This window comes from Homo sapiens, chromosome 16 (genome assembly GCF_000001405.40).
Source record: "Homo sapiens chromosome 16, GRCh38.p14 Primary Assembly".
Classification (NCBI taxonomy): Eukaryota; Metazoa; Chordata; class Mammalia; order Primates; family Hominidae; genus Homo; species Homo sapiens.
Window position 1 is genome coordinate 58706878 of NC_000016.10, and position 268336 is coordinate 58975213.

Here is a 268336-nt window from a genome sequence, read left to right on the forward strand (position 1 = left end):
GGATCCTTCATGGGACTCCACTTGTTCCCCACAAGGTCCAAGGGATTACACCCACATTCTCAGCATCTTCGGACTGGACAAACTGAATGGCAACATGAAGAAAACGACGAATCTTCAGCCAATATTTGGAATAGTGGATACATCTACTGGCTTATGATCAGCTACACGATTCCAAACTCCTACCCCTTTATTTATTTACCCACTCCTACCCCTTCCTCCCATTAAAGAAAAAAGATAACTTAGTAGACAGTAGTTGGGTCTACAGTAATTTTATTGTAACAGAGAAACCAGGCCGCAATAAGTCTACATGGTTAGAGCAGATGGTGGTTCTTTCCAGTGGGTGAAGCCTGAACCCAGCTAGCAGCACGCAAAGCCTAGAATATCCTCTTTCCTGGTACCACCCTGCGCCGCTGGACTCACAGTGTGAGATGAGAGGCTGCACACCACATTCAACAAAGGGAGGAGGTCCAACCGGGCAGAGACAACATCCCAACTGGAGAAACTTGCACTATCATTCAAGAGGATGCCGAGATAAAGTACAGTTTCCTACTCTCCACTATTCTTTGCTGAAAAGGGTGAGGGTACAGCATCAGCAGAAAATTATGTTCTTCATTCTTAAATAAATCTCGATAGGATGGAGTTGATGGTCAATCAAGCAGTAGAATGGGATGAAAATCTGCAATAGTTAAAAAATCTTTGCGTGTAAGGAAAAGAACGGCAATGACAAGGGAGAAAAGAGAGCCTTCTCTTTTTCTTAAATAAGACAGGAAACTGCATTATTTCCCTTGCTGGAGTGGCAGCAGCCTCATTGGTTTTCATAAAACATCATTTCTGCAGTGCGGCCTGTTGATAAGGTTGTTCCAAGATGGGAGGACAGACACGAGGCCGACTACTCATGACAGAACTAGGCCTTCTCTCAAAGCCTCTAACGTGTGCTGTTTCTCACGAGGAACCTGACACTTCAGTTAAAGCTTCTGAAATATTGCAATGGCATAATTGACAGGTTTTTTGGTGCGATGACTTTCTTGCACATGTAAACTCTTTGAGAAAAGTTGGAGAAAAAAGGACCGGGGAGAGTTTGGTTTAATATTCCAGACGCCAGCCATGGATGCCTCTGCCCTGTGTCACTACATGTTCTTTTCTGAGAAACATTCAAATGCTGAGTGTTACACACTGTGGCTGAAAGAAATGATCCACTCACCACCATCCACCCTCTCTCATTGTCTGTGTGAAGCTCTCAATAGCAGAGGCTGAAGACAGAAAGGTTGTCTCTGTTTCCTCGCACCAGGGACATTACTTGGTGACCTGGTGAATGGCATGGGCAAGGTAGCCCACGTTGCTGGAGGTGACCCCTGCCACAGAGATGCGGCCATCTTTTGTCATGTAGATGGAGAACTCCTTGATCAGCCGCTCCACCTGCAGAGAGGAAAGAACTTGGGTACCTCTTCCCGGTACAGGGGATTCTCCCCGGCCTGACATGGCACAGTAGCCAACTTACCAACGCTCTATTTCCTCGCTTAAAACCTGTTCCCAGAATTTGCTGTTAGCTTGGAATAAAATAAGAATAAAAAGCTACTTTAAGGCTGGGGCGGTGGCTCACACTTGTAATCCCAGCTATTCAGGAGGCTAAGGCAGGAGAATAGCTGGAACCTGGAACCTGGAACCTGGGAGGCAGAGGCTGCAGTGAGCCGAGATTGCGCCAATGCACTCCAGCCTGGGCGACACAGTGAGACTCCATCTCAAAAAAAGAAAAAAAAAAAAGCTACTTTAAAGTAGGATGATGAATTCTGATGCATAAACAGATGGGGAAAAAGACACCTTTAGATTCAGCAGAGCCAGGATTCAATTATGAAACAGCTATTTCTCCTGTTGCTCTCTTGGGAGAAGCAACAGTGATTATGAACATGATCAAAACAAGCTCTGCTCTTTAGAAGTTTGTGAGTTCATGGGGGATACAGAGAGGTAAACAACTAAAAAAAAAAAGCAAAATAAATGCTAAAAAGTATTACAATACTTTTACCTAAAAGGGCTCCAAAATAACTGTTTTAACTGTTTTTAGGGTAATTTTGAACAGGTGGGTGATCTATGAAGAATCCTTCTGGGGCTGGGCTCAGTGGCTCACACCTGTAATCCCAGTAGTTTGGGAGACCAAGGCAGGCGGATCGCTTGAGTCCAGGAGTTCAAGACAAGCCCGGGCAACATGGCGAAACTATGTCTCCACAAAAAATACAAAAATTAGCCAGGTGTGGTGGCACTCACTTCTAGTCCCAGCTGCTCGGGAGGCTGAGGCAGGAGGATCACTTAAGCCCTGGGAGGTGGAGGTTGCAGTGAGCTGAGATTGCACCACTGCACTCCAGCCTGGGTTTCAGAGCGAGACTGTCTCAAAACAAAAACAAAAACAAAAACAAAACAAAACAAAACAAAACAAAACAAAAAACCCGAAAACATTAAATAAAAAAGAAAAAAGAAAAAAAAGTAATCCTTCGGGTTTGCAAAGACTGATCAGCTGGTCTGCTGCAGAGAAATCAGAATCACTCACCTGTTCAGGCTTTAGCCCTGTGAAACAGAACATGCCAATTTGGTCGGTGATGTGTTGCCAATTGTGGGTGGAACCCTCCTTCTTGAGGTTGGAGACCAGTTGAGTCCGCATGCCAATGATGCGGTCAGCCATGACTTTCACTTCTTGCAGCCTGTAAAGAAACCCTGAGATGCAGCTCATTCTGCCTAAGCACTGACCGATATGCTGGAGTTCACTGCATTTTTACCTCCCTTGAGCAGTCCCCTAGTGTGCCTCAATTCTCAGGTCACGAATGAGTGACACGCTGTCACTGGCCAGGGAAGAAAGCTATTTTATAGCATTCTGTTTTATATTGGAACACTATTTCCATAAGGCAACTGAAGCAGTTAACACACTTGAGTAGAGACAGTCCTTGACTTACAACTTTTCAACTTCATGATGGCACAAATGCAATATACATTCAATAGAAACCGTACTTTAAGTACCCATACAGCCATTTTGTTTCTTTCAGTACAGTATTGAATAAATTACATGAGACATTCAGCACTCTGTTATAAAATGGCTTTGTGTTAGATGATTTTGCTTAACTGTAGTTTAATACCTGTTCTGAGCATGTTTAAAGTATGCTAGGGTAAGCTATGATGTTTGGTAGGTTAAGTGTATTAAATGAATTTTCTTTTAATGTAGAGATGGGGTTTTGCCATGTTGCGCGGTTTGGTTACAAACTCCAAGGTTCAAGCAATCCTCCTGCCTAGGCCTCCCAGAGTGCCGGGATTACAGGTGTGAGCCACCACGCCTGGCCCATTTTCTTTTTCTTTTTCTTTTTTTCAGATACAGTCCATCACCCAGTCTCAGTCTATCACCCAGGCTGGATAGTACAATGGTATGATCATGGCTCACTGCAGCCTCAATCTTCCAGGCTCAAGTGATCCTCCTGCCTCAGCCTCCCAAGTAGCTGGGACCACAAGTGCATTCCACCATGCCTTGCTAATTTTCTTTTCTTTTTTTTTTTTTTTTGTAGAGACAGGGTCTCCCCATTTTGCCCAGGCTGGTCTGGAACTCCTGGGCTCAAGTGATTCTCCCACCTTGGCCTCCCAAAATGCTAGGATTACAGACATAAGCCTGGCCTTAAATGCATTTCTGACTTATGACAGGCTTATTGGGATGTAACCCCATCATAATTGCATCTGTATTAAGAAAAGTGGGCGGGGCACGGTGGCTCACGCCTGTAATCCCAGCACTTTGGGAGGCCCAGGCGGGCGGATCACGAGGTCAGGAGATCGAGACCATCCTGGCTAACACGGTGAAACCCCGTCTCTACTAAAAATACAAAAAAATTAGCCGGGCGGATCACGAGGTCAGGAGATCGAGACCATCCTGGCTAACACGGTGAAACCCCGTCTCTAATAAAAATACAAAAAAATTAGCCGGGCGTGGCAGCGGGTGCCTGTAGTCTCAGCTGCTGGGGAGGCTGAGGCAGAAGAATGGTGTGAACCCAGAAGGCAGAGCTTGCAGTGAGCGGAGATGGCGCCACTGCACTCCAGCCTGGGTGAGAGAGCAAGACTCTGTCTCAAAAAAAAAAAAAAAAAAAAAGAAAAGTGAATGAATCACTCTAAAACCTACTAAGATTAAGGTAAAAGCTGTGGGTTAAACAAAAAAAAAAAATGACCTTATTTTTGACATGGATGAAATATACATTCCCATCTTCACAATTGAGACAATGTACTATGAATCTACAATGAGCCAAGCTATTTTAGGTGGTGAGGACTGAGACATAGTCCTTGCCTTCAAAAGCTTGCAAGGGGTGCTTGTAACCAAACCTGTAAACCAAGTATGGAATACGGCCACAAAATGTAAAACACATAGGACACTGCTATGCTAAAAGCCCCAAGGAGAGTAAATTCTGTCTGAGGGACTGGAGAAGGTAGTCCTCTGACTGTGCACGGGGATCACCTGATTCTGAATACAACCTTCCCCTTCCTCAGAATCTACCCTTTCCACTCCATTCCCATGGCTCTGGGACATTCTTGGCTCTCACCAATGACATTCCCATTTACAGTTTATCTCCCTGTTCTTAGGTGTTCACTTTCCTAAACCATCTCTGTATAATGATGTTATGCACGGTTAGAAGAGAGATCACAAACTGCCAATTAAAGACCAAATATGGGACCTAGTAATGTTTTACTTCACCCAGTGAAACGTTTTTAAATTGGGCACTTGTGCCTAAAAGCTGAAACCTGTAGTTTCTCTTGAAAAATGAGAAACGATAGCACTGTATTAGCAAAATAATTACTGGCTGGAGCTGAGGAGCCCCTGGCCCCTCCAGTTATGGCATCTGATTTTAAATTTCCTACAGTTTCCATCGTCCAGCTTCATTCACTTTGAGGCCTGGATCCCAAAGATATTGAGTGCATGAACAGGGCTAGATGTGGAGCCATCTTAGCCAAACCCCTCCATCCTCCTTGTTGCCTGGAGAATCAAGTGTTGACTTCTTACAGTATCAACCAGGGTGCTTCACGATCTGCTCCACCTTCTCAGCTTGGCTGTCTCCCACAGTCCTCCTCACATTCGTGTTTTCATCACGAAAACAACTTGGGGCTTTCTACACAAGTTCTGCATAATGCACGTCCCACGCCTATGCCCTCACTCAGATCTCTCCCCAGTTTCCTTGTCCGTTTCATTTCCTTTGCAAAAAAAAAAGCCCTTTCCCCTCTTTAATGCACAGCTCACATGCCGCAGTCCTCATTACATCTTCTCTAACTCCCCACTAGAATCAACAGCTCTCCCTTTAGTCATCATTTATTCCATTCTGTCTTATATTAAATATCATGTGTGGCCAGGCGCGGTGGCTCACGTCTATAATCCTAGCACTTTGGGAGGCTGAGGTGGATGGATCCATTGAGGTCAGGAGTTTGAGACCAGCCTGGCCAATGTGGTGAAACCCAGTCTCTACTAAAAATACAGAAATTAGCCAGTCATGGTGGTGGGTGCCTGTGATCCCAGCTCAGGGGAGCCTGAGGCAGGAGAATCGCTTGAACCCAGGAGGCGGAGGTTGCAGTGAGCTGAGATTGTGCCACTGCACTCCGGCCTGGGCCACAGAGCAAGATTCTCTCAAAACAACAACAAGAACAACAACAACAACAACAACAACAAGAACAAGAAAGTCATGTGTGTATCTTTCTCATCAGATTATAACCACCCTGAGGGTAGTCATTAACACAGTCTGGCATCTTTGTCTACTACAGACTCTCAAATTGTGTATTGAAATGCATGCATTAAAAAAAATCTTCATAACCAGAGAATATGAAAATATTTTTAAAAACATTGAAAATATTAAGTAAAAAAGCTTAGTATAATTCTAAGTGACAAAACCAAAACCAGTCCTGCACATACATATATAACAGTATGTCACAACTACAGATAACAATGGGTGGCTGGGCGCAGTGGTTCACGCCTGTAATCCCAGTACTTTGGGAGGCCGAAGTGCTAAGGTCGGGAGTTCGAGACCAGCCTGACCAACATGGAGAAACCCCGTCTCTACTAAAAATACAAAATTAGCTGGGCGTGGTAGCACATGCCTGTAATCCCAGCTACTTGGGAGGCTGAAGCAGAAGAATCACTTGAACCCAGGAAGCAGAGGTTGCAGTGAGCCAAGATTGTGCCATTGCACTCCAGCCTGGGCAACAAGAGCAAAACTCTGTCTCAAAAACAAAAACACAAAAAACAAAAAAACCACACACACAAACAAAAAACAAATAAAGAAAAAACAAACAAACAATGGGTAAGGGAAAAAAAAAGCTGAGTTAGAATAGCTAGAGTTATGGTTAATTTTTTCCCTTTCACAAACTTTCTGAAATATACTTACATGTTAATATCATGCTGCAAAAAAATATAACTTAAAAAGTACTCAAATTTTTGGTAGGTCTAGCATGAACCTATTATACCATAAAGAACTACCCTGAGCTGGGTGCGGTGGCTCACAGCTGTAATCCCAGCACTTTGGAAGGCTGAGGTGGGAGGATGACTTGAGCCCAGGAGTTTGAGACTGGCCTGGACAACACAGTGAGACCTTGTCTTTATAAAAAATCAAAAGGAAAAAACAAAACAAAACAAAACAAAAAACAAAAAAAACTATCCTGAACCAGACTCTTAGTATTTACTTTAATCTTCATGGGACAGAGAGACAGAAAAAATAGTTGTCACATGATGACTAGGGGAGGTACATATCAAGTTTCTTAGAGATAGCAGATTTAGCTTTTCTACCCAAGAGCTGCTCAGAGATGTGACCTCTCAACTAAGCAGCTCATATAACAAATATACGATAAACTCATATAACAAATCACACCTTCCACAGGCATCATGGTTTTATGAACTCATAGAGTAGGGGTTGGCATTCTTTCTGTAAATGGCCAAACAGTAATTATTTTAGGCTTTATAGGCCATATGGTCTCTGCCTTCTACAACTGCTCACTCGGCCATGGCAGCAAAGAAGTAGCTATACAAAATTCATAAACAAATGGGTACAGCTGTGTTCCAATAAAACTTTATTTACAAGAATAGGGGGCAAACTGGATTGACTCTCAGAACAGTTTGCCAACCCCTTTCTACAGCAGTGTTTTCTAAATTATGTGTCATGACCCATTGGTAGGTTAATTTTTTTATTTTTTATTTTTTTATTTTCTTTTATTTTAATAGAGACACAGTCTTGCTATGTTGCCCAGGCTGGTCTCCAACTCCTGGGTTCAAGGGATCCACCTGCCTTGGCCTCCCAAAATGCATGCTGGGATTATAGGTGTGAGCCACCTTACCTGGCTTAGTATGTTAAATTCAACTTAGTAAGATGCAGTTGGCATTTAGAAAATATTGGAGTGGAGGCTGGGCTTGGTGGCTCACGCCTGTAATCCTAGCACTTTGGGAGGCCGAGGCAGGTGGTTCACTTGATGCCAGGAGTTTGAGAACAGCCTGGCCAACATGGCGAAACCCCGTCTCTACTAAAAATACAAAAAATTAGCCGGGCGTAGTGGCGGGCGCCTGTAGTCCCAGGTACTTGGGAGGCTGAGGCAGGAGAATGGCGTGAACCCGGGAGGCGGAGCTTGCAGTGAGCCGAGATCCCGCCACTGCACTCCAGCCTGGGCGACAGAGCGAGACTCCGTCTCAAAAAAAAAAAAAAAAATTAGCTGGGTCTCGTTGTGCACACCTGTGATCCCAGCTACTCGGGAGGCTGAGGCACGAGAATTGCTAGAGCCTAGGAGGTGGAGGTTGCAGTGATTGTGCCACTGCACTCTAGCCTGGGTGACACAGCAAGACTGTTTAAAAAAAAACAAAAAACAAAACAAAACAAAAAACTCGAGTAAAGCACATGAAGCCTTTAGTATTGAGTCTGGAAGACAGTTTCAGTTATATACACATATAAGTATATAATATGTTCAAGGTCATGATGTAAAATATATATTTTTAAAATTTTATAGATGGGGTTTCAGTATGTTGCCCAGGCTTGTCTCAAACGATCTTTCCACCTCAGCCTCCCAAAGTGTTGGGATTACAGGTGTGAGCCACTGTGCCCAGACTTAAATATATTTCTTATGTGGATTGTGGTCAAAAAAATTTAGTAACACTAATTCAGAGAACAGATGTTGAGAGTCAGATAGTACAGATAATAAAAAACAAGCTGAGTGCAGTGGCTCACACCTGCAATCCCAGCACTTAGGGAGTCTGTGGTGGGAGGATCATTTGAGCCCAGGAGTTTGAGGAGACCAGCCTGGGCAAGACAGCAAGACCCTGTCTCTACAATAAAATACAAACATATGCAAAAATACGGATTCAATGCTAGCAATTATTAGGACACAAACAAAAATATGATGTTTTTAAGGAAGTTTTCCTATGTAAGGTACTTAATTTGAAACTGATTTTAGGGGAAAGCAGGTTCTACTTAACACGGAGATGACGGAATAAAAGGAACTACCATTTAAAAATTATGACTGCCTCTTACAGAGAAATATCAATTAACTTGGTTCAAAGTGCTAACAAATACTCGGGAGGCTGAGGCTGGAGGACTGCTTGAGGCCAGGAGTACAAAGTTACAGTGAGTTAGGATTGCAACACTGCACTCCAGACTGGGTGACAGAGCAAGACCCTGTCTCAACCAATCTATCTATCTATCTATATATATAGATTGAGACGGAGTTTTGCTCTTGTTGCCCAGGCTGGAGTGCAATGGCGCAATCTCGGCTCACTGCAGCCTTCGCCTCCCAGGTTCAAGTAATTCTCCTGCCTCATCCTCCCGAGTAGCTGGGATTACAGGCATGCACCACCACATCCGGCTAATTTTGTATTTTCAGTAGAGACGGGGTTTCTCCATGTTGGTCAGGCTGGTCTCGAACTCCCGACCTCAGGTGATCCACCTGCCTCGGCCTCCCAAAGTGCTGCGATTACAGGCGTGAGCCACTGTGCCCGGCCTTAATTTTTTAAAAAAGGAATGCACATTTTTTGCTTCCTTCCCTGCCTTCCACATATGGAATCTATGGGGTACTGTATATCACTAGAGGTCAATTAAAAACTAACTTTGAAGGAGCAGTGGTGGGAACAGGTAGGTGGCTGGGGAGTGGCATAAACCTTTACCATTGTTTTCGCAAATCTGGGGTGTTCAGAATGGCAGCAGCAATCCGGGCCCCATTGAGGGGAGGGTTGGAATACATGGGACGGATCAAGATCTTCAACTGTGACTCTACCCTTTTGGCTTCATCCGCATCTTTGCAGACCATAGTGAAGGCTCCTACACGCTCACCTGAAAGACAAAAATGGATCTCGTCTTCTACTTCTACTATCTAATGTGCTAAAGCAAATCATGAGTGTATTTGCTACGTATTATCTGTTTCCATCCAAAGGACCCCAAAATAACTTTATTATAAATAAAAAGCTTTCAACAACCAGAGTGGTGAACTGAGGCACAAGGAAGTTTTGAGTACTCAGAGTATTCAAAGGTATTTTTTATTGTATCTATCTTCTTGGCTCACGGATTTGTTACTTTTTGTTTAGAGAAGCAGTAATCAGTTTCCTTTGCTGGAAAAACTTAAGGACACCGAAGAATATATGGCTAAGAAAATCAGTAAAATCTACGATACTGGTCTTTCATCTTAGGGTAGGGAGGGACATGGACATGGATGGACACACACACACACACACACACACACACACCCACAAGCTCTATGCCCTCGTGGCATTCTCTCCCAGCATGAGAGCATGTGTCATGCTGGATGCTGTAGCTTACCATATAAGCCCATGTTCTTGGCATATGATTGGCAGAGGCAAACATTAATGCCCTGTTCGATGAAGTGGCGCACAGCCCAGGCATCCTTATCACCATCACCACTGGCAAAGCCTTGGTAGGCCATGTCAAAGAACGCAAAGAGATTCCTTTTCTGAGAAGGAACGAAAGATCGAAGCTTTAGCAGTCTTTCTGAAGAGGCCCCAGATGTTTATAAAAGTCTGAAAGATGTTTATGTGAGGTGGGCATGGTCCCAATAAGCACAATAAGCCTTTTCTGGGGCTAACGTAATCCTGGAAGACTCAACTTATACCCAGGACTCACGAGACAACATCATTAGAACCATTTTATCTTGAAAGTGCTCTCCAAATGCTGTTTCTGTCTCATTCTGTTTGCAGCTTAGATTTGACAGAAGTTAAAGAAAGGGAAACTGGCCAGGCATGGTGGCCCATGTCTATAATCCCAGCACTTTGGGAGGCCAAGGTGGGAGGATCACTTGAGCCCAGGAGTTTGAGATCAGCCTGGGCAACAAAGTGAGATGCTGTCTCTGTGAAAAATAGGAAGAATTAGCCAGGCAGGTGTGGCACACATGTCTGTAGTCCCAGCTACTCAGGGGCTGAGGTAGGAGGATTGTTTGAGCCCTGGAGGTAGAGGCTGCTGTGAGCTGTGACTGTGCCACTGCGTTCTGGCTTAAGGCGACAGAGTGAGACTCTGTCTCAAAAGAAAAAAAAAGAGAGAGAGAGAAAAGAAAGGGAAATGAAAAGGAGTGAAAAGGGAAAACAGGGACATGAGACAACAGGAATAACATTTTCCTCCCTAGGAATTTTGACTAGTGTCTTCTCTGACAGCTGGCTACACTTTGAGAGTGATCATGGCAATGCTGCAAAGGAGAGGACATGAAAAAGTGTTTAAAAAGATCAATAAGCAACCACTGACCAGGGCGAATATAGGCATCAACAGCAGACATCCTGGGGCCAGTGGACAGGTTTTATCAGAGTTCCCTACATCCAGGATGAGGAAAAAAATTATTTTCTTTTTTTCTTTTTTAGAGACAGAGTTTTGCTCTTGTTGCCCAGGCTGGAGTGCAGTGGCACAATCTCGGCTCACCACAATCTCCACCTCCTGGGTTCAAGTGATTCTCCTGCCTCAGCCTCCCAAGTAGCTAGGATTACAGGCATGGGCCACTACGCCCAGCTAATTTTGTAGTTTTAGTAGAGACGGGGTTTCACCATGTTGGCCAGGCTGGTCTCGAACTGACCTCAGGTGATCCACCTGCCTCGACCTCCCAAAGTGCTGGGATTACAGGCGTGAGCCACCGCGCCCAGCCAAAAAAAATTACTTTCAAATACTCATGCGTCATCAATCCCAGAACTGCTAATCACGCAAATGGGGAGCCCTTTTCTGGCAGCTTATCCACCTGTGTGGACATTTCACGCAGGTTCGAGGTTAAGACTCTCTGTTGAGACATTGCCAAATTAAGCCTCCAAAGCTGGTTACTAAACACAGAACTGTCGCCAGTGAGTTCATCGTCCTCACCTTCACCACTGTTGCTATTTCCTTCCACTGTTCCGGACGCGGGTCCACTCCCGTGGGATTGTGGGCGCAGGCATGCAGAAGAAGAACACTCTGCTCTGGTATTTTCTAAAGAGAAAAACAGCCAAGAGACGACTTTGCAGCTTTAAAGGAAATGGTTTATCTGAAATGCCACAGGATCGTCATCATTTGATAAGTAACAAAGGTAACCAGAACCCTGGGAATCAGCTCTTCCCCAGTATTTTAACTCAGATATTGGGACATGGTGGGAGACATCAAATGTCCGCAAGCAAGGAGTTTTATTCACCTCTCTCACCCTGAAAGCCACACTTACTGAAATATCCTCCACAGCGCCTGTGAAGTCAAAACCGCAAGTCTTGGGGTCATAATACCGATAACCTTGTAGCTGCATGCCAGCATCCCTGAAGATGGGTGTGTGGTTTCCCCAGGTTGGTTTGGGCAGAAAGACATCTCGGCTGAACTTAAAAAATCTTTGCTAAAAGATGGGACGAAAGGAAACAGAAAAATGAACAAAGGAGAGGCAAAAAAATGTTGATGTGTTTTATTGAGAGAACATTTTTCTCTGCTGAAACCCAGTTTCTCTCTATGGTTGAGAAGCAGTATTGACTCAGCAGTAAGACTGCCTGGGTTGGAATAGTCTCTGACAGTTATACTGGCCATGTAGCCAAGGACCTTTCTGGGTCTTGCTTTCTTCACTTGTAAAGGGGGTTAATTGTACCTCTCTCATAGGGATTAAACAAGTTAAAATGCAAAAGCTCCCTAGTAAATAGTAAGTTCCTAGTGAACTGAATTTATCATCATCACTAATATATCTTTCCTGTAATTTCTTCAAAGTCCTTTCATTTTTTCATGAGAATAGGACATCTGCAAACTTCACGGAAAGAAGAAATCTACTTCTGCATCAACAGTCAAATACACACACAACAGGAAGCCCTGTCATCTGGAATTTATAATTCTTTCCTGAAGAAGCTTCCAGACTCACCAGAAAACTGGCTCCGATCCTTAAGGCTCCAGTTCCAGAAATGGTCTGCACAGTGACAAACTGAAGGAGAGATACCCACGGTCAGTGATGTGCAACACTCTCTATACAGGCCCAGACCCAGGGCCACTGCTTTGTCCAGGACCTTTCATACTTCAGAAGCTCATTCTTTATGGCCTGTCAGTATCATTTCATGTTACACGGGAAACTTTCAGAACACAAAAATTCCTCCTCAATATGAAAAAGGGGTGAATTATATAAAAGATATAAAAAGACACTGAGAGGCTGGGTGCGGTGGCTCATGCCTGTAATCCCAGAACTTTAGGAGGCCAAGGCGGGTGGATCACCTGAGGTCAGGAGTTCGAGACCAGCCTGGCCAACATGGCGAGACCCTGTCTCTACTAAAACAAAAATTAGCTGGGCATGGTGGCGCATGCCTGTAATCCCAGCTACTGGAAAGGCTGAGGCATGAGAATTGCTTGAACCTGCGAAGTGGAGGATGCAGTGAGCCGAGACTGTGCCATTGCATTCTAGCATGGGCAAAAGAGTGAGACTCTGTCTCAAAAAAAATAAATAAATAAAATAAAAAGACACTGAGAACAGTCACTACATTAAAACATTACTTTAGAATTATACAAAGTAGAATGACTCTCTAAACATCAAAGTTCCTTGAAAAGCAAGTCAACAAGTATACAAGGATAACATTACAACATTTTAAAGGTTTTCTGGCCGGGCGCAGTGGCTTATGCCTGTAATCCCAGCACTTTGGGAGGCCGAGGTGGACGTATCACCTGAGGTCAGGAGTTCGAGATCAGCCTGACCAACATGGAAAAACCCTGTCTCAACTAAAAATACAAAATTAGCCAGGTGTGTTGGCGCATGCCTGTAATCCCAGCTACTCAGGAAGGCTGAGGCGGGAGAATTGCTTGAACCCAGGAGGCGGAGGTTGCGTTGAGCTGAGATCGTGCTATTGCACTCCAGCCTGGGCAACAAGAGCGAAATTCCATCTCTAAATAAATAAATAAATAAAGGTTTTCTAAGAGGTCCCCTTCTATGTGTTTTCATAATCTGAAAATATTCATGTTTTGGGTAATAGGAAGATGCCTAAGGTGAATCTCCTTATTCAAATTGGTCAACTTTAAGGGACAAACAAGAAATTACCATAGGTTTAAGAGGTTTTTGTTTGTTGTTTTTAAAGGTGTTGTAGAAGTACAAGGCTCTACAAAGCACAAATGTATTTTTCTGGACTGGGGTGGTAGTAGATTAAAGAGGGAAAAACCCAACTAAAAAATTATTTTAAATAGTTTGTCCTGCAAGCTTTGGCATGATGGAAATAAAAACCTCACTGTAGGTCCGATGATACTACGATTCACAAAGGCACAACAATTTTTTTTTTTTTTTTTTGAGATAGGTTCGTGCTCTGTCACCCAGGCTAGAATGCAATGGCATAAACTTGGCTCACTGCAACCTCCACCTTCTGGGTTCCAGGATTCCTCCCATGTCAGCCTCCCCAGTAGCTGAGACTACAGGCGTGCACCACCACACCTGGCTAATTTTTGTATTTTTAGTAGAGACGGGGGGGCGGGTCTCACCATATTGGTCAGGCTGGTCTCGAACTCCTGACCTCAGGTGATCCACCCGCCTTGGTCCCGGAAAGTGCTGGGATTACAGGAGTGAGCCACTGCGCCCGGCTGAGGCACAACAACTTATAAAAGACAAGCTGATGTTATTTTAAGGTAGGCCAGTTTCATACTTAGGTTGTTATTTAGATGGAGCAGAGACTAGGCAAAAGAGCACATGAATTAAAAAGTACAGAAATTTCCAGGAGGGGCTAACAGGCAGTTGACTGTATGGACAGAACTAAACCAAATTCTATTTGACGTAGGATAATTACTACATAACCCTGGGGTTGAGGTTGTGTGCTTTACTCTGAGTTAACGAATTCATGTGTGGACTTAGACCAGTCTTGTAAATAAAGTGTATTTATTCTGGCTTTTCAGAGGGGGAAGGGCAGAAAAAATGTTGACTTAATTTTGCTAGTTTGTATGTTTCTTCACTCCCCAGGCTTACCCAGAAAAACGTACAAATGCACTCACTAAAAAACATGTTTTTTTCAAAAGAAAGTGAACCACAATGTGCACGAGTTCACATGTTGGGAGCGTGGTCTTCTTTCTGTGTCCATGTGGGCTGTGAAGGGACAGCAGAGGGCTGCCAGACTGGTCCAGCCCCCACAGTCCACCCATGGCTTGTTTCCTGCTTGCTGCTTCTGTGCAAGTTGGAAGCTTAGGACATGAGGGTGTGGGCTAACTGCAGGCTTAAAACTCGGCATAGTTAACATTTCTAAAGCATATTTGATGTAAAATGAACATAAGCAGGTAGAGACTAACAGCAAAAGTAACATCAAATCTATCAGTCAAATGACTACCGCATTTTCAGGATTACTACTAGTACATTTTTGGAATTGGTGTCATGTAAATTATTTTATTTAATGATGGCAATTTACTATCAAATAAGAATTATTAGAAATAGTGTGGCCTCCTCAAAACAATCATTACACACAAAATGAGTTATCTTTTCATATTTCTTAAATTTTTTTTTTTTTTTTGAGATGGAGTTCTGCTGTTGTTGCCCAGGCTGGAGTTCAATGGCATGATCTTGGCTCACCACAACCTCTGCCTTCCAGGTTCAAGTGATTCTCCTGCCTAAGCCTCCTGAGTAGCTGGGATTACAGGCATGTGTCACCATGCCCGGCTAATTTTGTATTTTTAGTAGAGATGGGGTTTCTCCATGTTAATCAGGCTGGTCTCGAACTCCCGACCTCAGATGAACCACCCGCCTTGGCCTCCCAAAGTGGTGGGATTACAGGCGTGAGCCATCGCGCCTGGCCTAAAATTGTTTAAATAATTACAAATTTGTTAAAACAGACCTGGGATGATGCCAGAGCCTGCTCAGCTTACCCGGCCACTCTTCAAGACTTCGCTGTTCTCACCCAGGGCTAGTTCTGCAGATGCCTTGCAAAATTCAGCCAGTCCCCCAATGGGCAGGTATTCCTTGTCCAAATTTTTTGCGGCAATCTGGGCCTCTGCCTAGACAAGAGAAAATACATCCATTGAATTTCTTCTCCTTACTTGGAATTACTATGATTAATGTTTAAAGTTTTATAAGTTAAGTTTTGGAGGTAAAGTCTTTTTTTTTTGAGATGGAGTTTTGCTCTGTCACCCAGGCTGGAGTGCAGTAGTGTGATCTCGGCTCACTGCAACCTCCACCTCCCGGGTTCAAGTGATTGTCTTGCTTCAGCCTCCCGAGTAGCTGGGATTACAGGCGTGCACCACCACGCCCAGCTAATTTTGTATTTTTAGTAGATACGGGGTTTCACTATGTTGGCCAGGCTGGTCTCGAACTCCTGACCTCAGGTGATCCACCTGCCTCGGCCTCCTAAAGTGCTGGGATTACAGGCATGAGCCACTGCGCCCGGCCAAACCTTTTTTTAAAATTTGAAGTTACTCTCTGAGAAGAAGGGTAGGTAGAATGCTTGATAGTTTGTATTGCAGAACAGAAATACTTTCTTTTTCAAATTGTATTTTATTGTTTAAGTTAGGTTTTATGTGGATGGGTATAGTCTCTCTTGGTTACAATTTAACATAAAATGAGATTCTTGGAATGCACAAGACCAAGGTTTAAGAGCAACACCTAAAATAGATATAAGATGATTAAATCAAACTAAATACAAAAGAGAAAGCATGTCAAGCTATATGCCAGTCTAAGAACTTCGAAGTGTTAACAGTAATAGCCACACATCTTCGTGCTTTGGCATTGGAAGCCTGGCTGTCCCTTACAAGTTGTGTTACCCTAGGCAAGTTATTTAGCCTTCCTGAGCCTCAGTTTCCTCCTCTGTTAAATGGAGGAACTATTTCTACCTCTCACAGTGTTGAGGTGAAGTGTGAATGAGGGAATGTACAATAGTGCTTGGTAGTGATGCAGGTTGCAGTAGCAAATACTTGCTGAATAACTTAAAAAATTATTCTAAGGGGATTTGTTATATTATTTAGTTAACAAATAAAGATGCTACTAATAAAAATATAACAAAAGAAAGAGGTGAAAATTGCATAGCTCAGCAGGAAGAAAGGACAGAGCATGCCTGTGTACAAAGGTTTGATTAAAGTAATCACAGTTAGAGAAATGGAAAATAAAAATAGTAATCCACGAAGAGCTATTCCTCTCAACAAGAGACAGCGCTTAAAGTCTTGGTCCTCTTATGCACCTTCAGGATTAAAGTAGGCATAGCTAAGCATTTCTAAAGCGTATTTAATGTCTGTTTTATAGATGATCACAGAACCATAGAAAGTTCAATCTTGGGAAAAAACAGGTGGTTCCAACCTCTCACCTTTACAGTCAAGGAGACTACAGCCCAGAAAACCCGGGTGATTCATGCCATTAGTGCCAGAACTAAAGCCCAGGGCTCCTGATTCCCGGTCCAGCACTATTCCTGCCACTCTCCAGGGCTCTCTTCAGTTTATTCATCCCATTCAAAAGGAGATGAACAGCAAGCTCACCTTGCGGACGCTAGGCAGAACGTAAGGCTTTCCATTATCATCCCGGTAGGCACCAACTCCCAGATTCATCTTTTTGCTATTGGTGTCCCTCTTAAAGGCTTCAGTGACTCCCAGAATGGGATCTGGAGGTCCCATTTCCACATGGGTCCACCAGGAGCTGAAATGAGAAACACATTAGCTCAATCCCATTAGCTAGATCCAAGATCCATTTTACTTATTTATTTATGAGATAGACTCTTGCTCTGTTGCCCAGGCTGGAGTGCAGTGGTGCTATCTTGGCTCACTGCAGCGTTTGCCTCCTGGGCTCAAGTGATTCTCCCACTCCAGCCTCCCAAGTAGCTGGGATTACAGGCATGCATTACCACGTCAGCTAATTTTTGTATTTTTAGTGGAGATGGGGTTTCACCATGTTGGCCAGGCTGGTTTTAAACTCCAGACCTCAAGTGATCCACCGCACCCGGCCATATTACTCTTATATATTTAAAATTATGAAAAATACAAATTTGTGTTAAATAAAATTGAATTGCTATTCTGACAAACTTTTTTTTTTTTTTTGAGACAGAGTCTCGCTCTGTCACCCAGGCTGAAGTACAGTGGTGCAATCTTGGCTTACTGCAGTCTCTGCCTCCAGGGTTCAAACAATTCTGCCTCAGCCTCCGTGAGCCAAAACAGTATTGATTTACAGAAAATTGAGCAGATAGTACAGTCCCATATACCCTTACCCCCAGGTTTCCCCTATTAACATTTTACATTGGTATGGCACACTTGTTACAATTAATGAATCCATACTGATACATTATTATTATTATTTTTGAGACAGTTTCCCTCTTTGTCACTCAGGCTGGAGTGCAATGACGTGATCTCAGCTCACTGCAACCTCTGCCTCCCATGTTCAAGCGATTGTCCCACCTCAGCCTCTGGAGTAGCTGGGATTACAGATGACCGCCACCATACCCAGCTAATTTTTGTATTTTTGGTAGAGACGGGGTTTCGCCATGTTGGCCAGGCTGGTCTCAAACTCCTGACCTCAGGTGATCTGCTCGCCTTGGCCTCCCAAAGTGCTGGGATTACAGGCATGAGCCACCATGCCTGGTCCATACATTATTAGGTCCACACATTATTTAGATTTCCTTAGCTTTTACCTATTTCTGTTCCACGATTCCATCTAGGACACCACATTATGCTTAGTTGCATGTCTCCATAAGCTCCTCTTCGCTGTGACAATTTTGGGAATGCTGGTCAGGTATCTTGTAGGATGCCCCTCTACTGGAATTTGTCTGATGTTTTTCTTATTAGACTGGGGATAAGCTTTTGGGAGAACAGTAATTGTATTTTGTAATATGCCAGCTTGACAATTTCTTTCTTTCTTTTTTTTTTTTGGAGCTGGGGGATGGAATCTCACTCTGTCACCCAGGCTGGAGTGTAGTGGCGTGATCTTGGCTCACTGCAAACTCCGCCTCCTGGGTTCAAGTGATTCTCCTGCCTCAGCCTCCCAAGTAGCTGGGATTACAAGTGTCCGCCACTACACCCAGCTAATTTTTGTGTTTTTAGTAGAGATGGGGTTTTACCACGTTGGCCAGGCTGGTCTTGAACTCCTGACCTCATGTGATTTGCCCGCCTCAGCTTCCCAAAGTGCTGGGATTACAGGCGTGAGCCACTGCGCCTGGCCTTGAAGACAATTTCTAAGATCTTTAGGGTAACTTACACTTTTGGTCTAATATTACAATGAATTGATTAACAGATTATTATTCATTGTATACCTAAATAATTTCTAAGATAGACTACAGACACATTGATTACCAAGCATAATTTAAAATTTATATACCTTTGTTTATTTTTACATGCTCGAGAGGCTATAGCTTTGAGTCATTAAAATAAAAAGGTCTTTCTTTGTTGCCACTTTAAGGAGGTATAAAAGGGATACATGTGGCTGTAGAAGTTGTACTGCGTGTGTTCACGAGTTTTGCCAGTCTGTTTAGAATGCTTGTGTAGGACTGACATCACCACCCTCTCTTCTTAATTTTCTCTGGGAAATAGAAGCTACTTTGGTTAAAAGATAAGCAATGAGTGTTGAGACCACACTAGGATCAACAGTGACAAATAAATACAACTGTGTGTTTTTAAGGAAAAAGAGTAGTATTGGTCTAAAGCAGCAATTCTCAAACTTTGTGATCTTTAGATCCTGTTATACTCTTAAAACTTACTGAAAACCCCAAAGAGCTTTTATTTATGTGGGGTATAACTATTAATACTTACTGTATTAGAAAAACTGAGCAGCTTGTTATACTTTTTGATTCATTTGACAATAGCAATGATGGAAACACATTGCATGCTAACATAACTAACACAGAACATGTTCCCAGGGAGAACTACCATCCTAAAAGACCAGTTTGTTTTAAATATGAAAGAGCATATGAGGACAAAACTTAGTGAATTTTGTTTATTTTTTATTTTTTTGAGACGGAGTCTTGTTCTTGTCGCCCAGGCTGGAATGCAATGGTGCGATCTCGGCTCACTGCAACATCCGCCTCCCGGGTTCAAGCGATTCTCCTGCCTCAGCCTCCCAAGTAGCTGGGATTACAAACTCCTGCCACCATGCGCAGCTAATTTTTGTATTTTTAGTAGAGACGGGGTTTCGCCGTGTTGGCCAGGCTGGTCTTGAACTCCTGACCTCATGATCCACCCACCTCGGCCCCCCAAAGTGCTGAGATTACAGGCGTGAGCCGCCCCCGGCCTGCTTTATTTATTTATTTATTTATTTATTTTTGAGACGGAGTCTTGCTCTGTCACCCAGGCTGGAGTGCAGTGGCACGATCGTGGCTCACTGCAACCTGTCTCTGGGTTCAAGCGATTCTTCTGCCTTAGCCTCCCAAATAGCTGGGATTACAGATGTGTGCCACCCCGCCTGGCTAATTTTTGTATTTTTAGTAGAGACAAGGTTTCACCCTGTTGGTCAGGTCTCTACCTCCTGACCTCAAGTGATCCACCCACCTTGGCCTCCCAAAATGCTAGGATTACAGGCGTGAGCCACTGCACCCGGCTGTGAATTTTGTTTTGATTTATAGTAAGTGAATCTGAAAAGAAGCTGAGTTAACTTTTTTTTTCTTTTTTAAAGAGATGGATCTCGGCCGGGTGCAGTGGCTCACGCCTGCAATCCCAGCACTTTGGGAAGCCGAAGTAGGCGGATCACCTGAGGTCAGGAGTTTGAGACCAGTCTGACCAACACGGTGAAACTCTGTCTCTACTAAAAATACAAAAATTATCTAGGCAAGGTGGCGTGCGCCTTTAATCCTAGCTACTTGGGAGGCTGAGGCATGAGAATCGCTTGAACCCAGGAGGCGGAGGTTGCAGTGAGCCGAGAATGCACCACTGCACTCCTGCCTGGGCAATAGAGCAAGACTCCGTCTCAATAAACAAACAAACAAAGAGATGGGTCTCACTCCGTCCCCCAGGCTGAAGTGCAGCCTTGACCTCCTAGACTCAAGCCATCCTCCCACCTCAGCCTTTCAAGTAGCTGGGACTACAGGCGCACACAAGTTAACATTTTAACAAAGTTTGCCCAATCTTGATGGCCTAGTTTCCTTGGTTTAGTCATTAATGACTTCACCTACAATATAAAAGGTTTTTTTTTTTTTAAAAAAAGAAAAAACTGTGCAATCAGTTTAGAGTGTAGAGATTCTCTGCCTTGCCAGAACACTTTTCTAGGCTTTATGATCTTCTAAAGCAATCATTAAGAACATTATGCTAAGGGCTGGGAATGTAAAGAAGAGTACAACACAATCCCTTACCACCTGACTAGTACACTGTGGTGATCAGCAGAGATCTGCACGTAATGCAGGCTGGGCACTGCAGGGAGATGATGGATAGTGATACACACCTACCCAGGGCATTATTATGGGATATTACTTATGGGAGCCCTGAGCAGAGGACGTAATAGCTTGGAGAAGGGAAGGAAAGTACTGCACAAGGTTAGGAAGGCTTCCCAGAGGACGTGACTTAGCAGCTGAGTGCTAAGGCTGAAAGGAGGAGTAAAAGGGCTTTCCAAGAAGAGAATTAAGAATAAAGGCTCACGGTGAGAAGGAGCTGGGGGTTGTTGCAGGAGAATCGCTCAAGTTCTCCTAGTAATCACTCATCCACTGTGAATCAGCCACATGTTTCAGTATGGTACCATGGAAGTTCTCCGTGTTCACCATGCTGATAAACTCGTGAATTACCTCATGAACATTTCTTTCCCAACAAAGGTTCTCTTAATGTACTTGTGGCTAGTCAGCACTCATACACCTCACTCCTCCATGGGGCACACTTGATGGCAGTACAGAGTTTAATTCATGCTCCCTTGACAAGTTAAAGACTGCTGCAGTCTCAATCGTTGTAATTAATTAGTGTGTACAGTCAATTCTCTGTTATTAAAGGGCAGATTATTTCCAGTTTTTTGGATTTCCCAGGCTCTTATTTCTTGTAATGTTTCTTTTAATAGTTTGCCTTGGGTAATTTCAGTACTGGGCAAACTGTACGGATTCAAATAATAGCTCAGCCACCTGCCAGCTGTGTGAGCACTGGCAAGTAAATCAAGCATCAACTTTCCTTATCTGTAAAATGGGGCCATAAAACTACCTATCTCACAGGGCTGGTCTAATGATGAAAAAAACACTCAAAACCTAAATTGGCAGAGTGCCTGATGTTCGCTAATAGTCATCGTTACTAAATTATTATCACTCCACTTTTATTTGTAACCATCCTGCATCCTAGTACAGAGCCTGGTGAGGCCAGTATGTAGAGAATTCAAGGAGCATATGCAGCCGTAAGACCTTGTGACCAAATGCAGGTCCTTTCTGTTTTTCTTTCTCTTTAAATACAAAGCAAATCAAGCATGGCTGTGGGGGGAGACAATGTTAATCAGTTTAACAATAACCCACAACCCTCCAACCAACCTTTTCTGCTTTTCTTTTTTTTGAGACAGAGTCTCACTGGGTTGCCCAGGCTGAACTGTAGTGGCACGATCTCAGCTCACTGCAAGCTCCACTTCACGGGTTCAAGCGATTCTCCTGCCTCAGCCTCCCAAGTAGCTGGGATTATAGGCACCCGCCACCACGCCCGGCTAATTTTTTTATTTTTATTTTTAGTAGAGATGGGGTTTTGCCATGTTGGCCAGGCTGGTCTTGAACCCCTGACCTCAAGTGATCTGCCCGCCTCAGCCTCCCAAAGTGCTGGGATTACAGGCGTGAGCTACCGCACCCGGCCCTTTTCTGCTTTTCAATTACTACTGCATAGTTTTTTCTAGAGAATCAGGAGACACTGCCATTATCACCCTTCCCCCTCACTAGTGTTGGTGCCAGTTCTTTTAATAGCTTGCCTCTCATTTTGTGTTGCTGTGGCTCTAGGTTGCTTGGCTGTTCCTAGTACCTAGGCAATAGTAAGAAGCACAGATACCTTAAACCAACTTCTGAACTGGGCCTGAAGAAAGCTTTCATTATTACTTATCCACAATTCAGACCCTGAAAACATGCAGCCACCTGTCTATCTACATCACTGTCATTAACTGCCGAGTGAAAGGAATACCCTGAATGTCAAGGACATACTAGATTATAAAAGAGAACACTTCTGGAAAAGTTTTCATTTTTCAAAAGATGGTCTGGCTGGGCATAGTGGCTCTTGCCTGTAGTCCCAGCTACTCAGGAGGCTGAGGTGGGAGGGTCACTTAAGCCTAGTGTTTGAGACAAGCCTGGGCTACATAGAGACCCTGTCTCAGGAAGAAAAAAAAAAAAAAAGAAAAAGAAAAAGAAAAAACAATGGTCTGTATCCTCCAAGACCCTCAATCATAACAAAGCCACTGCCCATTGCTCCCTACCACAAGGAGAGAAAGCATCATTCTTGTTAAATGGTGTGAAAAGCACTTATTTTTCAAGTTCTTTAAAATGTTAAGCATAGAAACTCAGAAACCATAGACTTGTGTCTTCTGGTATACCTTTTAAGAATTCTTTTTTTTTGTTTTTGTTTTTGCTTTGGAAAATGACATGTTTTTATCGCTATGTTTGCACAGTAAGAATGTCCCCGCAGGCCCACCACCCTCCCTCAGCCCCAGCCCTCCAGCCTCTGTCTTTTAAGAATTCTAAACACAATTTCAAAATACTGAATTTTTAAACAATCTAAATATAGGAGCAGGGATACTCAATTTTTTTTTTAAAAATGTAATAAATTATGTTCATTTTACAATTACAATGCTAGTTTTGAGATTGAAAATGAAGTACAGATTAAAGAACACAGGTATGAAAACTATGTATCTATTGCTTGAGACAAGTTTATAATCCAGATCACAAGGAAAGTTATTCTTAGCCAGAGAGAGAGGAAGGGGTTGCCTAGCTAGGGAACACTGACAATTTATGGAGACATTTCTGTTTGTTGAAACTCTGGGGGAAAGCAGGTGCTACTAGCATCTGAAGGGCAGAGGCATGGGAGGTTTTTTTAACTTTTATTTCAGGTTCACGGGTACATGTGCATGTCCTGGGGGTTTGGTGTACAGATAATTTCATCATCTGGGTAATAAGCATAGTACCTGACAGTTATTTTTTCTGATTCTCTCCCTCTTCCCATTCTCTACCCTCAGGTAGGCTCCAGTGTCTGTTGTTCCCCTCCTAGAGGGATACAATTTTTTTTTTTGAGACAGGGTCTCACTCTGTCACCCAGGCTAGAATGCAGTGGCGTGACCACGGCTCACTGCAGCCTCTACCTCCCGGGCTCAAGTGATCCTCCCCGAGTAGCTGGGACTATGGGTGTGTGCCACCGTGCCTGGCTAGTTTTTTGTAGAGATGGGGTTGTGCCATATTGCCCAGGTTGGTCTCCAACTCTTGAGCTCAAGTGATCCTCCTACCTTAGCATCCCAAAGTGCTGAGATTACAGGTGTGAGCCACGGCACCTGGCCTAGAGGGAATACTCAATTTGATTAGCCCCACATTAGTAACCATCTTTCAACTCCTCCATGCCTTTCATTATTCCATTTCTTAAAATGGTAAAGACTACACACATATTGTAAGAACTCTGATGTTTTTAAAGGAATCGAGTAGATGAAAATAGGAGTGTTCTAGGGGCAAAACTCATGCTGATAACCTGTGACCTAGAAAGTGATTTCTATCAGTACATTTTGGATACAGGCACAAAGCCTCAAACATTGAGCAATATTGACTGGTCATCCAAGAGAGGTTAGGTACCAAGTATTCAGGTAAGCCTTTCCAATCGAAACGCATTGTAATTTCCCTGGAGCTTAAGCCTACTTAAAGTTTTACAGTTTTTAAACTGCTTTTCCTCACATTCTTCTTACTTTAAAATCAGAAGGGAAGTTAATTAGCTTGCCCACAATCACAGAGCTAAAAATGGCAGAGACAATAGCACAGCTGTGATCTTTTTTTTTTGAGACACAGTCTTGCTTTGTTGCTCAGGCTGGAGTGCAGCGGCGTGATCAGCGGGCTCACTGCAACTCTTCACCTCTCAAGCGATCAGGCTCGAGCGACCCTCCCACCTCAGCCTCCCAAGTAGCTGGGACTCCAGGTGCACATCACCATGCCCGGCTAATTTTTGTATTTTATGTAGAGACGGGGTCTTGCCATGTTGCCCAGCTGGTCTAGAACTCCCGAGCTCAAGCAATCCACCTGCCTCAGCCTCCCAAAGTGCTAGAATTACAGGTGTGAGCTACTGTGCCTGGTCTGTGATCTTTTAACCAATGGTTATGGTACCACAGTTGCACACTGCATTTTTAAAGTCTCACGAGACCTGCTCAGTTATTTCACCAAAAAGTAAATAATCAGAATTAAATAATTAAAAGCAAATCATTATAAATCAAAATACATTAGCATCTTTTTTTTTCTTCATTGAACTGCAACTATGTCTGATCTCATGTCACTATACATTTACAGTACAAGTCAACAAGAGAAAGTTTTATTCGCAGTGTTTAGCTAAATGATACACTTGAACTTACAAAGAGTTCCACATATTTACAAAGAGTTCCAAGTATGCCATTGGATAAATCCTCAGTTCTTCAGAATAACAACAGACAAGGTTTTATTGTATTAGAATGAGCCATTTAAATAGAAATGTCGATGAATTCAGTTTAAGTATTTTCCACTTTTACCATTTGGAGCTAGGTAAAGATCACTTCCACAGTGTAAGGAGGGAAGTCTGATCTTGCCTGAAGAGTTAACCTTCATGCCAAATATGGCATCTGATTCTGTCACCTAATCAGGTATCATTATTTAAATCTGAAGAGTAATTCCTCAACATTAGGTGCTCAACTATTTCAAGAATTTATTTTCTGGTCAGGTGGGGTTGCTTAGCCTATAATCCCAGCGCTTTGCGGGGCTGATGTGGGAGGAGTCTGAGACCAACACAGGGAGACTCTGTCTCTACAAAAAATAAAAAATTAGCTGGGTGTGGTGGTGTATGCCTGCAGTCCCAGCTACTTGGGAGGCTGAAGCAGGAGGACCACTTGAGCCTGGAAGGTCAGGCTGCAGTGAGCCATGATTGTGCCACTGCACTCCAGCCTGGGCAACACAGTGAGACCCTGTATTTAAAGAAAAAAAAAAAGGGAATTTTTTTTGGTACATATTTTGCAGCACTGTGGTTCCCCTGTGTAAGATTAGTCGAGAGAAGGAACAATAAAATCTGTAACTGGTTATGATCAATTAGTTGTAAACACCATTACACTTGGACCAGCCTATGTTCAGATTTTGATCTAAGATACAACATTAAAATGTCATACTGTATTTGTTTCCGTTGCATTACGTGAAAAATCAGGGCTTAAAATAAAAATATCCAATATAAGAGACATGCCAGCAACTGTTAATAGTGCTGAGATGTAACAGTGAATATAAAGTAGGTAAAGTCTCCGCTCTCATGGAACTTACATTCTAGTAAGAAAAATACAGAAAAGAAAAATGAGTCAGACTCTCAAACTGAAAGAATGACTAACCCTGACCCCAAGGGATTTTCACCAAGCACTAGAGCTTCAGGTGATCTAGCCAAATCCATAAAACAAGGTATTATTTTAAGATTACTGCAATAGGGAAACATACTTTCTCTTGACGGAAATTTTAAGCACTCCTTTGGTTTTCCAAATTTGTTGCATAAATAACTCCTCCTGGCTCTGGCCCACTAGGTAGGCAGACTTAAAGAGCACACGTTGACAGTGGGCCAGGAAGGAGCCAAGTCAGGAAGAGAAAAAAGTGCGAAGCCTGGGCAAAACTGTACTGCCAAGGCTGTGGGGCCTTGGAAAGGACAGATAGTTCTGCTGGCTGAAAGACACAGAGCATACATTCAAACGAAAGGCCAAGCTACGCTTTGCTCCTTGCAGTTAATACCTGCTTGGGGGTGGTTTTAAAACTCAGTTCCTTATTAAGGTAGTGCTTAAGGAGAGTGCTCCAAATCGGCTTCTTGAGTTGAATTAATCTTCTGGCTCCGGTCTCCACTGGGAATGAATTACTAGAGCTCGTTTCAAGCTCTGAAATTTCCCTCCATACTATTATACACGCCACAGTACGAAATTACGTTTGTCATTTTTTGAGCAATGACCATTTGTCATTGTCCTTCCCTCGCCTTGTTCACAGTTGTATCGTTGGCATCTGGTCCAGAGCCTGGCTCTGAGAAACTGCAGTTACGAAATATTTACTGAATGAAAGAGCACAGGGAGATGGAGAGGAAGATTGATAGCCTCCCTGCAACCGGACCTCCTTAGGGGCAATAAGGAAAAAACAAAACAAAACAAAAAAAGAGACACACTACACCTCGACCCTTTCCCAAGCAAAGGCCAAACGGGCCCCGGGGTCACAGGGACCTCGGGGGGTCGCAAGGTCAGGAGAATGCCGCACGCCAAGGTCGCAGGTGCGGGAAGGAAAGCGAGGCCCGAATGCCGGCGCCCCGGAAACCTTCCTCTCGCGCTCTTCCCGCCCAGGGCACACACGCGGCAGCCAGCCGCCGCCGGCCCACCGACTCGGGCGGGCCGGGGGCCAGGACAGGTGCGCCCGCCGCCCCCAGGGCACCCTATCAAGGGCACGGTCGTTACCCGGCGCCGCTGCCCCAGTACTATCCGCACCCCTCCCACTGAATGGGAGTCCGGCAACCGCCGAGGGCCACACTTCCTTTCCCTAGGGATTGCGTTGCACGCCTTCCTGCAGGGCCCAGTGCGGGGACCAGAGGGATGTGGGATCCTGAGGATCACTGTGGGGCACGGACGCTCAATCCTCAGTCCCCAGTAAGGGAAAGCCGAGGGGGTGGCAGAAAAGTGTGTGTGTGTGCGTGTGAGTGACAGTGTGTATTTGGGGGCCGGGAGGGGTGAATGTCCTGGGGTGCTCGCAGCTCGGCGGGGCAGGGCCATCGCCCTGGCTCCATCTCCGTTTCCCTTGGCTTACCTGGCTCTGGCAGAGGCCGCGGCGGCGAGGCCCGGGTGGAAGGCGGCGGCGATCCCGGGGAGGACGCGGCCGGAGTGCAGCAGGGCCATGGTGGACCGTAGGAGGGCAGTGGGCAGCCGCAGGACGGAGCAGAGGGCGAGCGGACACACACACAGGGAACCGGCTCCTGCTGAAGGTAAGGACAGGGACTTCCCTGGGCCAGAGCGGCCGCGTGCTGGGCCCGAGCCACGTCACAGCGATCCCTGGCGGCCGGCGGGCGGAGCGGCGTGGGCTCAGCGGAGGTCGTGGAAGAGGATGACTGCACAGTTTACCTACGCCCAGCCCTTGCTGCGCTTCATTCATTTAATCCAGCTGGGCCAGGCCTGGCCGGCCGAAGAGGTGGCTGCTGTTATGGCAGTTTGAAAGATGAGAAAATGTAGGCTGACATAGTTGACGTATTTTGTCTGATGCCTTACAGCCATTAGGACCCAAGGTGGCCTTACTTTCAACCCTAATAGTTTCCCTAAGCACAAGTCATGTCACGTCGTTCCTGAATGTTTCCTTATCCCCCACCCTTTTTTTTTTTTTTTTTTTTTTGAGATGGAGTTTCACTCTGTCACCCAGGCTGGAGTGCAGTGGCGTGATTTCGGCTCACTACAACCTCTGCCTCCCAGGTTCAAGCGATTCTCCTGCCTCAGCTCCCCGAGTAGCTGGGTTACAGGTGCCACCACCACGCCCGGCTAATTTTTGTATTTTTAGTAGAGACGGGGGTTTCACCATGTTGACCAGTCTGGTCTCAAACTCCTGATCTCAAGTGATCTGCCCGTCTCAGTCTCCCAAGACTGCTAGGATTACAGGCATGAGCCACCGCACCTGGCTTCCTTATCCCTTTTATGGAGAGGGTCGCATGTGTATTTTGTGGGGCAGTTGTGAGGATTAATAAGATTAGCAGATTATGTCTAAAACAGGGCCTGATTTAGTAAGCACAAAATAACCCATGGTCATTAATGACAAACTCGTGTATGTCAAATCCTGATAACTGTTTGTGGAAGGAAATGAATCGGTTTTGAAGGAAATGAATCGGTTTTAAAGGAAAAAGCAAATGAATTTCAGACACATCCACAAGTCAAACGAGTCTTTCTCATGTGTAGTCTATTTCTCTGATACTCGTCTCTTAAACCAAGGTAGGGGCCCGGTGTGTTGGCTTATGCCTGTAAACCCAACACTTTGGTAGACTGAGGCAGGAGGATAGCATGAAAACAAGAGTCTGAGACCAGCCTGGGTAACAAGATGAAACCCCCATCTCTTAAAAAAATAAAAAAAAATTAGCAGGATGTGGTGTTGCGTGCCTGTTCCAGCTACTCAGAAGGCTGAGGAGGGAGGATTGCTTGAGCCCATTAATTCAAGAGTGCAGGCCGGGCGCGGTGGCTCACGCCTGTAATCCCAGCACTTTGGGAGGCCGAGGCAGGCGGATCACGAGGTCAGGAGATCGAGTCCATCCTGGCTAACCCTCTCTCTACTAAAAAAATACAAAAAAAAAGTAGCCGGGCATAGTGGCGGGCGCCTGTAGTCCCAGCTACTCGGGAGGCTGAGGCAGGAGAATGGCATGAACCCGGGAGGCGGAGCTTGCAGTGAGCCAAGATCGCGCCACTGCACTCCAGCCTGGGCAACAGAGCCAGACTCCGACTCAAAAAAAAAAAAAAAAAAAGAGTGCAGTGAGCCAGGATTGCGCTACTGCACTCCAGCCTGGGTAACAGAGTGAGACGCTGGCTCTAAATAAATAAATAAATACATACATAAATAAAATAAAACCGAGATAGAACTGTGTACCTTGGCAATTTAATATCTCCTCTGTGGCTCCACGTTGCCTGAATGGTAAAGTCTAAACCCCTACTTAGGGCCACATTCTAGGTCCTTCCGGCCCAGCTCCAATTTACTGTCTCAGACCCTTATGCTCTCATATGACCTTGACCTATGCGCCTATAGGCCATGACTTGGGATTCTACCTGTGAAAAGTAAAGTAGAGATTCTTCTTTAAAGACTTTCCTCCCTGTCTAATTAGAAATAAATAGTAACTTCTCTTAAAAACAAAATGTATTCAAAGACCTGTACTAACAGTCTTAAATATCTGCTAGCCATAATAAAGAAATCAATGTACTTTATGTTCCTAGCTGCCACCATTTAGCCTAAATATTTGCCCTGGCATGCTTATACTGGTCCAAGCAAGCATTAGGTCATAGCCTGTTCCTCTTCCTTATTTGAAGGTGTTTTTACCTTTCTCAGCATTCCACAAGTTACTTCCTCCTTCCTTTGCTCTCCTCTGCCTTTGCCTCTTTTAAAAAGTTCTAAGTTGCTAGCCAATCAGAACAAATACAAAATGTGAGGACCTGTTCCAGCCAATGAAAACCGGACACAGCAGCAAGGTGGATGTATCAGGTTATAAGTGACCTTGTCTCCTTTGTTTGGTGTACTCTCATGGCAAAACTGCTGTCGAGTGTACCCTTTCTGCCGAAAGTATAAAGATGGCCTTGCTGAGGAAATTAAATTTATGTTCAAGTGCTATTTCTTTACAGCACCAAGAAACAAGAATTTCAAACATACCAGTACATCAGTTTGCTCAGACTGCTGTAACAAATCCCCATGAATTGGGTGGTTTAAAACAACAGAAATTTATTCACTCACAATTCTGGAGGCCCAAAATCAAAAATCAAGGTATTGGCAGGGTTTGTGCCTTATGGGGTCTCAGAGACTCTGTTCCATGCTTCTCCTAGCTTCTGGCAATTGTCTGCACTCCTGGGCATTCGTATGCTGTTAGAGGCATCACTAATCTCTGCCTCTGGTGTCACACAGTGTTCTCTCCCTGTCTGTCTCTTCTCTTCTTTTAAGGACACCAATCATATTGGGGTAGGGTGCATCTTAATTGCCTCATCTTCGCCTGATTACATCTGTAAAGACCCTATTTTCAAATAGATCACATTAATGGGTTCCCCAGGTTAGAACTTAAACGTATCTTTTTTGGGGGCACATTTCAACACATAACAACTACTATTCCCAAAACAATTACATGTCCAGGTATAAACCCTAGAGATCTTCTCACACATTTTTAAGGCTGTCAGTAAAGCATTGTTTATAAAAGCAAAACAGGGAACAACCTAGTCGCCCATCGATGGAGGAAGAGATGGATGTTCTGCTACAGTCTCATGATGGAGCATTACAGAACTACTAACGTGAATGAACTCAATAGATGTCACCATGGATAGACCTCAAAAACATAAACATGCTATAGAATTATACATATAATATGGTGCCACTTAGACAATATTTTTAAAATACACAAAACCATAACATACATTTATTCATAAATGTATGTAAAAGTTTGAAAAAATATGCCAAGGATATGGTTCAATACAGGATTAGGAGGGCATGAGCGTATTTGCCCTTGTGGAGGGAAGGAGACAACTTTGTCATATTAGCTTCATAAAAATTATAGATAAGAGGCAGGCACGGTGGCTCGCGCCTGTAATCCCAGCACTTTGGAGGCCAAAGCGGGCGGATCACCTGAGGTCAAGAATTAGAGACCAGCCTGGCCAACATGGTGAAACCCCGTCTCTACTAAAAATACAAAAATTAGCCAGATGTGGTGGCGCGTGCCTATAGTCCCAGCTACCCAGGAGGCTGAGGTAGGAGAATCGCTTAAACCTGGGAGGCAGAGGTTGCAGTGAGCCTAGATTGTGCCACTGCACTCCAGCCTGGGCACAGAGCAAGACTCTGACTCCAAAAAAAAAAAAAAAAAAGAAAAAAAGAAAAAATACAGATCAGATTAACAATTGTCACCATTTTGGGGTTGAGTATTTGTCACATTGGATTCTGTACTTTTCTGTATGTGTGTATATGTGTGTGTGTGCATATAGTTTTTTGTGTGTGTATATATATACACATATACATATATATACACACATATACATACATATACACATATACATATATATATATACACACATATACATATGTATATATGCTAATTTGAGTTCCTGATATGAAAGGTGGATTGGAAGGAACAACCCTACAGTGGGGAGACTAGGTAGAAGGAAGGTTTACACAGGAATCCAGGCAAGAAATTCTGATTGCCTGAGTTCAGGTAGAGGTAACAGTGATGTAGAAAAGGTTACAGATCTGGGGCATATCAAGGAGGTAGAATCAGATGGATTTGGTGATTAGATGCAGAGAAAGGTAGAAAAGGAGTCAGAAATAATTCCCAATGCTTTAGTTAAAATTGGGGTTGTCTGCAGTTAACAGAGACCCCGAATAATTGACTTAACATATATATCTTTCTCACATAAAAATCTGGAGATAGGCAGTCCAGGGTTGGGGTGGCATTTCTGACCCAGAGTCCTTAGGAAGTCAAGTCCTTCCAGATCCTCGCCCCGCCCTCCCTAAAGTATGGTTGACTCCCAGTGGTCCAAGATAGTAGCCATAGCTTCATCCATCACATCTCCATTCAAAGCAGCTGGAGTGCAAAGGACGTACACCAGTTAACTTTTAAAAGAGTTAAAATATGGGCCAGGTGCAATGGCTCATGCCTGTAATCCCAGCACTTTGGGAGGCTGAAGCAGGAAAATTGCTTGAGTCCAGGACCGGTCTAGACCAGTCTAGGCAACATAGTGAGACCCTGTCTCTACAAAAAAAAATGCAAGAATTAGCCAGGTGTGGTGGTGTGCGCCTGTAGTTGCAGCTACTTGGGAGGCTGAGGTGGGAGGATTGCTTGAGCCTGGGAGGCAGAGGTTGCAGTGAGCCGAGATTGTGCAACTGCACTCTAGCTTGGGCAACAGAGTGAGACGCTGTCAGGGGGCGAGGGGTGGGGGGGAAGTTAAAATAGGAGGAGGCAGAGTGTGGCAAAGATCAGATGGAGGAGAGAGTGAGCCAGGGGAGCACAGAGGAGGAAAGGCTCAATGTCAGCTGTGGAAATCAGGGAGGCCTTCATGGGGGAGGTGACATTTGATCTGAACTTTAAAGGACTGAGGTAATGTGGTATGTGGAGGAGGAAGGAAGGAAAAGACATGGCCTATGCCCCTCCTGATTATCTTCCTTGTCCTGGCTGTCTACCTCCCCAGTCTCCCTCCACCCCCCTTTTCTGTGGACCTGCCCCTTCTGGCCATTGCCCTGGGCTTTTTCACCCACGCACCTCATATTTCCAACCCTACTATTAATTACTTGGATTCATGAATACTGCATTTCAGGTTTTGGTCCTGAGCCACGGGTCCTTTAAGCTGTCCACCTGCTCTGACAGTCTCAGGAGCAAATGACAGCACTCCTTCCCCCTCAGGGTCAACCACCATGTCTCCATTTCTCTGTATTTTACAATATGGAGTAAATGCTCATTTGAAAAAATCATCAGGTTTTTGATTTTTGAGTAAGACTCCATCTCAAAAAAAATCATAAACTTTGTTAAAACATTATGAGTTTTTTTGTGATTTTTTTTTCCTCTAGCTCTTCAGCTGTCATCATTGTTAGTGTATTTTATGTGTGACCCAAAACAGTTCTTCTAGTGTGGCCCAGGAAGCCAAAAGATTGAATACTCCTGTCTTACACTGTCACCTCGGGACATCTATAAAGCTTAGATGTTGCAAAACAATGAACTTTGTCCTCAAGAAACACAGCTAATTTACTAAAAATGCACATGTAGACCTATGATTTTAATTTAAAACCATCTTCTAGATATTTACCGAAGAGCCCTTCCCTCCACCCTTTCTCTTCTCCTTCCACCATTCCAGGGACTAAGTACAGGACTATGTCTAGCTCCAAGAGGTCTAGGGACAAAGGTCTCTCCCAGAAGACAGGTGTTTGTAAAAACGAACAAGAGTACATTTATAAAGGGATTATTTTACTTCCTCTACTTTAACATACTTTGAGCATTATAACTTATTTTATTATTTAATGCACGCAATAATAACTAAAATGTGCATATAGAACAATGGTTAGGCCATCTGAAGTAGTCTAACTCATGGGCATAGAACCCTTCTCTCTGCAAACTTCCTCCTCCCCATCACCCACCACCACCCAATGAGCAGTCAGCATACCCTCCAAGACATCAACTTTAACAATTCTGTCCCCAAAATGCAACCACTCCTATAATGTTTAAAAAAAAAAAAAGAAGGGTATTACTTTAGCCCTTTTAACATATTTTTGTGCATTTTTAAACATCTAGGAAGATGAGCTGTTTCAAACAGGACTTAAGTTTTTCACTATACACGCAGTACCATTGAGTAAACGGTGCACATACATAACAAAGGCTATAATTTCAATATGTTTTCTAACTAGGAACATTCTGGCCTAGAATCCTTCCCCTTCCTACCTCTATCAACCCAGGGGACAAGTATAAGCATCTGCAATGCTTAGGAGGGATTTTTTAATTTTAATTTTTATTTATTTATTTTTTTAAGACAGAGTCTCGTTCTGTCGCCCAGGTTGGAGTGCAGTAGTGCAATCTCGGCTCATTGAAACCTCCGCCTCCCAGGTTCAGGCGATTCTCCTGCCTCCGCCTCCTGAGTAGCTGGGATTACAGGCACATGCCACCATGCCTGGCTAATTTTTTTTTTTTTGTGTATTTTTAGTAGAGATGGGTTTTCACCATGTTGGTCAGGCTGGTCTCGAACTCCTGACCTCGTGATCCGCTCACCTTGGCCTCCCAAAGTGCTGGGATTACAGGCATGAGCCACTCCGCCCAGGCTGGGATTTTTTTTTTTTTTCTTTTTTGAGACAGAGCCTCGCTCTATCGCCCAGGCTGGAGTGCAATGGTGCAATCTTGGCTCACTGCAAACTTTGCCTTCCAGGTTCAAGCCATTCTCCCGCCTCAGCCTCTGGAGCAGCTGAGATTACAGGCACCCACCACTATTCCCAGCTAATTTTTGTATTTTTAGTAGAGATGGGGCTTTGTCATGTTGGCCAGGCTGATCTCAAACTCCTGACCTCAGGTGATCCACCTGCCTGGGCCTCGTAAAGTGCTGGGATTACAGGTGTGAGCCACCATGCCTGACCTTACAAGGGATTTTAAAAATTTCACTTCCATAAGTGTTTTTTAAGAACAGTCTTTCCTATGAATTTTAATGTAAAGTGTACTCAGTGTATTAGTTTACTAAGTTCACTTTTGTCATATGCTGGCAAGCTCTGTAACATCTTGGAAGACTAGATGTTGTAAAGCAGGACTCATTTGACCCTTATATACACTAGATACACAGCAAAGTAAAATTAAACGCACAGACGTAAGGGACAACGGTCAAATGTTGTTCACCATAAACACTCTTGTATAAAGCCCTTTGAACTTTCTTCTCCTCCTTCCTCCCTGAACTAGCACAAATATAATAATGTGTACTGCTCAGAGAAATCAATTTCTAAATTGACCAATTTCTAAAAGACAACATTTCATATGAATTTTAACAAAAGGATATCTATAAAATGTGCTATTTACTACCTCTACTTTTAACATACTTGGTCCACTTCTAAATATCTAGAAAGAGTAGATGTTTCAAATAAGGACTTAGGCTGGGTGCAGTGGCTCATGTCTGTAATCCCAGCACTTTGGGAGGCCGAGGTGGGCGGATCATGAGGCCAGGAGTTCAAGACCAGCCTGATCAACATAGTGAAACCCCATCTCTACTAAAAATACAAAAATGAGCCAGTAGTGGTGGCATGCGCCTGTAGTCCCAGCTACTCGGGAGGCTGAGGCAGGAGAATCGCTTGAACCCGGGAGGTGGAGGTTGCAGTGAGCCAAGACTGCGCCACTGCACTCCAGCCTGGGTGACAGAGTAAGACTCCGTCTCAAAAAATAAATAAATAAATAAAAAATAAAAAATAAAAAAATAAGGACTTAAGTTTTCCACTATATACACAGTAATATTAAATAAATGGCACATGTAGCAATGGTTATATCTGAAAGTATCTTCTAAATAGGAACATTCTGGTTTCTTTTCTTCTTTTCTTTTTACTTTTTCACTTCCTTGTCAGTGCCAAGGAACATTCTGGTTTGAATCCTTCATTTCTTCCAACTCCTCTCCACCAACAATCTGGTGGATATAGGGACATGTGTCACTTAGAAGAGATGTTATCATTTCACTTCCAAAAGTCCTTTTCAGAAGACAGCTTTTCATGAATTTTAACACAAACTGTACAAAATGTGTTATTTACTAATATTTAGAGACTAGACATTATAAAATTAGGACTCATTTGTCCAGTATATACACAATACATACAGTACAGAAAAGTTAAGTGAAATGCATGTAACATATAGGGCAATGGATAGACTGAAATTTTCTATTTATTTATTTATTTGAGATGGAGTTTTGCTTGTGTCGCCCAGGCTGGAGTGCAATGGCAGGATCTCAGCTCACTGCAATCTCTGCCTCCTGGGTTCAAGTGATTTTCCTGCCTCAGCCTCCCAAGTAGTTGGGATTACAGGTGCCTCCCACCTCACTCGGCTGATTTTTGTATTTTTGGTAGAGATGGAGTTTTGCCATGTTGGCCAGGCTGGTGTCGAACTCCTGACCTCAGGTGATCTGCCCGCCTCAGCCTCCCAAAGCGCTAGGATTACAGGCATGAGCCACTGCACCCATCCAATAAGCTGAAATTTTCTAGTACACAGTAACAAAACACATTTTGCAATTTCTTCCCTCTTATCTCCCTCAACCCAATGAACAACTACAGAGATTATACTGTTCTCAGAGGTGTTTCATATTAGAACTTGTCCACTGTGTACATGGCACTGTTAAAACTGCACACATGTGGGCCGGGCGTGGTGGCTCACGCCTGTAATCCCAGAACTTTGGGAGGCCAAGGTGGGCAGATCACCTGAGGTCAGGAGTTCGAGACCAGCCTGACCAACATGGAGAAACCCTGTCTCTACTAAAAATGCAAAAATTAGCCAGCCATGGTGGCGGGCACCTGCAATCCCAGCTACTCGGGAGGCTGAGGTAGGAGAATCGCTTGAACCCAGGAGGCAGAGGTTGCAGTGAGCCGAGACTGCACCATTGCACTCCAGCCTGGGCAACAGAGCGAGACTCCGTCTCAAAAAAAAAAAAAAAAATTGCATACATGTAACAATTGTTATAGGTTGGTGCAAAAGCAATTGAGGTTTTTGCATATAATTTGAGGTATCTTCTAAGTATGAGAACATCGTGGGCTTGAACCATATGCTCCTCACTTCCTTCTCTCTGTCATCAATCCAGTGGACTAGTACAGGCATGTGTAATGCTTACAGAGGTTGCACAAACTCATATCCAAAAGTCATTTACAGAGGACAGTGTTTCCTATGAATTTCAATACAAACTGTACAAAATGAGCTAATTTTACTAAGACTTGGTCATACGCTGGCAGCCTTTTTAACATCTAGAGACTAGGTGTTGGAAAATTAGGACTCATTTGTCCATTACATACACTAGATACACAGCAAAACAAAATAAACAAAATGCGCAGAAAAACAGTGTCTGAAAATTTCCAAGTGTGAATGCACTAGCATATTACCTTTTGCAATTCCTTCCCTCCCACCTCCTGCAAACCATTGAAAAGTATAGATGGTACTATCCTGCTCATAGAGGTGGTTTAACAATTTTATTTCCAAAAGATAATATTTCTTATGAATTTCAGCAAAAAGATATTTACAAATTGATATTTTACTACCTCTATATTGAACATGTGTTGGGTACTTGTAAACATCTACATAGACTAGATGTTTCAGGTAAGGATATTTGTCCTCCATAGACACAGCAGTACTGAATAAACCTCACACATGAAACAATAGTTGCAGTTTTTTTTCTTTTCTTTTCTTTCATTTTTTTTTTTCCCCTGACACAGAGTCTGGCTCTGTGATCCTGGCTGGATCTCAGCTGACTGCAACTTCTGCCTCCTGGGTTCAAGCAACTCTTGTGCCTCAGCCTCCCAAGTAGCTGGGATTACAGGCATGCGCCACCATGCCTGGCTAATTTTTATATTTTCAGTAGAGAGGGGGTTTCACCATGTTGGCCAGTCTTGTCTCAAACTCCTGACCTCAGGTGATCCACCCACCTTGGCCTCCCAAAAAGCTGGGATTACAGGCATGAGCCACTGTGCCTAGCCTGCTTTTTTTTTTCTTTATTTCTTATTAGAAAATAGGGGACGCTTCATGAATTTGCATGTCATCCTCACACTGGGGCCATGCTAATCTTCTCTGTATCATTCCAACTTTAGCGTATATGCTGCCAAAGTGAGCACAATAGTTATCATTTAACAGTGTCTTCAAAATATGAACATTCTGGCCTAAAACTGTTCCCTTCTACACCAACGCAGTGGGCTATAATGCTCAAATTTTCAGATGACAATCTTTCCTAGGAATTTTAAAACAAAATGTACAAAATATATTAATTTAACTAACTCTACTTTTGCTTTTGTCATACACTGGCAACCTCTCTAACATCTAGAAAGAGTAGCTGTTGTAAATTAGGACTCGTTTATCTTTTATGTACACGATATATACAGATAAGTAAAACAAAATGCACAGACAGAAGGGCTAGTGGTTAATCTTGCTTCATTATAAGCACAGTGGTGCAGAGTTCATCGCACTTTGAGAGGCTATAGTGAGCTTCCTTCTTCCCCTGAACCGGTGCACAAACACGACGTGTACTAGGCAAAAACATTTCACATGAATTTTAACAAAAAGACACCTGTAACCCCAGCACTTTGGCAGGCCTAGGCCTGCGGATTGTTTGAGGTCAGGAGCTCAAGACCAGCCTGGCCAACATGGTGAAACCCCATCTCTTCTAAAAATACAAAAATTAGCCGGTTGTGGTGGTTCATGCCTGTAATCCCAGCTACTTGGGAGGCTGAGGAAGGAGAATGGCTTGAACCTGGGAGGTGGAGGTTGCAGTGAGCCGGGATCGCGCCACTGCACTCCAGCCTGGGCAGAACGAGACTCTGTCTCAAAAAAAAAAGTTTTACAAAATGTGATGTTTTACTACCTCTACTTTTAACATATATCAGGCACTTCGGAACGTCTAGAAAGACTAGTTATTTCAAAAAAGTACTTTGCACTGTCAACTATATATAAAGTAGTGAAGAATAAAATGCACGCACGAAACAATGATTATGACATGAAAACATCTTCTCCATATGACCTGCCTGGCATAGAACCTTCTCTTCCTTCTCACAGACTTCTGTTTCACGTCCTCTAACCCCCTGTACAAACGTGGACGTGTGTCACTCTTGGTGCTTCTACATTTCAAAAAGTCATTTCCAGTGGGGGTGGCGGGGTTGGGGTGGGGTAGCTCATGCTTGTAATCCCAGCCCTTAGGGAGGCTGAGATGGGAGGATTGCTTGAGGCCACGAGTTCTAGGCAAGCCTGGGAAACATAGCAAGACCCTATCTCTACAAAAAAAATAAAAAATAAAAAATAAAAAAATTAACTGGTTATAGTGGCATGTGCATGTAATCCCAGCTACTCAGGAGGCTGAGGTGAGAGGATTGCTTGAGCCCAGGAATTTGAGGCTACAGTGAACTATGTTCGCATCACTGCATTCCAGCTTAAGTGACAGCAAAATCCTGTCTCAAAAAAAAAAAAAAAAAAAAAGAAAGAAAAAAGTCATTTTCAGGAGACATATCTCTATGATTTTTTAAAAAAACAAATGGATGTTTACAAGATGTGTGATTTTCTAACTCTGTCATAATTGGCAACCTCTTTACATCTAGAAGGACTAGATGTAGCAAATGTTTTGTTTTGTTTTGTTTTGTTTTTGAGATGGAGTTTCGCTTGTAGGCCAGGCTGGAGTGCAATGGTGCAATCTCGGCTCACTGCAACCTTCCTGGGTTCAAGCAATTCCCATACCTCAGCCTCTCAAGTAGCTGGGATTACAGGTGCCCGCCACCACACCCAGCTAATTTTTGTATTTTTAGTAGAGACGGGGTTTCACCATGTTGGCCAGGCTGGTCTCAAACTTTTGACCTCAGGTGATTTACCCGCCTCGGCCTCCCAAAGTGCTGGGATTACAGGCGTGAGCCACCGTGCCTGGCTGCAAATGTTTCCTTTTTTCTTTTTCTTTGTGTTTTTGAGACAGGGTCTCGCTCTGCTGTGTTGCCCAGGCTCTAGTGCAGTGGCACACTCATAGCTCACTGCAGCCTCTGCCTCTCAGGCTCAAGTGTCCTCCCACCTCAGCCTCCTGAGTAGCTGGTACCACAGGTGTGTATCACCACACTTGGCTAATTTTTAAATTTTTTGCAGAGAAGGGAGTCTCACTATGTTGTCTAGGCTGGTTGTGAACGTGCCTAGGCTGATCGCTGAAGCGATCTTCCCGCCTTGACCTCCCAAAGTGCTGGGATTATAGGCATGAGCCACCAGCCCAGCCAAATTTTTTCTTTTAAAAAGTTGGGGGGCAAATCGAGATTAGCTTTTTCATATTATATACACAGGCCTTCTGTGTATTATACACACAGCCAGTAAATCTTTCCAAAGGGTGGTAGGCATTTCCAGTTGGCCAAATGTGGTCTCTTTTTCTACTATTTCTCTCTACCTATATTAAGGTCTGGTAGATTTGTCTGATGGCTGCTGACTCATCCATCTGTTGTTGTCCTGGGCTCCCTCATCTCCTGGCTGGTTCAGGCCTAGGGAGGTCTTGTCCAATTGGGACAGACCGGGCAACCCAGGATCCAGATCTGCACGGCCCCGTGGCCTACAGAGGTGACCAAGCCTGTGTCAGTAGACCTGCCTTTTCGCCTGGCCACACCCATGCCACTCAAGGGCACTGTGTCCTAGCAGCTTGCAGGGGCTTTGCCTGGGCCTGGCAGGACTGGGCCAGGAGACCTCGTGGCTGGTATGGTCCAGGCTGGGAGAGGCTGTTACTGCCATCAAGTCACCCAGGTGGGGAGGGGAGAGAGGTTCCCTGCTGCCTGGGCCCGGCCGGAGGGCAGCCACGGCGAGAGCTCTGGGCATCTGCAGCGCAGAGGCAGCAGCCTGTCCTGGGGACCCCCAGTTCATCTGCCAACCTGGAAGAGCTGGCCTCGTTCCGCTTCTCACCTGGCTTTCTGCTGGAACGTAAAATCAGTTTTTTTTGTTTTGTTTCGTTTTTTTGGAGATGGGGTCTTGCTTTGTCACTTAAGCTGATCTTGAACTCCTGGGTGACTGTGCCCAGCCAGAATCATTTTTAACAAAACAATGTGCAAGTCCTTGGATTAGGCAGTCTGAGTGACCTTTGGGTTCAGGCGTTCATGGCGCCAAGTTCCATCACTTAGAACTTACTAGACACCATGCTCTGTTCTGCTGCATCCAGAGCTTCTCTGGGCCTCTCCCATTTGTTTCCTGCTGGCTCCCAGACAGACCCAGAGGAAACATTTCCAGAATGACCTCAGAAATGATTGCGGGGATCCTTTTCACCCAGGGATCCAGGTAGATATATATACACGTATATATATATATATATATATGTGTGTGTGTGTGTATATATATATGTGTGTATATATATATACGTATATATATACGTATATATATATACGTATATATATATACGTATATATATATACGTATATATATACACACACATATATATATACATATATATACGTATATATATATATGTATATATATATGTATGTATATTGGATTCTCCTGGGAGGGTTTGGGAAGGTCTAACAATGAGGGGGGTCCTGAGTCAAAGAAAGGTCCTGTCTTCACCTACTCGCTTACATCATCATTTGTATTGTTATTTAATATTAATTTTTATTTTAGAGACAGGTTCTTGCTCTGTCACCCAGGCTGGAATGCAGTGGCACAATGATAGCTCACTGCAGTCTTGAACTCCTGGGCTCAGGTGATCCTCCCGCCTCAGTCTTCCTATAGCTGGGACTATAGGCATGTACCACCATACCCGGCTAATATTTTATTTTAATTTTTTGTAGACACGGGGTCGCACTGTATTGCCTAGGCTGGTCTTGAACTCCTGGCTTTAAGTGATCCTCCCATGTCAGCCTCCCAAAGTGCTGGGATTACAGGCATGAACCACTATGACCAGCTGTATTGTTGTTTTAAAATTACTTTGACCACAGCCGGACATTCTGCTGAAATTATGAAAGCTGTTCTGTGGTCACCAGGGATCAATACGGACAAGGCTTTCCTGCTAAGTAAGTAACACTTTTCAACCAAAAGCCTCATGCTCCCATCTCAATCTTTTTTTTTTTTTTTTTGGAGACGGAGTCTCCTCTGTTGCCCAGGCTGGAGTGCAGTAGCGCGATCTAGGCTCACTCCACCTCCCGGGTTCCAGTGACTCTCCTGCCTCAGCCTCCCAAGTAGCTGGTGGGACTACAGGCGCATGCCACCACGCCCGGCTAGTTTTTTGTATTTTTAGTATTGATGGGGTTTCACTGTGTTAGCCAGGATGGTCTCGATCTCCTGACCTCATTATCCGCCCGCCTCGGCCGCCCAAAGTGCTGGGATTACAGGCGTGAGCCATGGCACCCGGTCTTTTTTTTTTTGAGACGGAGTCTCACTGTGTTGTCCAGGCTGTAGTGCAGTGGCGCCATCTTGGCTCACTGCAACCTCTGCCTCCTGGTGAGAGATGACAGCATGCTGGCAGCCCTCGCTCACCCTTGGTGCCTCCTCGGCCTCGCGCCCACTCTGGCCACGCTTGAGGAGCCCTTCAGCCCGCCGCTGCACTGTGGGAGCCCCTTCCTGGGATGGACCGACGCCGGAGCCGGCTCCCTCAGCCTGTGAGGAGGTGTGGAGGGAGAGGCACAGGTGGGAACCGGGGCTGCGCAGGGCGCTTGCCGGCCAGCTAGAGTTCCAGGTGGGCGTGGGCTTGGCGGGCCCCGCGCTGCGCTCGGAGTGGCCAGCCAGCCCGCCGGCCCCGGGCAGTGAGGGGTTTAGCACCCGGGCCAGCAGCTGCGGAGGGTGCGCGGGTTCCCCAGCAGTGCTGGCCCACCGGTGCTGCGCTCGATTTCTCGCCTGGCCTTAGCTGCCTCCCCGCGGGGCGGGGCTCGGGACCTACAGCGGGCCATGCCTGAGTCTCCTCCCCACCCCGCCGTGGGCTCCTGCGCGGCCTGAGCCTCCCCGACGAGCACCACCCCCTGCTCCAGGGCGCCTGGTCCCATCAACCGCCCAAGGGCTGAGGGGTGCCGGCACACGGTGGGGGACTGGCAGGCAGCTCCACCTGCGGCCGTGGTGCGGGATCCACTGGATGAAGCCAGCTGGGCTCCGGAGTCTAGTGGGCATTTGGAGAACCTTTATGTCTAGCTAAGGGATCGTAAATACACCAATCAGCACTCTGTATCTAGCTCAAGGTTCCTAAACACACCAATCAGCACCCTGTGTCTAGCTCAGGGTTTGTAAATACACCAATCAACACTCTTATCTAGCTAATCTAGTGGGGAGGTGGAGCACTTTTGTGTCTAGCTCAGGGATTGTAAATGCACCAATCAGCATCCTGTCAAAACGGACCAATCAGCTCTCAGTGAAACAGACCAATTGGCTCTCTGTAAAATGGACCAATCAGCAGGATGTGGGTGGGGCCAGATAAGAATAAAAGCAGGCTGCCTGAGGTTGCGGTGGTAACATGTTTCGGCGTCCTTCCACACTGTCGCGGCTTATGTTGTTTTGCTGTTTGGGTTTGCACTGTCTTTTTGAGCTGTAACACAGCAAAGGTTTGCAGTTTCGCTCCTGAAATCATCGAGACCACAAACCCACCGGGAAGAACGAACAACTCCAGACGCACCGCTTTAAGAGCTGTAATACTCGTTAGGAAGGTGTGCAGCTTGACTCCTGAGTCAGCGAGACCATGAACCCATCAGAAGGAAAAAACTCCGAACATCAGAAGGAACAAGTTTCAGACACGCCACCTTTAAGAACTGTGATACTCACCGCGAGGGCCCGCGGCTTCATTCTTGAAGTCCGTGAGACCAAGAACCTACCAATTCCGAATACGTTGGGTTCAAGTGGTTCTCCTGCCTCAGACTCCCGAATACCTGGGACTACAGGCACCCACCACGCCCGGGTAATTTTTTGTATCTTTAGTCGAGGTGAGGTTTCACCATGTTGGCTAGGCTCGTCTCAAAATACTGACCTCGTAATCCGCGCCGCCTCAGCCTCACAAAGTGCTGCGATTACCTGCGCCCTACCGCTCCCACCCCAATCGTGTTGAAATTGTGTAGTATAGAATTCTATAAATTTGAAAAAGCTTTTAGAGGTTAGTTGGAGCAGTGCTTCTCATGTTGCACATCACCTTGAGAACTTGTGAAATTGCAGGTCGTGAGTCAGCATGGTGTTGTAGGGTGAGGGGAGTGACTGTGCTGTGTTTTTCGAGACGGGGGCGGGTCTCACTTTGTTGCCCAGGTGGGAGTGCAGTGGTGCAAACAAGGCTCATTGCAGCCTTGATCTCCGGGGCTCAAGCTGGCTGTTGACCTCAGCCTTCTGAGTAGCTGGGACTTCAGGCGTACATCACCACACCCAGCTAGTTTTAGTATTTTTTCGTAAAGATAGGATTTTGCCATGTTGGCCAGGCTAGTCTTGAACTTCTGAGCTCAAGCAATCCACCAACCTTGGCCTTTGAAAGTGCTGGGATTACAGATGTGAACTACAATGCCTGGCTGCTTATGTATTTTTATTTTTTATTTCTTAAAATATTTATTTGAGATGGAGTCTTGCTCTGTTGCTCAGACTGGAGTGCACGGTGGCACGATCTTGGCTCACTGCAACCTCTGCCTCCCAGGTTCAAGAGATTCTGCTGCCTCAGCCTCCCGAGCAGCTGGGATTCTAGGTGCCTGCCAACATGCCTGGCTCACTTTTGTATTTTTAGTGGAGATGGGTTTCACCATCTTGGCCAGGCTGGTGTCGAACTCCTGACCTTAGGCAATCCACCCACCTTGGCCTCTGAAAGTGCTGGGATTACAGGCGTGAGCCACCACATCCGGCCTTCTTTTTTTTTTTTTTTTTTTTTTTTTTGAAACAGGGGTCTTGCTCTGTCACCCAGGCTGGAGAGCAGTGGCACGATCATGGCTCACTGAGGGGATTCAGACAAACCCCAGGCCTGAGCTTGCAGAGTATGGAGAGCAGGGAGAGGGGTGCAGTCATTGACTTCAAAGTCAAGACTTCAGGCTTTACTGGGGAGAGATTCTCTGTGCTCAATAGTAAGGATTTTTTTTTTTTTTTTAGTTTTATTTTTAAATGTTTATTTATTTAGAGGATTGGGTTAGGAAACTGGCTAATTTTTGTATTTTGGTAGAGACGAGGTTTTGCCATGTTGCCCAGGCTGGCCTCGAACTCCTGGGCACAAGTGATCCCTCTCCTTTCCAAAGTGCTGGGATTACAGGCGTGAGCCACTGCACCTGGCCAATAGTTAGGATTTGTGCTCTGCCCTCCTAACCACAATTTGGAGAAACAAACCAGTATACAAATTCACAGCACTTAATTCCTTCAAATAGTTCTGTTTAAATCATGCTGGTGTTAAAGGAAAAACATCAAGCTTTTAAAGAATTAAAGATAGTTTTATTTAGAAGTCTTACTGAGGGCTAGAAACCGAAGCCTACAGCCTGGGAGTGGCCTGTTAGAGATGTCCTATCAGACTGTTCCGGAAGTGCCTACTGCTCGTACACAGGTGGCAGAGGTTCAGTATGTGTAAAATCACATCCAGGCCAGGCACAGTGGCCCATGCCTGTAATTCCAGCACTTTAGGAGGTCGAGGCAGGTGGATCACCTGAGGTCAGGAGTTTGAGACCAGCCTGGCCAACATGGCAAAACCCCATCTCTACTAAAAATACAAACATTAGCTGGATGTGGTGGTGCACTCCTGTAGTCCCAGCTACTTGGGAAGCTGAGGCAGGAGAATCGCTTGAACCCTGGAGGCAGAGGTTGCAGTGAGCCAAGACTGCACTCCAGCCTGGCGACAGAGCACTCCGTCTCAAAAAACAAACAAAACAAAACAACAAAAAAAACTGGTTGTAGCTTACAGAAGCATAACCACTAACTCTACTGGACGTTATCTTAAGTGTAAGAAAAGGCAAGGCAAGGATCATTTACCTTAAAAAAAAAATTTTTTTTGAGAATGGGTCTTGCCATGTTGCCCAGGCTGATCTCTAACTCCTGGTCCCACAATTCTCCTGACTTGGCCTCCCAAAGTATTGGGATTACAGGCATGAGCTACTGCACCTGGCCTCAATTGATCCTTTTAAGGAATGTATTGACTCAGGCGAGGGATGTGGGAGGCTGTGCGCTCTGTCCTCTTCTGACTTCAAGACATTCTTCCTGAGAGCTGTATTTTATCAGAGTCGGGGGTTCAAACAGAAATGAGCAAATACGGCCTCTTAGCACTTGCTGCTATGTCTCACACTAAGCACCTGAAAGAGCCGTGAAAGTAAGAAGAAACTTTAACTTCAAACTGGAAGCTATTCTCCTGCCTTAATCTAACCTACGGTGTCTGGCCCACTTCCAGGCCCAGGGCTAGCTCTCTCCTTGCTTTTGTGAATTTCAACTTCAGTAAACCCTTTCACATAATTCCATGTAACCTTAAACGAAGGTTCTTGTGGATGTTTTAATCATTAAAGAAGACGGCCAGGTGTGGTGGCTCACACCTGTAATCCCAGCACTTTGGGAGGCTGAGGCGGGTGGATCACCTGAGGTCAGGAGTTTGAGATCAGCCTGACCAACATGGTGAAACCCTGTCTCTACTAAAAATACAAAAATTAGCCGGGCGTAGTGGCGTGTTCTGGTAATCCCAGCTACTTGGGAGGCTGAGGCAGGAGAATCCCTTGAACCCCAGAGGCAGAAACTGCAGTGAGCAGAGATTGTGCCACTGCAATCCAGCCTGGGTGACAGAGACTCCATCTTTGAAGGAGGTGCTAGAAAACTGTTTGGGAAGGAACAATTTATTTTTTAAAGATGGAGTCTCACTCTGTTCCCCAGGCTGGAGTGCAGTGGCATGATCTCAGCTCACTGCAACCTCCGCCTCCCGGGTTCTAGTGATTCTTCTGTCTCAGCCTCCTGAGTAGCTGGGATTACAGATGCCCAACACCACACCTGGCTAATTTTCGTATTTTTAGTAGAGACGGGTTTCCCCATGCTGGTTTTGAACTCCTGACCTCAGGTGATCCACTTGTCTCAGCCTCCCAAAGTGCTGGGGTTACAGATGTGAGCCACCGTGTCCGGCCAGGAACACTGTTTTTAGGGGGAAAATCCTCTCATTCTATCTCTTTTATTCAATTGATTCCCAGTTACTGTTTAGGTCTCAAATTAGGTAACCTTTGGGAATCCTTCTCTGCCTTCCCTGCCTACCCAGAGACAGAGTTAAGTGCTTTTTTGATGGGCTTCTTAAGACAGTTCTTATTAGAATACGTTTCTTACTTTATAATGATAATTCCCCATTTTTTTCTTGTCTGTTCTCTCTGTGAAGGCTTGTGAGGGCAGAGACAGAGCCCACCTATATTTTCTGTGCACCTAAAACCTGGCATAGCACATCACATATATATTATAGAATGGTATTCTGTTTATGGATTTCATCAGTTTGATGCAGGATTTTTCTTGGACACTCTGCCAGCCAGAGACCTCTGGTGGCGACACCCTTGTTCAGGCTTTACTTGCGCCTGGGATTGCTGTAGGAGATGCCCCATCTACTCAGCCCACCAGGCCACACCTGGCTTGCACTCTGGCACAATCCCATGGCTGCTGCAACTGCTTGCTCAGCTCCTGGCAGAAGTGGATCTGTGAGCCAGCAAGTGTAGGATCTGGCTGGCTGTTCCAAGTGCTGGCACAGGAGCAGGCTCCATGTGGGTCTTGCAGCTGGACCAGGTGTGTCACACTGAGGGGAACACAGTGGTGCCCAAGCAGGGGTGCCTGAGACCCGGAAGCCCCAGAGGGGGTGTTACAGCAATCTAATAGCTCTTTTGGTCTGGCCGTCCACAGCCTGACAGGTGGTGGCGTGTTAATAGCTCTGTCAGTCCTGTCGTCCTGCTCCGGCCAGCAGCTCGGGCTGGCTCTGCCCTGCCCCTGCTTCCCGTCGGGGCAGCTGCTCTCCGCCAGCAGAGAGTGGAGGGTCATGGTGTTGCAGCCTTATTTGTACCCACGTTCAGTGGGTCCCAAATTCTTGTCCTGCATCCAAGAAGAATGAGGTTATGCTGACAATTGAAGGGTGAGGAGGGTGGAGAAGAATTTTACTGAGTGACTTAACAGCTGTCAATGGAGAGGGGATGCGAGGGTGGTCCTCCACCCAAAGTCGGGTGGCTTCTTTCTAAGTGTGGCTGGGTCTGGGACTTTTATGGGCTCAGAATGGGGAGTGCACGCTGATGGTTTGTGATTGTGCAGAAAAGGCTAAAACAAAGGTACCAACCAAGGGTGGGCACGACAGTGTATATAAAACCAACTAGGGAAGGGTAGGTATATGTAAAATAAGTAAAGTTTGGGGATCAAGCGGAGGAAAGCATGCCAAACAGGAAGAGGTTCTCAGTCCCATCTATGGATTTACCTGGGACTTGTACCTTGACTTTCAAGCTTTAGATTGTCTTTGGTTTGAAGGTCGGGTTTTCACTGGGGACCTGCTCATGTCTGCCTAGGGATTTGTCTGCCTCCTGCTGCTGTCAAGTTCATCAAATATTTATTGATGGCCTCACCAGGCCACCTATTTCATTGTGAGACAGTGTTGGGTGTGACAGTGCTCTACCTTATGGTGAGATAAACTCTATCTGTACCTTCTATTCATAGGCCTGTATCTGATCATTAGAGCCAGGAGAAAAAAAGAAACAAAACCCTGCCTATTTGAATACAGGTGTTAGTGTTTTAATAATCTCTTCTTTAGCCCATGGCATGAGAAACAGCTGAGGACCTGGGGCTATCTGGTCTGTAGCCCCTGCCCTCCTAATCTCTCTTCTCTGGCTAACAAAACATTAAAATGTCGTGATAAGAATTTAGAACCACATCGCTGCTGCTTGTTTGGTTTAAAAAAAATTAAATTAAAAAAATATAAAAAAGAATTTAGCACCACAGGAGATGTCTGACCTAGGCAAGTAGAGTGAGATGATCACTTCCATTGTTTTGAACTTTATCCTTTTATTAATACAACTCAAGCACATATTGGTGTGTTGATGATAATGGCCTGTGGCCAGCAGTAGCATATGTGAAAAAGGAATCCTGGCCGGGCGTTTTTTACAGGCATGGTGGCTCATGCCTGTAATCCTAGCACTAGCACTTTGGGAGGCTGATGTGGGTGGATTGCTTGAGGTTAGGAGTTTGAGACCAACCGGACCAACATGGTGAAACCCTGTCTCTACTAAAAATACAAAAGTTAGCTGGGTGTGGTGGTGGCAGGCTCCTATAATCCCAGCTACTTGGGAGGCTGAGGCATGAGAATTGCTTGAACCTTGGAGGTGGAGGTTGCAGTGAGCTGAGATCGCACCACTGCACTTCAGCCTGAGCGACAAAGCGAGATTCTGTCTCAAAAACAAACCACCAAACAACAACAAAAAACCCCTAAGAGTGCACAGTTTATTTATTAACCTTTTTGAGAATGTGGCAATTTTTATATAATTTTTAAAAAGTATATGTGGTGTTGAGGCATTTTAGGCACTATTGTGATTACAGAAAACGCCATTTTATGCAATACCTTTGAGAATTCACGTTGACTAGAATTCGATGTTCCACTCAGCTATGGCTTGTCTTTGGTAGGACAATTACTATTTAGCACTTGGCAAAATTCTTGGTGTAATTTGACTGGATTATTGGTAAAAAGAAGAAAAATTGCAAGTGACACTAAATTCTTCTCAGATAACTGGACATTCTTGGTTTTCCAGTATTTTAGAAAATGCTGGAGCAGGAGAAAGAATGGGGTTTGGAATTAGACACATTTGGCTTTGAATCTCTTTTCTACCACTAGGTAATTGTATGACAATGGAGAGGTGATTACTGCGCTGAAAATCAGTTTCCTGAAGTGAAAAAGGGAATCAAGTTACGTCACAGAGCCTGGTGTGAGCGGCGCTCTGTCAACACCAGCTCTTCATGGGTTGTGGTTTCCTCCAGTTCCTGGATGTGTGGAGTTCATCCTCCACTGACTGGCGCCCCGGTTGACAATGAGGTCTGGTAAGTCCTGCCACTAAAACTGTTATTGAATGTGCTCGATCTCCAGTGACTTCTGTGTTTAAAATAGGAAGTAAGGAACAGATAGATGCAAGATCCCTCTGAACCTTGAGATCTGGTAGTTCAGGAGCGTTTTCTCAGCTTGGACATCTTGTGCAGGGTGGTTATGTGCATGTGTATGTGTGCGTATGTATAATAGGCACAGCTGTGTGGAAGATAACAGGACTCTTGAAGTGAATGAGGGCGGGAGTGTGTACCTGTTGTTGCATGGGGAGGACGGCCCCTGACCAGGAGATGTTTTCGGATGCAGCCCCTGCCCCTACCAACAGTTCTCAGGGCCCTCTAGTATTCTGTGAGCTTATTGCGAGGTGTTACGGAGGTGGCCTCGGCTGGTTGTAGCATCTCTAGGCAGCGGCTGCCATCTCGTGGTAGAAGTCTCAGGATGCTTCCTGCAGAATGATGGCTTCAAGGGCTGAGCCTTTTATCTGGCTTCTCAGCAGGCCAGATTCTGCTTTTCAAAGAGAATTAGGTGATTGCACCAGAAAGCAATTTAAAAATTGTATAAACTGAACAAAGGTAGATGTATTCTGGAGTAAAATGTATGTCATGTTTATTTGTTTATTTTTATTTTTATTTTTTTTGAGATGGGATTTTGCTTTTGTCCCCCAGGCTGGAGTGCAATGGTGAGATCTCAGCTCATTGCAACCTCTGCCTCCTGGGTTCAAGCGATTCTCCTGCCTCAGCTTTTCGAGTAGTTGGGATTACAGGTGCCCACCCCAATACCCGGCTAATTTTTTTGTATTTTTTAGTAGAGTGGGGGTTTACCATGTTGGCCAGGCTGATCTCAAACTCCTGACCTCTGATCCACCTGCCTTGGCCTCCCAAAGTACTAGAATTATAGGCATGAGCCACCGTGCCCGGCCCTGTCGTATTTATTTTTAACTTTATAGAAACTTTACACAATGCCAAGCCACTTAAGGTCATCTATCCAAGCCCTTGATAAACCCGTTCACTCTGCTCTACATTGTTTACTTAGGGAAAAAAATCCAGATCTTTATAACATAGACTTTTATACTTACTGAACCAAAAAAGGTCCACATCCACTCTCCTGTTTACATTTTTAAATTTAGAAATGCTAACATGGGTATGTGTTAATTGGTAAGGGCATAAGATAAAACGAAAAGAAGAAAACATCTTCTCACATCCTCTCTCTCCAAAGGGAACTAATATAAATGGTTCCTTCTCATTTTTTTAAAATTTGTTTTTATTATTTATTTTTTTTGAGACGGAGTCTCCCTCTGTCACCCAGGCTGAGTGCAGTGGCACAATCTCGGCTCACTGCAACTTCCACCTCCTGGGTTCAAGCGATCCTCCTCCATCAGCTTCCCTCCTACCTCAGCTTCCTGAGTAGCTGGGATTACAGGCCCATGTAACCATGCCTGGCCAGTTTTTTTATTTTTAGTAGAGATAGGCTTTCATGATGTTGGTCAGGCTGGTCTCGAACTCCTGACCTCAGTTGATCCACCCACCTCAGCCTCCCAAAGTGCTGGGAATTACAGGCATGAGCCACTGTGCCTGGCTTTAAATGTTTAATTTAGATATTTAATCAGGCTGGGCATGGTGCACCTGTAATCCCAGCACTTTGAGAGGCCGAGGCCAGTGGATCACTTGAAATCAGGAGTTTGAGACCAGCCTGACCAACATGGCAAACCCCGTCTCTACTAAAAATTCAAAAATTATCCGGGCATGGTGGCACATGCCTGTAGTCCCAGCTACTCGGGGGGCTGAGGCAGGAGAATTGCTTCAACCCGGGAGGTGGAGATTGCACCACTGCACTCCAACCTGGGTGACAGAGTGAGATTCTGTTTGTTTTTTGTTTTATTGTTAGGTGGTTTTTTTTTTAATTTTTAATAGGCTTTTTAAGAACAGTTTTAGATTTACAGAATAATTGAGAAGATAGTACATGAACAGAGAGATCCCACATACCACACATGTGGCTTCCCCTCTTACTAACATCTTACCTCAGTGTGCTACATTTGTTTATATATATATATATATATATATATATAATTATTTATTTATTTATTTTTTTGAGATGGAGTCTTGTTGCGATGCCCAGGCTAGAGTGCAATGGCACGATCTCAGCTCACTGCAACCTCTCCTTCCCGGGCTCAAGCGATTCTCCTGCCTCAGCCTCTGCAGTAGCTGGGATTACAGGCGCCTGCCACCATGCCTGACTAAGTTTTGTATTTTTAGTAGAGATGGGATTTCACCATGCTGGCCAGGCTGGTGTCGAACTCCTGACCTCGGAGGCGATCCACCCACTTCGGCCTCCCAAAGTGCTGGGATTACAGGTGTGAGCCACTGTGCCCGGCCACATCTTTGCTTTGTGATGGTTCAACATATGAACTTTGTTTCATGAACAAAATTATTAGAAATGTTGTATAAAATTACCCACAGGGTATGTGTATACAGTGTATATGAAACATAAGTGCTAAGACTTGGGTCTCATCCAAAGGATATCATATGTATATGCAAATATTCCAAAATCTGAAAATATCCAAAATGTAAAATACTTCTTCATATCTTTCATTCTTATTTTTATTTTTTATAGATTTAGGGGGTACAAGTGCAGTTTTGTTACATGGATATATCACATAGTAATGAAGTCTGGGCTTTTAGTGTACCCGTCATCTGAATACTGTACATTATACCCAATAGGAACAGTCTCATTCGTCACCCTCCTCCTATCCTCTCACCTTTTAGAGTCTTCACCATCTGTTATTTCTCTGTATGTCCATGTATACTTATTGTTTAACTCCCACTTACAAGTGAGAACATGATATTTGACTTTCCGTTTCTGAATTATTTGACTTACGATAATGGCCTCCAGATCCATCCATGTTGCTGCAAGACATAAATTCATTCTTTTTCATGGATGAGTAATTTTCTCTGATGTATATATCATATTTTCTTTGTCCAGTCATCTGCTGATGGACACTTAGGTTGATTCCATCCCTTTACTATTGTGAATAATGCTGCGATAAACATCTGAGTGCAGGTGTCTTTTTTATATAATGATTTGTTTTTCTTTGGGTAGATACCTAGTAGTGGGATTGCTGGATCAAATGGTAGTTCTATTTTTAGCTCTTTAAGAAATCTCCATATGGCTTTCCATAGAAATCGTACAAATTCACATTCCCACTAACAGTGTATAAGTATTCCCTTATATACCTATACACTTAAAAGTGTTCCCTTTTCTCCACATCCTCACCAACATCTGTTGGTTTTGTTTTTTTGACTTTTTAATAATGGCCATTCAATTGGTGTAAGATTGCATCTCATTGTAGTTCTAATTTGTATTTCTCTGATGATTAGTGATGTTGAGAAATTTTTCATATGTTTGTTGGCCGCTTGTATGTCTTTTGAAAAATGTCCGTTCATGTGCTTTGTCCACTTTTTGATGAGGTTATTTGTTTTTTTTTTTCTTGTTGAGTTCCTTGTACATTCTAGATATTAATCCTTTGTTGGATGCCTAATTTGCAAATATTTTCTCCCATTCTTTGGGTTGTTTGTTTACTCTATTGATTATTTCTCTTGCTGTGCAGAAGACTTTTGGTTTAATTAAGTCCCATTTGTCTATTTTTGTTTTTCTTGTATTTTCTTTTGAGGTCTTAGTCATAAATTCTTTGCCTAGGCCAATGTCCGGAAGATATTTTCCTAGGGTTTCTTCTAGTTTTTTTTTTCTTTTAAATAGTTTCAGGTCTTACATTATACTAGTCCGTTTTCATACTGCTGTAAAGAAATACCCGAGGCTGCTGGATAATTTATAAAGGAAAGAGGTTTAATTGACTCACAGTTCTACATGGCTGGGGAGGCCTCAGGAAACTTACAATCATGATGGAAGGCGAAGGGGAAGCAAGAACCTTCTTCACATGGCGACAGGAGAGGGAAGTGCAAGCAGGGGAAATGCCAGACACTTATAAAACCATTAGATCTTGTGAGAACTCAGTATCAGGAGAACAGCATGGGGGAAACTGCCCCATGATCAAATTACTTCCCTCCCTTGGACATGTGGGGATTACAATTTGAGATGAGATTTGGGTGGGGACCCAGAGCCAAACCATTTAAGTCTTTAACCCATCTTGAGTTAATTTTTGTATATGGTGAGAGACAGGGGTCCAGTTTCATTCTTTTGCATATGGCAATTCAATTTTCCCAGAACCATTTATTGAATAGGGTGCCCTTTCCCCAGTGTAGTGTATATTTTTGTGAGGTTGGTCAAATATCAGTTGTTCGTAGGTATGTGGATTTACTTCTGGGTTCTCTCTTTTGTTCCATTGACCTATGTGTCTTTTTTTTTTTTTTTTTTTTTTTTTTTTGAGAAGGGCCGCCTCTGTTGCCCAGGCTGAGGTGCAGTGGCATGATCTTGGCTCACTACAGCCTCGACTTCCCAGGCTCAAGTGCAATCTTCTCACCTCAGCCTCTGAGTAGCTGGGACCACAGGCATGTGCCAGCATACCCGGCTAATTTTTGTACTTTTTTGTAGAGATGGAGTCTTGCTGTGTTGCCCAGGCTGGTCTCAAATTCCTGATTCAGACAATCTTCCCACCTTGGCCTCCTAAAGTGTTGGCATTACAGGTGCGAGCCACTGCACCCAGCCTATGTGTCTATTTTTCTACCAGTAGTGTGCTGTTTTGGTCACTATAGGCTTGTAGTATAATTTAGAGTCATGTAATGTGATGTCTCCAGATTTGCTCTTTGTTCTTAGAATTGCTTTAGCTATTTGGGCTCTTTTTTGATTTCATATGAATTTTACGATTATTTTTACTAATTCTATGAAAAATGATGTTAGTATTTTGATGGGAATTGCACTGAATTTGTAGATTGCTTTTGGCAGTATGGTCATTTTCACAATATTGATTCTACCCATCCATGAGCATGGGATGCGTTTCCATTGTTTGTGTCGCCTATAATTTCTTTCAGCAGTGTTTTGTCGTTTTCCTTGTAGAGGTCTTTTACCTCCTTGGTTAGGTATATTCCTAAGTATTTTATTTTATTTTTGCAGTTATTGTAAAAGGCGTTGAGTTCTTGATTTGATTCTTATCTTGGTCGCTATTGGTGTGTAGCAGAGCTACTGATTTGTGTACATCTCTCTCTCTCTTTCTTTCTTTCTTTTTGGTGACAGGATCTCGCTCTGTCGCCCGAGCTGGACTGGGGTGGCATGATCATGGCTTACTGTAGCCTCAGCCTCCTGGGTTCAAGCAATCCTCCCACTTCAGCTTCCTGAGTAGTTGGGTCTACAGGTGCACACCACCACACCTGGCTAATTTTTCTGTTTTTTTTTTTAAGACATGGGGTCTCATATGTTGCCTAGGTTGATCTCTAACTCCTGGCCTCATGTATGCCTTCTTTTGAAAAGTGTTCATGTCCTTTGCCCACTTTTTAATGGGGTGGTTTGTGTTTTGCTTATTGATTTAAATTCCTTATAGATTCTGGATATTAGACATTTGTTGGATGCATAGTTTGCAAGTATTTTCTCCTGTTTTGTAGGTTGTCTGTTTATTCTGTTGATAGTTTCTTTTGCTTTGCAGAAGATCTTTAGTGTAATTAGGTCCCATTTGTCAATTTTTTGTTTTTGTTGCAATTGCTTTTGGTATCTTCGTCATGAAATCTTTGCCAGGGCCTATGTCTAGAATAGTATATCCTAGTTTTCTTCCAGAGTTTTTATAGTTGTAGGTTTTTAAAAAAGAATTTTTTTTAGTGATGGGGGTCTCACTGTGTTGCCCAGGCTGACCTTGAACTTCTGGCCTCAAGCCATTCTCTCGCCTCTGCTTCTCTGAGTGCTGGGATTATGGACATGAGCCACTGCACCTAACTCACACTGTTTGTTAATAAAGCCATCCTTTCTGCATTCCTGATATTTCTTTGTAAAAAATCAGCGTTAATTATATGTGAATTTTTTTCTGGATCCTTTATTCTATTTGTCTATTTTTATGCCTCTGCCATGCTGTTTTTATTATTGTATCTTTTAAATAATTATTGACTGGACACAGTGGCTCATGCCTGTAATCCCAGTTCTTTGGGATGCCAAGATGGGAAGATCGCTGGAGCCCAGGAGTTCAAGGCTGCAGTAGGCTGTGATTGCCCTACTGTACTCCAGCCTGGATGACAGAGCAAGACTCTATCTGAAAGAAAGAAAAAAAAAAAAAGGAAAATCATAAAAAATTCTTGAAATTAGGTAGGTTAGTTCTCCAACTTCATTCTTCTTTTTCTGAATTGTTTTGGTTATTTTAGGTCCTTAGCATTTGCATATGAATTCTAGAATCACCTTGTCAATTTCTGCAGAAAGCCTGCTGGGGTTTTGATTGGGATTATTTTGAATCTATAATTTGCAGAAGAATTGACATCTTACCAATATTGAGTCTTTTGACCCATGAACAAGGTATACTTTGTCATTTATTTAATTCTTTAAAAATAAAACGTTTAGAGAAATTTTAAGTGTATGAGTCTTTTCCCATTTAAAAAAAAGATTTATCTCTACGTATTTAACATTTTAGAATGCTATTGTAAGTGGTATTATAAAAATTTCTATTTCCCAGCCGGGCATGGTGGCTCACACCTGTAATCCCAGCACTTTGGAGGCCGAGGCAGGTGGATCACTTGAGGTCAGGAGTTCAAGACCAGTCTGGCCAACGTGGTGAAACTCTGTCTTCACTAAAAATACAAAAATTAGCCTGGCATGATGGCAGACACCTGTAATCCCAGCACTTTGGAGGCCGAGGCAGGTGGATCACTTGAGGTCAGGAGTTCAAGACCAGTCTGGCCAACGTGGTGAAACTCTGTCTTCACTAAAAATACAAAAATTAGCCTGGCATGATGGCAGACACCTGTAATCCCAGCTACTTGGGAGGCTGAGGCAGGAGAATCGCTTGAACCTGGGAGGCGGGGGTTGCAGTGAGCCGAGATCACGTCATTGCATTCCAGCCTGGGCGACAGAGCCAGATTCCATCTCAAAAAAAAAAAAGAAAAAAAAAAATATATATATATATTTCCAATTGTAGCTAATGTAGAACTATATTAGATTTTTGTATATCGATATTGCATCCTACAACCTTTCTATATTACTTATTAGTTCTACTAGCTTTTTGGATGATTTCATGTTTTTCTATATAGGTTTTTGTGCTATCTGTGAGAAGACCATGTACTTCTTTTCCAATCTGGATGGCTTTTTTCTTTTTCTTGCCTGACTGCACTGTCTAGAACTTCCAGTATGATGTTAAATAGAAGTGGACATCCTTGACTTGTTCTTGATCTTAGGGGAAAAGCATTTAAGTCTTTCCCTATTAAGTATGTTAGCTGTGTGTGTGTGTGTGTGTGTGTGTGTATGTGTGTATGTGTTTGTGTGTGTGAATGGCTTTTACCAGGTTGAGGAAGTTCTTCCCTGTTATTTGTTCACTAAGAGTTTTTATCAGGAATGGATGTTGGATTTTGGCAAGTGCTTTCTCTTCATCTGTTAAGATAATAATGTTTTTTCCTTTAGTTAGTTAATATAGTAAATTACATTGATTGAATTTTGAATGTTAAACTAACCCTACATTCTTTGAATAAATCTCACTTGGCCCTGGTATACTATTCTTTATATATATATACATAATTTAGCATTTGACATGCTAAAATTTTGTTTAGAATTTTTATGTCTAAGTTCAAGAGGATTATTGATCTATGTATTTCCTTGTAATGCTTTCTTTCTGGATTTTAGTGTTAGAGTACTATTAGCCTCATAGAATAAGTTGGAAAGTATCCCCTTCTCTTTAATTTTTGGAGGAGTTTGTATTGAATTAGCATTATTTCTTCTTTAAATATTTGGTGGAATATACCCGTGAAGCTATTTGGACTTGGAGTTTTCTTTGTGGAGATGTTTTAAATTATAACTTCACTTGCTTTTATAGATAGATCTTTTCAGTTTATTTTTTCTTTAATGAGGTTTGGTAATTTGTGTCCCATAAGGATTTTTTGTTTTCGTTTTATCTAAGTTTTTGAATTTGTTGCCATAAAGTTATTTACTATATTTGCTTCTTATCTTTAATATCTGAAGAAATTTAAATGATGTAACTCATTTATTTCTGATATTAGTGATTTGTGTGTCTCTGTTAGTCATTCTGGCTAGAGATTTGTTAATTTTATTAATCTTCTCAAACGACCAGCTTTTGGTTTCATTGTTTTTCTCTATTGCTTTTCCATTTCATTGATTTCCACTTTGATCTTTATTATTCTTTTTCTTCTGCTTAATTTAGGTTTAGTTTTTCTTCTTTTTTATTTTTTAATTATACTTTAAGTTCTAGGGTACATGTGCACAACGTGCAGGTTTGTTACATATGTATACATGTGCCATGTTGGTGTGCTGCACCCATTAACTCGTCATTTACATTAGGTATATCTCCTAATGTTATCCCTCCCCACTCCCCCCACCCCACAACAGGCCCCAGTGTGTGATGTTCCCCTTCCCGTGTCCGAGTGTTCTCATTGTTCAATTCCCACCTATGAGTGAGAACATGCAGTGTTTGGTTTTTTGTCCTTGTGATGGTTTTCTGAGAATGATGGTTTCCAGCTTCATCCATGTCCCTACAAAGGACATGAACTCATCCTTTTTTATGGCTGCATAGTATTCCATGGTGTATATGTGCCACATTTTCTTAATCCAGTCTATCATTGATGGACATTGGTAGTTTTTCTTCTTATCCTAGTTTCTAAGGTGGAAGCTGAAGTTATTGATTTGAGACCTTTCTTCTTTTCTAATATAGGCACTAATTTCTGTTAGCATTGCTTTATGGCACTTGATAAATTCTGATACTTTGTGTTGTCATTTTCATGCTGCTTGGAAAACTTTCTAATTTCCCTTTTGATTTCATCTTTGACCTGTGGGTTATTTAGATGAGTACTATTTAGTTTCCAAATATTTTGGGATTTTTCCAGAGCTCTTTCAGTTATTGATTTCTAATTTAATTAATTTGTGGGCAGAGAATATACTTTGTATGCCTTGAATTCTTTTGAAATAATTGAGACTCGATTTATGTCCCAGAGTAGGATTTTTTTTTTTGTAACTGTTTTTTGTGCATTTGAGAAGAATGTTTATCCTGCTGTTGTTTGGTCGAGTGTTTTATAAATGTCAACTAGGTCAAGTTGGTTCATAGTTGTCAAGTCTACTATCTCCTTGGTGATTTCCTGTCCACTTGTTATGTCATTTTTTTTTTTTTTTTCTGAGACAGGGTCTAACTGTGTCACCCAAGCACTGGAGTGCAGTGGTGTGAACATGGCTCACTGCAGCCTCGACCTCCTGGGCTCAAGTGATCTGCTTGCCTCAGCCTTCTGAGTAGCTGGGACCACAGGCTCATGCCACTATGTACAGCTACTTTCTACATTTTTTATAGAGATGGGGTCTCATTTTGTTGCCCAGGCTGGTTAAGAACTCCTGGGCACAAGTGATCCTCCCATCTCGGCCTTCAAATGTGCTGTGATGACAGGTGTGAGCCACTGTGCCCAGTGTTCTATTAATTTTTGAGAGAGAGAGAGAGATACTGAAATTTCCAAGTATAATTGTAGATTTATCTATTTTTATGGACCACATTTTGAGTTGCAAGAATCTGGGTATTCCCTGCTTCTTACTTCTCTGGGAAGCTTTTTCTAACCTCTCAGCTCACCCTAGAATGAAGTACACTCTACTTTTGCAATCAGAGCATTTAACAGTGTTTAATTACCTGTTCATTATTCTGTCCCCGCACTAGATCATTATGTCTTAGATAACAGTGATGGGGTTTTGTTACATTCATATATGAAGGACTTGAGAAATATATATATATTTTAATCGAGACGGAGTCTCGCTCTGTCACTAAGGCTGGAGTGCAGTGGTGTAGTCTTGGCTCATTGCAGCCTCTGCCTCCTGGGTTCAAGCAATTCTCCTGCCTCAGCCTCCCGAGTAGTTGGGATTACAGGCATACGCCACCATGCCAGGCTAATTTTTGTACTTTTAGTAGAAACAGGGTTTCATCATGTTGGTGAGGCTGGTCTTGAAATCCTGTAGTCAAGTGATCCGCCCACCTTGGCCTCCCAAAATGCTGGGATTACAGGTGTAAGCCATCATGCCCGGCCAACTTGAGAAATATTTGATGATATAAGAAAGATATTTAGGACTCAGTAAATGAACATATGGCATAACTAAAATCAGAAATCAGAATTCAGTGGAGTTAGGGAATTGCTGAAAGGAGTGGCAATGAGAATATAAAGATCTTAGAACTGAACAAAAATTATTGGGGAGGGCATGACTTTTCACATGATGCAAAACGGAGAGTGAAAGCTGAAGAGAACATCTGTTATTGTTTTTGTTTCTTTTTTCTTTCTTTCTTTTTTTTAAACATAGTCTTGCTCTGTCACCTAGGCTGGAGTACAGTGGTATGATCTTGGCTCACTGCAACCGCTGCCTCCTAGGCTCAAGTGATTCTCCTGCCTCAGCCTCCCAAGTAGCTGGGATTACAGGTGCCCACCACCATGCCTGGCTAATTTTTTTTTTTTTTTTGAGACGGAGTCTGGCTCTGTTGTCCAGGCTGGAGTGCAATGGCGTGATCTCGGCTCACTGCAACCTCCGCTTCCTGGGTTCAAGTGATTCTCCTGCCTCAGCCTCCCGAGTAGCTGGGACTACAGGCACGTGCCACCACGCCCAGCTAATTTTTTTGTACTTTTAGTAGAGACGGGGTTTCACCACATTGGTCAGGCTGGTCTTGAACTCCTGACCTCATGATCCGCCTGCCTCGGCCTCCCAAAGTGCTGGGATTACAGGCGTGAGCCACTGCACCCAGACAATTTTTTGTATTTTTAGTAGAGACGGGGTTTTGCCATGTTGGCCAGGCTGGTTCAAACTCCTGACCTCGGGTGATCCACCCACCTCAGCCTCCCAAAGTGTTGGGATTACAGGCGTGAACCACCATGCCCGGCCTGTTATTGGGTTTGATTAGCATTTACTCAAATTAAGAGGTTCATATTGCTGATCCTTTTTGTTTCCCTTCCTTCCAAAGGATCCAGGTAAAATGTTGACCAACATGCAGGAAGTGGGCATCAGTCAAGAGCTCATGTGAACATCCAGGGATCACAGAGATTACAAGGGTCTATCCTGGGTTTTGTGGCCCAGCTGTAGGGAATGAGGGATTTACTTTGTTTACAGTAACCAGAAGTAGGAAATTAACGGGAAAATTAGGCATTATGGTTGGTGAAGAGAACCACTGGTGTACAGTAATAGTCTGAGGACACATGCCAGATTCTAAATGGAAAAGAGGTGAAAAAAAAAAAAAGAAAAAGCAAGAGGGGGATGGTTCAGGATGAAGCTTGAGAATGAGAGAAAGCTGCCAGAGATGCCTTCATTTTAGTCTTGTGATGTGGGGATGGGGCAACAGGCTTAACGGGACAGGGCTGGGCTCTGCTAGACCAGGTATAATCTTTAGAAGTGGTACATTCAGTGTCATTCTGCAATAGTGACAGAATGAAGCTCTTTCAATGCTTGAAGACCCAACTTACAGAGCCAAGACAGATGGTGAGCAGCAATCACTGAATGAATGTATAGAAAAATGTAAACTTCACAGAGCATTTTATCTCCCATCTGTTTCCCTCTGCAATTTCAACCTGGTACCATAAATCCAAATTCTGTACTTTCCCTCTTCAGGCTACCCATGTTGCCTCTGTCTTCGAAGGTTGCAGGCAGCAGAGCTGTTTTGGAAGTGACCTATTTGCCCAAGATGTTGAGTTTAGAGTTTTTAAAGGGGGTCCCCTTGCTTATGTTGTCAGACTGTATTAATGTATTCCTACACTGGGATTTGATTTTGCATATACAGTATCTTCATAAAGAGACCAAAATAGTTCATTCAGTAGCTTTGTGTTCAAATGCTCTGCCTTAGCTACTCACAGACTTACTCCACTGGCGTATTGATATATGACTTTATTCAGATCTCTGTCTAGGAATTGGCAATACAGATATAATTTGATATGGTCTTTGCCCTTAAGGAGTGCATGATCTAATAGAAAAGAAAATGAATGAATATTGCTTAATTATCTATACAATAATTTATGATTTCCCATAAATCTGTGGGTTGTCTCGCCTGCTGGGGCTCAGCTGGGAGGTTCTTCTGCATGTCTTGCTTGGTGGCCTCTTACGCAGATGCATTCAGCTTGCAGTTGGGCTTGACTGGAAGATCCTACTTGGGTTCATTCATATATCTGGTGCCTGAATACTTTTCCCTGTGGTCTTTCTCTTTCTTTGTAGTGTCTCATCATTCAGTAGTCTAGTCCAAGCTTCTTTACAGGAAGGTGACTGGCTTCACCAGGGAGAAAGTGGAGGTTTCTGGGCTTTTTATTTATTTATTTATTTAGAGACAGGGTCTTGCTCTGTCACCCGGGCTAGGGTGCAGTGGTGCAATCTCAGCTCACTGCAGCCTTGAACACCTGGGCTCAAGCAGTCCTCCCACCTCAGTCTCCTGAGTAGCTGGGACTACAGGTGCACACCACTTCACCTGTGTAATTTTTATATTTTTGTAGAGACGGGGTTTCGCTACACTGCCCAGCCTGGTCTCCAACTCCTGTGTGCAAGCGATCTGCATGCCTTGGCCTCCCAAAGTGCTGGGATTACAGGCATGTGCCAGCATGCAGGGCCTCTGCTGGGTTTCTTAAAGGAGAAGACCAGAAATAGCATCCATTCTGCTGCATTTTATTGGTCAAGGAAAGTCACGGTGCCAGTCTCGAGTCAAGAGAAAAGGTAATGAACTTAATGGGTGAAGTGGCACACACTTATAGGCAAGGAGGGGATTGACAGCAACCCTTTTTGGAAAGTATCTCCCACAGATACAAATAAATAAACCATAACTAAAATTTAGTGAGCACTTCTGTGTCAGACAGCAGGCCAAGTACCTGACATGTATTATCTCATGAAATCCTCATACATGAAGTTCCCATATCCAGTGAAGTAGGAATCATTCTTATTCCCATCTTATAAGCAAGTGGAAGATGGCAGAGATTAAATAAATAACCCCAGGTCAAATACCTGATCAATGATGATGCCAGGATTCAAGTCCCTTGGAGTTGGATTTGTTGTACTCTGAGAGGGAGCTGAGTGCACTGGTTAAGAACTCAGTCCTGTAGGTCGTCATACTGTAGTAAATGCTATGAGAGAGGGTTCAGAGAATAAAGATCTCTTCTATTTGGGGGTTCAGAAAAGTCTTCAGGAAAGGTGCCATTTGAGTTGCATGTTGATGTTTAGGAACAATTTAGACCTGAACAAATTTGGGAATTAAGGATTTCTCGTAGGCAGAAAACATCATAATATATATGTGGGAAGAGGAAGCAGAGGCATGCACTGAGACTAGCAATCAGTTCAGCTTGGGTGGCCTCTAGAATTCAAGGAAGGAGACAGCAAGAGCTGTTGGAGATGGGAAGTTTGGGGTCAGATTATGAAAATAGTTGAATACCAGGCTGAGATATTTGGGCCTTTATTTAGTGGAAACTAGGGAGACATTTAGTGTTTTGGAACAAGAGCTTTATTTTTAAAGGTTAAAATCCCTGGCCGGGTGCAGTGGCTCACGCATGTAATCCCAGCATTTTGGGAGGTTGAGGTAGGCAGGTCAGGAGTTCGAGACCAGCTTGGCCACTATAGTGAAACCCCATCTCTACTAAAAATACAAAAATTAGCCGGGCATGGTGGCATGCACCTGTAGTCCCAGCTACTCAGGAGGCTGAGGCAGGAGAATCGCTTGAAACCAGAAGGCAGAGGTTGCAGTGAGCTGAGCTCGTGCTGCTGCACTCCAGCCTGGGCAACAGAGCGAGACTCCATCTCAAAAAAAAAAAAAAAAAATCACAGGGTAGACCTGAAACACTGAAATGGAGATACTGGAGGCAGGATGAACAAAGCGAAATGCTTTTTCAATGTCAGTTGAGAGGGAAACTTTATACTGACCATCCATTGGAGTGGTGAAGAGATACGGAATAGTAGAGATATTGAAGAGTTTGGTAGTTGAGGAAGGAGTCAAAAATAGATCTAGAATATCCAGCCTGAGTAACCAAAAGAATAGAGATGGGGCAGACTTGGAGAACATATAATTATTTAAATTTGAGGGCTACAGAATTGACTTCAAACAGCGCTGTTGACCTTGCGGGGGGCCAAGGTGGACTTCTGGGAGTTGGTCCAAAGGTGAGAGCCATTTATAATGAAGAAACATGACACTTTTCCTTTTAATTAATTTTGCAAGATATTGCAGACCAGTGACCTGGTTTTCTCCTTTTCTCTTCATTACTCTCAATTATTTCCAAAATTAGTCAGATGCAGTGGCCCACACTTGTAGTCTTAGCTACTCAGGAGATAGAGGTGAGAGGATTACTTGAGCCCAAAAGTTCTGGGCTGTAGTGCGCTATGCCCATGGGTGTCCATGCTAAGTTCAGTGTCAGTATGATGACTCTTGGGAGCTGGAGACTGCCAGGCTGCCTAAGGAGGGGTGAACTGGCCCAGGTCAGTAATAGAGCAGGTCAAAACTCCCGTGCTGCTCAGCAGTGAGATCATGCCTGTGAATAGCCACTGCACTCCAGCCTGGGCAACATAATGAGACCCCATCTCTTAAAACAAACAAGCAAACAAACCTCAAAGTAACCCAAACCCAGTGATGTTTCTGGCCTGCTCCATTGGCTTTTACTATCCTCCACCCACATCCCTCTGCCTGCTACCCTCACATCAACATCATAAGAGGTACTGCCTTGTATCAGGGCAATTGGTGCTCAATGGGGCACTATGACTTGATCATCTGCTTTACATGTAAAGAAAGTGAGATAGAGAAAAGTTAAATGACCAGCACAACGTAAAACCAGGATATGTGTGTTGACCTGAGTCCGTGCAGGAGGGAGGGCATTTATGACCTTTATTCACAGGGTATGGGATGGTGGAAGGCCAAGTCATGGTCGGATGAAACAAATAGGTAGGGGAGGGATGAGTATTGCTTTGTGACCTGGCAGCATCAGCACTAATCCTGGGATAAGTAGAGCTGTGAACCGCTGACTCAGTTTCCTTTGCAGAGGCTCAAAAATGCAAGGTATTTACTTGATAAGAGCCCTAATAGGTTCAGGACAGAAGATTCTGTAATGGTGCTGTGATTAAGGACTTTCATTCTGATTAGAATTACACTCTAGCAAATGAGTGTGAACTGTCGGAACTTAAGTAGCTGCTCAACAGAATGAATGCAGTCATTTCTGAAGTGGCTTGTTAACTTATTATTTCCTACCATTCTGCCTCATTACCGACACTCACCCTCATCGTTCATCAAGATTGGTAGCCCCTTGAGGAGGAGAAGAGGAGTGGGAGATGGTATAAGTTGTCTGTACCAGGTCCCATGCTGAAGGGAAAGGGCCCACATAGGAGCAGGTTTCCAAGAGCTTCTACAATTGTTAAGGACCTCCTAGGTGAAGCTATTGTTACCTGCGTGCATATGCTAAAACAATACTACTGTTAATATTTGTAATAGTAACAGTGACAATAACAACTGTCACTTATTTCACAGTTTCAACTGATCTTACAGTGGGCTGGGTGGGATGCATATTATTTTGAATCCCCTTAACAGCTCCCTTTACAGATGGGAAAATAGATTTCTCAGTTCCACAGCTTTAAATCCTGTTTCAGACACCAAAGTTTGTGCTTTGTCTTCTGTGAAGGGAATTGAAATTGCTACTTTCTTTTCTAAGACAGGGTCTCACTCTGTAACACATGCTGGGGTACAGTGGCTTGATCAGGGCTCACTGCAGCCTTGACCTCCTGGGGCTCAAGCAGTTCTCCCACCTCAGCCTCCAAAGTAACTGGGACTACAGGTGTGTACCATCATGCCTGGCTAATTAAAAAAATTTTTTTTTTGTAGAGATGTAGTTTCAACATGTTGCCCAGGCTGGTCTCAAGCTTGTGGGCTCAAGTGATCTGCCTGCCTTGGCCTCCCAAAATGCTGGGGAAATTGCTATTTTCTATCTTACATGGTGGGGAATAGGAATGTTAGGATAGGCCTTTGAATCTAGTTTTCAGTTGTTTCCATACCATCTTTTGGTTATTTTAGTGAGTATGGGGAAAATATATATATACTTCCCAACATTGTAATTCTTCATTCTTCCCCATCATCATGGTAGTCAGGTTAGGACGCTCGTGGGAATAATTCAGACTTGAACATCAGGAAAAGCTGGGCCAAACACAAAATTGGCCACAAATACAGAGCTTGTGGATTTATTTTATTTATTTATTTTTAAGAATGCTTGTTTGTTTACTTTCAATAGCTTTAAGGGTACAAGTGGTTTTTGGTTACATTGATATATAGTGGTGAAGCCTGGGCTTTTAGTGTGCCCGTCACCTGAGTAGTGCACATTGTACCCAACAGGTAATTTTCATCCTTCTCTCCCCTGCCACCATCCCTGCTTCTGAATCTCCAATGTCCATTATTCCACTCTTTATGGCCCTGTGTACCCATAGTGTAGCTCTTGCTTATAAGTGAGAATATGCAGTATTTGGTTTATGTGGATTTATTTTGGGTCATCTTCCTCTCTGCAGCTAGGCTGGCCTCTGCTAATAGGAGGTGAACATTTTGAAAGCTACATGTGAATCAATACTTACCAGGCTTAGCTTAAAGTAATAGGTAATACTGATTAGAAAGGAAACCTATTGCATGTGTAGGAAAATACAGCTGGCTAGGTAGGCAGCTTAGTGTAATGAAAGCAACACAGACTCTGTAATCCAATAGACACTGGTTTGAATTTTATCTCCAAAACTAACCTTGCAACTTTGAGGAATTCTCTTGATCATTCTGAGGCTCAGTTTCCTTGGCTGTAAAATGCACCTACCTCACAAGCTTGGTTGAGGAAGCTATTGCTACTACTGATAGCAGTCCTTGGGTGCTATAATAGCTGTTTTAAGTACATTCGGTGTGTGTGTTCATGCTTTCGTTGATGCTTGGAGGCTCCCAGACCTTTATTTTGGAAATAGGGTCATCAGTTTTTGCTATTGTATTTTTCTTTACTTTTTTTTTTTCCCATTTTGGTGGTCATTGAAGTTTTTTTGAACACCCCAGCCTGCTCCTGCTCTCCTTAGAGACATGTCGATATGGCATTATGGAATTCTAAGGAGTAAGCAGGATACTCCTGGATGCTGTTGTGGAGTAAAAGGAAAAATCCAAGCAGAAGGCAAGACACAGAGGGGCTGTGCGCAGGACTGTTCATATAGCCCTTCTTTCTGGGACAACCCTCTCTGGAGCCCTAAACATAAAAGTCCAAACTGGTCTTAGGGTACTGAATTTAACACAGGATATTAATTCTTCACTAATTCCTTTAACCCCCCTTTTCCATTATCTATCTCTTTATATTTTTAGCTAGATAATATTCATCTATATTTAATCACACCAATAATGTAACACGTAATTATATAATTCAAGAAAGTGGATATAGTGTTGCAAAAATCTAAGATCTTTGCATTGCATAGAAAAAGGGTTTAAAAAGGTAAAGCAATACTTATAACTAGAATCTGGTAGGTCAGGGATGCATTCGTAATCACAAAGAATGAATTTCTAGCTTGTCTTTGGACCTTATCAAATGTTACCTCACACTATAGATATTTTCTAAGAATTTTATCACTGTTTCTCATAGTACAAAGTCATTGCCAATTCCACAGTACCTAGTTCAGAGCTGGTACATAGAGGTGCTTAGTTTTTGTTGGTGGTGGTGCTTTTGATTCAGGAAGAAAATTAGAGAGACTTGACCAATTTCAGTATATCTGTACAGTATTATATGAGGTGCTGTTTGTATCTGTTCAGTTAAACAAATACTAGAGTGTTTGTTTTGTGCAATACTGGGTATACAAAGAAAAATGAACATAGTTCCTGACCTTGAACTTACCATAGTTTGGGGTGCAAAAATCACACAATCACAAAATGTCATGATCACATACAGGATATTATGAAAAAAAAAGGGGAAAGAGGATGTTAATATTATCTGGGGTTTTGAAGAAGGCTTCTGGGCATGGCACCTTCATTAAGAACCTGAATGAATGAACAAGAGTCATCCAAGGGGAAAAAGGAGAGTCCATTCCAGGCAAAGAAGTCAGTGTAAGCAAAGTGAGAAGATATGAAACAAAAAGCAAGTAGGGCCAGGTGTGGTAGCTCACGCCTGTAATGCCAGCACTTTGGGAGGCTGAGGTGGGCGGATCACCTGAGGTCAGGAGTTCGAGAACAGCCTGACCAACATGGAGAAACCCCATTTCTACTAAAATACAAAATTAGCTGGGTGTGGTGGCATGTGCCTGTAATCGCAGCTACTCAGGAGGCTGAGGCAGGAGAATTGCTTGAACCCGGGAGGTGGAGGTTGAGGTGAGCCAAGATCGCGCCATTGCACTCCAGCGTGGGCAGCAAGAGCAAAACTCCATCTCAACAACAACAAACAAACAAACAAACAAGTGGGAAATTTGGTGTTTTACCAGAGTTTGGGCCCAAATGAGCCTCCCACCTCAGCCTCCTGAGTAGCTGGACAATTCCCAATTCCCACACCTGGTAGCAGGTGCCACCACACCTGGCTAATTTTTGTATTTTTAGTAGAGACGGGGTTTCACCATGTTGCCCAGATTGGTCTCAAACTCCTGAGCTCAAGCGATGCACCCACTTTGGCCTCCCAAAGTGCTGGGATTACAGGCATGAGCCACCGGGCCCAGCCATGGTCTATGATTTCATGAAAAGAAGTGGCTGGAGCACAAGTTCAGACTCAAGTAGAGTGGCTCTGAGTCTGCATCCTAGCACTCCTGCATGCTGCTTCTCTTGGTCTTGAAACCAAGAAGTTGCTTATATTTTTGTCAAAGGAATCTTTTCCTTAGTGAATTCCTGTAATTAAAAAATAACTTTCTTATTTGTTTAATATTCATTATAAAAAATTTAGCCAGCACTGATAAGCAAAAAGAAAAACTCCATTTCCAACATCCTTTAGGAAACTATTTAAAACAGTTTGGGATTTCTTTCTATTGTTCTCTCCCTCCCTCCCTCTCTCTCACTTTACTTTCCCTTAATTGTGTGTGTGTGTGTGGGGGGGGGGGGTGGGTATACAGTGATTCTTTGGGCCATCACTCTAAGTCATTAGATATTTTGTAGTCTTCTTTCTTGCCTTCCTTCCTCCCTTCCCTCCCTCCCTCCCTCTTTTCCTTTCCTTTCTTTTCTTTTCTTTTTTCTTTCTTTTCTTTCTTTTTGAGACAGGGTCTCGCTTTGTTGCCTGGGCTAGAGTACAGTGGCGTAATCATGGCTCACTGCAGCCTCTACCTACTGGGCTCAAGTAAACCTCCCATCTCAGCCTCCCTAGTAGCTGGGACTGCAGGAGCATGCCACCATGCCTGGATAAATTTTGTATTTTTTGTAGAGATGGGGTTTCACCTTGTTGCCCAGAGTGGTCTGGAACTCCTGGCCTCAAACGATCCACCTGCCTTGGCCGCCTCCCAAAGTGTTGGGATTACAGGGGTGAGCCACTACCCCGGCAGGCTTATTTTTAATAATTGCATAACACTCCTTTTTGGGTCAGTTTTAACAATTATTTTTAACTTTTTTTTGTCTTTTAAATTCTTCATTTGTGACAACTTAGTTTTTTGAACATATAAAAATTGGGAAACAGGCTGGGCGCAGTGGCTCATGCCTGTAATCCCAGTACTTTGGGAGGCCGAGGTGGGCAGATCATGAGGTCAGGAGATCAAGACCATCCTGGCTAACACGGTGAAACCCCATCTCTACTAAAAATACAAAAATTAGCCAGGCGTGATGGCATGCACCTGTAGTCCCAGCTACTCGGGAGGCTGAGGCAGGAGAATCACTTGAACCCGGGAGGCAGAGGTTGCAGTGAGCGGAGATGGCACCACTGCATTCTAGCCTGGGCAACAGAGTGAGACTCCGTCTCAAACAAAAAAAAAATTGGGTAACAACACACACTGGGGCCTATCAGGGGGTAGGGTAGGGGGAGGGAGAGTATTAGGAAAAGTAGCTAATGCATGCTGGGCTTAATACCTAGGTGATGGCTGATAGGTGCAGCAAACCACTGTCATACGATTACCTATGTAACAAACCTGCACATCCTGCACATGTACCCTAGAACTAAAAAATTAAAATAAAAAAAGAATTTAAAAAACTGTGTATATTAGCAAGCTTCCAGTCACCCCAGCAACAGCCACCTTCTCCCCACTCCCCCCACCTCTGTCTCTCCAATGAAAACTAGGCCCCTACTCGCCCACTGCCCGGGATCTGCAAGCTGCGCGCCCATGAGTTTCAGTACCTATTTGGACTTTCACAATCAGAGATGGCAGTGGTGAAGGCATCAACGTCGAAAGCTTCCAGGCCTTGGTATTCTCATCTGGCGTATGCAAGATACTGGCAACATTATCATCAAGCAATGGCTTGATGGCAAAGCCATCAGAATGCCTACAGGAAGGCCGTGGAATCCTGTGTCAGTCGCCTGTGGCGCTTCCCTTTTATTTTATTTTTTTTTAAAGACAGAGTCTCGCTGTTGTTGCCCACGCTGGAGTGCAGTGACACAACCTCGGCTCACTGTAACCTCCACCTCCCGGTTTCAAGTGATTCTCCTGCCTCAGCCTCCTGTGTAGCTGGAATTACAGGCGCCCGCCACCACACCCGGCTACTTTTTTGTATTTTTAGTAGAGACGGGGTTTTACCGTGTTGGCCAGGCTGGTCTCGAACTCCTGATGTGATCTGCCTGCCTTGGCCTCCCAAAGTGCTGGGATTACAGGCGTGAGCCACCGCACCCAGCCGGCACTTCCTTTCTGCACTTCTTTTCCAAAGCTCTTACAACAGACAGGCTGGATATCCTCAGTCCTTCTGTGACCATCATGTGGCCTGGCAGGACTCCACCTGCAGTTCTTCACATTTCAGAGGGTCTGGGCAGCATCCACATGACAGCACTGGGATCCAGGCATCCACGAGAGAAGACCAAGCTTTGTTTAAAGAGGAGGGGTAGATGCAGAGGTAGAATGTGACCTGAGCAATATGGAAATCACTGAGGATCTCTGCCAGTACTTTGCAGAAACCGGGAGGCACAGAGAAGAACAAGGGTGGCGGCAGCAGCTGGATGCAGAATGCTTGGACAGCTATGTGAATGCCGACCACGACCTTTGCTACAACACCCACTGGTGGGTGGAGCCCCCGACTGAGCGGCCCAGCAAGCGGTGCCAGGCTGAGATGAAGCGCTTGTATGGGAACAGCACTGCCAAGCTCCAGGCCATGGAGGCTTCGGTGCAGCTGAGCTTTGACAAGCACTGTGACCAAAAGCAGCCCAGTTCTGGCTGGTCATGCCTGTGAAATTCTGAGCTTGGGGCACAGGGCCCCAGCCTCTCTCTCTTCCTTTTGGGTACACTCTCTTCATTCTCCCTCTGTACATTTCTCAGGGAAAGGGGGCTTTGTACTGAGGTACAGGCATGTTCACCACAGTCCCAGTGGGGCCTGTCACAGGGTGGATGTACAATGCCAGCCTCTTAGGGGTTGGCAGGACGTGTTCTCTTGCCAATATGATACATTTTCTCCTGACATAAAATAATTTTGTATATATTACACTGGTTTTTGCTGTTGTCAATCATCATTAACTGCCTAGAAACAAAAAATTGTATATATTTAAGGTACACAACGTGATGTTTTGATAGACAATGTGAGACGATCATCACATTCCAGTAATTAACATATCAATCATTTCTACATAGTCACCATTTCTGTACCCTTTGACCAACATCACTCCATTCCCATCTCTTCCCAGCCCCTGGCAATCACCATCCTACTCTGTGCTTCTATGAGTCTGGCTATTTTAGATTCTGTGTATAAGTGTATAAGTTTGTAGAGGGCAGAACATGGTTTAGACATGCTGAGTTTTTGGGGCTTATGGGTCATTTAAATGGGAATGCCCTCAAGTAGCTGAAGGTATGAATCTGAAGGCCGAAGAAATTTTGTGTAAAGAAATTCTTATTTTGGCCAGGCGCGGTGGCTCACACCTGTAATCCCAGCACTTTGGGAGGCCGAGGCGGGTGGATCACGAGGTCAGGAGATCGAGACCATCCTGGCTAACATGGTGAAACCCCGTCTCTACCAAAAATACAAAAAAGTAGCCAGGCGTGGTGGCAGGTGCCTGTAGTCCCAGCTACTCGGGAGGCTGAGGCAGGAGAATGGCGTGGACCTGGGAGGTGGAGCTTGCAGTGAGCCGAGATTGCACTGCATTCCAGCCTGGGCAACAGAGCCAGACTCTGTCTCAAAAAAAAAAAAAAAAAAAAGTTCTTATTTTACACTTGGTGAACTTAAGACTCAGAAGATAAGTCACTTTCCCAAGGTTCAAAGACTTTATATGTCTGGCTAATGCTGGGTTCTTCATGCATGATATTTACCATTTCATGGGTCAAGAAACTAATAAATTCATCTGTGAGGTAAAACAGTCTTTTTTTTTTATCATACACAATGTTCAGCTCATTTTTCATTCTGGTCACTCTCACCTCACACTTTATTATTTATTCATTTTTTAGAGACAGGATCTTGCTCTGTTGCCCAGGCTGGAGTGCAGTGGCACGATCATAGCTCACTGCATTGACCTCCTGGGCTGTAGTGATCCATCCGCCTCAGCCTCCTGAGTAGCTAGGACTACAGGCACACACTACCATCTTTTAATTTTATTTGATTCTTTTGTCTCTCAGTGTTTCATTTTGAATAGTTTCTATTCCTATCTTTTTAATTCACTGATCTTTTCTTTGCAATGTCTAATCTGCCATTACTCCCATCCAATATATTTTCCATGTGATACATTGTATTTTTTCATCTCTAGAAGTTAGATTTGAGTCTTTTTATATCTTTTATTCTTGTACTTCAAATTTTAAACATGTGAAATGAAGGTATAATAATAATTTGAATGTTTTTGCCTGCAAAATTCAAACATCTGTCTCAATTCTTGGTCAGTTTTGATTGATTGCTTTTTCTCCTCATTATGTTTGTATTTTTTTTTTAAACTTCTTTGTGTTTCTGTTAATTTCTGATTGGATGCCAGATATTGTGAATTTTACTTTATTATATATCTTAGTTCATTTAGGCTTCTGTAACAAAATACCTTAGACTGAGTAATTTACAAGCAACAGAAATTTGTTGCTCACAGTTCTGGAGGCTGGGAAGTCCAAGATTAAGGTGCTAGCAGATTTAGAGTTTGGTGAGGGCTTGCTCTCCACTTCAAAGATAGTGCCTTGTTGTGTTCTCACATGGTGAAAGGGTCAAGGGAGTTCCCTCAAGCCTCTTAGTGACTATTCCTAAGTCACTTCCTAAAGGCCTCACTTCTTTTTTTTTTTTTTTTTTGGGATGGAGTCTCGCCCCATCACCCAGGCTGGAGTGCAGTGGTGCAATCTCAGCTCACTGCAACCTCTGTCTGCTGGGTTCAAGTGATTCTCCTGCCTCAGCCTCCTGAGAAGCTGGGACTACAGGTGTGTGCCACCAGGCCTGGCTAATTTTTTTGTATTTTTAGTAGAGATGGGGTTTCACCATGTTAGCCAGGATGGTCTTGATCTCCTGACCTCATGATCTGCCTGCCTTGGCCTCCCAAAGTGCCGGAATTACAGGCATGAGCCACCACACCGGGCTGGCCTCCCTTCTTTTTATTTATTTATTTATTTTATTTTATTTTTTATTATACTTTAAGTTCTAGGGTACATGTGCACAACGTGCAGGTTTGTTACATATGTATACATGTGCCATGTTGGTGTGCTGCACCCATTAACTGGTCATTTACATTAGGTATATCTCCTAATGCTATCCCTGCCCCCACGCCATGACAGGCCCTGGTGTGTGATGTTCCCCTTCCTGTGTCCAAGTGTTCTCATTGTTCAATTCCCACCTGTGAGTGAGAACATGTGGTGTTTGGTTTTTTGTCCTTGTGATAGTTTGCTGAGAATGATGGTTTCTAGCTTCATCCATGTCCCTATACAGGACATGAACTCATCCTTTTTTATGGCTGCATAGTATTCCATGGTGTATATGTGCCACATTTTCTTTATCCAGTCTATCATTGATGACATTTGGGTTGGTTCCAAGTCTTTGCTATTGTGAATAATGCCGCAATAAACATATGTGTGCGTGTGTCTTTATAGCAGCATGATTTATAATCCTTTGAGTATATACCCATTAATGGGATGGCTGGGTCAAATGGTATTTCTAGTTTTAGATCCTTGAGGAATTGCCACACTGACTTCCACAATGGTTGAACTAGTTTACAGTCCCACCAACAGTGTAAAAGCATTCCTATTTCTCCACATCCTCTCCAGCACCTGTTGTTTCCTGACTTTTTAATGATTGCCATTCTAACTGGTGTGAGATGGTATCTCATTGTGGTTTTGATTTGCATTTCTCTGATGACCAGTGATGATGAGCATTTTTTCATGTGTCTGTTGGCTGCATAAATGTCTTCTTTTGAGAAATGTCTGTTCATATCCTTTGCCCACTTTTTGATAGGGTTGTTTCTTTTTTTCTTGTAAATTTGTTTGAGTTCATTGTAGACTCTGGATATTAGCCCTTTGTCAGATGAGTAGATTGCAAAAATTTTCTCCCATTCTGTAGGTTGTCTGTTCACTCTGATGGTAGTTTCTTTTGCTGTGTAGAAGCTCTTTAGTTTAATTAGATCCCATTTGTCAATTTTGGCTTTTGTTGCCATTGCTTTTGGTGTTTTAGACATGAAGTCCTTGCCCATGCCTGTCTCCTGAATGGTATTGCCTAGGTTTTCTTCTAGGGTTTTTATAGTTTTAGGCCTAACATTTAAGTCTTTAATCCATCTTGAATTAATTTTTGTATAAGGTGTAAGGAAGGGATCCAGTTTCAGCTTTCTACATATGGCTAGCCAGTTTTCCCAGCACCATTTATTAAACAGGGAATCCTTTCCCCATTTCTTGTTTTTGTCAGGTTTGTCAAACATCAGATGGTTGTAGACGTGTGATATTATTTCTGAGGGCTCTGTTCTGTTCCATTGGTCTATATCTCTGTTTTGGTACCAGTACCATGCTGTTTAGGTTACTGTAGCCTTGTAGTATAGTTTGAAGTCAGGTAGCATGATGCCTCCAGCTTTGTTCTTTTGGCCTAGGATTGACTTGGCAATGCAGGCTCTTTTTTGGTTCCATATGAACTTCAAAGTAGTTTTTTCCAATTCTGTGAAGAAAGTCCTGGTAGCTTGAATGGGGATGGCATTGAATCTATAAATTACCTTGGGCAGTATGGCCATTTTCACGATATTGATTCTTCCTATCCACGAGCGTGGAATGTTCTTCCATTTGTTTGTGTCCTCTTTTATTTCATTGAGTAGTGGTTTGCAGTTCTCCTTGAAGAGGTCTTTCATGTCCCTTGTAAGTTGGATTCCTAGGTATTTTATTCTCTTTGAAGCAATTGTGAATGGGATTTCACTCATGATTTGGCTCTCTGTTAGTCTGTTATTGGTGCATAAGAATGCTTGTGATTTTTCACATTGATTTTGTATCCTGAGACTTTGCTGAAGTTGCTTATCAGCTTAAGGAGATTTTGGGCTGAGACCATAGGGTTTTCTAAATGCACAATCATGTCATCTGCAAACAGGGACAATTTGACTTCCTCTTTTCCTAATTGAATACCCTTTATTTCTTTCTCCTGCATGATTGCCCTGGCCAGAACTTCCAACACTATGTTGAATAGGAGTGGTGAGAGAGGGCATCCCTGTCTTGTGCCAGTTTTCAAAGGGAATGCTTCCAGTTTCTGCGCATTCACTGTGATATTGGCTGTGGGTTTGTCATAAGTAGCTCTTATTATTTTGAGATACGTCCCATCAATACCTAATTTATTGAGAGTTTTTAGCATGAAGGGCTGTTGAATTTTGTCAAAGGCCTTTTCTGCATCTATTGAGATAATCGTGTGGTTTTTGTCTTTGGTTCTGTTTATATGATGGATTACGTTTATTGATTTTCGTATGTTGAACCAGCCTTGCATCCCAGGGATGAAGCCCACTTGATCATGGCGGATAACCTTTTTGATGTGCTGCTGGATTTGGTTTGCCGGTATTTTATTGAGGATTTTTGCATTGATGTTCATCAGGGGTATTGGTCCAAAATTCTTTTTTTTTTGTTGTGTCTCTGCCAGGCTTTGGTATCAGGATGACGTTGGCCTCATAAAATGAGTTTGGGAGGATTCCCTCTTTTTCTGTTGATTAGAATAGTTTCAGAAGGAATGGTACCAGCTCCTCCTTGTACCTCTGGTAGAATTCGGCTGTGAATCCATCTGGTCCTGGACATTTTTTGGTTGGTAGGCTATTAATTGTTGCCTCAATTTCAGAGCCTGTTATTGGTCTATTCAGGGATTCAACTTCTTCCTGGTTTAGTCTTGGGAGGGTGTATGTGTCCAGGAATTTATCCATTTCTTCTAGATTTTCTAGTTTATTTTCATAGAGGTGTTTATAGTATTCTCTGATGGTAGTTTGTATGTCTGTGGGATCGTTGGTGATATCCCCTTTATCATTTTTTATTGCATCTTTTTGATTCTTCTCTCTTTTCTTCTTTATTAGTCTTGCCAGCAGTCTATCAATTTTGTTGATCTTTTCAAGTACCAGCTCCTGAATTCATTGATTTTTTGAAGGTTTTTTTGTGTCTCTATCTCCTTCAGTTCTGCTCTGATCTTAGTTATTTCTTGCCTTCTGCTAGCTTTTGAATGTGTTTGCTCTTGCTTCTCTAGTTCTTTTAATTGTGATGTTAGGGTGTCAATTTTAGATCTTTCCTGCTTTCTCTTGTGGGCATTTAGTGCTATAAATTTCCCTCTACACACTGCTTTAAATGTGTCCCAGAGATTCTGGTATGTTGTGTCTTTGTTCTCGTTGGTTTCAAAGAATATCTTTATTTCTGCCTTCATTTCGTTATGTACCCAGTAGTCATTCAGGAGCAGATTGTTCAGTTTCCATGTAGTTGAGCGGTTTTGAGTGAGTTTCTTAATCCTGAGTTCCAGTTTGATTGCACTGTGGTGTGAGAGACAGTTTGTTATAATTTCTGTTCTTTTACGTTTGCTGAGGAGTGCTTTACTTCCAACTGTGTGGTCAATTTTGGAATAAGTGCGATGTGGTGCTGAGAAGAAGGTATATTCTCTTGATTTGGGGTGGAGAGTTCTGTAGATGTCTATTAGGTCCACTTGGCGCAGAGCTGAGTTCAATTCCTGGGTATCCTTCTTAACGTTCCGTCTCGTGGATCTATCTAATGTCGACAGTGGAGTGTTAAAGTCTCCCATTATTATTCTGTGGGAGTCTAAGTCTCTTTGTAGGTCTCTAAGGACTTGCTTTATGAATCTGAGTGCTCCTGTATTGAGTGCATATATATTTAAGGTAGCTGTTCTTGTTGAATTGATCCCTTTACCGTTATGTAATGGCTTTCTTTGTCTCTTTTGATCTTTGTTGGTTTAAAGTTTGTTTTATCAGAGACTAGAATTGCAACCCCAGCCTTTTTTTGTTTTCCATTCGCTTGGTAGATCTTCCTCCATCCCTTTATTTTGAGCCTATGTGTGTCTCTGCATGTGAGATTGGTCTCCTGAATACAGCACACTGATGGGTCTTGACTCTATCCAATTTGCCAGTCTGTGTCTTTTAATTGGAGCATTTAGCCCATTTACTTTCAAGGTTAATATTGTTCTGTGTGAATTTGATCCTGTTATTGTGATATTAGCTGGTTATTTTGCTCATTAGTTGCTGCAGTTTCTTCCTAGCATCGATGGTCTTTACATTTTGGCATGTTTTTGCAGTGGCTGGTACCAGTTGTTCCTTTCCATGTTTAGTGCTTCCTTCAGGAGCTCTTGTAAGGCAGGCCTGGTGGTGATAAAATCTCTCAGCATTTGCTTGTCTGTAAAGGATTTTATTTCTCCTTCACTTATGAAGCTTAGTTTGGCTGGATATGAAATTCTAGGTTGGAAATTCTTTTAAGAATGTTGAATAGTGGCCCCCACTCTCTTCTGGCTTGTAGAGTTTATGCTGAGAGATCCACTGTTAATCTGATGGGCTTCTCTTTGTGGGTAACCCGAGCTTTCTCTCTGGCTGCCCTTAACATTTTTTCCTTCATTTCAACTTTGGTGAATCTGACAATTATGTGTCTTGGAGTTGCTCTTCTCAAGGAGTGTCTTTGTGGCATTCTCTGTATTTCCTGAATATGAATGTTGGCCTGCATTGCTAGATTGGGGAAGTTCTCCTGGATAATATCCTGCAGAGTGTTTTCCAACTTGGTTCCATTCTCCCCATCACTTTCAGGTACACCAATCAGAGGTAGATTTTGGTCTTTTCACATAGTCCCATATTTCCTGGAGGCTTTGTTCATTTCTTTTTACTCTTTTTTCTCTAAACTTCTCTTCTCGCTTCATTTCATTCATTAGATCTTCAATCACTGATACCCTTTCTTCCAGTTGATCAAATCAGTTACTGAAGCTTGTGCATTCATCACGTAGTTCTGGTGCCATGGTTTTCAGCTCCATCAGGTCATTTAAGGACTTCTCTACACTGGTTATTCTAGTTAGCCATTTGTCTAATTTTTTTTTCAAGGTTTTTAGCTTGTTTGTGATGGGTTTGAACTTCCTCCTTTAGCTCGGAGAAGTTTGATCATCTGAATCCTTCTTCTCGCAACTGATCAAAGTCATTCTCTGTCCAGCTTTGTTCACTTGCTGGTGAGGAGCTGCGTTCCTTTGGAGGGGGAGAGATGCTCTGATTTTTAGAATTTTCAACTTTTCTGCTCTGTTTTTTCCCCATCTTTGTGGTTTTATCTACCTTTGGTCTTTGATGATGGTGATGTACAGGTGGGGTTTTGGTGTGGATGTCCTTCCTGTTTGTTAGTTTTCCTTCTAACAGTCAGGACCCTCAGCTGCAGGTCTGTTGGAGTTTGCAGGAGGTCCACTCCAGACCCTGTTCCCCTGGGTATCAGCAGCAGAGGCTGCAGTACAGCGAATATAGCTGAACAGCAAATGTTGCTGCCTGATCGTTCCTCTCGGAGCTTCGCCTTAGAGGGGTACCCGGCTATGTGAGGTGTCAGTCTGCCCCTATGGGGGGTGCCTCCCAGTTAGGCTACTCGGGGGTCAGGGACCCACTTGAGGAGGCAGTCTGTCCGTTCTCAGATCTCAGAGTCTGTGCTGGGAGAATGACTACTCTCTTCAAAGCTGTCAGACAGGGACATTTAAATCTGCAGAGTTTTCTGCTGCCTTTTGTTCAGCTATGCCCTGCCCCCAGAGGTGGAGTCTACAGAGGCAGGCAGACCTCCTTGAGCTGTGGTGGGCTCCACTGGGCTGCTTTGTTTACCTACTCAAGCCTCAGCAATGGTGGGCGCCCCTCCCCCAGCCTCACTGCTGCCTTGCAGTTAGATCTCAGACTGCTGTGCTAGCAATGAGTGAGGCTCCGTGGGTGTGGGACCCTCTGAGCCAGGTGCAGGATATAATCTCCTGGTGTGCTGTTTGCTGAGACCCTTGGAAGAGCGCAGTATTACAGTGAGAGTGACCTGATTTTCCAAGTGCCGTCTGTCATGGCTTCCCTTGGCTAGGAAAGGGAATTCCCTGACCCCTTGCGCTTCCTGGCTGAGGCGATGCCTCGCCCTGCTTCAGCTCTCGCTCAGTGGCCTGCACCCACTGTCCTGCACCCACTGTCTGACACGCCCCAGTGAGATGAACCCAGTACCTCAGTTGGAAATGCAGAAATCACCCATCTTCTGCGTTGCTCACGCTGGGACCTGTAGACTGGAGCTGTTCCTATTTGGCCATCTTGGGACCGTCTAGCTAAATATCCTCACTTCTTAATAAAATCACCTTGGGGATTAAGTTCCAACATATAAATTTTGGAGGAATACAAACATTCAGACCATAGCATTCTGCTTCTGGCCTGAAAATTCATGTCCTTTTCACATGCAAGATACATTCATTACATCCCAGTAGCCCCAAAACTCTTCACTTTTTTCAGCATCAACTCAAAAGTCTAAAGGCCAGAGTTTCATGTAAATATCATCTAAGTCAAATATGGATGGGATTCAAGGTAGGCAAATTGCTTTCCAATTGCAGACCTTTGAAATCAGTCATGTTATGTGCTTTCAAAATAAAATGGCAGGACAGGCATGGAATAGACATTCCCATTTCAAAAGGGGAAAAATAGGAAGAAAGGAATAACTGGTTCCAAGTAAGTCCAAGGCCCAGGAGGGCAAATCTTAAGTCTTGAAGATAATCTTTACACTGGGGCAAGGGTTGGGCCCCCAAGGCAGCCTCATGGCTTTGCTGGGCATAAACCATGCTGCAGTTCTCATGGGTGGGATTGTTATGCCTGCAGCTCTCCCAGACTGCATTGCACGTGGGTGGCTCTGTTAATTTCTGATTGATCTCTCTGTGGTGGCTCCTCCCCTGTGACAGTTCACTGCTGGGGCCCTGAGGCCCTTCAGAATATCCTTTGAAATCTAGGTGGAGGTAGCCATACCTCCATAGTTCTTGCACTCTGTGCCCCTGCAGAATTAGCACAATGTGGGTGCTGCTAAAGTTTAACACCAGCACCCTTCAGAGGGAAAGTCATTGCAGCCTGCATTGCACCTGGGCTCACTGGAGCCACATCTGGGATGACTGAGCATCTCTGTGCCAGAATACAGGGAACAGAAACTTGAGGTGGCACAGTGAAGTGAGTGCTGAGGTCCCACGATACCTGAGGACCCTTTTTTGACATAATTCTGTCCCTCAGGCCTTGGCATTCTGGTCCTGTGATGGCAGTGGCAGCCCCCATGATCTCTAAAACACTTTTGAGGTCAGTCTTCCATTGTCTTAACAGATAGCATCTAGCTTCCTTCTATCCATACTAATCACCTTATTAAATGTTTGCTTGGCCATGATCTTGGTGTTCTCTCTTGAATACATTTTTTTATTCTTTTTTTTTTTTTTTTCCCGACAGAGTCTCGCTCTATTGCCCAGGCTGGAGTGCAGTGGCATGATCTTGGGTCACTGCAACCTCTGCCTCCCATGTTCAAGTGATTCCCTGCCTCAGCCTCCCGAGTGGCTGGGATTACAGGTGCCTGCCACCATGCCCAGCTAATTTTTGCATTTCTAGTAGAGACGGGGTTTCACCATGTTGGCCAGGTTGGTCTCAAACTCCTGTCCTCAAGTGATCCACCTGTCTCGGCTTCCCAAAGTGGTGGGATTACAGGCGTGAGCCACCATGCCTGGCCGCATTTTTATTCTTTACAACATGGGCAGGGTGAGGATTTTCCATATCTTTAAGTTCTGTTTCTCTTTTGATTATTAGTTTAATCTTTAATTTGTGTCTCTCCTCTTGCAGTTTATTATAAGCAGTCCAGAGAAACCATTCTGCACTCTCAAAAGTGTGCAGATTTCTTTTGCCAAATATCTTATTTTGTTGCTCAAAAGTTCTATTTTCCACAAAACGTTAGGACACAAACACAATTAAGCCAAGTTAATTGAAACTTTATAACAAGAATCACCTTTCCTCCAGTTTCCTATAACACGTTCCTAATTTCCATGGGAGACCTCATCGGAATGACCTCTACTGTTTATATTTCTACCAACATTCTAATAGTGACCACTTAGGTAATCTCTAAGAAGACTGAGGCTTTCTCTTCAGCTCTCTTCTTTTTCTGAGCCCTTACCAAATTGCCCTTAAGACTCCTTTCATGGCAATGTACTTCAGAACTTTTCCAGCTTCTGCCCATTACTCAATTTCAAAGCTGCTTCCACATTTTAAGATATTTGTTACAGTAGCACTCCACTTCTCAGTACCAATTTCAGTCATAGCCTGCTCAGATAGCTATAACAAAGTACCTTAGACTGGCTAATTTACAAACAACAGAAATTAACTGCTTACAGTTCTGGATACTGGGAAGTCCAAGATTAAGGTGCTAGCAGATTCAGTGTTTGGTGAGGGCTTGCTCTCCCCTTCAAAGACTGTGGCTTGCTGCTGCGTCCTCACATGGTGGAAGGGGCAAGGGGGATCCCTCGAGCCTCTTTTACAAGGGTAATATTCCTAGATCACCTCCTAAAGGCCTCACTTCTTTTTTTTTTTTTTTTTTTTTTTGAGACAGAGTCTCTGTCACCCAGGCTGGAGTGCAGTGGCATAATCTTGGCTCACTGCAACCTCCACCTCCCAGGTTCAAGCCATTCTCCTGCCTCAGCCTCCCACGTAGCAGGGACTACAGGTGCGTGCCTCTACACCTGGCTAATTTTTGTATTTTTAATAGAGATGGGGTTTTACCATGTTAGCCAGGATGGTCTCAATCTCTTGACCTCGTGATACACCCACCTCGGCCTCCTAAAGAGCTGGGATTACAGGCGCGAGCCACCGCGCAGGGCCAAAGGCCTCACTTCTTAATACAGTCACACTGAGGATTAAATTCCAACATATGAATTTTGGAGGAACGCAAACGTTCAGACTATAGCACTGAGTGCTGGATATTTTTGTACCTCTATAAATATTTTTGAGGTTTGTTCTGGGACACATTTAAGTTACTTGGAAGTAGTTTGATCCTTTCAGGTATTTCTTTTAAGAATTATTAGATGGGACTGGAGCAGAGCTCAGTGTAGGGATAATTATTTTCCATGACTGAGGCAAAACCCTACTGTGTACTCTACCCAGTGACTTATGAGTCCTGTGGTTTTCTAATCTTGCTGGTGGGAATAGGCACTATTTCAAGGCCTGTTTGAACATTGGATACTTTAATCTTTTTGGATGGTTCTTTCCCTGGCCTGGGTAGTTTCCTGACATATATGCATGGATCAGTCAGTACTCATTATACACTTGTAGGGCACCCTGTGCAGATCTCTGGAGTTCTGTCTCTGTGCACTTCCCTCCTCTCTGTTACTTTGTGCTGTGAACTCTAGCTACTTTCTTATTGGACTTGGCAGTTGGTTTGTCTTCGCAACTCAGCAAGTCTGCAAGGCTCAGCCTGGTTTCCCCTCTGTGTGCAGAGGTCTGAAAACTCTCTTAAGAGAGTACAGTGGGGCAATCCTTTGGCTCATCTTATTTGTTTCCCATCTGCAGGGGCTCACAGCCTTTGTTGCCTAAATGTTCAGTATATCTTGAAAATTTTGTTTTACATATTTGTTCTGGTTTTTTGTTTTGTTTTTTTGAGCCTGATTGTGAGTGACTTACACAAGGTTCTGCAGCAAGCAAAAGGTGGAACCGAGACTTGAACTCAGCCGGCTTCTGGACAGCCACCTTTTTTTTTTTTTTTTTTTTTTTTTAAGACAGCGTCTTACTCTGTTGCCCAGGCTGGAGTGCAGTGGGTAATCTCTGCTCACTGTAACCTCAAACTCCCAGGCTTAAGCAATCATGGCTCACTGCAGCCTCAAACTCGTAGGGTTAAGCAATCCTCCCACCCCAGCCTTCTGAGTAGCTGGAACTACAGGCATGCACCACCATGCCCAGCTATTTTTTTTTTGTATTATTTGTAGAGATGAGGTTTTGCCATGTTTCCCAGGCTGGTCTCAAACTCCTCTTGGGCTCAGGCAATCTGTTTGTCTCAGCCTCCCAAAGTGCTGGGATTATAAGCATGCGCCATCACACCCAGCCTTTGTCTATTTTTTTGTGGTTTTAGATGTCTCTGTTATTCTATCTTATGTGTCCAATTTAATTTTAATTTAATTTTATTGTTTTTGAGAGCCTTGCTCTAACTTCCATCTCCTGGGTTCAAGAACTCCTGCCTCAGCCTCCTGAGTAGCTGGGATTATAGGCACGCACCACCACGCCTGGCTAATTTTTGCATTTTTAGTAGAGACAAGGCTTCGTCATGTTGGCAAGGCTGGTCTTGAACTCCTGATCTCAGGTGATCCGCCCACCTCGGCCTCCCGAAGTGCTGGTGTGTCCGGAATCGGTGGGTTCTTGGTCTCACTGACTTCGAGAATGAAGCCACGGACCCTTGCGGTGAGTGTTACAGTTCTTAAAGGCAGCGTGTCTGGAGTTTGTTCCTTCTGATGTTCAGATGTGTTTGGAGTTTCTTCCTTCTGGTGGGTTCGTGGTCTTGCTGGCTCAGGAGTGAAGCTGCAGACCTTCGCGGTGAGTGTTACAGCTCTTAAGGTGGTGCGTCTGGAGTTGTTCTTTCCTCCCGGTGGGCTCGTGGTCTTGTTGGCTTCAGGAGTGAAGCTGCAGCCCTTCACGGTGAGTGTTAACAGCTCATAAAGGCAGTGTGGACCCAAAGAGTGAGCAGTAGCAAGATTTATTGCAAAGAGTGAAAGAACAAAGCTTCCACAGTGTGGAAGGGGACCCAGGCCGGTTGCCACTGCTGGCTCCAGCAGCCTGCTTTTATTCGCTTATCTGGCCCCACCCACATCCTGCTGATTGGTAGAGCCGACTGGTCTATTTTGACAGGGCACTGATTGGTGCGTTTACAAACCTTGAGCTAGATACATAGTGCCGATTGGTGTATTTACAATTCCTGAGCTAGACATAAAGGTTCTCCACTTCTCCACCAGACTCAGGAGCCCAGCTGGCTTCACCCAGTGGATCCCACACCGGGGCTGCAGGTGGAGTGGCCTGCCAGTCCTGTGCCGTGCGCCCGCACTCCTCAGCCCTTTGGTGGTCGATGGGCCTGGGTGCCGTGGAGCAGGGGGCCGCGCTCATCTGGGAGGCTCCAGCTGCACAGGAGCCCATGGAGGGGGTGGGAGGCTTAGGCATGGCGGGCTGCAGGTCCTGAGCCCTGCCCCGCGAGAAGGCAGCCAAGGCCTAGTGAGAAATCGAGCGTAGCGCCGGTGGGCTGGCACTGCTGGGGGACCCAGTACACCCTCCGCAGCCGCTGGCCTGGGTGCTAAGCCCCTCATTGCCCGCGGCGGCAGGGCTGGCAGGGCCGGCTGCGCTGCCGGCTGTTCCGAGTGTGGAGCCCACCAAGCCCATGCCTACCTGGAACTCCAGCTGGCCCAGAAGCGCCGGGTGCAGCCCCGGTTCCCGCTCGCGCCTCTCCCTCCACACCTCCCTGCAAGCTGAGGGAGCCGGCTCTGGCCTTGGCCAGCCTAGAAAGGGGCTCCCACAGTGCAGTGGTGGGCTGAAGGGCTCCTCAAGTGCTGCCAAAATGGGAGCCCAGGCAGAGGAGGCGCCGAGAGCAAGCGAAGGCTGTGAGGACTGCCAGCACGCTGTCACCTCTCAACTGGGATTACAGGCATGAGTCACTGCACCCAGCTGCGTGCCCAGTTTTAAATATAAAAATATATATAATTTAAAAAGACCTAAAATTAGCCGTCACCTTATATTCTAGAAATAACTACTATTGACTTTTTAAAATGTCTTCCACAAATCTTGTATGCTGTGTAGTAAAAACGGTTTTTGGGGTCAGAGACTTGGGACTAAATCTGCCACTTATTTTCTGTGTCATCTTTTATAAATTATTAAAACTCTTTAGTTTTGAATTTCTCATCTAAAATGTAGAGGTAATGATATTTATCTCATGAGTTGCTGCGAGGACTAAATAAAACTGTATTTGTAAAACACCTAGTACAGTGCCAGGTATATCACGAATGCCTGAGAATGGGCAGTTAATGCTTATGGTTATGAGTTAGGGAAAAACAAGGCAGAGAGAAGCAGATTTGAGCAATCTGTGTGCCTTGGGAAAAATGACAAAAACTGTTTTGGTGCCTCCTGCTATGGCAGTTTTGGGCATGAGACCCCTGATGCTTGCATTTGGTGGCAATTCAGAAAGTTTCATGGTTGGGTTGCGTGAAAAATGTAGCTAGGGTGGAGGAACACAGGAGTCCATGTTGAAGATGTGGACAAATGGGTATCAATGTAGCATAATAATCACCATCATAGAGAAGGAAAATCAGAGTGACAGAGCTGGGGGAATAATGAGGGGTTCACCCATGCAGCCCTAAAAAGAAAACCCATTCGGTTTCACATGCAGATAAAAAATAAAACTCATCCAGTCAGTCCAAGCTTCAGTGGACTAGTTCTTTAGTTCTAGAATTGCTTGTTCTTTGGACAGAGAGGAAAGTGGAATGGTTGATTTCAGCATGAAAAAAGGGCTTAGCTAAAGGCAAATTGAGGCTCTTTTTAACCTCTAAGAGCTCTATGCATAATACGATCTAGCTTTTTTTATTCTCCCTTGATGGGTTTTAAAAATATCACATTACATCATTTGCTGTTGCTACTAGTTGAAGCTTTTAACTCCCTATCTTGTTTGGGCCAGGCATGGTGTGGAAGGTGACTCAAGGTCAGTAATTTGGTCTCTGCTCCTAAGTTATCACTCTGTGTTTCTTTCTGTCTTTCTTCCATAGATAAAAGGGGCCCATGAGCACTGTCGTCTGTTGAGTGACTTTCATTTTTAACTTTAAAAGAGGTTGTCTGAAGGCTTACAAAATTTCCCAAGGTGGGAGTTTTAATATTCAGAGATGCAGCCTGCTTTTTGGAAGCTGAATTCTTTTGTTACTGACAAAAATCAGAAAAGCTCTGGAGTTTGGGGGGAAAGATTCTTGTTTTTAAAATTGCTTCTGAAATCATTGTGTTATTGTTAGAAAAATGTTCACTTTGTGGATAATGGGGCCATAATTCCAATCCCCATGCCAGCCCTGCCCCAGGAGCTCAGTGCTGCATGCTGCCTGCTGCATCGGTTATGGGCTCTTTGTATTGCCTTTTGAGCTGGGGTCAGGCATTCCAAAATATCTCTTTCAGTTCAACACAGTCATCTTGTGGTTTATATTAAAAAAATACTGGGGTGTCACTCAAACCTCCTCTTTCTTAAAGGGCAGAAATTAAATACATGGGGACCCCAGTCTTTATTACTGGCCAGGGCATGCCACCAGGACCAAGATTATGAACTATGGAAAGAGCACCACTGAAGCAAAATAGTGCTTAAACTTGAAAATTTTCTTCCATATCTCCTATGCATTGCATAGTGCAAGGTTATTTAAGTTTGGCACTATTGGCATTTTGTGCTGGGTAATTCCTTGTAGTGGGGGTGCTGTCCTTTGTTGGATGTTTGGCAGCATCCCTGGCTTCCACTTACTGGATGTCAGTAGCACCCCTTCCTACTTCCAGTTCTGACAACCAAAAATGTCTTCAGACACTGCCAAATGTCCCCAGGTAGGAAGAGGGGCAAGATCACCCCTGATTGAGAACTGTTGGCACAGTAGGTAGAATCCTGGGCTTGGAATCAGGCAGACCTGGGTAAAATGTGACTATTCTTTATCAGCTGGTTGGCTTTGGGATAGTTAATTGACCTTTTAGGTCTCAGTAGCTTCATAGGGATGTAAAATAGGGATGTGATTACCTACTACATATGCTTGTTCTAAGGTCTAAGAGAAACAATGCCTGTAATAGCACAATGCCTGCTAAGTCTCTTCCTTTGCTGCCTCGCCTTCCTCCCTGGATTCCTTCCCCATCAGCTTCTTACTTCCCCATCTTACTTCCCCATCAACTGCTGCTGGCCTTGGTCTTAGGTGGCTCATAATATTCTAATTTTCTTTCTTTTTTAGAGTTTTAATTTTTATTAGTCTTAATTTTACTTTTTATATTACACAGAACACTAAAAGGTTGAAAGAGAAAAAGATAAGCATAAAATAGCATTTCTTTATTTTTTAAAATTTTATTTTATTTTAGTTTCGGGGGTACGTGTGCATGTTTGTTACATAGGTATATTGCCTACTGGTGGGGATTGGGCTTCTAGTGTACCCGTTACCTAAATAGTGAACGTTGTACCTGATAGGTAATTTTTCAACCCTCACCCATCTCCCCCTCCCATCTTTTGGAACCCTCAGTGTCTATTATTTTCATTCATATGTCCATGTGTACCCATTAGCTTCCTCTTATAAGTGAGAGCATGTGGTGTTTGGTTCTCTGTTTCTTAGTTAGTTTACTTAGGATAATGGTCTCTGCCTCCATCCATGTTGCTGCAAAGAATATGATTTCATTCCTTTTTATGGCTGCAAGAATTCTGATTTTCTTACTGAGATCTGATGTTGTCTTTCATGGCTTGGTTCCTGACCTGTGACCCAATGGTGACTCTTTTGTTCTACATTAATAGGCTTTGGTGCTGGGAAGGTCTGCATAACATTTATGGGGTCATGCTTTGTTATCTGAACTACCATCTCAATATCTTTTAGTCCACTGAATTCAAAGGATCAGGCACACATGTGATAAACATCAGGAAGAATTCCAGGTCACCCAGAGAAAGAAGTTTGGAACATCATGGTGAGAACCTGCGGGAGGGCATTATTGAGAGAAGACTCACTTTTCTTGGGAATGGATTACACATGAGCACACGGCTCCTGCTTAAAGTTGTTTAGATACAGTCCAGTTTTGGAAGAACAAGAATAAAAGTTCTCGTAATGTCGCTAAGAGGAAATATGTCTAGAGTGAATTCTAAAAAGTGGTGATGTGATTTACCACAATAAATCAATAATATTAGAACCTGGTATACACAAAGAGCAGTGAAATCAGAATTGAAAGATACATTTGAGGTCATCAGGCTCTATCTCCTCTAAAACATAGTTATCTAACTTCTCTACAGCATTCCTGATTTGTGTCTCTCCTTGAATACCTTGAAAGATGGGGCTATCACTGTGTTCTCAGACAGTTTACTCCATATTGAATGCTTGTGAGAAAACAATGCAAGTGCGATATGAGACCAAAATCTACGTCCTAGAAACCACTACACATTGATCCTTGCTATGGTTTCTGTAACTACATGAATAAGACTAAGTAAGACTCAGAGAGACTACCATCTATGGGATATTTCTTTTCAAAAAATTACATTTTTCTTCAGTTCTCTTCTATGATAGCATTCTAAGGATATACTCCACCTGCGCAGATGTGGACATCATGTTCCAGATGTCTGAATAGTGCAGACCTCATTTATTAATCTAGTTTGTTATCCAATTTATTGTTTGAGCAGACATAGCACAGGGTTGGGGCTCAACATGACCTGTAGCCAACTAAAACTCTTAGGTTCTAATTGCAGTTAATCTGAGCTGATCTTTTGAAAGTGAAAATAATGACATGTTTTGGTGGTGCAACAATTTTTATTTAGGTTTTCTTTCTTTCTTTGTTTAGAGACGGGGTCTCATTCTGTTGCCCAGGCTGGAGTGCAGTGGCTCAATCTTGTCTCACTGCAACCTCTGCCTCCGAGGCTCAAGGGATCTTCCCATCTCAGCCTCCTGAATAGCTGTGACTACAGACGTGCAACACTACACCTGGCTAATTTTTGTATTTTTTGTAGAGATGGGGTTTCAACATGTTGCCCAGGCTGGTCTCGAACTCCTAAGCTCAAGTGATCCACCTGCCTCAGTCTCCCAAATTGCTGGGATTTACAGGGATGAGGCACCATGCCTGGCCTATTTTGTAGTTTAAACCAAGAAAATTTGGATTTGCATTTTTGCTCCATAACTTATTAGGAGGTCCTTCTATTTTTTTGAAGATCAGTTTCTTAATAGAAAGGGTAATGGTACATATTTGAAGGACTTTTGTAAGTATTAGAAATAATTATATAGAGTATTTGTCGGTTACTGGGTACTCTATGTATGGTAAATACTTGATTTATAATTTTAAGATTTAAAAATGTCTATTATTGGCCGGGAGCGGTGGCCCACGCCTGTAATCCCAGCACTTTGGGAGGCTGAGGCGGGCAGATCGTGAGGTCAGGAGTTCAAAACCAGCTGGCCAACATGGTGAAACCCCATGTACTAAAATTATACAAGAAATGAGCTGGGCGTGGTGGCGCGTGCGTGTAATCCTAGCTACTTGGGAGGCTGAGGCAGGAGAATTGCTTGAACCTGGGAGGCGGAGCTTGCAGTGAGCCGAGATCGCATCATTGCACTCCAGCCTAGGTGACAAAGCAAGACTCCATCTTGGGGAAAAAGAAAAAAAGTCTATTATTAGCTTTAATGATTTGTCACTACATGCCAATAGCATTTTCCTGTTTAAAATAAGTTAACATTTACATATATTAAAATTTACCCTTTAGAGTGTATATTTCTGTGAATGTTGACAAATATATAGATATGTGGCTACTATTGTAATCAAGATATGAAACAGTTTCATCACCCCCCAAAATTCTCCTATGCCCCCTTTTAGTCAATCCCTCCCTCTAACCTGGACTCTTGACAACCACTAACATGTTTTCTGTCCTTAGAACGTTGCCTTTCTAAGAATATTAAATAAATGGAACCATACAATGTTAACATTTTAGATCTGGCTTATTTCACTTAGCATAATGCAGGGGTCGCCAGCCCTGGGCCACGGACTGGCACCAGTCTGTGACCTGTTAGGAAGCAGGCTGCACAGCAGGAGGTGAGCGAGTGAAGCTTCATCTCTATTTACATCTGCTCTCCATAGCTCACATTATTGCCTGAGCTCCGTCTTCTGTCAGATCAGCTGTGCCATTAGATTCTCATAGGAGCATGCAGTTCCTATTGTAAATTGCACATGCGAGGGATCTAGGTTGCGTGCTTTTTATGAGAATCTAATGCTTGATGATCTGTCACTGTCTCCCATCACCCCCAGATGGGACTGTCTAGTTGCAAGAAAGCAAGCTCAGGGCTCCCGCTAATTCTACATTATGGTGACTTGCATAATTATTTCATTATATATTACAGTGTAATAACAATAGAAATAAAGTACACAATAATGCGCTTGAATCATCCCAAAACCATCCCCCTGCCCCTCACCCCCAACTCCTCGTCTGTGGAAAAATTGTCTTCCACGAAACCGGTCCCTGGTGCCAAAAAGAGTGGGGACTGCTGGCATAATGCATTTGAGATTCGTTTGTGTTATTTTTTGGCTCACTGCATCCTCTGCCTCCTGGGTTCAAGTGATTCTCCTGTTTCAGCCTCCTGAGTAGCTGGGACTACAGGTGCCCGCCACAACACCTGGCTAATTTTTGTGTTTTTAGTAGAGATGGGGTTTCACCATGTTGGCAAGGCTGGTCTCAAACTCCTGACCTCAAGTGATCCACCTGCCTCAGCCTCCCAAAGTACTGGGATTACAGGCGTGAGCCACCATGCCCGGCCTCATTTATGTTATTGTGTATATCAGTTCTTTTTAAAATTGCTGGGCAGTATATCATTGTATGGCTGTACCACAGTTTGTCCATTTCCCAGTTGAAGAACATTTGAGTTGCTTCCGGTTTTTGGCAAAGACGATGGAAACTGCTGTAAATATTTGCATACAGGTTTTTGTGTGAACATAGGTTTTCATTTCACTTGGGTAAAAACGTATACGTGGGATTGTTATGTTGTCTGAAAGCATATGTTTGACTTTATAAGAAACGGCTCTACTATTTTTCAAAGTGTCAGTATCATTTTGCATTCCCACCAGCAATGTAGGAGAATTCTGGCTGCTGTGCGTTCTCACTGACTCTTGGTATTGTTGGTTTTTCTTTCTTTTTTAGTCATTCCAATAGGGGTACAGTAGTATCACGTGGTTTTGATTTGCATTTACTTAATGATCAATAATGCTGAGAATCTTTACATGTGATTTTCATTCAGTTTGCATCTCTTCTTTGGTGAAGTGTCTGCTCAGATATTTTGTCCACTTCTTTTATTTTGTTGTGTCTTCATCCTTTCAGGCTGCTATAACAGAATACCATAGCCTGGGCAGCTTCTAAATAGCGGCAGATTCAGTGTCTGCTGAGGGCTAATTTCTGGCTCATAGATGGCACCTTCTAGCTGTGTCCTCATATGGTGGAAGGGGCAGGGCAGCTCTCTGGAGTCTTTTATAAGGGCACTAATCCCATTCATGAGGGCTCTGCTGCTGTGCCTTCTGACCTCATCACCTCCTCAAAGGTCCCACCTCTTAAGGGGATTAGGATTTCAATACAGGAATTTTTCAGGGAGGGGACATGCATATTCAGGCATCGCATGTAGTTTGTTTTCTTATTTCAAGAGTTATATATGCATTCCGAATACAGTTTTTCTGTCAGATATCGGATTTGCAAGTATTTTCCTTCATGGAATGTTGAATTGCAGTGATAAGAGTGTAATTTTTGGCCTGGCACGGTGGCTCAAGCCTGTAATCTCAGCACTTTGGGAGGCTGAGGTCAGGAGTTCGAGACCAGCCTGGCCGACATGGTGAAACCCCCTCTCTATTAAAAATACAAAAATTAGCTGGGCATGGTGGCCCATGCCTGTAATCCCAGCTACTCAGGAGGCTGAGGCAGCTGAATCGCTTGAACCCAGAAGGCGGAGTTTGCAGTGAGCCAAAATCGCGCCACTGCTCTCCAGCCTGGGTGGCAGAGCGAGACTCCGTCTCAAAAAGAAAAAAAAGAAAAAAGAAAAAAAAAAAAGAGTGTAGTTCTTGCCTTGCTCCCAGTCTGGAAGGCATTTCTCCTTTCACCATTAGACATTACCTGTTACCAGGTGAAGGAAGTTCCCTTCTATTCCTAGTTTCCTGAGAGCTTGTATCATGAGTGGTTTTGAATTTTGCCAAAGGCTTTTTCTGCATCTATCAAGATGATTGTATTGTTCTTCTTTAGTCTGTTGTTATGGTGAATTACACTGATTTTCAAATATTAAATCAGTTCTGTGTTCAAGAGATAAATTCCTGTTGGTCATAATCGATTATACTTTTGGTTTATTGTTGATTTTATTCACTAATATTTTGGTGATAATTTTCGTGTCTGTATTCATAGGGTGTATTATTCAGTAGTTTTCTTGGATCCTTTATCAGAGTATCAGGGTAATGCTGGACTCATAGAATGAGTTGAGAAGTGTTCTATCTTCTTCAATTTTCTGGAAAAGTTTGTGTAAAGTGGTATTATTTCTTCCTTAAATGCTTGGTAGAATTCACCAGTGAAGCCGTCTGAGCCTGGAGTTTTCCTTGTGGGAAGGCTTTTTAACTGCCAATTAATTTCTTTAATAGGCACAGGGCTATTCAGGTTATGTATGTTTCCTTCAGTGAGCTTTGTTAGTTTGTGTCTTCCAAGGAATTTGTCCATTTCCTTTAAGTTGTCAACTTTATTGGCATAAAGCTGTTTATTTATTTATTTATTTGAGGTGGGGTCTCACTCTGTCACCCAAGCTGGAGTGCAGAGGTGCAATCTTGACTCTCTATATCCTCCACCTCCTGGGCTCAAGTGATCCTCCCACCTCAGCCTCCTGAGTAGCTGAGACTACAGGCCTGAGCCACCATGTCCAGCTAATTTTTGTAGTTTTTGTAGAGACAGGATTTTTCCGTGTTATTCAGGATGATCTCAAACTCCTGAGCTCAAGTTATCCACTTGCCTTGGCCTCCCAAGATGCTGAGATTACAGGTGTGAGCCACTGCACCCAGCCTACATTGTTTATTTTTATCTATCTATCTACCATTTAATCTATTTGAGACAGAGTCTTGCTCTGTCACCCAGGCTAGAGTGCAGAAGTGCAATCACAGCTCACTGCAGTCTTGACCTCCTGGGCTCAAGTGATCCTCCCATTTCAACCTCCTGAGTAGCTGGGACTACAGGTGCACATCACGCCACCCAGATAATTTTTGCATTATGTGTAGAGACAGGGTTTAACCATGTTTCCAGCCTTGGTCTTGAATCCTGGGCTCAAGCTATCCTCCTGCCTCAGACTTCCAAAGTGCTAGGATTACAGGTGTGAGCCACTGTGCCTGGCCAAGTTGTTGATAACATACCCTTATTTTCCTTTTAATATCTATAGAATTTATTGTGTTCTCACTTCTCTTATCTGGTATTGGTAATTTTTTTTTCCTGATCAATTTGGCAGGTGGTTTGTCAATTTTATTGACCTTCTTTAAGAACAAGCTTTTGTTTTCATTATTTCTCTATTAAATTTTTTAAAATTGATTTTTGATCTAGTCTTTATTATTTTCTTTCTTCTTTTGGTTGGGATTGAATTTTCTCTTACTTTTTTAGTTTCTTAAGGTAGAAGGGGAGGTTATTGATTTGAGAATTTTTTTTTTGTAATGTGGATGTTCAGTGCTACAGATTTCCCTCTGAATACTTCTTTAGCTGCATCCTGCAAATCTTGGTATTGTGTTTTCATTTTAATTCAGCTCAAAATACATTCCAATTTCCCTTGTGATTTTTTCTTTGTCCCATGAGTTATTTAGAAGTGCATTATTTATTTTGCAAACATTGGGAGGTTTCTCAAATATCTTTCTGGTGTTTACTTATATTTCGATTATGTTTACAGAGAATACTTTATATAATTTCAGTTCTTTAAAATTTGTTAACATTTCTTTTTTTGGCCCGGAATATGATCTGTCTTGGATAATGTGTATATAAAGAGACTGTATATTTTACTGTTGTGGGTGAAGCATTTTATGTGTCAGTTTAATCATATTGGTTGATAGTGTCCTGCAAATCTTGTCTATCTTTACAATTTTCTGTCTACTTGTTCTATCAGTTACTAAGAGGGAAGTGTTGAAGTTCACAACTATAAACTGTAGAGTTTTTTTCCTTTTCTCTTCGAGTGCTATCAGTTTTTTCTTCATACATTTTGAAGCTCTGTTGTTAACTACATACACTTTCAGCATTGTGATGTCTTTTTGAAGAGTTGATCCCTTTGTCATTATGTGGTACCCTCTTTATCTCCAGAAATATTCCTTATTCTGAAGTCTGTTTTGTATATTTGTAAAACAACTCAAGCTCTCTTTTGATGATTGTTTTCATGATTCATCTTTATTCCTTTCCTTTAAATTTAATCTATGGCTTCATATATGAAGTTGGTTTCACATATCATTGGGTTCTGCTTTTTAATCCCATGTTACAATCTCTGTTTTATAATTGGTGTATTTAGACTGTTTGCTTTAATGTAATTATTGATATGGTTAGATGAAAATCTCCCATATTGCTAGTTTTCTATTCTGTTGTTTGTTTCATTTTTTTTTCTTTTTCTGGCTTCTTTTGAACTGAATATTTTTGTTTCCGATTTTCTGCACTATTAGCATATTATACATTTTTGAAATCATTTTTAAGTGATTGCCCTAGGGTCAGCAATATACATCTATTATGGACCCAAATATTTGCGTCCCTACAAATTTCATATGTTGAAACCCTAACCCTCACCATGATTATATTCAGAGATAGGGCCTTTGGGAGGTAATTAGTGTTAGAGGAGATCAATGAGGGTAGGGCCCTAGTCTGATTGGATTAGTGTCCTTATAGGAAAAGACACCAGAGAGCTTGTTCTTTCTCTCCCAACCATGCGAAGACAGCAAGAAGGTGGCTGTCTCCAAGTCAGGAAGAGAGCCCTCGCTAGAAACTTAATCAGCTGTCACAGTGAACTTGGACTTCCTTATCTCTAGAACTATGGGAAATAAATTTCTGTTCTTTAGGCCGCCAGTCTATGGTATTTTGTTATGGCAGCCTGAACGGACTGATACATTTTAAATTAATCAGAATCTACTTTAAAATAATACAATACTGCTTTACGTGTAGCGTAAAGATCTTACAGCACTATACTCCTAATACTTTCTTCTAAGTACTTTGGGAGGCCAAAGTCCTGGATTCCCAATACATTATGTTACTTTGACATATGCTGTTTTACATTGTTATTATTTTTGCTTTGGGCAGTCAGTTTTCATTTAGACATAGAAGTAAAGAAACTAATTTTATATTTACTTTTATTCATTCCATTTCAGAGACTGTTTCTTTGTGTAGATCCAAGTTTCTTTTTGATGTCATATTCCTTCTGCCTGAAAAGTTTCCTTTAAAATTTTTATACTGGTAAGAAATTCTCTTTTTTTTTTTGTCTGAGAAAACCTTTATTTCTCCTTTATTTTTTGAAGATTTTTTCACTGGGTATCGAATTCTGGGTTGACCACTCCTCCCATTTAGCCCTTTAAAAAGTGTTATTCCATTATCTTCAGGCTTGCATAGTTTCTGACAAGAAGTTTGCTGTAATTCTCATTTTTGTTTCTCTTCATGCAATGTGTCTTTCCCCCTCTAACTGCTTTTTAATATTTTCTCTTTGTCTTTCCTTTTTAGCAGTTTTATTAGGATGTGCATAGGTATGTTTGCTTGGTATCATCCTGCCAAACCACAGGTGTTGTCATTAATTTTGAAATATTCTTCATCATTATTTTTTTGGATATTTTTCTACCTTGCTCTTCTTCTTTTCCTGGAAAATAAATGGGATTCTTTTTCTAGGATTCCAGTTACATGAATAATCAACTATTTGATATTTTCCTACAGCTCTTGGATGCTACATTCTATTTTTTTCTCTCTCATTTTCCTCTTCAAGTTTTAGTTTGGGTAATTTCTATTGATGTATAGTCAAGTTCACTAATTTTTTTTCAGCTGTGTCAAGTCTATTGATTAGCCTGTTGAAGGCATTCTTCACCCCTGTTGCTGTGTTTTTTCTTTCTAGCACTTCTTTCTTTCTTTCTTTCTTTTTTGAGATAGGGTCTCACTCTGTTGGCCAGGCTGGAGTGCAGTGGCATGATCTCACCTCAGTGAAGTCTCAACCTCCTAGGCTCAAGCAATCCTGCTTTGGCCCCCTGAGTAGCTGAAATCACAGGTGCACACCACCATGCCTGGCTAATTTTTAAATTTTTTGTAGAGATGGGGTCTTGCTGTGTTGCCCAGGCTGGTCTCAAACCTTTGGGCTTAAGTGATCTTCCCACTTTGACCTCCTGAAGTACTGGGATTACAGGCATGAGCCACTGCACCTGGCCTTAATTATTTCTTATAACTTCCATCTGTCTGCTGAAATAATAATTCGTCTGATTTTGCATGCTGTCCATCTTTCTGCTATAGCCATTAACACAATTATTTAAAATTCCCTGTCAGTTTCAGCATGTGTCATATATGAGTCTGAATCTGTTGATTACCTTGTCTCTTGACAGTATTTTTTTTGCTTGTCTTTTTTGTATGCCTAGTAGTTTTGATTGAAAGCCAGATAGCATTAGTATTGTAGAGACTGAAGCAAATAGTTTTTATCATGGAAATGTGCATGCCTTTCCTTCTGCTAGGCCTTTAGTATAGTGGTTGAGTCAACCTAGCCATGAGCTGAGTTGGGTTTGGAATTAATTTTTTTCTGTGGTTATCATCTCTCTTAATTTGCTAGGGTTGCTGTAACAAAGTAACAAATGGAATGGCTTAAACCAGGCTTCCCCAACCCCCAGGCCTCAGCCCAGTACTGGCCAGTGGTCTGTTAGGAACTGGGCTGAGCAGCAGGAGGTGAGCAGTGGGTGAGTGAGCATTACCACTTGAGCTCTGCCTCCTGTCAGATCAGTGGTGGCATTAGGTTCTCATAGGAGCGTGAACCCTATTGTGAACTGTGCATGCCCTCGAGGGATCTAGGCTGTGCACATCTTATGAAAATCTAACTAATGCCTGATGATCTGAGGTGGAACAGTTTCATCCTGAAACCTCCCTTCCCCATCCATGGAAATATTATCTTCCATGAAACCAGTCCCTGTTTTCAAAAAGGAAAGGCTGGGGACTGCTGGCTTAAACAACAGAAATTTATTGTTTCACAATTCTGGATGATAGAAGTCTTAAATCAAGGTGTTGGCAGGGCTGGTTCCTTTTGAGGGTTGTGAGGGAAGGATTTGTTCTAGTTTCTCTGCTTGGCTTGTAGACAGCCACCTTCTTCCTGTGTCTCTTCATATCACTTTCTGTTTGTCTGTTTCTGTGTCCAGATTTCTCTTTTTTTATAAGGACACCAGTCATATTGAATTAGGGCCCACTCTAATGACCTCATTTTAACTTGCCTACCTCTGTAAAGATTCTGTCTCCAAGTAAGGTCACAGGCTGAGGTCCTTGGAGTTAGGACTCCACCATATCTCTCTTTTAGTTCTGCGTATTGAAGATGGATGCCTTACAGAGAGGTAAGAGACTCAAGTTCCCTTCCTGGCTTAAGTCCTGGAAGCCGTCTAAGAAAGATTACCCATGCCCTTTGTTCTGAAGAGAAAAAGCATAGACATCTTTTGCTATGGTTTGTTTGTTAATTAGGATAGTTGGTAAGAGTTTATACTCACCTGTACCCAAAAGAGAAAGGACTGAGGAGGGAAGTGTTGACTGGTTAGCTCTATTACCTTTTGAAATTAAAACCTATCCCTCTACTTACCCCTGTCCTCAGGCTAGGCTCAGTAGGTGGTCTCCTAGCCATCTGTCTCATATTACCTCTTGTGCCAAATAAATACTTAAAAAATTTATGATAAGAAACACTTGAAATTTACCAACATATCTTTTTTTGGGGGAAACAATTCAAACATCCTCGATATACCGTAGGCTTCAAATTCCTCTGGTTTTTCTTTTTATTTAAGATAGGGCTGGTTTGCCAGAGGTTTGGTGTTTTTTTTTTTTTTTTTTTTTTTTTTTTTGGTGGAGTCTAGCTCTGTCGCCCAGGCTAGAGTGCAGTGATGTGATCTTGGCTCACTGCAACCTCTGCCTCCCAGGTTCAAGTGATTCTCCTGTCTCAGCCTCCCGTGTAGCTGGGATTACAGGTGTGCACCACTGTGCTCAGCTAATTTTTATATTTTTAGTAGAGATGGGGTTTCACCATGTTGACCAGGCTGGTCTCGAACTCCTGACCTCAGATGATGCACCTGCCTTGGCCTCTCAAAGTGCTGGGATTACAGGCGTGAGCCACCGTGCCCAGCCTCTACCACCAGCTTTAGATCTTCCCTGTTGCCTCTCTCCAGCAATAGGCCACTGGTGGGGTGGGAGCAGCAGAGGGCTCATGTTTTCTGTTGTTCTGACGAAGCCTCCATATCAGACAGGCACTCTGCTGTGGGTCTTGAGGATGAGCTCCTGTAGGGGTCCTGCTCCCCTCCCCCTCAGCTAGAGGAGATATATATTTTTTAAGTTAATCCCAAATGTGATAGTATAAACTGCTTTTGTTTTTTTTTTTCTTTTTGAGACAGGGTCTTGCCCTATTGCCCAGGCTGGAGTGCAGTGGTGTGATCACGACTCACTGCAGCCTCTAACTCCTGGGCTCAAGCAATCCTCCCACCTCAGCCTCCTGAGTAGCTGGGACCACAGACATGTGCTAGCATGCCTGGCTAATTTTTTTGTACTTTTTTAGAGATAGGGTTTTGTCATGTTGCTTAGGCTGGTCTCAAACTTTTGGGCTCAAAGTGATCCACCCGCCTTGGCCTCCCAAAATTCTGGGATTACAGGTATGAGCCACCTCACCCGGGGAAGGAGATCTCTAATCGTCTAGGCTCAGCATGTGTTCTTGCCTCTTCCCCAGGAGTGGAGGTGTTTTGTTGTTTTTTTTCTGTTCCCTTCTCTCAGATTCAGTAGATTTTTTCATGTATGCTCTAGGGATGATAAAGCCTAATACTTTATGAGATAGAGATATGGTAATAACAATAGCAACTCTACAGGGATTTTTTTTTTTTTTTTTTTTTTGAGACAGAGTCTCACTCTGTTTTTCAGACTGGAATGCAGTGGCACAATCATAGTTCACTGCAGCCTTGAACTCTTCTATAGGGGTTTTTATGATAAAATAGTAAGATTTAAGTTTAAAGCAATTTATTCATATTTAATAGACAGTTGCATATTGCATTTCATTCAATAGTTTCTTTCCCCCACATCTTCACTTTATTTGCAAGGCTGAGCTCTTACCATTTACATCTCCATCTAAGTCATTACAAGTGCTGATTATTACAAGTCCTGAACATAATGACACACATGAACAGTTTTCAGAAAAACAAAAAATATCTTATAGAATATACCTATTTGATTTAAATTCTATTCAGTATTACTTGATTTGGGGTGAACATTCCGGCAAGCCCTTCTTCTTGGCAATTGGAATGTGGTACAATGCCCCTGAAACAATGTTGTTTCTGGTGGGATATTTGCACAAGGCAATGAAGATGGGGGAAAATCTACATTACAGTTTAGAGTTGAGGTCATTAATGGAAGGTGAATTGTAAGGCTGTAGGCTATTCAAGTTAAGACTCCAACCATAGGCAGTGTAGTAAGTGAGTAAGCCTAGTGTTATTTAAGAAAACTCCATGACTATTCACAATAGCAGAGACCTAGAATCAACCTAAATACCCATCAATGGTAGACTGGATAAAGAAAATGTGGTATATATACACCATGGAATATGATGCAGCCATAAAAAATAATGAGATCATGTCCTTTGCAGCAACATGGATGGAGCTGGAGGCCATTATCTTAAGTGAACTAACACAGGAACAGAAAACCAAATGCCACATATTCTCACTTATAAGTGGGAGCTAACCATCGAGCACACATGGAAACAAAGAAAGGAATGGTATATACCAGCTCCTAATTTAAGGTGGAGGGTGGGAGGAGAATGAGGATTGAAAAACTACCTATTGGATACTTTGTTAGTCCATTTTCATACTGCTGCTGATAAAGACATACCTGAGACTGGGCAATTTACAAAAGAAAGAGTTTTATTGGACTTACAGTTCCACATGGCTGGTGAAGACTCACAATTATGGTGGAAGGCAAGGAGGAGCAAGACACATCTTACATGGATGGCAGCAGGCAAAGAGAGAGCTTGTGCAGGGAAACTCCCGTTTATAAAACCATCAGATCTCGTGAGACACATTCACTGTCACGAGAACAGCACAGGAAAGATCCGCCCCCACGATTCAACTATCCCCGACTGGGTCCCTCCCACAACAGGTGGGAATTGTGGGAGCTACAAGATGATATTTGAGTGGGGACAGAGCCAAACCATATCAGGTACTATTCTGAATTCTGGGTGAGGAAATCTGTACACCAAACCCCAGTGACACACAATTTACCTGTATAACAAACCTACACATGTAGCCCTGAACCTAAAATAAAAATTTTTTTTAAAAGGCTGTGGACACTTTGAGGACCCCATGACCAGTTGAAGTGAAATACAGTTCAGGGAGTGATTGATATGAGAGAATGTAGGGGGAAGGGGACATTCTGATGGTGAAGTGAAAGGTACGGTTATCTACCATGTGCTTTGGCTTACAAAGTTCATGCCCCATCATTTCTACCTCCAGGATTTGAGCAAAAACCAAGACAAATATGTATTTATTTCTTCCCAATGTGCTAGACTGGTGTACAGAATGGGGGTAGAAAGAAAACTGGGGAAAAGTATGGTGCGTGTACAAGAAAGAACACTTATTTCTGACATCTGTGATACAGAGAAATATTAGGCAATGTACCTCTTGATTTCCTAATTCCCTGGTGAAAAGAAGATTAATCCCTTTTTAGGTAATTAATAGGAGCACTGAACCTTTTGTTCACCTGTATACAAATCATTAACAGAGCAAGGTACCAGCTGGAGGCAGGTAATTTTCCAGCTCCTCCAGAGAATTCTTTGGGGATGAATATTTTTCCTATTTTCAAGCTGCATTGTTATTAAAAAAGGGAAGTGCATTTGAACACCCATGTTTAGCTAGCTTTGTTATACCAGTGTCTTAGTAGAGTGCCCCAAGTGACCTATTCCATGGATTATATGAATTTACTCATTCTTGAGGCCCATTTTAATTCCTTATCAGCTGAATTCAGCCTTCAGTTTTTCCTCTCTACTGTCTCCTTTCTATTTCTCTCAAACACCATAGGCTGTGGCCAAGATTGATGGTCTAGCCCAGGTCCTTCACATTATCCCATATCAGACTCAATCCCCACAGGGACTGGGTCACCCTTTGGGAACAGGAGTGTCACTGACCCAAAATTTGGGCCCTCTTTAATTTTTCAAATGTTTCTGCTGATCTTCAGGTATGAAGACGGGTGAGCTTCTCTATGAAATTCTTGAGTGCTTTAGAAAAACCGACATTCAGTAGTCCCATGAATGAAAGCCAGCCTGTGTAAGGATATTGCTTTCTGTCCTTGCTTCCTCTTCATCAGCTTTGAGTATCCACTATTTGCTAAGTTCATAACCATTTGGTTTTAAGAGTGAAGACTCTTCTTTTTTTTTTTTAATGTGTAGATAATTTGCATTTATTTGCACTTTGAAATAGTCTCTTTTTTTTAATTATACTTTAAGTTTTAGGGTACATGTGCACATTGTGCAGGTTAGTTACATATGTATACATGTGCCATGCTGGTGCGCTGCACCCACTAACTCGTCATCTAGCATTAGGTGTATCTCCCAATGCTATCCCTCCCCCCTCCCCCCACCCCACCACAGTCCCCAGAGTGTGATATTCCCCTAAGAGTGAAGACTCTTTAAATTTAGTTAAGATTAAACGGAAAAGGATAGAAGAGCATCACAAGAATACAAAACCAGGCCTCATAAATGTCTGGAATGAATACACTGAAAAGCCAGTGGGAACCATGGCAGCTTTTCTACTCCTTATTCTCTCCTTCTCCCTTTCCTCCTCTTCTTCCCCCTCTTCAAAACATGTGCTAATCTCTAGTTTAAGACTCTATATGGAAATCAAGTGGTCAGGGGATGAATGTGGGAGGAAGCAACTGGTTATATTCTGGAGATATCACCTCCCCCTGCCCCCCCCTTTTTTTTTTTTTAAGACAAAAGTCTCACTCTGTTGCCCAGGGTGGAGTGCAGTGGCTTCATCACAGCTCACTGCAGCCTCAACCTCCTGGGCTTAAGTAATCCTCCCACCTCAGCCTCCCGAGTAGCTGGGGCTACAGGCATATACCAGTAGGCCGACTAATTAAAAAAAAATTATTTTGTAGAAACGGGTTTTGCCATATTGCCTAGGCTGGTCTTAAACTCCTGGCCTCAAGTGATCCTCCCGCCTCGGCCTCCCAAAGTGCTGGGATTATAGCTGTGAGCCACCATGCCTACCCTGAAAGGTGCTTTCTTTAGCTCCTCCTTCCTCTTGCCCCATCCCAAAGAGCTCTGTTTACAGGCTTGGATTCCTTTTCAGCAGTCCTTTAGACTCATAATAGAACAGAGATTTATTCTAACATTAATTCAACAAACGTTTCCTGAATGCCTAGGTTCTGATGAAACAGAGATAAATGAGAGAGTGCCTTCCCTTGAGGAGCTAAGAGTTAGTAGAAAAACTTCCAGTGAATTGACTTGGCGAGAGGTTTTTTGCTCAGATTCATGGAGGGAAACAACTCTCCCCTTTTTTGAAAATTCAAACTTTGTTTTTATAAGTGTTACAAAGGTCCTGCTTGAACCTAAAATGGCACAGCTGTTGGTAGGGTGTGTCATTGGCCAGGTGTGCTGAAATAGTCTGTCTTGGATGTTCCAAATACTCCTTAATTCAAGAAGACTGAACTCATCATTTACCACTTCCTTCCACCTCTTGACACACACTGGCAAGCAAACATGCAGAAAAAGGCATCACAATTCTCCCAGCTGTACAAGTTGGAAACATAGGAGATATTCTCAATGTATGCCTCATTGCCACACCCAGTTAATCTTGTTCATCTAGTTAGTCCTTTTTATTTTGCGAATACATCATCTCTTGTAGCTGCTTCCTCCTCTTTAACTCTTCCGGTATCACCTTCAGACACTCATTATCTCTCACTTAAATCACTGTCACTGTCGCTACCTAACTGGTCTCACAGCTTCCAATCAATCCTCCTTCCATCTGTTCTCCAGGCATAGTGTCTAACAAACAGTGGTTGTTGTTAAAGCTGGACAAAAAGAAACTTGGATGGTGAGTTTTAGTTACCTTGCCCCAGATTATTATCTGTGAAGACTCAGAGTCTCTGTTTTATTTTTTATTTGATCATCTCTAGATCCATTATCAGTGCTAATATACTGATAGTATTTATATTTTCCATTCATTGAGAACAAATTGTTGAGCTATTTTAAATGAATTTTTTAATTAAAACCTTATATATAGATATTACAAATGTGTACAAAACATTATTCCTTCAATCTATAGACTATGTCTTTTGGAAAATCAAACATCGTATGTTCTCACTCATAAGTGGGAGGATGCAAAGGCATAAGAATGACACAGTGGACTTTGAGGACTCGGGGGAAAGGGTGGGAAGGGGGTGAGGGATAAGACTACAAATAGGGTGCAGTGTATAGTGCTCAGGTGATGGGTGCAGCAAAATCTCACAAAAAATCTATGGACTATTATCTTTTGAATAGAAATTCACATACTATGTGTAATATCTAGATAGCTCCTAACATAAACTTGTGGACTAAATTATAGAAATCACTATTCCGGACAATGTCCCTTTCATGGTAAAACAAAATACAGCCTTTCTCTGGTAAATAATAAGGTGTAAATCTTCCTCCCACCGTGCCCTGCTAATTGCATTTGATGATAAGTGGATCCCCATGCATAAGATTCAATCATTTAATTGGTCTAAAACTCTCTTTCTAGCTTATTCTGTTACTCCCTGATAAACCCTCTAAATTCTCATTATACTGCATACTTTTATCATAGGGTGTGCGTAAACATTTCCTGACTCTGTATCTTTGCTTATGCTTCCTTTGACTGGTATAGCCACGTGCTGCAGGACAATGTTTCAGTCAATGATGGACCGCATATAAAACGGTGGTCCCCTAAGATTATAATGGAGTTGAAAAATTCCTATTGCCTAGTGATGTAGTGGCTGTCCTAATGTCGTAGCACAACACATTATCTTTTCTATGTTTAGATATGTTTAGAGACATGAATACTTACCATTGTGTTACAGTTGCCTACAGTATTCAGCACAGTACCATGCTGTACAGGTTTGCAGCCTAGGAGCAATGGCTCTACCACATAGCCAAGTATGTAGTAGGCTATACCATCTAGGTTTGTGTAAGTACACTCTATGATGTCCTAACAATAACAAAATCACCTAGCAACACATTTCTCAGAATGTATCCCCCATTGTTAAACAACACATGGTGGTCACGTACTCTTTCTTTTCTTTCTTGTATTTTTTTTTTTTTTTTTTTTGGAGACAAAGTCTCACTCTGTCACCCAGGCTGGAGTTCAGTGGCATGATCTTGGCTCACTGCAACCTCCGCCTCCTGGGTACAAGCTATTCTCCTGCCTCCCGAGTAGCTGGGACTACAGGTGCCCGCCACTATGCCTGGCTAATTTTTGTATTTTTAATAGAGACACGGTTTCACCATGTTGGCCAGGCTGGTCTTGAACTCCTGACCTCAGGTGATCCACCCGTCTCGGCCTCCCAAAGTGTTGGGATTACAGGTGTGAGCCACTGCACCAGGCCTCATGTACTCTTTTTTTCCACATTTTTTGTCTATTGAAATATTACCCACTTCAATTCAATGTATATATAAAACTTGTCTTAGTCTGTTTTGTGCTGCTATAACAGAATACCACAGACTAGGTAACTTATGAAGAACAGAAATTTATTTCTCACAGCTCTGGAGGTTGGGAAGTTCAAGATGAAGGCACTTGCAGGCATGGTGCCTTGTGAAGGCCCAGTCTCCACTCCCAAGATGGCGCCTTGACGGCTGCATCCTTTGGAGGTGGGAAACTGTTCCTCACATGGCAGAAGAGTGGAAGAGCTGAGACAAAAGGGACCAAACTCACACTTTTATGACAGCAGTAATTCCACCCATGGGGACAGAGCCCACATGGCCCAGTTACCTCTTAAAAGCCCCACCTCTCAACACTGTTACGATGGTAACTAAATTTCAATGTGAGTTTTGGAAGGGACAGACATTCAGACCATTACAAAACCTTTCCAAGATCCTTTTTCAGTGGATTGTATTCTCTTTCCATTGAAGCAACTGAGTTTTCTATTTTCTTCCATTCTTCTTCTGCCAGTACTTATGGGTAGAAGAGCCTACTATGTGCCATGGGGACTACAAACATGAGTTTCTTCCCTAAAGGATTCTACTGTCCTCTAGAGAAGACACACACATTACTCACATCCTTATAGTTAGAGTCACTTAATATTATCTTCTCTGGTAGACCACAGTGATCTTGATATTACAAATTATATTTTAACCACCTTTGTGTTCTTCTTCAGCACATACTACATCAATTATCAATTATAGTGAGTGCTTACAATATTTGATAAATGAAGGAATACAGTAGGTAATACTTATTTTATACTTACTAAGTGAAGGTTGCTAGGGTAGGTATAAAGTGGGGTGGCAAAAGAACAATAAGATGTGGCCTTTAGTGCTGGGTAACTCCTCTGTTTGTGTTGTTGCATATTCCTACAAATAAAACAAAAAAATTTTGTCTTCAAATACATAAAAAACAATAAGCCAACTCTGTACCATTCCCTAAATGCATGCTTGGGGTGGAGGTGCAGAGAGGTGGATTGTGCAACTTTGCTAGGTGACTATCTGCTCATTTAGATGTAAGTTCTGGTCTTTTTGTTGCATTTCCAGTGTGGCAGGACAAGACTTTAAAGTATTTGTGTGGTGCAGAATAGGGGTTAGTTGGGGCCAGTATTTATACAAGCAATGAATTTCCAGTAATTTAGGAAAGAATGCTAACTACAGCCTGAGAAACAAAGAAGAATTATAGAGTCAGGTGAGCACAGGGCCTGAAGCACAGTTAGGGCTCAATCAATATTTGTTAGGAAGGAAGAAAGGAAGAAGAAAGAAAGGAAACAAGCGAAGGCAACCACCATGTGTCTAAATAAACAGAAGCAACTGAGTAAGAGCAAGACCAAAATTGAGTCAATAAATGTGAACCAAAATTAGAAAGCAGTAAGGCAAATGAGATATTACTCTTATAATTATTATTTTATTAACAATACTATAACAACTTAATGTGTTTTTCTTCTTGCACTAGGAATCTCACATATATTAACACATTTATTATTTAGAAGAGCATTTAATTAGAGCTACCATTGTAATTACTTTATGGATGAAGAAATTAGGCTTAGAGGGAAAAGAAGTTTGCCAAAGCTCGCACAGGTAGCAAATGGCAAATGTGGCATCCTGTCCTCTAAATTATTCAAGATGAGACTCTTCCTGGAGAACATAGATGCTGATCATACCTAGGCCACATCACCTCAACCCATCCTTTTCAGCCCAGTGGAGGTGGACAGTTCCTGTTCCTGCCCCTATCTCACTCAAGCATTTCCATGTGGGTCATATTCTCTTCTGCCTCAGGACTCTCTCGAAAGCCATGGAAGGATAGTCAACTGCCTTATCCCAGATGTGCAAGAGAACAATCCTTCAACAGGGAACGAGAGCTGGTTGAAAAGTCACCAGAGGCTGGGTGTGGTGGTTCATGCCTGTAGTTCCAACACTTTAGGAGACCGAAGCAGGAGATTTACATGAGGCCATGAGTTTGAGATCAGCCTGGGCAACATAGCAAGACCCTGTGTCTCCAAAATAAAAATAACTAGGCACAGTGGCATGTGCCTGTGGTCCTAGCTACTTGGAAGGCTGAGGTGGGAGATTTGCTTGAGCCCAGGAGTTCAAGGCTGCAGTAAGCTATGATTGCATCGCGGCACTCCAGCTTGGGTGACAAAGAACGATTCTGTCTCAAAAAAGAAAAAAGAAAAAGGCACCAGACTGTTGCCCTTTAGCTGCACAATTCTACATGGGTTCTCAGAAGTTCCCTGGTAGTTCTGAGCTCCAGTTGACCGAAAGGTAAACAGCTCAATAACCCAGACCTGCTTTCTCCTCATTCCTGTTTTGCTCCTGGCCTTCCACACTCCTGCTTCTGACATCACCTGCACTCTAATCCTTGTCTCAGGTTCTGCTTTCAGGGGAGCCCACATCAAGACGCTGGTTAATCACCCTGCCAGTCACATCAAGATCAAACTCCATAGGGCATCTTAAAGGAACACCAGGTATCTGAATCTGTTAAGCCATCAATATCACTGCTTGAGAATTATAACTTGTGCGATAGGGAACGATGTGTGTTATTTTTCTTTTCTTTCTTTCTTTCTATTTTTTTTTTTTCTGAGACAAGGTCTTGCTCTGTCACCCAGGCTGGAGTGCAGTGGTACAATCATACCACACTGCAGCCTTGACCTCCCAGGCTCAAGCGATCCTCTCACCTCAGCCTTCTGAGTAGCTGGCACTGCAGGCATGCACCACGCCGGGCTAATTTTTCAAAATTTTTTTTTGTAGAGAAGAGGTCTCGCTATGTTGCACAGGTGGGTCTCAAACTCCTGGACTCAAGTGACCCTCTTTCCTCAGCCTCCCAAAGTGTTGGGATTATGGTGAGTCACTGAGTTCGACTTCTTCCTCGCCCCTAAAAACAATAGTACCTTTTAGGAGGAAGGATGTGTTTTTTAAAAGCTCACCTTTTGGTGTTCCAGTGGTGATTAAAGTCATCTGGACCTTTTTTGTTTCCTTGTGCTTCTATGTTCCTTTAATTGGAACTCGTGGGATTGATTTCTAGAAAATGGTGCTTATTTAAGGAAAAAGCAAGGAGGAAATAAAGGCAACTGTGTGTGCTCCAACTTTGAAAAATGGATTTTGGATTGCTGAGCGGGTCATGACTGTTAGTGGACACGAGGGGGCAGCCTCATCCCGGGCTCTGAGGGAAGAGCTACGGCTTCTTTTTTCCTCCTGTGCACAGTAAGTAAAACTCAACAGTTTTGTGGAAGCAGATGGATTTTTTTTTCTTTTCCTTTATGAAGGACTTGAGTGAGGGACCAGGGTTCACTCTGCCGCACATCACAGGGAGTGTGCGTCTTCGCGTCTCGCCTCTGAGGGCCTTTTGATTATGGGGAAGAGGCACCAACTCCAAACACACTGCGTCTAAGGACGCTGAGAGTCACCTCACTTCCTTTGTTATTTTCAAGCACTGTCAAAGAACTGCTGTGTGTGAGAGAAAAAAGCACAGAGCTCCTCCTGGAAAGGAGCGGGGTGGACTGTTCCTTTGCAAACATTCCTCCTCTTGCCCGGTGACCTCATCCAATTCCATGACTTTTTAATAACAGCTCTAAGGTAGTAACTCCCAATTGGATGCCCCTGTCCCAAACATCTTCCCGGAATACCAGGTTTGTATATTTCTATATCCAGTCATCTAGCTGGTATCTCACATGGGTATCTTATAGCCATCTGCATTTGGCCCAGAAGAACTATTTCTTTCTTCCTCTTTTTTTAAAAAAATTTTTCAGGGATACATGTGCAGGTTTGTTACATAGGTAACAAACATAGGGGGCTTGTTGTACAGATTATTTCATCACCTGGGTATTAAGCCTAGTACCCATTAGTTATTCTTCCTGATCCTCCTGTCTCCTTTAATCCAGTCTCTGCACATCTGCCAGGATGATCTTTTTAAGAGAATTCAGATCACTCCTTGTTTAAAACCCTCCAGTAGATTCTATTTCACTTGTAATAAAATTCATACACCCTATCACGGATGTGCAGAGTCCTGTATTATCTACCCATGCCCTGCTGCACCTCCGTCATCATTCGTCAGCAGCCTCAGGCCTTGGCACCAACCATCCCTGTCTGCTTTTATGCCCTCTCTCTGGTTCTCACATGAATCGCCTGCATGCCATTCAAGTCTCAGCTGAAATGTCACCTTTCAGGGAGAGCTTCCCTGGTCGTTCCATCTGTAATAGTCAGCCAGTCACTATCACATTCCTCTGTTTTAATTCTCTGTAAGTACTGATCCCAGATGCAGCTTTCTTGCTGCTTTGTTGGTTTTATTGTCTATTTTCCTCCACTAGAAGGGAAGCTCCATTACATCGTGTCTTCTTTGGATACTCAACCACTTCCCAGTGACTGAACAAGGTCCAACACATGTAAGAGGCCCATTCAATAATTAACTGGACAGCTAAATGACTAAGTGGGTGGAGAAAGCACATCTGACCCTGTGAGGATGGACAGCGGGGTCCTCTACTATTACCTTTCTCTTTGACCTTAGGCAAGTCATTTCTTTTCTCTGGGCACCAGTTTTCTCTTTCAGGTTAATAATATTCTGTGATCTGTGTATTTATTTTATTTTATTTTTTTGAGATGGTGTCTCACTGTGTCACCCAGGCTGGAGTGCAGTGGTACAATCTCAGCTCACTGCAACCTCTGCCTCCTGGGTTCAAGCAATTCTTCTGCCTCAACCTCTGAGTAGCTGGGAATACAGGTGTGTGCCACCACGCCTGGCTATTTTTTTTTTCCGGTATTTTTAGTAGAGATGGGGTTTCACCATGTTGGCCAGGCTGGTCTTGAACTCCTGACCTCTGGTGATTCACCCACCTCGGCCTCCCAAAGTGCCGGGATAACAGGCATAAGCCACCGTGCCTAGCCCCTGTGATATGTTTATTCTAATTCACAAGTATACTTCTCAGGAACTTCTGTAGAAGTTTTTGAGGCATTGGGAGTAGAAAAGTCTCTTGCTGATGAAGAGTTTTGAACACTGTTGAAGCTGGTAGAAAGCACTAAGATTTAATGGTTTCTATCATCCCATTCATTCACTTTCATATAATGAAGCAAAACCTGAAGCTGCCGTTTTTTTTTTTTTTTTTTTTTTTTTTTTTTTTTTTTTTTTTTTTTTTTTTTTTTTTTTGAGACGGAGTCTCGCTCTGTCGCCCAGGCTGGAGTGCAGTGGCGCGATCTCGGCTCACTGCAAGCTCCGCCTCCCGGTTTCACGCCATTCTCCTGCCTCAGCCTCCCGAGTAGCTGGGACTACAGGCGCCCGCTACCACGCCCGAAGCTGCCAGTTTTTGAAGTCTCTGGTGAAACTGATCCTAGGTCATGAAACAGACCGAGCTCACCCTCTCAAGATGCTAGCCCCCAGAGGAGGGGATGAGCTGTAGGTCAGGCTGCCTTTTTCTAAGCCTTTGGTTAGCGGTTCCTGGTTTGAAATTCTGGACCTGCTATTTCAGAAACAACTTAAGCACAGCAGAACTGTTCCATCTTATTGCACTTTAGGTGTGATGTAAATGAGGCAACAATTACAGACCCACACTCTTTAGGATGTTAAAGTGCTACTCATAACTAACCAGGAAAGGTCACCAAATAAATACTTTGACGTTTGCTAAGAAGGGAGATTAGTGAAAGCCTTGACCCTGTGTTCATCCAGATCCCAGGATGTAGGAATGTTTTTATTCCCTCTCAATTCCTTTGATGCTCTGGGATTCTGATGTGCTTCTAAGCTTTAATTTCTTGAAAAGCCCTTTCATCAACCCTGTTGACTGTACTCTAAGATTCCCTCCTCCCCCCTCCCCTACATTTGGGTCAGCCTGTACCAAAGGAGAAGGTTATCTGGGCTGTTAAACCTTTGACTCGGTGTCTTTTGAAGAGCGCATTTTGCATTTTGTTATGTCAGGATTGTAATTAGATCCGTTAATTAAGGGAAGAATGAACTTTTCCCAAACTCTGCACCTCTTTGAATTTTTGATAAGTTTGCTTAGGTTGCTGCTGACCTTTGCTAAGGGGTATGCCACTGCTCATTAATTGGCAAATTTTAATGAGGAGAGTTGATGAATGTGCTGGCCTTGACAATAAATAAAGCTGGCTACCACTCCAGGCTTTACCACCTTTGGCTACTTCAAAGTGTGTAGTGTTTCTTGACTAGTGACCATTAAACTTGGGACACTTCAGATGACATTTTCCCATATAACTGAGCGAGGGCTTCCTTACCCAGGCACTGTTCCAGATAATTCCTTACCACTATCTCATTTTAGGCTTATGGGAATCTGTTATACTTGTTTCATGGAAGGGAAAACTGAGGCATAGGGAGAGTGATAACTTGCATAGGACATGTAACTAAGTTAATAATGATGATAATAATAGCCGATGTTCAAGTTCTACTTATGTGCTAGGTAGTCTCCCAAGCTGTTTTTTTTTTTTTTTTTTTTTTGAGATGAAATCTCACTCTGTCACCCAGGCTGGAGTGCAGTGGCACCATCTTGGCTCACTGCGAACTCCGCCTCTGCGTTCAAGTGATTCTCCTGCCTCAGCCTCCCTAGTAGCTGGGATTACAGGCATGTGCCACTACACCCGGCTAATTTTTGTATTTTCAGTAGAGCTGGGGTTTCACCATGTTGGCCAGGCTGGTCTTTAACTTCTGACCTCAGGTGATCCACCCACCACAGCCTCCCAAAGTGCTGGGATTACAGGCATGAGCCACCGTGCCTGGCCCCTCCCAAGCTCTTGTAAGTGTTGTATCACTTAATACTCAGAACATTGTTATGAGATAGGCACTGTTTTTGCCCCATTTTACAATGAAGTACTAGAGACAAAGAGCTGGAGTAATTTGTCCAAAGTCACACAACTTACAAATGGTAGAATCAGGATTTAAACCCAGTCTGTAGGAATAAGGCTCTCAACCATACTAAGTGGGTTGCAGGCCAGAATTCCAACCAAGGTCAGCTTCATTTTAAAGCACATAGTCCTTTCTCTTCACCCATTTGCCCCATTGATTTAGCTTTACTGAGGGTATGTGTGCGTGTGTTTGTGTGTGTATGGGTGTCTGTGTGTGTGTATGTTTGAACTTGGATTGTTTTAATTCCCTGAGCATAATTCTTCTGGAGTTATAACAACATCTAGAATATTCTCTGTGATTACAAGTATTTAGAGTACAAAGGAAAATACAATTGAGATTCTCTCTCTCTCACACACACACACACACACACACACACACACACACAGAGACAGACAGACACAGACACACATAGACACACACACACACATTCTCTCTCTCTGTCTCAGATTTCTCTGCTCAAACATAAAATTTTTACTGTCCCTGGAAACGGAGTGAACTGTGACACTTCAGAATATAATCAGAGGTACAATATTTAACAGATAGAATTGGGTGATGAAAGATTTACTTAGTGATCACAGTCTGGGATGTAAATTTTGTTATACTCACTATGACTCCCTGGATTATAGTGAGTGAGAAAGTATTTTCTCTTTGGGGGTCATTGGTGGGAGATGGAATAAGCCTGAGGAGCGCAGTCATAAGTAACTCTTCAGTGCTCTCTCTCTCTCTTTTTTTTTTTTTTGAGACAAGAGTCTTGCTTTGTTGCCCAGGCTGAAGTGCAGTGGCACGATCTTGGCTCACTGCAGCCTCAACCTCCTGGGCTCATGCGATCCTCCCATCTCGGCTCACTGCAGCCTCGACTTCCCAGGCTCAAGTGATTCTCGTGCCTCAGCCTCCTGAGTTGCTGGGACCACAGGCATGCACCACCATGCCTGGCTAATTTTTGTATTTTTTTTGTAGAAATGGGGTTTTGCCATGTTGCCCAGGCTGGTCTCAAACTCCTGGGCTCAAGTGATCCACCCACCTCAGCCATCCAAAGTGCTGGGATTACAGGCGTGAACAACCATGCCCAGGCCAGTGCACCTTTTAAAGGTGCTCCAAAATGCTATAACTTATAACGATGATAAAATATAGTGCTGACATCACTTTACCCCTTGCTTAACACTTGCACTCCTAACAGTCTACAATCGCAATTACTCCCCAAAATAATTATTAAATACTCAACAGTTTAAAATACACCCCAGCATCCACAGTTGCCACAAAGATTCCTCACTTTTTTTTTTTTTTTGCTAAAGACATCCTCTCTTGCAAAATGTCACCATTTTTAGAATTTCTGTCTCTGAACATTGTCCTAAGTGACTTCTTTGAAATTTCTTCCAACTGTTGCTGAAGATAATTTGACATCACTGGGGAGCCTCGTTCATTTGGGGAAATGCCATACTCATTTCATCCTCATGTTCTGTTATGCCTGCTTTATACAGGGGAGACACTGAGGTAGAGGGAATGTTGGTGTCTTGCCCAGGGCACCACTTAGCAAATACTTTGTCAAAGTGTGCTGATTATAAATATCAAAATAAGCCTGTGTATTTGGGTATACACCTTATGATCTGCTAGCATGGTGAAAGCTCCTATTATCCTTAGAGCCAGGTACACGGGCTACCTTATTCAAAAGGGGATTCTTTCACATACCGAGAGGAGGAAGAACTTGCTCAAAATCATACTTTAAGTTAATATCAGAGACATCTCTGGAACTCAGCTGTCTGAGTCCCAGAAAATAGTATTTCTGATTAGAAATATGTCCTGAACTCATGGAAAAAGTTATGATAAACTGGGGTTTCTCAGGAAGCGGTGGAAGCAAATCTCCCTTCCACCAGCTATGGCCTTGCCCTTTTGTTGAGACAGTGAAAGAGTTGGCTATAAAAGTGAGAAAAGAGTGCTGGGATTGTCAACACGGAGCTCCAGGAAGGTTTTTATAGTGAGGGCAGTGAATGAAGCCTTGGAAAATGAATTAGATTTCTGTTTCTAGATGTGTGCTTCCTATCCCATCAAAAGCTTACTTCCCCTCTTGCTATAACATGAATAAAAAGAGGGCAACACATCTTCAGGAAACCTGGTACGCCAAGAAAAATCTTCACGGTGTTCTGGTTTCTTAGCTCCTGTTGCAGAGTGAAGAAATGAGTGCATTTTATTTTCTATTGGTTGTGAAAAAACCAAAGCCATAAATGGGTTAAAAATAAAATCAAATAAAACAAAATCCAGAATATCTGTGACTATGTCATTCTAGTTCTGGATACTGGATGAATCAGCAAATTGGTAGTATTAGGCTTCATAGTGTTTGCAAGGAGGTGGACTGTTTTCCCAGGGAGTTCTCAAGTTTAAACCCAGGAGGGTTATGAAGTCACATTGTTATTATAGTTTGAACACAGCAGTCCTGTCTTCCAGGACAAGAATCACAACTTTTTATGAGTGTTGAATCAAGAGGCAAGGGCCAACTTTTCAAGTAGTGGAAATGCTGCCTATTAAAGTTTATTAAAAACAGAGAAGTAAAAAGCCTAGTTATTCTTGTTTATGCTCTTGACTTCAAATTCCTCTCCAGAACCATCATCTGGATCTACAAACCCGTGTTTGTCCTTGCCAGCATTTCAACTGAATTAATATGAGTAAAACATACGACATCATCTCTTGAAAATATATGTTGTTTCTTGGAATTGAGTCTGGTGTGCCTTTGTTGGGGGCCATGTAGTCTGAATTCTCCCAAGAGAGGCTTAGACATGAACTTGAGTGGGTAGTTTACTAGGGAAGCAGGAATAAGGGAGTGGGAAGAGACAGACAGGGAATGAGAAAAATCAGTGCAAGCATTATCAAGGTCAGTGCTGTGGGGTGATGGGGATTCAATTCTGCTGGGAACGTCTGAGAAGGTTGCAGAATGCCTCTCTTATCCGAGGGGAGGGATGCTGGAGAATTCATCCACATACCTCATCCCCCATTGTTTGAGGTTGTCTTGAGGGTTGGAAAGCACGAACTTACCTGCAGTTTTATGTAGGCTAAGTGGCAACTTAAGGACTAGAGAACTTCCAGGGCAGACAGAGAACACAGTGCATCTTGAGGCAAGATGCTGCCTGTGATGTTAGCCTGAGTTCACATAAAACTGTCCACTCAGCTGCTACTGAATCACACGTAGATCAAGAGAGTGTGACTGCTGTAGTCTGCAACCACAAATGAGATATATATCTGTAAGTACAGTGTCAGGCTTGGGATGAATGGGCTCAGTTTACAAATACTGTCTTAGTCTGCTTTTGTGCTGCTATAAGAGAACACCATAGACTGGGTAATTTATAAGAAAATAGAAATTTATTTCTCACAATCCTAGAGGCTGAGAAGTCCAAAATCCAGGCATTGGTGAGGGCTGCATCCTCTGGAGGGAAAGAACACTATGTCCTTATATGGAGGAAGGTGAAAGGGCAAGCTAACTGAGTTCTGCATGGACTCTTTTATGAGAGCCTTAATCCCATTCAAGAGGGAGGAGCCCTCATGGCCTAACAACCTTAAAAAAATTTTTTTTTCAAATATATCTTATTTTAGATTTGGGGGTACATGTGCTTGTTTGTTACATGGGTATATTGCATACGAGTAGGGATTTGGCTTCTAGTGTACCCAATACCCCGATAATGAACATTGTACTGGATAGGTAATTTTCAACTCCCCCTCACACGCTCTCCCCCTCTTTGGACTCCCTAGTGTCTATGGTTTCCATCTTTATGACCATGAATACCTATTGTTTAGCTCCCACTTATAAGTGAGAACATTTGGTATTTGGTTTTCTGTTTCTGAGTTAGTTCACTTAGCATAATGGCCTTCAGTTCCATCCAAGCTGCTGCAAAAGACACTATTTCATTCTTTTTAGTGGCTGCATAGTATTCCATTTTGTATGTATACCACATTTTCTGGTCAACTGTTGATGGACAATTAGGTTGGTTCCATGAGTTTACTATTGTAAATAGTGCTGTGATGAACATATGAGTACAGGTGTCTTTTTTTATACAAAGACTTTTTTCCTTTGGGTAGATACTCAGTAGTGGGATTACTAGGCTGAATGGTAGTTCTATTTTTAGCTCTTTGAGAACTCTGCATACTGTTTTCCATAGTGATTGAACTAATTTATATTCTCAACAAAAATGTATGTGTTTCCTTTTCTCCACAGCCTTGCCAACACCTGTTATTTTTTGACTTTTTAGTAATATCCATTTTGATTGGTGTAAGATGATATCTCATTGTAGTTTTAATTTACATTTCTTTGAAGATTAGTTATGTTGAACATTTTCTTCATGTGTTTGTTGGCTGTTTGTATGTCTCCTTTTGAGAAATGTCTGTTTATGTCCTTTGCCCAGCTTTTTTTTAAAAACTTTTTTTTTAATATTTTAAGTTCCGGTGTACATGTGCAGAACGTGCAGGTTTGTTACATAGGTATACACATGCCATGGTGGTTTACTGCAACCATCAACCTGTCATCAACAGTAGGTATTCCTCCTAATGTTATCTCTCCCCCCTCCTCCTACCCTGCCAAAAGGCCCCGGTATGTGATGTTCCCCTCCCTGTGTTCATGTGTTCTCACTGTTCAACTCCCACTTATGAGTGAGAACATGCGGTATTTGGTTTTCTGTTCTTGTGATAGTTTGCTGAGAATGATGGTTTCCAGCTTCATCCATGTCCCTCCAAAGGACATGAACTCATCCTTTTTTATGGCTGCATAATATTCCATGGTGTATATGTGCCACATTTTCTTTATCCAGTTTATCATTGATGGACATTTGGGTTGGTTCCAAGTCTTTGCTATTGTGAATAGTGCCACAATAAACATACGTGTGCATGTGTGTTTATAGTAAAATGATTTATAATCTTTTGGGTATATACCCAGTAATGGGATTGCTGAGTCAAGTGGTATTTCTAGTTCTAGATCCTTGAGGAATCGCCACACTGTCTTCCACAATGGTTGAACTAATTTACACTCCCACCAACAGTGTAAAAGTGTCCCTATTTCTCCATATCCTTTCCAACATCTGTTGTTTCCTGACTTTTAAATGATCGCCATTCTAACTGGCATGAGATGGTATCTCATTGTGGTTTTGATTTGCATATCTCTAATGACCAGTGATGATGAGCATTTTTTCATATATCTGTTGGCTGCATAAATGTCTTCTTTTGAGAAGTGTCTGTTCATATCCTTTGCCCACTTTTTGATAGGGTTGTTTTTTTCTTATAAATTTGTTTAAGTTCTTTGTAGATTTTAGATATTAGCCCTTTGTCAGATGGATAGATTGCAGAAATTTTCTCCCATTCTGTAGGTTGCCTGTTCACTCTGATGATAGCTTCTTTTGCTGTGCAGAAGCTCTTTAGTTTAATTAGATCCCATTTGTCAATTTTGTCTTTTGTTGCCATTGCTTTTGGTGTTTTAGACATGAAGTCCTTGCCCATGCCTATGTCCTGAATGGTATTGCCCAGGTTTTATTGTAGGATTTTTATGATCCTAGGTTTTACATTTAAGTCTTTGATCCATCTTGAGTTGATTTTTGTATAAGGTGTAAGGAAGGGGTCCAATTTCTGTTTTCTGCATATGGCTAGCCAGTTTTCCCAACACCATTTATTAAATAGGGAATCTTTTCCCCATTGCTTGTTTGTGTCAGGTTTGTCGAAGATCAGATGGTTGTAGATGTGTGGTATTATTTCTGAGGCCTCTGTTCTGTTCCATTGGTCTATATCTCTGTTTTGGTACCAGTACCATGCTGTTTTGGTTACTGTAGCCTTGTAGTGTAGTTTGAAGTCAAGTAGCATGATGCCTCCAGCTTTGTTCTTCTTTGCCAGGATTTTCTTGGCTATGCAGGCTCTTTTTTGGTTCCATATGAAGTTTAAAGTAGTTTTTTCCAATTCTGTGAAGAAAGTCAGTGGTATATAGCTTGATGGGTATAGCATTGAATCTATAAATTACTTTGGCTTTGCTGGGCTTTTAATGGCTTTGTTTTTTCTTACTGAATTGTTTGAGTTTAATGTACATTCTGAATATTAGTCCTTTGTTGGATACATAATTTGCAAATATTTTCTCCCATTCTGTAGGTTGTCTGTTTACTGTGATACTTCTTTTGCTGTGCAGAAGCTTTTTAGTTTAAGTTCCATTTGTTGATTTTTGTTTTTGTTGCATTTGCTTTTGAGGTCTTCATAATAAATTCTTTGCCTAGGCCAATGGCCAATGGCCAGAAGAGTTTTTCCTAGGTTCCCTTCCAGGATTTTTATAGTTTCAGGTCTTATGTTTGAATTTAGTTTCAGGTCTTATGTTTAAGTCTTTAATTCATCTTGAGTTAATTTTTTGTTTATGGTGAGAGACAGAACTCCAGTTTTATTCTTCTACCATATGGCAATTCAGTTTTTCCAGCACCATTTATTGAACAGAGAGTCCTTTCCCTTTTAAAGGCCCCAGGTCTTAATACTATTATATTGGCAGCACCTGAATTTTGGAGGGGACTCATTCAAACCATAGCAGATACTATGAGCAAGTCAAATCCTGTAGCTGAAGAGGTCACGAGAGCAGATTCCTGGTGAGATGCAGGAAAACAGTCCAAGAGCAAAGACAGGAAGGAGGAAGGAAGTAGAAGTCAGGCAGAGTCTCAGGGAAGGCTGGCAGCAAAGAGTCAGCAGGTTGGGGTCAGTGGAGTGTAGTGATACAGTCACAGCTCACTGCAGCCTCGACCCCCTGGGCTCAAGCAATCCTCCTGCCTCAGCCTTCTGAGTAGCTGAGACCACAGGCATGAGCCACCATGCCTAGCTAATTCTTTTAAATTGTTTTTTGTAGAGATGGGATCTCTCTATGTTGGCCAGGCTGGTCTTGAACTCCTGGCCTCAGGTGATCCTCTCACCTTGGCCTCCCACAGCACTGGGATTATAGGCATGAGCCACTGTGCCTTGCCTTACTGAGTTCTTTATATGACCTGACTGTGAATCCTTCATCTGATATATGTTGTCATAGTTTGTGGCTTGCCTTTTCATTTTCTTAGCAGTGTCTTTTGAAGAGCAAAAGTTTTTAATTTTGATGAAGTCCAATTTATTTATTTTTTATTCGTATTTATTTTTTTTTGAGAGGATTTAAGAGATTCTCTAGCCTCAGCCTCCCAAATAGCTGGGATTGCAGGTGCCTGCCATCATGGCTGGCTAATTTTTTTTGTATTTTAGTAGAGACAGGGTTTCACCATGTTGGCCAGGCTGGTCTCAAACTCCTGACCTCAAGTGATCTGCCCGCCTAGGCCTCCCAAAATGTTGGGATTATAGGCGTTAGCCACCGGGACCGGCCCAATTTATTAATTTTTAAAATAATTAATGCTTTTGTTATCCTATGTAAGAGATCTTATTCTAACTGAAGTCCACTATGATTTTATCCTGTGTTTTTTTTAGAAGTTTTATACTCTAGCATTTAAGTCTTTGGTTCATTTTAAGTTAATTTTTCTATGTCCTTACAATTAATTCAGAACACAGAAAAGGAACAAACTATTGATACACACAACAACATGGCTGAATCTCAAAATCACTTATGGTGCATTAAAGAAGCCAGACTAAAAAGGAGTACACACTATAGGATTTCATTTCTATACATTTCTAGAAAATGTAAACAAAAAGCAGCTTTTAGCTTTTGGCTCAGAGGAGACCAAAGTGCAACTTTATTCCATCATCCCACATTTGGGTTTATCTAACATTGGCTGCCCCCACCATATGGCCTGAGTTCAAACCCAATGAGACCAAAGCCATGTATCTGAGGTGCACGGATGGGGATGTCTGTGCCATATCTGCCCTGGCTGCCAAGGTGGATCCTTTGGGTCTGTCTCCAAAAAAGGTTGTTTATACATTGCGAAGGCAACTGGTGACTGGAGGGTATAAGGATTACAGTGGAACTGACCATTCAGAACAGGCAGTCCCAGATTGTGATAGTACCTTCTGCTTCTGCTCTGATCATCAGATCCCTCAAGGAACCCCTAAAAGAGAGAAAGAGACAGGAAAACATTGAGTGCAGTGTAAATATCACTTTTTATGAGATTGTTAACAATGTCTGACAAATGCAGCATCAATCTTTAGCTAGAGAACTCTCTGGAACCACTAGAGAGATCCTGGGGATGGCCTCATCTGTGGGCCGCCATGTTGATGGTGCCACCCTCATGACTTCCTAGATGGCTGAATGCCCAGGTAGTAAAGAGCTGCAAAAGAAAATATTTCAGTAAAGGGCTGCTGGACAACTAGTAGAACAAAACTAAACAAAAGCAAACAAAGAAAAAGGCAGATGGTAGATGGCTGTGGACAGCATTGGAGAGGGGGTGGATTACCAACAGGTGATAGGAAACTTTTGGGCATTATGGAAATGCTTATTATTTTGATTGTGATGATGGCTTCATGAATGTATGCATATGTCAACATTGGTCAAATTGTGCCCCTTAAATATGTGTAGCTTACTGTATCAATTATACCTCAATAATGCTCTAAAATTAGTTGGTTAGTTGGATGGAAATAGCTGTTCTGAGGCGGCTTACAATTTTGTGACCCCAAACAATTTCTAACTCAGAATCAAATGTTAATTTTCCTTAATCACATTTAAGTTGGGAAGAACCTTTTTAACTTTTTTTTTTATCTAAAAGAGGTTATTTTATTCAAAAAAGATTGATAAAAGAGTTTTTTTTTTATCAATCTGCTTTTTCTAGCGTAATTGTCCTTAGGGAAGGCGCACAATGAAAAAATTTTGTGGTTTCATTGCAATGTGCTTGCTTTATTTTTTAAAGATTAGTGTCATATCTTTTACATCTGCAATTAGCTAAAGCTGGCAACTTCAAGAATAAACCTTGCACCTAAACATGTGGCACTTAACCCTGCACTACCCACAGCAGCAGCTAAAATCATATCTTCCCTTAGAGCAGAGCCTTCATTTGGGGGTGTTAGAAACATATGCACACTGAGATCAGGTACAAAATCTACACCTGTTCAAAAAAAGGGCCAATCTCTGAAAACTAGGAATCGACCATCCTAAAAGAAATGTCCCATTTTCTGCTTCTCAAAAGTAGTCTAATATGCAGCTAAAATAAATGGCAGATTAAAATCTACCTGGATGACCTTGCCTTGAGCGTGCCACCTGATCTCTCGGGCCTCAGTTTTCTAGCCTAACCTGTTGGTTTATTGGGTTAGATAATTTTTAATAGTGTTTCCTATAATGCGCTTCCAGAATCAGTTGCTAGACACCATTTTGTGGCTCACCCTTAACCTACCAAATGCAGCTATATTTTTATTCCAAATGTTAAATATTTAATCAACTCTAAGGTGAAACCCAAATGTAATTCATTAAGCAACTTGGTGTTAAGTCAAATGTAACGGACATGAAAAATGCCTTTTCATTAGTGTCCATTGGCTTCATTGGTTCAAGAATTCTGGCTGATGGAATGAATAGCAAAATTACTCTCTGTTCAAACAAACTGAAAGTGTATAAGTAAAAATAAAATAGAATAAGCTAGGAGGCTTTCCAGTTGTTTTTTTACTAATTGTGATGTATTGATTTTCTATGCTGCATTAATGTCTACAGAGTTCACCTTTGGCTGATCCAAAAGATGAATGAATTTAATGAAAAATTTTATTTCGAACTGTGCATAAAAGTAAAGGTTGGAGAAAGCCCACATGCATGTGAGTGTGCACATACTCACACGAAGGTGTACACAGAATGTGGAGAAAAAGACACGTGGTGCAATTTTTGTATAGGGGCAGTGGTAGAGACCACCATCAAAGAATCTTTTGTGTTCTTAGTTCGCTTTTGTCCCTTGACTATAGGTCTTGAAAAATTAATCTTTCAAAAAAAAAAATAACTATTTTTTTTTTTTTTTTTTTTTTTTTTGGAGACAGGCTCTCGCTTTGTTACCCAGGCTGGAGTGCAGTGGCACGTTCACGGCTCTCTGCAACTTCAACTTCCTGGGCTCAAGCGATCCTCCCACCTCAGTGTCCTGAGTAGGTAGGACTACAGGCACGTGCGACCATGCCTGGCTAATTAAAAAAATATTTTACTGTAGAAAAGAGATCTTGCTATGTTGCCCAGGCAGGTCTCAAACTCCTGTGCTCAGTGATTCTCCCACTTCAGCCTCCCAAAGGATTGGGATTACTGGCATGAGTCAGTGTGCAGCCCTAAAGTCTTAACTATGGTTTAAATAATAAGGATTTGGCTTTTCCTATTTTCCTATTAGTCAGACTTACGAAAAAACCCCAACAAGAATTAAACATAATCACACTGAGTTTGTGAAACTAAAATAAGAAAAAAAAAAAAAGGAAAGAAGGAAAAAAGAAAAGGAAGAAAGGAAGGAATCAAGTGTCATCAGAGCATGTTCTATGTCCCAGCAACATCACTGATCCTTTACTCTATAATAGCCAGTCTTTAGCAGTTTAGAGGGCATTGTTGCCTTACATTGACATCCTAAAATTCAGTCACTGTGGGCTTGGTTAAGTTGGAGGAAGATCAGCATTCCGTGGAATGTGGCTGTCTTCTGATGGTGACCGTTGCAGTAGGTTTCCATCCTTAATCTTCAGGGGAAGGCATACTTTTTTTCTCTTTTACTGTCTTACTGCCAGAAGGACATGCCCTCCTCTTTAATTTCCTAGAGCCAGGGGTTGGCAAACCCTAATCTATGCTTCAAATCTGATCCTCTGCCTGTTTTTGTATGGCCTGTGAGCTAAGAATGAATTTTACATTTTTAAATGGTTGAAAAAAAGTCCAAAGAAGAATAATATTTTTATCGCATGTAAAATTATATTAAATTAAAATTTCAGTGTATATAAAGTTTTATTGGAGCACAGCCACATTCATTCATTTACATATTTATGGATGCTTTTCTGCAACAGAGTTAAGTGGTTGTGACAGAGACAGCATGGGCACAAAGCCTAGAATATTTACTATCCAGCCCTTTACAGAAAATGTTTGCTGAATTTTGTCTTAGCTTATCGCAGAGATTTTACTGAAGACTGGTAATAAGGAAAGAGAAGTAAAACATGCCGTAATTTACAGTTCTGGCACAGCCTCAGGTCCTTCACCAGACTGGCTTCTTGTTTCTTTCTGGAACTGTCACTGTGGCCAGGAGTAGCCAATACCAAATGTTGTATTGCCCTGACTCCTTGCCCCAGAAGGACCTCTTCGCAGGACGGCTGAGAATGAAAATGTCGTTTCACTTTAAGAAAACTCTACTCCCATCTGTGGGAGTGTAGTCTGGATCTGAGATCCCTCCAAGACAATTAATTACACAATAAACCTGTACCAGCATAGTAGTTGCTCCTTATTTACAGATTCGCTTTCTGTGGTTTCAGTTACCAGAGGTCAACTGCGTCAGAAAACATTACATAGGATAAGATATTTTGAAACACACACACACACACACACAACATTTACCTAACTTTTTTTTTTTTTTTTGAGACAAGAGTCTTGCTGTGTCACCCAGGCTGAAGTGCAGTGGTGTGACCTCAGCTCACTGCAACCCTCCGCCTCCTGGGTTCAAGCGATTCATGTGCCTCAGCCTCCCACGTAGCTGGGATTACAGGCATGTGCCACCATGTCAGGCTAATTTTTGTATTTTTAGTAGAGATGGGATTTTATTATGTTGCTTAGGCTGGTCTCAAACTCCTGGCCTCAAGTGATCCATCTGCCTCAGCCTCCCAAAGTGCTGGGATTATAGGCATGAGCCACCAAGCCTGGCCTACAAAACATTTAATACCGTATATTGTTATAATTGTTCTATTTTATTATTATTATTGTATAATTTATAATTTTTACCATGGGTATGTGTGTATAGGAAAAAAACATAGTATATACAGTGTATAAGGTTTAGTACTATGTATGGTTTCAGGCATCTACTATGCATGTTAAAATGCATCCCCCATGGATAAAGGGAGTGATATGATCTAGCTCTGTGTCCCCACCTAAATCTCATCTCGAATTGTAATCCCCAAGTGTTGAGGGAAGGGACCTGGTGGGAGGTGATTGGATCATGGGGGCAGATTTCCTACTTGCTGTTCTCATGATAGTGAGTTCCCACGAGATCTGATTGTTTGATGGTTGTCTGGTGCTTCCCCCTTCTCTCTCTCTCTCTCTCTCTCTCTCTCTCTCTCTCTCTCTCTCTCTCTCTCTCTCTCCTGCCACCTTGTGAAGAAGGTACCTGCTTCCTCTTCTACTTCTACCATGATTGTTGTAAGTTTCCTGAGGCCTCCCCAGTCACATAGAACGGTGAGTTAATTACACCTCTTTGCCTTATAAATTACCCAGTCTCAGGTATTTTTTAATAGCAGTGTGAAAACAGATGAATACAGGGGGACTACTGTGTAGTCCCCAAAGTCTGGTTTATTCAATCCTGTGATCTGGGTTAGACTGAGTGAAATTCAGCACCACTTTTTTATTTTTTTGTAGCGTTTTCAAATAAAGGCGTCAACAATCTTGTCTATAGTCACACCCAAGGTTACTTTGAACCAGCATGTTCATCCGTAAAATAGAGATGATAACATTCACCTCATTGAGTTTCTCATCACCACACTGAGGTGTTGAATAAACTTGCCTGAGGTTGCATAGACCACAAATGTCAGAGTTGGGATCTGAATCTAATTTTGTCAACCCCAAACTTCCTTTTTTGGGAGTTTCTTCACGAGTAAATATATGATTTCCACTGAATTTTTGGAAACTTTTCAGAGTTTGTAGAATTCCATATAATGGCATATGGGACCCTTGGAAGGTGCTCACAAGCTCACCTCCTGGAATCAGAGAAACCTGAGTTTGAATCACCATTTTGCCACTTACTAAATGAGGAATATCTCTTCAGAATGTCTCTTGGAATCTCAGAGGACATCGTCCATAAAATGGGAATGATAATGGTACTTACAGGAAACTTGTGAAAGGTAAATGACATACAAATGCAAATAATTTGTTACAGTCTGACACTCAGCAAGTGTTCTGAGTGTTATTGGCTATTATTTCATTCCAATTGGATAAAAATGAAACTCCTATGTAGTAATAGCTTACTCTTCCCACTGTGAAACATCAATTTCTCAAATATTATCTCAGGTTTAACTGTTTTTTTAAAGTTCAGATGTACACTGTTGAATTCCCCTTGAATTTTGCTGCCAGCTTTTGAGAGCCTTCAAATGCATTTGAAGGTTGCTTTGGGGAAGGGGCACTTGGGGAGATACCAATGCGGCAACCACTGGTGGTTTTTGACGAGGTCTTGAGAGTCAATGATGTTCAGGGACAAGGGGGCTTCAAAATGCTCTTCATGATCCATTAGGCATTGGATCATTTACATGGCTCAGAAGTACATGGAGACATTTGTAGGAATCTGTACTATCAGCAGCCTACAATGAGCCCATTCTTGTCACCACAGACTCTTAACATTTCCGTTCTAAGAATTGCAGTGATGGTTGACACTTCATTTCAAAGAACAGACTGAACACACTGTTCTTTATGAAGACGTTAGCAGATGTACTTTTAAAGTTTTAAAATGTTTCCGAGTAGGACAGCTATGTAAAAAAGGCACTGTGTGTCTTAATGTGCTAAGAATATTAAGAAGTGAGATACATTCTGTTAATTTCCTAATGTTAATTTCTTTCCCTCCCTCCTTCCCTCCTTCCCTCCTTCCCTCCTTCCCTCCTTCCCTCCTTCCCTCCTTCCCTCCTTCCCTCCTTCCCTCCTTCCCTCCTTCCTTTTCGAGACGGAGTCTCACTCTGTCACCCAGGCTGGAGTGCAGTGGTGTGAACTCAGCTCAGTGCAACCTCTGCCTCCTGGATTTAAGCGATTCTCATGCCTCAGCCTCCCGAGTAGCTGGGATTACAGGCGTGTGCCACCACACTAGGCTAATTTTTGTATTTTTAGTAGAGACAGGTTTTGCCATGTTGGTCAGGCTGGTCTTGAATTCCTGGCCTCAAGTGATCCACCCGCCTTGGCCTCCCAAAGTGCTGGGAATTACAGGTGTGAGCCACCATGCCTGGTCACATGCTGTTAATTTCTTAAATGTTAATATTTTTACAAAGCTCTGCCCAAATATCTACATCTATATCCACATACATAAGTATTAATTTATCAGTAAGGTCTATTTTTACCATACCACATTGGATCAACAATACATCTAGAAATCATGTATCCTAGTACTGTTTTTCAACCATTTCTCTCCAGTGGAGTTATTTTCGTATAGTTTTCTACTTGAACAATTTCCTATGCTAAACTCTAGATGGGGTTCTTATTCTATCTCAAAATATATGTGAAGGGGAAAACATAAGAGGGGAATGCTGAGAATGGGATGGAAAACTCACTTGTTTTCTTAACTGATAGTTTTAGCCAGTCAGCCAGATTGTTGGTTACTGTTCTTAGAATGGAGTCCGCTCCAAAAGGAAGCTTTTTGTATCTTGTCTGTCAAATTGTTAAGAAGGAAGTCAACACATAGTTCATGAAGACTTCCTTTATTTGATTGTTTTCTCCTTGTAGTGGGGCCAAATTCCATGAATGATAGAGTGTTTGCATTTTATGAGCGATGCTACCATACTGTCTTTCAGATCTCAGTGTTTAATTGGTTCTAGTGCTGTGAGTCATTACTTAGCTTGAATTCTTTAGGTTCTGGCTTGGATAATTACCATTTCTCTTTGTTTGTATTTTGACTGAAGTAAAACATCTCTGAATATAGAACCCTTTAGTCCCACAGGCAAGTGCTAATGTCTCCAGCTTTTTCCCCCACCCCAGATTCACATTGCTTTGATACAAGGGGCTGGGGCTTGGTGTGAGGGTAAATGTGATGCCGGCATTTCAAATTCACCAGGGCCAATGTTAGATGGCCTCTTGCTCAGCCTGATCCACTGGAATCTGTTTTGCTTCTTCCTCAAATTGCCCCCTTTTTTTTTTCCAGTGATATATCCACCCCACCACCTCAATGTCATACTGTTAATAATTCATCTTTGACATCTCTCTTTTCCTTAACTCCTTGCCTGTAATCTAATGACAGGTCCTGTCATTTCTAGTTCTGAAATATTTCTCCATCTCACTATCATCCCCTTGGTTTAAGACACTGTCATTTCCTCTACCTCAATGGCCTGTTTCCCCCAATTATACTATTTTCACTTCTGCATCATTTTCTACACTGCAGCCAGATAGAATGGTGTCATAGGCACTTTTGATTATTTTTGCTGTGAACATTGCTAAAAAGCCTTCAAGAGCTTCTTCACACCATTGAAACAAAAACACCAATCCCCAGCCTGACGCAGAAGGACCCCCATGGTCTGGCCTCCATCTGTTTCTACAGACTCACTTCATGCCCCGTCAACTCATTGTATTCTATCCACAATGGGCTTCTCTCAGTATTTTTTTTGAAACAGGGTCTCTCTCTGTCATCCAGGCTGGAGTGCAGTGGTGCCATTACAGCTTACTGCAGCCTTGACCTCATCCTGGGTTCAAGCGATCCTCTGGCCTCAGCCTCCAGAGCAGCTGGGGCCACAGGCACACACTATCACACCTGGCTGATTTTTTCTTTTTCTTTCTGTAGAACTGGGGTCTTGCTCTGTTGTCCAGGCTTGTTTCGAACTCCTAGACTCAAGTGATCCTCCCACCTCAGCCTCCCAACATGCTGGGATTATAGGTGTGAACCACTGTGCCTGGCCTCAGTCTTTTTAACTTGCCAAGTTCTTCTACTCTTCCCTGCATGCTTTTCTGGAACATGCCAACTCAGATTTTAGGTCTCAGAATCTGAGAGGCCCTCCATTACTTCTCTGCACCTCAGCTACACTCCCAGGTAAAGTAGGGTCCTCTTGTTTACTCTCTCCCAACAGCTGTTATTTTTCTTCACCTGGCCTCTTCTCTATTGTTGTTGTGCAACTGTGAGAGAATTTTTGGGTGTCTTTTTCCTACTAGCTGGGGCTCCATGAGGAAAACACCACAAGTTATCAGAATTATAAAAAAAACTATCCCTTTTTTTCCTCAAAATTTCAATACCCCCTTCCTCTTTTCCTAGCTTATCGCCTCCCTGTTTATTTCACTGAAACAAACAGAAGTAATCAGAAGAAAATTAATCCAGCTTCCCGGTGATAAATCTCCCAAATGCCTACATCTTCTGCCGATCCCTCTTTCATAGAGGAGGAAATGTCCAGCCTTTATCTGTTCCCCTCCTCACACACCTCGGATACTAGACCTCATACCTGTCTGTCATCTGCTTGAGAACTTCAAGCCTGCATTCACTCCTTTCTCTTCTGAATCACCCATTTTCCTCTTCTTGCCAGATTTATCTCATCAGTATAAACACATGACCTCATATATTTCACCTTTTAAAAGTCCTGGCTGGGCACGGTGACTCAGGCTTGTAGTCTCAGCACATTGGGAGGTCAAGGCAGGAGGATTGCTTGAACCCTGGAGTTAGAGGCCGGCCTGGGCAACATGGCAAAACCCCATCTCTACAAAAAATACCAAAATTAGCCAGGCATGGTGACATGCACCTGTAGTCTCAGTTACTCAGGAGGCTGAGGTGGAGGATACATTGAGCCCGGGAGATTGAAGTTGCAGTGAGCTATGATCATGCCACTGCATTCCAGCCTGCATGACAGAGCAAGACCCTGTCTCAAAAAAAAAAAAAAAAAAAAAAAAAAAAAAAAAAAAAGTTCTGCTTCAGATACTATCAACTTGTGTATTTTTCTTTATTGCAAATTTCTGAAAAGTATCTGTATCCTGTATTTATATATTTTCGCTGTACTTCCTTTCCTCCATTTCTGCCCTCCCTACCTCTAGAAACTTCATTTGTCATGCTTGTCTGTGCCTTTCTCTTGCTGCTGTCATTGGCCACTTCTTAAAATTCATCTTGTTTAGCCTTTGAGCAGCTTTTGGAATGGTTGATTATCCCTTCCTGGTTGAAACATTTCTTTCCCCCAACGTAATTTTTTTCCAACATTTGTTTTAGAATCAGAGGGTACATGTGCAGGTTTGCTACAAAGGTAAAATGCATGATGCTGAGGTTTTGGGTGTGAATGAATCTATCACCCAGGTAGTGAGCATAGTACCCAATAGGTAGTTTTTTTTTTTTTTTTTTTTTTTTTTGAGGAGGAGTCTTGCTCTGTTGCCCAGGCTGGAGTGCAGTGGCGTGATCTCGGCTCACTGCAAGCTCCGACTCCTGGGTTAACACCATTCTCCTGGCTTAGCTTGCCGAGTAGCTGGGACTACAGGCGCCCGCCACCATGCCCAGCTAATTTTTTTTTGTATTTGTAGAAGAGACGGGGTTTCACCGTGTTAACCAGGATGGTCTCAATCTCCTGACCTCGTGATCCACCTGCCTCGGCCTCCAAAAGTGTTGAGATTACAGGTGTGAGTCACCGTGCCCGGCCAGGTAGTTTTTCAGCCCTTGCCTTGCTCCCCCTCTCCTCCTTCTAGTAGGCCCCAGTGTCTATTGTTGCCATCTTTGGGTCCCTGAGGACCCATTATTTAGCTCCCACTTATAAGTGAGAACATGTGGTATTTGGTTTTCTCTTTCTGCATTACTTCACTTAGGATAATGCCTCCCAGCTCCGTCCACATTGCTGCAAAAAACACGACTGACTTTATTCCTTTTTATGGCTGTGTAGTATTTCATGTTGTATATGTACCACATTTTCTTTCTCCAGTCCACTGTTGATGGACATCTGGGTTGGTTCCATGTCTTTGCCATTGTGAATAGTGCTGCAATGAACATATGGGTGCATGTGTCTTTTTGATGGAATGATTAGCTGTTTTTTGGGTATATACCCAGTAATGAGATTGCTAGGTCAGGTGGTAGTTCAACTCTTAATTCTTTGGGATTCTGCAAACTGCTCTCCACAGTGGTTAGACTAATTTATATTCCTCCCAACAGTGTATAAATGTTCCCTCTTCTCTACAGCCTCACCAACATCTGTTTTTTTTTTTGACTTTTTAATAAAAGCCATTCTGACTGGTGTGAGATAGTATGGCATTGTGGTTTCGGTTTGCATTTCTCTGATGATTACTGATGATGAGCATTTTTCACCTTCTTTTGAGCAGTGTCTATTCATGTACTTTGCCCACTTTTTGATTGGGTTATTTGTTTTTAAGACACCCCACTCTCCTGTTTTTCCTCCTACACCATAGGCTGCTTCTTCTAAAGTTCACTTTCAGCCTGTCCTCCTCTTCCCTACGTTGATATTGGATCAGACTAGCGCTCAGACCTCATGCATCTTTTCTTTTCTTCTTTAGCCTAGATGATAACATTTGACTTCAAGGCTTTAATTCTTACCTACATCCTGAGGTTTCCCCTTTGTACATACCCTTGGGCTTCCCCTGACTTAGAGGATGTGCATATGAACGAGTAAAAAGAGATAATGTTTCTCTTTTCACAGAAAGACACAGCAAAAAAGCCCAAATAAGAGTACGCGAAGGAATCTCACCTTTAGTTATGATCATCTGTGCCACTCTCATGTATTTCCTTCTTTGTGGTTAGAAAGATGTCTGTTTTAAGGACTCGAAGTCCGCAGACTGTTTCGGTTGATATGCAGACTGTATTTTACATCTAAATGTCCCTCCTAAAAGGTCTTCCTATGAGCTACATTGGAATGCCACTACTGGTGCCAAGACTTCAAACAATTTTATGCAGGTTTGAATTAAGAGTAGGAAATGAAAGCTGCTCATAGCAAATTGGCTTCTCTGCCTTCCCAGGAGTCATTTTCTACTTTCAAGCAGTTAGGAAAATCATAAGTATTACTTTTTTGGTTATTAAATATATGAATGACACTAGAATTTCAGGTTGTGTTTTAGGGAGATTTGTGATTTAAAGCCTCAGATACTATGATATGCATGGTTGTTTAAAATGAATAAAATATCTGAAGAATTATTTATTTTCTGGGAAAATAGGTCAATTAGTATATGTGAAAACACAGTATGGCCAGGTTTTTGTGGCTCATGTACAAGATTGATTGAGGTGCCTCTTCTCCTTTTATTATGTGGTAAATTTTTACAGGTTGTTTAGATTCGTCCTTTTCAGACTTCTGTGGTGATGTCTGTAGTGGTTTAAAATATTGGTGATTCATAGGGGTACTAAATTTCAGGTGTTAAACAGGACACATTGTCAGGAAGTGTCTGTTTTAACTGACAATAATGAAGGGAAATGTTTTTAATATTAAAGTAGGCATGATTATATTATTAAGCTAACCTTTACTGATATACAATACTTAAATGGCATTCATTAAGCGATTACTTAAGACTTCCTGATTCTCCCTCAGCCCTGGGGCTATGTGCTTACTCTTCCCTGGAGTTAGAACTACATTGATGAGAGATTTGGGCAGCACATATACTTTGGTGGAGGGGGGCACATAAGCAATATCATGTTTATTTCTTTTCTTTTCTTTCTTTTTTTTTTTTTTTGAGACAGACTCTTGCTCTGTCGCCCCGGCTGGAGTGCAGTGGTGCAATCTCAGCTCACTGCAATCTCCAGCTCTCAGGTTCAAGCAATTCTCCTGCCTTGGCCTCCTGAGTAGCTGGGACTACAGGCATGCGCCACTACACCTGGCTAATTTTTGTATTTTTAGCAGAGATGGGGTTTCACCATGTTGGCCAGGCTGGTCTCGAACTCCTGACCTCAGGTGACCCACCCACCTCGGCCTCCCAAAGTGCTGACATTACAGGCGTGAGCCGCCGCACCCGGCCTCATGTTTATTTTTAACAGAGTCCAAGCTCGGCCTCATGTTTATTTCTAACAGCGTCTAAGCTCCCCCAATTGTGGGACTATACCTTCCTTTATTTCATAGCCCAGCAAGCAGCACAGTGCTTGGCACTGAGATAGAACTCTAATAAAACTTATTGACTGGAACTAAACCAGATAGAATATAGAAATTTCAAAAATAATCTGTAAGGCAATAACAGAATCTCTACAAACATAGAAAGGTTGTATTGTTCTCTGGCAAAAGGACTTCCTGGTTCTTACATGGGGCAGTGGTTGGTTGGACCTAAGAGTCGGAGTTTGGGAATCACTGGCATGGACAGGGGATGGCAAGGAATTCGTGGGGCTACTGTCCGAGCATCATTAGAAGATTGCTAGAAACTTAGGGCACAATGATTTGATTTGCATTCACAGACCCAAATATGATGGGCTAATGGCTATATGGAGACCTGCATTTACAACCAGATAGACAAATCTTGATATAGTCACACTGTACAGCAATGAGAGTGAACAAACTATAGTCAGAACAGTATAGATGAATCTCATGAATTTAGGGATCACTCTGTGTGATTGTGTTTCTATAAAGTTCTGAAAAAGAAGAGAAGCAAAATGAATGCATGGTGTTAGAAGTCACTCTGATTGGTATACCAGTTACCCTTGCCTGGGTAATTTGTTCAAGGCATAAGGGGACTTTGGGGACTGTGGCAATACCGTGTTCTTTGATTGGGTGCTGTCTATGCAGAAATGTTTACTTTGTGACAAGTTTATCAATTTGTACAATTAGAATTTGTGCACTTTTCTGTGTGTATGTTATACGTCAATAAAAAGTTAAAACAACTAACTTAAATAAAATGTGAGCATGAGCAAGAGAACACCTAAGATTGCTAGAATCTGCCCAGAAGTACCGAGATACCATCATAGGGAAAACTGACTTGAGAAGGACAAGGATCTGAGAATAAATGGGCCGCGTTGTTTCAGTTCACTTACACCTGAAACTCCTGAGTTTTATCCTTTTTCATCAAGCTCTAAGGATTCTGTATATCAGGCCAATAATAGGGGTTAGGCTATTAGAGGCACACATTCATGAGGAGGCTTTAAAAGTAATTTGGCTGCATAAATGTCTTCTTTTGAGAAGTGTCTGTTCATGTCCTTCGCCCACTTTTTGATGGGGTTGTTTGTTTTTTTCTTGTAAATTTGTTTGAGTTCATTGTAGATTCTGGATATTAGCCCTTTGTCAGATGAGTAGGTTGCGAAAATTTTCTCCCATGTTGTAGGTTGCCTGTTCACTCTGATGGTAGTTTCTTTTGCTGTGCAGAAGCTCTTTAGTTTAATTAGATCCCATTTGTCAATTTTGGCTTTTGTCATGCTGCTATAAAGACACATGCACACGTATGTTTATTGCGGCACTATTCACAATAGCAAAGACTTGGAACCAACCCAAACGTCCAACAATGATAGACTGGATTAAGAAAATGTGGCACATATACACCATGGAATACTATGCAGCCATAAAAAATGATGAGTTCATGTCCTTTGTAGGGACATGGATGAAATTGGAAACCATCATTCTCAGTAAACTATCGCAAGAACAAAAAACCAAACACCGCATATTCTCACTCATAGGTGGGAATTGAACAATGAGATCACATGGACACAGGAAGGGGAATATCACACTCTGGGGACTGTGGTGGGGTCGGGGGAGGGGGGAGGGATAGCATTGGGAGATATACCTAATGCTAGATGACACGTTAGTGGGTGCAGCGCACCAGCATGGCACATGTATACATATGTAACTAACCTGCACAATGTGCACATGTACCCTAAAACTTAGAGTATAATAAAAAAAAAAAAATTAAAAAAAAAAAAAAAAAGTAATTTGGAATTTCCAATCTGAGAAAGCAGCAGTGCAGACTTTTAGCTTTTTCTCCTTTTTTTCCCCCCAGCATATTCAGCAGGAAGGGCCACAGGTCTGGAGGTGGCTTTGGGACTCCTTCCTTTGCTCTAAGTTTTCAGGAGTATCAGGAATTGCTGCTAACTGTTGTTGAGAAATCATTTTAAGGATCATACAAAATCCTGGTAATAATTGAAAGGAATTCAAAGCTATTTATACTGGGGCCTTATCCCAGGTTCTGCCCAAGTTGCTCTAGGTGGAAGATGAATGTGGATCCCTTTATTCCTTTTACTTTTAGCCAAATGAGTTAGAATCAAAACCTTTTCTTATATGTTAGGTGGCATTCAAGGAGGTGTACTCTTTCCCATCCTGAACATGGGGTCAAAATAATGTAGAATTTGTGATATTGGTGTGGGGCCAGTTAGAAAAATTATGTTATTAGACAAAAACTATCCTACCTCATGTCGTAATTCTGTTTATGTTAAAAATAAAGAGGCTGGGCACAGTGGCTTAGGCCTGTAATCCCAGCACTTTTGGAGGCTGATGTGGGTGGATCACTTGAGGCCAGGAGTTTGAGACAAGCCTGGCCAACATAGCAAAACCTCATCACTACTAAAAACACAAACAATTAGCTGAGCATGGTGGTGCATGCTTGTAATCCCAGCTACTCAGGAGGCTGAGGCATGAGAATCGCTTGAATCCGGGAGGCAGAGCTTGTAGTGAGCCGAGATTGCACCACTGCACTCCAGCCTGGGCGACAGAGGGAGACTCTGTCTCAAAACAAACAGAAACAAACAAAGCAAACAAACTACCCTTCCTATTCTGTGTGTGTTGGTATGCTTGCATGCAAGCTCACTGTGTGTTATGTGACCTGTCATGGAGATGCCTAAAGAAGTTGTGTTTAAGGGATAATGAATTTCATCTCATAATTTTTTTTTATTATACTTTAAGTTTTGGGGTACATGTGTACAACGTGCAGGTTTGTTACATATGTATACATGTGCCATGTTGGTGTGCTGCACCCACTAACTTGTCATTTAATATTAGGTATATCTCCTAATGCTGTCCCTCCACCCTACCCCCACCCCACAACAGTCCCCAGAGTGTGATGTTCCCCTTCCTGTGTCTATGTGTTCTCATTGTTCAATTCCCACCTGTGAATGAGAACATGCGGTCTTTGGTTTTTTGTCCTTGTGATAGTTTGCTCAGAATGATGGTTTCCAGCTTCATCCATGTCCCTCCAAAGGACATGAACTCAAATCATTTTTTACGGCTGCATAGTATTCCATGGTGTATATGTGCCACATTTTCTTAATCCAGTCTATCATTGTTGGACATTTTGGTTGGTTCCAAGTCTTTGCTATTGTGAATAGTGCCACAATAAACATATTTGTGCATGTGTCTTTATAGCAGCATGATTTATAATCCTTTGGGTATATACCTAGTAATGGGATGGCTGGGTCAAATGGTATTTCTAGTTCTAGATCCCTGAGGAATCGCCACATTGACTTCCACAATGGTTGAACTAGTTTCCAGTCCCACCAACAGTGTAAAAGTGTTCCTATTTCTCCACATCCTCTCCAGCACCTGTTGTTTCCTGACTTTTTAATGATTGCCATTCTAACTGGTGTGAGATGGTATGTCATTGTGGTTTTGATTTGCATTTCTCTGATGGCCAGTGATGATGAGCATTTTTTCATGTGTCTTTTGGCTGCATAAATGTCTTCTTTTCAGAAACGTCTGTTCATATTTTTCGCCCACTTTTTGATGGGGTTGTTTGTTTTTTTCTTGTAAATTTGTTTGAGTTCATTGTAGATGCTGGATATTAGCCCTTTGTCAGATGAGTAGATTGCAAAAATTTTCTCCCATTCTGTAGGTTTCCTGTTCACTCTGATGGTAGTTTCTTTTGCTGTGCAGAAGCTCTTTAGTTTAATTAGATCCCACTTGTCAATTTTGGCTTTTGTTGCCATTGCTTTTGGTGTTTTAAGACATGAAGTCCTTGCCCATGCCTATGTCCTGAATGGTAATGGCTAGGTTTTCTTCTAGGGTTTTTATGGTTTTAGGTCTAACATTTAAGTCTTTAATCCATCTTGAATTAATTTTTGTATAAGGTGTAAGGAAGGGATCCAGTTTCAGCTTTCTACATATGGCTAGCCAGTTTTCCCAGCACCATTTATTAAATAGGGAATCCTTTCCCCATTGCTTGTTTTTGTCAGGTTTGTCAAAGATCAGATGGTTGCAGATGTGTGATATTATTTCTGAGGGTTCTGTTCTGTTCCATTGGTCTATATCTCTGTTTTGGTACCAATTAAAACATTTTTTGACCATTTAAAACATTTTTAATTTTTAATTTTTTAGAGATGGGGTCTTGCTATATTGCCCAGGCTGGTCCCGAATTCCTGGGCTCAAGTCATCCTCCCGCCTCAACCTCCCAAAGTGCTGGGATTATAGGCATGAGCTGCAGAGCCCGGCCAGTCTTAACCACTTTTAAGTGTATAGTTCAGTAGTGTTACATATATTCACATTGTTGTGCAACTGGTCTCCAGAACCTTCATCTTACAAAACTGCAACTGTATACCCATTAAACAACTTTCCACTTTCCACTCCTGGAAACCACCACTCTAGTTTCTGTTTCTATGAGTTTGACAACTCTAGGCATCTCATATTAGTGGAACCATACAATAAAGCTTTGTTTTAACTTTTCACCCTGAGCCTGGCTTAGACCAAGACTATGGCTAAAATAATTTTACTGCATATAGCTTAGAGCTGAATGAGCCATCCTGTAAGTTATAGCAGAAGACACAAGAGGTCAAGACTGTAGGTGAAAACTAAATGTGATGATCAGGTGGCCCATAGTAACCATGCCTTAGATGTGCTATTAACATCTTCTTGAATCTTTGACCTACGTTTGCAATAGGAAAAGGAGGTCTAGGATAAGCAGAAACTTCAGCTAGAAAGCTTGATGGCCTCACCCAACATCCATGCCCCTACCCCAAATGGAAGAGTTGGGCAGAAGCACTGGTCCCAGAGTGTGCAGAGTTAAGTACTTATTGAGTGCCTAGGGTACACTGGGTTCTTTTTCATATAAGCCATCTGCTTTTAATCCTCATGTTAATATTATAAAGTTGGTTATAATTGTACCTGTTTTATAGACAGGAAACTGGAACTAAGACAGTGACAGTCTTCTTCAGAATGCCAAAGTTAATCAATGACAGAGATGGTATTTGACCTTGATTTCATTCTACCCTTCTTTACTTTCTGTTATGCAGTGGTAGTGGGGGTAATATATTCATGATCCTTGTATCAGGGATGATCAAACTGAGTTAAGTTAGGCTAAGCAATTTTTAAAAAATTACACATTTAGCAGGTGATAGAAATAGGAGTTGAAATCAGGACATTATTAAAAATAAGCTGCAAGCCCTTCCAAGATTTGGGACTATCTTTACACAAAGGTTTGTGGAATTCTAGAAGTTAAAAAAGACATTAGTATGTGAGAAGTCTGCATGTGCAGGAATGATACTGGTGTGGTGACATACAGCAGTGCCTTCTTCAGAGGAAATGAAGGTCATGGGGATCATTTCATGGAAGCCCTTGAATAATCCACCTAAGAATGGGTTCTTAATTTGGTAGGTAATCAGAGGGTTTTGAAGAATCTTGATTGAAGGTGATCAGAGCTTGTGCTTTTAGAAAAATCAATGCATACATTAGAAGGTGAAGCAACTGAATGTAAGCATTCTCTCTGAACATTAAAATTGGAATGACTTTATTGCTTCTCTGTATTCCCTTGACCTTTTCCCAATATCATCTGGGAAACCTTGTGTTATTTAACATTTAATACAAGACTGTTTTTCCCAAAGGCATTTGAGTAGTAAGGCTGAGATCTCAAACTTTTGTATATATACAAAAGAAGACATTTTAATACTAAGTCGGTAAGTCAGAACAGAGAGTTTCAGTGATGAAGACTGAAATGTGAAATTCTACATGTTGTTTCTTAGTTGACTTTTAAATGGATGAAATGATAACTATGTTGCAATGAAGCTTATACAACACACACACACATACACACACACACACACACACACACACACACTTAGGATTCAGAATCATGGGCTATTTTCTTTTACTTTCTTAATATTCTTCTCAGTAACACTAGAGGTCACTCAGACCCTGTCTTTAATTCAGTTTTGCCACGATTCATCTTTATTTAAGCTACATCTGAATTCCTGTTGTGGACTTGTATTTCTCTTTATGAATTATACAGCTCGCCTCTCTTAACCTGCTAATGTTAGTTTGTAACATTCCCTATTACACTGATAGTTTAATTGACTAATTAACTTGTGCTAGTTTGCCAGATACTGGCACAAATGAGATTTTTCTTCATCTCTTCAATGGTGGATGTCAGCAACAGAGAGGCAGGTTGATTGGATGCAGAATGATTCTAATTTCAGAAAAATCAATGCGATAACCTTTGTGTTCAGACTGCATTTCTTCAAACATTTTATGTTCAGTTATATAAAATCAGCTTTAATTTTTGTTTTCAGTCTATTTTTAACTTTTTTGGTTAGTCGTCTGTAGACATACACTCAAAACATTAGTTTATTCTGTGTACTAATTATGTCATCTATATAGTTAACAATCTTTTATTAAATACATACTATATTCAAGAAACTGAGCCAGGCACTGAGAACACAGGGGTGAGTGACGGTAAAAATGACCCAATAGACTTTTGTTCACATTCCCCTAAACTCTAAAATGTTGCAAAGTTGAGAATTGACTTACTTGAGTTCTTGAAGTATAAATTTAGTAAACTCTAGGGAAAAGAGGTGACCATCTTCTTCCATTTCTTATAATTTTCTTTCTCTCTCCTTACTCCTTCCAGCAGGTACACTGGTGGGCACCTGTTCTTGGGTCTTCACATAGCTCGCACCTAAAAGACATCTGTAACTGATTTTTCCAGCCACCTGAACCTGTTGTGACTGCTAGGGTATTGGCCATCAAAGGACTCCCTCAAGCAGAACGTTTTCATACCATTTTCACAAAGTCCTTGATTGATAGAGTTTTATTATGAACATAAGGCTGTTTTCTCAATTGACCAAAAAAAGAGGCAATCTTTGCTTTTCCTTTAGTTTCCTTCGTGAAAATTCCTTGGGAATGTGAAAATCACAACATGGTCGAGAGCAGCAATTCTCAAATTTTAGTGTAATTCAGAATCAGGTGGAGGGCTTTTAAAGGCCCACATTTCTGGGCTGTATCCTCAGAGTTTCTCGCTCAGTAGTTCTGGAACGAAGTCTGAGAATGTGTATTTCTAATAATCTCCTGGGTAGTGCTGAAACTGTTAGTCCTGGGACCCTTGTTTATGAACCACTGGTCTGGAGGATAGAGCACCACACTTGGAGTTGGGAGACAGCTTCTAGGTTTAGTTTTGCCACAAACTAGGTAAAAATGAACAAGTGATCTATCCTTATGTGACATTAATATTTTATTCAAGTTTGCTTATAACTCCATTATGGTCATTTCAAAAAATTGCAACCTAACATTTATGAGAATTGTGTTTTTTTTTCTCATTTCTCCTCCTTATTTTACCCATTTCTTCTGGCTCTAATCTAATTTACTTGGAGTTCCCTGAAGATGCTATACTTTTCCTTGCTATTGTTTATGCTGTGCCCTAGAACCCTCTCTTCCCTTTGATTAACTTATGAACTCCTATTCATCCTTCATGTACCACTTTAACAGTCATAACTGAGAAGCTTTACTTAACTTGTCTCTACCTCCAACTCCTCTTTTTTTTTTTTTTTTTTTTTTTATTGATCATTCTTGGGTGTTTCTCGCAGAGGGGGATTTGGCAGGGTCATAGGACAATAGTGGAGGGAAGGTCAGCAGATAAACAAGTGAACAAAGGTCTCTGGTTTTCCTAGGCAGAGTGTTTGTGTCCCTGGGTACTTGAGATTAGGGAGTGGTGATGACTCTTAACGAGCATGCTGCTTTCAAGCATCTGTTTAACAAAGCACATCTTGCACCGCCCTTAATCCATTTAACCCTGAGTGGACACAGCACATGTTTCAGAGAGCACAGGGTTGGAGGTAAGGTCACAGATCAACAGGATCCCAAGGCAGAAGAATTTTTCTTAGTACAGAACAAAATGAAAAGTCTCCCACGTCTACTTCTTTCTACACAGACACAGCAACCATCCGATTTCTCAATCTTTTCCCCACCTTTCCCCCTTTTCTATTCCACAAAACCGCCACTGTCATCATGGCCCGTTTTCAATGAGCTGTTGGGTACACCTCCCAGACGGGGTGGTGGCCGGGCAGAGGGGCTCCTCACTTCCCAGTAGGGGCGGCCAGGCAGAGGCGCCCCTCACCTCCCGGACGGGGCGGCTGGCCGGGCGGGGGGCTGACCCCCCCACCTCCCTCCCGGACGGGGCAGCTGGCCGGGTGGGGGGCTGACCCCCCCACCTCCCTCCCGGACGGGCGGCTGGCCGGGCGGGAGGCTGACCCCCCACCTCCTTCCCGGACGGGGTGGCTGCCGGGCGGAGACGCTCCTCACTTCCCAGATGGGGTGGCAGCCGGGCGGAGGGGCTCCTCACTTCTCAGACGGGGCGGCTGCCGGGCGGAGGGTCTCCTCACTTCTCAGACGGGGCGGCCGGGCAGAGACTCTCCTCACCTCCCAGACGGGGTTGCGGCCGGGCCGAGGCGCTCCTCACATCCCAGATGGGGCGGCGGGGCTGAGGCGCTCCCCACATCTCAGACGATGGGCAGCCGGGCAGAGACGCTCCTCACTTCCTAGATGGGATGGCGACCAGGAAGAGGCGCTCCTCACTTCCTAGGTGGGATGGTGGCCGGGCAGAGAGGCTCCTCACTTTCCAGACTGGGCAGCCAGGCAGAGACGCTCCTCACTTCCCAGACGGGGTGGCGGCCGGGCAGAGGCTGCAATTTCGGGGCTTTGGGGGGCCAAGGCAGGCGGCTGGGAGGTGGAGGTTGTAGCGAGCCGAGATCACGCCACTGCACTCCAGCCTGGGCACCATTGAGCACTGAGTTAATGAGACTCTGTCTGCAATCCCGGCACCTTGGGAGGCCGAGGCTGGCGGATCACTCGCGGTTAGGAGCTGGAGACCAGCCCGGCCAACACAGCGAAACCCCGTCTCCACCAAAAAAAATACGAAAATCAGTCAGGTGTGGCGGCGCACGCCTGCAATCGCAGGCACTCGGCAGGCTGAGGCAGGAGAATCAGGCAGGGAGGTTGCAGTGAGCCGAGATGGCAGCAGCACAGTCCAGCTTCGGCTCCGCATGAGAGGGAGACCGTGGAGGGAGAGGCAGAGGGAGAGGAGGGAGAGGGGGAGGGGGAGAGGGAGAGGAGGGAGAGTCCAGCTCCTCTTAATAAAGCTCATTATTCCTTTTAAAGTCTTCTCATGTTACCTTGAACATAATATCTATCGTATTAATATAGGGCTCTTATTTGTTTATTGGACAACTGCTTCCCTTAGAGGATATAGAGTTTAATCATCTTTTTGACTCTAGTACCTAGTGCTTTCTAGTACAAAGCTGGCATTCAGTAAGTGTTTAGTGCCTGATCAAATCTATGTATGTTTCTGCTTTCCTTTCTATATTGTGAATTCCTACATGTACATCTTCATCATTTTTGCTTTTTTGAGAAATTCATCTCTTCCTACATTATAGCTCAATTTTAATGAAGGTTAAATTGAATACAAAATGAAAGAGTTAGAATGAGAAGACTTCATATGTCTTTTAAAGTGTCTCCAGAGTCTAAGTGCAATACTGACTTTGTATTTTTGTATTGTGCAGTTATTGTAATTGAACCTGATTTTAATAATAATATGTGACATTTAGAAGTTCTTTTTTTTTTGCCATGGACTGCACTGAACACATTTTTGTAATTTTTGCAATTTTTACAACCTAAAATGGGAGTTGCCTAGTTACTTGCGTTTTATAGAACAAAATACTGAGGTTGGACAAGGCAAAGTCACATGTTTAGTAAGGAATCTTGGATTCATATTTATTAGACTATTATATTAAAAATAATTTTGAGAGGAGAAAAACATTTAACCAATGAATTTGAATTGCCAAGCACATGTCAACATTTAATGTAATATTCACAAAGACAATGAAAGCAGGATACAGTAAATATTTTTGTCCCAGAAGTAAGATGGAAACAAGTTGTCTAGGGGTGTCCTAAGATAGAGTGACTTTGTAAAGCTTTGATAATGTGTCGCAACTTTGTGGCAGGGAAAGCAAACATACGTATTTTATGTCATTGGTTCTGGGGCAGAGCTCATGCTAAGCAGAAAAGCTGACATAATTCCTGTTCTGTTGTTCGGCTGCCAAAGTCTTAGGCTAAAAAGAGGTGGTTACTGTTGAATGAATTAAGTCTTCCATGCTCCTAGGATTCTGGTTCTTCCAGGCTGAAAGTTAAGAAAAAGAGTGGGTTTTACCCATTGGCTGATGAAAATACTTGCTTACTTTGTCTCAGTGTTGGTTACAGCTCTGTGTGCAAACAGAACATCCAAACAGCAAGGAACTTTGTTCCAGCCTCATTATATAAGGTTGCTTACACAGTCAGTTTGATTTGGTCACCAAATTCTAATCAATAAAATTTAGGCTGCAGTTGTTATTAGTGACACTATTGTCATTAGCAACATAAGGACTCTTTTTAACCTAGAAATGTATAATTACGATGTTCTAGTCTGGATTTAACCACATGTCCTCCTACCACTTAAAGTTGACACTGAGATGAGGACTTGATGCAGGATGCTATGGGTGGAATGTGTGTTTAACCCCAGCATTGATATGTTGAAACTCTAATCCTCAATGTGATGGCATTCCAAGGTGGGGCTTTTATGAGGTAATTAGGGTTAGATTAGGTCATGAGGGTGGGGTCCACTTGATGAGATTAATGAGCTTATAAAGAGAGAGAGACATGATATCTCTCTCTCCTTCTGGCAAATGAGGATATAACAAGAAGGCAGCCATCTGTAAACCAGGAAGAGGGCCTCCAAGAAAGACCTAACCATGCTGGCACCCTCATCTTGAACTTCTATCCTCTAGAACTTGTGGGAATTAAATGTTTGCTGCCTAAGTCACCAGTCTGTGGTATTCTGTTAGAACACCCCAAACTGACTAAGATTCAGGGAGTTTGTTTTGGAGGCAATCACAGAAAGTGGAAGTGCAAGAATAAGGAAAGAGAGACAGACAAGAAAGGGAAAAAAACAACAACAACTGTAAAGTACGTGTTAACGAGCTGGTTACTGCTTAGAATTGTCCTACGGGAGGACAAGGAAGCTGGGACATTTATCCATAGATTTTATCCCCCATTGGATGAGGATTACCTTGAGGGGCATAGACTCCCTCACATTTCTGGGTTGCACCTACATGTGGCTAAGCTACTTTTCCCAGCTTTTGAGAAAGCGATACAGTAGGACACCATGGACATTGGCAAAGAGGCACAGAGCTGCCCACCACATCAGTACTGAAATTAGGTGTGCAGAGGGGATATGTATGGCACAATTCATCACAAATATCTGCTACAGATAACAAAAAGGCTTTCCTAGAAATAATGGCTGAAATGATGAAATAAATTGTTCGTGCCCTACTAATCCTTTTATATATTTCTGTATTTTTTTTGTGTGTTTTGGGAGATTACAACCACTTCAAGTCAAATTTAGTTTATGGTTGGCAGTAGTGCCAACCTCTCATCATTGAAAACTTTGCAAAATGCCAGTTTCTGGACAGTTTTGAAAAGACTGACAAAACTAAAACTTTAGTTTTCAAGATCATTAATGAATTACCTTTTACTAGACAGTTAGGTCAGTGAATGGGAATAGGTGATTATAAGGCTAGAAAATGACTTACATTTAATAAAATAGCATTCAGAATTTTTGATTTAAAAATCATTTTATTTCTAATTTGTCATTGCAGAGTATTTTTTTTTTTTTTTTGAGATGGAGTTTCGCTCTTGTTGCCCAGGCTGGAGTGCAGTGGTGCGATCTCGGCCTACTGCAGCCTCCCCCTCCCAGGTTCAAGCAATTCTCCTGCCTCAGCCTCTCGAGTAGCTGGGATTAGAGGTTGCCACCACCATGCGTGGCTAATCTTTGCAGAAAATTTGAAAAGCATAAATTAAAATATAAAGCAGGAAACTGTATCAATAACTTCCTACCCAGAAATAATCATGGTTACTGTACTGATATAATCCTTCCCAGTCAAAAAATTTTATTATAGATGTGAGTAGGTGATTTTTTTAATAATAAATGCCAGTTCCCTATTGAGTGGCAGGTAAGGAAACTAATATTTATTGAATGCTTTTTATTTGCTAGGCATCAAATTGAATGTTCTATACACCTTCCCTAATCCATCAGCCTCTGTACTGTTTGTTTTTAGGAAGCTACATTTTCAGCCCCAGAGGCCAGTCTACGTGCATTGGGTACTGCCTAGTGCCTGTCTCCAGTCATTGAAAGAGTGCTTTGTCTTCTACAGGCCCCAAGTAAGCAAGTCAGAAAGGTTAAGGGCAGCCTGGAAAATGCTGAGAAGTTTTTTATCTAATGGAAATGAAAATGGAATAGAGAGAGGGAGGAGGAAAGCAGGAAATGCATTAGAGTAAAGCAATGAAAGAGAAATTCTCTTACATTTGTTTTCCTTGCAGCACTATGTTATGTCTGTTTTTAGGTCTGCTTGTTCAAATGACTAAGCAGATTTTCCCAATTAAACCATCATTTACAACCCTGCTCATCCCAAACGTGTAAATAAGCTTCCTTTGGGTTTGTCTGACAGGCATTTGCTTTGCATCATCATTGGTGTTTTGACAACATTACCAGAGATGGAAACAATTCTGCCATACGCCCAAATTCTTCAAAACGCCTTTTTCCTTCCTTTATCTTTGATTCATTGGTGTAAATAAATAAAACCTGCCATACTGTGTCCTGTTTATCCTCTCTCTTTTCCTTTCCAATTCAAGAATTTAATTTGAAAATGGTTATTTTTAGCCCTGTTCTCAACTTGCTTGCTGAGAACAAGCTTATCCTCCATCCCTACCATGCTGCTGATTGCAGATAATGCAGCTGGCTTCAGGGTGGCAGGCACGATCCGAAAATATTACAGATAAGATTGATGGAAAAGTGGGTTGCGGTTGATAGAGACCCCTCTGAGGCCTAGGAAGCCTCAGAGCTTGCTTTTTAGGGTGAAGTTTGCATCTCCATGGGTAGGGGGAAAAAGCAGCTATTATAAACTGTCCCTCTTGGGTATTCTTGAGACTAAGGGGTGAGCTGAGCAGCCATGACTTAAGAAAATTGTTGACTCTAGGGTCAGAGAAAGGGCTATTTTTGAAACGATGTAGGAGAAAAGAGTCAGGAGGTGGACCAGATCCAGAGGTGGTTCAAGATGAAGCTTTCAGTTAAAGTATAAGCTGGCCAAGGTGGGAGGATTAGCCTAGGCAACATAGCTAGACCCTGTCTCTACAATAAAATATATGTTAAAAAGTTAAAATATAAACAGCACTTCAAATCTGATAACCTGTAGGCCACAAGTGGCCTGTAGACATGTTTCGTTTGGTTGCACAGTGTCTTTCTTTAAACAGGTATTTTTTTTTGTTGTTATTAAATTATAAATTCAATGTTCAATTATGTATTTAACATGAAATTGAATATTACATATTCATTAGATGATACATATTCAAATATGTATGTACACACTTACCATACACCAAGAACTGCTTTAAACTCTTCATAAATATCAAATAATTTATATCTCATAGTAGCCTTGAGAGTTAGGTTCCAACATTGTTCCCACTTTACAGATGAGGAAATAGAGGCAAAGAGGGGTTAAATAGTTGTGCCATGTCATATATCTTGTACATGATACTAAAATAGTGACAGATTTTTACATATAAAACTAAAACTCAATATTTCTGACTTCCCTTGAATATTTGGGAGTTCTGGTGAATATTGGGCTCTCAATCCTTAGGGCAACAAATATCCCTATTAGAAAGGACATGCATGCTCTAGTTTGTCAGATTCTTCACATATTCCTATTTGTGATCGGTTGACTTTAAACATTTCTATTATTTTTCCATACTCCTGTAGGTATTTAAGAAAATAACATGTGGGATAGAACCATAGTTTTCAAGTCAAGGAGGTAAAGCTTAGCAAAGAAAGGGATTGGAAAATGGCCATGGGAGATGGAGGAAGTCCTGAGAAACTGCTTAGAGTACAGTGGTCTCCGGCATCCTGCCACCCACCTGGGAAGTGACTATAGTCACTTTTCTATTCAGCAATATGTAGTAGATGACTGAAACTGAGCTGAATGCAGAGGACACACCTCTAGGTGAAAGTCGAGCAAAACTTCAAGTCTCATGGAAGAAAGTGCTGGATAATCTCTGCCCACTCTGTACATTACAAAGAGGAGGGAATGCTGGTCAGGCACGGTGGCTCACGCCTGAAATCCCAGCATTTTGGGAAGCTCAGGCAGGTAGATCTCTTGAGCCCAAGAGTTCGCGATCAGCCTCGGCAACTCTCATCTCCAAAAAAATACAAAACTTAGCCAGGCGTGGTGCATGCGCTTGTGGTCCCAGCTACTTTGGAGGCTGAGGTGGGAGGATCGCTGGAGCCTGGGAAGTCTACACTGCTGTGAGCTGTGATCATGCCATTGCACTCCAGCCTGGTCGACAGAGTGAAACTGTTTTAAAAAAAAAAGAGGGGACGTTGAAAGTGGCCACTCTGAGATGGCGACTTTTATTCTAAGGTCATGAGTAGAAGTTAGCCAGGTGGTGGAAGTTAGCCACATGGGGATAGGTCACCACTTATGGCCACGGAGATTATGCCCTGAAAACATAGCTTTCCTGACAGAGCATTAAGAATACAGAGCAGCAGTTGCAAATGCTGGAGAGAGCGCAGCAGGCAGAGGAAAGGAACAGAAGATGTGTGTTTGCTGAGAGGGACCTGGAACAGGTTGGGGAGGACACACTAGCTGCCTCTACTGGTTGAGGCATTGGCTTCTGAGTATCAATTTTTGTTTTTTAATGTGATGATTAAAAAAAAGTGTTGGCTTCATAGTTTTGCTGTAAAACTTACTTTGGGCAATACAGATAAAGTGCTTACAGGGAACATGATGCGTTGCAAACACTCATCAATATGGCTATTAAACTTAGTATAAAAACTTGTACTACGTTTTTATTTTATAGTTTTTGGTATTGATAATGATAATGATGAGATTGATAGTATTTAAAACATTATTGTTATTAGAAATTCCACTTTGTGCCATGAAAACAAAAAATTTATGAGTTTCCATAAATGCACCATATGAAGATCCCAGTAGTAGAGCCATGGATGAAATAATGTACAATAAAGTGACCCTTAGGTGATGGGACATTGGGAAGCAGCAGATAAAATGAAAAAGCAAACCAAACAGAACAACAGCAACAAAAATCCACTCAAAAATGCTTTGACAAGATTTCTTTCTGCTGTGGAAATATATTTTATATATTTTCATATGAACTAAACCATCCGGGTTCCAATTTCTCCATATCCATGACCTTTGTAATTGATTGGAGAAGTAAAGAGAGACAATTCAGGTTTGAAAAGGTGATGGTTAGTTTCTTTCTCATATCCAAAGTTAAGCTAGACTCTGAAGTTCAAATCCTCATTATAATCCTCTTTATAGCACTTACAATTCAGAAACAACTTATTTGTTTGTGCAGATAGTCCAGCTCTGCATCGGTGTGCTTGTCCTAAAGGAAAACGAAGTGAGAGCTTCCTGCTAGAACAGCCCCACAGTCCTGCCAGCAGTTGTCATCTGGATCTGTCATATTTTGCCTCTATTAACATCTGATGTCACTGATCTCACAAAAGATGGAGAACTGATGTCCTTCCCGCTGTTGTGTATTCTCTCACCCTCACTTTCTATCAGTTTTTCCTTTCAGAAGACATAAGAGGATGATGAGCTACAGGAAACAAACCGAGTCTTATACACCTAAAATTGGGTTCAGGTGCCTTTGTTTCTTGCTTGCCCTCTCAAATAGTTGAAAGCTACAGGCTCAGCTAGGATGGCATGTTCCAATGTGGGAACTCAGGGGAAATTTCTGGCTTTTTCCTTTCTCTTCTCAGCATTCATTAGTCCCACTAATAACAGCTTCTGGAGACTCATTTAGGAAGCACAGCATCTCCTCTCTTGGACCAAGAGGTGACACACCTTCAGCTCAGGGGTGTGTGAATGACCAGCCTGGCCATCAGTTGATCCAATCCCTGGTGCGACAGCATTTTCTTCAGGAATGGGCACATGCCCTAGTTAATCCAATCAGAGCTAATACTTTGACTGTTACCGGGGAGATTGGAAGGAAGTTGGCAGTCCTTTGTGCTGCTTTTATAGTTTAAAGATGAAAGACGGGAGCTTCCAGAGACCACATGGAGAGCTCCTGTTTGAGTATGAAATGTACACAGATGAAAGTGGAGCCAGGGCATGGGGAAAGAAAGAGAGGCAGAGAGATAGAGATCCATAGACAGGTGGACAGATAGAGAGGGATAAGCTTAAAACCAACTCTCCTACTAGCCTTTTTCCATTACATGATTGAACAATTCCCCTGTTTTACTTATGTTACTTTGAGTTGAATCTTCATTAATTTGCAATTCTAAGAGTTATGACTAATAAATGTGTGCTCACAGCCATCTGGGTCCCAAGCCAAGTCTCGCCTTGCCTCTGAAGTCAGTTTGTTAATTCAGAAGGAGGAAGACAGTGAGGAAGAGAGCTGTGAAGCCAGGTGACCCAGAAATAGAGACAGTCACAAACATTCAAGTAGAGGGGCTGTGCTAACTTGGAGTTGGTTCTGAGCCATTGGGTGTGACAAATGGTATGAAGTGTGAATTTAAAGAGATGAAGTAAAAGGTTGCAACTCTTGACAATGACACTTTGTGGCTGGAAAGCCCCCATATGACAGCTGAAGTCACACTTCCTGAGGTCGTGTGAAAGATGATCAGCTTCTAGTTCTGCTCCTATCAAGCTGTGTATCCTAGTCTTCATTTCCCGTGTTCTTAGGATGTTACCAATAAAAGCATTGGTATTTTAAAATATCAATATTTATTGGTATTTTATAAATACTGGTATACCAATATTTATAAATACTGGTATACCAATATTTATTTTTTATTAATACAAGCACATGAATCTCTCTCTTTGGCTTGGGGGTAGAAGGAGGAGGATCACTGGCAGCGACAAAGTTAGGCACTTATACATTACCGTTTCTCAGGAGTGCTGTGATTTTAGGTGCTTTCAGGTACAGCCCTATGAAACTCCCATTTACAATGATGTTGCAAGATAGGGTAGCGTTTTGTAGATGATTTTAAGGGGCTTGGAGGAAGCTCACTTCTACACCCCATCATGTATTTTGAGACAAGCCTCATGGCACCTCTTCTGCTTTCCCTTCTCAAGCTAAATAATGTAAGTTACTCCCAATAATCATATGATTTTTATTTCACCAAATTTCTTGAATGCAGTAACTAATCTTATTTAAAGGTGCACCCCCAGATTCTAGCACAGTTCCTAGCACATATCAATAACAGGTGTTTAATACATTTTTGGGATTGGGATTAATTTCCTCATTATATCATCTTTGTTTATATGTATTTTTGGTCACTCTGATTCTCCTTCTGCAAGATGCTGCTTTTTATTCCAAACTCCACTCAGTTCTTCCTTGTGTCTCTGCACTTCTCCTACAAGTAAAGAGAGTGAGTGAGTTCTGGTTTCCTATGAAAAGAGGAACTCAGTCATGGTGGCCAGAGCCAATTGATTCCTAATTAAACGAAGCATAGAATTGAGCTGGGATGCATTTGTTCTGATTCAAAAGCCACCTTTCCTCCCCGCCTGATGATTGTGTCTCTTTCAGTGTCAGCACAATGTGGGCAGGGAGGAACTCTCTCTGCTCTGCTCCACTCCACACAGAGATAAAGAGAGATATAAGCACAGAATGCTTTGTGATGAAGCGGAAGCCACTTGTTAAAGCAAGGGGAGAATCGACAATAATAGGAGACTGTCCAAATGGAAAGGATGGGATCACAGGCAGTCATTCTTTTAGTAGCAGAAACTTTTTCACTCCCCAAGACGCAGGAAAGAAGCCAGCAGAGGTGATTAAGCCAGCGATTGGGATGAAGAGCAGTCAGAGATAGTCGGTGTGCAGAAACGACTCAGCAGGCTCGCTGAGCTGGAGCTCAACCTGTGGCTGTGTGAACCAACCCAGACACTTCATCACCGGGAATCTGCCAAGAACCAGGGCTTTAATTTATTTGTGGCAGTGGACACTGATCATCGGATATCCCGCTTAGACCCACTCATTCATGCCCTCCACAAGTATGTATGGAGCTCCCTCTACATGCCAGACTGCTTGTTAGATAGTAAGGATTCATAGGTAATTAAGTCTCTTTCACTAAAGGAGCTCCTGTTTTAGTGGGGGAAATTATAAATGACACCATAGTAAGCTCTTCACAACCACTAGCTGTTATTTTCATGTACTGGGGACCCAGGCAAGAATTCATTAGTGATTATTTCATTTGACACTAGGAAGTAAATTCTGTTTTTCTCTCTGCTTTACTGATGCGAAGAAACATGATCAGCATTGCCCAAAAATCAGTTGCAAAGCTAGGGTTTGGAGCCATGTATTTAAGAAGCAAGCACAAAGTACTGTAAGAACACAGGAGTGAATGTCTCACCTTTTTGGGGTGGGGGCCATTCAGAGAAGTGTTACCAAATAGGTATTCTTTGATTTGGGTCTTAAGGTATCATTAAAAGTTCACCTGGCAGACAAAGGGCATTTCAGTATTTGTAATATGTGAGTTGGACTGACCATAAGAGGTATTTCTGGTTTCATTTGTGAAGCCCAGTGAAGCAATAACCTTCGTTGAAAAGTCTATTTTGATAACCTGGTTTCTATTTAGTTTTATGGCTTTAAGCAATATAATTTTGGCTTCATTGCGATGTTGTCATTTTACTGACTTTCATAGCAAGAGGTGAAGGGTTAAGAGAAGGTTAGAAGGGACAGTGGGTTTGTAAAGGGATATGGGGTCAACTCCCAGAATCAGACACAGGATTTAGAGCAAGGATAGCAAAGCCATCATGGAAGTTGAGCCCACAGTGATGATCTCAAGCGGGTTTAGAGTGTGAACACCTGGCTTTATCATCTACCTGATATGGGGTACATGAGTTTGTCCATTTGACTTAAAAGAGTTGGTTCCAGAAGACAGAAATGATGTAAGGTCATTTAATTTGCCTTGGTGTGGAGTCATTTAAATGGTCTCCTGAGCTCCATTTCTGCTCTTCTCAAATCAGTACTTCCATCAGTAACAAAATTAAAATTATAAAAAATAATTTTTGCAAGTTACTCCTTTGCTTAAAAATCCTGTAGTATTCAGAATAAAATTCCCAACCATCAGTAGAGCATATAAAGCTTCTGTTTGACTCTTCAGTTTTAGCTGTTTTGTAAGCTAGAGCCTCCCCTCTTCTCCATCCCCAATGCTAGGCCCCAGTCTTTTCACATCTTGGGATATTATTGCTCTCCCATGCTGACACATACCTCCTTCATCTAGCCAACTCCTCTTTCCCTAGGGATCTCATATTAAACATCCCCTTTTTAGGAAGGCCTCTCTGATCCCTTAAAAGACTGGGCAAAGGTTGCCTTGTCTCTATTTTCGTTTCTTTTTTTTTTCTTTTTGAGACGGAGTCTCACTGTCACCCCCGCTGGAGTGCAGTGGTGCAATCTTGGCTCACTGCAACCTCTGTCTCCCAGGTTCCAGCAATTCCCCTGTTTCAGCCTCCTGAGTAGCTGGGATTACAGGTGCGCACCACCGCGCCCGGCTATTTTTGTATTTTTAGTAGAGACAGGGTATCACCATGTTGGCCAGGCTGGTCTCAAACTCCTGACCTCAAGTGATCTGCCTGCCTCAGCCTCCCAAAGTGCTGGGATTACAGGCGTTCCTTGCCTCTATCTTCCATAGAACCTGTTTTAACACTTACCATGCAGTCCTGGAAGTGACTGTGTGTGTCTCCTTTGCAGCCTGTGAGCACCAGAGCATTTTTGATCATTTTGAACAGGAGGTATTCAATAAATATTCTATGACTAAATTAATGGGCAAATGAAAAGATGAGAACAACTTCATTTTAAGTTTTATGGAAAAATTTGTCCAGGTTTCTAGAATGCGATTTTGGTTGTGTGTGTTATATAATAATATGTTTGGTTTGAGTTGTGTCAGGGTATAGCTCCTTGCTTTTCAATCATCTTCCCCAGTAGAATCACTGGGTAAAGAGGATCTTTACTGTGATAACAAATAAAAATGATAATTTTTAAAAATATAGAAGAGCCCCTTTTAATTTTTTATTTTGAAATAACTTCAAAATGACAGAAAAGTTGGAAGAATAATACAAAAAATTCCAGATATTGTTCACCCAGGTATTCCAAATGTTAACATTTTGTCACATTGGCTTTCTTTTTCTATATATACATGGTTTTTCTTCGAAAACATTTGAAAATAATTCAAGCTACTTAAATTTACAAGAAAAAAACAACCCCATTAAAAAGTGGGCAAAGGACATGAACAGACACTTCTCAAAAGAAGACATACTTGCAGCCAACAATCATATGGAAAAAAGCCCCAAATCACTAATTATTAGAGAAATGCAAATCAAAACCACAGTGAGATACCATTTCACACCAGTCAGAATGGCTATTATCAAAAAGTCAAAAAATAAAAGATGCTGATGAGGTTGTGGAGAAAAAGGAATGCCTTTACACTGTTGGTGGGAGTGTAAATTAGTTCAACCATTGTGGAAGACAGTGTGGTGATTCCTCAAAGACCTAGACAGAAATACCATTTGACCTAGCAATCTCATTACTGAGTACATACCTAAAAGAATATAAATCATTCTATTATAAAGACACATGCATATGTATGTTCATTGCAGAACTATTCACAATAACAAAGACATGGAATCAAATGCCCATCATTGATAGACTGGATAAAGAAAATATGGTACATATACACCATGGAGTACTATGCAGCCACAAAAAAGAACAGAGGATGTCCTTTGTAGGGACATGGATGGAGATGGAGGCCATTATTCTTAGCAAACTATTGCAGGAACAGAAAACCAAATACTGCATGTTCTCACAAGTGGGAGCTAAATGATGAGAACACATGGACACATAGAGGGGAACAACACACACTGGGGCCTACTGGAGGGCAGAGAATAGGAAGAAGGGGAGAATCAGGAAAAATGACTAATGGATACTAGGCTCAATACCTAGGTGATGAAATAATCTGTACAACAAATCCCTATGACACATGTTTATCTATGTAACCTGTACATCCTGCACATGTACTCCTGAACTTTTAAAATAAATGTTAAAAAATTTCCAGCTATGATGTCCCTTTAACCTCAAATACTTTGGTATGTATCTTTGAAAATAAAGACATTCTCTTACATAAATAGAGCCCAATGATCAAAATCAGGAGATTAATAATATTGACAAAATGCTGTTATCTAATCTGTAGATCTTATTTCAAGTCAAAGTTACTTTATAAGAAGGATTCAGTATTTAAAGAAGCATTTGGTCTGTCCTGTGTCTTCATGCTTAGCTAATTGAGACATCTTTGAATTGGAAGCTTGCCAGGACGGGATCAAGAGTCAAGAAAGGAGGGATTGAGATTTTCCTGTTAGGACACAAAGGACTGAGACAGGATGCAGCCAGGATCCTTTGTGAAAATAGATTGAAAAAGACAGAGTTAAAGATGGAGATGGAGGGAGAGAAAGAGCGAAGAGAAAGGGAGGGGAGAATGAGAATGAAATCTGAGTGAGACTTCAGATGTCCATGTGAGGACAGACACTTAGACCTACTCTGCTCTGTTCAGCTTCCAAAGTCCCTGGTCCCTCTTCCCTGGATTGTGAGAAAGCTATGCTACATGCCAGATTGGGCTCTTTTTGGTGAATAAACCAGTGTGTTTTTCACACACACTCACACCCCATTAGATGACCTTTAAAAGACATTATTTTAAAGAAACTATGCAAAGTTTTGCCCTCTCCTGCTTATACTAGTTTGCGTTTTCAAATAATTCTCCTTTCCATGCTTTAATTTTACTTCTCTCCCAATAGATGACAGCTAAATGCAAATAAATATATTGGTTTTTCCAAACACAAACTGACCCTCTTTTCACAGTATACATATATTAAAAAGAAAAAGCAGGTTGAAAACACCTAATGAATTGAACCTGTTCCTTCCCATTCGATGTTTAGGAATGGCTGAAATTTAGCTATCCAGGGCCACTGTGTCAGGGGTTGCTGGGACCTGGTTGTTCTTCACTTCTCATTTTTCATCACAGTGATCATGCTTTCTGCTTTTTGTCCGTTCTTATCAGACACACCACCGCAGACCACACTGGAAATGGGAAGCAGGCAGCCCTGTCTGGTTTGACTTAGATATCCTGAGGGCTGCACTCACCCTTACCTTCGCTGTATCAGTGAAAGCTTTTTTTGGGCATGACTAGTCTAAGACCTGGAATATGAGAACAAGACATTGAGAAATTTGTGTTTTTTATCCAGAGAGCAGTAATTTGTTTATGCATTCTACAATTATTCCCAATTCTCAGCAATGTGATCTTAATCTGTTTAGGAACAGAACACAATTAGCTATAACCTAGATCTAACAGAGGTAAGTCTAACCTCTCAAAAAACGAAGGATTTGGCAGCCAAAATTAGTAATAAGTCACAATCAGCATTTTGGTCTTTGATGATATTCCCTGGTTCAATGATTACACCTTTGTTCCAGCAGATAATATTGGGGCACTAATTAAATGAGATAATTTTTAGCTTAAAAAGATCTTAAAGATGGCATACTCCAATCTCTTCCTGATGTTTTCGCAAATGTGCCTCAGTTTACTCATCTGTGGCTGTCAGTCCTGAACTTAGGGAGGAGTTCGGTGTTCAGTGGAAGGTGTCCACTTTAGCATGCATATGGGAATGATTATTTTCCGTAACCTTCCAAGCACAGAAGAGATTCTAAATACAAGATGTCCTGTGAGTTAGAAGTAGAGATTATTGGCAAAGACAAAGAATGGCAATGGACTGGGAAATGGATCCAGAATCCTGATCTCCAGTAGTTCTCCACCTAGTTTCACTGTGAGGGTCATTGCTCAGATGACCTAGAGATGCTGAAATTCTCTTTTGCTTTGGGATCAAGACCACAAGGAGAGTTTTTATTATAACTCTTCTCTTCTGGTAATAATGAAAATGAAATATTAAGAGCTCTTCATTACAAGCCTTAGGGAAGTAAGCAAATATGTTACAACTTTCTAAAATATGTCCTGATTAAATATCTCATTTCTCCACTTTCATAATTGGGAAATAATAGACCAACTGATTGTGCTAAATGGATTTCAGCAAGCCTCACTGTCTTGTTCCATCAGGAGGGAATACTTATTTCTCCATCGTGTCATCTTTTTTCTACAAACGATAACTCATTCCTACTATTCAAAGCAAATCTCTTAAAAAAATCTAACAAAGCTCTATTTCTGGATTATATAAGAGTATTTATATATGTCTGTATAGATATAAACATGATCATAGATCTGCATTGGCCCATACTGTTGAAAGCAATTTTTCTGGTTAAGGAGATCAAGGAACTTTTTTGTATTTTTTTGTTTTGTCTTTTTTGGTAAGATAAGTGCATTTTTACGAACAAACAAAAACAAACATCATAAAAAATTTAGTACTAATTCATGAGTTGCTAACATAATGTTGTGGTTTGTTTTAAACTCCCAAATACCTCCTATACCTTGTACCTGGGAAGAGGAATTCAGTTAAATTCAACAAATAAGGATGGAGTATACACTATATGCCAAACATCGTGCTGAGATCTGGATATATAAAGATGAGATAAGACTCTACAGGCAAGACTTTTGTGTGCTTATTTGTCTTATTGTTTCATGCAGTAATAGTAAAGATATAGATCAGGTTTTGGAGATATAGAAATCATCTTTATTTGGAACAATGAGGGAAGATCTCTCAGAATAGCCTGAACAGGTTTTTGAAGGATGAGTAAAAGTTTACTATCCAAAGATAGTGAAGGAAGTCATTCCAGAAGGTGGGAACAGTATGGGCAAAGCAAAGAAAGTTTAGTACTGCATCATGTGTAAGGGCAAATAACAGTATTTGTGGATTGTTGTAGTATAAAGGAGTGAGACAGCATGAGGGTTAATGATCAGTATGGCTCAGAATATGAAGATCCATGAAGATCAATTAAAAACTTGCCCTTTATCTTCTAGGAAATTGGCAACTGATGAAGGGAAGTGTATCAGTCCGTTTTCATGCTGCTGATAAAGACACACCCGAGACTGGGAAGAAAAAGAGGTTTAATGGACTTACACTTCGACATGGCTGGGGAGGCCTCACAATCGTGGTAGAAGGCAAGGAGGAGCAAGTCACATCTTACGTGGATGGTGGTGGGCAAAAGAGAGAGAGCTTGTGCAGGGGAACTCCTCTTTTTAAAAGTATCAGATCTCGTGAGATTTATTCACTATTATGACAACAGCAGAAGACAGACCTGCCCCCATGATTCAATTACCTCCCACTGAGTGCCTCCCTCAACATGTGGGAATTACGAGTTATACTTCAAGATGATTTGGGTGGGGACACACAGCCAAACCATATTAGGGAGCAGGAAAAAGAAACAAAAACAGCAACTAATAACTCCCAAGACCACAGCTTCGCTCCTGTCTAGAGCTTTGCTACTTAGCCACAGGAACACGGGTGATCATACCTCAACAGAAGTCTGCCAGCATTCATTACGACCAGTGCTTAATCTCATCTGACAATATCAATGTCAAAATCAGAGCTTGGAGCTGGCGGTGTTTCAGCAGAGGAGTCTTTGGAGCTTCCACGAACTGGTTCAATAAACAATCTTGCTGTGAAACACAGAGCTTGGTATTTAGAAGGGTTTTAGCTGGCATATCCACAAAGCTGCAGCATCCTGTCCACTGCTAATTCCACTGTGAAATGTTGAAATACAGCTCTTAGCTCCGAGAAAGCATGTAGGCTTCTATTTGCATGCAAATCATTGCCATTCATGTGTGAACTACAGCAGGTAACAGCTCTGCCAGATGGAATAATTTGGGGTAAGGCCATCCTCTTTGTTAAAGGCCACAGGTATCCATGCATGCTGCAGTGTAGCTCATTCCTACTTTCCACGTCACCCCCTGGGGAATAATCATTTTAATGATGGGCCTCAAGGAAAGGAAACGCCATTCTACCCTGTCATCATTTAGTAAACAAAATGGTGCCAATTAGTGTAATGCTGACCTAATGTAATATTTGATGCAATTAGTAAATTGAGAGGGATAAAAAGGAACATGGTAAATTGATAGATCAAGAAAACTCCCTTGGATTTTGAAAAAGTACAGATTGCATGCATGTTTCAAGGAAAACCACTGTGGTCTCACCCCAGGTGGCAGTGCCTTGTAGTGGTTAGGAGTGTGTGTCTCTAGAATCGGAATGCTTGTGTCTCAATCGCAGCTCTACCTCTTACTAACCAGAAGACTTTGAATAAAACTCACACTTCCTAAGTGTCAACTTCATCATCTGTAAAGTGAAGATAGTAGTAGACAATTGAACTTAATCCTCTCCTGGTCATATGAGGTAGGTCTGATTTAAGTAGTTGAGCAGCCTGCCTGATACATGTAAAGCTTAACAATAACTATAAATAATCATAATTACAATGAATAAAATAGCCATAGAAGCTAGTTGCATTAAATTTATTTGTAATAAATGTAGTAGCTAATGCTGTACTTGATCAATTCACAGAGCTGATTTCTCCAATAAATAGGAAGCTCCTAAGTATAGAGACCATGTCTTCTCTTCTTGTCATCAGTGGTTTGCTCACCATCTAACACTTAGGATGTATTCAACAAATGGTTATTAAATGCACAGGTTTTAAAATTAGTAGCATTTTTTGTGTTATTTATTCCTTTACCTCCTCCTTCTTCATATCTCTTTCTCCTCTGTCATCATCATCATCATCATCATTTTTTATCCTCTCTATTTCCAAAGACATGGGGATAAGATTTGTCCCAGCAGGATTCATGCTGGTTACATGGAAAGCAACACTGTTGATATTCAAATGTCCCCTAAGGCTACCTACCTCCTTATGAATCTTTGGTATCTTTCGTTTGAATCTCCAGGCATACTCTTTATCTTTTCCCAAGCCTGCTCTATGCATTAATTTTATGGACTCCATTAATTAGTTTGCTTATCTTTTAGTTTCCTGTTGGATTAAGCCAGTGAGAACCCAGAAGGGTAAGGAGAGAGTTAGGGCAGGTTTCTGTCTTCTGGGTCTAACTGTTTGCCTTTGTTTTTCTCTCTGTGGCTACAGCTTCCACTAGGCAACTTTCTCTTATAGCTTTAGTGTTCCTCTTTGGATTCTGGTATGTACTTCTTTTCCTTGCCATTCCCTTATTGGTTTTCCATCACCCTGCCCACTCTTTAGTAAATGTCCCTTTCATTAGTTTCTCCCCTAGGTTGCTCACCTTGAGTATGTCATCTGTTACCCATCAGGACCTTGACTGATACAGGGTTCTAGAGCATATAAACTTCAATGGTCTGCCACCAAGTCTGTGTGATATCTAGTTCCCACTTGCCACGTGGCAGGACCTTAGCAGCAGAAAGGGACATTTTCTTGCCTTTACAGTGATCACTAAGTGACGAGAAGAAGAGCAGGTGTCTCCTACATAATTGCTGCAGAACCGTTGTTTCTCAGGTCCAGCTGTTTTTGTCTCTTTTATGCTATCTGTCTCCAAATCTCTGATATGTTGCTAATATACTGCTTAGGCCACCTATGAGATATCCATGAGGTCCATTATGGTGGATAATTAGATTTTAGGGTCAGAAATCCTGAAATCAAAGCCTTTCCCAAATTGCCTATCAGTCAGAACTCAAAAGGATTCTAGGACTCATTTAAAAATTCAACTTTTTTTTTTTTGCCATAGAGACAGGGAGGAGTTGCTCAACTAACATGTTGGCAACTACAGACAGCTCTTTTGTCATCTGTTGGATAAGGGAGACACTTAATCAAACACCTAAAACAAAACATGCTTGTTATTTACAAAGAGATATGTAAAAGCAAATATCAAATGTTTGCACAAACTTTTTATAAAAGGACCACAACTTGAGAACCCCAGAATAATGTCCAGAGATGCCTGTGACTTCCATTTGAAACCATACTCACTTGGCCGGGCGTGGTGGCTCACGCCTGTAATCCCAGCACTTTGGGAGGCCGAGGCGGGTGGATCACGAGGTCAGGAGATCGAGACCATCCTGGCTAACACAGTGAAACCCCGTCTCTACTAAAAAACACAAAAAAATTAGCCGGGCGTGGTGGCAGGCGCCTGTAGTCCCAGCTGCGCGGGAGGCTGAGGCAGGAGAATGGCGTGAACCCGGGAGGCGGAGCTTGCAGTGAGCCGAGATCGCGCCACTGCACTCCAGCCTGGGCGACAGAGCGAGACTCCATCTCAAAAAAAAAAAAAAAAAAAAAAACCATACTCACTTAAGAAAACTAGAACTTTATCCTATGAAAATTTATTTGAATGGAGACTCATCCACCCAAGAGAAAGCTTCTGTTTTAAAACTGGTAAATTTTATTTGTAGATTATCAGCAAAATAAAAACATAACGTTGAAATAGGAGTCTCAGAGACAGTATGGGTTCCTGAATATACATTCTTATGTCACAGTTTGGGAAATACTTACATAAATAAACTATAGTGATACAAGAGAAATTCATCCCATTTGAAGATTCACAAAGAAGGTGATGTTTAATTTGAGTCTCTTAAGGATGAGGGGAGATGGTGAAGGGATAAATATGGTGAGAAGAGGCAACAGCAGTTGCTCATAACAGCAACCGTTTTTTGAGAATATATGAAGTGTCATGGCAATAACTTATCTGCCTGCCCATATTTGAGGGCATGGCATATTTTAGAAAGTGTGGAAAGTCCAGTATGGCTGGGCTGTAGTGTGCATTATTGGAAAGCCACTGGAGAGGAGGATGAAATAAGAGATTAACTTTGAAGGCGCTTGAATGTAAAGGAGTTAGGACCAGTCTAAGTCAGTGTTTTTCAAGCTCATTCTGTCTCTCTCTTGCAGTGAAACCTTTTATTGAAAAAGTCTCATTCAGAAGACAAATGTGTAACAAAGAAAATGGGGTTCACTTCCAGTGGAAGATGCGGAGATGGGCAGGAGCTTCCTAGAGTTTAATAAGCACAGTCTGAAAGCCTGCTCTGGGTAGTGGGAAATCATCAGATTTGTGTTTAGGAAAGATTACCACAGCTCCATGGAGAAAGAAAGAAGACCAAATTGTCTAGTGCAGTAATAGAAGGGAGAGGTGATGAGGGCTGGCATGAAAGCTACAGTGGCTGGCTGCAGTGGCTCACACCTGTACTCCTAGTACTTTGGGAGGCCAGGGTGGGAGGATTGCTTGAGCTTAGGAGTTCAAGACCAGCTTGGGCAACATAAGACCTCATCTCTACAAAAAATAAAAAAATTAGTCGGACATAGTGGTGCACTAATTTTGCTGGCGAGGAAGGCACTGACAGATTTACATCCTGATGAGGAAGGCACCAGCTACTCAGAGGTTTCAGCTACTCGAGAGACCGAGGTGGGAGGATCGCTTGAGCCTGGGAGGTGGAGGCTGCAGTGAGCTGTGATCATGCTACTGCACTCCAGCCTGGGTGACAGAACTGAGATCCTGCCTCAGGAAAAAAAAAAAAAGCTATGATGATGAAAATAAAGAGGGACAGATGCATAGTCAGGCCTGAGGTAGAATCAGTATGTGATAATATGATAATGTGACTTCTTAACAGGTGTAAGGGAAGTAGGAGCACCAAGAATGTCTGGGGCTTTCTAATAGGCTTAGATTGATTAGGAAGTTCTAGGCATCACTAGGAAACAAACCAAAGAAGACTGTCTCCCTTGTTTCAGAGCATTGGTCTATCATGCTGGACATATAGAGGGCAGTCCTCAAAAAGGCACTTGGGAAGAGAAGCAGAACAACCTGTTTCTGGAATAACATCTGGAATAGAACGGGGTCCCATTTCCCCATTAACCAAGAATAAATCCCAAAAACAAGAACTCAGGATGGAGCGCTCTGAAATCCCCATGGTTTGGAAAGGGTGTGGAGGACATGCTCAAGTTTACTGTATTTAGTTTAGGTGGTGAAAGAAGATCTCTTAGTAGATGACATCTGGGGGAAAAATCTGAAATAAAGGGAGGAAGCCAACCTGATTCAGAAAAATCGCATTCCAGGTAGAGAAAAAGGCAAGCATAAAGGCTGTATTCCTGCATATTTCAGGAGCAGCAGGAAAGCAAGTGTACCTATAATGGAGTTTCCAGGAACCTGCAGGTAGTCTAGGTGGAGGCAACAAAGGTGATAAGTGTGATAACTAGGCAGAGGTCAAATCATACCAAACCCTGACGGCCAGGGGCAAGGAATAGGTAATACGGTAAACTTGGTATTTGGTAAATTTGGGTTTTGTGTAAGGTGACTTTGGAAAAGGACAGGCATAGTTTGAAACATGAAGGATCAATTTTAGAGTGAATGACAAAAAAGATATGACTTCCCCAAACTGGTGTACAGATTCAGGAATTTACCAAAGCCCACGTATATCAACTGAAAAAGATTCAGGAGGTTAATGGACACCAGATAGTTAAGGGGATTTACTAAAGGAACAAAAAATATATCACCATCATCTGTTCTCCCAGAGACATCAAACATACACATATTGCTTGTCTTCGATAGCATAGGCAGCTCACTTACAAACCACCTCTTCAGAGTGTCTTAGCAGCACGTTCCCTCAACTAATTGGCGTTCCTCTCATCTAACACATCAGCAAAATCTATTGGCTCTATCTTCAAAATGTCTTCTGAGTCTATAGGCTAGTTTCGTTTCTTTTCTTTCTTTTTTTTTTTTTTTTTGAGATGGAGTCTCGCTCTGTCACCCAGGCTAGAGTGCAGTGGCGTGATCTCAGCTCACTGCAAACTCTGCCTCCCTGGGTTCAAGCGATTCTTGTGCCTCAGCCTCCTGAGTGGCTGGGATTACAGGCATTCGCCACCTCGCCTATAATATTTTTTTTTTTTTTGGTATTTTTAGTAGAGACGGGGGTCTCACTATGTTTGTCAGGCTGGTCTTGAACTCCTGACCTCAAGTGATCTGCCCGCTTCGGCCTCCCAAAGAGCTGAGATTACAGGTGTGAGCCACTGCGCCCAGCCTATAGGCTAGTTTCTATCCCTCCTGTTCTCATTTCCATATTTTCCTGGCCCAATAAAATGGCTTCCATATTTCACTCTTTATTTTACCTTTACCTTGCACCCAGTAAAATCTATTTTCCAAAAAACAGCTAGAGCGATCTTTCAAAATGTGAATCTGATCCTGTTATTCACTTTTGCAAAACCTTCAGTGCCGTCCTGTTCCTTGCCCCTGTCCTTCAGAGCTTGGTATGATTTGACCTCTGCCTGGTTATCACTCCTATCACCTTTGCTGCCTCCACCTAGAATACCTGCAGGTTCCTGGTAACTCCATTCTAGCTACACTTGCTTTCCTGCTGCTTCTGACATATGCAGGAGTAGAGCCTTTATGCTTGCTTTTTTCTCTACCTGAAATGTGATTTTTCTGAATCAGGTTGGCTTCCTCCCTTACTTATTTCAGATTTTCCCCCCAGATGTCATCTACTAAGAGATCTTCTTTCACTTCCTAAACTAAAATAGCTGTATCCCCTATTCCCATCTCCAAGTTATCCTTAACCCTTTCATGTTTTTCTGTAATACTTATGTCTCCTGGAAAATATATTACATTTGCATTCATTTGCCTCCTTATGAGTGCCTTCCTCATGAGCATGTAAATCTTTGAGGGTAGTACTTTAGTTTTTATTGGTCATTGTTAAATTGCTAAGACCTCATACAGTGTCTGGCACATAGTGCACAATATTTTTTTTTTTTTAGTGTATCTTGATGCATAAATCAGATGGCTGCCTTCCTTTCCCCTTGGATATTTCTTCTCCTGGCTCTTATGTGTAATCTGCTGGCTATCCAACCCGTGCCACATCAGAAACCTCTTGCTTGTCTCGGGTAATGATTTTTCCAGTACTGAGGGGAATGTCACATTTGCCATGTGGTTGGAGCATCTGAAAGGACTGATTTATTTTGCAGAATCTCATGAAATCTGGGTGATTTAGGTGTGAAATAATGGCATACATAATTATGTGAAAAAAATCAGATACCATTATATAGAGTAGTAGCAGATACCAAAATGTTTAAGAATAACTTATAAACAGAAAGGAAACTTAAGTCTGTGAAAATTCTGTCCAGTGACTTATTAGGGGTTTTAGTAAGCATTTGAAGAAAAGGGTCAATTACTCTATTACAGTTTTAGAACTTCTTAGATAATTTTCTTGGGGTAACAATTAACTTGTCAGTCATAATTGTCAGCTTTCAATGAGCAGCGATTATTGCTCCCAAGTTTTGTGGGTTGAGGGGGAGTGGGGCTCCTCCAAAGGTGGTTAATGCTATCTTTAAGAGTGCACATTCTGCCGGGTGCGGTGGCTCACACCTGTAATCCCAGCACTTTGGGAGGCCGAGGCAGGCAGACCACGAGGTCAAGATATTGAGACCATCCTGACCAACATGGTGAAACCCCGTCTCTACTAAAAATACAAAGATTAGCTGAGCGTGGTGGCACACGCCTGTAGTCCCAGCTACTCGGGAGGCTGAGGCAGGAGAATCTCTTGAACCCAGGAGGCGGAAATTGCAGTGAGCCGAGATCGAGCCACTGCACTCCAGCCTGGTGACAGAGTGAGACTGTCTGGGGGGAGGGGGTGCCGGGGGTGGGGTAAGAAAAGAAAAAAAGAAAAAAAAAAACAAAGAGTGCACACTCTTTCTTGTCTTTCCTGTTTACTGCTGCTTGGATAGTTTTGAGCATGGTAATATGAGAATTATTGTCAAAGGCATTAGAGCCCAAAAGGAGTCAGGAGGATTTTTTTTTCCCTAATGATAAACTTTTTGAACCATTATCCAGCTAATTTGAAACACTTCAAGAAATGATTCACTTACGATTCCCCTTGTATGAATATTCTGCAATATCTAATAGAAGTGTCAAGGAAAATTTTTTTCTATGATCTAAAGCTTAAGCTATTTTTTTTTCCTTAATTTCGCCCCATTAGTCTTACTTTCATCTTGTTCGTGTTAAAAATTTACTCTCCATTTTCAGCCTTGCGCACTTCGGATGTGTTTCTGGAATTAGTGACCTGGATTAAGTTCTTCTGTCTCTCTCTTGACTTGGCTGCTTCCTTTCCTGTTTCTCTTCTTGGGGCTTTCTCGGGTTTAATTTCATATTTTGGGAGTTAAAGTGCTCATTCCTGAGTCCAGCAACCCTTCTCGAGGCAGGGATGGATCAAAGCCTGCTTCATTTCAGATGTAGCCAACATTTGCTGGGCTTCCAGTCACGGTAGGCATCATGCCTATTGCTTTTTGCACACATTGTCTCATTTCATCACCATAAAGGCAGCCCTGTGAGGTGGGTATTATTTTTCTCATTTTAGAGGTGAAAAAATTGGATCAGATGAGATACCCGAGTTTGAATCTCAGATCTGTCTTATTGACTCCAAATTCTGCTCTATCATAGGGCAGTAAGCCAAAGAAATTCTTTTTGGCTGCCATTTAACATTATAAGCTAAGATTTAATTGACTTTTCACTCTAACTCCTGGGTCACTTTTAGAAATGGTGCTTTGGAGGAAGAAACGTCTTAGCAGATGATGTCATAAATGTTACTTTTTCCCAAATGATTCATGGAAGCAGAAATTATAATATAAATTACAAAATATTTATAAGTAAGCAATAAAAACATTTGATATTATAAAAAAAATTTTTCCCTATCAGCTTCTTCCCGAATACCACTCCCCATACATCCTGGTTTCAACTCTGGCTTTCCATGTTGCATTATAGGTTATTCATTTGTGTCTAGATATCTTTCTTCTGTGAGTTTCCTTTGATAATTTAGCGATCTTTATCAGTGTTTGCCATGTCTCATTTGTGAATTTCATTAACAAGCTATTTGCTGCCTCTTTCAGACCATTAATGAAGATGCTAAATGAAACTCAGTCCATCAATCCCTATGCCACCCTGCTGGAAAACTAGGTACTCAGAGGTTTATGATTATTCCTTGTTCGTGACTCTTGAGCCAGTTCCCAAATCAACTGAGAGTACTTATAGCCAAGCCAATTTCAATTAATCTGCCAGGAGAATTTCATGAGCAAAAGCAGCACCTGCTTCTCTAAAACTAAGATGGATCACTTGCATTCACTTAACCTACTAAAATTAAAGTTGTGTCCAAGTAGCAATTATGAGACATTACTCTAGTGATAGTCAATCTTTTTTTGAATTTCTGTTTACCTCATATTTTCTGTGACCAAGAGTTGTTTCTTAAATATGTCTAATTTTCAGTTCTACATTTGAAAATCAATATGATTATTTATGTTCTTTATCTTCATAATTTAAAAGAGGCTTGTGTTAGTGTTATTTGTTTCTTTCTCTACCACAGCTAATAATTTTTCTGCCGCAGTTTATACTAGAAAAAATTCTTATGATCAGCATTGTGTAATAAAAAAACATGCAGGCTTTGGATTTAGTAGATTTAGGTTTAAAATCTCTGCTTCCCCGCTTTCTAGCTATCTGACTTTGGACATATAATAACTTCTCTGTGCCTGTAAAAAGCCTCAAAATAATGTCTATAGCATAAGAAAATCTATAAAAATAATAAAAACCATAGGAACAGTAATTTCTACCTTTCCAGTTTTCAGAATGAAGATGAAGATTAGCATTGATGGGATGTAATAAGTAGTCAACAAAAGGGAGCCATTATTGAATTGAATTTTTCTTCCTCCTTTGCAATGACTCCTGGCCTACTTACATATTAATATAATTATGTTCCATGAATTAATTTAAAAGGTAGTGAGAAGTCCAGTAAAAACCAAGAAAGTCTAATATGAAAAAAATCAACCTTGCTAAGAAATTAATGAATTTTTATTTTATTTTATTCATTTTATTTTATTTTTTGAGACAGAGTCTTACTCTGTTGTCCAGGTTGAACTGCAGTGGCATGATCTCGGATCACTGCCATCTCCGCCTCCTGGGTTCAAGAGATTGTCCTGCCTCATCCTCCTGAGTAGCTGGGACTACAGGCACATGCCACCATGCCCAGCTAATTTTTGTATTTTTTTTAGTAGAGATGCCATGTTGGCCAGGCTGGTTCTGAACTCCCAACCTCAGGTGAGCTGCCTGCCTCGGTCTCCCAAAGTGCTGGGATTATAGGTGTGAGTGACTGTGCCCGGCCTGAATTTTATTTTATTTTATTTTTAATTTCAACTTTTATTTTAGATTCAGGGGATACATGTGCAAGTTTGTTATACTGGTATGTTGTGTGATGCTGAGGTTTGGGGTTTGATTAATCCCATCACCCAGGTAGTGAGCTTAGTACCAGTACATAGTTTTTCAGGCTCTGTCCTTCTCCCTCTCTGCCCCCTTTTGGAGTCTCCACTGTCTATTGCTCTTGTCTTTGTGTCCACATGTATCCAATGTTTAGCTCTCATTTATAAGTGAGAACATGTGGCATTTGGTTTTCTCTTTCTGCATTAATTTGCTTAGGATAATGGCCTCCAGCTGCATCCGTGTTGCTGCAAAGGACAAGGTTCTTTTTTATGGTTGCATAGTATTTCATGATGTATATGTACCATATTTTCTTTATTTAATTCACCATCGATGGGCACCTAGGTTGATTCTGTCTTTGCTATTGTGAATAGTCTGCAACAAACATATAAGGGCATGTGTCTTTTTGGTAGTACAATGTATTTTCCTTTGGCTATATGCCCAAGTGATAGGATTGATGGCTTGAATGGTAGTTCTGTTCTAAGTTCTTTGAAGAATTGCCACACTGCTTTGCTTTCCGCAGTGGCTGAATTAATTTACATTCTCAGCAACAGTGTATAAGTGTTCCCTTTTCTCCACAGCCTCATCAGCATCTACTATTTTTTGATGTTTTATTAGTAGCCATTCTGACTGGTGTAGGATGGTATCTCATTGTGGTTTTGATTTGCATTTCTCTGATTCTTAGTGATGTGGAGTAGTTTTTCATGTTTGTTGGCCACTTGCATATCTTCTTTTGAGAAGTGTATGTTTCATGTTCTTTGCTCACTTTTTGTTTTTTATTTATCTTTATTATTTTTTTTCACTGTTTTTTGAAACTTTATTAGATCAAACTTTTAGACTACCTTATTGACTAATGTTTAACAAGTTGTATTTTAGTGTATTATTCTACTTGTTTTTTATTTTTATTTTATTTATTTTATTATTATTATACTTTAAGTTCTAGGGTACATGTGCACAATGTGCAGGTTTGTTACATATGTATACATGTGCCATGTTGGTGTGCTGCACCCATTAACTCGTCATTTACATTAGGTATACCTCCTAATGCTATCCCTCTCCCCTCCCCCAACCCCATGACAGGCCCCCGTGTGTGGTGTTCCCCACCCTGTGTCCAAGTGTTTTCATTGTTCAATTCCCACCTATGAGTGAGAACATGCGGTGTTTGGTTTTCTGTCCTTGTGATAGTTTGCTGAGAATGATGGTTTCCAGCTTCATCTATGTCCCTACAAAGGACATGAACCCATCCTTTTTTATGGCTGCATAGTATTGCATGGTGTATATGTGCCACATTTTCTTAATCCAGTCTATCATTGATGGACATTTGGGTTGGTTCCAAGTCTTTGGTATTGTGAATAGTGCTGCAATAAACATATGTGTGCATGTGTCTTTATAGCAGCATGATTTATAATCCTTTGAGTATATACCCAGTAATGGGATTGCTGGGTCAAATGGTATTTCTAGTTCTAGATCCTTGAGGAATCACCACACTGTCTTCCACAATAGTTGAACTAGTTTACACTCCCACCAACAGTGTCAAAGTGTTGCTATTTCTCCACATCCTCTCCAGCAGTTGTTTCCTGACTTTTTAATGATCGCCATTCTAACTGGTGTAAGATGGTGTCTCATTGTGGTTTTGATTTGCATTTCTCTGATGGCCAGTGATGATGAGCATTTTTTCATGTGTCTTTTGGCTCCATAAATGTCTTCTTTTGAGAAGTGTCTGTTCATATCCTTTGCCCGCTTTAATGGGGCTGTTTGATTTTTTTCCTGTAAATTTAAGTTCTTTGTAGATTCTGGATATTAGCCCTTTGTCAGATGAGTAGATTGCAAAAATTTTCTCCCATTCTGTAGGTTGCCTGTTCATTCTGATGGTAGTTTCTTTTGCTGTGCAGAAGCTCTTTGGTTTAATTAGATCCCATTTATCAATTTTGGCTTTTGTTGCCGTTGCTTTTGGTGTTTAAACATGAAGTCCTTGCCCATGCCAGTGTCATGAATGGTATTGCCTAGGTTTTCTTCTAGGGCTTTTATAGTTTTAGGTCTAACATTTAAGTCTTTATTCCATCTTGAATTAATTTTTGCATAAGGTGTAAGGAAGGGATCCAGTTTCAGCTTTCTACATATGGCTAGCCAGTTTTCCCAGCATAAATAGGGAATCCTTTCCCCATTTCTTGTTTTTGTCAGGTTTGTCAAAGATCAGATGGTTGTAGATGTGTGGTATTATTTCTGAGGGCTCTGTTCTGTTCCATTGGTCTATATCTCTGTTTTGGTATCAGTACCATGCTGTTTTGGTTACTATAGCCTTGTAGTATAGTTTGAAGTCAGGTAGCATGATGCCTCCAGCTTTGTTCTTTTGGCTTTGGATTATCTTGGCAATGCAGGCTCTTTTTTGGTTCCATATGAACTTCAAAGTAGTTTTTTTCCAATTATGTGAAGAAAGTCATTGGTAGCTTGATGGAGATGGCATTGAATCTATAAATTACCTTGGGCAGTATGGCCATTTTCACGATATTCATTCTTCCTATTCACGAGCATGGAATGTTCTTCCATTTGTTTGTGTCCTCTTTTATTTCCTTGAGCAGTGGTTTGTAGTTCTCCTTGAAGAGGTCCTTCACATCCCTTGTAAGTTGGATTCCTAGGTATTTTATTCTCTTTGAAGCATTTGTGAATGGGAGTTCACTCATGATTTGCCTCTCTGTCTGTTATTGGTGTATAAGAATGCTTGTGATTTTTGCACATTGATTTTGTATCCTGAGACTTTGCTGAAGTTGCCTGTCAGCTTAAGGAGATTTTGAGCTGAGATGATGGGGTTTTCTAAGTATACAATCATGTCATCTGCAAACAGGGACAGTTTGACTTCCTCTTTTCCTAATTGAATATCCTTTATTTCTTTCTTCTACCTGATTGCCCTGGCCAGAACTTCCAACGCTATGTTGAATAGGAGCGGTGAGAGAGGACATCCCTGTTTTGTGACAGTTTTCCAAGGGAATGCTTCCAGTTTTTGCCCATTCAGTATGATATTGGCTGTGGGTTTGTCATAAATAGCTCTTATTATTTTGAGATGCGTCCCATCAATGCCTAATTTATTGAGAGTTTTTAGCATGAAGGGCTGTTGAATTTTGTCAAAGGCCTTTTCTGCATCTATTGAGATAATCATGTGGTTTTTGTCTGTGGTTCTGTTTATATGCTGGATTACGTTTATTGATTTGCGTATGTTGAACCAGCCTTGTATCCCAGGGATGAAGCCCACTTAATTATGGTGGTTAAGCTTTTTGATGTGCTGCTGGATTTGGTTTGCCAGTATTTTATTGAGGATTTTTGCATTGATGTTCATCAGGGATATTGGTCTAAAATTCTCTTTTTTGGTTGTGTCTCTGCCAGGCTTTGGTATCAGGATGATGCTGGCCTCATAAAATGAGTTAGGGAGGATTCCCTCTTTTTCTATTGATTGGAATAGTTTCAGAAGGAATGGTACCAGCTCCTCTTTGTATCTCGGGTAGAATTCAGCTGTGAATCCATCTGGTCCTGGACTTTTTTTGGTTGGTAGACTATTAATTATTGCCTCAATTTCAGAGCCTGTTATTGGTCTATTCAGGTATTCAACTTCTTCCTGGTTTAGTCTTGGGAGGGTGTATGTGTCGAGGAATTTATCCATTTCTTCTAAATTTTCTAGTTTATTTTCATAGAGTTGTTTATAGTATTCTCTGATGGTGGTTTGTATCTCTGTGGGGTCGGTGGTGATATCCCCTTTATCATTTTTTATTGCATCTATTTGATTCTTCTCTCTTTTTTCTTTATTAGTCTTGCTAGCAGTCTATCAATTTTGTTGATCTTTTCAGAAAACCAGCTCCTGGATTCATTGATTTTTTTGAAGGTTTTTTTGTGTCTCTATCTCCTTCAGTTCTGCTCTGATCTTAGTTATTTCTTGCCTTCTGCTAGCTTTTGAATGTGTTTGCTCTTGCTTCTCTAGTTCTTTTAATTGTGATGTTAGGGTGTCAATTTTAGATCTTTCCTGCTTTCTCTTGTGGGCATTTAGTGCTATAAATTTCCCTTGACACACTGCTTTAAATGTGTCCCAGAGATTCTGTTGTGTTGGGTCTTTGTTCTCATTGGTTTCAAAGAACATCTTTATTTCTGCCTTCATTTCGTTATGTACGCAGTAGTCATTCAGGAGCAGGTTGTTCAGTTTCCATGTAGTTGAGCGGTTTTGAATGAATTTCTTAATCCTGAGTTCTAGTTTGATTGCACTGTGGTGTGAGAGACAGTTTGTTATAATTTCTGTTCTTTTATGTTTGCTGAGGAGTGCTTTACTTCCAACTATGTGGTCAATTTTGGAATAAGTGTGATGTGCTGAGAAGAGTGTATATTCTGTTGATTTGGGGTGGAGAGTTCTGTAGATGTCTATTAGGTCCACTTGGTGCAGAGCTGAGCTCAATTCCTGGATATGCTTGTTAACTTTCTGTCTTGTTGATCTGTCTAATGTTGACAGTGGGGAGTTAAAGTCTCCCATTATTATTGTGTAGGAGTCTAAGTCTCTTTGTAGGTCTCTAAGGACATGCTTTATGAATCTGGGTGCTCCTGTATTGGGTGCATATATATTTAGGATAGTTAGCTGTTCTTGTTGAATTGATCTCTTTACCATTACGTAATGGCCTTCTTTGTCTCTTTTGATCTTTGTTGGTTTAAAGTCTGTTTTATCCGAGACTAGGATTGCTACCCCTGCCTTTTCTTGTTTTCCATTTGCTTGGTAGATCTTCCTCCATCCCTTTATTTTGAGCCTATGTGTGTCTCTGCACATGAGGTTGGTCTCCTGAATACAGCACACTGATGGGTCTTGAGTCTTTATCCAGTTTGCCAGTCTGTGTCTTTTAATTGGAGCATTTAGCCCATTTACATTTAAGCTTAATATTGTTCTGTGTGAATTTGATCCTGTCATTGTGATATTAGCTGGTTATTTTGCTTGTTAGTTGCTGCAGTTTCTTCCTAGCATCAATGGTCTTTACATTTTGGCATGTTTTTGCAGTGGCTGGTACCGGTTGTTCCTTTCCATGTTTAGTGCTTCCTTCAGGAGCTCTTGTAAGGCAGGCCTGGTGGTGATAAAATCTCTCAGCATTTGCTTGTCTGTAAAGGATTTTATTTCACCTTCACTTATGCAGCTTAGTTTGGCTGGATATGAAATTCTGGGTTGAAAATTCTTTTCTTTAAGAATCTTGAATATTGGGCCCCACTCTCTTCTGGCTTGTAGAGTTTCTGCCGAGAGATCCGCTGTTAGTCTGATGGGCTTCCCTTTGTGGGTAACCTGATGTTTCTCTCTGGCTGCCCTTAACATTTTTTCCTTCATTTCAACTTTGGTGAATCTGACAATTATGTGTCTTGAAGTTGATCTTCTCGAGGAATATCTTTGTGGTGTTCTCTGTATTTCCTGAAGTTGAATGTTGGCCTGCCTTGCTAGGTTGGGGACGTTCTCCTGGATAATATCCTGAAGAGTGTTTTCCAACTTGGTTCCATTCTCCCCATCACTTTCAGGTACACCAATCAGACGTAGATTTGGTCTTTTCACATAGTCCCACATGTCTTGGAGGCTTTGTTCATTTCTTTTTACTCTTTTTTCTCTGAACTTCTCTTCTTGCTTTATTTCATTCATTTGAACTTTAATCACTGATACCCTTTCTTCCAGTTGATCGAATCGGCTACTGAAGCTTGTGCATGCGCCATGTAGTTCTGGTGCCATGGTTTTCAGCTCCATCAGGTCATTTAAGGTCTTCTCTACATTCTTTATTCTAGTTAGCCATTCGTCTAATCTTTTTTCAAGGTTTTTACCTTCTTTGTGATGGGTTCGAACATCCTCCTTTAGCTTGGAGAACTTTGTTATTACCGATCCTCTGAAGCCTTCTTCTCTCAACTCGTCAAAGTCATTCTCCATCCAGGTTTGTTCTGTTGCTGGCAAGGAGCTGCATTCCTTTGGAAGAGTAGAGGCCCTCTGATTTTTAGAATTTTCAGCTTTTCTGCTCTGGTTTCTCCCCATCTTTGTGGTTTTATTTTCCTTTGGTCTTTGATGATGGTGATGTACACATGGGGTTTTGGTGTGGATGTCCTTTCTGTTTGTTAGTTTTCCTTCTAACAGGATCCTCAGCTGCAGGTCTGTTGGAGTTTGCTGGAGGTCCACTCCAGACCTGTTTGCTTGGGTATCACCAGCAGAGGCTGCAGAACCACAGATACTGCAGAATGGCAAATGTTGCTGCATGATCGTTCATCTAGAAGCTTCGTCTCAGTGGGGCACCTGGCCGTATGAGGTGTCAATCGGCCCCTACTGGCAAGTGCCTCCCAGTTAGGCTACTTGGGGGTCAGGGACCCACTTGAGGAGGCAGTCTGTCTGTTCTCAGATCTCAAACTCTGTGCTGGGGGAACCACTACTCTCTTCAAAGCTGTCAGACAAGGACATTTAAGTCTGCAGAAGTTTCTGCTGCCTTTTGTTCAGCTATGCCCTGCCCCCAGAGGTGGAGTCTACAGAGGCAAGCAGGCCTTGTTTAACTGCAGTGGGCTCCACCCAGTTCGAGCTTCCTGTCCACTTTGTTTACCTACTCAAGCCTCAGCAATGGCGGATGCCCCGCCCCCAGCCTCTCTGCCACCTTGCAGTTAGATCTCAGACTGCTGTGCTGGCAGTGAGCAAGGCTCCGTGGGCGTGGGTCCCTCCAAGCCAGGCGCGGGATATAATCTCCTGGTGTGCCGTTTTCTAAGACCGTTGGAAAAGCGCAGTATTAGGTTGGGAGTGACCCAATTTTCCAGGTGCCATCTGTCACGGCTTCCCTTGGCTAGGAAAGGGAATTCCCTGACCCCTTGCACTTCCTGGGTGAGGTGATGCCCCACCCTGCTTCGGCTCACGCTCTGTGGGCTGCACCCACTGTCCTGCACCCACTGTCTGACAAGCCCCAGTGAGATGAACCCGGAACCTCAGTTGGAAATGTAGAAATCACCCATCTTCTGTGTTGCTCACGCTGGGAGCTGTAGACTGGAGCTGTTCCTGTTCGGCCATCTTGGAACCTCTCTCCTTTGCTCACTTTTTAATGGAGTTGTTTTTGTTTGTTGATTTGTTTTATTTCATTATAGATTCTGGATATTAGACCTTTGTTGGATGTATAGTTTGTGAATATTTTCTCCCATTCTGAAGGTTATCTGTTTACTCTGTTGATAGGTTTTGTGTGTGTGTGTGTGTGTGTGTGTGTGTGTGTGCGCTGTGCAGAAGCTCTTTAGTTTAATTAGGTCCAAATTTGTCAATTTTTGTTTCTGTTGTGATTTCTTTTGATGTCTTAGCCATAAATTCCTTGCCAAGGCTAATTTCCAGAATGGTATTTCCTAGGTTTTCTTCTAGAACTTTATAGTTTGAAGTCTTAGATTTAAGTCTTTGATCCATTCTGAGTTAATTTTTATATGTGGTGAAAGGTAGGGGGCCAGTTTCATTCTTCTGCATATGACTAGGCAGTTATCCCAGCAGCATTTATTAAATAGGGACTCTTTCCCCCATTGGTTAGGATATTAATGAATTTTAAAACCAATGAGATTCTACTTTACATCCAGTGGACTTACAAAAATTTCATTGGTCAGGACTTAACATTATCAAAGTTGGCAAAGATATATGAAAACAATAACTCTTACACTGTGGGAATTTCAAGAACCTCCACTTTTCTAGGTGTTTTAAACTGTTTTCCAGAGTTGAATAGCAACATAACCTTATGATCTTCCAGTACCCTCAGAGACTCACATGTGTGCAGAGAAGTTCATTGTGCAACAGTGTTGATTGCAATCTGGTTGTGGCTGGAAAGAAGAAAATAACTAATTGGAATGCATAAGTGGACATATAAACAATGGCATGCTCATTAAATGGGTTCTATTATTAGTTAGGAATTAATTAGATTGCAAGTAAAAAGAAAACCAACGACTGTACCTTAAACAAAGTGTGAATTCTGCTTTTCTCATTTGGTATGAAGTCTAGAGGCAGGGCTGCTTGTTAGGAAAGCTTTACAAAGTCATCAAGAACCCAAACTTCTTTACATCTCACTATCTCCTATCTAGCAGGCAGCTCTTTCTCTTAACGGTTACAAAATGGCTGCACTTCCACCATGAAGTACATCCGCATTCTAGGCAGGAAGTAGTAAAGAGGAAAGAAATGTGGTGGAGGTAGCTGAGCCATCAGGAACTCTCCTGAGCAAACCCAAGCCGACTTTGCTTACATCTCATTAGCTAGGACTGTGCCAGAGAGCTAAGTCTAGCTGCAAGAAGCTTGGAAAGTATTGTCTAATTTTTCAGGGCTCATGATTGCATTGAAAAATATTATGTTTCTCTTAGTAAAAAAAAAAAGGTGGGGGTCATAGTATTGGTTAGGCAGCTGGCAGTGTCTGTCCCCTCTATTTAGAAGTTGAAAAGAATAAACTTTACCCGTATTCACAACGTGGATACATCTCACAAACATAATTTGGGTAAAAAATCTAAGTAACAGAACAATATCCTGGTACGACACAATTTATATGGTTTTTAAAAAGCCACACACAAAATAAGAATATCTGTTATTTATAAATACCTTTGTATGTATTTATAAAGTAAAAACATGTTTGGGAAAGCTGTACACTTTGGGAGAGTAAGAGAGGGGAAAAAATTAGAGCTGGCCACAGAGGGAGTTTCAATTGTTTCTTTAATGTGTAATTGCTAAGTAAAAGTTCTAAGAGTAAATAAAAGAGAAATAATTATGAGCATATTTTATGAAATTATAGATAGGCACACTTCCAGGTGCCTAGTTGCAATTGTTTTCTGTTTTCAGGATCTTTTCTGTTCCAAACTTCCTAAATATAAAAGAATGGACCCTGAGGTGACAATCTAATTAAATTGATATAATCATTTTCCAAGAATGAAATCTGTCACTTAAAATCCATAATAAATATTTTGAAGAGAAAAATAATAAGAAAACATAAATAGGGATTTGCTTTTGGCAATCTATTAAATATTTAATTTTGAGTAAAAATGAAATAGTCAGTTCTTTATGTTATCCAATGCCCCCTGAACTGTGAAATTCTTGTGGAGGAAATTACAAAGATGAAAAGTAAATGCCATTTGATAGGAGTAGACAATTGGATTTTTTTTTAGTAATATGTGTTGCGTTATAAAACTGTTTTGAAAATACGTTGTTATTCAGAAATGATAAAGTTTGTAAAATTTTTTTCCAATTCTTGGATCAAACTAAAGCTAAAAGTATTTACTGGTAGCAATAGTGGGATGAGACAGGCCAGTGTCACTAATAAAAGCATTTATTTATGCTGAGAATTACTCTTATAATTTCTACCATTGGTTTATACATTTATTCAATAAATTTTTATTAAACGCCTTTTATATATGAGGTCTTTGCCATGTATGGGGAGTTCAGATATTATACAATTATTACTCTGGTACTTAAGGAGCTAGTGAAGAACACAGACCAGCAAAGAAAGATACAATAGAAGAGGTCCTATGACTACCTTTTTCTTTTTAAATTTAACAGTTTAATTGAGCCAAGAACTATTCATGAATTGGGCAGCCTCCACCCAGGATAGGTTCAGAGAGGCTCCAGTGTAGCCACGTGGTAGAAGATTTATGGACAGAAAAAGGAAAGTGATGTATAGAAAACGGACGCGAGGCACCGAAACAGCCAGATTGGCAACAGCTCAGCGTTTGCCTTATTTAAACATGGTTTGAAAAGTTAGTTGGCTGCCTTTGATTATGACTTTGAGATGGGAAGATGGAAAGGCTGAATTCACTTAATGGCTGGATCAGTCCAGATACCAACAGGAAATAGATAGTACACTCAAAGCAAGATAATGTGAGGTCGGTCGAATAAAGGACCATTTACAAAGGGTAGCCAGGGAATAAAAAAACCATAAGGCATAATGCATAATCCCAGAGCTGGGGTTAGTACCAGCTGCAGGTTCAGTGTGAAGAGAGGGAAGACATGGTCAATATTCTCCCTCCTCAGACCTGCTACCAAAGCTCTTTGTTGGCTGGACACAACTGGAAGTCAGAGGGCTTGACCCCTCACAGGTATTGCTCATGCGGGTGACTCTCTTGGGAAGGAGAAGAGGGTGGAGAAGGGTGGGGAATAGATGTGGACACAAACACAGTATCCTGCAGTATGGTTTTAGCTGGACCTTCAGAAATAGAAGGAGTTCACTGAGAAAGCTTTGCAGGGGTGTGAGGTGGGGTGAGAAGGGGTGGGAGGTCTGGCGGTCTCGGTCAGGAAATTACACAAAGAGTGAAAGAGGAACTTGTTTATGGGTTTAGTGTGTTCGGAATCTATTTTCACTTTATGCCATGGCACTGTAGAATATTGCGTATATATTGCAGCACTCTCTGGCCCTCTCTCTGTATCTCTTCTTCTCTCTTTCTGATGTTGGGGGGAAATGTGCCTTGAACTCAGCCTTGGCATGAAAATGTAACATTTTGTGTGTGCGCCTGTCCACATGCCATGGACCTCTTTGGCAGCCTGAAGAAGACTATGGATTCTTTCTCAAAATAATCTTTAAAAATATCAAAAATCTAATACTTAAAATTATAGAGGGCACATTTATGTTGAAATACTGCTTCGATAAATCTAAAAATTGTGATGCAGCAAAATGAGCTTTGTTAATGCACTAAATAGCATGTTCTTGTGTGGGTCTGTTAACTATCATAATTTCAATGTAATGATGTGATAAACAGAAAGTATGTTGAGATAACAATTGTATTGTTAAATAGCAATATCTGTGATTTTCACTAATGACATAGTGCCAATTGAAGGAAATGTTAAAATTCACTTAGCAGTTAATGAAAATTGAGATGTCATTTTTCCCATCCAAGTCTGGAACCATTGGAAGTCTGTGGACCCCCACATTGAAAACAGCTGTTTTAAAGTATATTTACCATGTCTTTAAACAAGTCACTTGAATTATACAATTATTAAATTCACCAAATAAGATGAGTGCATATCTTATGCCAAATGTCATGCTAAGGAGATACATGGTGAAAGATTTTTTTTTTTTTTTGACAGAGTCTCATTATGTCACCCAGGCTGGAGTGCGGTGGTGTGATCATGGCTAACCGCAGCCTCAACTTCCTGGGCTCAAGTAATCTTCCCACCTCAGTCTCCTGAGTAACTGGGAAAACAGACAGGTGGCACCATGCCTGGCTAATTTTAAAAATTGTTTTGTAGAGATGGAGTCTTGCTGTGTTGCCCAGACTGGTCTTGAATTCCTGGGCTCAAGCTATCTTCCCGCCTTGGCCTCCCAAAGAGTTGGGATTATAGGCTTGAGCCACCACATTTAGCTGGGAAATTTTTTAAACATTTAAAAATTCTGTGGAAAAATACAATTATCTCCAAATGGCTCATCATAAAATACTAGAATGCAATAACTAAAAATGTCTTCTACTATTTCCTAGAGATAATTAATAACACAGTGATACTCATGGAATAATCTATGTTTAATGCAATAAAAAATCTATAATTGCTGAATTTCTTCTTTTAATTTTTGTTTTAAGTTCAGGGGTACATGTGCAGGATGTGCAGGTTTGTTACATAGGTAAACTTGTGTCATGGGTTTTTTTTTTTAAATACGGATTATTTCATTACCCAGGTATTAAGCCTAGTACCCATTAGTTACTTTTCCTGATCCTCTCCCTCCTCTCACCCTCCACCCTCCAATAGAGGCCAGTGTGTTGTTCCCCTCTATGTGTCCATGTGTTCTGATCATTTAGCTCCTACTTATAAGTGAGAATATGCGATATTTGGTTTTCTGTTCCTGCGTTAGTTTGCTAAGGATGATGGCCTCCAGGTCCATCTCTGTCCCTGTAAAGGACATGTTCTTGTTCTTTTTTATGGCTGCATACATAGTATTCCATGGTGTACATGAGGTAACCACAAAATAAATTCAACCCAACTGGGGTCTACCAAGTGGGAGAAGGGATGAGGGAGAGAATAATATTGTTTCTTTAAATTTGAATAGTACTTTTTTTGTTGTTCTGCATTGAGACCTTTTTTTTTTTTGCTTTGACTTGAAATAAGTTCTTTGACAGAACATATTGCTTAGTTAAGTAAGTAACCTGAAATATGCATTAGGATTGTGAAATGTATCATGCAAGAGACAAGCTAAATTTCTACAATAAAAATGTAACCTCTTTTTGTGACACAGCTTTAGCCAATTATAGTCATTGTTAATTCTTATAATTGGATGCAAATCATGCCTTACTTCAGGAAATAGGCTGCAAAGATACTGTCTTCTATTAAATGTCATTACAGATGTGTTGCTTTTGAAGACTTTCTGTTGAAGTACAATAACATAAATAAAGATAAGTTTGCATGTTGTTTAATTAGTCAGGGTTCTCCAGAGACACAGAATCAACAGAATATGTATATCCTTTTATCCATATATTTCTATACTTGATATGTGTGTGTGTTTATATATATATATATATGTAGAGAGAGAGAGAGAGAGATATCTCATGTTTTCTCTCATTCTGTGGGTTACATTTTGACTTTGCTAGTAATATCTTTTTATAGACAGATATTGTTAATTTTAGTATAGTCCAATTTATCATTCTTTAAATTTATGGTTAGTACATTATATGTCTTGTTAAGAAAATCTTTGTCTACATCAAGACCATTAAGATGTTCTATATTTTCCTCTATGATTTTAACTTTTTATGTTTAGTCCTGCAATCCATCTGGATTTTATTTTTGTAACTATTTTGAAGTAGATGACAAGATATATTTTTTCCATATGGATATCTGATTGATCCAGAACAACAACAAAAAATCCCTAGTCTATCCCATGTGACCATAGAGGTCTATTTTTGAACTCTCTATGCTCTCCCATTGGTTATTTTGTCTACCCTTGTGCTAATACCACTCTGTCTTAATTAAGCTTTACACTTGGCCTCCATAGACGGTAGTATAAATCCTCCAGCTTTGTTCTTTTCCTTTAAGATTTTTCAGATGTATCTCTCTTTAAATTGGATAAAATTAAAAATTCTATTTTAGAAGACAATGCAAACTAGACCAGACATAACTATTTAGATAAAGAATTACATCAGCTGACAGATAATCATAGATAATCCTTTATAGCACATGTAAGACAGAATCATTCCTGTTGAGGTCTTTAACTTGAATTGAGATAAAGTCTAGTATAAGAGAAGCTCATAGGGCTTTGAATTCAAGTCTAGTGAAACATGTAGTACTAACTAGATTTCCCTGATTTAGGTCCAGTAAATATTTACTTAGCACCTACTATTTGCCAGGTGTTATTCTGTGCATTTCTGCTGTAGCATATTATTAACTTCATTAACCTCTGTGATCCTCAATCTCCCTTTTTGTAGGATAAATTATTATAGAGATATATTTCAATATTCAACCAAACTATACTCTTGTCTGAAAAACCAGTTATGGTTCCTTGGCTTTAAGTAACAGAAACTGACTCTGACCAAAATGGAATTTATTAGAGAGACAGTGGGTGACTCATAAAATCTAAGAAAGGTTGAACAAAAGGGCACCAAGAAGGATGAGGAGGATCAAGATAGCTCAGGAGAAGAACCTCAGGGAGAATCTGAGTTCCCAATAAACAGAATCCAAAGCCAGATTTAAGTAATAATGATTTATTGGAAGTTCAAATCCCAGAGCAGAGAGTGAGAGAAAAAGAAAATGAGGCAGGAAAGGACGGGGAACGAATGTAGGTGATGCATTACCATGTGGCCGTGGTTTCATGATGAGTCGTGGAGAGGCTCTGCTGGTTTCTTAGTATATATACCAGCTAAGCCATGCAGAGGGGATAGCTGGACACACTGCAGAAGGCAACTGGGCTTCAGTCCAGTGCAGTAAGAAACTGGGAGGAAACTTACTTGCCAGCTTCATTCCATCCCGTTTCCTATTTCCTGTTGATCAAAGTTTATCCCAGAGGGAGGGTAGCTACTCTACCCTTCTAGATTGGATCACTCAGTCCCTTCAGCAATCACGTCCCATGCCCTGGGACTTGTGCCTTTTCTGTGAATCCAGAAAGATGAGGAGACAGAGCATGAGGCAGTGGGATTTGGTGGTCATGCATGGAGTTAAGGTCCCAGCAACAATTGAAGTGGAACAAAATAGCCAAGGGCCTAGAAGACAGGTGAGGTGAAGAGCATGTAATGATGTACATGTGATATGTTCCAAACTCATGAATTTGAGAAGTAGCAGTTCTTCAAAGTAATTTTTGCAGGGCAGATAAAAATCAAACCAAGGGGCCCAGGGCATGGTGGTTCATGCATGTAATACAAGCAGTTTGGGAAGTCAAGGTGGGAGGATTGCTTAAGGCCAGGGGTTTGAGACCAGCCTGGGCAACATAGTGAGTAGCTGGGCAGATGGCATGTGCCTGTAGTTCTATTTACTCAGGAGGCTGAAGCGAGAGGAGGCTTGAGCCCAGGAGTTTGAGGTTATAGTGAGCTATCATTACACTATTGCATGCTAGCCTGGGTGACAGAGTGAGACCCTGTATCTAAACAGCAGCAGCAACAACAACAACAAGAAATAAAAACCAAAAACCAAACCAAGCAAAACAAACAAATAAGCAAATACATATATATGTATGTGTGTGTGTGTGTGTGTGTGTGTGTGTGTGTATTTTAGTGCATCAAAATACTGCTCTTAATGCCTAAAATGAAAATGACTGACAATAGTAGTAATGGCAAAGGTGTAGGGCAGCTGAAACTCTCAAATACTGCTGGTGTGAATGTAAAATGGCACAGTCACTTTGGACAAGAGCTTGGCAGTTTCTTATTCAGTTAAATGCATACCTACCATATGACCCACCAATTCTGCTCCTTTGTATTTGCCCAAGAAAAATGAAAACATGCTCACAAGATATTGCACATACATGCTCATAGCAGTTTTATTAACCACGGCCAAAATTTGTAAAGACCCTAAATATCCATCAACAAGCCAATAGATGAATAATAACATCCTCATTAAATGGCATACTCAACAATCTAGAGAAATAAACTACTGATTCTTTTAACAACATTGTGAATGTTAAAAACATGGCAAGTGAAAGAAGGGAAAAAAATACACATTTTAGGATTCAACAAAGGCAAAACTAATCTGTGGCAGTAGAAATTAGAATCAGTGTTTCTTTGGGATGGGGAGAGAATTGACTACACTGGGGCATGTGGGAACCTTTTGGGGTGATGGACATGCTTTATATATAACTTGGAGTGGTAGGTACATGGGAGTTTATGTCAAAACACATTGAACTGTGGATATATTTTACTTAGTGCAGATTAGACCTCAATAAAGTTGATTTGAAAATGTTGCTCTTAAACATGAGTCAGGACACTCTACATTGTGGGATAATGTACTCAGCTTATCAACCACTAACACCAACTGAAAAAGCATCCGCCTGGTTTTCCCATTTGCCTTCATCACAGATTGAGGGCAGGACGGAAGGCAAATGTGCGTGGCTCTTGACTGATTTCTGTTGCCCCATAGCCATTCATCTACCATAGCTTTGTTGAATTCAGGCAAACTTCTACTCACATGGCCCCATATCTTAATGTTGGAATGCATGAAAAACTCAGAGAGACTATAGCCTCCTCTATACAGTATCTTTAGGATTCTGATTTAGCCTTTATTTATTAACATTTCTATTCATGTCTTCCACATCAACCTAGATTTTTGTATCACCACCAGTCCTTCCTCCTTTTAGCCCTGTTGCTTTTCTTAGCTTTATGATCCTCCATTATATTTCCAATGGGAGACATTTGGGAGAGGCTGAGGCAGAAACAGAAGAGAGTTTCCTAGGATTGGGGCGCTTGCCTTATTTTATAACTAAGCATGGTTCCTGAGTCATTGAATCAGAAGTAGATAATAAATGGAGAACCAAACTTCCTCCCAAGTATCTTCTGGGTGGTGTGTGTGCCGTGAGATTATTTGTGACTAGTCTCATTTCAGCTCTTGGCTTGTAATTGTTGGAATTTCCTAACAGATTCCGGCAATGGCTTGGCTGTCTGTTTCAGTTTCCAGGCTTCCTTTGAGTTCCATATCTTCCTGAGTCTTTGTAGGTATTTCAAGGGCACGTTTGGAGATGTTGATGTAGGGATTGCTAACCAGATGCGATTTTATACCAGCAAATCCACTTCCATTAACATTGTAGGATTCTCTTTAAAGAGGGCTATATTCTTCAGCAAGATTTATTCTAACCTAAATGTGTGCTGTTTAGTCCTGATTTTGTCAGTTTGGAAATCTCTACTTGTGCTTGCCAACTCTCTCGCTGTCATTTCTCATCAACCTGGCACTTCCTCCCATGCCTGTATCTGTGTAATTACATTAATAGGATAGTGTCCTAGGGGATTTCATCTATATTTTATCTTGAAAGTGAAAAATCAAGGATCTTGTAAATCCCTATTTCTCATGAAACCGCCTTCAAAGGACTGAGTACATGCCTACTTCCTTAGATTTCATCAGCATATAAAACGCTGCTACAATTAAATGGATACTACCTTTATTTTGCAGAGTAATAATTGGCTTTCTTTTAAAAACCTAACCCAATTCTTTCCAACTTGTTTTAGATAACAGGGAAGTATATTTAGAAATTGTATTTACAGGTAAATTTAGAAAGATTAGGTAAGGTTGAGTTTGAACATATGGCATGCAGCTTATTAAAAGTGAGCTTTTCACCAAATCCTTTGACCCCTAGAGAAATGTTCTCAAATTTTAGGATACCAAGTTCAACCCCGGACCTCAAGGATTAGAATGTGTATGTCTGGGAAATGGGAATCTTAATTGTTCACAGCAACCCAACCTGTTAGTTTCTGATGCTCATGTGTCCAGTCCACAATTTCAACATTACCCCATCGTTAGAAGACTCAATTCAAGTGAGTTTTCACATGTACAAAATAGAAATGGAGTCCTGTATTTTTATGCTTGATCCAGTCAACATTGCTGAAACTCAGCCTTTTTATTATGTAATCAAGTAACAACATATTTTCTCAGTAAGAACTTACTGAAGAGTTTCAAGAATTAGAAAGAGTAAAAGAGTGCCATTCCATTAGGGGAAATATATCTGTCACAAAGTCCATGCATTTTAAACTGGAAGAGAAATGCAGCCATTAGAATTTTTGTTTTTACTCAAACTTTCATACTTAGCCAGCATATTTATCTGTTTTTTCTTAGAAACTTTTTCTAGCTGAAAGTGGAATGTAATATTTCACCGTGTGCACTGGTGAAAGGTAAAGGAGGGAGGGAGACTAGATCTAGTAACCAGAGAACTGAGAGGTGACACATTTTGAAGCATCATAAACAATAGAAATACTATATTCAAGACATTTGGAGCTATATGGTTTAGGGAAAATAGCACTAAGTTCCCAAGAAAATAACTCCATATTATCAAAGCAAAAATTGGTTTGCATAAAATGGTCCAGTATCATAACAAAAAGTTAAAATTACATTCAGGGCCATCTGGTAAAGACATTTTCATTTGCTTTATTACATTTTGGAAAATGAAATTCTTTCTAAGTAGCTTCTGTTAAAGCTTAGAGCTAAGAAAGGGAAGAAAAAATGCTAAATAGAAGGGAAGAAAAGAACGATATTTATGAAAAGCAATGGGACTTTTGCTGCTTTTCTTTACAGAAGAGTAAAAGGTGTCATATGCCAGTGACCTACTTTGGGGAAACAAGTGAAGCAGAATCATGCGAAGATGTGTTTTGGGAGCCCTGCGGTGAGATTTTCAGTTGGATTTCTGCCAGTATTTGATATCAAATTTTAGAAACAAAGTTTCTGCAAGAACCTAAGAAAGTAATGCCCCAGTGACTGAGAATGATGCTTTTGGACAATTAAAAACCATGATTGAGATTTTGCTGATGGAATTCTTAATTTCTATCTAATATACACATAATTAATAGAGATATCACAGTGATAATGACTATTAGATATAAACTTGGTTCCAGCCACCGGAATAAGTGTTTAGTGCAAATTCTCGCATTTACTCATTGCATTAGTCCTATTCAGTATGTATTATTATAATTCCAACTTTACAGGTGAGGATGCTGAGATTTAAAGTGATCAGAAAACTTACCTAAGGTAATATGACTAGTTAAGGGACAGATTTGAACTTCAAATCCCAACTTTAAACTGTCCCACTAAACTACTACCACACATGTGTGTGTATTTATAATTATACCAACATTCATATTTATATCTATATGTGTTTGCATTCATAGTTATTCATAAACACGAATTATGTCTCTTTCTATAATCTTGAGAGAATAGCTTTTTTCCCCCCCAGAAAAGTAGATATTCACAGTTAAGTTGAAGAGACTACAAAAATCTAAAGGGAAACTTTTGAAAAATTTGGCATTGAGTTTTCTTTCTGTTTGGCTGAAGTTACTTCAATATCAGCATCAATATAGAATATAAACTTTGTGAGAGCAGGGCCTGAATTCCTTTCTTTCTTTTTCTTTTCTCTGGTCTCTTACTGCTGCAGTGTAATTAATAGTGCCAACACAAATCAGACACTGCTTTATACATCTTTTTGAGTTAATGAGCAAATTAAACAATCAAATGACTCTCAATTTTTATCTCTCAGAGACCAGTCACTTCAAGAGTAGTGAATGGAAGTCATTCTGATTTTGATGCTTTAAAAACCGTGGGATTTTCTAGAATCAAAGGATGAATGATTTGGGGCTGAGTGTTCATTCCCCTTCTCTCTTACTTCTCTAAGACTAGGGTGGTGGTCAGGATTGATTAGTTTTCCAAGTAAAACATCCAAATGCAAGTCTGATCTGGTACTGACAACAGGTGCTGGAAGGGTAGAATGGGTTAGGGAACTCTTGTGAAATAAACATTTCGGTTAGAATTTTTGGAGGTACTTTCTTTATTTCTAATTGCTTTAACTCATTATGAGTTGAAATTAATTTGGAAACAATTATTTTTTAATAAAAACGAAGTCAGTATCACAAGTGCTGTTTGCTCCATTTGAAAACAAACGTTTCTGGATCTCCATAGGAAAAATAAAAACAATTCAATCGGAGGTTACCTAAAACTAGTCCTTGTCATTCAGAATAGCTTCAGGCTGCTCACATCATACATACCTTGGGCATATGCTGAAGAGAAAACAAAAAATCATGGAGAGATTAATTTAGGTACATTATTCTGATAATTCCTAGCAAAGGATAGCCACTTTTGTCTTCCGTGTCCTCTGAGCCTTTTTATGAACTGATAGTTTGGAGCTAATGAAAACCAAGCTTTCAGATTTCCTGAGTCTCATTTAGACAGTCAGTAGACTGTCAGCCCAGAGAGGGACATCAGGTGCTTTCCAAAAACATTCTTTAGTATGAGGTTGTGGATTTGACTATGTTAGAGAGATTGTGAAAATTGAATATAGGAATTTGCTTATTTATTTTATTAAAAAAATTTTTTTGAGACAAGGTCTAACTGTATTGCTCAGGCTGGCTCAAACTCCTGACCTTAAGTGATCCTCCTGCCTCAGACTCTTGAGTAGCTGAGACTTGAGTTGTGCGCCACGGCACCCAACTCTGGAATTAATTTTAAATCCAACTTTGCTACCTGATTGTATGACCTTTGGTAAAATGCTCGCTGAGTTTAAGCCTTACTACCTGTAAAATGGGAATAATGTGTACCTTTAGGAAGATTAAATTAAATCTATATATGTACACACACACACACACACACACACACACACACACATACATAACATCTGTTACATGGCAGACACTGCGTTAATAATATGGTAGTTAATATTACTGTTAATCAGAGTAGTATTACAGTTTCTTGTGTCTTGCTGGTGTATTTTCCTCAGTGACAGACAGAAAAGACCCGCAGAAAAGGAAACCGAGATAATTTTTGGCTCCAGTGGATGTTTTATAATAAGCTATTTTTAAACTACATTTTGTCATATTTAAGCAACGTAGTCAATCATACAATATGATCCCTAAAATTTCCCATTAAGAATAATTACCTCTGTTCATATTTTTCCCACACCTCAACCAAATATATACAACTATGATCCCCCATTACTACTACCACTCATCACTACCATCACCGTCTCCCACACAACCTTCAACTACAACACCCCACACAACTACCACCACTACCACTCCCACTCACAACTACCATCATCTCCTGCACAATGTTCAATGACAGCCACACCCCACACAGCTACCACCACCATCACCCCCACTACTACCACTCACCACTGCCATCACCATTTCCCACACAACCCTCAATTACAACCACACCCCACAGAACTACCACCACCACCACCACCACTACCACTCACCACTGCCATCACCATTTCCTACCACCACCACTACCTCCCCCATCTCCCACACAACCCTCAGTAACAACCACAACCCACACAGCTACCACCACCACCACCACCACCACCACCACTACCACTCATCACTCCCATCACCATTTCCCACACAACTCTCAACTACAACCATACCCCACACAGCTACCACCACCACCACCACCACCACCACCACCACTCCCACTTACAACTACTGTCATCTTCTGCACAATGTTCAATTACAACCACACCCCACACAGCTGCCACCACCACCACCACCACCACCGCTGACAACTACCATCATCATCTCCCACACAACCCTCAACTACAACCACACCCCACACAGCTATCATGACCACCACCACTCCCACTCACAGCTAGCCCCCACATCATCACCATTACCACCTACAGTAACTACCACTCACAACTGTCACCACTATCTTCCCGAATTGCTATCTCCATCATCATCACCTCTCATAACTATCACAATCCTCCATCACCACCGTATCCACGATTACCTCAAACTGTCATCACCACTGCTACCCATAGCTACTGCCACCCACAAATGTCACCATTATCTCTCCCATAACCACCACCTCTACTGCCATCACCTCTACCTGCAGCTACCACCTTCCTTACCACTGTTACCCATAACTATCCCCACTGCCACCTCCCTCAACTACCACCGTACAACCTACAACTACAACCACACCAAGCACAACTACCATCACCTACCAGAATCACTCACACCTGTCACTCCCACCACCCACAACTGCCACCATGCCCTCACCACCTCTGCTAATACCACCACCACTATCACTTTCTTTTCTTCAGGAAGAGTGCAAGTTATTGGTAGAAAATCTTGTAAAAACCAACTGGAAGAAATATTCCAGAAAAGTAATTATTTCTTTTCTTTCTTCTTTTTTTGAGACAGGGTCTCACCCTGTTGCCCAGGCTGGAGTGCAGTGGTGTGATCTCAGCTCACTGCAGCCTCAGCCTCCCAGACTCAGATGATTTCCTACCTTAGCCTCCCAAGTAGTTGGGACCACACACACGCACCACCTTGCCCAGCTAATTTTTTGTATTTTTTTTTGCAGAGACAAGGTCTCATTATGTTGCCCAGGTTTGTCTCGAACTCCTGGGTTCAAGTGATCTGCCCGCCTCGGCCTCCCAAAGTGCTGTGATTATAGGCATGAGCTACCTCATCTGGCCAGTAATTCTTTAAATTAATTCTGAACATCATTTTTCTACTTAAAATCTTTTACAGTTAACATTTTCTATTGCTGAGAAAGTGATTCATTATAAAACACTTCTCATAAAATTGCCAGAAGGATACTGTACCTCTGTTACATAAATTTTGGCTTCCTCAAAAAGTTCAAAACGATAACTCTGCTGCTTTAAAAAAAATAATTTCAACTTTTATTTTAGATTCAGGGGGTACATGTGTAGGTTTGTTACGTGTGAATATTGTGTGATGCTGAGACTTGGGGTACTAAGTGTCATCACCTAGGTACTGAGCATAGTACCCAATAGATTTTCAATCCCTGTCCGCCTCTCCTTTCCCCCTCTAGTAGACAACAGTGTCTATTGTCATCTTTGTGTCCATGTGTACCCAATATTTAGCTCCCACTTATAAGTGAGAACATGCAGTATTTGGTTTTCTGTTCCTGTGTTAATTCACTTAGGATAATGGCCTCCAGTTCCGTCCATGTTGCTGCAAAGGACATGATTTCATTTTTTTTATAGCTGTGTAGTATTCCATGGCATGTATGTACCACGTTTTCTGTATCCAGTCCCCTGTTGATTCCATGTCTTTGCTATTGTGAATAGTGCTGCAATGAACCTGCAAATTCATGTGTCTTCTTGGTAGAAAAATTTGTTTTCTTCTGGATAGATACCCAATAGTGGGGTTGCTGGGTCGAATGGTAACTCTGTTATAAAGTTCTCTGAGAAATTTTCAAACTGCTTTCTGCAGGGGCTGAACTAATTTACATTCTCACCAACAGTGTATAGGCGTTCCCTTTTCTTTTCCCCACAGCCTCACCAGCATCTGTTGTTTTCTGCCTTTTTAATAATAGCCATTCCAACTGGTGCGAGATGGTATTTCATTGTGGTTTGGATTCGCATTTCTCTGATGATTAGTGATGTTGAGCATTTTTGCATGTTTGTTGGGGACTTCTGTGTTTTCTTTTGAGAAGTGTCTGTTCATCTCCTTTGTATTCTGCTGCTTTTCTTCAAAGTTTGACTCTTCTACCAGTCTTTGTTACATATATTTATACCATACACTATAAATATGCTCCTAATTTGTGCTGACCTCATTCATATATGAACACAGGGAAAGGCAAAGAGTTAAATTCTAATACATTTTAATAATATAATAAAAAATGCATTCTCTTGGAAAAAGTATAATGTTTATTTAAAACTGTTGGCCCATCTGCATGTTAGTCAGGTATGTGTATCAGGATAAAAAACATTTACTTTTGTTTACAGGACCCTTTTGGAGAAAGGGAGGTGCTGGTTACTGTAATAGTTTAGTACTTTTTTTTTTTTTATAAAGTCCATTTCTCTTTAAAGTTTAAAAATGCCTCCTCTCTTCTGCATAGGAGTGGACATTTTTCCTCTGGTTGAAGATTCATTTTAAGAGCAGTTTTTCTAAAAAGATTCTGAGAGTTTCCCAGACAATGTTAAGAAATGTGGGGTAGAGAGAGAAAGGGCTTTATTTCTACTCCATGCGTGTCATGACTCTATTTTTTCGACCCAAAGTGTAAGCTTTCATTAAATTTATCAAGTGCATTTTTATTTTTATTTTTTTTAAGAAGGCATGGACTATAACCAACTTTTAATTAATCATGAGATTGAAAGTTTCAGCATTTATCGTTAAAAAAAGCCTTCCATGGAATAGTTTTATTGAGAAGTATTCTGAATTATTAGCTTGTGCGCAAGCTAATAGAACTCCTGAGCTGGAGGGAAGAAAAAGAGAGGTGGCCTTTATAGTGAGGACAGGTTAGCGTGGTGACACTCTGATAAGGAACAGAAACTGGGAAAAATAAGGCCTTGCCAAATGTAGATGGTTTCCTGGGTACCTTTTGTGCATGTGGGGAATTCAACTACCCATTACCTATTTATATATTCCTGCTGTGTTGTTAGTACCAAAGGAAATAACTTGCCCAGTTTTCTGCCCACTACATAATTATTTATTGCAAAATTAAATTAGTGAAAGGGAAATTTTTATATCTGTTTTTGTTGTCTTCAAACATAGTTTATGCACATAAATTACTTTGGAAATCAAATGCCCCCTTGTGAAAGAGAATGTTTATTTTGGAGATGTACACAAAGCATGCAAAAAGGACATAATAGCGTGTGATTCTCTAGAAGTTTTTACAAACATCAAAGAATATGACAGCTACTGCTCAGTGTCTCTCACCTGTGAATATGCTGGGCTGCCTCCCAGATGTCCATTTCTTTCTTTTTTCTTTTCTTTTTTTTTTGAGACGGAGTTTTGCTCTTGTTGCCCAGGCTGGAGTGCAATGGCACAATCTTGGCTCACTGCAACCTTTGCCTCCTGGGTTCAAGCGATTTTCCTGCCTCAGCCTCCAGGGTAGCTGGGATTACAGGACGCACCACCATGCCGGGCTAATTTTTTATTTTTAGTAGAGATGGGGTTTCACCATGTTGGTCAAGCTGGTCTTGAACTCCTGACCTCAGGTGATCCACCCACCTTGGCCTCCCAAAGTGATGGGAATACAGGTGTGAGCCACTGCGCCTGGCCCTAAATGTCCATTTCTGTGTCCAAAAGTCAAATGATTTGCTCAAGCTAAGCTGTCTGTTGTTTCCTCCAACGATTGATGAACTTCTTCAAAAATACACAATGAATGAGAGTGACCTATAATTTCAGAGAATTGCTGCTTGAACATAGTTTCATTAAAAATGCCTGCCAGACACTGTTCACAAAAGCAAAGACTTGGAACCAACCCAAATGCCCATCAGTGATAGACGGGATTAAGAAAATGTGGCACATATACACCATGGAATACTATGCAGTCATAAAAAAGGCTGAGTTCATGTCCTTTGCAGGGACATGGATGAAGCTGGAAACCATCATTCTAAGCAAACAATCACAAGGACAGAGAAGCAAACACTGCATGTTCTCACTCATAGGTGGGAACTGAACAATGAAATCACTTGGTCACAGGGCGGGGAACATCACACACCAGGGCCTGTCAGGGGGTGTAGGGCTGGAGGAGGGATAGCATTAGGAGAAATAACTAATGTAAATGATGAGTTGATGGGTGCAGCAAACCAATATGGCACATGTATACCTATGTATCAAACCTGCACATTGTGCACATGTACCCTAGAACTTAAAGTAGAAAAAAAAAATGCCTGCCAGAATCCAGTTAAACAACGAGCCTGCAACAAACAAACCATGGTCAATTAGATATAGAAGGAAGACCCCTCTTCTAATTGAGAACCTATTGCTGCCATGAACCTCATTGTACAATGTCTCTTTGAGACCCTGCTTTCAACTCTTTTTAGTATATACCCAGAAGTGAGATTGTTGAATCATATGGTAATTCTATTTTTAATTTTTTTGAAACATTGCCTTACTGTTTTCCACAGCAGCTGCATCATGTTACATTCCTGCCAACAGTGTACACGGGTTCCAATTTCTCTACATCCTTAACATCCTAGTGGATGTGAGATGGTTGGTATTTAATTGTGATTTTGATTTACATCTTCCTAATGATTAGTGATGTTGAGCATCTTTTTATATGCTTTTTGGCCATTCATAGATCTTCTTTGGAAAAATGTTTTATTTCAGTCCTTTGCTTAATGTTTATTTGGGTTGTTTGTTGTTTTATTGTTAAGTTGTAGGAGTTCTTGATACATTCTGGATATTAACCCCTTAACAGACTACATAATTTGCCAGTATTTTCTCCTCCATAGTTTCCTTCTCACTCTAATTGTGTCTTTTGACGCACAAAAGTTTTAAATTTTGAGTATTCCAATTTATCTATTTTTATTTTGTTGCCTGTGCTTTTAGGGTCATATACAAGAAATCATTGCCAACTCCAATGTCAAGAAGCTTTCCCCTATATTTTGTAAGAGTTTCAAAGTTTAGCTCTTATGTTTGTCTTTGATTCATTTTGAGTATTTTGAGTTTTTTTTGTTTGTTTGTTTATGGTGTAAAGTAAGAAGAGTTCAACTTCATTCTTTTGCATGTGGACATCTGGTTTTCCCAACACCATTTGTTGAACAAACTGTCATTTCCTCATTGAATGGTTTTAGCAACCTTGTTGAAAATCATATGAATATATATGTAAGGGTTTTACTTCTGGGCTTGCCAAATCTTTTGATATTTCAAAACAAACCAGATTCAGAATTTCATGTATAATAGTATTTTAAAGTATAGGAATGTAAATGTAAAAAAATAAAAATTAAAGGACTACAGAGCTAAAACAAACAAAACAAATATACAAACATACATGGGCCATTTTTGAGTCCATTGGGCATTAGCTTGTTGCTTTTATTCTGAAGAGAACAGAGATAGATGGATATATGCATGCATACAAGAAAATGTTCTTCTTTACTGCATTTACAGTTAAGCTTTTTTTTTTTTTTTGGCAGGGTTTCTTTTGCCTAGGCTGAGCGCAGTGGTGTGATCTCAGCTCACTGCAACCTCCACCTCCCAGGTTCAAGCAATTCTTTTGCCCCAGTCTCCCATGTAGCTGGGATTATAGGCGCACGCCACCACGTCCAGCTAATTTCTGAATTTTTAGTGGAGATGGGGTTTCGCCATGTTGGCCAGGCTGGTCTCGAACTGCTGACCACAGGTGATCCACCGCCCCCCTGGCCCCCGGCCTCCCAGAGTGCTAGGATTACAGGTGTGAGCCACCGCACCTGGCCTAATGAAGCAAACTTTTGTAGAGAAGTATTAGTCTGGAAAAATAGGTCATTTTAGTTTTGCTAGGGGGGTGAAGTAAGAAGTAAAGTGGGATTCTGAAACCATTTTCCCTTTGCAAGGGTCGGCAGCTTTGCCCATGGAATGTTAGCCATGTATCTCTCCAAAAGCTCAATTTCTCCGAGGCTATAAAGATGGAAAAAGAGAGAAGGAAGCTAGCATTTGTTCAGTGACAAATCTATGTCAAGTGCTTTACAAATTTTAGCTTATTGTCTTACAAAAATTTCCCTCTAGATTGGCTTTTATTATTCCCTTTAAAAAAAACCCCAAATGCTTAAAGTTAAGAAGAGGTGGGGAGTTTATTTTAGGTTACAGTGAATGGCAGAACCAGAATTCGGATAGTTCAGCCATCCTCCAAAATTTGCATGATCCATCGAGATACTACGTTGTCTTTAAATAAAAGTTTGCCAGTGACTGAGATGGGAAGCCAGGTGGCTGAGTGCAGAAGAAGAGATCATGCTTCTTCATTAGTTCTTTTAAAATAATCAACTAGATTTAAAGTAAATAAAGATAAAGTCAGGGCCATGCACGGTGGCTCATGCTTGTAATCCTAACACTTTGGGAGGCCAAGGTGGGAGGATTTCTTAAGCCCAGGAGTTCAAGACCAGCCTGGGCAACATAGCAAGACCCTATCTCTACAAAAAATACAAAAATTAGCCAGGCATGGTGGAGCATGCCTGTAGTCCTAGTTACTCAGGAGGCTGAGGTGGGAGGATTGCCTGAACCCAGAAGCCCGAGGCTGCAGTGAGCTGGGAGCACGCCACTGCATTCCAGCCTGGGCAACAAAGCAAGACTCTTCTTCTTAAAAAATAAAAATAAAAAATAAGTAAAAAGAAATAGAACCTTCCTGGCTTTGCACTGTGTTGCTACCTTAATATAAGCCCCAAATCCATCAATTTATGCAAGTGTTTGCACCCTATAATTAGATTTTTTCCTTTTAACTAAGTTCCTAAAGTGTGGGCACTTAGTAATTGATGACAGTTATTATTCTGCATCATAATAATGAAAAATTTGAAAAACCATAATTACTGAAAGCAGTGGTTTTTCAACTACCACCTTTTGGGAATATGTGTGTGTTTCTGAATGCTTATATAGGAAGCTTTTAAACTTGCAAGTCCCTTCTTATGTCAACAAGCCACATGTGCTTCTTTGAGGATACCAAAAGCAGGGCATAGCCCACGGAATCACAGAATCTGAGCCAGAAAGGACCCCGGATAGCTCAGTTCTCAGATTTTCCTCATGGTGAAACCAAGGTTAAGTGTGTTCTTCATGTCCAGAGCCAAGACTAGAAGTGAGCTCTCTTCAATCTTAGTGCAAGACTTTCTCTGACGCATCTTTCTTTATTTGCTAGATGCTGCTCTGCAGCTAATGCAAGAGGCCCCAAAATTCATAATGGCATCGAATGGTATCTGTAGACTAAATATTCTACAAGTCTGTGTTTCTTCTTCCTAAAATATATGTAGATGTTACTGTGATTTTTAGTGTTCATTGAACAATTCAGCAACTTGCTGAGCACTTACATGAACAGGGACTGTGCAAATTGCTCCACATACAGTAATGAGCTTAATGACAAAGCCAACACCTTCATGAAGTTTATATTCTGATGAAATGAGACTGACAATAGATGGTTAAACAAGCAAAGCTAAAGCATTACAGTTGGCAAAACATTCTATGAAGATACATAAAACAGGGTGAGGTTAAAAAGTGCAGGCAAGTGAGGTTTGCTCTTTTTTATTGACAGGTTCAGCAGAGGGCTCACTTAGCTGAAAGGGTAATGTCTGAGCAGAGACTTGCAGGAAAAGAGGGACCCAGCCATCGGGATGTGTCTTGGGAAGGGGAATTAAAGGAAAAGGAAGACCTTGGATGTCAGTTTGCCTGGACTGAAGTGAAAAAGAGAATTATATATATCATAGACTACATATGATAAGTCTATGTGTTGAGGAAGTTAAAATTTATATGAAAATTCTAATTCTTAGGAAAAACATCTCCTAATCAATGTTAAAATTTTGATCTACAGCTTCTGATCTGCTCCAATATTATATATTGAGGACATTATAATTTATATGGAAATATTAATTCTTAGGAAAAACATCTCCTAGTCAATGTTAAAAATTTGGTCTGTCTTTGGCTCCGACCTCCAATCCTGTCATCAACCAAAGCATTTTTATCTTCCTTCTGTTATAGAAGCTTCAGAATAGCAGGGATCTTGCCTATTCTGTTCATTGTTTTATCCCCTCTGCCTAGAAGCATTGTCAGTGCCTAATAAGATGTTGAAAATACCTGTTGATATAACATAAAATGCAGATAGCCCCATACATTTATTGCAATAAGCTTTTTTCCCAAATAATGTGTCCATACACTTTAAATATTGAAAAGTGCTATTGTAAAGAAAGAGATGAGCTATAGAATCTTATGATCTAGAGAAATAGTATTAATAACAGACTATTTCCTAGGGTTTTTGTGAGACATAGATATGGTAGTAATACAAACTGAACACCTCATATAGGGTTGGCAGATATAAAGTGCTCAGTAATGATTCCTAATGGCTACATTCCTCTTGCTCACCAGCTGTTTCTCTTTACAGATTCTGCTTTTGGAATGCATCTCTGATATGAGCAAGTAAACATTGAGCAGAGAAATATGAACAATTGTTCAGTCTTCTAAAATTCCAACCACTTTCATGATCTATTGAAAACAGAATTGGATAAAATTGTGCACAGCCACCTTATTCTAGGGTCCTGGCATGAACTTGAGCCCTGTTCCTCCTTCTGTCACAATATGTCAGAAATCCTGTGGAGACTTTCCCTCTATAGATCTTTCAATAACTGACAGTTCAAAGATGAGTCAAATAATTAAGACAAGTCTATTTGACATAATCAAGAAACATTGCTTTGGGAGCTGGGGAAAAGATAGTATAGCTGCCCTCTTACATAGCAAGCCTGTTGAATTACAAATGAATGAACCAATGGTAAAGAGAGAATTCAGAACTTGATGCTAAGTGCCTGGTCCACACTGGGCATTTTGCTAGATGCTGTGAGAAATGTGGTAGTGAAATAGGATGTTGGAATCAAGTGGACAGAAGAGACAGTTACTAACAATGAAAGAAGTGTGTGTGGGGACAGAATGAATGATGAGGAGGCTGAAAATGGATTGGAATGGCTGAGGGAATTAGGGGAGGTTCAGTGAGGAGCTGGCATATTAAGTGTGTCTAGAGGAATGAGGAGAATTTTGTAAGAGGAATTCTAGCAAATGCAGCACTGTGGTCTGCAGGTTAAGAGTTAAATCTGGGGCACCAGTAAACTTTAGCTCTAAATGGAGTCTACCACATTCTTAGACGTCTGACCTCTTAAGTTTCAGCTTTCTTGTCTGTGCAATGGAGTGGGGTTGGAAAACAGGCTTGGCATAAAGATTAAATGAGATGATCCACATCAGGGACTTGCACAGGCTTCAGACCTGGAAAGGACTCAATAAATATTAGCTACTATTGTTATTATTATTATTTTCCATTTTAACCAGATGCCAATTTTTGTGCAATGGCGTAAGACCAGAGAAGCCAGGCAGAACTCAGATGACAAAGAGCCCATTCTGGATTTGAGTGTGTAGTTAAATTCTGCCCAGTAGGGTACAGAGGAAGGAACACCCTCATGTTGAGTGCTCACACGGCTCCAGGTGCTGCAGGTTTTGGAAGGAACAAATGCAGCCCTACCTTCTAGGTACTTAGCTTAGTGAGATTCAGGCAACAACCCACATCATTCTGAATGCAAGAAAGACTGTGATTAGGTTCTCTAAAAGGGGTGCAAAGATATCACGAGAGCATAAGTGGGAATCATCAATTTCACTTAAAATACTAAGAAGAGGTGACATTAAAATGCATCTTTAAAAAAGAGCTATTAAAAAATGAGTCCAAACCTGTTTCTGATTCTAGAAGTGCCATCAGTTTCCTGGCTGTGACATCTGGGTGAATTGCTAACCTCCCTAAGCCTCAGCTTTCTTATCTATTAAACAGGGATAATATAATACCTATTGCTTAGAGCTGTTGTGGGGTTTATGGAAGATAATCCATGTAAAGGGGCTTACCCAGGACTATGCCAGGAACTGGTTCAATAAATCACTGCTATATATTAGTATTATTTCAAGACTGTTTTATAGAATACAAAGCACTTTCTTACAGATTATCTCGTTTGATCCTTAAAACATCCTTGTAACATTGGCAAGATGAACAACTATCATTCTGCTTTAACTGGCGAGGAAACTGAAGTTTGAAGAGATAAGTTTATCAAATCACAAACAACCGGTATGGGTGCTAGTAAGGGCTCAATGCCAAATCCAATACCCTGAACACATCTCCCCTCATTTTTCTCTGGTGAACGCCCTCAGAAGATGTAATTGTTATATTGGTTTTAAAGCTATGGTTTCTTTTTTTTTTTTAAATCAGAATCAAATTGTTTTATTGTTATTGGGATGTGGTCATTTCTTCAGTCAAATCTGCTTATGGAAGTAGGTAGGATCAGATTAAAATCTAAATAAATTGAATTTGCAATAATTATGTGGAAAATCATAGCTGAAAACAATTTAGAAGATTGACTTGGTTCACTACAGCAGTATTCACATTAGCTAAAACATGGAAGCAATGCAAGTACTGATCGACAGATGAAGGGACAAGCAAAATGTGGTGTATACTTACAAGGGAATATTACTTAGCCTTAAAACAGAAGACAATTCTGACACATGCTACAACATGAATAAAGCTATGGTTTCTTTATAACTTCAGTGCTTCTTTCATTCAAATGAAACCTCATGGAAACCCCTAACTTAGGCAATAGTAAATAGAACTGCTCTGTTGAAAGACTGAAGACTGTAAGATTCTCTCCTTTCCTTTTCCCCAATGGCTCCATAGAACCCAACTTGAGAAAATAAAAAAAGAAATAAACAGACTTTAAGAAACAGACTTAAAGGAAAGTTCTGGATTTGGAGTGTGGAGAACAGCACAGGCAAGGGCTTTGTGGCCTGTAAGTTCATGGTCTTTTCACAAGCGCTCAAAGAGTCTGATGCTTCATTCTTGGCCGGATGAGCTTGCACAAGGCAGTGTGGTTGTCTGGAAGTCTAGTGGCCTGAGCCTTATAGAGTCAGAGTGCATGATGTTTCCTAGCTGTGGGACCCTGGGCATGCTTCTTTTTTTTTTTGTTTTAAAGATGGCGTTTCACTGTCGCCCAGTTTGTAGTGCAGTGGTGTGATCTTGGCTCATTGCAGTCTCACCTCCCAGGTTCAAGGGATTCTCCTGCCTCAGCCTCCCAAGTAGCTGGGACTACAGGCATGTGCCACTGCCCCCGGCTAATTTTTTTGTATTTTTAGTAGAGAAGGGGTTTCATCATGTTGGCCAGGCTGGTCTTCAAGTCCTGACCTCAGGTGATCCACTTGCCTCAGCCTCCCAAAGTGCTAGGATTATAGGCGTGAGCCACTGCATTTGGCCTTGCTTCTTAAATTCTCTCTGGCTCATCCTCTCATTCACAGTATGCAAGTAAAAATAACATTGACCTCATGGGTTATTGTGAGAGGTAAATTTGATAATAAACATAGCATTTTGAAATATGCTTGCCATATAGTAAGTGCTCAAGAATCATTTATTGCAAATACTTTCACCTTTTAGGGCCTCTCATTTCTGCAGAATAAGAATAATAATTTGTCAAGCGAGTTTTTGTCAGACTTAAATGGGGTAATGTATACAAAATGCCTGGCACAGTGCCTGGCACATGACTAACTAAATAGAAGTCATCATAATGAGAAGAATAGTGAAAATGATAATTATCTGGGTGACTTTACTCTTTTCTCTGAATCCTAACTTTCCCCATTAAAACACATCCTGTCTTGTGTTCCCAGTTTTCTCTTCTCTCCACTGCCCCTGCTCACACATGAAGGATCTTTGCTGTTTCTGACGTCAGTCCCTGGACCCTTTCCACAGGAAAGGCTCATGTCCTCCAATTACACCAATACCATTGACCCAGGCCCTTTGGCAATCCTGGCGCTTTCCATATTAATTTGACATCTGCACTTCACCTTGAAAATATGCTAATTGCAGCAGGGATCTGAAGACTGTATGAAACACGGGTTTGCAAGAGTCTATGGTGTGCTAGCGATAATTGCAAATTTAAATCCCTTTGAGAAGATGTACAAAAACCTCTGACCACTCCCATCAGCCCAGAAGAAATTAGAATCTCTGAAATCAAGTGAAATGAACCAAGTGAAAGGAGAAAATATCATTTCTAAAGAAAAAAGCTCTGAACTTTATTATTTAAAATCTCCCTAAAAACGTTTGATTCAGAAACAGTGATTTTTAGCCCATTCATTTACATTAGGCAATTAATTTTTCAGAATTAGTATTCTGAAAAAAAAAATGGATCCAATCTTATTTTACAGAGACAAGTTTAATTTAAAATATAAGTAAATAAAAAGGAGAATTGTAGGCAAAAGTTCATTGTGTTTTATTATCATCAAAGGAACACTAATTTAAACTAAGCTGGCAGTGCCATTGAATAAGAAAAAATATAATCTTAAATTTGAAGAACAACTTTATTGAGGTATTTTTTATGTATCATAAAATTCTCCTATTTCACGAGTGCAACTCAATGAGTTTTAGTAAATTTACTGAGTAGTACAACCATCAACTTAAATCAGTTTTAGAGCATTTTCACTCCCCTAACAAGATCATGTTTATTTACAATTAATCCTCATTTCTACCCCCGGTCTCTGGCAACCACTAATTTACTTTCTGTCTCTATAAATTTGGCCTTTATGGACATTTCATGTAAATGGGATCCTGTAATATGTGGCCTCTTGTGTGTGGCTTCTTTGACTTGGCATAATGTTTTTGAGCTTCGTTCATAATGTACTATGTGTCAGTAGTTCCTTTTTATTGCTGGATAGTGTTTCATTGTATCGATAGACCATGTTTTGCCTATCCATATGCCAGCTGATGGCATTTAGGTTGTTCCCAGTTTTTGTGTATTGTGATGTAATCTTATTTTTACAAGACCAAATGTTTTACAGTCTGGTCCTCTGTTGGCTCTTCTCTCCTGAGCCTAAACAACATGGGAAGTTATGGAACAGAGCAGAAGGCAGCACCTATTACAACCCATGGCTTCCGAAGTGTCTATCTTCCTCAGCTTTCTTTGTTCCACTCTGTTTAATATACTACATCAGAAGAAGAGCAGCATTTTCGAAGCCTAGTTCAGGTCCGTAACTATAAGGAACCACAGATGATTTTAATGGACAATGGGGAAGGCAGAGTGCTGAATGTTCTGTGGTGCAGGTCAAATCCCCCACCCACATTTTGCAAAACTTCCTCTGTCAAAATTTTCTTCTCATCCCAATTGAGGCCATATGTTGAAAGTAAGTGGGTGAGGAACCCCCCAGCTGAGATTATTCATTTTGTCTATTCTTGCCCACATTTTAAATATAAATGTGAACCTATCATGAAAGTGCCAAAAGCTCAGTTGGTTGTACTTTCATGGTTTACGCTTTGCTGCAGCAACATTATTCATCTTGCCCAGGATGGCATAAGAGAGAGTATTTAAAACCCCAAATATCTCCAAAGGATCTCAGGCAATGAAATGATAAAGAGATAGAGGTAGAGAGAGAGAAGCAAATAGAAAATAGGAATGAATTCAGCTGTAGATATTTTCAATTGCATGGTCTGCATTTGATAGAATCCATTTACTTCTGAGCAGCCAACATTAGCCAAGTGCCTATTACATGTAGAATGCAGAATCCTCAACCATTAGCTGGGGGTGCAAAGATAAAAATGTTCATCCATTCGATTGCTAACAATATTTATTGAGTAACAATTTTGTTCAATGCACTCTAAGTACTAGGCATTTAAAAGTGCGAACCAACTTGGTGCTTGTCCTTGTGGACCTAGCAGCCAACTGGGGAGCAAGATAAAGAGTCAATAAAGAAATATACAAAAGAACTACATAGCGATAAATGCTATGAAGAGATAAGAAACCAGGATATTGAGGAGGAGGGTAAGGAGAGGGTGACCTCTGAGAGGGTGACATTTAAGCTGAGTTCTAAAGGAAGGGAGGAAATAGAGTGAGAGAAAGAACATTCCAGGCAGAATCAACAACAAGGACAAGGGACCCTGGAGGAAAGGGACACAGCATCGTTCTTACCCTCAAGGATCTCACATGCTCCTAGGGAAGATGGACAAAGTAGTATGTGAAAAAAAAAAACAACATACATGGGTTAGGTACTGTGTGGACGAGAAGAAGTAGCTCAGAATGATCTTTTGTGGGTCATAGGAAAATAAGAGTTTAATGGCTGAACTGATGAATGAATAAGTTACTGAATGGACAGATGGACAGGTGACTGAGAGACTGACAACACAAGGATGCATAAATTGAAAGAAGCCTTTTTGATAGATGGAGAGAGAATGATTTATTTATACTCCAAGGATAGGATTGTGTAAGAGAGAAGGCATATAGGATGGATGGGAAGGAAGGGAGAGAGAGTTGAAAGTATTTTCCAGTCTTATGCTTGTTTCCCCCTTAGGGGCTAGCTCTGAGTGGCTTCTTGCATTCTAATTTGAAGAACCCTTCTCTACACAATTCAGGCATGAAATGAGAGCATCTTCCACCTCTGTGACAGCTGTCTGGCGAGCAAAGGAAAATTAATTAACTGGCACGAATGGCCTGCAGGTCAGATTTTCCACATAAATGACGCATAAAACAGTTGTATCTTTTAAGATTGGATTCATTTTGAGAGAGTAGGGGAGGCAGAATATATGAACCCAGAGTAATTCAATGAAAATGATCTTTATCTGCAAAGCCACTTATACCTGAATTCACACATACGACACACAAATATGTTTGTTGACCTTTTTTTCTTTCTTAGCTTTTGAGCAAAGGCCTTGTCTTAGAAGATTAACAAGAGAGGCAGTAGACATTATGTCCAGTGCTGCTGGATTGCACCGCTCTGGGTTGCAACATCCTTCTGTGTTACGCCACATGGCAGTCCTGACAACTGTATACATTATGTGATAGCCTCCGTGGGCCAAGGCCAAATAGACTATCAGTATCAAAAATCATTCGAACCATTCACAGTTGGCCAATTTCCAACCTGATGGATTCTCTACATATCTAGAGAATAAACAAGGGTGGTCCTTGGAAACCTGAACTTTTTGATTTCCCTTCAGAATTATTTGCTGTCATTCCAAGAGGAAATGAATATATTCCATCAATACAGGAACCCCAGAGTGCAAATGCAATTTCCCACAGCACAAGCAACAACTCCAGAAAAGGCTCTTAAGCTTCCCACTCATGGCCAGTAAAATTCTTTTGTCTGATAGCATTAATAAAAATGACACATGGAGCATACGCTCAAGTTGCAAAATGGGACATTTCTGGCTCTTACTTTGTTTAAATTATTCTCTTATTATATTTTATTCTTTCAGATCAAAATGAAATTAACATACATGGAGGCCACTGCATAGTGGTTACCATAACAGGCCACAGCCCCAAATTACTTCATTTTGCTCTCTGTAAGCAGAGAGCAATTGTTCTCCAACAGGCAGAGATTTCTGGGTGGACTGTGCTGATGCCCAGTCCTGAGATAAAAGAAGGGATAGAGGTGGGAAGTGGAGTCAGAGCATGCAGATTAAGCTTGACTCCTTTGCATGGCTATTGCCTTCTAAACCTTATTTTTTCTTTCTCTTCAGTTTCACCCACCTCACAATGACTTCTGATTTGTTTTCAAAGCACAGGATCTCTTCTTGTGCAAAGCACTCTTGTACCCTTCCTTCCCTGCCCTAGGTACCTGCTGGGGTCTTTCTTCCTCTTTAGCATTTTGCACTTACTATCATTGCATATGAAAAATTTATATAAATTGAAATTATTTTGTTAATCTCTCATTTGGGCTCTGTGATTCACAAAAATAGGGGCTGATTGTGAAACCACCTTTGCAAAAACTGTAACAGTGAGAAAATTATGGCAATGAAGGAGATCTGATCTGGCCAACTCTCATGTTGCCTTTGGCCTTCAAGCTGCCCTTAATGATTCCTGGGCTTAGGCCAAGCTAACTTTGGGAGACATTTAGTTTATAGTTTAAATGTTAATAGCCCTTCTCCCAAACTCAACCGCCTTTAGTAAAGCTAGTGAGAGACCACCAGGCTAGGATGGTAGACGAGCCTGAATTATACTGAAGTATGGACATAAATCATCACCAGCCATTATTCTGGAGGTCACAAGATAATGCAACTCCCTCAATTACTCCTGCAGGTAACATCACAATTGTAGAACCTAAGATTGCCCTTTTGAGATATCTTTTCAGGTTTTTGCATGTCTGATGACCAGTGGCTCCACCTGGAACACCAACCACTCCTGTGGTCACCCACCCAGAAGGAACTCAGTGCCCAAGAGAACCATTTCCCACACCCCTATGATTGCACCCCCAGCCAATCAGCAGCAAGCACTCATTGCCTAGCAATTCCCACCCCTTACTCCCAAACTACCTTTGAAAAACCCCTAACCTCTGAGCCTTTGATGAGATTGATGGGAGTAATAACTTTGTCTCCTATGTGGTGTGGCCAGCGTCTTGTCAATCAAACTCTTTATTTACTGCAATGCCATAGTCTCCATGAATTGATTTTGTTTGTGCAGTGGGCAGGAAGAACCCGCTGGGTAGTTACAATTGTGCAGATTGTTTTCTCCTGTTATTCCTATCCATATTGTAGCCACTTAGAAAATGAATAAATATGTAGTAACACCCAGAAATTTGTCCCCATTCTAGCAATTTTCACTGAATCTAAACTTTTTTCTCCATCTTTATTTCTACTTAGTCTACACTAATTTTAACATGTTTCTGGTATTTCTTCAACTGATTTCCTAGAAAAATTAATTTTAATTTTAGTTGAGATTCAGGGGCATATGTGCATGTTTGTTATATAGGTAATTGTATATTGGTGGGATTGGGCTTCTAATGTACCCATTATGCAAATAGCGAGGATTGTACCCAATAGGTAATTTTTCAGTTCTCCCACCTGTTCCCCTTTTGAAGTCCCCAGTATCTATTATTTTTGTCTTCATATCCATGTTTACCTATTGTTTAGCTCCCGCTGGTAAGTGAGAACATGTTTTTTTTTCTCCCAACCCCGAGTTAGTTCATTTAAGATAATGGCCTCCAGCACCATCCACGTTGCTGCAAAGGACATGATTTCTTTCTCTTTTATGGCTGTGTAGTATTCCATTATGTATGTATACCACATTTTCCTGGGAAAAATTTTTTCAGGTACTTTTAGGTAGAAACTCTGTGACCTTTGCCTGGATTCCTGTAGCAGCCAGCCTTTACTCTTAGGGTAAATGTAGCTTTCTCTCCATGTATCCTCTAAAATGCCTGCAGATTAATATTTCTAAAACCGTAATCCTTACCCTGCTTCACACAAAATCAAAACCAACCAAACAAAACTTTTAATTTATTTCTGTTGCCTTAAGAGAAAACTTGGGCTGGGTGTGGTGGCTCATGCTTATAATCCCAGCACTTTGGGAGGCCGAGGCAGGCGGATCGCTTAAGTCCAGGAGTTTGAGACCATGAGACCAGCCTGGGCAACATGGTGAATCCCCGTCTCTACTAAAAATACAAAAATTAGCTGGGCATGGTGGCAGGCGCCTGTAGTCCCAGCTACTTGTGGGGCTGAGGTGGGAGAATTGCTTGAACCCAGGAAGTCAAGTCTGCAGCGAGCTGAGATCATGCCACTGCACTCCAGCCTGTGTGCCAGAGTGGGATCCTGTCTCAAAAGGAAAAAAAAAAGAGAGAGAAAACTTAAGCTCCATAGATAGGTAGTATGGGTATTGGGTTAGAATCCCAGTGCCATCCTAACTAGTTCCATAAATTTTCAGCTGTATGAGCCTTGGATAAGCAATTTAGTTTATCCAAATCTCAGTTTATCCATCTGAAAAATGGGGATAATAATAGTAGCTGTCTTTCAGATCAAGTGTGATAAAGCATGAAACGTGTAGAACAGGGGGTATGGCTTTTAACTATAATAAATGTTGTGGGTAGTGACTATCTGGGGCTGGTGTCGTGTACATGGTGAAAAGAAATTACCAAGTCATAGGTAAAGAAAGGCAGATTTATTAGAGAAAGTAGGAAAATACATTGTATTTGACAATAGGCAAGTCAGCAAGAGAGGAGCTGACTGCAAGGAGAAAAAGGCTTGCTGGGGATTTTATAGGACGGTGCTTGTGCTGTGTGCTGAAGGGGGCTTTGAGCAGTACTGATAATGCCAAGGTTGCAGTGAACTCACTTGCATTTTTCTATCAGCCAAGGTGTCTGGTGATAGCTGGGTACAGGAAGATTGTCAGTTATTTGCGCAGGAGGGCTATGTGTCCTGGACCATGAAGAAAGGCAGACTTACTACTTATCTGCTTCTTTTTTTTTTGGCTTTCCCTTGGTCCTGCCAGCCCAACTCCTTTTCCCTAATTAGGACCCCACAATTAATATGTAATCCTTCATTTCATCGTTTATTGTTTCTTTTCTTTCTACCCCCATTTCTTCTTACTCTGTTCCTACTTTCCCCTCCTCTTTAAATTCATTCATTCACTTATTCTTTCATTCAACACCAGCAGTTACAGGATTAGTATATCATAGACTTTTCCATGATGAAGAACTTTGAAAACGTTTCTCTGTAGAAATTCTACAGAAAACTGTTAGGCGGGATCTAAAATTTGTGCTCTTGCTAATGACTGTGGTACCTGTGCAGAAAAACCTTATAAACACTGGTAGGATTACAGGATCAGAAAGGACAGCAGGTCGCCCTCAGATATCAGAAAAGAGATTGCTGGAAACAAATCTATGGTCTCACTCCTTGGAGAGCATGCTCTGATTTCAAAGGACCAAAGCTTTGGTATGATGAGTTAGCATTATAGCCTTGTCATTTCTGCCTTCCTTTTGTGAGTTCATTCCCAAACTCAGAATGAGCCATTTCATGCAAATGATTTTGCTTCCAGGTTTGGGGGCTCCATAAGTTTCCATTGTTTTATGGAAAACAATAAATTTTATTCATTTCTTCTGTTATTTATTCAACAAAGTGTCATGTACCTATTGATTGCCCAGGACTAGGGGTAAAGACAAATGAGATGTATTTGTCCCGAGGGGGACAAATGATGGGGGAAGGTTGTAATGTGGATGGAAAGCAGATGCTTCATGCTTTTTCTTTTAGCATATGTTTATGCAGTAGTTCCAAATCAGCTGACTCACTTGGGAAAAATATCACATTTATGTGCCAATGCAGCAATCTACCTACAATAACCTAAAATTATAAGTATTAATTATATGTTTGATCTCACATGAATCAAGAGGTATTAAGGTTTTTCTTTTCCTGATTTTCTTGGCAATGTCTCCTGACCTCACCCTGATTCTCTGTGTATGAACAGTGATATGGTTTGGATCTGTGTCCCCACCCAAATCTCGTGTCGAATTGTCATTCCTAGTGTCGGAGGTGGGGCCTGGTGGGAGGTGATTGGATCATGGGGACAGTTTCTCATGAATAGTTTAGCGCCATCCCCCTGGTGCTGTTCTTGTGAGAAAATTCTCACGAGATCTGGTTGTTTAAAAGTGCGTAGCATCTACACCCTCCTTCTCTTGCTCTTTCTCTAGCCCTGCGAAGTGCCCCTCCCCCTTTGCCTTCTGCCATGATTTTGAGTTTTCCTGAGGCCTCCCCAGAAGCTGAGCAGATGCCTCTATGCTATCTGTATAGCCTGCAGACCCGTGAGCCAATGAAACCTATTTTCTGTATAACGTACCCAGTCTCAGCTATTTCTTTATAGCAGTTTGAGAATGGACTAATACAGACATGATGCCAATTATAATAATAACAGGCCAGATAACAATGTAGGCGGAGCTGAGGCTCTAGAGCCAGAGAGACCTGGGTTCAAAACCAGTTCTAAACAATGCGTTGCTGGACAAGTTACTCAACCTATGCAGAAGATGTAGAATGGACCCATCTTAGGGCACTGTCAGTGCTGTGAAGAATAGGTGAGATAATGTATTTGAGGCATTCAGCCCAGAGTTATTGCATGGTAGTTACTCACTCAATGGAGTCTCTCCCATTTTTCCTCTCTTACAATGTAGTACTGTGCCATTCATGGCAGGGGCTTCACTTTAAGTTGCTGTGGCCTTTATCATGTGGTGCTGCTTCTGTCCCTGCTGGGGCAAGAATTGAATGCTCTCACATCTCACCAGGGTTTTCTTCACCTTGGGGGTCTGAGCCCTGTAGATTCACCCTGAGGCTGTGGATTCCTGGGAAAGGCATAAAGAGATAGCTAAAGGAAGGGATAGAGTGAAGCCTCCCCACTGTTCCTCTCACTGCAACTCCACACTCAGAGGCCCTGCCTTATGAGGAGCTCTGTGGAGATGGCTTCCTCAGACCCTTTCTAGCTGTATCCCTGGCACAGAGTGAATCAAATGTGGCATACATCTTCCAGGACACCTTTAGCCTGCTTGTGCAAAAAATGTTGAATCTTAATAGCATGCATCTTCTTGATGATTTTAAAAATTAAACGTATCTCCTCTTTTTGCTCCCATCTACTGTTTTACTTCATTAGGAATAAAGATGTGCATATCTCATGAAAGAAAAAAATGCAGACCATTATATTTAGAGTGTAATTTTAAGTGTGCACCTTGTGTGTGCATGTGCATATCAAGATGCATATTTTGGATGACTACCTGGGGTGTGGGGCTGATATATACATTTTTTTTTTTTTCTTTGAGGTGGAGTCTCACTGTGTCACCCAGGCTGGAGTGCAGTGGCGTGATCTTGGCTCACTGCAACCTCCACCCCCCAGGCTCAAGCGATCTTCCCACCTCAGCCTCCCAAGTAGCTGATAGCACAGATGCATACCACCATGCCTGGCTAAGTTTTTGTATTTTTGGTAGAGACAGGGTTTCACCATGTTGCCCAGGCTGGTCTCAAACTCCTGAGCTCAAGCGATCTGCCCGCCTTGGCCTCCCAAAGTGCTGGGATTACTGGCATGAGCCACTGCGCCCGGCCTGATATATATACCTCTGGTGTGACATATCTGGTCTGGCACACATGATGGTTGTGCCTTGGGTGTGTGGGTGTGGGAGGCATGTGTATGCAGGTGGCATGTCATGCAGTGCTCAGTGTGTTTGGTATGAATGTGTGGAGGGCATGTGTATGAATGTAATATTGTGAGTGTTAGTAATCCTGTGGTAGGCACTGTGTACATGCCTGTGTGGGTGACACTGCCATGCATGTGTAGTTGTAATAGACATGTGGTGCCATGAGTGTGAAAGGTATGTGTGCCCCTGCATCCACCTTTTTATCTGTTAGTTTTGCATCTTCCAGCTGCAATGCACAAATATGTTATAGCCTAAAATAATTCTTATAAACCAAAACATTTGGTCTCTGCAGCTCAGCTGTATGGAAATTGGCATCTACTCTGTGGCAGGGTGTTGATTGCTAAAGGTGAGGCTTTGGGGAGATTCCCAGCTATCTGGAGGCATGTTGAGATGACTCACCTGTGCAGATGGAAACACTCCTGAGATCTTAGTGTTTCACGTTGATCACAGCCCTTGCTCTGCTTTTTGACTTTTTTCACATCCTAATAATAGAACCATCAGGATCTTATTTAGTCTTTGTATTGACTCACAAGCCCCAACTTTCATAATTTGCAAAAAGAACTGGAGAGTTGGCAGCAATTAAAGATATGTTTTTTAAAGCCCCAAACAGCTTAGATGTATTTTCTCAGGAATAATGTCATGTTAATTTGAGTGTCTGCACTGCCCACAACTCCATACTTGGCCTACACTGAAGTGCTTTGTGCCTTAGCTGGGAGGGAATCAATGTGGGATTTTTTTTTTATTATTATTGTACTTTAAGTTCTGGGATACATGTGCAGAACATGCAGGTTTGCTACATAGGTATACACGTGCCGTGGTGGTTTGCTGCACTCATCAACCCGTCATCTACATTAGGTATTTCTCCTAATGCCATCCCTCCCCTATCCCCAACCCTGCTGACAGGCCCAGGTGTGGGATGTTCCCTGCCCTGTGTCTGTGTGTTCTCGTTGTTCAACTCCCACTTATGAGTGAGAACATATGGTGTTTTGTTTTCTGTTCCTGTGTTAGTTTGCTGAGAATGATGGTTTCCAGCTTCATCCATGTCCCTGCAAAGGACATGAACTCATCCCTTTTTTATGGCTGCATAGTATTCCATGGTGTATATATGCCACATTTTCTTTATCCAGTCTATCATTGATGGATATTTGGGTTGGTTCCAAGTCTTTGCTATTGTGAATAGTGCTGCAATAAACATATGTGTGCATGTGTCTTTATAGTAGAATGATTTATAATCCTCTGGATATATACCCAGTAATGGGATTGCTGGGTCAAATGGTATTTCTTGGTTCTAGATCTCTGAGGAATCACCACACTGTCTTCCACCATGGTTGAACTAATTTACACTCCCACCAACAGTGTAAGAGCATTCCTATTTCTCCACATCCTCTCCAGCATCTGTTGTTTCCTGACTTTTTAATGATCGCCATTCTAACTGGTATGAGATGGTATCTCATCGTGATTTTGATTTGCATTTCTCTAATGACCAGTGATAATGAGATTTTTTTCATATGCTTGTTGGCCGCATAAGTGTCTTGTTTTGAGAAGTGTCTGTTCATATCCTTCACCTACTTTTTGATGGAGTTTTATTTTTTTTCTTGTAAATTTATTTGAGTTCCTTGTAGATTCTGGATATTAGCCAGTTGTCAGATGGATAGATTGCCAAAATTTTCTCTCATTCTGTAGGTTGCCTGTTCATTCTGATGATAGTTTCTTTTGCTGTGCAGAAGCTCTTTAGTTTAATTAGATCCCATTTGTCTATTTTGGCTTTTGTTGCCATTGCTTTTGGTGTTTTAGTCATGCAGTCTTTGCCCATGCCTATGTCCTGAATAGTATTGCCTAGGTTTTCTTCTAGGATTTTTATGGTTTTAGGTCTTATGTTTAAGTCTTTAATCCATCTTGAGTTAATTTTTGTATGAGATAATTTTTGTATGAGTTAAATTTTGTAAAGGGGTCTACTTTTTGTTTTCTGCATATTGCTAGCCAGTTTTCCCAGCACCATTTATTAAATAGGGAATCCTTTCCCCATTGCTTGTTTTTGTCAGGTTTGTCAATGATCAGACGGTTGTAGATGTATGGCATTATTTCTGAGGCCTCTGTCGTGTTGCATTGGTCTATATACCTGTTTTGGTACCAGTACCATGCTGTTCTGATTACTGTAGCCTTATAGTATAGTTTGAAGTCAGGTAGTGTGATACCTCCAGCTTTGTTCTTTTTGCTTAGGATTGTCTTGGCTATATGGGGTCTTTTTTGGTTCCATATGAAATTTAAAGGAGTTTTTTCTAATTCTGTGAAGAAAGTCAATGGTAGCTTGATGGGGATAGCATTGAATCTGTAAATTACTTTGGGCAGTATAACCGTTTTCATGATATTGATTCTTCCTATCCATGAGCATGGAATGTTTTTCCATTTGTTTGTGTCTTTTATTTCCTTGAGCAGTGGTTTGTAGTTCTCCTTGAAGAGGTCCTTCACATCTCTTGTCAGTTGTATTCCTAGGTATTTTATTCTCTTTGTAGCATTTGTGAATGGGAGTTCACTCATGATTTGGATATTATTGGTATATAAGAATGCTTGTGATTTTCGCACATTGATTTTGTATCCTGAGACTTTGCTGAAGTTGTTTATCAGCTTAAGGAGATTTTGGGCTGAGGTGATGGGGTTTTCTAAGTATACAGTCATGCCATCTGCAAACAGAGACAATTTGACTTCCTCTCTTCCTATTTGAATATGCTTTATTTCTTTTTCTTGCTTGATTGCCCTGGCCAGAACTTCCAATACTATGTTGAATAGGAGTGGTGAGAGAGGGCATCCTTGTCTTGTGCCAGTTTTCAAAGGGAATGTTTCCAGCTTTTGCCCACTGGCTGGGGGTTTGTCATAAATAGTTCTTACTATTTTGAGATATGTTACATCACTACATAGTTTATTCAGAGTTTTTAGCATGAAGGGGTGTTGAATTTTATCGAAGGCCTTTTCTGCATCTATTGAGATACTTATGTGGTTTTTGTCATTGGTTCTCTTCATGTGATGGATTACATTTATTGATTTTTGTATGTTGAACCAGCCTTGCATCCCAGGGATGAAGCTGACTTGATCATGGTGGATAAGCTTTCTGATGTGCTGCTGGATTCAGTTTGCCAGTATTTTATGGAGGATTTTCGTATTGATGTTCATCAGTTATATTGGCCTGAATTTTTTTTGTTGTTGTGTCTCTGCCAGGTTTTGGTATCAGGATGATGCTGGCCTCATAAAATGAGTTAGGGAGGAGTCCGTCTTTTTCTATTGTTTGGAATAGTTTCAGAAGGAATGGTACCAGCTCCTCTTTGTACCTCTGGTAGAATTCGGCTGTGAATCCATCTGGTCCTGCGCATTTTTTTGGTTGGTAGGCTATTCATTACTTCCTCAATTTCAGAACTTGTTATTGATCTATTCAGGGATTTGACTTCTTCCTGGTTTAGTCTTGGGAAGGCTGTATGTGTCAAGGAATTTATCCATTTCTTCTAGATTTTCTAGTTTATTGGCATAGAGGTGTTTATAGTATTCTCTGATGGTAGTTTGTATTTCTGTGGGATCAGTGGTGATATCCCTTTATTATTTTTCATTGTGTCTACTTGATTCTTCTCTCTTTTCTTCTTTATTAGTCTTGCTAGCGGTCTACCTATTTTGTTAATCTTTTCAAAAAACCAGCTCCTAGATTCATTGATTTTTTGAAGGGTTTTTTTGTGTCTCTATCTTCTTCAGTTCTGCTCTGATGTTAGTTATTTCTTGTCTTCTGGTAGCTTTTGAATTTGTTTGCTTTTGCTTCTCTAGTTCTTTTAATTGTGATGTTAGGGTGTTGTGTTGATTTTAGATCTTTCCCGCTTTCTCCTGTGGGCATCTAGTACTATAAATTTCCCTCTAAACACTGCTTTAGCTGTGTCCCAGAGATTCTAGTACGTTGTGTCTTTGTTCTCATTGGTTTCAAAGAACTTCTTTATTTCTGCCTTAATTTCATTATTTACCCAGTAGTCATTCAGGGGCAGGTTGTTCAGTTTCCATATAGTTGTGCGGTTCTGAGTGAGTTTCTTAATCCTGAGTTCTAGTTTGATTGCACTGTGGTCTGAGAAACTGTTTGTTATGATTTCCATTCTTTTGCATTTGCCGAGGAGTGTTGTACTTCCAATTATGTGGTCAATTTTAGAATAAGTGCGATGTAGTGCTGAGAAGAATGTATATTCTGTTGATCTGAGGTGGGGAGTTCTGTAGATGTGTATTAGGTTCGCTTGGTCCATAGCTGAGTTCTAGTCCTGAATATCCTTGTTAATTTTCTGTCACATTGATCTAATATTGACAGTGGGGTGTTAAAGTCTTCCACTATTATTGTGTGGGAGCCTAAGTCTCTTTGTTGGTCTTTAAGAACTTGCTTTATGAATCTGGGTGCTCCTGTGTTGGGTGCTTATATATTTAGGATAGTTAGCTCTTTTTGTTGTGTTGATCTTTTTACCATTATGTAATGCTCTTTATAGGTTTTTATCTTTCTTGGTTTAAAGTCTGTTTTATCAGAGAGTAGGATTGCAACCACTGGTTTTTTTTGCTTTTGATTTGCTTGGTAAATCTTCCTCCATCCCTTTATTTTGAGCCTATGTGAGTCTTTGCACATGAGATGGGTCTCCTGAATACAGCACACTGATGGGTCTTGACTCTGTCTCATTTGCCAGTCTGTGTCTTTTTTTTTTTTTTTTTTTGATGAAGTCTGGCTCTTTTGCCCAGGCTGGAGTGCAGTGGCGCGATCTTGGCTCTCTGTAAGCTCCGCCTCCTGGGTTCACGCTATTCTCCTGCCTCAGCCTCCTGCGTAGCTGGGACTACAGGTGCCCACTACTGCACCTGGCTAATTTTTTGTATTTCTTTTGGGTAGAGATGGGGTTTCACCGTGTTAGCCAGGGTGGTCTCTATCTCCTGACCTTGTGATCCACCCACCTCAGCCTCCCAAAGTGCTAGGATTACAGGTGTGAGCCACTGCGCCTGGCCTAGTCTAATATTTAGCCCATTTACCTTTAAGGTTAATATAGTTATGTGTGAATTTGATCCAATCATTATGATGCTAGCTGGTTATTTTGCCCATTAGTTGATGCAGTTTCTTCACGGTGTCGATGGTCTTTACAATTTGGTATTTTTTTTTGCAGTGGCTGGTACTGGTTTTTTCCTTTCCATACTTAGTGCTTCCTTCAGGAGCTCTTGTAAGGCAGGCCTGGTGGTGACAAAATCTCTAAGCATTTGCTTGTCTGTAAAGGATTTTATTTCTCCTTCACTTATGAAGCTTAGTTTGGCTGGATATGAAATTCTGGGTTGAAAATTCTTTTAAGAATGTTGAATATTGGCCCGCACTCTCTTCTGACTGGTAAGGTTTCTGCAGAGAGATCTGCTGTTAGTCTGATGGGCTTCCCTTTGTGGGTAACCCGATCTTTCTCTCTGGCTGTGCTTAACATTTTTTCCTTCATTTCAGCCTTGTTGAATTTGACAGTTATGTGTCTTGGGGTTGCTATTCTCAAGGAGTGTCTTTGTGGTGGTCTCTGTATTTCCTGAATTTGAATGTTGGCTTGTCTTGCTAGGTTGGGGAAGTTCTTCTGGATAATATCCTGAAGAGGGTTTTCCAACTTTGTTCTATTCTCCCCCTCACTTTCAGGTACACCAATCAAACGTAGGTTTGGTCTCTTCACATAATCCCATATTTCTTGGAGGCTTTGTTCATTCCTTTTCATTCTTTTTTCTCTAATCTTGTCTTCACGCTTTATTTCATTAAGTTGATATTCAATTTCTGATATCCTTTCTTCCGCTTGATTGATTCAGCTATTGATACTTGTGTATGCTTCATGAAGTTCTCATGCTGTGTTTTTTCAGCTCCATCAGGTCATTTATGTTCTTCTCTAAACTGGTTATTCTAGTTAGCAATTCCTCTAACCTTTTTTCAAGGTTCTTAGCTTCCTTACATTGGGTTAGAACATGCTCCTTTAGCTCAGAGGAGTTTGTTATTACCCACCTTCTGAGGCCTACTTCTGTCAATTTGTCAAACTCATTCTCCATCCAGTTTTGTTCCTTTGCTGTCAAGGAGTTGTGATTTTTTGGAGGAGAAGAAGGCGTTCTCGTTTTTGGAATTTTCAGCATTTTTGCACTGTTTTTTCCTCATTTTCATGGATTTATCTACCTTTGGTCTTTGATTTGGTGGCATTCAGATGGGGTTTCTGTGTGGACATCCTTATTGTTGATGTTGATGCTGTTCCTTTCTGTTTGTTAATTTTCCTTCTGTCAGGCTTCTTTGCTGCAGGTCTGTTGGAATTTGCTGGAGGTCCACTCCAGACCCTGTTTACCTGGGTATCACCAGCAGAGGCTGCAGAACAGCAAAGATTGCTGCCTGTTCCTTCCTCTGGAAGCTTCGTCCCAGAGGGATACCGCCAGATGCCAGCTGGAGCTCTCTTCTATGAGGTGTCTGTCGACTCCTGCTGGGAGGTGTCTCCCAGTCAGGAGGCACAGGAGTCAGGGACCCACTTGAGGAGGCAGTCTGTCCTTAGTAGAGCTTGAGCACTGTGCTGGGAGTTCTGCTGCTCTCTTCAGAGCTGGCAGGCAGGAACATTTAAGTCTGCTGAAGCTGCGCCCACAGCTGCCTCTCCTGCAGGTGTTGTGTCCCAGGGAGATAGGAATTTTATCTATAAGCCCCTGACAGGAGCTGCTGCCTTTCAGAGATGCCCTGCCTGGAGAGGAGGAATCTAGAGAGGCAGTCTGGCTATAGCGGCTTTGCCGAGCTGTGGCAGTTTGAACTTCCTGGTGGCTGAGGGGAAAACCGCCTACTCAAGCCTCAGTAATGGTGGACGCCCCTCCTCCCACCAAGCTGGAGCATCCCATGTCAACTTCAGACTGCTCTCCTGGCAGCGAGAATTTCAAGCCAGTGGATTTTAGCTTGCTGGGCTGTGTGGGGGTGGGATCCACTGAGCTAGACCACTTAGCTCCCTGGCTTCAGCCCCCTTTCCAGGGGAGTGAATGGTTCTGTCTTGCTGGCATTCCAGGTGCCACTGGGGTATGAAAATAAACTCCTGCAGCTAGCTCGGTGTCTGGCCAAACAGCCGCCCAGTTTTGTACTTGAAACCCAGGGTCCTGGTTGCCTAGGCACCCAAGGGAATCTCCTAGTCCGCAGGTTGCGAAGACCATGAGAAAAGCATAGTATCTGGGCTGGAGTGCACAGTTTCTCACGGCACAGTCCCTCATGGCTTTCTTGTCTAGGGGAGGGAGTTCCCTGACCCCTTGCACTTATCAGGTGAGGCAATGCCCCACCCTGCTTCTGCTTGTCTTCTGTGAGCTGCACCCACTGTTTAACTAGTCCCAATGAGAAGAGCTGGCTACCTCAGTTGGAAATGGAGAAATCACCCGCCTTCTGCATTGATCTTGCTGGGAGCTGCAGACACCAGCTGTTGCTATTCGGCCATCTTGCCAGCCACCAATGTGGGATGTTTCTACAAATCCCCTTGAGGAGGCATTTTCCCACAACATCAGCACCATGCCCTACAGTGACTGTAGTGTATGTCCTGAGTGATACCTTTCCATAAACCTTTCTTAACCACATTGGGGCTGGGGGAGAAATCTGGTTCTTAGTTCCTGCAGCCTAATCATTGCACATGTGGCATCTAAACCCAGATTCATAATGAGGTGTGAGGTCTTCTCCATCAGACTGAGATATCTGAGGGCCAGACTTAGGGGCATCCATCTTCAGTTCCTAAGCACTGTGCATTCTTTACTGTAGAAGAATAAATGTTGGACTTAGGAAAGAAGAAAGGTAAAAAGGGAGGGCTTAAAAATAATGATAGCCATCACAATTATGCTTACTCAGGGCCAGTCCCTCTAAATGCTTCATGTTATTACCTCACTTAATTTATTTATTAACTCTATTGAGTAGGTTCCATCACTCACCCCAAGTTACAGATGAAGAAACAGAGGCATGGTAGGGCCAAATGACTTGCCTGGCATCACTCAACTTACTAATGAGGCAGGCTTTGAAGCCAGGAAGTCCACTCTAGATACCAACCTTTAATCATCCTAAATATTGCCTATCTAAGTTTTACATCCTGCCCCAACAGACGTATTGCTGCTTCTGTGACACAGGGAGAGGGGACTTCAAACTCCATCCATGTCATTTGCCTGAATACATTCTGCCCCCCGCCCATTTTTTTTTTTACTTTATATTAGTACATTTTTTTTTTTGGTGGCAAATACTACATGTCAGATTTAATCTTGCTTAAGATAAAAGGGAATGTATTGGCTTATAAATAGCGTAGTTCAAATATAGGTTAGACTTCATGCATGATGGAAGTAGGCAGGACTTCATAACGTTATTGGCAATCTGTCTTTTTCCATCTTCAAGTTCTGCTTTCTTCTGTGGGTAATTCATGGTTATGTGGATGTGGCACAGTGGAGCAAAAATAGCCACTAACAGCTCTAGGGATAAATGAGTGGAATTTAGCAATTCTAATGTAAAGTGGAATGACTTTCTTTTCCTTGATGATTCCTAAAGAAGTTCTAGAGACTAGTTTTCATTGGTTCAGCTTGGTTCATGCCCATCCTGAACCTATCACTGGCAGGGTTGATGGTGTGTCCTACTGGCAGGACCACCCCCTTCTGTGACCCATAGGAATGGCAAGGGAGGGAGCTCCTCTTAAACCACAGGGGCTGAGGATGGGGAAAGGATTTGCCCCATGGACACACTGGGCATGAGTATTAATATAGGTCCATCAGGGCGTCTCTCCTGATCTCTCTCCCTGACTTATCTCTTTCCATTAACCAACAGAAATGGTTGTGGATCTTCAGTTATTCAGGAATATGTAGATTTGCACTATTTCTAACCCTCTGGGCTCCAGGACATCATAGAGGAAAAAGCATTGTCATCAGATCCAGAGTTCTCATGTTATACCAGCCAATGTTTCCTCATAGTTAGAGTAGACCATGCTGGGCCAGAGATTGACAGATTCAATGACATCTTTGCCCTACAAACAAAGGCCTATTTGAATTTGAAATGAGGATTAGCATTATACCTGTGAATACAGTCAGAAGGACAAAGGAATCTGTAGGGTCAAAGTAGATGTGACTGTATTCACAAGAGGAGATGGTTCAGATTGTTTTTAAAAGAAATAAGTTACAACAGAAGAGTGAAGGAGCATTTATACACAATGCTGTATTTCCAGGCAATTATGGATCAAACAAAACTGCACAAAACTAACAGTATGTTGGAAACATCATTCTTCCTACTCTCACTTTCCATACATGTACCTGAGGGAAGGTCCTAAAATTCACATGTGACTATGTCATTCTCTGGCTGAATGATTTCTCATTCCCAAGAAGCTAAAATTCAAAGTCTTAGACATAACAAAAGAGCTAGGCTAAAACCTTTAGAGACTGTAAGCACTGAAAATATTATAGTACTTACTTCATATGTAATAAAAGATGAAAACTATGCTAAACTGAAAAAGTTATCATTTTTCCCATGGCGGCTACTTGTGGATTTTGTTTGTATTTGTAGTATCAAATTTTCTTTTTCCATCTTCTCTCTTGAGTGCCAGAGCATTTGCTGAGTCTCTGTGTAGTTTATCTATTATTACTTCCCTGCTTTTCAGTCTTAATGTGCATACTGATCACATGGGGATCTTGCTAAAATGCTGATTCTCATTCAGTAAGTCTAGGGTGGGGCCTGGGAAATTTTTATTTCTGACCGATGATCAGGGAGTCTTTCCAAGCCCAAAGTCCTGGAGATTCTTAATCACCAGGGGTCCAGGAATCTATATTTCACCAAACATTCTCAGCTGGGTTTGAAGATTAATCAAACATGAAAACCAATAAATGAAAGAATTCATTTTTTTTCGGTACCAGATGCAGCAACAAATAACCCCACAATCAAGTATCGTAACACAGGGAGTGTTGTTTCTTACTGTCAACTCACTGTGGGTCAGCAGGATCAGAAGAAAGGGGGAACTGCTCCATGAAGTTAGCCAGGGACCGGGCTCTCCTAATGGTTCTGGGGACCCCTAAACTGCGGCATCTCAGGGGTCTGATTAGGAAACGGAAAGAAAGAGTGTGTGCAGTGTCCCATGAAAGACCTTAGCAGTGACACGCTGGAGCTGGCTCTGCCGGCTTGTGAGAGCTAATTGCTAAATTTTTAGGAATTTTGTGAGCTGGTTTTTAAATATGACTGTTATGAAAAATTAAATTATATAAATCTATGAATAATAAATCACATTAAAAACAAAACATCATTTCCTAATTCTACTACTATATTTTACTATTATCTATGGTCTTGAGGTTATTTACATCTATTGTATCTGTAGAGCAGAAATACAATCATCCCTTGGTATCTGCGGGGCATTGGTTCCAGGACTCCCACAAATACCAAAATCCACAGATGCTCAAATCTCATATGTTAAATGGCATAGTATTTGCATATAACCTACACATATCCTCCTGTATGCTTTAAATTGTCTCATACAATGTAATACTATGTAAATTATTCTAGTGTATTGTTTTTTATTTGTATTTTTAAGTTCTTGTATTTTTATTTTTTGAGTTTTATTTATTTTTTTGAGACAGAGTCTTGCTCTGTTGCCCAGACTGGAGTGAAGTGGCGTGATCTTGGCTGACTGCAACCTATGCCTCCCAGGTTCAAACAATTGTCCTGCCTCAGCCTCCCAAGTAGCTGGGATTACAGGCGTGCGCCCTCATGCCTGGCTAATTTTTTGTATTTTTAGTAGAGATGGGATTTCACCATGTTGCCAAGGCTGGTCTGGAACTCCTGAGCTCAGGCAATCTGCCTGCCTTGGCCTCCCAAAGTGCTAGGATTACAGATGTGAGCCACCATGCCTGGCCTTTTTTGGCGTTTCAGATGTATGTGTGTGTGTGTGTGTGTGTGTGTGTGTGTGTGTGTGTGTGTTTGTGTGTGTGTGTGTGTATATATATATATTTGATTTTCAGTTGGTTGAATTTACGGATGTGGAACCCACGGATACAGAAGGTCAACTGCACTGCTTAATACATCTCTCCCAACTCCGCAGTCAGTGATGTTACACTGGTACCTTGAAATCAGCCATGGTGAAAGTATTTACATAATGGAAAATTAGCAAATGCTACACACATGACTCCTTCCAGCCCACTTCTGCCTCCCCAACAGCCAATACTGGTCTTAGGGGTCTAGGCCTGGAAGTGGCATATATAACTGTGACACATATTCAATTGGCCAAAACTCAGTCATATGTCTTCACTTTGATGTAGGCTCTGAGGAATCTAGTTTAGTAGTGTCGCAAGGGCTACAGACATTGGTAGGCATTTGCAGCCTTGTCACAAAAGGTAACTTAACCATTGAAATGACTACTTTCAAGGACATTGCTGTGAGCAACTTATGTAGGTGTATGTGAGGAGGTGGTATAGCTCAGAGGTAGAACATTGGACTGCAGATCAAGAAGTGTGTGTATATATAACTTATATAGGTGTGTGTGTACAATATATATGTAATATAGTGGTTATATTTGTGTATATATGTAATATGTATGTACATATACATATATTGGTGTGTGTGCATATATAGATACACACACATATATAGAGCCACTTATGAAGCTTCATAAAACTGTCATATAAAACTAGAATTGGGGGTACCCTATGAAGAAAGGCCCATGGTAATACTATGTTTTAATATGTGAATATTGTATTTCTATTTGTCATGTGCATTGCCAGCCTAAAATTCTCCTTCTCCTCAAGATCTGCAATTTTATATTGATCTTACATTTGTGAATCAGGGCATAGGATGTCAATGAAAACACCTGCTTAGAGGATAAACATATTTAAATACCAACCTTTTACTCTGATTGGTTTTGAAAGTTCTACTGATTAGATATGGGTATTTTAAATAATATCTAAAAAAAGCCATAAGAAATCAGTTATATAATTAATTCTCAACTCATTCATCAAAATGCTATAAATTCTCACATTGTAGTAACATATGTGGTCAAACTGACCTGGGTCTCAGATGGTCTTAGGTATGTAACAACATTTTAATATGGATTGGGTTTTTATGTTGTATTAACAATTTTAATTTTGTATTTGTTTATTATTTATCTTTGAAGCTTTTGGGTGATGTTGAGTTATAGTTTGGTCAGTACTAAAATGGATTATGCCTCTAGGAGTCTCCTTCTTTTTGAACGTCCAGCAGAAGAAGTGAACACAATGAATAATATGAAGTGGAAACAAAGCGCCTCTGCATTGCTGGTTGGACAAAGGCTCAGTGCTCATCAGAGCAGCATTTTGGGAAAGCAGGTTTGGAGCATATATCTTAGGTTTAAGGCTTATGCAAGACTGCCAGTTTCTCTGAATCCCAAATCTAGACCACAGGAACTTACTATAAACTCTGTGGGTTGATGCAATATATGGGGGAATGAAACAATGATGAAGAGACTCTGAGATGAGTCTCTTGGTCAATTTACCAACCCACTTACACTGAGGAAGGACATGAAAGATAAGCGTGAGGTACACCCATGTGAATTACTGTTCAGTGCAATAGTTATCCTGCCCATTAATAAACACAGCCCAATTTGTGTCCTAGAAATTGACAAAATATTTTAATAACCCCTTCTCCTTGTGAAGGAGCTGGGAGAGAAGTTGGGAGAGGATGTTTTACTCAGTCACCAAACCATTGTTTCAAAACTCAGTAGCTGAAGATTTGGAGAGAATTAAGATATTTCCTCTTTTTTTTGGTATTCATTAATTACTGTCTAACTGCTTTCCACATTAATCATCATATTGGTAAAATACATAAAAAAGAAAATTTTCTTAAAAAATGGAAACCTGTATTTTACCTCTTGTGGCAGCCATAAGACCGTACCTTACAGATCTCCAAATGTAATTGATATGTTTTGGCTGTGTCCCCACCCAAATCCCATCTTGAATTGTAGCTCCCATAATTCCCATGTGTCGTGGGAGGGACCAGTAGGAGGTAATTGAATCATGGGGGCAGGTCTTTCCCATGCTGTTCTCGTGATAGTGAATAAGACTCACAAGATCTGATGGTTTTATAAAGGGCAGTTCTCCTGCACAGGCTCTCTTGCCTATCGTCATGTAAGATGTGCCTTTGCTTCTCCTTTGCCTTCCGCCATGATTGTGAGGCCTCCCCAGCCATGTGGAACTGTGAGTCTAATGGACCTCTAACCTCTTTCCTTTATAAATTACCCAGTCTTGGGTATGTCTTTATCAGCAGTGTGAGAATGGACTAATACAGTAATTGACCAAGGGTACCAACTATTGTGCTTTGAAATCCATAGCAGCTCCTGTGAACAGAAGATGTTTCCCACCAGCTGCTCCCAGCCCATGAATGAGTGTGATAGGACACTAAGGCAGGCCCATTCCAGGAAGACATGGGACTCCTCTGATGATGACTTTGGCTTGAGGACTCCCCAGTAGCCTTGCCAAAACTTCATATGACAGGGCAGTCTAGGATGCCTCAACCCAATGTCCCCTCCCACTCTCCTTCATTTGGGATCAGATTGCATAGTGTGCTGATGGTTTTCCAAGGTTTTCTAGGTCTTTCCTCATTTTCTCATACAAAGATATTTTCCTTGATAACATCCTTGAATGTTTAGTCTTGGATTAACACATTCTTTTAGAGTGATAGTTTTTATGAAGAGTAACTTTAACCTGAGAATTTAAGAGGGACTTGCAAAAAAGTGATTTCCATAATTTTATTTAAAAATACATAGTTTATGATGCCTTTAAGAAAGACTAATAAAAATTGTCTAAATTTTCCTTGTGGTTTTGCCTTGTTATTTAGTTACAATTTTCCACATTAAGGAAGTTGTTTCACTCGAAATCTGTTAAGTTTAATGAGTTGCCTTCAAGGACTGTTTAGTTTAAGCTTTATTGGTTGAAAGTACATTTTCTCAGAGGCCATTTTTTCAAGAAATCATTGATTTGGAACAAACTGAACAATGGAATTTTCCACAGCTTACTTAGCCTACAGTGAAGTAGCTAAGACTTTACTAGGCATGGTCAATCTATCTCTTGGTCAATATCTATCTATCTATCTATCTACCTATCTATCTATCTGTTTATTATTTTAAAATATTGGTTGGTACAGTCTGGCAAATGTAGTATCTTTAGTTGGATTATCTTAATTTGGGATATGTTCAAGACTGAGTTGTTAAAGTAAATCTGAATTATTCCAAGGAAGAAGTTCATCTATCTATCTATCTATCTATCTATCTATCTATCTATCTATCTATCTATCTATCTATTATTTTAAAATACTGGTTGGTACAGTCTGGCAAATGTAGTATTTTTAGTTGGATTATCTTAATTTGGAATAATGTTCAAGGCTGAGTTGCTAAAGTAAATCTGAATTATTCCAAGGAAGAAGTTTATCTATCTATCTATCTATCTATCTATCTATCATCTATCTATCTATCTATCTATCTATCTATCTATCTATCTATCTATCTGTTAGTTTATTATTTTAAAATATTGGTTGGTGCAATCTGGCAAATGTACTATCTTTAGTTGGATTATCTTAATTTGGGATAATGTTCAAGACTGAGTTGCTAAAGTAAATCTGAATTATTCCAAGGAAGAAGTTCTATCTATCTATCTATCTATCTATCTATCTATCTATCTATCTATCTATCTACCTATCTATCTATCTATTATTTTAAAATACTGGTTGGTACAGTCTGGCAAATGTAGTATTTTTAGTTGGATTATCTTAATTTGGAATAATGTTCAAGGCTGAGTTGCTAAAGTAAATCTGAATTATTCCAAGGAAGAAGTTTATCCTATCTATCTATCTATCTATCTATCTATCTATCTATCTATCTGTCATCTATCTATCTATCTATCTATCTATCTATCTATCTATCTATCTGTTAGTTTATTATTTTAAAATATTGGTTGGTACAATCTGGCAAATGTAGTATCTTTAGTTGGATTATCTTAATTTGGGATAATGTTCAAGACTGAGTTGCTAAAGTAAATCTGAATTATTCCAAGGAAGAAGTGCATACGACAATGAGAGTGGGTGTTGCTGTGGTAAAATTCTTCCTGCGCAGAGTTGATTAATGGTGAATACATGCTTGGCTAAGAGTGTCCTGCTCTCAGGTGGTCTCTGTAGATATGCTTACCCAAGTTCTAATGAAGCTTGAAATTAACATGGCTCTGTCAGTTTAATTCCTGGTGTCTGCTGGAGTCCTTGCAACACTGTCTTGTCAATCCTAAGCAAGGGGCCAGTATGTTTCTAGCAATGTCTCTTGCTGCTGGGAGTTTTGTTAGAAGAAAAAGTAATGTCCATATATGTAGTTACATGTAATTTTCTTCTGCCTGGTATATTTATAGTGGCTGAGCAAAATTAATGTGTGCGTGTGTATTTGTGTGTGTGTGTGTATTTGTGTGTGTGTGTGTGTGTGTGCATATGATGATTCTTAGAGCAGATACATCTCAGTAAATACTAAGTTGTTGTTGTTGATGATGATGATAGTCTGTGCATAATATATAAGAGTTCATTAACCATATCTGCATGTGTTGTTTATTTCGATCCTAATTGTAACTCTGAGAAGTAAACATAATTACCCATTTTACAAATGAAGAAGCTGAGAATCAAAGAGTTTAAGTGAGTTGAAAAAATCCTACAGCTAATAAGAGAACATAAATCAGGAAGACATGACTATATTTCCAGCTTATTATCGAAAGACATCATTTCTGTTTTGATATAGCTTTGATTGTGATTGCAAAGTATATTCAAATAGACATTCTATGGTTTCGGATGGCCAATAATTGTTATAAAGTTTGAAGTTGAAAAATGCTTTTAGTGTTTATAACATGCTAATCAATGATCAGTTATTTTTATGTATATGATCTCACTTGGTCTTTATGATAACAGTTTGAGAACAAATCATTTCTATTTTTACAAAAACTAGGAGGTTTTCTAAAAATGGCCTTCTCTTCAATGTTTTCAGAAAATGTCAAATGTAAAGAACAAACGACTGTGGAAGATTAACTGCGTGTCAATATAGGTAATTTTATTATATCATTGATCCCCTCAATCCCATGAGGTAGGCAGTATAGGTCATGATATCCCTAATTTTAGAGATTGAGTGTAGAAGAGGTAACCTGTCACTCTTGGATGGGGATGCCAGGAAACAACTCTGGCTAACTTATGAAAAAGGGATCACTCACTGACAGGATATTGGGCAGCTCTGTATTCCACTAAGACTCGTGAAAGGAGAGTTTTCTCCAAAACAGGAAGAGGACTCAGTCCTCAAATTAGAACTTATTGACAACTGCGATAATTTGCCAGGGCATCATAGATAGAAGTGTATTGGATGCTCAGTTCTCCCTTCTCCCTTTTACTTAAAAAAATTTAAACTCCAAAACACATGTTTACCCAATTTCAAAGAGGAAAATCTCTTGCTGTTTTTTTTTTTTTTTTTTTGAGATAGGGTCTCATTCTTATCACAGTGCAGTGGCGCCATCTCAACCCACTGCTACCTCCGCCTCCCCAGGTTCAAGTGATTCTCCTGCCTCAGCCTCCTGAGTAGCTGGGATTACAGGCACGCAACACCATGCCTGGCTAATTTTTGTATTTCAGTAGAGACGAGGTCTCACCATGTTGGCCAGGCTGGATTCGAACTCCCGGCCTTAAGTAATCTGCCGGACTCAGCCTCCCGAAGTGCTGGGATTACAGGCATGAGCAACCACGCCCTGTTCCTGCCACCCCCCAACACCCCCACCTTTTAAAAAAGGAGAAACTCAAAAGATTGATGTGCCCATTATCAAGTATCTGTGAATACCTACAACTTGTGAAGTTTAGCTTTAAGTTTTGTGATGAGTACAAAGAAATGAAATATACCTTTGTTTAGCTTCCTTCAAGTTTCCCTTCGCGAGTGCTGTGCCGTGCAGGGTGGGCAGCACTGAAACCACTATAGTGGCCGAAGCAGGTGTTGAATGGCTGAAACATTTTGGCAGCTAGTCATGCACTAGATTGGAGAGGTAACTAAACACAGAGATGAAGTTAAACTATTAAATCCCAAATGATATGAATGACTACATGGCTGAATGAATGACACAGAAAAACACCAAACCAACAAACCCATAATCTGTATTTAGGAGACAGATTATAGAGACCTCGAGTGCCAGCCCAAGGATGAATAGATGAATGCTGTAAACCATGCTTATTTTGTTAAAAAAAATTCTGTAATGGTTTGCTCTCTTGCACCACAAAATCCTTTTTCATTAATAATAGACTTCATTATTTAAATTTACTGCTGTAAATTTCAAATATCAAGCCTCTTGTGAATTATTACGGTTCTCTAAATAATAACAGCTAATACTTATTAATGAGGATTTAAGATATGTAAATTATGTGATTTATTAATGTAATCCCAATACAATGCAATAAGTAATACATGTGAGTCCACATCACTGTGATGATATTCTCAAAGCATTCCACTTCCTTGGTCTTTCTTCATTATTATGAAATAATTGATCAGTTTGTCATATGATATATAGTAAACTTAATAGTGACCCTGCCTGCCAGCAAAAACTTATATTTTACTTTTTCTACCTGTTTCCCCCTTTCCCCCATATCTTTCAACATCGACGCTATGAAAATGAAATGCCATTCAAGATGAGATGCCATGTAGAATAGCATTATAGATTTGTCATCTAGCTAAATATCTTATAAAGTAATAAATACAACACTGCTACCCTTTTAATCTTTCTTTAATTTTTATCCAACTCTGGATTTGAGTGTAAAAACAGGCTGGTTGTACATAGAGCTAAAAATTGGGATGTAAAAATTTCCAATGAAATTATGACAGTTTTTTATATGGAGAAATATTTTAAATGTGTAAAAATAAACATATGTTATTTGATTCCAACATTGAATTACATCTGCTTACGGCATATGATTCATGCGTACTGAATGCTGCTTTTGGCTTGGGTGATTATATGAAAGAATTTTGCTTATGTAACAGGGATATCGGTCTACTTAATAGGAGAATTATAAACGACTTTATCCAAGGAAAACACCTTAGGATGGAGGAAGAGTGGGCTTTAATAATGTAGGCACACATTTCTGCCAATGATATAAATGTCCTCTTTTTTGTTGGAAGCTGGCCATGAGCAAAATTTGTTTCACATGACATTACATACCTTATTCAAATTTGCAGCCATAATCTTGTCAGAGTTGATTATCACATGATTGGAGCAGTAAAAAAAAAAATGAATTGGGGTTTAAACTTTTATGAAAAAGCACTTATATTGTGGAATAAGACTTTTTAATGGAGTATAGACATTAAACAGACCTTATATTAGGCTCTGAAATTAATGGGTCACTGTATAACTTTCTAGTTTTCATAGCTTGATAAGATTAATGCTTGCTTATATAGCAAATTCAATGGCTCATTTAATTTCATATGAATGTTTAAAGTCAAATTGCGTTTGGATTAAGTCTAAACTCATTATTCATTTTAATGTCTGAAAGAACTTTCATTTTTCTTTCATTTTATTTAATCAAGTGCATCATCATTAAGTAAAGGCTAAGGACCTAGATAGCTAAAAATAATGTGAAAAGGAAATTTATTAATTTATATTGAAAAGGGACTTATTTGTTATGAAATTTATTTAATAGTATACCATGCTTATGTATGGTGCTATTTCAGAGAAGATGAGATATTTATAGGCTTTTTATCATGCTTTAAAGCCCCATATTGAAAAGCTGCCTGTTTTGCTGCCTATTATTCAATGTGCATTCTTTGAGCAAAAATTACCATTGACTTTTATTTACATATTTTTAATTCAGTCTCTTAGTCTACAAACATTTATTCAGAACCTACAATCTGTAAATCACTGACCAAGCACTATCAGGATTCACTGATAAAAACCATTGCATATCTGACTTGAAAGAGCTAATGCATCCCAATAGAAGGGAACTTTACTTCAGAGGTCTGTGGAGTTCTCATCTGTATGATGAGGGGATTTTATTCAATGATGTCTACAGTCCCCTTCCATCCTCAAGTTTTGTAATCTCATGGCTATATCATCCTGTGGGTTACGGACAGAAAAGGGGAAAAAAATAAATTGACCTTCAAATTTACAATATTGGTCATATTAATACATCAATTATAAACAGAGACAACTATAATTATTAATTTCAGTATTCCTTTGAAATGTATAAAGCATATTGCCTTCTAGTTTATCATTTTATGTTGTACAAGTAACCATTATGATCTTCAGTTTGGATAACAGTTGTAATATGCATTTATTGATCATGTACTATATTTCTAGGATTTTGCTGAGTCCTATGAGAGCAGGAATGTGTTGGTCTCTCTTGGTCACTGTATTAGTCTGTTCTCATGCTGCTAATAAAGACATACCTGAGACTGGGTAATTTATAAAGGAAAGAGGTTTAATTGACTCACAGTCCCACATGGCTGGGGAGGCCTCATAATCATGGCAGAAAGTGAAGGAGGAGCAAAGTCATGTCTTACGTGGTGGCAGGCAAGAGAGAGAATGAGAGCCAAGCAAAGTGAGTTTTCCCTTATAAAACCATCAGCTCTTGTGAGACTTAATCACTACCATGAGAACAGTATGGGGGAAACAGCCCTCGTGATTCAATTATTTCCCACTGGGTCCCTCCCACAACACGTGGGAATTATGGGAGCTACAATTCAAGATGAGATTTGGGTGAGGACACAGCCAAATGACGTCAGCCACTGTACTGTCCACATGGCCTATAATAGTGCTTGGCATGAGGTGAGTGATCAATAAATATTTGTAAAGTGAATGAACAAAATAGTGAATGAAAGAGTGAAGGAACAAGTGAATGAATGTTCTTATTTCCTTTACTCTTCATGAATAACTGAATGCAGTAGGTATTTTATATGCATTTTATAAATAATGTAACTGAAATTTTGAAAGGTTAAGTGGCTTTCCCGATTAATACAGGTAGGACAATATGGCGGAGTTGGAACCTCAGTTACTCTTTGTTCTTTCCGTCTTGATGCACACCAGAGATGCTGATTTTAAGATCATAGTGGTTCTCAACTTTGGCTATATATTTCAATCACCTAAACTACCCATGCCTGGATTCCACTGCAGACCAATTAAATCAGCATTGCTGAGAGGTTGGACCTGGGCTTATGCATTTTTAAAACTTTCTCACAGTTCTAATGTCTGCTAGGGATTTGGTTCACTATGATCACAATCTCGACAATTGTATGAATAAAGACTATTAGCCTCCAAATTCCACTATTTAGAGACTGTAATTTTTCTCTATGTAATGCATTTGAGTTGGGATACCATAGCACCAGGATAAGAAGCTAGACAGCCAATGAAGTCTATTCACTAAGGCTGATTGGCCCCTCCTACTCACAGGTCTTGTGGTACAAGAGTTAAAATTACTAATTGGTGTATGTTTTAGCCTTACTTTCTCCCTATCTCCTTTCTTTCTTTCTTCTGTTAAAGAAAAAATATTCTGACGCTTGTTAAAAGAAGTCAGAAAGACTTTTTTCAAGACTATTGCAATAGGGGAGAAAGATCGAGCTTAGTTCCAAATACAACAAGGATAAATGAGGATTTACGGCCAATGAGCACAGCAAGAGGGTCGGTGGTTGGAGAATTCTCAAGAGGAGACATAGGGGATAGTCAGATGCTTGCTAGACTGGCCTAACAGGTTTCTTGCTAAAGAGAGGCCAAGGACTTAGACATCAAGGGTGGAGTATGGAGTATGAGGGACTTGATCAGATATCAAGAATGGAGAATTCTCCCCAAATTGACTTAGTAGAATTCTTGCTAAGGGCAGGCCAAGATCAAGGCTAGTCGAGATAAGCAGCCTAACTAAAGTACGGTCAAGGAGGGGGAGTTTTTCTCTTCTTTTTTCCTTTCTCCCTTCCTTCCTCCCCACCCCCACTTTTTTCTCCTTTTCTTCCACTAGTATTTTCTGTGCAAATCTAGGAGGAAAGACGTAAAACTTTGCCTTCAAAGAATATGATTTAGTGCAGTTCCTTCTGAATAGTCAAATCTACAAATGGTGAATCTGAGAATGCCAGAGATATATTGTAGTAGATTTCTCACCTGGATTGACCATCTCTCCCTAAATCGTAAATACACTAAAGCCGCTGGTTCAGAGTTAATCTTGGCTCTTGACATCTTAAAATCTCCAATACACCTGTTTGTAATCAACACCTGGAGCGCTAGAGATTTACTGAATGGGAATCCACAGGGAATGGAGTTGAGAACTTTGTATTCTTTTTTCCAGGCACTTGCAGGTGATTCTTAGGAACAGGTCAGTGTAGAAAACATTAGTAAAACTCAGGGGTTCTTAAAAATATGATTCCCAGAGCAGTAACACCTGGAAACTTGTTATAAATGTACACATTTTCTGATCTCTTTCAGAACCACAGAATCAGAAACTCCAGGGTGGGGCCCAGCAATCTGTATTTTAGCAAGCCCATCAGATGCACACAAACATTTGAGAATCACTGATAATAGAAGATAGTTTTGTATTGGGTCCTAAGGAGATAGGAGCATATCCGGTGCTCACACTTTTCTGAGATCCAGAGGGTTAAAGCAAAAGCAAATCAGCATTGCAGTTGTGGCAGTGGGAAGTCAGGGCGTGTATAGAAAGAAAGAAACTCAACAGGAAGGAGAGCTGTGGAAACTATCTAGACATTGTTCCTCTGTGGGCAGGGAAAGAACTTGAGGCACCATCTACAGGAGTTACCTAGCAAGTGTGCTCATGTCTGTGGCTAGGCTGAGTGTGTTAAGAGGATGTTGATTTAGAGATGGTTTGAAATTAAATAACAGGATTATTTTAGAAGCAGAAGAGATCCAAAATACGGTGTGGCAATCAGCTAGGAAGTTGGTTATGGAGTGGCACGGCCCGTATATCTGTAATACAGAATTTCTTAAACAGAAGAAGAAGAATAATTTTGTGACATTTCTTATGAGAATTCTAATTCCCCTTCATCTCTTCCTACATAAAGAGTGGCACAACGTGCTTTTTTTTTCCTCAGGTATATTGGCTTAGAGAAACATATTAGATAATGAATTATTCAGGGTGATTTCCTAGGCTGGCGGAGAGGCGCACCTGTCTGGGATGCTTATAGATTTGATTAGATAACATTTGTCAGCTGCATCAGCCGCAGGTAACTCCTGACGAGAATTTATTTCCCTGTAGGTAGTGGAACGAAGCGATGTTCCAAATTTCATGGGGCTGCCGAAGAGGCTTGCAGGAGTGTCACGCCTAAGAGGCTGTACAACAGTTGTCAGGATAATCAGACTATTTGCAATCACCATTTTCTGCTCTTTTTTCCCCCTTAAGTACCTAAATGGAAATGTAAGATAGCCAAGAAGAGAAGACACATGTGTGTGCTATACATAGATGATTTCCCGTCAAAATGTAATCGATTTATAGTTTTGTTGATAAATTCCTGTGAGTACTTGTCCTCTCTTTCCCTCTCTTGTGTGTCTTTGGGTGCAACTCTTGAATTATGAATACACAATGAGCCTTGCTGTTCCTGTCAAAAGCTTGTCTTCATATACCAAATTATAATACTTATACCCAGGAGATTTTCCATTTTGTGTAAAATGTCTTTTATTTTAGAAAGGTTTGCATTTTCTGAATATTTCTTTTGGAATTGCTTAAAAAATATATCTCCCAGAAAAGCCCAACTTTATTTATTGTGTTGGGTAGGAACCTCTGTGGTTTTGCTCTTAGCATCATCAATGAAAAGGTAGAGCTTAAATCACAGTATGTGAGAAAGTATTTGAGAGACAGAGTGCTTGGATTCAAATCCAGCTTCCCCACAGACAGGCCCTGGGAGACCTTAGGGAGGGTCCCTGGCCTTCCCCAGATGGCACCAGTGGCTACTTAAAACCAATGTTGTTGTATTAAATAGAATAATACATGCAAAGTGTTCTGGCTCAATGTTAATAGCTTTTCGTAAATGATAGTTTAAAACTTTGGTAAAAGGTAGCAAGGTAGAGTGGGAAGAGTGTGAGGTGGGGATTTGGAAAAGCTGGCTGTAAAATCTTTGTAATTTCCCTCTAGTCCACAGTTTTGTTATTTGTGCTGGGAAGGGTTTGAATTCAGTGGTTTCTAGGAGCTGCTCCAATGCTTGAATCTCACCATTCTATTAAAAGGACCCTAGGCCTACTTTGAGGAGAGAGAGAGAGAGAGAGCAAGAGAGAGAGAGAGAGAGAGCGAGTGCACACCTACTTAACTAGCTGTTTCCTTCCTCCTCCCTTCTTCTCTCTTTTACTTTCATTTTTCTTACTCTCTCCCCCCAGCTGCCCATTACCTTCATATGTCAATTGGCCCTTTGTGTCCACAGATTCTGCATCTGAGGATTCAATCAGCCTCCGATGGAAAGTATCAAAACTACAACAATAGAAAATACAGTATTAACAATCATTTACATAGCATTTATATTGTATTAGGTATTCTAAGTAATCTAGAAATAATTTAAAGTATACGATAGGGTGTGAGACCGTCTCCTATCAGGGACTTGAGCATCTGGCAGATTTTGGTATCCTTGGGAGGTCCTTGAACCAACCTTGCATGGATACCGAGGGACAACTGTACATGTCTTTCCTTCTCTCCTTAATGTGTCACCCCAACATTTATGACATCAGAGAGAAGCGTCAATATAGAAAATTGAATTTCTTCCTAAAAGAACTGGTTCAGCAACCCTTTGTTACCAAGCCAGAAATTTCCACATTGTGCCTGGAACCATGCCATTGACAGACATTAAGATGACAGCAACTACTTGAGTCCATGAAATCAGGGTTTGTTGGGACTTTTGGATTTGCATCAGGGCTGAATAAGGTTGATTCAGTTTGGAACTTCAAGTGGAGCTCAAAGTGCTGTGGTCAATTCGGGTTGTGAAAACATAAATCTTAGATCTCCCTCATCCTAAGAGAAAGGGAAAAAAACCCTATCACTTATTTGGTGGATTCTTAGTATTAAGCCACAAGGGTATTGTTTAGATAATTATGTTTAAGTGTGTGCATTAGTCTGTTCTCACACTGCTATAAGATACTGCCAGAGACTGGGTAATTTATAAAGGAAAGTGGTTTAATTGACTCACGGTTCTGCAGGCTTAACAGGAAGCATGGCTAGGAGGCCTCAGGGAACTTAAAATCATGGTGGAGGGCAAAGGGGAAGTAGCACGTCTTACATGGTGGCAGGTGAGAGCGTGTGAAGGAGGAACTGTCAAACACTTTTAAAAGCACCAGATCTCATGAGGACTCACTCACTGTCACGAGAACAGCATGGGGGAACTGCCCCCATGTTCCAATCACCTCCCAGCAGTTCCCTCCCTCGACACATGGGGAGTATGGGGATTACAATGAAAGATGAAATTTGGGTGGGGACACAGAGCCAAACCATATCAGTGTGAGTGATTTGTAAACAAAAAATATGTGCACAACCACAGATGATTGGCTAAATACCAGAATTGTGGAGCCATTAAAACATATGCAGTAGAAAGAAAACTAAGTGACTTTGAAGGATGATTAGGTAGGAAGTTAAATGGTATGTGCCACTTCCATGTCAACTGAAAATGTGTCTGTATATGAGACTGTAGGTGATGAAAAGTTAGTAGGAATTATCTCCAAACGCTGACAGCTTGAACAAATTGATTGCTACACTTTCACTATACAAACTTTTAACTTTAAAAAGAGGGGTGGAAATGTTTGCCTTTATGACAAAGACAAAACAAATGCCAGACTCGGAGGTGCTGAACTCACACTCGTCAAGGAAATAATTTTGCAGACAAATCTGCACTGGATAAAAGGACATAGAAGGCAGCTCTATTCTTCAGCCAGATATCGCCCTGGGATTGAACTGACTCACTTTCCCAGTTCCCCTCCTCTGAGCTCCTTGTTCAGTCCCCTGACCTTCTTTTATTTCTCTTGGTCAGAACTGAGCTACAGAACGGTGGATTCTGCCTTGAGCTTTGAAAGTGAGTCAAGGAGAGAATTAAGCAGCAATTCCAAGAGATAAACACATTAAGAAATATTGCCTAAGACTAAAAAAATTGCCCCCAGATTTTTCTCAAGTGCTGCAGAAATGAAAGCAGAAAATTGCTCTGTGCCATTTCTGGGGCCCACTGCTATTAGAGACAGATGATAAACCTCACCAAATTGGCACACCAGGCAACGGCTGGAGCAGATAGACACAGCTTGCCCTTTTTAAACAGAGCGAACATGGCAACAAGCTGATTGCAGCTAAATCAGACCCTCCCTCTGAGCTCTTTCTGGAGGCCATCCGTTGAGAGGAGTAAATATAAATACGTATGTGGACGCATCTCATGTTCCTTTACTTAGATCCCTCCAAAAAGGGCAGACAGGATCTAAACAGCTTAAGCTTCCTCCTTCCTGCTTCACTGGAATGTGGTCTCAAATTACCCTGACTTTTAGGCAGATTTAGGGTTTCAGAGTCTCCCAGGAAGGCTCAGTATGCCCTCCGAATCAAACCTGAGTTTTAATCTTAGCTCCAACGTTTATTAGCTGAGTTATCCAAGCAGGTCCTCCCTTCCCTGGTCCTTAGTTTGAGGGATAACATGTATTACATTTTTGGTGTTACTTTCCCACCATTCCTGCAAACTAAGTGAGTTATTTTGCTTCTTTTGTTTTTGGTAGTTGGATCTCCTTTAGTAAATGTGAAAAAGGGGTTGAGAGAAGGAGAGGCAGAGAGCCCAAAGAAAGAAGACACAGAGAGTACAATAAAAGACCTTGAAAAGGTGGAATCATAAAGAGGTGAAAGAAAAGGGGAAGGAGAAAGAAAGAGGTAATAATAGGGTCTGGGGAGTTTGAGAAAGTCCAATGAGAGGGTATGGAGTGGCCACAAAATTCCCCAAAATAGGAATTGGTGGTGGAGAGTTCAGAAACACTAGTTTCAAAGCATAACGTATAAAGTTATACCTATGTTTGATATCCCTCAATTCCAACGGTTCTGGCAGTACCACACAGGAATTGCATGTGCATAACTGGGCTTTCCTAGGAATAAAAGTGACAATTTTCTTCATCGGGCACACTCCATTGGTATAAATCAAAATGTCTTAGATCAAATTTGTACCCCTACGGCATAATGTAAATGATGAAGGGAAGGGACCTCATTTTGTCATTTTCTTTTCAAATATCGACTTGTATTAAAGAAAACATTTTTCTCAATCACAGGTGCAGATGTGAAGGATGAGTGACATCTTGATGTCCTTTCTTTGATAAGTCCCCTCCCTTGGCAGCTTCCAGTACACTTTTAGGAACAAACTTCAATTTATCTTTTACAGTGTGGGTCTGTGTCTTGGAGCCAGCAAAGCTGCATTTAAAAGTGTGCTTCCAGCTTGAGATTCTCAGAGGGGTAGCAAAGCAAAGAACATAACATTGTCCTGAATGTCTGGAGAGCTCATGTGGGGGCTGAGCCATCAAATGTAACTCTTACCATCAGGATCCCTTGCATTTCAGTTTCCAAAACATTTCTTTCTTTTTTTTTTTTTTTTTTTTTTTTGAGACAGAGTCTCACTCTGTCACCCAGGCTGGAGTGCAGTGGCGTGATCTCGGCTCACTGCAACCTCCACCTCCCGGGTTCAAGTGATTCTCCTGCCTCAGCCTCTCGAGTAGCTTGGGACTACAGGCATGTGCCACCATGCCCGGTTAATTTTTGTATTTTCAGTAGAGATGGGGTTTCACCATGTTGGCCAGGCTGATCTCGAACTCCTGACCTCAGGTGATCCACCCACCACAGCCTCCCAAAGTGTTGGGATTACGGGTGTCAGCCACCGCTCCCGGCCCCAAAACATTTCTTATAATCACTCACTCATTTGATCTCCATCCATAACAATCCAGTGTGATAACTGGGGCAGGAATATTTGCTCCAGTCTTATTTTACTGGTGAGTAAAGTGAGGCTTAAAGAAGTGAAGCAAATTGCTGGAGATGAAGGCAGATACTTGAGTCTGCTGACTTAAAACTATAAATGTAAAATTCTTAATACACTGAAAGGCACATAGTAGGTTCTCAATACTTTTTAATCTTCTTACCATATTGGCCACACCATATATATTTATATATATGAATTGTTGAGCTATCACTAGCCAGTATTTAGTGACTTTCTGTTTCGTTTCTGTGTTAAGTCTCTGTGATAGTTTCAGCAGCCCCTTGACAGAGAATTGACTATGTTAGGGATGTTTCAATAGAGCCTGCTTTCCCAAGACCTTGTTGTTTTCTAGCTTTCCCATGGATATATTTTATGTGGCAGTTTTTGAAATGAGGGAGCTTTTGAAAAAGATAAAGGTGCCATCATGGAGGAACTCAGACAGGATTCCCGGCATTGCTGTGCCTCTCCAACATCCAGATCATTGAGAATCACAATACTGGTTCTCCAAGTGCTAAAAAATACCAGAAACCCTTACAGAATCTCTGCATTTTTTTTTAATGGTGGGGGTGGAGTTCAAAAGTTTGAGGCCACCTAGAATTCAAGCTTTCTATGTGGAACAAGTTTTCTATTGTTATAATGTAGGAGTACCTCACATTTTAGAAACTAATGGTGTTTGAGAAAGGAGTAGGGGGAGACTATTTCTTTCCTCATCTGAGCAACCAGGGCACCATTTTATGGAATTTGTTATTAACAAGAATGTCATTGCTATGGTCATCTTCTGCTGCTGCTTCTTTTCCACTTTCTCTTCCTCCTTCTAACCCTCCTCCTACTCTTCCTACTCCCACTTTCCTCCTCTCCAATCGTCTATTTCTCTTGTTGCTTATATTAATTTTTAACTGATAAAAAATAACATTTTTTAATTAAAAAATAAAACGTATCATGTATAAAAGTCGTTTTGAAATATGTATACATTATAGAATGGCTAAATCGAGCTAATTAGCACATATGTTACCTCATATACTTATCATTTTGTTGTGTGAGAACACTTAAAATCTCACCACAAACTCTTAGCAATTTTCAGGACTACAATACATTGTTATTAACTATAGTTACCTGTTGTACATTAGATCTCTTGAAGTTACTTCTCTTATCTAACTGAAATCTAATATTCTTTTGTTTGCTTGTTGGTTTTGAGACAGGTTCTCACTCTGGTATTCTTTAACTAACATCTCTCCAACACCCACTCACCCTCCCCAGCCCCTGGTAACCACCATTCCACTCTCTACTTCTACGAGTTCAACTTTTTAATATTCCATATATTAGTGAGATCATGTGGTATTTGTCTTTCTGTGCCTAGCTTATTTCACTTAAAATAATGTCCTCCAGGTTTATCCATGTTACAAATCAGGGGTCCCCAACCCCTAGGCCACCAACCAGTACTGGTCTGTGGCCTGTTAGGAACTGGGCTGCACAGCAGGAGGAGGGTGAGCGGCGGGTGAGTGAGTGAAGCTTCATCTGCATTTATAGCTACTCCACATTGCTCACATTACTGCCTGAGCCCTGCCTCCTGTCAGATCAGCAATGGCATTAGATTCTTACAGGAGTGTGAACCCTATTGTGAAATGTGCATGCCAGGGATCTAGGTAGCACACTCGTTATGAGAATCTAATGCTTGATGATCTGTCACTGTCGCCCATCACCCCCAGATGGGGCCGTCTAGTTCCAGGAAAACAAGCTCAGGGCTCCCACTAATTCTACATTATGGTGAGTTGTATAATTATTTCATCATATATACAATGTAATAGTAATAAAGTGCACAATAAATGAAATGTACTTGCATCATCCCCCAAAGCATCCCCTCCCCCGCCTCCCCCGCCCCCTGCCGCCACCAAAACCAGTCCGTGGTACCAAAACGGTTGGGAAATGCTGTTGAAAATAACAGGATTTTCTTTTTTTTTTTAAAAAGGCTGAATATTATTCCATTGTTCATATATACCACATTTTCTTTATCCATGCATCTGCTGATGGACACTTAGGTTGATTGCATATCTTGGCTATTGTGAATAGTGCTGCAATAAACATGGGAGTACAGATATATCTTTGACATACTGATTTCATTTCTTTGGATAAATACCCAATAGTGGGATTGTTGGATCATAGGGTAGTTCTGTTTTTAGTTTTCTGAGGAACTTCCATGTTATTTTTCATAGTGCCTATGCTAATTTATATTCCCACCAACAGTGTGCAAGTCTTCTCTTTTGTCCACATCCATGTCAACACTTCTTTTTTGTCTTTTTGATAATAGCCATTCTAACAAGTGTGAGGTGATATCTCATTGTGGTTTTAATGTGCATTTCTCTGATGATGTGATGTCTGGTATTTTTTATATACCCATTGGCCACTTGCATGTCATCTTTTGAAGAAATGTCTATTCAGATCCTCTGTCCATTTTTAAATAATTGGGTTGTTTTCTTGCTATTGTTTGAATTTTTTGTATATTTTTGATATTAACTTCTTTTCAGATGTATGGTTTGCTCATATTTTCTCTCATCTCTTAGATTGTGTCTTCATCTGATTGTTTCCTTTGCTGTGCAGAAGCTTTTAATTTGACGCAATCCTAGATTTGCTTTGGAGCTTTTTACCTGTTTTCTTCTAGTAGTTTCATAGTTCCAGGTCTGTTTGTTTTTTATTTTTTTTGAGATAGGGTCTCAGTCTGTTGCCCAGGCTGGAATGCAGTGCTGCGATCATGGCTCACTGCAACCTTGACCTCCTGGGCTAAGGCAATCCTCCCACCTCAGCCTCCCAAGTTGCTGGGAGTGCAGGTACACACCCCTGCACCTAGCTAATTTTTTGTATTTTTTATGGAGTCGGGGTTTCCCTATGTTGCCCATGCTTGTCTTGATCTCCTGAGCTCAAGTGATCTTCCTACCTTGGTTTCCCAAAGTGTTAGGATTACAGGCATGAGCCACCATGTCCAGCCAGTTCCAGGTTTTACATTTAAGTCTCTAATCAATTTTGAGTTAATTGTTGTATATGGTGTGAGATAAGGGTTGGTCTCATTACATTTTTCTGCATGTGGATATCCAGTTGTATCATCTTTTTTTTTTTTTTTTTTTTGATAGGAAATTTTGCTCTTGTTGCCCAGGCTGGAGCGCAATGGAGCGATCTTGGCTCACTGCAACCTCCGCCTCCCGGGTTCAAAGGATTCTACTGCCTCAATAGAATCTCCCGAGTAGCTGGGATTACAGATGCCTGCCACCACGGCCAGCTAATTTTTGTATATTTAGTAGAGATGGGGTTTCACCATGTTGACCAGGCTGGTCTTGAACTTCTGACCTCAGGTAATCCACCTGCTTCGGCCTTCCAAAGTGCTGGGATTACAGGCATGAGCCACCGCACCCAGCCTTGTCTTTTGTTTTTAATACTGAGAGAGTTAACAAAATAGTGAACACTAGTTTAGAGATTCATTATTGTAGTAGCAGTGTCAAGAGTCACTTGTAGTGGCATCAGCTGTCTGGTGACTGTTTTCGTTGCATGTCAGTGGTGGAGACGTCCCCAGACTATCCTACCAAATGATGTTGGCTGTGTTTTATAGCTATGTGGCTTCCCTTGGTTCCTGCCCATTTTCTTAGCTTTGTTCTCAACTTTCTGTTGATTCTATGAAGTATAGTATATACTTACAATAAGTTCTTTTCTGTGTTTAAGTTAGAATTGATTCTTGTTGCATGTAATCAAGAAAACTGACAGGTAGAGTGACTAACAGCAATTTCTGTACTTTCCTATCTGCGTATCTTTATTTGACTTACCCTACAAGGACTGATTTACATTCCAGCTCTTGAATGGAACCTTCCCAGACTAATTCATTTCCACATTGATTTTGTGCTCTCTGAGTCTGTGTGGCCTTATACTACTTAACATTTTATCATGTGATAACTGGTAATTTTTTCTAACTGAATTAAAGTAATTTATTTCAAATTCAAAATTCCATCAAAAGCTCCTCAAGGGTAGGTTCTTTTTTTTGTCCTTCCAATTCCCATTTTTTTCCTTTTCCTCTCTCCCTGGTGAAACTTTTTATGAGACTAAGCACAGCAAAGGTCAGGTCAGAAAATACTTGTTTTTTTTTTTTAATTGATATATGTCATAGTGCTTTGTTGATTAACAAAACATTAAATCAAGCTTGTGTAGTCCTGTGTTGAAACCTTCTATGTTTGGGTTTATATCTGAACAAGGATAATATAAGAAACTGACAGGCTTGAGTGTGAACTTTGAAGCCAACAGACTGGACTTGACCTTGGAAAGCTTTAACATTTTCTAGCTATATGGCTTTAGACTGGCTTTAATTTGCTTGCCCATAACATGGTTTGTACAACATTTTTCTTGCAATCCAGGATGGAAAGAGGATTAAGTAAAGTAATACTAATAAAGTCAAGCACTTGAGGCTTGTCAAGTCAAGAGCTTAGTAAATTCTGGTCCTCTTTGTTGGTGAATGTATTTATCATCCATCTGATGTGTCTCATCAGAAAATTAATGACTTCATAGAATGAGTTAATAGAACTAAAATATTAAAAGCAAGAGAGGTGAAAGTTCTACTGTCCATCAGCCCTTCTTGTCTACCTACAGTGTGCATTTCTGGGGTCCTTTAGGTAGGATGTTGACAGACTAGAACATTTTCAGGGGTGAGGAACCAGCATATTAGAGAATTGCCCTGTGGAAAATGAGTCTCGCTTTATGTTGGCCTAGAAGTAACATCTGCAAACAGCTTTTTTTGTGGGGGTATATGAATGGTTATCTTCTATTCTGCCATCTTGGTGACATCACTTTTTTTTTTGGAGACGGAGTCTCACTCTGCAGCCCAAGCTGGAGTGCAATGGCAAGATCTTGGCTCACTGCAACCTCTGCCTCCCAGGCTCCCATTCTCATGCCTTAGCCTCTTGAGTAGCTGGGACTACAGGCATGTGCCACCACACCTGGCTAATTTTTTGTATTTTAGTAGAGACAAGGTTTCACCATGTTGCCCAGGGTGGAACATCACTCTTTAGATGCTTTATTGTTTCCTCTTTCATGTGTAGGTCTGTGACTCTCCTAGAATTAATATTGTCTATTGTTTGAGGTAGGGAGTCAAGGTTCCGTTTTTCTTATTTTCATAGGAATATCCAATTGACTCAGCCACATGTTCAAAGGCCATTCTTTACCTATAGAACTTCAGTGTCATCTTTGTCCATATTTGTGTGGACTGGTTTCTTATCTCTCTATTTTATTGTAGTCATTTTTTTGTCTGTTCTCAAACTAATACCTCACTGGTAAGTCTAACACATGTTTTAATATCTGGTAGTGTGCATTTTCTAGCTTATTTCTCAAGTACTGATAATCTTATAATAAAATGAATTTTATGATTAAACTTGTATGAGTCAATTTTGATTGCCACCAAGAACCTTGATATAGGAATCAAGTCCTCTTTAAACCAAAGCCTAGACCTAATCGTCAGCTCAAATTCATCTCTGCTACTTGAAATAAACATTAATATTAGTTGATGAGTTAGTGTACTTAGAAAGATCTAATGAAAGATACTCTGGTCCCCTAGGAACCTTGTGGGTCATCATTTGTAGGAGAAATAAGGTCGTGTGTGTGCGTGTGTGTGCATGGGTGTGTGTATGATTTAAAATATAAGTTTCATTTTTTTTTAACCGAGACTCAGAAAATTCAATCAGCAATATCCAGGTTAGTTTTCTCATGTAAATGATAGACATGATACTTGTCACTTGTATATGATAAAATTAGCCACTTATTTAAAATACTTCTCATAAGTAGATGTTTAAAAATATTCACTAGTGTTCATTTATTTTATTTTATTTTAAATTTTTTTTGAGGTGGAATCTTACTCTGTCACCCAGGCTGGAGTGCAGTGGCGCGATCTTGGCTCACTGCAACCTCCGTCTCCTGGGTTCAAGCAATTCTTCTGCCTCGGCCTCCCGAGTTGCTGGGATTACACGTGTGTGCTACCACACCCAGCTAATTTTGTGTTTTTAATAGAGATGGGGTTTCCCTATGTTGGCTAGGCTGATCTCGAACTCCTGACCTCAGGTGATCTGCCCGCCTTGGCCTCCCAAAGTGCTGGGATTACAGGTGTGAGCCACTGCACCTGGCCTGATGTTCATTTATTGCATCCACTTATGTGAATCTATGTACAAAATCTCTGATGTAACAATACAAAGTCAAACAAACCAGGGAATTAAGGCCAGGTGAAATCAATGCCCATAGTTTTTGTTGCTCTAAAGTGGGTGGAAATCTCTTCAGCCAATTGAAATAAGTTACCCATTGCAGATTCTGGTTAGGACTGACACAAAATTAAGTTTTTCAGGTATGTTGAAGAGTTAAGTACTGGTAACATTTATGTTCCAGATGAGTGATTTCCAAAATGCTCTGGAGAGCTCTAGCATTCTCTAGAAAGCCTCAGAGATTGTCAAAGAGAGGAGGTGATGGAAGGGCCCCAGCAAGCCTGACTCTTGCTCTGTCAGAGCTCTTCATCTTCTCTTTAAATTAATGCCTGAATCATGTCATTCAAACCACACAGTGTGGCTCATGACAGTGGACTCAGTGACCAAAGTTGATTTATCTTCCTTCTCATTTGTGCAAACCCAAGTGTTGTGCTTCACTGAGTACTCATCTCTACCGTGTGTACCTTGAGAGGGTCTATGATTGGTATAGTCTTTGGTTACCCCTCATGATGGGGTTCAGTCAGGTGAGGATTTACTGTAGGCTGAATGACATCTTCTCCTTGAGTTTGGTCTTTGTTGATTTGCGAGCGCACCCTGTTCTTTTTTCCTACTTTGGCATTGACTCCCTCTCTCCGCAGAGTTGGATGTTGGTGTCTCTTAGGAGCTCAGTATGTGATTCTAAATTCAGATGATCAAATAGCTAAGAAAGTGCTAATAGCTTATGCTTTCATGAAATATGCTTTTTTGTTTTCTGTACATAATTGCCTTTGTATTTTTCTCCCCTTATCCCCAACTGACAGTGTTTTAATTAAAAGTTGAGGGGAGAGAACATAAGGAAGTCTGTGGAGGCACATTCTTGCTTTTTGTTTAATCCTATTCTGCCAAACAATGCTTTAAGCCTTCTGGTAAGCAAGTAGAGAGTCAAAAATGAGAAAAAGCCCAAAACAGCATGTTTTTTAAAAAAGATTTTGCTTATTCTCATCTTTTAAGAAAAGACAGAATTCAAATGCTTTTGTTCTCTCAATTCTATTGCTTCAAGAAATGAAAAGAAGCACTGAATCCTCTTATTCCTGAATCAAATAAAAATAGTCCAATCATATATGTTAACACACATATATATATATAAACATTTATATTTATATATAATATGTCATGTGTAATTTTTGAATTGCAGTTTCAGTAAGGAACCTAATTTAAATCAAATATGAAATCCAAGCCTGAATCCAGTTGATTAAATTAAAAACAAAGGCATATCCCATAAACTAAAAGTTTTACAGTTCTACTAACTACCCAGTTGCTTCTTGTGATTTTTCTCATTCTTCTAAAATTCACATTCCGCAAATTGTTTCCTAAATGGATGCTTCTTTATATTACTGTTCATAGGAATACACATTTTATTTCCTCCATCAGGTGGTTTTCTCTGTTCAATTCTGCAGAAAAATAGAAGCTGCAAGATAACTAGAAAAGAAATTTATTTCTATCCTCACTGTCATAACCTTACTCACTTTTAGCTCTTCTCTGCAAGTTATACACATCTCTGTCTAGTGTGATCTTCTTCCTGACATTATTCCTGATCTGTGTTTCCAAGGATAGAAGGAGACATACACAGAAGCCATGTGCCTTCTCCTAGAAGTATATTAGGTTGACTTTTGTCACGTGTTTCTTTTTGTGATTCAGGGTCATTAAAGGATTCTTTAGCCTAATGTTTATTTCCCAAAGTTGAGTCAGTCCATAAATAGTCTGCAAATAATCAGGCAAGAGATGGAAGAAATAAAAGCTATTTTAAGAATTTCCTCTTTCTGTGGATACAGATATTATTAAAGACTTTACTAGATTTCACCATCATCTATTTTGGGGACTCTATTATTTGCATACGAATTGTTCTTTTGACATCAGTCCACGGTACAGTTAAGATACTTGGTGATCTTGCTACCAACACAAGAAGGCTATTTCTTTCACACCGTAGGGAAAGTCAGTTTACTAGATAAAAATAACAGAAATAGAGATTATGAATGAATTGTTTCAGAACTTTTTTTATTCTAAATGCTTATAAAATGATTTGGACTGGACGCAGTGGCTCACGCCTGTAATCCCAGCACTTTGGGAGGCTGAGGCGGGCAGATCACGAAGTCAGGAGATTGAGACCATCCTGGTTAACACGGTGAAACCCCGTCTCTACTAAAAATATAAAAAATTAGCCGGGCATGGTGGCATGCACCTGTAGTCCCAACTACTCAGGAGGCTGAGGCAGGACAATCGCTTGAACCCAGGAGCAGAGGTTGCAGTGAGCCGAGATAGCACCACTGCACTCCAGCCTGGGTGACAGAGACTCCGTCTCAAAAAAAAAAAAAAAAAAAAAAAATTCTTGTTGAACTTCTCTATTGCTCAATGATGTAAGAGATAGAACTGAAATGGGCATGGGGGTTCTCTTTAAAATTAATCTTTCTGCAGGAATAGAAAGCCCTAAATCTCAGTCAGTAAGCACACATCTAAAAAATTGTTCACAGGAAAAAAACTGAATTGCAAGAGATGAGGATGTATCAAAAGGACTGACCGGCAGTAAGGCTGAATAGAAGAAACTTGTCTTGGGTTCTCACTACCTTATTTCTGGGTTACATACTATACTAGTCATTTGTCTATTTGTCATAGATTGATTTCCTGACCATTTCTGCCCTGCTGTGCATTCTGCTTCACTTCATTTTTCATGATTCTTTTGCTCTTGGTTTCTAGGCAGGTTTGTCAGTGGAGGCATGAGCACAGAGCCAGATGCCAAGAAGAGGGAGAAGCCAAAGATTACTCTTCTCACTCTGTCTTAGGGGTTGTCTTTGGTACCAGGTACATCAGATTCAAGGTTCAAGCTTCTGGTGATTGGACCTCTGTGCTTCCATTTTCATCAGGTGGCTTCAGCTGTTGGACTCCAATAACATTGTCACATTTCTTTGTCCCTCCAACTCCTGGTATCTTCCTGTTGTTTCTAATGTCTGACTTGCTTCACAGTCTTCTATTTGGCTTCTTAGCTCTTTCATTACTTATCTAAACAATTCCCTGTATTGAATTCCCTCTGTTTGAAATACTTAGAGTAGTTTCTATTTTCTGGCTGGACCTTGACTTATAGACTCTCTCTTCCTTTCACTACTTTTTTCTTTTCTTTTTTTTTTTCTGTAAGAACATAATGTTTCTTGATTGATACCTGCCTGTCAACATCACATTCTTTATTCATTTTAAAGCTATTTATGGGTGTTTGTGTGTCTGATGACTTCTAGAACACATTTCTTTCTTTTTTTCTTTCTTGAGATGGAGTCTCACTCTGTTGCTCAGGCCGGAGTGCAGTGGCACGATCTTGGTTCATTGCAACCTCCACCTCCTGGATTTGAGCGATTATCCTGCCTCAGCCTTCCAACTAGCTGGGACTACAGGCGTGTGCACCCGGCTAATTTTTGTATTTTTAGTAGAGACGGGGTTTCACTATGTTGGCCAGGCTGGTCTTGAACTACTGACCTCAAGTGATCCACCCGCCTCGGCCTCCCAAAGTGCTGGGATTACAGGTGTGAGCCACCGTGCCTGGCCAGAACACATTTATTTCTTAAGAACAAAACAGGTAAAGAACACAGGATTCAGATTGCAAACCTAACAGGTGGCTGGACAAGCCAGTTGCATCTGACTCTCAATTTTCTCTGCTGAAAAATGTGAAAATTCCCATTAAGAATTATTTTAGCTTACATTTTTAAAAGTAAAAAAAACATTGCTTTTTTCAGACTAAATGATAAATGCCACAAGCTTGGGAGTCCTTTGTTTATTCTTACTTAGCAGCACTATTACTGTCTTAGTCCTAGTAGGTAATCATTTTAAGGTGAAATTTGGAACAAAGGAGCTATTGAGGCATTTCAGATAAATATGTAAGCTGTTTCTGGCTTTAACTTTTATTCTATTTGAAGTGGGGGAGATTATGGGCCTTTTCCCTAAATCGAATTGATGGGTACTTCCTGCCTAGATGCTGGTCAGAGGCATTTTAGAGGAAGGCAGATGAAATTCTTTTTATCCTATTTTCAAGACTGTTAAGTAGCCATTGCCTGATCTAAACCCTGGAAGGGACATTTAAAGTGAAGATATTTATTATTTGTATTAAGAAATATCCCTGTATTCATCCACTCCTCAATACCTTAAAGCCCCTAATTCCTGATTCTCCAACTTTAGTAACATGAAAATCATCTTTAAATAATTTGAAATGTTCAGAATCTCAAGCTTCAATCACTGAGGTTTAGATCTAGAAGTTCTAGGTGGGGCCTAGGAATCTGCATGTTCATGAATTCTCTGGTACTACAAATGCAGATTTTCTGCAGATGACAACCACTCTGTACAGTAGGACTTAGTTACATTCCTATAGAGAGTATTTCTCAGAAAGGCCCAGATGCATTTGCTAATTAATTTACCTTCAACGTTGTTGTTGTTTTTTCATAGTCTGCCTAACTCCCTGTTCTCTCAACAGCTCTAATTTTCACAATCAGCCTCTTTTAAAGACATTCCTATTTCTATATAGTGGTCATTTGAGGAGCTATGGGGGCAACTGCTAAGGAAGTTAGCATTAGATTAGCCCCTGAAATGTTGTATTATTCAAAGAATGGTCTGTCTTATATGAAGGATATAAGACAATTTGGCCAGGCATGGTGGCTCATGCCTGTAATCCCAGTGCTTTGGGAGGCTGAGATGGAAGAATTCCTTGAGGCCAGGAGTCTGAGACCACCCCTGGCAACATAGTGAGACCCCACCTCTACAAAAAATGAAACAATTAGTTCGATATGGTGGCACATGCCTATAACCCAGCTACTTGGGAGGTTGAGACAGGATGATAGCTTAAGCCCAGGAGTTTAAGGTTACAGTAAGCTATGATTTTGCCACTGCACTCCGGCCTGGGCAATAGAGTGAGACCCTGTCTCTTAAAAAAAAAAAAAAAAAGAGAAAAAGAACATAAGACAATTCGATTCTTTTGAAAGCCCTAGACTAAGGAACAAGACAAGAAAAGTAAATGAGCTGTATAAACACATAAAGGCAAGAAAAAACTAGCATCTGCAGATGACATAATTTATCAATAAAATATAAGAGAATTGACTGAAAACTTTTATAAATAATAAATGAGGAAGATGACCAATAAAAATATATTTACAAAAAATTTTACAATTATGATTGTTGGACTTGGACTTAGTTGGCTGCATGTAATTTTTGCAATAATGTTTGCCATAATTATTGACACACTTGTAGTGATAAATATTTGTTTCTTTTGTTCATTTATCCATGCACCTATAAATTTATCACAGGTTAATGCCCAAAACAGATCCTGAGGTAGTGATTAGTGGTGATGCAATCAGCATGCATTCATTTAGTAGTTAAAGGGATAGGGAAAAAGGAAGTGAATGAGGTGCCGATGGAGGGCATTCAAAGGAAAGTGACCACTGATTGACAATAAACCACAAGTGATACAGCCAACTGTTCGGCAGATTCAATTGCTCATGATCACAGAATGCTTTTGGAGCGAGAAACTGTGCTTTAGAATAATACTTTGGAGGAATAAAGGATAAGATAATTTATTCATGGTCTCATGTACTGTCTCTCATTGGTCATTTTTAAAAATTTTTAATTTTTGTAGGTACATAATAGGCATATATATATATAGAGAGAGAGAGAGAGAGAGAGTACATGAGATGTTTTGGTACAGCCATAAAATGTATAATAATCACATCATGAAGAATGGGGTATTCATCCCCTCAAGCATTTATCCTTTGTGGTACAAACAATCCAAGTATACTCTTAGTTATTTTAATGTGTACAATTAAGTTATTGGCTGTAGTCACCCTGTTGTGCTATCAAATAGTAGGTCTTATTCATTCTTTCTATTTTTTTTTTGTACCCATGAATCACCCCCACCTCCTCTCTCCACTACCCTTTCAAACCTCTGGTAACCATCCTTCTACTCTCTGTGTCCTCGAGTTCAATTGTTTTGATTTTTAGATCCTACAAATAAGTGAGAAAATGAGATGTTTGTCTTTCTGTGACTGGCTTATTTCACTTAATGTAATGCTGTCCAGTTCCATTCATGTTCTTGCAAATGACAGACTCTCATTGTTTTTATGGCTGAATAGTACTCCATTGTGTATAAGTACCACATTTTCTTTGTCCACTCATCTGATGATGGGCATTCAGGTTGCTTCCAAATCTTGGCTGAGTGAAGAGTGCTGTGACAAACGGACTGCAGATATCTCTTCAATATACTGATTTCTCTTCCTTTGGGTATATATCCAGCAGTGGTATTGCTCTGCCATATGGTAGCTCTATTTTTAGTTTTTTGAGGAACATTCAAACTGTTCTCCATAGAGTACTAATTAACACTCCCACCAACAGTGTATTAGGGTTCTCTTTTCTCTAAATCTTTGCCAGCATTTGTTATTGCCTGTCTCTTGGTTGTAAACCATTTTAACTGGGGTGAGATTATATCTCACTGTAGTTTTGATTTGCGTTTCTCTGATGATCAGTGATGTTGAGCACCTTGTCACATGCCTGCTTTTTGTTTTTTTCTTTGAGATGGAGTTTCGCTCTTGTTGCCCAGGCTGGAGTGCAATGGAGCGATTTTGGCTCACTGCAACCACTGCCCCTCAGGTTCAAGCGATTCTGCTGCCTCAGCCTCCCAAGTAGCTGGGATTACAGGCACCTGCCACCATGCCTGGCTAATTTTTTGTATTTTTAGTAGAGATGGGGTTTCATCATGTTGGCCAGGCTGGTCTCGAACTCCAGACCTCAGGTGATCCATCTGCCTTGGCCTCCCAAAGTGCTGGGATTACAGGCATGAGCCACCATGCCCGGCCTCACATGCCTGTTTGTCATTTCTATGTCTTCTTTTGAGAAATATCTTTTCAGATCTTGTGCCTATTTTTTGATTGGATTATTCGATTTTTTCCTATAGAGTTGTTTGCACTTTTGGTACATTCTAGTTATTAATCTCTTGTCAGAGAGGTAGTTTGCAAATATTTTCTCCCATTCTGCAAAGTTTGTGTTATCAGGAATTAAATCCTCCAAACTTGCTTTATTTATCTCTGTTGGCAGGCAGTATAAAAGCCATATCCAATATCCTTTGGTGTGGCAGTTTGAGTCCAAAGCAATAAGGCAGAGATAAGGCAGAGATTACTTTTAAGACTAGTAATTTTGCATCCCATTTACAATATTTTTTGCCTACCCCAACACCATAAAGATATTTTCTTATTTTTTATGAGCTTAATGTTTTATCATTCACTCTTAGATCTACACTTTAGATAAAATTAACTTTTGTATTTGGTGGGAAGTAGGGGGTCAGTTTTAAAGTCAGTATATCCAATTGACCCAGCCAATTATTGCAAAGGCTATCTTTTTCTCATTGCGCTGCAATTTCACTTCTGAACTTTTTAAAAACACAATCTTTCATTGGTCTTTCAGTCTTTCCTTGCCCCAATAACTAACTGTCTAAATTGCGTATTTTTATAAGTTTTGATGTTTAATAGTGTAACTGCATGTTTCTTCTTCAAGATTGTTTTGACTATCCTTTGCTTCTCTGTAAAATTTTAGAATTGACTTTTCCATTTATACAGACACATGGAAACCAGCATACATACATTTACAATTTTTATTGGAATTGCATCAGATCTAAAGATAAATTTAAAGAAGACTGAGAAGTTGAGATTACTGAGTCTTGTGTCTATGAACATTTCTTTTCATCATTTAGTTCTTCATAGTTCCTTTCTCAATAATGGTTTTTAAATTCCAGCATAAAGGTCCTATATACTGTTCTTAGCTATATTCGTATTTGTTTTTGGGGAAATAATGTTTTAATTTGCATTTTTTGGAAAATAATTTTCTTTTGTTTGTTTCTGGTGCTTAGTAATGCAGTTGGTTTTGGTATTGACCTAGCCTCCAGGAATTTTTGTTAAATTCACTTATGTCTAATATATTTTACATGGAGTATTGACATATCTGTGTACACAATTATATTATCTGTAAATGATGACATTTTAAGTTCTTTTCTATACTCTTTTTAAAAAAATCTTAAAGCTGTGGCCAAGCCTTTTTCCATTCTTAAATGTTGAATAGAATTGATAAGAACTGTCATTGTTTTTATCATTTTTGATTGTCTTATTCCATTTGGGCTGCTATAACAGAAATGCCACAAGCTGGATAATTTATAAAGAACAAACACTTATTTCTCATGATTCTGGGGACTGAGAAGTCCAAGATCAAGGTACCCGGCAGATTTGGTGTCTGGTGAGAGCCCCTTCCTTATAGATTGCACCTTCTGTCTGTGTCCTCAGTTTGTGGAAAGGACAACAGGTTCTGTCTGGTCTCTTTTATAAGGGCATATATTTTATTCATGAGGACTCTGCTCTCAGGACCTGATCACCTCCTAAAAATCCCACCTCTTAACACTATCACTTTGGGGATTAGGTTTCAACATATGAATTTTGGGTGGACACAAACATTCAGTCCATAGCACTCTTATTGGGGAAATATTTCAATATTTTATTGTGAAGTATTAATTTTTTTTATATGAAAATGTATGAAACATGAGGTACAGTTTTTAGGTACGATAGATTAAGAAAGTTAATTCCATTTCTAATTTGCTGTTTAGTTTTGCAATCATGAAAAGTTTTTAAAGTTTATTAAATGCATTTTTGGCATCTACAAAAATGATCATAGGATTTCCCCCTCATTTTATTCTCTTAATTTGGTGAATTACATTGAATTTTCTTTCCTTTTTTTTTTTTTGGTCCTAGGAAGCCTTGCTGAGAGTACCTGAATTTTCAGTGCTAAATGAATCTTGTTTGTTTAGAAGAAACACAATTTGGTTGTAATATATTTTCCTATATTTATTCTGTCCAGAATTTTGTGTCTATATTAGTAAAAAAAGATCTCTCTTTCTTCTCCAGGTTTTGATGTTAAGCTAATGCTGATATTGTAATATGAATTGGAGATTTTCCTCATTTTTTTCTTCCATTCTATGAAAGAAGTTATAGAATGTTGGGGTTCTTTCTTCCTTTAAAATTTAGAAGAATTCACCAGGCAAATCATCTGTGTTGAAATTGTATTTGTGGGGATAATTTAATAATGGATTCAAGTTAAAAATGTTTTAATAGAGATGGTGTCTCACTGTATTGCCTAGGCTGGTCTCAAACTCCTGGGCTCAAGCGATTCTCTGGCTTCAGCCTCCCAAAATGCTGGGATTACAGGTGTGAGCCACTGCACCCAGCTTAATAGATTTAATTTTAAAAATAGATATATAGCTGTTCAGATTCCCTACTTCTTCCTGTATTTCTTTTATTTAAGTTGTATTTATCTAAAAATTTTTATTTCATCTACATTTTCAAATTTATTAGCATAAAGATGTTGATAATATCTTTTAAAAACAGCTTTATTAAAGTATAATTGATATACAAAGAAGTGGACGTATTTAATATGTACAATTTGATGAGTTTGGACATAATGCAAATACCAAGAATACCATCCCCACAATCGAGGTAATAGACATATCCAGCACCTCCCAAACTTTCCTTGTGCTTGTTTTTTAAATTTTTTGATACTATCATCTTATTATCTTGTTAATATGTTTAGGAACTGTAGTGGTATTCTCTTGTTCATTACTAAACTTGATGGTCTGTGCAAATCTGTGCGTTCTTTCTCTCTCCACTAATAACTTTTGTTAGGAGGCTATCAATTTTATTATCTTTTCAAAGAAACAATTTTTATATTTGTTGCCTTTTTCTTTGGTATGTTTGTCTTCTATATTAATTTCTGCTTTTATTTTTGCTTGCTTCCTCCCCAACTCCTGATTTTCCTAGGGTTTGGTTTTCTATTCTTTATTTAAAACATTTTTTGAGATGTATACTTAGCTATTCCTCTTTTTTAATACACATATTTAAGCTGCATCCAAATGTTTACGGGTGTGGTGCTCTGTGTGTGTGTGTGTGTGTGTGTGTAGGTGTGTGTATGTAATATCTAGTTCATTTACATTTACCATAATATTAACTGAATTACTATTTGTTTTCTATTTATCTTACCTCAGCTTTCTTGCCTTTTATTGATTAATCACTTTATAAATTATCCTTTCATTGTCATCACTTATTAAGTTGTCAACTTTACTGTTTTTTTGTGGTTCCTCTAAAAATCAAAACACACATCCTTAACTTCTTCCAGTGTGATATAATTTAGTACTTTTACCACTTCTGAAAAAATCTAGGATTTTATCACACTTTAGTCCTATTTATCTTCTTCTTGCCTGTATTATTGTTAACTTACATTTTTCTATATATATTAAACACCACAATGTATTACTATTATTGTTTTGGACTCAATATTTATTTAGATTCCTCTACTTTTTTAAACCACTGTTTTGGTTCTTCCAACTTGAATTCCCATGTTTCCATGTGGGATAATTTTCTTTATGGCTGACCATTACCCTTTAGAAGGATGCTTATTATATTTTATTTAGTGTTTCTAGTTTTTTAAGGAATTTTTACAGGATAATCCATCATATTTCCAGAAATAGAAATTACTTCTTCCTTTTCATTGGACTTACTTTTTCTGCTGCAGAATTCCTACCTTAAACTGGACAAGTGCCTAGATTTTTTTTAAATCCTGCTATTACTTTCAATGAAAATTCAGTAAGTTAGTAAAATTAATTGTTTTGAGCTAACAAGCTCAATAAGACTTCACTTATTTTTTGTAGCATGTAGTGTTGCTTAAGTATGCAGGAAATTAATTTATTTAAAAATTGTTGGAAACACATGGTTAAGTAAGGCTTGCCAAAACAGAATATACTAAAATCTAAAACACTTCATTTCTTAATCAAATATAACATTTATTTTTTTTATAGTTGTAAAGTTCTTTTCTCCTAATATCCTTATAACTGCTTTGAATTTTCGCTTAATACACTGTGCTGCTTCATTTCTGTTTGCTTTTGTATTTTATTAATTTTGTCCCCTGAAACATCACCTACTTTCTTGTCTGGCAGATTTGTAATAGTAGCAATTGTTGTTATTTTCTTTCTTTCTTCGTTCCATTAGAGGGGAAAAAGGAGAGCCCAGGAAATGTTACCTGACAAAACCGTGTTTTGAGTCTATAATAGCATCTACCCTGTTACTTCCTGAGATACTACACACAGGGTCATGGTGTCAGAAATGATGTCAAAAATCTCTATTAGCAAAAATCCCTTCTGCAACCATAATATACTAACTTGGAAGATTGTTATGCTGTTTCTCCCCCTCAGGCTTCATTTGGCATGTGAAATTTATAAACATTGCTGCTGTCTCAGGTCTGCATGTTAGAAAAATACATGTCTTTGAAGAATCTGACAGACTGGCCAAAACCAAATTTTATTTCTATTATAAAACAAGTCTTGTCTGTTTGGATTTATTATATGTAATTAGGGGCTTAGTGGAGTCTAATGAAGGCTGTCTGTACATCGCCACTGTTGCAAAAACGTATCTTTGACGATCAATATTTCGTGTGTAGAATAGAATTAATTTTGTGTGTTAGATATATTTTGGTATTCAGGGATCGTCAGACCTTTGGTTTAAGGAAGTTTGATGGGGTTACCGTGGACTCCATTGTTCAAATGAAAAGTTCAGAATAGAGAGTATAATGGAATTTGGAATCTATTCTATCTGCTTTTGAATATGGCCCAGCTATTATATTAATACCAAGACAGATAGGACAGAGCTGGCCCTATGTGCAGTTTTTCTTACTCTGAAGCCAGCTACATGAAGAATTTTTATGTTTTGTTTTGGAAAAGCAGGTAGATTATTTTCTTGGTTCATCTTTGTTTCGCAGAGGTAAAATTAGAGGCTTCAGCCTCCTGCTGGCAGAACAAGCTCTCAATTTCTCGCTGTCGAAATTCAATCTGATTTCTATCTTTTTCACTAAAAAGCTGTCAACAGCAAATAAGCATTCCCCATCAAAGAGTCACATTCATTTCTGAGGTATACAAATTCCTCTCATGGGAGAGAATTCAAGTAATTTAAATTGTTTCTGACTTTTAATTTCTTTCTTAGGAAATGGGAAATGATATTAGCATAGACTCTAACTACAGGCCAAAATGGAAGAAGAAAAGGCATGCATGGATACTCCCTAGTGTGACATCTCCAGGACCTTTAAGCCTCAGAGTGCAGCATGTTTACAATGCATAAAACAGGATTTGTATCTGCATTCTCATTTGCAGCTAGTGATCTAATCAGAGCTATCACTGCATGCTCTTAAAATGCATCAACATAGACTCATTTTTTAGTGGCAGACTTGCTATAGGAGTGTGTACTGCCAGCATAACAGAGGAAATGCTTTTGAAATTAAATGTATTTTTCTTTCTTAGAATTCTTAGAGTTTAGTTTGGGAAATGGCCTTCTCTTTGGAAAAAGATGAAATTCTAGGTAACATACTCTGCCATATAAAGCCATTTTACACAGTGGCTCTTTCTTTCCTGTTTTCTTATTTTTGCTTTATTTATTTTTTAAAAAATTTATTTAAGGTAAGGGTTTAATAAAGTACATTGGTTTATAGCTGTGCCTTTATGATGAGCAAATGTATTACTTTGGTTATAGAACCTCTTTAAATAGGCTTGTAAAAATGTGAGCATTTTGGTTTTAAACTGTAAATTTCCTTCTTTTATTTTCTTCTGCCAGTTTATGCAAACATTCATAATCTCAGAATCTCATAATTGGGATAACAAGTGGTAAGCACTGTGTACACGTGCAAATGAATAAGCTACCAATCACAGTTAGAGAAAATCTCCCCCGCTGTACAAATGCATTTGATAGTATTTAGAGAAGAAGCAGCATTTAAGAAGATTCAGAGTGAACTAGAAGTCTACTGCAATAGTTATCAGATGACTTCCAGAACTTTTAAAGTCCTTATACCCTTCTTAGGAGAGCTATGATTAGTCAAGGTACCACTTAAAATGAAGATACCTAGAATTGAACAAAAATTGCAAATTGTGTTTCATCACACAGGATAAAATGCAATCTTTCTGTCTTATTTGATCCCGTGTAGGGGTGTGTGTGTGTGTGTGTGTGTGTGTGCATACAAATGTGTGTGTATGCTGGGTTCTTTTATTTATTCAGTATAATTTTTGAAGACCTAGGAGGTTTCTGGCAGTGAGCTAAGCACTAGATGGTACTGAACAAGCATGAACAAGGCTGAATCTTGTAGTACTGAGTAGGGAGGACATCATTACACATGTGATGCATTTTAACCGTGGAGAAGTGAAGGACATTAAAAGCAGCATGTAATAGGTATAACTAATCCCCAGCTGGGGTTAGGTGTGTAAACAACCTATTGATGAGGAAGCCTCAGGTGGATAACTGTGAGACCATTTGTTCAACAGGTACCTGCAGGAGAGGCTGAGTGGAGGGGCAGTGAAGGCAGTCCTGAGCCTCCCTTTCCTGTCCTGAGGAATTCAGCACTGGCCCTAACTTGCATGTCCCATTCAGTATAATGGAAATCCTACAGTTAACCAAACCCACCTTCTTAAAAGGCAGGTTAGCTACCGCCTGGTTTTAGATGATCCCTAATGTTGAATTTCACATATACCACCAGTACCCTATTAGTACAGGAGTTATTAAGAAATTATTTTTAGGCAGCTAGAAAGGGTAAAAGATCTCGATGGAATTTTCCTTTAATAAAAAGCAGCCCCAAATCATTTCTTCTCTAACAAAAAGCAGCCTGAAAAGTCAGGCATAGATATGCAAACCAGGAGCTTTTATATGTAAATGTGGACAGCTGTACCTGGAAGCCAGGTACATTCAATACAGCCTCCCCTGCCCTCTTTTCCTTGTCACCAAGTGTGCTGGCATCATGGCAGCCTCCAGGTAAAACCACGTGTACAGGTATCATGGCCCCCCACCAGGTGGAGGCCACATTTGGGTAATAAAAGACTAGGGTGGGAGGGCCAGTCTTTTCCCCGGGTATGTAAATGAAACACCTGGTCAAACCAATCCCCTGAGCCCTATGTAAATAAATCACCACCCTCTCAAGTCTCTGTATAAAAACGATTGTGTTTGGCCACAAACTGGAAACCCTCTTGGGCAGTCCGCCTTCTCAGCATGAGGAAGTCTTTTCTCTCTCTGTTCTTTTTCTATTAAACTTTCTGCTCCTAAACCCATTCCTCGTGTGTGTCTGTGTCCTAAATTCTTTTTCAACTGTGGCAAAGAATCAGGGTATATCCCAGACAACAGAGCTGTTTCAATATGACATATGCACAAGAACTTGGTAAATCCAAACTGTCTTCATCTCATTCCGTTTTGAGTGATGTTTCATTACGCTTTATAGATTAGGATTCTGAAATGTTAAGGTCTCTAGAATTCTCCCTGGGAAATGGTGTTTAGTGAGGCCTTAAAGGGGAAGAAGAAGCTGTGCACATGAAGAGGGACCGAGAGAAAGAAAGAATTCAAGGAAGGTGGACTAGCATGCGCGAAGGCCCTGAGGTAGGAAAGGGCAGCTGCTTTATTCCTTTTTATTCTACTTATTTATTTATCTATTATTATGATGTTATTTATGTATTTTAAAAATTCTATTTATGCTGTATTCAAATAGGTCAAAGGAGGGACAGAGAGAGAGGAGGAGGTTGGCTTGAGATGAAGCTAGAAGAATGGGCAAACTTCACTTCTCTTTGTTCATTTGTACCCCAAGTTGTATTCATCCCTTTCTGCCCTGCTGTGGTCTCTGCAAACTTGACCCTTGCAGACTGCAACGCCCAGACTCCTTTGCTGGCTGGTGGATTGTTGGATTTGGCTGAGAAGATGCAATGGCAATACACTGAAGTTTGGAGGGAAAGTTGGGTTGAAGTGTGTCTCTTCTGACTCCCTCCTTGCCTTGGTGACCTTTTAAAATTTTTATTTTAATTAAAAATTTAAAAAATAATTTCTGTTTTAGATTCAGGGGGTATAGGGTAAGTTTGTTACCTGGGAATATTGTGTGATGCTGAGGTTTGGGGTATGATTGATCCTGTCACCCAGGTACTGAGCATCGTACCCAATAGTTTTTCAACCCTTGTCCTTCCCCGCTTTTCTACCTCTAGTAGTCCACAACGTGTATTGTTGCCATCTTTATGGCCATAAGTACCCATTGTTTAGCTCCCACTTATAAGTGAGAACATGTGATACTTGGTTTTCTGTTCCTGCAATAATTTGCTTAGGATAATGGCCTCTAGCTGCATCCATGTTACTGCAAAGGACATGATTTCATGCTTTCTTATGGCTGTGTGGTATTCCATGGTATATATGTGCCACATTTTCTTTATTCAATCCACTTGGTCCCTGTTTTCAGGCAAGAACTGCATCCTACCAGTTCCCTCTGGAGACCTCTCCTTCATGGCTTCAGCTCTCATTGGGCTCCTGGAACATACTAGCTTTGGCTTTAGGGATATTAACATCTTCATATTATTGTAGTTCCTCATTGCCCCACCATCTTTAGTCTGTTCCCTAAACTATGCCTATACTCCTGTAAGCAGTCCCTAAATCAAAATAACTTCATTTGAATAATATGTAATCTGTTTTATATGTAGATCCCAATTCATTCAGATGGGTTTTAAGGCTTTACACCTGAGGGTATATCTCTTAAATTCAATAAAAGTACCACTTTTCTTAATTCATTCAAGATTTTTGACTCCCTCCTGTTGTAGCCTATAAAGAGATGGAAGCTTAGACAGCCTCATAATTGCTCTTATTCTTCTTTCTGGTATGACTCGTATATAAGGCTGGCTAAAGGCAAACTGCAAGGTTGGAGGAAGAGCTTCCATGCCTCCTGATTCCCTCTTCTCTCTTCCTATCTGGAAGGCCATTCCTGACCTGTTACATTGCTATTGTGTGCTAAGCTAAGGAAATTAAAAAATTGATGCTGAAAGTGACAGACATTTCCAGACTGGCAGCCAACACATATGATATACAGCTCCATAATAGAATATATGTGGTTTATGATGAATTAGTAAGTGATTCCTTTTTTCAGGGGAGGAATCTTACAAGATTCTTGGTGCTAATAACTAGGTTCAGGATATGGTATCTCAAATGTACCTCACTTGTAAGGTAAGTCACAAAAAATTTGTTACCATTTCTAGTTAAACTATTGAAGCTTGCAAATAATTACCTATGGATTCATGGTTATGCTGTAATAATAGAACCTTTCTTGAATTCTGCAATGCTCTCTTGAGGCAGAGAAAAAGCAATTAAGATACAGCTAATGTGCAGGGAATTGTACAGAACCCCAGTCTGCTTTGTCTATGTCACAGCAGTGAATCGGAGTGGTGAGTCAGGTATTTAGCACTTTGGAATAAAAAGACCAAGAACTACTGCCTACATATTTAACTATAACTACAGGCATAGTTTCTCATTTTGTGAAAAGTATGCAAAGAGGTCTTATTGTATTTTTGTGGGGCAGAGTAGATGGTAAAGAATAAAAATCATCCATAAACCATTAATGTTTGCATTTAGAAGCTTCAGGAGTGTGGGGACCTAGTTTGTTTTCTTCACTGCTGTGACCCCACTGAGTAGGCTAATACCTGGCATATATCACAAACACACTAAGTATTTGTGGAAAGAAGGGAGACTTGGACAGTCTCCTTTTGCAGGACGCACATAATCTCTTCCTCCTCAACCTCTCTGCCTAAGCTGTAAGATATGGGCATAAGAGAATAGATTTTAGAGGCCAAGAAAGCTGCTGGTATCCAAATCTGCCCCTCATTCGATGTGCCATCTCATGTGATTTAACTAATTTTGAGATCCTCAATTTTTTCATCGATTCTTCTGTGAAATAAGCTACCAATATTTACTTCACCATGTTATGAGTCAAATAACATGAGGTATGTGGAAATACAAGTAAGAAGCATTAGGTAGATGACATCATTATTATTTATGTCACCATATGAGTTTATGAGCAAACTGTGTATTTGTAACCTCTGTAGCAGGAGAAACTGACAGATGTTTCCCAATACTGATAGGGTCATTGGGATGGAAGAACTAACTGTTCAGGCCAGTCTTGTGGGAAAGTGACGATCTGAGAAACAGAGATTTATACCAAGACCAGGGCCTTTTTTTTCCTCCTGTATTTTACTAAATATGGGTTAAAGTTGGTTCTGATTAAAGGAAATAATATGTTTTATTAGTTTGGTTCAAGTAATTCTTCATTTCAGGGAAAAAACTCAAATTATTTTCATGAGAAGACGCATAAGAGACTGGGGAGAGCCCTAAGAACTAGGAACTCTAAGTCTCAACTTCTTAAGTGCTTTGCTGAATCAAGTTTTTCATCTGTAAAATGGGTATAAAAATTCCTGCCTGCAAAGGACATGAACTCATTCTTTTTTATGGCTGCGTAGTATTCCATGGTGTATATGTGCCACATTTTCTTTATCCAGTCTATCATTGATGGGCATTTGGGTTGGTTCCAAGTCTTTGCTATTGTGAACAAGGACATGGATGAAGCTGGAAACTATCAGTCTCAGCCAACTAATACAGGAACAGAAAACCAAACACTGCATGTTCTCACTCATAAGTGGGAGTTGAACAATGAGAACATATGGGCACAGGGAGGGGAACATCACACACTGGGGCCTGTAGCGGGGTGGGGAGCAAGGGTAAGGATAGCATTAGGAGAAATACCTAATGTAGATGACAGGTTGATGGGTGCAGCAAACCACCATGGCACATGTATACCTATGTAACAAACCTGCACATTCTGCACATGTATCTCAGAACTTAAAGTATATATATATATATATTTATATATATATAAAATTCCTGCCTTCAAAGGATACGAACAGACACCTCTCAAAAGAAGACATTCATGCAGTCAACAGACACATGAAAAAATGCTCATCATCACTGGCCATCAGAGAAATGCAAATCAAAACCACAATGAGACACCATCTCACACCAGTTAGAATGGCGATTGTTAAAAAGTCAGGAAATAACAGGTGCTGGAGAGGATGTGGAGAAATAGGAACACTTTTAGACTGTTGGTGGGGCTGTAAACTAGTTCAACCATTGTGGAAGTCAGTGTGGCAATTCCTCAGGGATCTAGAACTAGAAATACCATTTGACCCAGCCATCCCATTACTGGGCATATACCCAAAGGATTATAAATCATGCTGCTGTAAAGGCACATGCACACGTATGTTTATTGCAGCACTATTCACAATAGCAAAGACTTGGAACCAACCCAAATGTCCATCAATGATAGACTGGATTAAGAAAAAGTGGTACATGCACACCATGGAATACTATGCAGCCATAAAAAAGGATGAGTTCATGTCCTTTGTAGGGACATGGATGAAGCTGGAAACCGTCATTCTGAGCAAACTATCACAAGGACAGAAAACCAAACACCGCATGTTCTCACTCATAGGTGGGAATCGAACAATGAGAACACTTGGACACACGGTGGGGAACATCACACACCGGGGCCTGTCATGGGGTTGGGGGAGGGGGGAGGGATAGCATTAGGAGATATACCTAAAGTAAATGACGAGTTAACGGGTGCAGCACACCAACATGGCCCATGTATACATATGTAACAAACCTGCATGTTGTGCACATGTACCCTAGAACTTAAAGTATAAAAAAAAAAGTGTTAAAAAAAATTCCTGCCTTCTTCCCCATATAGGGCTGATGGGAGGACAATATCAAAGAATGGACTGGAATGCCGTATATTAACCTTTGGAACCCTGTACATACATATTTTAGAGGTTATCTTTCTCCCAACCCCAAATTCGATCTAGTTGATTAGTGAATCAGAATGGCTAATCCTGGTATAGTCTATAGCATGATGGTAGGTGAGGGTATGGGATTTGGCAAACACATGACATCCTACTTTCTTGCAGTATGGCCTTTCAGCTCATGAATGGTGCTTTCCACTGCAGAAGCCATGAGAACCAACATCCTCCATCCAAGAGAAGGACAGATGCCTTACTCTGGAAAAATTCCTGGGGCTTCTGGGGCTCTTAGGCTGAAAGCACAAGAGTTAAACTCTGTTGCTCATGCAGAAATCAATGCCCTGCCTTTGTTTTGTTCTAAGAGTGAGACAGCTCTGTTCTGATTGGAGTGGGATGTGTGAAGCTCTGATAGTCTGTGCCAGGCCTTGCCTGGCCAGCAATTGTGAAGGAAGCAGCTTGATAACCCCAGGTGACTGTGACAATGAAACCCACTGGGGACTTGAAAATGAGAATGTCAGTACATTGCTTCTGTTTATCTATTTCTTAAAGACAGAAGTGGGAAAGGTTTAGAGCAGATATTGTCTTGAAATGACAGAATATTTTCAAAATCCTTTCTTTTGCTGTTAAGCTAGCCCAAGATCTGGGTCTGCCATACACAGAGTGGTTTCAAACACTTTTTGACAATAGGTTCATGTGTTGATTAGAAAATCTCAGTAAATGATGCAGGTCAAAATGGCCCTGCTCCAATTGAAGAGGAATAGAGACCAGTGGTTTGGTCTCTGACTACATTATTTTCCCAATGATTATCATCTCTAAGATGGAATCCTATTAGCTTTGTCCACTCTGCTCAGGTTTTCCAGCCCACCTATCGCTTCATTGAAATGATTTCCTTTCCTGATGGAACTCTCAGGTTGAGTCATGAGGGACTTGGAGGCTCAAGACTATGATGACCTTATCTCTTATCTCCACAGTGCATAGTACACTGCCTGGCAGACAGGGAGGTCGGTGGGCACTTACTGAATTTATCTGGCTTTTTCATCCTGTTTACCATTTTATTACCTGAGTTGTTTCCCATTCTTCTGTTCATCCCTAGAATGTGTCTATTCCCTGAATTCTTGGCTCTTTTAGGTCTAGATTGTCCTGCTAATGTTGAGACTTGCAATAAAACACTAAGATATAATATCTGGGTGGAGAGTTTGAAACCACTGGGGATAGATGGAGGTCCTGAATGCCAAGCAGAACATGACTAGGTATTAAATAAGACTTCTTTCCACAGATTATCATTCAAGCTTGTCTGTGTCCACTCAATGAACATTTATTGAGCACCTACTGTGTGTCTGGCACCCACTATTATAGCTGATGGAAATACAGCAGAAAATAACACAAACATCCCTACTCTTCAGAGCTTACTTTCTAGTTCAGGGAAACAAATACAAACAACACTAAAACATGAACAAAAAACAACAAATAGTAATGCATGCCACAGTGCTAATTAATACGGGGTGATGTAACAGGGCATCTGGGAGCCTCTTTAGATTGTGTGGACAGGAAAAGCCTCTCTGAGAGGATAAAAGGCCAAAAACTGTGTGATAAGAAGGAATAAGTCCTGCAGAGATCAGAGGAAGGGCATTTCAACAAGAGGAAGCAAGGGCCTACTGATGCTTAAGGAGGGTAGGAGTGTGGTAATTGATGAGATCAGAGAAATCTCAAGGGCCCTTGTCATGTAAGGCTCTATGAGCCAGGGCAAGCAATGCAATGTTACTCTTAATGTGATGAGAAGCCTTTGGGTGATTTTTGAAAAATCAAACTTGGCTGGGCATGGTGGCTCACACCTATAATCCCAGCATTTTGGGAGGCTGAGGTGGGAGGATTGCTTCAGGCCAGGAGTTTGAGGCCAGCTTGGGCAACACAGTGAGACCCTGTCTCTACAAATTTTTTTTTTCTTTTTAAATTAGCTGGGCATAGTGGTGCACACTTGTAGTACCGGCTACTTGGGAGGCTGAGGTGGGAGGATTGCTTGAGCCTGGGAAGTTGAGGCTACAGTGAGCTGAGATTATGCCACTGTACTCCAGCCTGGGTGACAGAGCCAAGCCCTGTCTCCAAAAAAAAAAAAAAAAAAAAAATCAAACTTGTTATTTTGAGATAATTGTAAATTCACACGTGGTTGTAAGAAATAAAAGATTCTTCATACCCCACACCCAATTTCCTGCAATGTTAACATTTTACAATATTGCAATGTAGTATCACTACCACATGCATATCGACATTGATATAATCCACCGATCTTATTTAGATTTCCTGTTTTACTTGTATTCATTTGTGTGTGTGCGTGTGTGTGTTTGTGTGTATTCTATGCAATTTTATCACAAGTGGAGAGTCATGTATTCACCACCACAGTCAAGATACAGTTCTATCACCCCAAGGAGTTCCTATGTTGCCTTTTTATAGTCAGACCTATGTCCCTCCCACCCTCTTCCCCATCCTCAACCCCTGGCAACCACTAACCTGTTCTTCATTTCTATAATTTCGTCATTTCAAAAATGTTATATGTATGAAATTTTACAACATGTAACCTTTTTGGATTGGCTTTTTTCAACATCAAGTTGTTGTGTGTATCAATAATTTGTTTCTTTTCATTGCTGAGTAATATTACATGGTACGGATGTACCACAGGTTATTTAATCATTCACCCACTGAGTTGTTTTCAGTTTTTGGTTATTATGAATAAAGCTACTTCGAATGTTTGTATGCAGGTTTACGTGTGAAGATATGTTTTCATTTCTCTTGGATAAATGCCTGAGTGCAGTCGCTGGATTATATGGTAGTTGCATGTTTAGTTTTTTAAGAAAGTGACAGCTTAGTTTCCAGAGTCATTGGGAGATTTTAAGTAGGGGATGATTTGATGTATTATTGTTAGTTTTTGTTAAGACCATTCTAGATGCTCTTTGGGATATAGAGTGTAAGGTTGTCAAATAGAAGCAGAGATACCAGCTCTGAGACCAGGAGGACAAAGATGATGGCTTGGGCTAGAGAGGCATTAATGGAGATGAAGAGCAGTAGACTTGACTTCAGGCAAGCAGTTTACCTTCCCAGAGCCTTCGCTGACTCTTAACATCCACATCTGTGAAAGGATAACAGAACATCCACCTCATAGGATGTAGAGGCCTGAAAATCAAACACACAGAGGGCTTGACACATATTAGGAGCCCAGAAATTAGGAGCTATCATCTCTGAGTTTAGTTTCTATTTTAATATGTGCAGGTTCCCTACTGCCTTTTTTTTTTTTTTTAAATACCTTATGCCTGAATTGCTTAGGGATTTCTTGTTTGTTTGTTTTCTGCTAACTTATAAAAAAGAGGCCAAATCTGTGCCTTTAATAATAGATGCTTCACCTTTACAAAGCTCTCTGGAGAATGAGATTTGAGACAGAATTCCTTTTTTTTTTTTTTGTTTTCATCTTGCTGTGCTTCCAACTGCTTGCAACATTCTCTCTGCTGCAGAACCCCACACTCACAATATTTTTTTACACTTATGCTGATAAAAGGATTCCAGGTTTTATGGAGAATAAAACAGTAACTACAGCTGGTGGGAGACAGTAATCTAGTTAGTCACACCAAGATTGGAATTCAAGTGATTGGAAAACTGAACATGGAACTCAGTGTGTGAGCTGACAACCTCAAGGGCACAATTATGAAGACCTTGTCTGATTCCCTCTGATTGCTGGATTTCTGAGAGGAAATTGGCAATGTAGGAAGTAGTGTATGGAGCATCTACAATGTACAGCACTTCTCACATACTTCATTTTATTTAATTCTCCATCTAATTCTACCTGGTAGTTATATGTCTCCCCATTTTACATGTACAAATTTAAGGCTGAGAGAAATGAAATAATTTGCTTAACACTAGTTGTGTTAGTGGCAGTAAATCTGTACAGGTCTACAGCAACTGCCATTCTTGCCTCCTCAGAAGAAAGAATTCCACTGAAGGTATAATAAGGCAGAGTGAGAGACTGAGGCAAGTTTTAGAGCAGGAGTGAAAGTTAATTAAAAAGCTTTAGAGTAGGAACGAAAGTGATGCAGGATTTTTCTTCTTGGTCACTTTGCAAGCTGGGGACTCCTGGCCAGCAATGCCCCACCTGGGCCTTGCTCGGCCATGCTGTGTGCCTCAGCTTGCCTGTGTTACAGCTTGTACCTGCGTTTGGTGATTCCCAAGCTCTTGTACTGTGCCCAAGAAGAATGAGGATATGCAGGACATTGGAGGGTGAGGAGGGCAGAGAAGAATTTTATTGAGTGATGAAAACAGCTTTCATTGGAGAGGGGAGGGTAGGGTAGGGGGAAGGATGGTTCCCCGGTGTTTCTGGGTCTGAGACTCTTTATGGACTCAGGATGGGGAGTGCATGCTGATTGGTTTGTAATTATGCAAAAAAGGTTAAAGTGAAGACACCACTCAAAGGTGGGCATGACAGTGTAGAAAAACCAATTAGGAAAGGGTCGGTATATGTAAAATAAGTGAAGGGTGGGGACCAATTAGAGGAAAGTGCACCAAATGGGAAGACAAGTTCTCAATCTGGTCTGAGGATTTAACTTGCAGCTTGGCTTTCAGGCTTTCAACTCTCTTCAGCTTGGAAGTGGGGTTTAGTGGGGGACCCACCCCTATCTGTCTAGGCATTGTCTGCCTCTATCAAAAGGAAGTAAAGTACACTTGGAAGAAGGCCAAGGGGGCAACTTTAGAGATCAAGTACATGGTTTGACCTTTGACTTGGGGTCTTATACATTGGCATTCCACATGCACAGTGGCCTGGCAGCACTTGGGAGGGGCTGCATGTGTGGTGTGTTTACTGGAGGTGTTTGCATGCTTGTGTTCTTCCCTTACCAGTCGAGTGTTCCTGTAAGGTCATATAGCAGTTAAACTTTACCATTTTGCCTCTTAGTGCACATGCTTGAACCCAGTTACCCAACTCCTGAGATCTTATCAGGAAGCTGATCACCAGTTTCAGGTTTTTCTATCTATTGGGAGACTGCCTTTCTCTGGTACTGGCTGCAACCAATTATTATTTTAGAGAGACAGTTTAATAACTGCTTGAGCATTACCTGATGGTCATCTGAGAGTCCTGGTTGGCAGAGGAGGGCACTCTCCTGCCCTGCTCATGTCTGCCTGACTCTCTACTGTAACAGTTGCAACACTAGTAATTTGTAGAGTCAAGATTTAAGTGAGTTCTGTCTATGTTCAACATTTGTTCTTTCTTTTATCACGTGCAACGGTAGGTCTGAAGTATCTGAGCCTCTTTCCTACTTTCTGTAATCATGTTAATTAGGACTCTTTAGTCTTGGTGATAGAAACTCAACTCTAAATTGGCTTCAAATTAAAAGGGAATTTATGGGCTGACAACAAAAAATATTAGTTTCAGATGTAGCTAGATCTAGATGCTCAGATAATGTCATAAGAAGCTAGCTTTCTGCATTCCTAGATTCTGCAAATTTCATTTTGCTTTCATATTCAGGCAGGCTCTCAACTCAAAATGGTTCCAAAACACTGATGACTCATTTTAATTTTTTTCACTTTCCAAGTGTGTGGAGAAGGCTTCTTGCCCAATTCCTTTAGAAAAGTTCTGAGATTGACTTTGACTAGATGTGGGCTTATACCAATCCTGAAATAATCACTTTGGCCAAAAAGTGGAACTAAATGATTGCCGAGACCTAAGATCTGGACCCATTTCCCCTGAATATAGGAAATGGATCAAACCATATAAACACAAAAGAGGAAAAGAGGTGGCTTCTTGAGAAAAATATTGAGGTATGATAATCATAAACATGGCAGATGAACATTCAGTAGGTAGAAACAATGAAAGGCCACTATAATACTCTTATTAATACCATCTTACCAAAAATTTTCCCCCTTCCCTCCCACCTCTTATTTCCCCCTTTGTTTTATTTTCTTATAAAGAAACATTTAATAGGGACTTAGGAACAAAAGCCTTATCTGTGTCTCTGGCAGCTAGAGACTAGGTGGTGGATTATGCACCATTACCTACCAGACCCAGGGATTACATACCGTAAAGGAGAGGCACACATACTTCGGAGGGGATAGATAGGAATTTGCCCTAAGAGCAGTATTCAAGGTTTGTATTAGGCCATTCTTGTATTGCTATAAAGGAATACCGGAGACTGGATGATTTATAAAGAAAAGAGGTTTAATTGGCTCATGGTTTTGCAGGCTTTATAGGAAGCATGGTACTGGCATCTGCTTGGCTTCTAGGGAGGCCTCAGGAAGTGTACAATCATGGTTGAAGGTGAAGGGGGAGCAGGACTATCACATGGCACAAGCAAGAGCAATTGATGGGGGTGGTGGCTGGGAGATGCAATACACATTTAAATGAACAGATTTTGAAAGAACTCACTATTGCGAAGACAGTACCAAGCCATAAGGGATCAGCTCCCATGCCCCAAACATCTCCTACCAGGCCCCACTTCCAGCCTTGGGGACTACTATTTGACATGAGATCTGGGCAGGACAAATATCCAAACTCTATCAAGGTAAGTAACTGCCCTTACACAGGGAATAATAGATAAACCGGACATTTCAGAGGCCTTCCTGGAACTGAGGTTAGTCAGAAGCAAACATGGTGGATTAGCGTCCAAGATGGAGATGCTTCAGCCTCTACATTCCTCCCCCTAATCTGGCTCTTACAATCTCATGCACCTTCCTCTTCTGCGGTGGTCTTTGAGACTTTGGGGAGGGTGCTTGATATGTTACAGCTTTAGCAGCAATGCACTGGCAATGGAAAACAGATCAGGCCTAGTGGGATTCCAAATGGGGTAGATTCACAGGCTGTTGAATCATTTCTTGTCTTCAGTTTTCTCAGAAGAACTGAAACAATGAGAGATACATAACGTTAATAATTTGATTAGTAGAAATATAATGCACACAAGGACTAGAATCAAAAGAGAGTTTGTTGCAAGCACAACAACAACAACAAGGAACACTTTTCATTAAGGAGCCAACTAAAAGCGTCATGAAGAAAAGTAAAACTTGGTTCTATTTAGAGATTTCTTGTAGTCAGGAAATAATTCAGGGTTAGCCCAAATTGTAGGCAAATGATAAAAAACTCACACCATGGTCAGGGCTAGAATCTAAATTTTCTCTCTATCTAGTTTCCCCATTTCTACTAAGAATAAATAATAGTAGGAACAATTTATTTGCAAACTAAATTTTGGTTTCATTATGCTTGGCCTGATTATTTGCATCAAGTGTAGCAAGAATAGTGATCAGCCCTATAGGCTCTTTTTAAGTTAGCTTTGCTGGAACTTATAAAAGAAATTTTGGATTCAACTTTTTAAAAGCCTCAAGGCCAGAAGCTAAGCCAAGGATTCACTATTAGCCTATTCTTATAATACCTGTATGAATTCCTTTCTTCAGGAGGTCCTAAAATATCTTGAGGTTCCTGGGTCTGTTAGTAAGTGACATTCTTTATTTACTACAGGTCAGAAGCCTTGTAAGGGAACAATTTAGATGAGGTACTAGGCCAGACTTTCCAAGGGGCTTTTATTAGCTCTATACAGTCAACCTCACTTCCTCAGTCTGGTCATATCTGAACGTATGTCATTCCAGTCAAAGCCTTGGTAAAAGAACCAGTGTCTTCAATTTTGTCCTATTACAAAAGAAAGCAGATTCTTACTGAACTTATGTGAATAACTACATTACCATAAAATAAGAATATTCACAAATAGTTTCCAAAATTCGGAGAACTCAGCTACAGAGAAAAGTAAATTTTGCTCACAAAAGTATACTTTATCCAACTTCTCTAAGCTATAAATATCTCAAAAGAAAAAGGTTTTCTTGACTCTTTTTCGATCAGAGAAGCAGCCTTCCGAACAGGATGTTGTCCATTCACCTTGGAATTGCCATCCACAAGCCAAGCAGCTCTGTCAGGTGAGAGCTGTTTATCAGGCACTGTAGAAACCAGCAGTTCCTTACACAGTTCCAGAGTCAGTCCTAGGGGAAAAAATGCTCCCCACTTGTAAATATCTCCTCCTTGCACTCTCCAGGGAGTAAGTCCCTATGTAAATGATTTCCACCTTATCATGGAACTCTTTTCTTCCTTTCCTTCTATAATGCTCACTAAGTGCACATAAATTATTTTTTGGATCCTTTTTTGTACATTACAAAATAGATGAGAAGTGTTTATTGGCCAGACATAGTTTCTCATGCCTGTAATCCCAGCACTTTGGGAGGCCAAGGTGGGTGAATCACTTGAGGTCAGGAGTTTGAGACCAGCCTGGCAAACATGGCAAAACCCTGTCTCTACTAAAAATACAGAAATTAGCCGGGTGTGGTGGTGCATGCATAGTCCCAGCTACTTGAGGGGCTGAGGTGGGAGGATAACTTGAACTCAGGAGATGGAGGTTGCAATGAGCCAAGATCACACCATTGCACTCCAGCTTGGGTGACAGAGTGAGACACTGTCTCAAAAAAAATGTTTATTATCTTTATTCTCATCTTATACAGTAGGTCATTGAGACCTATACAACAAAATGATCTTTTTTTTCCCTACTAGAATTTGTCCATGGAGGAAATATAGTGAGAACTGGTAACATTCTGTGACATTTATATGTCTAAACAAGAAAGGGATAATCATTTTTGTCCATGAGAGATCAAACCTGGGACTTTGACCTCATTATCACTGAGCTACTAGCTCTTTGGAAATATAAGGCAGTGAATGGTATTAGAGAATCAATGCGCATCCCAAATGTCTAATGTGTTACTAGACTGAGAAGGCCCAGGGGCAAATGTGCCTCATTCTGTATCTACAATATGAGTTATATGTCATTAGGAGCCCTTAGAGAGGATTTATAAAGAAACACACACTATGTAGTTAAAAGGGAACCCTGTTTTTTAATACATTGTTGACTGTTTTTCACATTGAGGGAATTGATGCTTAGTCCAGAGAAGCTATAGATGTGTTTCGGGCATAACAGAATGGGATCTGTGGTTCTTCTGGAAGGGCGATAAATCACAGGCACCATTAGCCTAGCTCTCCTTGATCAAAAGGTGTGTCATGGTGAGCTTAGAAAATGAACCACCATTACCTAGTGTGATTACGAATCTGGGGTTTAACAGGCTTTTTACTGAATCATCTACAGCTTTAAGAGATGTCTTTTTTTTTCTGAGGTTTGTGCTATAAAAAATGTAGAATCACATAAAATATCAAATATTAGCTAATTTTTCTTCACTTTCTATTATAATTAACCTATCAAAAGGCAGCATACTTCTTGTGAACAGTCCTTCATTTAAGATACACTTGAAGTGTATCTTAAATTTACTTCTTAAATCTAAATCTTAAATTTACTTCAAGAAATATTTGTTGTGTACTTTGTGTCTGTCAAGTACTTAAGTTAAAATGGTAAATAAGACACATGTGGCTTATGCTCTCACAAAGTTTATAATCTGGATTGGGATGGGTAAAAGAATAATGTAAGGATACAGGCTGAATCTGGAGTCTCTTACTGGAAAATGGTAAAGTCTTTGGCCTTGGTTTTCTTATCTTAAAGTAAATATTACTTCCTATGGAAATAAAACTAAATAGACAATTACTTTAGAATGCCTGCTATGTGGCAAAAATTAGGATATCAGATTTCTTAGCACTCTTCCTACTTTCTACCATTCTGTCTTTACAACTTATCTTTCTCTTTTTCCTCCCTTTCCATTGATCAGAAACTGAAAGCAAAACTTGCTCTCTC

The 268336-nt window shown here is 41.0% G+C and overlaps 1 protein-coding gene, 2 long non-coding RNA genes and 5 pseudogenes across 6 annotated transcripts, besides 11 other annotated features; 4 read left to right on the top strand and 4 right to left on the bottom strand.

The window, feature by feature from the left end:
- Positions 1–253: 253 nt before the first annotated feature.
- Positions 254–27439, bottom strand: GOT2 (glutamic-oxaloacetic transaminase 2). 2 transcript variants are annotated; one of them, NM_002080.4, is made up of 10 exons: positions 27263–27439; positions 16869–17025; positions 15273–15401; positions 12319–12378; positions 11650–11811; positions 11319–11423; positions 9786–9936; positions 9137–9302; positions 2540–2690; positions 254–1416 (listed from the first exon to the last, which is right to left on the bottom strand). In NM_002080.4, exons 1-10 carry the CDS (start codon positions 27349–27351, stop codon positions 1294–1296), a joined length of 1293 nt encoding a protein of 430 aa, NP_002071.2. In that variant the 5' UTR covers positions 27352–27439; the 3' UTR covers positions 254–1293. The 2 variants fall into 2 exon arrangements, with proteins under 2 accessions (NP_002071.2, NP_001273149.1); NM_001286220.2 differs by lacking the exon at positions 15273–15401.
- Positions 11178–12377: an enhancer, noted in NCBI's record as "BRD4-independent group 4 enhancer chr16:58751959-58753158 (GRCh37/hg19 assembly coordinates)". NCBI's record gives its function as "activates an origin of replication core promoter dependent on BRD2, P300/CBP, MED14 and CDK7 cofactors, and independent of BRD4, by STARR-seq in HCT116 cells {active_cell/tissue: HCT116}" and the evidence as "EXISTENCE:reporter gene assay evidence [ECO:0000049][PMID:35650434]".
- Positions 14128–14422: an enhancer, noted in NCBI's record as "tiled region #2773; HepG2 Activating DNase matched - State 5:Enh". NCBI's record gives its function as "activates a minimal TATA promoter and a strong SV40 promoter by Sharpr-MPRA in HepG2 cells {active_cell/tissue: HepG2}" and the evidence as "EXISTENCE:reporter gene assay evidence [ECO:0000049][PMID:27701403]".
- Positions 21719–21799, bottom strand: RNY5P9 (RNY5 pseudogene 9; annotated as a pseudogene).
- Positions 26764–26853: a silencer, noted in NCBI's record as "silent region_7555". NCBI's record gives its function as "represses an Ori minimal core promoter by ATAC-STARR-seq in GM12878 lymphoblastoid cells {active_cell/tissue: GM12878}" and the evidence as "EXISTENCE:reporter gene assay evidence [ECO:0000049][PMID:35858748]".
- Positions 26954–27043: a silencer, noted in NCBI's record as "silent region_7556". NCBI's record gives its function as "represses an Ori minimal core promoter by ATAC-STARR-seq in GM12878 lymphoblastoid cells {active_cell/tissue: GM12878}" and the evidence as "EXISTENCE:reporter gene assay evidence [ECO:0000049][PMID:35858748]".
- Positions 27166–27784: an enhancer, noted in NCBI's record as "H3K27ac hESC enhancer chr16:58767947-58768565 (GRCh37/hg19 assembly coordinates)". NCBI's record gives its function as "activates a minimal SCP1, AML or CMV promoter by ChIP-STARR-seq in naive H9 embryonic stem cells {active_cell/tissue: H9 hESC(naive)}" and the evidence as "EXISTENCE:reporter gene assay evidence [ECO:0000049][PMID:30033119]".
- Positions 27484–27563: an enhancer, noted in NCBI's record as "active region_10935". NCBI's record gives its function as "activates an Ori minimal core promoter by ATAC-STARR-seq in GM12878 lymphoblastoid cells {active_cell/tissue: GM12878}" and the evidence as "EXISTENCE:reporter gene assay evidence [ECO:0000049][PMID:35858748]".
- On the bottom strand, positions 37374–37480 carry RNU6-1155P (RNA, U6 small nuclear 1155, pseudogene; annotated as a pseudogene).
- Positions 39569–40069: an enhancer, noted in NCBI's record as "H3K4me1 hESC enhancer chr16:58780350-58780850 (GRCh37/hg19 assembly coordinates)". NCBI's record gives its function as "activates a minimal SCP1, AML or CMV promoter by ChIP-STARR-seq in naive H9 embryonic stem cells {active_cell/tissue: H9 hESC(naive)}" and the evidence as "EXISTENCE:reporter gene assay evidence [ECO:0000049][PMID:30033119]".
- Positions 40070–40570: an enhancer, noted in NCBI's record as "H3K4me1 hESC enhancer chr16:58780851-58781351 (GRCh37/hg19 assembly coordinates)". NCBI's record gives its function as "activates a minimal SCP1, AML or CMV promoter by ChIP-STARR-seq in naive H9 embryonic stem cells {active_cell/tissue: H9 hESC(naive)}" and the evidence as "EXISTENCE:reporter gene assay evidence [ECO:0000049][PMID:30033119]".
- Positions 42793–156829, top strand: LOC107984867 (uncharacterized). Of its 2 annotated transcripts, none has more exons than XR_001752227.2 (3): positions 42793–43236; positions 49099–49301; positions 155158–156829. It is a non-coding gene; the product is annotated as an uncharacterized LOC107984867 (long non-coding RNA). The 2 variants fall into 2 exon arrangements; XR_001752228.2 differs by lacking the exon at positions 155158–156829 and adding an exon at positions 106797–106978.
- Positions 49528–49822: a silencer, noted in NCBI's record as "tiled region #6563; HepG2 Repressive DNase unmatched - State 12:CtcfO". NCBI's record gives its function as "represses a minimal TATA promoter and a strong SV40 promoter by Sharpr-MPRA in HepG2 cells {active_cell/tissue: HepG2}" and the evidence as "EXISTENCE:reporter gene assay evidence [ECO:0000049][PMID:27701403]".
- Positions 63654–63943, top strand: RN7SL143P (RNA, 7SL, cytoplasmic 143, pseudogene; annotated as a pseudogene).
- On the top strand, positions 69517–70968 carry GEMIN8P2 (gem nuclear organelle associated protein 8 pseudogene 2; annotated as a pseudogene).
- RPL12P36 (ribosomal protein L12 pseudogene 36) lies at positions 119020–119469 on the top strand (annotated as a pseudogene).
- Positions 122615–122815: a silencer, noted in NCBI's record as "peak2607 fragment used in MPRA reporter construct". NCBI's record gives its function as "represses an SCP1 promoter by STARR-seq MPRAs in K562 erythroleukemia cells {active_cell/tissue: K562}" and the evidence as "EXISTENCE:reporter gene assay evidence [ECO:0000049][PMID:32103011]".
- On the bottom strand, positions 140929–173443 carry LOC105371296 (uncharacterized). 2 transcript variants are annotated; one of them, NR_188481.1, is made up of 3 exons: positions 173291–173443; positions 173108–173160; positions 140929–141276 (listed from the first exon to the last, which is right to left on the bottom strand). It is a non-coding gene; the product is annotated as an uncharacterized LOC105371296 (long non-coding RNA). The 2 variants fall into 2 exon arrangements; NR_188482.1 differs by having other exon boundaries at positions 173002–173160.
- Positions 155749–156432: an enhancer, noted in NCBI's record as "OCT4-NANOG-H3K27ac hESC enhancer chr16:58896530-58897213 (GRCh37/hg19 assembly coordinates)". NCBI's record gives its function as "activates a minimal SCP1, AML or CMV promoter by ChIP-STARR-seq in naive and primed H9 embryonic stem cells {active_cell/tissue: H9 hESC(naive and primed)}" and the evidence as "EXISTENCE:reporter gene assay evidence [ECO:0000049][PMID:30033119]".
- Positions 173444–268336: the final 94893 nt, after the last annotated feature.

What these genes read in the sequence shown, in the direction of transcription:
- GOT2 (NM_002080.4), bottom strand. Translation starts at nt 27,351, where the DNA reads ATGGCCCTGCTGCACTCCGGCCGCGTCCTCCCCGGGATCGCCGCCGCC. An exon ending in TTCTGCCTAGCGTCCGCAAG is followed by an intron (nt 15,402 to 16,868) that starts GTGAGCTTGCTG and finishes TCTCTTGTCTAG; the next exon opens with GCAGAGGCCCAGATTGCCGC. An exon ending in CAGGGCTAAAGCCTGAACAG is followed by an intron (nt 1,417 to 2,539) that starts GTGAGTGATTCT and finishes TCCTCTCTGCAG; the next exon opens with GTGGAGCGGCTGATCAAGGA.